Source organism: Mus caroli, unplaced genomic scaffold (genome assembly GCF_978045245.1).
Source record: "Mus caroli unplaced genomic scaffold, Mus_caroli_1 scaffold_8, whole genome shotgun sequence".
Classification (NCBI taxonomy): domain Eukaryota; kingdom Metazoa; phylum Chordata; class Mammalia; order Rodentia; family Muridae; genus Mus; species Mus caroli.
The window spans coordinates 6,019,903-6,308,260 of NW_028227263.1; the positions used below are offsets into that span (position 1 = coordinate 6,019,903).

At 48.7% G+C, this 288,358-nt stretch overlaps 3 protein-coding genes and 1 pseudogene across 6 annotated transcripts in view; 3 read left to right on the forward strand and 1 right to left on the reverse strand.

Annotated features, from left to right (window-relative positions):
- Positions 1–8,675, forward strand: part of Cfap46 (cilia and flagella associated protein 46) — an 84,478-nt gene extending 75,803 nt beyond the window's left edge. For both annotated transcript variants that reach the window (XM_085841190.1, XM_021167336.3), the window contains exons 51-59: positions 2,383–2,453; positions 2,554–2,614; positions 2,690–2,725; positions 3,103–3,205; positions 4,094–4,206; positions 5,682–5,763; positions 6,104–6,240; positions 6,353–6,430; positions 8,331–8,675. In XM_085841190.1, the coding sequence (XP_085697316.1) occupies positions 2,383–2,453; positions 2,554–2,614; positions 2,690–2,725; positions 3,103–3,205; positions 4,094–4,206; positions 5,682–5,763; positions 6,104–6,240; positions 6,353–6,430; positions 8,331–8,452 (803 nt within the window). In that variant the 3' untranslated portion in view covers positions 8,453–8,675. The remainder of the gene's footprint in view (positions 1–2,382; positions 2,454–2,553; positions 2,615–2,689; positions 2,726–3,102; positions 3,206–4,093; positions 4,207–5,681; positions 5,764–6,103; positions 6,241–6,352; positions 6,431–8,330) is intronic.
- Positions 8,676–29,086: 20,411 nt separating this feature from the next.
- Nkx6-2 (NK6 homeobox 2) lies at positions 29,087–30,771 on the forward strand. The gene is made up of 3 exons (XM_021167529.3): positions 29,087–29,750; positions 29,831–30,003; positions 30,196–30,771. The coding sequence occupies exons 1-3, from the start codon at positions 29,345–29,347 to the stop codon at positions 30,448–30,450; spliced, it is 834 nt and encodes a 277-aa protein (XP_021023188.1). The 5' UTR covers positions 29,087–29,344; the 3' UTR covers positions 30,451–30,771.
- Positions 30,772–32,256: 1,485 nt separating this feature from the next.
- Positions 32,257–225,823, reverse strand: Inpp5a (inositol polyphosphate-5-phosphatase A). Of its 3 annotated transcripts, XM_021167525.3 has the most exons (17): positions 225,452–225,823; positions 168,872–168,913; positions 162,627–162,746; positions 141,651–141,751; positions 137,364–137,451; positions 107,750–107,813; positions 102,437–102,540; positions 95,234–95,286; positions 93,206–93,325; positions 73,368–73,452; positions 53,181–53,276; positions 53,013–53,087; positions 44,633–44,706; positions 36,896–37,007; positions 34,489–34,557; positions 33,640–33,727; positions 32,257–33,555 (listed from the first exon to the last, which is right to left on the reverse strand). In XM_021167525.3, exons 1-16 carry the CDS (start codon positions 225,524–225,526, stop codon positions 33,647–33,649), a joined length of 1,359 nt encoding a protein of 452 aa, XP_021023184.1. In that variant the 5' UTR covers positions 225,527–225,823; the 3' UTR covers positions 32,257–33,555; positions 33,640–33,646. The 3 variants fall into 3 exon arrangements, with proteins under 3 accessions (XP_021023184.1, XP_021023185.1, XP_029335012.1); XM_021167526.3 differs by lacking the exon at positions 162,627–162,746 and having other exon boundaries at positions 225,452–225,821; XM_029479152.1 differs by lacking the exons at positions 162,627–162,746; positions 168,872–168,913; positions 225,452–225,823 and adding an exon at positions 161,153–161,283.
- LOC147002834 (glycosylated lysosomal membrane protein pseudogene) lies at positions 66,063–68,300 on the forward strand (annotated as a pseudogene).
- Positions 225,824–288,358: the final 62,535 nt, after the last annotated feature.

Sequence of the window (288,358 nt, forward strand, 5' to 3'; positions counted from 1 at the left end):
GCTGGTGTGAAGGATGAGGACTGGTGGTCAATGGATGAGCCATTTTGGCATGATGAGTATACGCAGTGGGTGTCCATCCGAGGAAAGGGAACCAGCCAGTTCTCCCATGTCTGTGGCATTCCCATTCACAGCAGCCCAAGTAGCCATCACTGGAGCAAATGGTTACAAAAGATGGATCCACACAAGAGAGCACATTCAGCCACAGGAAAGAAGGAAGTCTGGCTTTAAGAGAGCGTGGATGAGCCTGGAGGACATCGTGCCAGGCACAGACAGCAAGCATACACTGGGGATCTTAGACGGTTCAACTCCTCATAACCTTAGAAAAGAAGGCAGGGGCTGGCAGCAGGGAGTTGCTGACCAAGGGCACAAAATTCGAGCTGGTGAAAAAAGGTTTTGATTTTGAGTGACATGGTGATGTGGCCGATGCCGTGCCATGTGTTCTGAGAGTGGCTAAGGGTCGAGGTAACTTTGTCAAATGCCTGACAGGGGAATGTGTGGCGTGACCGTTTGGCGGGCTTGGCTCCGCCAGTCCATGGTGCGTGTGTTCACGCCTACCATGTCCCAACTGTGTTTGCTAATCCAAGTAAGAGATGAATGGCTGAATCGAACATTTTAAAGAAATAATTAAATTAAGAGGCTCACGGTTTCCAGTAGCAGAGAAGATGGAGAGGCACGTGCTTTGCCCGCTGTTGCTAGGAACGCTGGTGTTGATGGGAGGGAGAGAAGATGGAGAGGCACGTGCTTTGCCCACTGTTGCTAGGAACGCTGGTGTTGATGGGAGGGCAGCACACAGGAAAACACTGGGGAAACAGTTGGGGGGCAATCATAAAAAGCTACACGCTGGTGCACAGGCAACCCATGCTCCCTCCCCTAGGCCTTTACATAAGATTGCAAAGGCACGTGTAGACATAAAAACTCTCAGATTGTGCCCCTCCCCTTGACAGCCCAAACCTGGAAGCCATGGAACTGAAACACTCCGGGTCATGTTCTTTCACAGTTGTAGAGACTTGGTCTGACTGCAGGTAGTGAGGGAGTGAAGAAATGATGATGCACATATATACAGAGAGAGAAGAGCAGGGGGAGAGAAGGGAGAGAAGGAGCAGGAGAGCGGGGGAGGGAGGGAGGGAGGGAGGGAGGGAGGGAGGGAGGGAGGGAGGGAGGGAGGGAGGGAGGGAGGGAGGGAAGCTGGGATTGGGTAGACTAGGCTCTCTGATGGAGAAGCCACAGAACTCTGGAAGCTCAGCATGTTTATTATATACGGTTGAAAAAGAGGCAGGATTATTGTATAAAGCTGGCCAAGGAAGTGGGGTTATTACATATAGATAAGCAAAGTGACAAAATTATTATGTAGAGATAAACACGTTAGCTAATCTCTGTAGGAGTCGCCTGTGTCAGGGAGCAGTCTTCTGTGAAGAACCGGAGGGGGAAAGCCATGGTGGACATTTTCTTTACACAACACCAGCATTGCTGTTTCCCTCTGAGCTTTGGCGTGTGGGGTGGAGTTTGTCACTTTCCCATGGGTCTGAGGCTACGATGCTTGACATGTCCACACCCCTGTCAACAGCACACATTCACTAGGCCTTCCTCTGCTCCCCACAACTAAGCAGTCACTTGATGGTCATTTGAACACCCACTTGGATAGATGGGAACATTTCAGCACTGAGGAGGCTGTGCCCAGACAAAGACTCCAAAGAGGGCACAGAGCAGATGCCTTCATTTCCTAAGACTCTGGAAGATACAAATTGATTTCCACTTAGAAAGCAAGTAGGTGGCTACTTGGTGAGGAAAGAGGCCTCCGTAAGTGCAAGGTAGCTGAGGGTCTGTGTGAGGTCAGCTCTGACTCTGATAGACAGTCCATCAGAACCAAGTGCCTTCCTAGTGTGTCCCCGAAAAGCGTCTGTGGCAAAGTGGGAATGGCAGAGAGCCATGCCTGTGCCTCAGCTCCCATTCCCTGTGGAAGTCGCACCCTGGAGAGTATAACGCGGGGTGGAGAAGGAGGAAGATGACCCCAGTGGAGCATGGAGCTATTCACATGAAACCAGAAAGACCTGCCCACTGGGGGCAGCTCAGGATAGAAAAGACACAGGCTCTTAAGTCTGTGCAGAGACCCTGTAACCATCAGGGGTGCAAATATCTGGTGAGTTCCTGTGCGGAATATGGTCAGAAATGGGCGCCTGTAAGTCTTGGGGGCTGTCTTTCCTCGGGAGATTTCCTTGGGCCCACAAAGCTTTGTGTTTTGACACGACAAAACTTAAAATCAATTGTTTGCACCGCATCAGATTCACAAAATTCAAAGCAGTACCTGAGCAACTGAGCAGTACCTAGTGCCTTTGCAGTCTTGTGTCCCTGCTGATGCTCCATACCTGTCCTTGTCCTCCACAGAAGGCAGTATGAAGAAGGAGGTCAAGAGCAAGGACTTAAAGAAGAAAACTCCAGGAAAGAAGGCCCTGAAGGTAGGCGGGTGGGAGCCCAGAGACCTCTTGCTCCTCTCAGCTTGAGTTTAGGCAGGCCCCGCTGGTGAACCCAGGCGTTGGTACCTCCATCCTGTTACAGAGCATCATGACACGGATCATCCCACCGGAATGCAACCTGATCGACTCGGACACCATCAAGTGTATCCTTTGATGATGGGTGCTTACGGCCCCCAGAATTCTGCTTTGGTTCCTGTTTGTCCTTGACTCAGACCCAGTTGTTGTGGACCCTTACGAGGAAGCCCGGGGCACAGGTAAGAAGAAGGTCACACAGACTCCTGGCAGGCAGGCCAAGGCCACCCAGGCCTGGTGCCAGCTGCTCTCATGGCTGTATGGAAATCACCTCAAGTGGCCTTGGAGCCTTGGATCCGAATACAAGCTGACTATCATGGCCTCCTCCTCCCCTCAACTCTTCCTGTCCTCTCCCTTCCCCCCCCCCCCCCCGCCGCGCCCCTTCCTTCTCTTCCTACTGTTTATCCTTCTCTACAAACTCCTCTAACCAAAGAGGAAAGGATTCCCAGCTGTGCTTAAAACTCACTCCTCCCTAGCCTATGTCCCAGCCCAGTGGCACAGGAGCCCATCCCCCATGCCTTGATATGGACGTCACAGCCTCTTTCAATTCTTCCTGCAGAGTTACTGAGACCTATCGAGATAACCCAGGAAATCTTGGAAAAGTACCGAGACTCGTTTACGGGACGTTGGATGGGGTACCTGGGAAACCACAACTTTCCAAGGTTGGGTCCTGGGTCTTCAAAAGCTGACGAGAAACCTTCCCTGCTGGCTAGGTCTGTCCCATCGAACCCAGGGCACAGCACTAGCTAAAGGATGCTGTCATAGTCCCAGGGTCACTCTCCCACACAGGATCTGCCCCAGGTAACCTCAGAGCCCCTCAGGCCAAACCTCCTAAAGAAGGCACTCCTTTAGTCCCGGGTATGTCTGGGCACAGCATTTCCATGATCCCCCTGAGCCTGGTGTTAGAAGACACACAGAAGGAACAAGGCCCCTGAATGTCCATGCTCAGACTGGGAAGGTTCTGCAGGGTTCTTTTAGCCCAATCCTTTGAGGCCATGCTCATCTGTGGGAGTCTGGAGATCTGAACAGGGCTCCTCTGCATATAAGGAGGTGTGCCAGGCACTGCTAGGGTAGAGTCATACACTGGCCCCCTATGGGCATGCATTCTGTCATCCCTGTCTCTTAGTGCGGATGGGCGTGGAGCTGGGGGGAGCCAAGCCAGTTGGTACAGAGGCATAGAGGTACAGGAGTGAGCCTGTGCAGGGTTAGGGGTGGAGCCCAGAGGTCAGAGCTGGCGACGAAGACCATATCCAGCCCCTGTCTCCCATATTGGAGGTGCTATAGTACTTAGCAGAGCCAACTCCACTGGCATGAGATGCATGTTTCTTCTTAGCCCAGTCCATCCCTGGGAGTGGGGGTGGGGGTGGGGGGGTCCATCTGAGGCCAGCTGGACACCGGGAAAACAAACATAATTTGGGCCCCACAGCAGAAGAAAGGGTTTAGTGCAGGTGGCACGGGGACAGTCCCTGCGGGAAGGAGGGGTTGCAGGTGCATTCCCCTAGGCCAGGTGACGTGTGGTTATGCCCACTGGCTGGTTTCGCCCCCTGTAGCCAGGCTGACTGGGAACAGCTACTGGACAGCTGCCGAGGCTTCTTCTTCTATGGAATGGAGACCTTCCTGTCCCACCTGGAAATAGAAAGACTGGTCGCCATGAATCTGCAAGGTGAGTCCCCTCCCCTATTGGCAGCCCCATCCGGGGCCTGCAGGCACCTATGGGATCCCCGGGGAGGAAAGCAGGGCCACTGCTGCTTGATCCAGAGTCCAGGGCAATGCTTCAGGAAGCCATAGCACCCTCCCCTAGCCTGTGGTCTATCTGAAAACTGGCCCCGCACTCCATTTCCAACAGTGGTCATGGCAGCCACAGGGTCACTCACCCTCCTGGTTGCCCTCAGCACCTCCTTATATGCAGAGGACCCCTGTTCAGATCTACCAGACTCCCACAGATGAGCATCAGATGTGAAGGGCCACCTCAAAGAGCTAGGCTGGAAGAACCCTGCAGGACCTTCCCAGTCTGTGCATGGGCATTCAGGAGCCTTGTTCGATGTGTCTACTAACACCAGGCTCAGGGGGATCATGGAAATGCTGTGCCCAGACATACCAGGGACTAAGGGTGTTCAGAAGCCAAGTAGAGGACACCACAGGTGGGAAGTAACCTAGGCTAAGTTCAGAGATCAAAGAAAGCAGGGACACAGGACATGCTGAGTACAGTGTGCTGACCTTGCCAGGAGGGGCCATGCTGCCACAGCACCCATAACACAGGGCACACAGCAGGCTCAATGTTCAGGCATTTGGAGTGTTGCAGTGTGCTGGTCTTTGTGGTCCACAGTCATCTCCGCCCCCAGCCATAGACCCACTGGTGTGTCTGTGTTTCTCCAAGGTCCTTTTCCCAACTGTAGAAGGATGCTTTTGTTGGTCTGCTTAGAGCTAACCACCATGCCCAGTCAATGGATAAGCCCTTCCTGGATCCCAGAGATGTCACTTTCTCCCTTGTGAGGCATATGGCCCCTTGCATGGTTATGTAGAAACTGTCTGGTTCCACACCAAGGCATCCGTGCCCACCATGGCCACAGTCTATTTCCCTGCTGACCAGGTCTATTCCGTCAGCTGGTAGCCCTGGGCATGCACCAGTCATATGCAAGTAGATTGAGCAAAACCCCACAGGTAGACATTCATCATCAGAAGCACGGGTAGACATTTTGCCTATAGGAACAGTCGCCAAAGCTCAGGTCATCCCTGTGCCCATGCAGGTCCAACACCAGGACCACACACTGCCACTTGTTTCAGTGAACGTTCCTGTCTAGGGTGACCCACTCAGCCCAAAGTACTCACTCGTGACCATCTTACAACCCTCACATCTACAGCAAGGAGGTGGTTGGTAATAAGCTTGGTCAGCTTCCAAGGCCCTCTAATGTGCACAGTCAAGCTTTCATAAGTAATGGGGGAGCAGAGCTCTCTATGCTCGGAAGAATTAGACGTGGCCCTGAGTAGGCTTGCTCCCGTTTCCTGGGTGTGATCAGTGGGTGCCTGAAAAGAGCCTGTTGAAAGTTCAAGGATCAGGTTGATGGGTCAGAGTGCAACTCCCACGGGGATCTGGTAATGGTGTGGGTGACTACTGAGGAGCCTGCCTGTGTCCTGCAGAATGCCAGATGATGATCCTATTGGACTTGACAAGGTCCTCTCACAGCCAGAAGCGGACGATAGAAAGCTCAGAGGGCCAGAGGTACCTTCTGTTCTTGTCATGTCACCAGGAGCCTATGGATTGCGAAGGGGGGTGTTGTGAGCAATATAGCTTACCCCAGGGACTGGTGGACTGCCAGCACCTTCTACCTAACGGTACCAACTCCTACTGTGGGCTCCATGCTCAGCCTGGGAGCTGCCACTCAAGGGATTTGACGATACCTAAAAATGCTATTTCCCTTTAAATAACATTTAACTTTTGTGGGCGAGATTCAGAACTATAAAAGCCCTGGCCCACACATGCAGTCTAGCTAGCAGCTGGTGCAGGGGAGGATGGAGGGAGCACTATCAGCCCCTTGGTACCAGCCCACGGATCCCTACAGCGCATCTCAGCGGTCCTTGGTGAAGCCCATCCAGACGGCCATCCTTCTGAGTCTGGTAGGGGTTGAGAGCATTGTCGACAACCAGTGGCCCACACTGATACAGGACAACATGCTGCGGGCCACCATCCTGTGGGACAGTGAGTGGGCACCCTGGCTATCCCAAAGTCTTTTGGGGCTTTTGCTAAAAGCCTTCCAAGGGTGTCTGTAGCCCACCTGAAGAGACTTTTCTCTCCCGTCTCCACCCCCCAGACCTGTTGGCAATTGGCAAGCCACTTGGAAAAACAGTTCGTCTCATTCATAGGCTATGCAATGAACCAGGTAGCCAAGGTAAGGTAGAGGCTGACCACCCATTTGCTTGTCTGTAGAAGTCCCTGGGCTTCCATTGTGTTCCATGGCCCTCAAGAGATAGGGTGTCCCCACTTCAGGAGGGAGAAGGAGTGGGAGCGTGAAGGAAAGAGGGAATGAAGGAAGAAGGAAAGAGGGAAGGGAGGAAGGGAGGTGCGGAGGGAGGGAGGGGAGGGAAGGAAGGAGGGAGAGAGGGGAGGAAAGAAGGGAGGGAGGGGAAGGAGGGAGGGGGAGGGAGGGAAGAAGGGAGGGAGGGAGGGAGGGAGGGAGGGAGGGAGGGAGGGAGGGAGGGAGGGAGGGAGGGAGGGAATGGGGAAGAGAAAGAGGGAGGAAGAGCAAGCAACAGAGTTCTCTTTTGTACTCTCTGTGAAAAGATGGGGAGATCTGGGAGATTCCTGAGCTTTCTCTCTGCCCAGAGGGATGGCTTGGGGGAGTTGGCCACCCAGGCTACCTAGTCCATGAGCCCCATGGGGCCACCTAGTCTTCCCCAACCAAGACAAGAAAACCTCCAGGAAGAGGAACTCCCAGACTGAGGACGATGCTAGAGCCAAGAAGACCCTCCAACTTGTATCTCCTGTCCCTGTAAAATTTCACATAGCTTCTAGCATCAGGGGTTAAGCTTCAGGCAGGGTGACAGGGTGTTGCCTGTTCTAGATGAGACAAACTCCACCTACTCAGCCTCCAAAACAAACATTGTGCCAAGATATGCCAGCCGCAGTGAAGGAATTTGCAGATAAATTTCATATGTGGATACTAGGGTAAAAAAAAAAATCAGATAAAACTCTAGCTAATTGCATTTAGCAATATGCTAAAGTGAAAATGTACCATAACTCAGAAAGATTTATCCTGGGAGGATTTAAAATTGAGAAATCCTAAATACATTCAATACAGCTCAGTAGGAGATTAACGTTTGAAAAATCACGTGCTTCCCCAGCGCCTGAGATGTAGTTGCAGCGGGGGTGGGGGGAGTGGGGGAGGGCAAGGAGTCGAGTGTGTAAATGAGTATGAGTGAATGAATGAGCAGCTTGAATGAATGAATGAGGAGTGAACACGTGGATGGGTGAGTGAATGGACAAACTGTGTTCATGAGTAAACTGTTAAGTTGAGGGGTGAATTAAGTGGGTAAGTGATGGAGCAGGTGAGTGAGTGGGGAGTGAATGAATGAATGAATGGCTGTGTGAGTTAGCAGAGTGAATGGACAAATTGGTAACAGAGCAAGTGACTGAGCAGCCAAGTAAAGGGAGAGGGACCAGAGAGCTGTAGACAAAGGTGGTGATGTCTGGCTCCTTCCTAACAAACCAGAAAAAGGACCGACAGGGCCTGACTCCACCCAGCTAACACAGAGCGGGCTAGCATGTTGTTTTGCCATGAATGGAGAAAGGGCCTCATGACCACTGCCATCAGTGTTGGTCCTCCAGTTACTGTCAGCACAGAGGAGCCCATGCTGAAGCAATCAGCGTGTTCTTGGAAGAAAGGAACCCAATGATGTTTAACCCTGTGGGTTGTCCTGCCCAGGGCAAGGGTGCCTCTCAGCATCACAGAGGGAGTTATGAGGCTGGTCTCCAGCCTTAGAATGTCTCATGGAGTCTGGTGAAGGTAGACAGGTGGATGGGGTCAGGCATTGACCCCTATGGACAACCCACAGACAGCCACGGAGCCAGACCCCCCCATAGTTTCCACACCTTGTACACACCGAGGAATGGGAAATAACAGGGCTGCTGTGGTCAGGCTGCAGGGAGAACTCATGGCCCCCTGCAGCCAGAAACACCACCCTGCTCCCCTCTCCCTGGCACCATGTCCTTGCTGAAGCTGGACATCCAGGCAGGACCCAGGCTACTGCCAGAGAGCTCTGGCATTCACAGGTTGTGTCTATGCTCCACAGACGAGAAACCCCAGGTCTCCAAGAATGAGCCGCTCTCTGAGTTGCAGCCTCACCACCCAGAGTCACTCACCACTGCCCTCAACTGGGTTCTGTATGGTCTGCCTCACCAAGCCATCGTGTGAGCTAAACCCTGGAGTCTGTGTGAAGCCACTATCCCTAGCTCTACCTCTCTGTGACTCCTCCCCACTCAGGGCTCTTTCCCCACTTTCTGGGGCTCACCCCAGCCTTGATACAGCCTGATGTATCTGTCCTTCTGTCCACAATATATAATCCTGAGAAGACAGCTGTTGCTGGGTATAGCACCTAGGCTCTTGCTAATTCTCATTAGCCTGCAAGTTTGTTTTTGGTTTCAGTGTTTTAGTAAACAACAAAACAAAGTGTATGGTGTGTTTCTGAAAGTTTAGGACAGGAGCTGGGGCTTCTGGCTAGGACCACCAGCACATTCTGGCTCCATCAAAGCTGACAAGAGCATGTTATGCCTGAGTGACCCCAAATTCACCAAACCCATCCACACTCTGGAGATGAATGTGGTCCTCCTGTCCCCTGACTCCTGGCTATTGTGTCAGGACACTTGGAGGGAGGGAAGACCCATCTCCTCTATGATCCATCTGCAGTTACAAACAGGCTTTTCCTGATATGGCAGTCAAGGGTGACCTCCAAGGCCCTGGATGTCCCTCTAAGCCATGGACTACAAAATCCAGGTGTACATCCTCTTTGCCCATTATGGCTCCCTGGTCAGAAAGTGGGAGAGCAAAGAGCAGTCCACCAGGCAGGAGCTTGGAATCCTACTGTGCTCCACTAACTTCCCTGACTGCCTGCTACCTCTGCTAAGGGGCCAGGGTGAGGCTATTTCCCATGCTCTCTGCTAGTGACAACACTACAGAAAGATCAGAGGGTCATTTTCACCTCATGGTTCTGGGAGCCCAGGGGAATGTGTCTGGCAATGGCCTTCTTGCTGATAGAATTCTGTGTTCCAAGATGCTACAGGCAGGGAGTGTTCTTCCCCTTACAAAGCCACGAGGATCCAGCCATAGGTTTACACACCACGACCTTGATAAGCCTCAGTCACTTCCCAAGCTGGGCCCCAAACACCCTCTTCCTCACACCTCACAACAGGCACTGACTTTGGATACTGCTCTTGGGGAACGCTCCGATCATCTCAGTAGTGGGGCTTTTCCTGTGTTCTGAACCAGACCTGTGACAGCAAGAGGTACAGAGCCACCAGTGTGTGACAGCTATTTCTTGTCCTAAGCCTTGTGGGGCCCAGAGCTGTCTCCACAGAACTAGAGTCAGATGGGTAGCCCTGGGGGAAAAATGTCATCCAAGGGAATGACGGGGTTTGAAAGAGGCGTTCTTGACAGCTGAGTGCATCATCAGAGTCCTAAACCTGCTCAGTGTCCCCTGTGCTGCTGTCTTAGTCAGGGTTTCTCTTCCTGCACAAACATCAGGACCAAGAAGCAAGCTGGGGAGGAAAGGGTTTATTCGGCTTACACTTCCATACTGCTGTTCATCACCAAAGGAAGTCAGGACTGGAACTCAGGCAGGTCAGAAAGCAGGAGCTGATGCAGAGGCCATGGAGGGGTGTTGCTTACTGGCTTGCTTCCCCTGGCTTGCTCAGCTTGCTTGCTTATAGAATCCAGGACTGCCAGCCCAGGGATGGCACCACCCACAATGGGCTAGGCCCTCCCACCCTTGATCACTAATTGAGAAAATCCCTTACAGCTGGGTCTCATGGAGGCATTTCCTCAAGGGAGGCTCTTTTCTCTGAGATAACGCCAGCCTGTGTCAAGTTGACACACAAACCCGGCCAGTACAGCTACTGTGCACTCACCTTTCCCTGCCTGTGGGCACTGAGGGACTGACGCCAACACTTCCCGGATCAGACCACGTGGCCAAAAATAATGTTTTCCTAAAGCAGAAATGAATAGTGACTATAATAGCTGAAGGAAAATGATAACGACAGTGTTACATAACACTGCTGCCATGCCAGAAGACACTTATATAAAACGAAATCTGCACCTGGTGTCCCTCAGCCCGGAGTGCGGTCTTAGATACTCCTTCATCCCAAGGAAGTGGAGCTTCACCACCCCCACTCCCACCCCATATGTACATAGTTAGATCACATGTATGAACATTTAGATCAGCCTTGTTCATGGTGGCCAAACACCAGACACAGCACAAATGCTCCTCAGTTAGCAGAAGACACCATTCCATGGAACACCACAGTGTGGACAGGTGTCCCTTCATGATAAATACACAAAAAAAAACTAGGCTGATTCTGGCTCACCATCTTGCTTTGAGTCTGGGAAGAGGTAGTACAGCATGCCAAGGTCTATGGCAAGCAGAGCTGCCCACTTTATAGCCAGGAGGCAAAACAGGAGTGAGTCCGGGGTCCCACAAACCATTTCAAGTTCCTATACCCAAAGACTTGAAGAACCCACAGCGACACTGGGGACCAAGCTTTTGACTTATGAGCTTTGAAGAATACTTCAGAGCTGAATTATAGCATCCATTTTTTGTATTAAAACAAACAACCCCCCCTCCAAAAAAAAACAAAAACAAAAACAAAAACAAAAACAAAAACAAAAACCCAAGCCATCAATAGAGCCACCTAGATGGACCTGGAGGGTCCCTGCTTAGAAATAGAAGCCACTGATTTCCTTATGAAACACTCTCAATGGCAATGTAGGAAAACAAGTATTGCCACGGCATGGGGGTAGGGCTGGGAACAGCAGCAAGGACCCTTGTGACAGCCCCATTCTGCATCTTGACTCTGGCAGTGACACCCATCTACAGGGGAGAGCAGAGCTATGCACAGGCAAAAGCATGACAACCTCACCAACACTTGGGACCCGTATCACCGTCTCTCTTCTACTGATTATGACCACTCTGCAAAATGTCACTGCTCGGGGAGGAGGAGGAGGGACTGAAGGGAGTGTGGGAGAACAGGAGGAGTTTCTTCTGGAGGTTGGTTCTCTCTTATGCCCCGTCACCTCTTCTGGGCCACAGTCCTGTGCTTTGTTCCATCAGCTGGCAGAGCAAAGGTCCTATGAGCCCAGTCCTGAGATTTCAGGACACTGGATCTGATGCCTGAGATGGTGGCCCAAGCCCGGCAGGCTGGTAGCACGATCCACCATGGTGGGACGATGTGATACCACACATCCTGACAGACAAGCTGCCCAGAACGGTGTAGTTTGCTACAAGCTGTTGAATTGTGGGATTTTTCTTTTTGCCTGAACCCACCAACAGTGCAAGCGTGGGGGGTGGGGGGTGGGAGGGTGGGCTGCACACTGTTTTTCCAACTTCAGAGAATCTAAACTGAACCTGAAACAGAAATACGTCAAATAAACATCTTCGATGGCATTCAGAGAGTCATGTGTGACTTGCCGCTGTTTTGTTTGTTTGGTTTTTTTTTTCCTTTAAAAATATATATGCATACTTGTTCCAGAATTTAAAAAATACACAAAACTAACTAATAACCAAGGGATACATTCAAATCAGAGCGGTGCTGGAAATATGAGCTTTCTTCTACAAAGATGTTGGCACTCACCCAAACAACAAGAATAAAAGCTTCTGAAAATATTTCATCTGCAGCATCACATTCTTCACCTCACGCCGTGTCCACTCATGTGAGAAATATTAAACAGTGAGTGCTATTCCATGTATCAAAGGCGTTAAAATAACTTTCTGAATTATGTCCCGGCAACATAACAAATCACATTATCAATTAGCTCCAGCGGCAGAAGTGGCATTCTGTAATATATTCAAGCATGAAAAAATTGCATAGGTGAAATTTATGTAACCCTAAAAACTATGAGGAGAAAAAAGATTGCCTGGGATTTATTGGTCATAATGGGAGACAGGATGTAATTCCAGCGGCGGATGGCCTCTGGGTAAGGCACCTAGCCCTGCCTCTGAAGATGCTGCCTCGCCTGGAGGGGACAGACAAGGAGGGGAGGCAGGGGCATCGGGCACAAGGGTGATGGCTGCTGTCATATCAAGCCTGGACTTCCCTGATGTCAGGTGACCCTGCACAGGTGGGTAAGGTGGGGGTGGAGCCACCTGCAGGTTGCTGTCCCTCCTAAGCCAGCACAGAGGGAAAGGAGCCACACTGGGTGGTCTTCACCTTGATCTTGATTGTGTCATTTAACAGCCTCACCTTCTCCTCTGGGAAATGCCGGGGGTAGCAGGAGCCAGGACTTACCTGTCTAAGAGGGGCCAAAGGTCTGACACCATCTAGCCCCTTGATAATGACAAAGCATGTTGTCACACAGCCTCTAGCCACGACCTACCGGCGATGCTCTGTAAGTGTCTCTATCAGGCCGGCCAGCCCCACCATAGCTGGTCACTTAGCCTCTTAAAGATAAAGTCTATTCTCTTTAAGTAGTGAACTTCTCCAATTTTTAAAATAAAGATTTTTGTTAACTTTATTTTTATAAATTGGAACATAAAAGAAGCCCTTAGCAAAGCTGCACCAAGGCTTGGTGGGTGTGTTCCTCCCACCATCTTCTCGTTCTCCCCAAACTCGTCATATCAAGAGGTGAAATATATTGCATCTGATACTTTTGAACAAAAATCCCATTTAAAACATCCTTTCCTTCCAATTGGTGGCAGCCAAAGCTGGGAATAGGCCAGAGGTCCCTGGCAAAGCTCCTCTGTTGATTCTGCAGCCCTTACCTCCTAGATTAGACTAGATTCCAGTACCCAGGGCTCTCTAGACACCTAGCCTGGAGCTGTCTGGTGGACCACCTACAGCAGGGGCCAGGGCAGGGGCAGGGGCACATGAGGGATTGTGGAGACTAAGTCAACTGGGCTGGAGCCCCGGGCAGAAAGACAGGCACAACCTGGATTCCTGACTCAGTCTCCCATCTCAGCAGCCACCTCCCTTGTGCCCTTGCTTATACGCCTTGTCTTTTGTCTCCACCCAAGAAAGTTTGAAAGGCAAAGCTGGAAACCTTTCCCTGGGGTGTTTTAAGGAGCTCTGAAGCAAGGCCTTTGAAGATCAGTCCCTGTTCTGCCACTATTCACTCGGGGGCCACACCCAGTTTCTGGAGGTGACTCATCAAAGTTGGGGTCCACATACTGCATCAACACTTCTCAGCATTTCTCATGAAGCTCTCCGGACCATCATTCCCAGGAAGTTACCCTGCTTAGGGCAGCACTCAGATGGTGTCCCTGGCCCCCCTCTTCTTGTTGCCTGCCCAGCCTCAAGCTACCGTCTGCCACACAGGAAACCACAGCCTCTTCTGCCCAGATCTAGTTCCCCAGGGGCCATTGCATGTAACACACAGCCACTGCCAGAATTTTGTGGGTTCTCTCAGTGGTCCCTGGAATTCCAAAGCCAAACTCTCCGATTTCCCTGTTGGTCAGGCTGCCCATCTTCCCAGTAGCTTGCCTCCTTCTGTCCAGACAATCCCAGCAGTGAAGTTATGGCCGCAGCTAAGGTAGCCTCGGGCTGGTCTGGATTAAGGAATTAGGCAGGTTAATAAAACTAAAATGTTCACAGAAGCTTGTATATAAATTTCTATTAAGTTGCCTCGTCCAGCACTGGTCCTATAATAGTTTAATTTCTGTATTAAATAATTAAAACCCTATTTTCAATTGCTGTGAACAATTGTTTTCCTTAATGATCTCCCTAGAGCAGCCAGTAATTTTATATCTTGTAAAAATGATTAAATAGCATCATTATCCCATATCTCTGAAATATAACTCAGCAACTCCCAGAAAGGCCATTTGTATTCAATTAATGCTCCCTCGCATTAAGGCAGCACAATATTACTCTATGCCACACATAACCCCTCTGTACTCTCGTTTTATTATGACGATGATGAAGAGAGAAACAACCGGTTTAATTATCCTATTTCCAACAGAGAAATCAATTTCAGGATGTCTTCACCCCTTACAAAGGAGGCTGCCTGGTGCCTGGGAAGGGCAGAGCAGGAAGGTGCCTGCAGGTGGCTGCTGCAAACTTGATAACAGGGTCTGTGGGGCCACAGACACAGGGAGCTGACCCCAGTGGGGCAGAGAAAAGCAGGCCCAAGGTTACCCTCTTCTGTGACCTTAGAGATACCCTTCTCTGTGGTCAAGGTCGGCAGCCTATTCACTGCATGCTACCCTCAGGTTTTCTGGCTTTCTTTCACCTGTACAACCCCAGGGCCTGACCCCCTCCACAGTAGGAATCTGAGGGACCCCAGGGCCATGGGACTTCCAAAGGACAGCCTCACTCATTCACTCTCTGGGAGGGACAGCCACCCCTTGCTTCTCAGATCCCTCCCAAGGTCCTGTGGGGGTTTACTGTCACATAGAGCCTGCCTTCCTCGGTCAGGGCAATCAAGCGATGCTCCCTGCCTTGCTATTCAATCACCACAGTGCTGTGGCCGGGGTAGTCTAATCATCTGACATTTTTATCACAAATCACAGGGGCCCGAGGAATGACTAGATTAATATCCCGATGCCATCGGCTAATGGCTGAGATAGAGCTGATGACCAAATTACAGGGAGTTCTTAAATGTCCTTATTATAGATTTTAATCTTTGTGACAAGAGGTGAGACATAGTGTTGCCATGACATGGAGGAAGCTGTCGCCCTCTGCCTGGTGTCCCACCCCCACTGTCTTTGCTATGAACCAGGCCTGGTGAGGGGGATGGAAAGACTGGTGATCTTGGCAGCTAGGCAGAGGCCAGAGATGACCAACCATGCCTGGGTTCTACAGCTGGAGCCCCAGATGAAGCCTGCTGCAGCTGCTGGCAAGTCTGACCCAGCAGAAGGTTGCACAGGGTAGGTGGGTTTATGTGGGCATTTCTAAGAGCTTCAGTTTAAGACTTTTCCTGCACAGCTCAATCCCTGAATGTGCTGCCCATTTTGGTGAGCTTGGAGATCCCAGACCCTAAATCTTAATGATGGGCAGTGTGCGGAGAGACAGCTTAACCCTAGCACCTGAATGTTCCTCTTCCGCTATCTTTCTAGCATTTCTGGGAAGCTGGGTACTCAGTGTGCTTGCTGTGACAGGGACAGAGCAGAGGGCCTCAGGGTTCCTGGGCTGCAATCTTGCTCTGAGGATGGTAGAAACAACGGGACGCAGAAGATTCCTCAGTAGTAGGGCCCCTCGGGCTCAGAGAGTGCATATCCACACTTCCAAATATGTCTGACAACAACGGTGGCCATTCCACCAAGCTCCCTGCAGAGGTATGCCCCTTCCTACAGGCTGAAATGGAACTTAATGGCTGGAGCTTGGCAGCCACTTCGTGCAACGAGGTAGAACTTACATGTGGAGGATGATGGGGTCACAGCGAGGCACCTGGGTATCTGAGGTTCCACCCTGAGCATTTCAGTAAGGCTGGTAGGAGGATAGTGCTCTACCTCATTGCATCACTAGCTAGAACCCTGAAGACAGCCCAGGTCCAAAAGCGGGGCTTGGCCTTCCTTCCCGTGTTTGTCCAGCTCCAAAGTCACTTGAGAATGGGCTATGTATCTGGCTTCAGGCAAGGATTCGACCCAAATGAGAACAGAGAAAAGTGGATAGGGTGTGTCAGAGTTAGCTGGGCTATGGAGAAGGCTCAAGCCAGAGAAGTCCAGGTCTCTGCTCCATTGCTCTGGTGTTCTGCTCTAGCAGCTGTTCAACTCCCTGCCTCCCCACACTCCCCAGCGTGGAAAACCGGGAGAGATGCTGAGTGACAGCATGACAGCAGTCGGGAATAAATGTCCTCAAGTTCCGAAGAGTCCAGACGGAAGCCACCAGGAACCCCAGAGCGCCCCCTATCCCACATCTAGGCCCTTTGCCTTCAGGGGACAACTAGGGTCCTTCCCCCTTTTTTGTCCCCAGGCCTGGTGGTTCTTGGCTTCTGAATGAGTCAAGGAGATCCCGTCCCACAATTCCCTGTATCACCAAGAAGGGCTGAGGCTGGGCAGCAAGGTACCTCCCACAACACAGGGAATAGTCACTAGAGTCACACAACGGGACCCGAGTGGACCCTGGGAGCCTGTTTTCTGTTGGGGTGGCCAAGGTGGAGGGCGAGGCTGACTCTCCAAGTGTTTGGCTTTGAAAAGTATCCTAGTTTGCTTTCTGCTGCTGTTATAGACGTCATGACCAAAAGCAACTTGAGGAAGAGGCGAGTTTACTTCATCTTACATCTCTCAAGTCACACTCCATCACTGAGAGGAGTCAGGGCAGGAACTCAGGGAGGGAATCTGAAGGAAGAAACTAAGCAGAGGCCACGGAGGAAGACTATTTGCTGGCTTGCTCCTCATGGCTTGCTCAGCCTGCTTTCCTATACATGCTGGTACTACCCACCGTAGGCTGGGCCCACCTACATCAGTCATTAATCAAGAAAATGTTCTATAGACATGCCCATAGGCCAATCTGATGGAGGCATTTCTCAATCGAGGTTCTGTCTTCCTTAGCTTATGCCGAAGTGACAACAATGCAAATCAACAACAACAGTAACAATAACAACAGTAAAAACAACAACAATAACAACAGCAGCAGCAACAACAATGACAATAACAACAGCAGTAGCAACAACAACAACAACAGGAAAACCTAATGAGCATAGCCAGGTGGCAGTGGCATACCACATGCCTTTAATCCCAGCATGTAAGAGACAGAGGCAGGTGATCTCTGAGGTCAAGGCCAGCCAGCCTGGTCTACAGACTTCCAGGACAGCCAGGTCTATTCAGAGAAACTCTGCCTTGAAAACAAAGAAACAAACAAGCAAGAACAACAACAAACCCAAGAAATTAAAAACTCATGAGCACATGAGGTCTTTACTCAAAGTTTAGAAAATGTTCCAGATGGACAAGGCAGGGTTGAAAGACCCTGTGTGCATTCTGTCTGCCAACTCTGTGTGTTTGCACTAAGAGACAGTGGGGGAACTTGAGCATTGGAAGGAGTCTGAACTGGAGAGGCAGCGGAAGGTCTGTGTGCTGGCTTTCAGTGTTCAACCTTTGGCTCGAAGACCCTACAAATTTGCCTCCAAATTTGCATCAGAAGCACTTTGTTGACAACCATACTCACCCCCTAAGGCAGAAACCACCCAGTGCCGGGAGGGAATTGTTTCTATCTTTCCTACAGAGCACAGGGAAAAATCATGCCAGACACAGAGAGGAAGCGAGAGATTGTTCATCATGGGCAGGGTCAGGAACCCATCCCAGTGGCCAGGGAGACCACACAAAGGAAAGGTCTTTGATGAATAAAAGGGGTGGTGGAAAGCAGGGGTCAAGGCCAGCGCTGGGGAACACAGGAGTGTGTAGGTGAGTGTCTTGGTTACTGTGTTATTAAAGCTGTGCTAGAACACCGTGATCAAGACAACTCGTAAAGAAGGGTTCATTTGGCGTGTGGTGTGGTCCCAGAGGAATGAGAAGCTGTCGAGGTGAGGAAGCATGGAAGCAGGCAGCAATCATGAGGCAGAAGCTGAGAGCTCACATCTTGAACCACAAGCAGAAAGCAAAGATGATAGACACACAGGGAATGTCACAAGGCTTTGAAACCTCAAAGCCCCCTCCCAGTGACAGATCTACTTCCAGCAAGACCACACCTCCTGAATTTTTCAAACAGTAGCAATGAGGACGAGGTGTTCAAATGCCAAAGACTATGACGTCTTCTCATTCGTTCAAACTACTACACTGGGCATCTGTAAGATGGCCCATGGAGAAATTAGTGGGGTTTTTTTGTTTGTTTGTTTTTTATTTTTGTTTTGTTTTTTTGTTTGTTTGTTTGTTTGGTTGGTTGGTTGGTTTTTCGAGACAGGGTTTCTCTGTATAGCTGGGCTGTCCTGGAACTCACTTTGTAGACCAGGCTGGCCTTGAACTCAGAAATCCGCCTGCCTCTGCCTGGGATTAAAGACGTGCGCCACCACGCCCGGCTTTTGAAATTAGTGTTGATATGTAAAGACACTGACCTGTCTCACACTTCAGGCCAGTGTTTACAGCACTGTAGGCCAATCTGTCCATCTGTCCCTCTTGCCACTAACACCCCTTCCCCAGAGTCCTTTCTTTAGCATTCGATCCAGGGCTAGACTGTTTTGCTTTTTGCTTGCCTTTGTTTCAAGTGGGTGTGGTTTGGTTTTGTCATCCCAGAGATCAAATCTAATTTGCACATGATAAGATAAAGTGCCCTGCCAAAGAGCTACATACCCAGCCCTTAATTTCTTGATAGAGGGTCTGCAATGTAGTTCAAGCTAGCTTGAAATTCTCAGTCCTTCTGCCTCTACCTCTTGCATGCAACAATTGTAAGCTACCATCTTGACCCCACAGTTACTTACACTACCATGCTGATCCCACAGTTTGGGTTTTAATCATTGTGGCCTTTTAATTTGCTTTAAGATCTGGTTGCTAGACCCTGTTATCTTGTATGTAATTTGAGCATTTGTTTCCATCTTAGACAATGAGAACATTCCTCTCCATTTCCCAGTTGTATTAGATCTCATTTGTGTGTACCCTAAGTACGCCAGGACTTGACCAACATCTACAGGTTTTGTTATTGTTTTCTTTGTTTTCTGCCTGCATAGCCTACAAAAGAGAAAACTGGTCTCTGATGCAGAAGTCTGTCTCTCTGAGCTATGGGGACTGACAGCATGCTACTCAACGAAGCATTAAAGTAGGGTGGTGACCGGCCTGCTCTGGGGTTACTGTGGAGGGGGATGAAGTGGCGGGTGGGTGTAGCTTAACTCTTACACAAATGCAGCTAAGGGCAGGAACAGTACTAGAGCAAGGACTTCTGCCTCTCCTCCTGAGGGGAAATCTCTTATCCAGCAAGCTGACCAGTCTCCTGTGGTCTTTCTCATACATGAAGTTTCAGGACCATACTGACATCTGTGTGGATAGCACCAGTGCAGAGAGCCAGGCACCAGCCAGTGTCAATGACTGCTGAGAGGTCCAGCATGCAGGGAAGCTGGGGAGGAAAACTGCTGCCCTAGCGCCCAGCTTCCTAAAAAAAAGTGTCAAAGCTTCCTAACTTAAGGAAGCTCAGTTTCCTACTCGTCTGTGTATTTCCTGTGTGAGGAGAGAAGGGTTGGTCACATTGTCAGACTAGCTTTTCACTGCCACCTTTAGACCACATGTGGAATGGCTTCTGGCCTCACTACTGTGGTGGGTCAGACTGAGGCAGTGCTGTGAAACCTGGATCTCAGCAAGAGATGCTGCTGCTGCTGATAGGCTCAAAGCCTGTGGCAAGTTTGCACAGGCCTGGCCAGAGAAGCAATGTAACCAGAGGTGCTGCCAGCCACCGGGTCAGTACATCAGGCTTAAACACTGGGTCCCCTAGATCAAACTGCCTCCTTCTGGGAGCCTCACCACCTAACTGAAAAGTATAGACATAGTCAGCTGACACCAGCTAGTGGCCATCAGACCTGGGCACTGTGAACAGCTAAAACAGCCTCAAAACTTCCCCTAGGGCAGCTGCTCTGGAAGGGCCCAGTGTCCCAACATAGCCATCACATAGCCTCTTGATTCTGCCCACTGACTGCTGTGATGTCTATAAAGTTGGTTAGTGGCCTCTGGACCTAGTTTTGATTTGCAATTAGAGGTTTCAGTAGGGCTTAAGTCAAGGGGCCAAGCCTGGCTGACTCAAACCCGTCCTGATGGATCCTTTTTACCCAGACTGCTCATCTCAGTACCATCTTCCACGCCCCACCATCTCCTGGTATCCCTTTTCCTGGAATTCAGAGGAGAACTTTAGATATCCGCTGCTGTTTGGTCGAATGTACATATGGTTCCTCAATTTGAGGCTCATAAGACATTGCCCAGAAGAGCTTCTTCCAAGCCATCCTCTCCCCCACCCCCCATGGCTACAAGCAATGCTGGCTGGTAGCTCAGGGGCCTTTGAGAAAGGTCTCAGGGCTCTCCTAGAGATGCACAGGACAGGGCTCCCAGAGTGAGCACCAAATATGGGACTCCCAGGGTGAATCTTATGGTGCTCCTAGGGTGAGTCTTATGGTGCTCCTGGGGTGAGTCCTATGGTGCTCCTGGGGTGAGTCCTATGGTGCTCCTGGGGTGAGTCCTATGGTGCTCCTGGGGTGAGTCCTATGGTGCTCCTGGGGTGAGTCCTATGATGCTCCTGGGGTGAGTCCTATGGTGCTCCTGGGGTGAGTCCTATGGTGCTCCTGGGGTGAGTCCTATGGTACTCCTGGGGTGAATCCTATGGTGCTCCTGGGGTGAATCCTATGGTGCTCCTGGGGTGAGTCCAATGGTGCTCCTGGGGTGAGTCCCATGGTGGCCCTGTGGTGAGTCCCATGGTGCCCTGGAGTGAGTACTCAAGAGTATAAGCCCTAGCTGGGTGTGGTGGCACACGCCTTTAATCCCAGCACTCAGGAGACAGAGGCAGGCGGATTTCTGAGTTCGAGGCCAGCCTGGTCTACAAAGTGAGTGCCAGGACAGCCAGGGCTACACAGAGAAACCCTGTCTCGAAAAACCAAAAAAAAAAAAAAAAAAAAAAGAGTATAAGCCCACCCAGTGAAACTCACTCACACCCAAAATCCCAACTCACTACAGACCCAGGCACCAGGAGTGCTCCACACACATCCCCACAGGGGGCAATCTGGGTGAAGTCCCCTGTTAAAGCTATTGGGGAAAGACAGAGTTGTCAGAGAACAGCTTTATTCATCCCCCTCCCCCTGACTCAATGAACTGAAAAGATTATGGTCAAAATAATGCCAAGAGCAAAGTTACTTCTGCAGGGTGTGAAACTGCAGCTCTGCAGCCCGGTCGGGTTCATCAGGGCTATGGACACGTGCCCGGGATGCCTTGAGGTTGACCTGTTACAGGCTGGGGTTAGAGGTGTAAAGGGTTTCCCCAGGCTAACCTCATCCCACCCTCAGCTTCTTAAGCCTGAATCTGTACAGTTCACCCCTCCCCCCTCATAACTCACTCTTCCTCCTTCTGATTATGCTCTTACTCACAGGTCAGAAATATTCTGTGTGTTCCTCATTTCATGTGTGTATTTCCTCATCTACACACACACACACATTCAAGCACATGGAGAAATCTATGGCTCCAGCAATTGGGTCTGTCTGAACCTCACCTCAGTCAAATCAGTCTTTGCGCTTAAACAAACGCAGCGCTTCCAGGAACACTCAGACAGGGCCTGATCCGTCACGTCTTGCACTCATTTCTGAAGACCTGGCAGGACTCTTATTATTTCTTATTAATAGAAGTGATGAACGTTACTAACAAGAAAGCCCTGTGCTGAGCAGCCAAGGCAGCTCAGGGCTGTCAGCTCACTAGTCCTGCAGGATACCTGCCTGAAGTGTGTGGTGCTGGGGGGGGGGGGGGGCGCCTCAAGACCTCATCAGAGTAAATGCTGTTTATTTCACAATGAAATGCGTAAGCCCATTCAAGGGAGCATTGAGCATATTTTTAGAAATGGCTCATCAGGCATGCAGTTCTGCTTTCTCCAATGTGGCACGTTTCTGGGCACTTCCTGTTCACACTTGGAGCTGTCCTATGATGGTGGGCAATTGGTGGTAGCCTCTGAATATGAACAAGTGTGTCCACTTTGGGTTAACTGGGGTGCCTTCCTTAAAAATAAGGTGTGGTCTGCTCTAGTCATTGTCACGCATTCACACAGTATCCCAGGAAAGAGACTCCACCATCTTTACCAGCTGACCAGAGCACCCAAGGAAGGGCAGGGCAATGACAGTTGGTGACCACAGGGTTTCTGCTTACTTCCTTGTCAATTTCCACCCTTAATGTTATGTTGCCGCACTCAGAACGAATGGCACCACCCCGCCAGCGTCCTTAGTCACAGGACACTATCCTCCTGGTGTAATTCTAAGGTGCATGGTACTCAGCCTCCAACTCCTTTGCTTAGTGCCCATCTCCCATCACAAGGAAGCACCCAGCAAGGCCCCCATCCCCCATCCCTAGCCAGATAGGAAGGTGGACAAAAGCCTGGGGATGATGGAAAGAGTAATTACAAGCTAGAATCCTCAGACCAATCAGGATGATTGCCACTGGTCCTCCCCATCACAGGCATGGACAGCTGAGGCCGCAGGGAGCCCCTGTCCAGGGCTTAGCACAAGGATACCCAGGAGAGACCTCCCCAAGATGCTTAGAGTTTGCCTACCTCAGAAATCACTGACTTTGGCAACAACTGAACCTGTCACCAGCAGAAAGTCACCTCCACCCTCCACCAGAAAGCCCTCTAAGAGGACACAGCTCCTGACTGGAGTACGCCAAGAGCTCCTCTGGAATAACACACACACACACACACACACACACACACACACACACACTTTGCCATTTCCCCCAGCTGGTTCAACCCCATCCCTGTATCACAGCAGTGATGGCCAGAGCATTAGCCTTAACACAAATCTTTTACCAGGCTCAGCAGTCAATTAGCTCATGTGGCACGTGGTCAGACCCCCTGGAGGCCCCCAGAGAGAGCTCATTACACGCGATTGCACATCTGTGCCTGAGAGGCCCCGGGGAATTAGCTCTGCACTGTGATTTACAGCGTCTTCTCTTTGTCCTTCCCTGAAGGAGACAAGATTCTTGGACACACACACACCCTGCCACCCCGTGAAAGAGTGCACCTTGGGTGGCATGTGACTGTCTCCTAGAAAGCCTTAGCCCTCTCCATCTCCTGGCCTTTGCAGTCCCACAGCAGATCCACTTGCTTCCAGGGCAGGCCCTCTTGTGACAGGTAATTCTGCTCCCTGGCTCCTACCTTGCTTCCCACTTGGGTTTCCAGCACATAGCAGAGGGTGGGAAGCCCAGCTGCCCAGTGTGCTTGGATACAGCTGTGGAGGAGTTAGATACAGAACTCTCCAAATAAGAAGAACCAGGTACTTTCAACAAATCACAGCACTGGATACCCAAAGCCCAAGGAGAGAGGGCTGGCCCACAAGATGAGGTCAGGGCTCAGTTTTATGTTATCTCACAACACATTCCTGAGCATTCAACTGCTACCTTAGCAGAGTCATTAGTCCATTGGGTCATCCAAGCTCTTTGAAGCTTGGTACCTGGTGGTGTCAGGGCTGGTCTGGGACCAAAGAATCAACTGAAGAGGGCCAAAGCCCAAACAGCAAGCATCCCAGGAGGGTTGGAAGAAGCAACCAAGATTTCCACCCTCCTACAGAAGGGCATCTGTTGGGAGTGAGTGAAGTCTTTGTCCAGGCACCTTGTAGCAGCCACAGGGACTTGAAGATTAGTGTTCCCAGTGTTGTGAGTCAACTACACAGTGTGGACGGTGAACACCCAGCATCACTCTTGAATTTCTCCTTGCAGAGCTGAAGCCGAGCCTTTTGGGACTTCTAGGCCAGAATGCAGGCTCCTACGAAGCCACCTGCATCCTCACACCTGCCCTGACCATCCGCTGGGTCTGGCCAGAGTCAGCAGAAGACATCTAAAGAGTCCTGGCCAGCCTCTTCTTTGCACACTGATAGGAAGCTCCTGGTTCCTGGATGGCACCTGGGTATGTGGAGGCACACAAAGGCAGTGTGCTGGAGAGAGGTACCACACATCCTTGTGAGGACACTCCTATTCTCTGGGACTGTTGGACCATCTGGTCCCTCAGTCCTTGTTCAGGCCATGGCCTGGCACCACTCTAGCATCCTAGGCATCTTAGTGAGGTAGTCCTAAGATCTTCGCAGCTTCTTCCCCATCCATTCTCTGGCAGGGAAGCTAACTCCCAAGCAAATCGGTTACCCTCTTTGAGGTCACCCCCATGCACCGGCAAGCAGGCACCTGTGAATGAATCCTCTGGGGAGCAGAGAAGACACAGACTTTTCTGCCCTGTACTCCCTATGCCAGCTCTCAGGGGCTTTTCAGCATGTTTAAGTTCAAGGACAGTTTCCTCTCCCAGTACCTCAGTGAAAACATGATAAAGAAGAACAACCCCGGGCTGGTGAGATGGCTCAGTGGGTAAGAGCACCCGACTGCTCTTCCGAAGGTCCAGAGTTCAAATCCCAGCAACCACATGGTGGCTCACAACCATCCGCAACGAGATCTGGCGCCCTCTTCTGGAGTGTCTGAAGACAGCTACAGTGTACTTACATATAATAAATAAATAAATCTTAAAAAAAAAAAAAAAAAAAAAAAAGAAGAACAACCCAGTCCAAGGTTGGCCCCCTGCTCCTTTCCGGAAAGGCTGCTCCTGACAGCCTGGATTGACCTTCATACCCAGAAAGCTACAGGAAGACAGGCTTGTGATAGAGACCAGCACCTCTCACAGCTCATGTGGCTGGAAGAATGTGCCCCAGGCCCCAGCTGCTGGCAGCACTTTCTCTGGAGAAGGGTTAGTCACTTTTGCCGAATCATGAAAGAAACGGGAATGACAAAATCTCCAGTTCATTATGTTTCCCTGAGGCTGCTCCTACATCAAAGCAGAAGGCTCCTGAGGAAGAGAATTGGGGTAACAGGGGTGGATGGAGCGAACACAGGGTGGGACTCACAGGGCAGAAGCTGCCTGGACAAGTTCAGTAAAGACAGCTGGGTTGGGGAAAGGACAGGGAACCCCAACCTCCATAGCCAAACTCAGAGGTCTCACCCTTCCCTGACACCTGGGTCCCCCCAGCCCTTCCTGCTGCTCAGGTAGCTCCCTGACAAGAAGCTGACTTCCATCCTGCCTCTGGCCCTCTTTCTAGCCCACCTCCAGCTTCCTATTGTTCCCATAGCAGCACCTGTGCTGGTCCAGAGGCCTCCCTGCCTTGGAGCTTCCCTCCCTGGCTCAGTTGAATACCAGGACCCCTTGCTGGGGAGTACTGCCTCCCTGTTCCTCCCAGAGCCGCCTCCTCCTCCTCACTTCCCTTTTAACAACTGTTGGTAGGTAAGACCAAGGTCTCAAATGGAGCCTCCATATACTGTTTTGGTTTTGCTGTAAGACTGTGCCTTGTTTTTAGCCCTAGCTTTGGCCGGCCTAGTATTTGCTATACAGACCAGACTGGCCTTGAACTCACAATGATCCACTTGCCTCTGGCTCCTGGTTGCTGAGATTAAAGTGTTAAGCTAGCACCCAACCCCTGGAGCCCTTTGGAACCCACTGCTCTGCCATAGGTTTTGCTTATTTAATAGCATTTAAGTCGAAGAATACACAGAACATGGGTCCTGTATCCACAAGGGACCTAGAGTGGGCAGCACGGGTCCTTGACTGGTCCACACTGGCCTCTTCTGGAAAGGGAGTCAAAGCAGATGGCAGCCATTGAGCAGGTTCCCCAGGACCTGCACCCCCTCTCTCAGGCCAACACCCTTCTCTCTACTCCTAAGGCAGTCCTCTGCCGCTGCGGGTGGGGGTTTGACACTAAGGGACACTAGAGGGCGCTGGAGAAAGGAGCATCCATTTTTTCAATTTGTTGGCTTTCAGCAACCCTGGAACACTCTTGAAAAGTCCCAGAAACCGTGAAGGGCAGGGTGCCAACTTAGGATCTTCACCTCAGGGCCTTTGTACCCCATCTTTTCCCTTTTATCCCGAGCCAGATGAGTGCTGTCGGGGAGTTTGACAGCTGTACTGACTCAGTGATTGTTTTGCTCTGCCCTTTCTCCGCCTGCTGGTGAAAGCAATCCCCGCCCCAAGTCTAGAACTGAGTCACTCACGGATATTTTGAGATGCATTCACACCTGTGCAAAGGACAAAGCTACTGATAGGCTGCAAAGACCAGCGAGCCGTGGCTAAACAGCTGGAGCAGTGCTAGCCAACAGCTTCGAGGATTGGGGTCTCACTCGCGCTTGAAGGCATAGTTAGTGTCCATAATATCTGGGCGCCTCTCAAGGTTGCAAGTCACTGTGATAATCTGTCCCCTCCCATGAACCCTCTGACAAGTCGGCTTCCGGGAGACATCCTTTCACAATAAGTGGGTCGCTGATTCTACCCTCCCGCGCTACTCCCTAACAAAGTTCCATTCGCCCTTCCCAAAGCGAATAGGAGACCCAGCCTTAGTTAGCTACCTTGAGGGCATTCACCGAGGACAGGACCACTAGGCAGGCACACAATAGCGCACAATAAACATACACAGACTAAGTGAAGTTCCGGATGGCGAACAAACAGTTTTCCGACCCCAGCTAAGTTGGCCAGCAGTCATCCTTAATAAAGATTTTCTTCAAGACCAGGAGATGGCGAACCTCTCCGCGGCCACACGGGTGGAGCCACCAGGATCGCATCTCCGTAGGCGGGCTGGAGGATCTAGCGCCCTTATGACTAGTTGGAGCTCGGGGGTGGGGGAGGGCGCTCGAGGAGGGCATCACCTTTGGCTCAACCCAGAGGGCAGAGCCTGGGGACGCAGGAGGAGCTCCTGCAAGTGGCAGTTTAGCCTCTCTATTTTTGCTGGCTGAGCTGGGGGCAAGGCGATTTAGTGCCCAGCCTTTTTAGGGGTAGGAAATGTCCCCGACACGCTAGGCAGGACAGAACGCCTGAAGAAAGCGCAACTCACTTCATCCTTCGGCCCGCACTCCCGCTTCATTCATCGGGCACACTGGCCTCACCGCACCGCACCCGAGTCTCTGATCCCAGAGAGAGCATGGCAATGAGTATCCAGACAGAACGCGACATCTCTCTCGACTCTGTGGGTTTCGCAGTCGGAGTGAGCCCGCAGATGTACACAGATGCAGGGCCGCTGGAGAAGAACAGCAAGGGAAGATCTTTCGATTGCCCAGATTTAAGGAAGTCTGGACAGGCCTGCGACAACAGCCAGAGTTCGAGCACAGAACTGCGGCACTCCTTCTGCCTCACTGCCCCGGGCTCTGTGAGCCTTCGAAAGGCCAGAGCACACCTACCCTGTCTCATAATTCGCCTCTCCGAATGCTGATTCCAAGGACCGGCGCTCTTCCTAGCTGGTTCGGATGTTCAGGGTCGGCTTGACACGGTGAGGTGGGAGGTTTCAGGACTTCCCACTCTGCCCGCCTCGCATTTTCCCGCCCCACCCCCATGCTGCTCAGAGCTCTGGGTCCCTCTTCTCTAGAGCTGGAGCCCCTGGCCTCCAGCATGGTCTCCCGCGAGCCCAGAAAAGTCCGTACTCTACCAGGGACTGTACTCCCGATGCTCAGATCCTCGGAGTATATGCGGTCGTAATCGAAGTGGAGCGAAAGCGAGGCCAGGGGCTGGTCTAAGGGCTCGAGGGAAGCAGTCCAGAGATCCCAGGGTACCATCAGAAAGCCCAGACTTTCCTGCGGGCAGTGTGCTCCGCGCTGGAAGGACCTGAGCCTAGCTCCGTTGCTGCTGCTCGCTGCTCGCGTCCAAATGGATCCTGAGAGTGTAGACTCAGTCTAGGAAGCCAGTACACTGAAACCTTTAGGCGCTAGGGGCCACTGCGTATGGGAGGATGGGTGAGGATCACATGTGCAAGGTCTTTCAGATTTCAGGTCCTGCAGAAGTTAGCGGGACCACAGCACTTATTTCCAGTTCCCGCCATAAAGTGGCTTTCCAAGCCTTGACCTGATGGAGACGCGTGGCGTAAAGACCCCGACACTAACTGTTAAAAAACGAAACTGAACTTCTAAGAGGAGCAGCAGGAGTGGACGTTAGGCCCCTACGTGGAGCCTTTAGGATCACTTTTGCCTGTAAGACAGAAACCTTGGAGACCAGGGCAAAAGGGGAAAATCGTTATTAACAAACTGCACAGGGCCTCTGCTTAGATCGCCAGGCTGGGAAACAGTAGATTCTATTTCCACAGGTTGTATCACAATCAGTACTAGGTATTATGAGGTTAACAGTAAGCACTGCTCAGAGGAGGAAAGAAATAAGCGCCAGCGTGCTACCTTCTCGGATCCTGCCATGCGCCGCTGCACTAGCTGGCTGCAATCTCAGTTAACCGCCCAACTATGGAGTGAGAGACCCCTGTACTAGAAAAGAAATTAAGGCCTAGTGGGCTCTACAGGCCGGGTCTATAGCCAGTGCTCTGTCCGCTAGACTGCAAGCGCATACCCAGCCGAAGTCAGTGAGTGTGGTGATCTTTTCGACCTGGTTCTTGAATTCCAAAACCGCTGTATTCTGGCCTGAGCTCCAGCTTGCCAGAAAGCAATAAACAGGCGAATTCTGGTCCTGGGCCTCAAAGTCTGGACATGGGTAACCTCCTCGGTGAGTGCCGAATAAGCATAAACGTTCGAGGGGGAAGGCCTAGCCTCTCCCAGATACCCCAACCCAACTTCAAGGATTTCAGAAAGGGAGGACAGCATAGGCTTGTGTGTGTGTGTGTGTGGGGGGGGGTAGTAAGGTCACCGGCCTTGCCCGATGTTGCCTGGAGCCATCTGAAGTCAGTTGACAGATTTTGGCAGATCTGAGGGAGCCAAATCTATTTGGTTCCTAGACCCCACCCTTTTTCGTTCAAAATCCACCCAGAAAAGTTATACCCACAAGTTTACAACAGCCCACACCACTACGAGCTGGGAAGGAGAAGGAACCCCAGTACAGGGCTTGGGCCCTGATCCGAGATGGAGTCCCCTGACATGTGGCATCCAGCCGTCCCAGGCTCTTCCCTGAACTAAGCATACTGAGCTTGAGCTTTCGGAGTGGGTCTTGAAATCTACATTCTTTCGGTCGATAAAATATGTTCTCGTATTTTTTCCTGATTTTCCCATTAAAACCTTTGCCTAACTAAACTCCCATCCAACGGGATTTATTTCATCTCTAGGGAGATAAATCAGGGGGCAAATTTACAGCCCCGGAGGCACCTGCCTCGCTAATGGGCCCTTCATGGAGTGCATGGCCGGCGGGGGCGCGCGCAGACGGGCCGGACGCTGGCCAATGGCCTGGTCGCCAGTGCCTTCAGCCAATCAGCGCGCGCGCCGCGCCCAGGCCCCGCGGTTATCAGTGCGTCCATCCCGCGCGGCGCCGCTCCGACCTGCCCCGGAGCCGCCACCGCCTCTCCCGCCGCCCTTAGTATCCCTGCCTTCTCTCTGACCGCCGCCCATTCAGCGCAGCAGCCGTCGGTCCTCTCGCTTTCCCGTAGGGGCCGTCGGCGTTCGTTTGAAACGCGGTCCACTCGTCCCAGCGTAGCCGGCGCTCATCGGCGCCGCGCGCAAACTTCCCGAGCCGGCGGGCGGTGGCAGCGGGGCCCGGATGGGCGCCCGGGTCGGAGGCGGCGGCGCCCATGGACGCTAACCGCCCGGGTGCGTTTGTGCTGAGCAGCGCGCCTTTAGCTGCGCTGCACAACATGGCAGAGATGAAGACGTCGCTGTTCCCCTATGCGCTGCAGGGCCCGGCGGGCTTTAAGACACCCGCCCTAGGCAGCCTTGGCGCGCAGTTGCCTCTAGGCACTCCGCACGGCATCAGCGACATTCTGGGACGGCCGGTGGGCGCAGCGGGTGGCGGCCTCCTAGGAAGTCTGCCCCGTCTCAACGGGCTCGCCTCGTCTGCAGGTGTCTACTTCGGGCCCGCAGCCGCCGTGGCTCGGGGCTACCCCAAGCCGCTGGCGGAACTGCCCGGGCGCCCGCCCATCTTCTGGCCTGGGGTGGTGCAGGGCTCTCCCTGGAGGGACCCGCGACTGGCCGGCTCCGGTAAGTGGCCCGCGCGGGATTCGGTAAGGAGAGGGGTTGGGCGCCGGCCTCGGACTGCGCTCACTGGCTCTTCTTCGCAGCCCAAGCCGGCGGGGTCCTGGATAAGGATGGCAAGAAGAAACACTCGCGGCCGACTTTCTCCGGCCAGCAGATCTTCGCGCTGGAGAAGACTTTCGAGCAGACCAAGTACTTGGCAGGCCCAGAGCGCGCGCGGCTTGCCTACTCTCTGGGCATGACCGAGAGCCAAGTGAAGGTGAGCTCGAAATGGGCCGGGGTCCAGCAGTATTGAGGCGGGGCCCGGAGTCCGCGTCCTGCGAACGGCCGCCGAGCGGCGGTTCGGCTGCGGCCGGACCGCGGAAAGCGCTGGCGCCAGGCGGGTCCGGAGTGCTGGTCGGGTGAGGCGAGCCTCGGTGCCCGTCTGATGATCCTTCCCCCAACCCCCCAGGTATGGTTCCAGAATCGGCGGACCAAGTGGCGCAAGCGGCACGCGGCAGAGATGGCGTCGGCTAAAAAGAAGCAGGACTCGGATGCCGAGAAGCTGAAGGTGGGTGGCTCAGACGCGGAGGACGATGATGAGTACAACCGGCCCCTGGACCCCAACTCCGATGACGAGAAGATCACGCGGCTTCTCAAAAAGCACAAACCCTCGAACTTGGCGCTCGTTAGCCCGTGTGGTGGCAGCGCGGGGGACGCCTTGTGAGGATGCGGCCAGGCCGGAGAACCCGAGAACCGGGACTCGCGGCATGCCCCGACGCCAGCCGCCCAGCCGCAGTGTGTATATATATTTTTACAGAATAAGTTATAAAGCGGACGTTGGCGCGGCCTTGGCGTGAGGCGCGGAGTACGGGGTTTGGGCCGATCACTTTGTATAATCAATAAATTATTTAACACGTCCTCGTCGGAGCCGTGGCTCCCAAGGCTGCACATCTCGTGTTTCTTCCATACGGAGCTGGCACCAGCGGGCGGGCAGGACCCTGCAGACCCCACCTAGCCTGTTCTCTCTGTGGGCGCCAGAGACTGGCGCAGGGGGGCGCGACAGTGCTTGGTGACGACCTGGGGCCCGTGTGCGCCTTTGGTTCAGAGGTTGAGTGCCTGGTGATGGTCCCAGAGCGCACGGTGATGGCAGCTTGCAGGAGCGCAGAGGTTGTGAGACTGAGCAAGCCCGGGTCGTGGGAAGGCAGCTTCAGCCCCCTGGGAAGGGAAGGACACCGCTGCGCAGTGCTTGGAGGAGCTGGGCCAGCAGGGAACTCAGTGGAAGAGACCCCAAAGCAGGTATGATTTCTATTTTCTGTGTAGATCGTTTTTTTTTTTTTTTTTTTTTTTTTTTTTTCCTTTACACATTCGAAGGGAGACCCAAAGTTCTGCGAGGCTTGTCTCATTAAAAGCAGCTAGCACCTCACACTACACTGTTTTTCTTTTTAATGTATTTCCTTTTTCTCAACCTGGGGGAGTGTGCCCTGTTACTATGTGTCCTGGTTCAGGCCAAACCAGCACTGTCCTACCCTGGGTAGCTTCTGTCCCTGTTATTTTGTAATAATTATCTGTTTAGCCAGAATCCTAAACATTTTGGATATAATTACTAATCTCCAGCTGGGGGTAATAAGGCCTGAGGCTCTGCACCCTCCCTGGCCTCTGGCTATCAGTCTTTGACTTTCATTAGTAGAAAGCCTGGTTTTAAGCAGGGCTGCAGACATCCTGTGAATCCTGCCCAGGCACCTCACAGTCTTCAGCCTGTGTCAGCAGCCCTGACACTCACCACTGGCCTCTCAGAAGGCTGACAGGAGGGCCCTCAGCCACTTCAACCTAAAGAGCTAAATCCATAGGTAAGACCAGTGGCTCATGCCCAGGCAGCTAAGAGCTTGGTGCCCTCTCCACCCTAGGACCTTTCAGGGCTATAATTCCCTGTAGCAAAGCCCCATCTTTGGCCCCATACAAGTCCATTCCACAGCTCCACCTTAATGTAGTGGATGTTAAGTGTTAAGTGTGCAATTTCCACCTTAGCTAATCATGACAAAACTACTCTCTGTAAGGCATTGAAAAATATTTACTGGAACCATGAAAAGCCCCACGCTTTGCTTTGCCTTTTGTGCTGTGGCTTCGTCACCAAAGTTAAATGCTTCTTTTGAATCACTGACTTTCCTTAATAAGCAAGATTTTCCCCCCTTCTTAAATGGGGCAATGTGTTGTTTCTGTGTGGTTTCTCAGCCAAAGTTCAGAGCAGAGCAATGTTGATAAAGGTTTTGAGCGAAGCCAAAGAAAAGCTTTTGTTTAATTTCCACTAATAGAGTGAGGGAATGGCCTTTTCCACTACAGTAATTAAAAAAAAAAAGTCTAAGAGGTGAAAGAGGTGATTTTTCTGAGGGCTTGGTGCCCTGTGGCGGAATGGAACTCTGAAATTCCCAGAATCAGAATGGGCCAGAGCAAACCCGCACAAAGGGGGCCACTCCTGTCACTTAGCATTTCAAAGGCGAGGGAGAGGGAAGGAAGGAGACTAAGCAGCAGGAACTGTTTTCACCATGATCAATTTTATTGCTTAGGAACCGAGCAGTCACTTCCAGAGGCCTTCACGGGAAGGACCCACAGCTGGAACCCACGGACAACCGCTGCGGTCATGGCACATTGGCAAGCAGCGACCATGGCAGTCACAGACCCGACCCTGGCATCAAGGACACAGGCCGGCCTTGAGTGATTTCTAGGGAAACCGACATTAACTCGCGCCTCCGCCCCATCCAGGAACTGTAGTGTTCAGAAGTAAATCAATAAAAGCACGCTGTGTTTCCTCAGCAGGCTCCGCAGGCGCCTTCTGTGGTTCTCAGTGCTGGGTGCGAGTCCAGGCAACAGGCTGTGCCCAGCATCACCCGTCACTTTTCTGCCAGGTTTACACACAGCCCATGCTAGAAGCAATCTGTGGGAAGTGGACGAGGCTACTTCTAATTCTCCCACGAGATTATGGTTTTAATGTAGGCTACTTGGCACCATAAAACGGTAACAAAAGACAGACAAAACGGTTTACAAAATTCTTAAAAGGTACACCCAGGCTAGCTATAAACTTCACATTCAGTTCTTAATATTACACAGAAAAGGCAGAAGAGTGACAAGCTGCTAGTACAGGCAGACCGCAGGGCCCCTCGCCCTGGGCACTGGCTAGGCCTCGTCTCAGGAACAGGTGCCGACTGCTGATGGACTCGCCATTCATCTAGACTGCGGTTCTGCCTGCTCAGGACACTCGTGCACTCATACTGGAAAGTATACTCAGCATAAGTTTTGGTAAGATTTATAAATTATTTTTAAAAAGTATATATTTATATGTATTTATATATATAAAAATGGAAAGCAGCTGCAGTGTGATTCTCATGCCACGTAACATGGCAGTAGAGTCAGACCTCGGGCCTCGGGCTTGGGCACACGTGGCAGCCTGGCTGCCTGGGCTAGTGCCCGGCACACTCCTCCTGGCAGAGAGGGACGCTGGACACCTGGGGCTCTAAATGGAGAAGCTTCCTCCACAGACAATTGTTAAAAATGGAAAACTGTGAAGTCTAAAATACAGGCGCTCTGCTGTCTGTTAGAGTTTTGGCAATAGGACTGTGGCTTGATTACACCCAATATGTCTACAATGTCACGTGACAGACACGACAGTGAGGTATGTGAGGCTTTCCGGAGGTCCGGAGGCTGAAGCGAAGTGTGGGGCCGGCCGTCTAGCAGGTGAGGCTTGGGCGGTTCCGATGCAGCTGTTAGGAGGATGAGTTCGATACACTGCTACAGGGAGGCCTCTCGAGGATCCTCTCTCGGCGCTGGCACCTCTTCCCTGTAGTGGAATTAGTCATTTGTTAAAGGATCAAACACACCAGGAAAAGCTGCAGAAAGGAGAGCAAGGAGGAGCCATATTTACCACCACGTCACTGCACGACACAACACTTGTGTACATGGGCGTGAGGTTTACCTGCCCCAGGTGCGATTCGGAAGGCCAGGAACACCGGCTGCAGTGGGAGAAAAGGGGAAGGTCAGCACGCCCAGGCTGCTGCCCCCTGCTTCCTGGACTCTGGGCCCCACATCTGAGCATCTAGAACTGAGTCCAGAGGAGTAAAGGCCAGTCATGTGTACAAAGCCCAGACTGAGACAGCCAGCCTGGAGCTGGGCCATGAAAGGACCCACATAACCTCTTTGAAATGTAAGGAGGGTAGGTTCCAGATAGAACTTCCCTCTGTAGTGTAAGGAACTACAAAGGAAGGACCAAACACCAAGGACCATAGGCACCCATGACTAGCGTATGTGGTGTCCCTAGCTCAGAGCCCTTAGATAGAGAGGATGTGGACTTATCTAATTTGGCCGAGATCTGTCACCTGGCCTCAGTGTCGCTGGAGACTGGGCCACTCTGGGTTCAGGGGCAGTCTGTGTATAATCAGTGCACACCTGTCTGTGAGACGTGCATTACCACACTCTCACAGGTGTGAGCTCAGCATAGGAAGGCCAGGAGCACAGTCCCAGTGTACACTGAAGAAGCAGCTGGTCGTAACCAAGACATGATGGCTTACACACAGTGGGATTCTCTTCTGTTATGACTGATACTTTCTTCTCCTGCTTACCATCCATCCACCCATCCTTTGGTATGTTATTAAAACTAAATTAACTCAGACAAACTTTGCTTGCTTGGTAAAGCCAGTCTAAAGAAGAGGCCCCTCACTCCCTTCCCACCCACAGGGGTTCAGCCCTTGGGCCCCAGAAACACTGTACAAGTCACCTTGTGGTCTCCCATGCAGACATTAGGCCCGATGTGGTCGTAGGTGGCAACCTTCTCCTCGCTCTCTGACTGAAAGTAAACAGAGAGAGGGGGTGTGGGAAGGCTGAGGCAATCTGCGGTCCTGCCAGGAGGGACAGGAAGGGGCTTCAGGATATCCTTGGTATCGGAGAGGTTGAAGGGGGCCTTACTACATCTCAGCGTGTGGCTGGCTCTTCTGCTGAGAGGAACCCTACTTCTAGAGAAGAGGGGGGCAGATCAGCCTAGGGGGTTAGGACTCCCCCAGGCCTCCTGTGCCAGTCCACTGGTCAGCACAGAGCCCCAGGCTCTGCAATTAGTGCCACCCTGACCTTCCTTTTAAGGGCGTGTCCTTATGTGAGTAGCTCATCTGTTTCCCATTTCCCCTATTTACACTTGCTTCTGAAAGCCTGCTTTATTAACCTAGAGCATGCTGTGTAAAGCCACGTATGCATATTAATTAACTGTTCCATGAACTTCCTGCCAGACCCCTGGCTTTGGGTTGGTTTGTGTCAATGCTAATCAGTCAGTCAAGTCTGACCAGGCTGGAGTTTTATACCTGCAGCTGAAACATCTGTGGCGATAAAGTTAAAACTGACGTATCTTTAATGCAGTGGGAAGCTTAAGGTCAGATTTACTTTCCGGTATGGAAACATAACCTTCAGCACCGCATGCATGAACACTCGCCCATCTTTCAGGAGCATGTGGCCGACTCCTCGGAAGTGGGGAAGCATCCATCAAACGCTGCATGGTAAATTACAAAGGCAGCATAAATTTGTGGGTTTTCAGCTGCATAGTCTTTGGACAGATAAACAAATGACAGAGGGGCTCAGACAGGACGCAGGCACACCTCACTGAGCATTCGTCACCGAGGCTCGCAGGCACCCTGCCGCCTGGTGTTTTAGGACTCGGGAAGCAGAACAGAACATGATGAGGGCACTGGCGCATGGCATGATGGATGGTATTAGAGGCAACCTGAGGAGCTCTGGAAGTGGCTCACTGTGGGCCCACGGGAGTCCAGCCTCTGCAGGCAGAAACCCCTAGAGGCTTTATTCTCAGTGATGAAGGGCAGGGCGTGGTCTGCCACTGTGGCTCTGAAGTATGAATCTTGGGTCTAGAGACGCATCGATGTGTAGGCATGTTACCTTTCAGGAGCTGTAGATAGGCCCCACATGGCCTCGCAGGCTCTTGGCAGTCTGAAGATCACTAATTTAAGTGCGCTTATCTTAGGGACCTTACCACAAGCTCCACTTTTTATAATCTTAACTGGTGGATGACATCATTTCTTCTGTCTACCTCAGTCCCATGGAGGGGCTGAGACTGCCTAATTCTTTTAGTTCTGTCTCGAGGGAGCCAATGAGTAGGCCCAGGTCACAGATAATATAGTTTTAGGTTCCGGAGTGGGCTTTTCTCAGAGATAGCACCAAACTGGGGCACATGCCCCATTCATGAGGCTAGACGTAGAACTGTGTCAAGACTGCAGCTTCTGGCCAACATCCTTCCTCGGATCTGGCATTCCTGCCTGGAAACCCCTCTCCATGGCCAAGACCTGAACAGCATCTGTACCCAGCATGCCCTGGAGCACAGGAGTTGTGAAAAGTCTAGCATCTGAGGGACAATGGCTACCCAGTGAAGACCAGCAGAGCCTTAGGTAGAGGATGACAGACCACAGGCTGGAAAGGGGCCTTGAGGGCTGCAAGTGTGTATGTGTGTGTGGGTATGTGTGTGTGTGTGTTTCACACAGGGACAGCCTGCAGCAGCTCATGAAAATTATGATGCAATTTAGGAGCAAGGTGAAGGTGGGACTCCGTGAGGGGCTTCTCCTCCGCAGCACAGGCTGCAGCAGCAGGGAGAGCAGCAGAGCATACACAATGCCCAGCCCCCACCTCCTGACCAAGGGCCCACGCCTCAGCCTAACCATGGCTCTACCTACACTGTTCCAACCACTGCTCCTATATGAGTCTGCTCTTTTGACTGTGAGGTCTGCATGGATGGGACCGAGAGATAATTCAGACGATGACACTTTTCAAGACATGTAATTTACATATAACATCTGGGAACTGGAAAACAGGAAATCTGAAAGCCCTCCCTTCATCCAGATCCTGCTGAGTAGTTGCAAACTGTTCTTGCTTTACATAATCTGTAGGCGCTTCCATGAACCCCCACAGGAGTTCCACAGAACACCACACAATAAATTACTGTTAGACCTTGCTGTGACCAGGGTCTTTATGCTTCTAAAAAGATGACAGTGGCACCTGCCTGTACCTAAGTGCTAGCTGAGAGATGACTAAGCACCTCTCTCCCACTCATCTTACAACCATCCGAGCACTTGATGGAAGTATCCCCAGGATGGGTGGTCCCTGTCCTTGGCTAGCCCATGGCTCCCTCCTACCTTAAGAACCAGCTCCTTGGCAGACAGGGACATGAGGATGCGATCACACCAAGCAGGGCATCTCGTGTTCATGTACTGTTCTCCCTGGCTGGAGTCCTCACTGTACGGGTAGCTGTGGAGACACAGGAACAAAATGTTAACTAACTCTGGTCCCAGCAATCCTCCAAGTTCTGAAGGGAAGGGTGTGCTGCTATCCAGGAAAGAGTGCACACAGAGAGGTTTCTAGGATATATAAAGCCAAACTTGAAACCTAAGTGTTCCCATCAAAATTAATTCTCCCTGCATGTACCTGTATATTGCATGGGTCAGGCTGGCTGGTTCCTATATATACCTCTTACTCATATGGAGGCCTCTGTGCTCAAGGCCTGAGCTTGTGGAGGGGCCACCTGCCTCACAGACCAGCATCTAAGGAACCTATCAACTCACCATCTGTAAGACCCCAGTGCGCATGGCACACTTGCTGGACTGTGCTGCAGAACGAATCCCAGGCAGCCCTGGCTTGGAGATAGCCTTTCCCAGCACAGCCAGGCTCTACATGCTTTTTGGACCATAGGGCCCTCTTTCAAAGTGCACTGTGGTTTTTTTCAGGTCAGTTCCAGAGCGTCATGCTCATTTGTTTCTGCTGACCTGGCCCCACCCCCACTGCCCTCGAAAAGCTGAGGCGCTAGGACTTCTCCAGACCTCAACCCTCTAAAGCTGCCAGATGCCATGTGATGTGTGTGTCCTTCACAGAGACCATGGCTTGTGACCCATGTTTCTCGTAGGATTATCACTTTACTTGATTAAAGTTACCTCAAATTAGGCTAAAAAACAGTCTGTGTAATTCATTCAAGTAACACTGTCACTTTAAAGAATAAAAAATCTCCCAGGCTTTCTTTTTCAGAAAAAGCAAATGTCCAACGGCCAATTCCATTTCTGTACACTACAGTGACAGTGACCTTGTTCAAGTGCTCCTCAGTCTACACAATGGGTTGTGAGTCAGAGGGAGGATCTCACCGTGAGCACGCACGCTGGCATGCCCACTCTTGAGCAGTGTTGTGAACGGCAAGATGGAACCACATGGTCTTCCTGGCAGGAGGTCACCTGTTCTCAGTCCCTGTACTGCTTTTAACACTGGACACACAGCTCAGCCAAGGCATTAGCATTGTGGGCAACTTAGCCCCAGGAGCACGCATATCACAGAAGGAGGCTCACTGAGAACACACCAAGGATGACTCCTGATCCTCCTGCCTCTCCTTCCCAACTGTTGGGACTGCAAGGGGGCATCAGCATGCTTTGTTCTCTTACAAGTCACAATCTCATATCGGACAACAGCTCTGACACAGTTCCCAACCACAGGTCACTGTCCCTGGACACCCTGATGTCTTGGAGACCTTGTTGGATGCTCTATGGCTAGCCCAGGTACAGTGTCTAGTGGAAATACTGAGCTCTGGGTCTGGGGATTATTGGTGACTTCCCAGTGAGTCTGTAGATATGGGAGTTCTGCCTCCCAGGCACAGTGAATATGAGGAGAGCTTGTGTAGACCTATGAAGCCAGGACCATTAAGAGGTAAGGAAGAGCCCTCTGTCAGCAGGGGTGGGACCTGTAGTCACTGGCTAGACTAGGCTCCTCCATGAGTTACAGAAAAGAAAAGCTAGAGAGACAGAGATTGTGCATCACCTAATACTGCCTACACTTAAGTTCTGGGGTTCCATGTTCCCTTGGCTCCTATGGGTCTCAGGGCAAACTCTAGCCGCTGCAACAGGCAATAACTTCAGCTCCATAGCCTGAGGTGCTCTCCAATACGCAAAATACAAAAGCAGATGTTCTGATCCAGGTAGGCCTGGGAGGCCAACGTGGGGTTTTTAGCCATTCCACCTTCTCAGGGGCTTCTCAGCTGAATGTAAGGCCTGCATGTGGCTGATTGATGCTGGCAGGTTTGTGCACGCAGACTTATCTGGAAGCAAACCCAAAAGGGCGGGGGGAGGCAGGACAAACCAGCCCTATCTCACCTCTCTACAGCTCCTGGAATATTCGTCATAATTAATTGCAGTGCTGATAAAATTAACAATTGTCCACCTGTGCTGCCTCCACGCTGCCTTCCTTCCTATTTGCCCCTCACAGTCTGTCAGGATGTGGGCAGTGGCCCTTTGCTGGCTGTTTGCTTGCAGTTTGGCTCATGTGACAAGGCTAGGCTCAAGATCTGGGCAGGCAAGGCTTGGATAGTGTTGCCATGGCCCCCATGACCACACTGTGGGAAGCACAAAGCCTGTTGTGTTTGAAAGTCCTAGGGTACAGGCCTAGGGTGAGAGGCAGAGGAAGCCAGTGTGATTCATGCCTTTGCTTCAATTCTTGGCCCTTCTTGGACCATGAAAACAAGCTAAAGAAAGTCTTTAGGTAGCACTGAGGCAGTCCTCAGAAAAGGGAGAGCAGAAGGGTTGAACCACCCCACCCCCACCCCCCGCCGCTATGCCAGGCAGGGGGCCTCTCTGCTTCCACCTAGCAGAAGGTTACCTGTTCTCAGTCCCTGCACTGCTTTTAAAGTTGAATACACAGCACAGCAAAGGCATCAGCATCAAGGACAACTTAGCCCTGGCCCATGTGTATCACAAAAGGAGTCTCACTGAGGACACATCTACATGTACAGAGGTCTGGAGACACAATGAACAGATTCTGGGTTTCAAAGATACCAGCTGCTATTAAATGTCTGAAAAGGGAGGGTAGGTGAGACCACAGCCAAAGAAAATGAATGGGGCATCTCGGATCATGGCAATCCTGAGATGCTTAAGTAGAAGGCCCTAGCAGCTGAGGTGCCCAGGAATGTCCTGGTGGCTGGAGGTCTGAAGCTGGCGCCTGCCCCAGCTCCCTTTGCTATGGTTTTAGGAGCAGCTTGCTCATGATGGTTGTAGAGGACCACAGCTTGCAGGCATGGACTCTCTGTCTACTGGTTCACTTACTGTCCCCACACTGCATGGACTCTGTACAACCAGGACCCAGTGATCGACCAGCCCCTGGCTTCCTTGCTCCCTGACTGTGTTCCAAGCCATAAATATGAGTCCTGTTTCTGGATTTTTGGCAAATGTGGTCAATGCTACTTGCAATGTTGAACTTACTGGAGGTGAAACAACCATGATATGAACATACGTGTTCTTTAAAAACATTGACCTTATGCTATTTGTTCACTGAGAGTGGTGCTTTTCCCATCCAGTGTTCTCTGAGTGAGTACCCCAAAATCTTCTGATCTGTATAGCACTTGAACTGCCCTTTCTAAGTTAGCTTTGATTTGGGCAAAGTGTACACGGGACAGAAATTCATCAGAAGACCCCACTGAAGGTGGAAAATAGCAAGCTGGTACGTCAGTAGGTCTGGCTGGTAGTGGCGTGCACACAGGATCTCCTCGAAGAGTCCACTTTATGTTGGCTTGCTTATACAAACTTTGACTGCGGATGTGTTCTCAGGGCTTTTGTACTCCGAATGTCCATTCCACAACTGAGTAGAATTTTGGTTACTGCTGCTTTGGGGTTACTTACTGGAGGGGGATCTTCAATCCTCCCAAGATCCAGGAGGTAAAACTGCTCATAACGGCACCAAGAGACAATGGTTTACGGGGTGCTGTTAGGCACTGATGAGGCCAAGATTTCTCTGGTGAAAGCAGAGGTGCTCGGAGAAGAACCAGGCACTGCTCTGTGTCACCATCCTTGGTGGCAGACTCTCAGCTAGGGAGATGCCTGGGCACAGTAAATACTTACGTTCCCAAACCCCAGTCCTGGGAAACATGGTTTCTGGGGGGAAAGGTGTGAGATACAAGCACCCAGGCACTTTGTGCCCCAGGTCAGGCAGGGGGCATCTCAGGCCACTGCTGCACAGCAGTCCTACTGTGCAGCTGTCCATGTTTGGGCAGTGCCACTCCTGAAGTAGGCTGACAGAGTCTTCTCAAAAAGAGGTGTCTTTCTGGGATTGGTTGTGATGATGTTTGTGGTCAAGCACAAAATTCACATGTCCAGTGGGCTGGACAGCCCTCCCCTGTGAGGACATGTCTGCTGAGGTCAGTGCATTCTGATGTAGTACCACGTGCTCTGGAGTAATGTCTAAACCAGCATCTAAAGCAGGCTGCCACCACACACTATGGGCCAGGTCCACTCAGAGCCCAGAGTATTCTCAATACAGCACTGTGGTGAGGAGCTACAAGTCAGCAGAGAGAAAAGCAAAGTTCCCATGGGGGGGGCGGGGGGGGCAGGGCTTCTCCCTATGCACCTGTCACTTGTCTAGTTGAACTTTTTTTTTTTTTTTTAAGATTTATTTATTTATTATATGTAAGTACACTGTAGCAGTCTTCAGACACTCCAGAAGAGGGCGCCAGATCTCGTTACGGATGGTTGTGAGCCACCATGTGGTTGCTGGGATTTGAACTCTGGACCGTCGGAAGAGCAGTCAGGTGCTCTTACCCACTGAGCCATCTCACCAGCCCCCTAGTTGAACTTCTAAGTAAAATTTTAAATGTGGGAGGTTGCTGTTCTCTTTTATATTAGTTTTATTTAGAAAATAATTTTTTCATTACAATGCTACTTAGTTAACATGTAATGAGTTTATTATTATTATTATTATCATTATTATTATTATTTTAAAACAAAGGAATAGGGACCAGGGAAATCAGCATGTACTTGCCACCAAGACTGGTAGCCTGAGTTTGGCCTGCACACACACACACACCCCCACACACTACACACCCACACACACCTACATATTTTTGTGCATACAACATGCCTAAAGCTAATCTCTCTCTCTCTCTCTCTCTCTCTCTCTCTCTCTCTCTCTCTCTCTCTCTCTCTCTCTCTCTCTCTCTCTCATCTTGAGACAGGGTCTCACTATGTCACTGTGTAGCATTGGCTGTCTAGAGCTCCCTGTGTAGACCTTTGAGGCCACAAACTCATTCCTCTGCTTCTTAACTACAGGGATTAATGGTGTGCACCATCATACCAGCCCAAGACTATCTATTTATTATAGTCTAAGAGTGTCTCCAGTACTTACGAGGTCACACACTGCCACTTCAACCCCCAGCTCCTTCCAGCTTACACTCTTGCTTATTCCTTCTGTACTGGAATGGCTCTCCAAACCACACATGACAACACAACAGGGACTATGAATTGTTTGGTGGTTTTAGGTGCTTTGAGACAGGGTCTCTATGTATACTCCAGGATGGCTTCCACCTCCTGATCATCCTAAGTAGCTGAGATTACAGTCATGTGCCACCACTCTCAGCTTGCCAGCTTGAAAACACAGTGGAGCCAAATGGAGAAGGAGCATCAGTGCTTCCTGGGCAGTCAGGGATGTCACCAGTGTCTCAGGAGGTGGTAGTGGAGGACACTGTTGTGCATCCTGAGTTGTGAGGGCAGGCCTCAAGAGCCTTTTGTTGAAGCCCATGACAAAGATGCATGCTATAACTGGAGAAGAGGCCAAAGACATCTCAGAAAGTGGACCTGACCATACACTGGCTGGAGCGGTTCAGTTTGGACGACTCCCCTTTCCCCCATCTTGGGAACCTGAATGCTGTTTCTAGATAAAGGGGAGTATCCATTACAACATCCCCTGACATCCAGGATGCCACCTTCTTTAAAGGCCACTTTCCTTACAACATCCCCTGACATCCAGGATGCCACCTTCTTTAAAGGCCACTTTCCTTACAACATCCCCTGTGGTGAGTCACATAACAAACTCAGTTTTGAAATAAGATTATGGTCACCTCAGGCGCACTCTGGCACTCTTTGCTGTACTAACCAACCTCCCACAGGGGCTACTCCTGGGTACTGTGCTGCAACACACCCCTCGATAGACATCTCTGAATGCATGGATGGTTCACACACTCTTTCCTGTTTGTGCGAAAGATTCTGCCTTTAAAATCCACTGCTGCCTCTGTTCCTTACTCAGGGGAGCTTATCCTGACAAGCAGGCTGGAGGGAACGGACCTTCAGAGGCCTTCAAGATCTCCTTCCCTGAAGGTTTATACTAAGCCCCGGATGCTGGGGTCATCATGCAGGGCTTCTTGATAACACAATATTCAACTGACTAAAACACGCCAGTGTGTGAAGAGGCTTCAGATTGGTGAGAAAGTGGCACCTGTTCCTGACAGGTGGGGAAAGCAGCTCCTTTGGCTGCCATGTGGGTCATGGGCTCTCTCTTCATTGCTAAGGTTTAGACTACTCTGGATTTTCAGCCTAGTTGAGTGAGTCCTGCTCCATAACTTTGGTGTGCAGATGACTTTCAACACTGTAACATTGAGAGAAAAAAAATCTCAAGACAAATGCTAACTTCAGTCCACAAGTCTTGAGGGGCAGGCATGTCCTCATCCCACTGTGGGCCCTGTGCCTCTTAGCTCTTGGCCATATGGGTCCCATTTCTACCAATACCCATGATTCACTGGGGCTATTCCGAGTGCCTAAGAGACACATGAGGGTCAGAATAGGTCCCTCAATATTTGACAGGATGTACTTAAAAAGTCATTTTGTTGCTTGTCACTGTGGTAGAGGTTCTGCTGGTTAGCACTGGGCTGTGCTGCAGGGCCATGTACTCCAGTCAGAGTCTCATGAGGTAACCTCCTTGAGTCCTGCTGCTTGGAGCCAGTATGTAAGTATCCAGTAGCTTGGCCTGGGCACCAAACAGATGTCTGGGAGTTACTAGGTCCTGCGGCTCCTGTTTCTCCATCCCTGAAACTCTATCCAGCTCCCTCACCTTAGTCTCCTAGGTCAGGGGGTTATGGGTTGGCAGCTGAGAAGGAAGCCTAGGTCTGTGCAGGAGTGGGTCTTCCCACTGCCATGCTTGATCACATACAGTTGGCACAGAGCTGGGGTGGCAATAGCAGAGAGGATAAAAGCTGGCTGGTTCTCAAGACACATTGGACGTAGGACTCTCATTCTGAGGAAAAGATCCCTGGTATTTCCTACCAGAACAGGCACCGGCAGCATGACCAAGTGAACAGAATAGCTCAGTTGGTTGCAAAGTCCCCTCACCACTTTAGGTCATAAGACTTGGAATCTGACATAGCCACAGGGCTGGGGAGAGGAACACCCACAGCCACTGAAGCTTATGCCTGCAACAATCCCTTATCCTTAGGAGCCTCCTTCTGTACACTGCTAGGAGGAGGATGCAAAGGCCAAGAGGCAAAGCACAGCTGCAGAGGATGATGGGTAAATCTTGAAGTTTGGTCCACCACACAACACACATTGCTTTCTGTTAGGCCTTTGGCCTTCCTTTCCACCCCAGAACACCGAGGCCTGGCTGTCTGAAGGGAACCCGGGCTGTTGTTGCGGATATCAAGATTCCTGGAGCACCACAGCGCAATGCCTCAGAGCTCTCCCGGGAAGCCGCGTGACAGGGACTCTGAAGACTCTGGTTTGGTTTGTTTCACATTGGGAAGAGGTCTTTAAAACATAGAATCATTTATTACTCATAGTTAATTCCTTTCTTCAGGCCATGGAAATGGTATAGGGAGAAATAATTCATACACATGGGTGCACACATGGAGACAGATGTACAGAATACAAGTACACATATGCACACAGACATGCAAACATGCTATGGTGACATACACAGGTGCTTATGTACACAGGGCGCATACATGCAGACATGTGTGCACATACTCATGTTTTTAGATACACGTATACACACATGCATGCGGATGCATACACCAGCGCTGACACACAGGCACACCTGAGGAGGTCGCTGGGAAGGCTGCCTGCTTCAGCAGGTGCAGGGCCCCTTACCTGGGGGGGAATGAGATGTCCAGTTCATACAGTCTGTCCTTAAAGACAGACAACTCCTTGTCAAATTCCAAGAGCTAAAGAAAAAGAAAGAAGAGAACAGAATCACTTGTTTTCCTCACTAGAAGACGGGGTCCGTGTGTACCTGGGTTGTGTGCAAATTCCTAAAAGTCAGTATGACAGCCATCCAGTGTGATCTAACCCTGCTCAGAGACCAAGATCCACTGCCACCAAGACTCAGGTCACCAGCCTGTCTTTACCACCCAGCTGCCTCTGCTGTGAGAAGTGCAAGGACAGAGCTTAGCTGCCTGGCTCTGCTCACAGGAGACACGGGAAGACTCCCCGAGAAGCACGCATCCCCTGCATGGGGCCCGGCAGTCCTTTCCATGGAGAGGGAAAACGACCAGTGCTGAGAGTGGTCCTCAGAGCGAGCAAGGGCAACCCAGCACACTACAACTGCAGCCAAGTCTGCACACTGCTGCGAGCGAGCAACATTCACTTCCTCAGACACAGGAGGCGGCAGACAGCCGGGCTCCCTCAGGAGGCTTCCATCAGAGTACTGTGCCTGCTGCAAGGAGAGGTCCCACCAGCCATGACTGTCCAGTCACCATGAACACCCTGTGGGATACTATCCATTAATCATGTCCTACCCCACAGCTGTGCGTAGCCGTGGCATCGCACTGGGGCTCCCCTTAAAACCACACCGTGTCTTCATCTCTTCCTTCCTCCTCATCCATCATTCTTGAATGTGCAATTACCAGCATGTGTATACTGTAATTACTTGTGTGCCAGCCTGCTTCCTGCCTACTGGTGTGGGTCTCCTGCCTGTGTGCCTTCTCAGAGCTGCCTTCATCAGATCAGCACCAGGCTGGGCGCCACTCCTATCAACCAGAGTGACTTTGAACTGGTTAAGGATCAAGTCAAAGGCAGCTGAAATCCCCCCTGAGGTGATGCTGTTTATGGGAGAGGAGAAAGGGGTAAGCCATCACTCCAGACAGTCCCCTTGTTTAATGTCATAACCTCAGAGCCATGCGGTGGCATACTGGATATTCACAGACTCAAGCCAGAGGTCCTCAGACCCTGGCTGGCGTGGCTCCAACACTGGCTTCTTTCTGTCTGGTACTACTTTGATGAACAAAAGAGGAAGATACATGTTTGCGTAGAGCTGTCATCTGTGTGAGTCAGGAGCCAGTGTCCCCCACAGGTCTAGGTAGAAGCCTGAGGCAGCTCAAAGTTAGAAAGTACCACAAGAAACAGGTGCACTGGACCAAAGCCCAGAGGCAACTGCTAACTGCAGTTTTAGGAAAGCGTGGGTGGAGCATAGCATCCCACTCTCCTAGATATCTTTTCTCCATGTTTACTGTGGACTTGTAAGGAGGACACGCAACCTTGTGGGATCTTCTGAGTGGCCTCTTGAGGGGCCACTTCTCTTCTCTTCTCTTCAAAAATGACCAACTGCTTCTGCCTGCTGTGGTTCTGGACAGCCTACTGCCTCCCATGAGTTATATGCCAACTTCTTCAGGCTAGTGTAGGATTCCCTCTTCTTATTTGAAACAATGCTGTTTTACTCAGCATCTGAATTCTCAATGCTTCCTGCTCAGGATTCACTGCTTCCTGATCTGCAGACAGGTGTGAACACAGGCAGGTGGTGGCCAGTGGGATGTGGCCCTCTGTCCACCCACCCTGCCCCATATCGCCTGCTACATCTCTTAAGTTGCAGTGCTGCTCTGGGTCACACGTCCTCCTATTCCCCAGTTTGCAAACTTTGTCTTCACTCAGCCTTGGTATGCATATGTTAATTTCAGCAACTATAATTCTAGAGGCTCTGTATGTCCTCAGCTATCAGGCTTTTTCATGGGTCTTCTGTGCCTTTGTCTATTGTTTTCAGACTCTTGATCAAAAGTCGAGTGTTTTTTTTTTCTCTATGCTCTGCAGACTGGGGTTGTGAGCTTATCTTTGATGGTTCAATGCTTGAGAAAATGAATGTAATCTACCTTCCAGGATATTTTAACCCAGTCACAGAAAATGGCAGACAAATTCTTGAATCCTCACAAGAAAGCTGTGGGTTGGGCATCCGTTGCCCTGTGGCTACCTGGTGGCCCGAGGCCCAGTCCTGACACGACACCTGTCTGGGCTACGGAAGCCATCAGAGTAGAGTCTTCTTGCCTTTATGGGTTCAAGGCCTGCTCTGCCTTCTACCCTGGCTCTGGCCTGTCTTCTAGAAGCAGCAGGGGTACAAATTCTGGAAACACATATAGACAGGGACCCTGCAGAGATGGAATTTGAGCCAACATGATTTACTTAGCCTTGGAGAATGAAGTGCTGGTTTTGTGCCAGGTTAAGTGTTGCTCAGATGTAGGCAGACACTACCTTTGGCTACTAAGGTCCACAGGATTTTGTGAGCATAGAAAGGGCAGCTGAAGCATCTGCATCTCTAGGTCACACCTTCCTCTGTCTCGTAGACTCATTCTCTGCACCCACCACAGGCCAGAAGCTCCCTGGGCACGAGGAGCCCAGATGAACAGGGCTAGCCAAAGGTCCATGCCCACCCACTAGTCATACAATCCAGCTTTCCAGTTCTCCAGCTCTGCCATGGCCCTGGTATCCAAGCCATGTGATCAACATTAAAGCTTTCTGACAAGCATTTTGTGCATGCACGCACATATACACACACACCACAATATGTGTGATGGTACATATATAGCACTTTATATATACATGCACATAAATACATATACTCATGCATACATACAGATGCATATAGACACACACACACACACTTTACTTCAAAGCTACGGGCTTGGCTGAGGGAGTACATGGAAAACTTCTTGTATATGTTCGTCTTTGCTTCTGCCTTTGCATCGAACCACCACTAAATGCTGACCTGGTCATGACCAGTTCTGGACATTCCCCAAAGTGTGAAGAAATGTGATGCTTGCCATTCACATGTATGGCCATGTGAGTATTAGGATGCTGAGTCTCTGACCTGCACATGTGTGGGCACATGAGTGGGTGTCACTGCCACTCAACATTCTCCAGTTTTAAACCCTCTCAAGACACTGCAGAGCGGTGCCAGGATTCCCTAGGGGCCTCTTCAGGGTCAGCATCTATTTCTGGATGGCAAGTTACCAATGTAGGTGTCATATATCTCCCTCCATGTAGGGGAAGCTGCTGCTGCTGCAAGGTCTTGCCAGAAATGTTCAAGCTAATAATGGCAGATCTAAGTATCAGCCCATTGCACACTCAGGCACATGCGCCAATAGATAGAACCATATACAAGTTTGTGAGAAGACCAGTGTGAAGAAAGCCTGGGCTGGAGGTGTAGGGGTGTGTGTGTGTGTGTGTGTGTGTGCGTGCCCGAGAGCTGGGGGGATGTCAGCAGCTGGTAGAGATTTGGTCTTTCCTGTTTGAGGTATTAGACCACCAATGTACTAAGGGCACTGTCACATCATGGCCTCTGTTCTAAAAAATACCCTTCCTTAATTTTATAATATTTAAAGAAAAAATAATGACTTTGGAATTAATTTCAGATTTTAAACTGCTTAGCTGGTAAGGAAGCTCAGGAGTGGCAAGTGAAGACCAAGTCTTTGGTCATTATTTAGAGCCCTAGTCCATGTCACCCACTACTTCCACATACCTAACTCACGCCCAGCCTCTTGCTGGAGGAGACACATATGGAGCCTGCCTCTCCATCCTCCTGCTAGCTGGTGCTGCCTATCAATAGACATGCTCTGGAACTCAGCTGTACAGGCTCTCTGATCACACGTTCACTGTACTTCTGTTGTGCTTAGGATGGGTACACACGGGACCCGCTGGCCCCTGCTCAACCAGCTGGCTCTGACAGGCTGGTGAAACCCTGATCCTGTGTGACTGCTTGTGGAATGCCTGCTGCTCCAGGCCTGCCACATCAACAGGATGATGGGGATTAAAGCTGCTGCCACCACCCACCCAGACCATCAAATGTGAGGGGTTTCTGATTGGAAATTGCACCACACTGCTGGTGAATTGATAATTTGTATCTCTTTGAGATTTTTCACAAACATGATAACCAATTTCACATGTATCTTAAACGTTCTTCTTGATTACAAAGTGAAAAGCGGCAGCGATGTGTGTGGACAATGATAAAGCAGCCGCTAGCCTCATGCATCTGTCAGGAGCCGTCCCAGCTGCACAAATTCCACTGTTGCTGCGTGGACACCGAGCTGATAAAGAAAAAGGGGCTTGGAAAATCAATGCACCCGGAGCCCAGGCGGTTGCTAAACACACAGAAAACATCTCTATCCAACAGGCCAAGCACCTAGAAAATTCCCAAGCCCTGCCCTGGGACAGCCAAGGAAAATTTAATCTCTCCAAATCCTCACCAGGGCACTCCATCCTGCAGCCCTGACAGCCACACTTATAATTAATTATACAATTTCGATGGGAATATCGACTAAACAAAGCTATAAATCATAGAAAAAGTCAATACGCATGGACACATTCAATCATGTCCCGGCCAATGATTACTACTCTTAAAATACAATAATTATTTTCAGGAGCCAGCTTGAATTAAATTTCTGTCAGACAAGTACAAGACCGGTGGCTGATGAAGGATGCGATGGATTTTGGGGGCTGAGTCCGGCGCGGGCACATCCATCCTGCAGACGGTAGTTTGTTTGTAGTGCTTGTGGCACAGCGTGTTCAACCAGGCCACGAGGATGAGATTATCTCCAATGCTCATTAGGCTGAGGGGACTCGATGCCCAGATTCTGGCTTGAGTGATGGAGGCTGATTCCTCTGAATATGTGTGACCTGGGCAGAGGCCAGGCATCAGCAGCATGACCAGGACATTGCTGAAAATGTGTCTCAGGTTCTAAGTGGCAGCTTGTGCAAGCATGGGTCCCTGGAGCTCCAGGCACCTGGCAAACCTGTTGACTTCTGGATAAGATTCTGGACATCGCAGAAGGGCATGAGTCCCAAGAAATCACCATGTGGAATTGTCTCCCACTTCAAAGCTGCATTCTTTTATACTACTTACAGTTAAACATTACAGTTTAACTTACAGTTAAAACGCTTCCTGGATGTTCAGACTTTTAAGAGAGGTCCTTTCTTTACTTACTAAGCAGCCCCCAGTGACCTCAAACTTACAATCCTCCTGCCCCAGCTTCTCAAGTCCATGATGACCGACTTGTTCCGTGTCTGCACAGCTGTACACGCCTAGTACAATTCTTCTCCTCCTTATTCCTTTCCTCTTCTTTAAAAGATATTGTGTGTACATGTTCATATATGTGTGTGCTGGGTGCTTGGACACAGCTGTGTACATATACACGGAGGCCATAGCTCAATATGAAGTGTCTTCTTTCTCCATCTGATTTTGAAACAGGACTTGAATCTGGAGTTCATTGATCCAGCTAGACTTGCTGTCCAGGCAAGTCCCAAAGACCCTCCCCTTTCTACATTCTCAATGCTGAGATAATAGATTCACACCTGGCCTTAAACAAACAAACAAACAAACAAACAAACAAACAAAACAGCCCAAGGATACTGGGGATCCAAATTCAGTTCCTTGTTTGCATGGTAAGCACTTTATCCACTGAACAACCTAGCCACACCCATGTTCTCAACCCCCCACCCTTTTTGTTTGTTTCTTTAAGGTACAATCTCACGTAACCCAGGCTGGCTTCAAAGTCTATGCAGCTCAGGATGCCCTTGAATTCTCTCCTCTTGTCTACAGCTCTGCAGTAACAGAACTACAGGAATAACCACTTAAATTTCACCTTAAAGAAAGGCCAGAACGGTGTGTGCTGAATGCAGATTATCTTTCAGAGAACAAGGCTGGTCATTCCAATGGCATAGCACCTTCTCTGTCTAGATGCTAAGACAGCCATTTGGAGCCCTTAGACCCCAGTGGCATACTCCTGGATGTTTCTAGGACACACTTTCCAATTCCCCCTCCCAGTGCTGCCCAAGGTCAAATTATATCTTCTCCTTAACTGCTGGAGTCTCCTTGTCTGTCTCTCTGCTTCTTCTAAAATCTTCTGTCTCCTTTTGGCCCTTGCATCCTTCACTTAAGGGAACCCCACTTGCTTTTTGCCTTGCACAAAGACCCAAGTGACCTTACCCCACTGGCTACGAAGAGCCAGCTCTGATGGAGGCTCCAAGGTACCTTCCCCAGCCTTCACTAGGTTTGGACCCCATGCATAGGGGACAGTGTACATCCCCTAGGTGCTCAGGCTTACATGGGTTCTTGCTCTACTCCTTTCTTTTTCTTTTCTCAGACATTGCTACATAGTTTGGCCTTGAACTCATCAAGTTCTACTCTGTCTCCTAAGTTCGGAGATTAAAGGCCCAAGTTGCTCTACTCTTTTGTAGTGAGCTGGAAGTAGCCTGTTCCTGCAGATGTCTGGCAGAATAGCATGAGCATTGCCCTAGGAAAGGCCCTTGAGAACTACCAGAAGCCATAGTCTTTGAGTGCCTGAACATGCAGAAAGGGACCAGAGGGCACCGAAGCAGACAAGGGTAAGGAATCCATCAGAGACAGCAGCAGGGCACAGTGGGGAGAAATGGTATGAAAGCCTCCTATAGACAAGCACCAGTAGAACTAGAGATGCTTGCCAGGTGGGTCAGGCCTGCCACAGCAGTGAGGATGGATTCAGGCTCACAGAAGTTGCTGGACCCTGGGCTGGATGGGTAGCAAGAAACAAGTATAACTTCTTAAGAGAGGCAACAACACGGAGTGTGGGACATGCCAATCACTATGTTCTGTGGAGCTAGGCCATGGGTGGGAGCTTAACTTGTGCCATGATAAGCTTTGTGCTATACACTCTACCTTTGTGAACAACCCTAAATTACACTGGGCCACTGTATGACAGCCAGCTCCCAATATTCCTAAAGTTCTTGTTATCTGTGTCTGCCAGATGTAGGAGACAGACATACCATTAGATGGTTTTGAAGGGTCTGAGGGATGCGAGTGGCCTGCATTCCTTCATCTGCATTTGATGTGCTCAGCTTCATTCTAAGTACTGTGCATCTATCCCTTCATACCTTATGAAGGAAAGCAGGCATCCAGCTAGTTAAAGGCAAGTCAGAGGTAGTAAACATGTACACACTTGCAACAGTACCTGACCTGAAGTACCTGGGTCTGGACCCAGCACCTGCACAGGCTCCTACTCTTGGACCACCACTGAGGGAAACGTCCTCAGGACAAGGTAGCTCATCTCCTACTTACTTCCCCCTGTGGGGGGGCCACAGCTGGTTATGGACAACTTTAGAAGTCTTGGGAGCTGGCTGTTAGATACAGTGGTCATGGTATAGTTTAAGTTTAGGATTGTCCACAAAGGTAGAGTTTATACCACAGAGATCACCACACAAATATAGCTCCCACACCCCAGCACAGCTCTACATTTTACCAGAACATAGAGATATACACATAACAGTTACCCCGGAAATAGGACAAAATTATACTGCATTAAATAAAGACAGACCAGCTAGGTGACTCAGAGAGTAAAACCACTTGCTATCCAAGCCTGACAACCTGAGTTCAATCCTAGTAGAAAGCTTAAACTCACCCCTGAAAGTCATTCTCGGGTTTTCACGTGACCACTGTGGCATGTGCCTGCTCACCTGCACACCAAGCATGCGCCTGTTCACTTCACATGCACACCGTGCATGTACCTGATCACAAGCCCCAATTAATTGATTATTAAGTAATGGCCATCCTCAGTGGCAGTCTGCATGTGGCTTACATCAGTACAGAGGCCCAAGCCTAGATAGAGATGCCTTCCCAGCAGGCCTAGTCTTGGTGGTTTGAGTGGCACATTCTCAACGGACATTTTAATTTTCATTCACGTGCTCATATATAGCACAATGGTATATGTATGATGAATGCATTCACATACAAGTGAGACAAATGCAGTTAGGCATAATTGCACACACATAGGTAACACAATGCACATGAACATGGACATATGTACTCAGGTACACACACACACACACACACACCTGGAATATACAACCCTACTACAAGGACATGAGAGCTTTCTCACTCCCACCACCAAATATGTGTGGCTTCTCTCTAATTAAAATAAGGTTCCCAGCCCCTGCTACATACCTAAGGCCAGGGACTCCCCGTTTACATGGTAGCAGGCAGGACGACTGCAGTGCTCATGGGTCACAGGAACTCTGTGCTGCCCGCTGACCCCTAATAATTCCGGCAGCCTAGCTTAGCCTGACCCAGCCCCAGCCGGACACGTCACTCCCACTAAGTCAGCCCACAGCCTGGGCTTAGAAGCGGAACTCTGGGTGGCCTAAACACGTGTAGAGGTGCTGGTGATACTCCAGGGCAAGGACTGTCTCATGGGGTCAATCCAGGGTGACCACACATACGCCTTAAAACAGAACTTACCGCAGTGCCGTTGTTGTCCCGGAAGACATCCTGGTTGAAGTAGTCGAAGAGCTTCTTTTCCAACTGGAGCACGACCTGCAGGGTCAGAGACGCCTTAGTGCCCTGCACAACCCCACTCTGCAGGCCAGGTATGGTTAGTGGCGCCCACCCTTAGTCATGGCCACTTACCTTCCGGTCATTGTCTGACTCCCGAAATATCAACTTTACAACTTCATTGGTATCAGCAGCGCGGACTGTCTGCATTGTGGCCTTTGTGCAGAGTGTCTGCAAAAACGGAAAGGATGCTGAGTCCCAGTCTATCCACCCATGTCCCCAGCGGGCATCACCCAGGGCCCACGATCAAGTTTCCCAGGGTCACCAATGGGAGGGGAAGGAGACCAGCAGACGGACACAGAGGATTCACATCCAATCCAGGAGTCTAGCCTTCAGTCCTTGTGAGCTCTTCCTCAGGAGGCCACCCACCAGACTACAAGGTTCTGGCTGAGTGTCCATTAGCTAATGGTGCAGCACAGATGGCACTTCCACAAAAAGCAAGGCTTGGTTAGCAGTGCCCACACTAGGCAGCAGGTTGAATCCTTCAGCAGGGCTGCCCCTCGCTGTAGTGGGTTGCTCTGAGCCTCCCCCTGCTCAGTGGGTCAGGCTAAGGCTATCAAGCTGTAGTATGCGTCATGGCATGGGGCACTAAGCCTGTAGGCCCAGGGGTGGATGGTCAATAGAATCTCAGGAGACTCTGATAACAAGTCCTAGGCTCTGGACAGGAGTCAGGAGAACTGAGGGCAGCATGTAACAAGGACATGACAAGACATGAAGTCTGCAGTTGCTCAGCCAGCCTGTTCCACCAAAGGAAGGGTGGCTATGGAATGACCACCAAGCTTGTTGCATGCTTGGCTGTGCTGTCTTTGATGGTCCTGGACCAAAAGCAACCAGCCAGAGCATTGCTTGATAATTAAGTTCCTGTCTGTTGGAGTTAATCTCGATACAGGCAGGAAGGGGTCAAGAAGCTCATTCCCCAAAAAGCAGGACAAAGTTTGGGCTGCCCCTCCATCCCACCAGGCACAGGAGCCACGTCCTCACATACACCCCAATACATAGAGCGCAGGGGCCTAAAACTAACAAGGAGGATGAAAACACACAAATGACAAGGCAGCACAAGACTCCTAGAGACAACTGCAAAACACCTATTGGACGAATGAAGGCTCGAGTAACTGCCTCCTGCCTTGATGGTGAAGATGAAGGGAGTGGCTACTCTCCAGGCCAACAGGTCGGGTATACAAAATACATTTAAACAACCAAGTCAAACAGAAAGCCAGAACCTTGTCACCTAGGCTGAGATTATAGAAAGAGTTAATTGGGGCTACTGACAGCCCACAACTGGGCCATATATAAAAGAAACTTATTTTTGAAAAAGAACAAAGAGAAGGAGTTTTAGTTAAAAAGAGAGCAGTTTACTGGAAGTAGCTGATCTCCGTACAACAGGATCCCTTGGGGGTCTATACTGGGGGTCTATCCCAGAGAACTGCTCAAGCTCAGGACGCTGCAGCCTCATTCCTGCCTGGGGCCCACTGAAGTATCAGACACCATTGGGCACAAATCCCTAGGTGCTCCCAGGCAGCTGTGCCAACATAGCACCTATCCTGTAGGTAGATGGGGATAAGGGGTGAAAAGAAACAGCCCTATGAGTGGCAAAACTCAGTCCAAACCTGACACTCCCAAAACACACTCCAGGCCAGGCCATTGACATTCAAGGCACAGATCAGCTAACCCAGCCAAGCCCCTAAAGTGGCTTTTGGACTCTGTGTCACAAATCAGTCTGGCTCCCTTGGAACTGTGGAGGATTAGGACAAGTACCCAAACAACCAGGGGCATCAAGGCCATCCAGCCCCCTGCATCCCATGGAGGTCCTGGCCCATCCTGATGCTAATGCGCTTAAGTGGCTTAAGCTGCTTTCTATGAATGGGGAAAGGCTCTGGGTGGGGGCAGGCAGAGGGCCATTGTGGCCACTGCAGGACGGTTCAGGAAATTCATAGTTGTGTCTCCTTGAAGGCATCTGCCCTAAACTGTTAAAAACCCTGCTTTATCTCACCAAGCTGGCAGCTCCCAAAGGATCAACATCTGAAGGTCCCCCAGAGCTGTGCAAGGGCCAGCCACCCCGCCCCTTTCTCCCACATCCCTTCCCATGGAACCTCCCCATTCACAGGTTGTAAAGGCTCCATCAGGAATGAGCAGGCAAAGCGGCCTTCTCTTGGCCTTTCAAGCCCGGGAAGTCGTGACCACTCATGCAGAAAGCTGCCAGGCCCAGCCTTTCCGGCTCAACCTAAGGAAGGGATTTTACTCTTTTGAAAGGAGAAGAAATACCCCAAATGCTATTTTTAAAAAGCCATCTAAGATCTATTTTTATCACCAATGGCTGCATCACATGGCAAAAGAAGAGGTGGCTTAGCTCTCAAAGATCGTTTTGTCTCCTGGAATATGCTCGAATCACCCATGTGCCAAGGATGTTCACCTGCCATTTCTGGTTTCTTCTTGCTTAGACAGGTACCAAAGCATGATGCCTAGTCTGGCGTCCCCAAGCCCGGGATACTGATGACAGCAGCAGACAGCTGTTTTTTGTGCTATCAAACCACACGATTTTTACAGCTCATTAGATCTGCACAAAGCTACCCAGTAATCAGATGCCCTCATGTGCATGCAGGCATTGGTCAACTCATCACAGGGACTAAATCTGTTCATTCCCCGTCCACTCAGCTGTCACCAACACTCCTCACAGACATCAAAACTCTATTAAGGACAAATAGCCTGTTGGTCTTAACAGAAGACCAAGTCTTTCAGATGTAATGTTAGTCTGTTTAGAAAAAGCAAAATTTACCCATGCTTTTTTTTAAAAAAAACTTTGACATCTATATTCTATCTATCTATCTATCTATCTATCTATCTATCTATCTATCTATCTATCTATCTATCTACCTATCTATTTATCTATCTAGTGAGATGGAGGTCTCTCTATTACATAGCTCTCTGGCTGTCCTGGATATTAATGTATAGACCAGGCCTGGCTTGAATGCTGAGAACTGCCTGCCTCTGCCTCTCTCTGCAAAAACAAACAAACAAACAAACAAACAAAGATATTTTTAAAATGACATTTATCAACTTGTGTGTGTGTGTACACGTGAGTAGGTGTGTGTGTGTGTGTCACTGTGTACATGTGGAGACCAAAGACCAGCTTTTGGGAGTCAGTTCTCTTCTTCTACCATTTGTGTCCCTGGGATGAACTCAGGTCATCAGCCGTAGTGGCCAAGCCCCCTTTCCCACTGAGCCATCTCACTGCTCCTTATCTGTGGTTTTTGACACACAGGTATACCTGGGGCTAGACAGTCACAGCTAGCCTCAGCTGGCCTCCAACCTCAGAATAATCAGATTCCAGCCCAAACAAGGCCCTTCTCACACCTTTTCCTTGCAGGGCAAGGGAGGATGCAGCTATCTCACAAGGAGATGACTTCTCATGCCCAGGAGAACCTTCCCATGTCCTCTAGACACTTTAGAGTCTGCTTTTGTAACCTGAGGAGGTTTTCAGCATGCTTGCAATTTTGGTAGGTAATTTTTTAAACTTTTTTTTTTTTTTTTTTGGTTTTTTCGAGACAGGGTTTCTCTGTATAGTCCTGGCTGTCCTGGAACTCACTTTGTAGACCAGGCTGGCCTCGAACTCAGAAATCCGCCTGCCTCTGCCTCCCAAGTGCTGGGATTAAAGGCGTGCGCCACCACGCCCGGCTTTAAACTTTTTTTTAATTAGATATTTTCTTCATTTACATTTCAAATGCTATCCCGAAAGTCCCCTATACCCTCCCCCAACCCTGCTCCCCTCCCCACCCACTCCCACTTTGTGGCCCTGGCATTCATTCCCCTGTACTGGGGCATATAAAGTTTGCAAGACCAAGGGGCCTCTCTTCCCAGTGATGGCCAACTAGGCCATCTTCTGCTACATTTGCAGCTAGAGACACAAGCTCTGGGGGTACTGGTTAGTTCATATTGTTGTTCCACCTATAGGGTTGCAGACCCCTTCATCTCCTTGGGTACTTTCTCTAGCTCCTCTATTGGGGGCCCTGAATTCCACCTAATAGATGACTGTGAGCATCCACTTCTGTATTTGCCAGGCACTGGCATAGCCTCATAAGAGGCAGCTATAACAGGGTCTTTTCAGCAAAATCTTGCTGGCATATGCATTAGTGTCTGTGTTTGGCCCCACCCAGGGATCCATCCCATAATCAGCCACCAAACGCAGACACTATTGCATATGCCAGATAATTTGGATAATGGTGCTCCAGGGACATTGTGAAAACACATAAAGAGATTTTTAAAACTTTCTATCAGCAATGGAATCTAAATAAGGCAGCTCTAAGCTCAGTGTGAGTGCATCCCACCGGGCTACCCGCTAGCCCTTCCCTAGCTACTAAGCTGCAGAACTCAAATCAAACCCCATTGCAGCTTCTCTGCAGTATCTAACACACCTGCTTCCAAAACCAACAGAGCTCTTTCAAAAGCATATTAGCGCATGCTGGCAGCAGCTAAGAGTCCAGCCTCCATCTGGAACTGCCTTCACCAGGCAGGTTCCTCTCTGTGTCTTGCCGTGACAAATGGTGAGCTCCCCAGGCTGGGTTTCACCAGCCCTGAGCTAGGCAGAGACTCCTGGGTCAAGTTTCAGCACCACTCTCTATTGGTCTCTGGTGCTAGGGCTGGAGATGGGCTCTGTGTCCATCATTCACCTGGACGTGTGGCATAAGCCTCCTTGCCACACTGTGGGTTTTTCAAAAAGCCAGGTGGTCCCACCACTTTAAAAGTGACAGGGTATCAGGCAGGTAGCTAATGAGCTTCTTGGAGAATTAAGAGATTGTTAGAGAAAAGCAGATAGGGGTTGGGGGAGGACCCCAGCCTGAACAAGGTAGGCCGGCATTCTGCAGAAGTTTGAGTGCAAAGACAGAGCTTCAGGAGCCTTTGGGAATCAGGGAGAGTCCCAAGGGAGCCCTGTCTGTAGACTGAGACAATGGGACTGAGGTAAGGGAACACTGATATGGGAAGGGTGAAGGGTGATAAGGGAAGGGTGAAGCAGAGAGCTACCATGGAAAGCAGCTGCACCAGGACTGAACTGAGAGGTGATGGGGACAATCATGGGATGGAGCACGGATGTGGGGTGTATCCTCCACTGCTCATGAGAGGCCAGAATAGAAACAGGGGTATACACAACGGCTGGGACCCAGGGGCCTTCTCACTCCTCAGAGGCAGAGAAAATGCAAAGGTGTCGCCAACTTGCCTCTTTCGTTCACCAAGGAGGTACACAGTGAGTGCATTTATGTTAAAGCCACTCCTCATGGCGCATGGGCAGCATGCCTTTTGCCACTGCCCTGTCCCTAAGGCCTGAGACACTTAACTTCAACCTCCATCTGCAGTTGGGACCAAGCTCCACTCTGTGGGTGCCCAGCTTGGATTGCAAGATGTATAGCTCCAGGGATAACTTGGGTTTCTGGCCTGAGGGCACCTCCAAGGCAGGAGTAGTTAACATCACATTGTGTTAGATCCTGATGAAGGTCTCCCCATGCTCTGGGAGCCCTAACTAATGTGGAGGAAGCATCCAGACAAGAGTGGCAAAGCAGGATTTGGTGTCCCGGTTAAAAAGACTTCCAGAGTCAGCAGGCCCAGGAATACCAATTTCTATATGGTGATGTGCTCTGACCCCAGATTCTTAACTGGTGATAGCTTTATTCTGTTTTTATTGAAAATTCACATAATGACATAATGGTACATTCTGACCATGGTTTTCCTCCCCCATACCCTCTCGGATACTCTCTGCCTCCCACCCGATTCTACACCTTCTTTTTCTCTCTCTCTTTAGAAAACAAACAGGAAAAGTTAAAGAGCAAACAAATCAGAATAAGAAATGAAAAAGGATAAGAAACACAAACACACCCACAAAAACAAAACCCATAAAAAGACAAAATTAGAAACTATAATATACAAACAAAAGATCAATAAGATAAATAATCAAACAAAGCTATATGAGACAAAAAAAGTCTACGAAAACGCTGCTGAGTTTATTTTGTGTTGGCCATCTACTGCTGGGCATGAGGCCTACCTTGAAGTGTGGTTTGTACACTCGGTGAGATGCCATCGAGAGAACTAATTTCCCCCAGTATGCCAACTGGAGAGAGCTTCTTGGTTAAGAAAGGAGCTCGTGTCCATGTCCCCATCTCAGTGCTGGGACCCTGTCAGGCTTGAAAGTGCATACTAACCAGTAAAGGTGTTTATTTGGAGACAGAGTCTCTCTACATAGCCCTGACTATCCTAGAACTCACCCTGTAGACCAGGCTGGCCTCAAACTCAGAGACCCACCTGCCTCTGCCTCTGCCTCTGGAGTGGTAAGATTTAAGGTGTGTGCCATCACAGCCCACTGTGGCTGTATGTTTGTTTATTACTGAGACCAGGATATCTGCTGATGGCAAGATGCAAAAACTTCTCAGGATGGGTGCCTATCCCTTGGTGGCATCCAGGGTTCCCTGGCATCTCTGCAGAGGGATGAGACATCCCAGCAGGGAAGGAACTCTTTGAGGGGATAGAGATCCTAGTCCTCAGCCAGGGCTTAAGCCAACCAACTACAGGCTGGTCGGCATCGATACCTGCAGCCCCCAGAAGATGTTGGAGGGGGAGCACAGCCAGCGTGAGCTTGTCACTGGGCTTGCTTGCCAGGGCACAACATCTCTCAGAATTTGTCCCACGGGAGACAAGGACAGATTGGTGGACAGCTCTGGACCTTGCAAAACCACCAGGCACTCCATTGTCCAGTCCAGGACTGTGTTCTGGGAGGGGTTGACGCCTCCATTGTCTAAGGTAGCCTGTCACTCACCAGTAGCTGCACAAAGCTATGGGGGCAAGGTTTAATCCTGACTTTAGTCAGCAGATGAAAACCAGAGGCCAGATGTCCTTTGGCTGCTTAAAAACTCAAAGCCTCCTGGCCTTGCTTTTTTTTTTTTGCTTTTGCTTTGCTTTGCTTTGCTTTGCTTTGCTTTGCTTTGCTTTGCTTTGCTTTGCTTTGCTTTGCTTTGCTTTCCTTCAAGGGAGCTTGTGGGGTAGGGGGTCAAGAGTTAATCACAATGCAGTGCCCCCACCCCCAAACATCATGGGCAGCAAGAGAGCCATTCTAGGGCAGAATTGGAGTTAAATCACCCAGAGAGGACTAGGCACCCCTCTCACCCCAAGTAGAACCTGAAGAGAATCATGCCTGCAACTCCACTTGCAGGACCCAGGAGACCAGGGGCTTCAATGCATACTTCATGAGCAAGCAGAACCAGTTTCCAGGCTTCCTTGATGCAGATATTGGCTGCTCTGCCAAACCAGCAAAGCTGTCAAGCCAAGGGAGGAAAGACACCACTCAGACCCGACCACACTGCTTCTTAGATTTGAGGGCCACACAGGGAACAAACAGAAGTAAAAACAACTGAAAACTGAAATGTCAAAGTAAGCTTACTCCTGGAAGCTGTGACATGCCCCGATCTTTTACCTCACAGGACCCTGTGGGCACGGCGCTCCTAAGGCAGCATCCCCAGCCTGCCCAAGATGGCTTGGATGGAGCAGCACAGCCAGGGCAGCTGCAACTCCACCTCTGTGGAACCCATCTAGCCACGTGGGTGACCAAGACCTACAGATTCCCCTGGGTGAGCCTTGCTCGGCTCTTCTGCTTTATCTCCTATGGCGCAGTCTATGCCACTAAAAACCAGGCAGCTCTGGCTCTCACCGTGCCGGGACAACCATCTGTTGGCAGCCTCAGGCTAGCTTCCTGCCATCCTCATTCGAGGTACTCTGGCATGGTCATACCAAATTCCAGAGGCTTCTCCATGGATGGTGTCAGACAGTAGGATGACTGGTTCTGTGTTGTAACTAAAAGTCTGTCTGACACAACAAGTAGCTAGTGGCCTCCTGCTCTTGGAAATGGTGCCTGACTCACAGGCACATGGGCTGCCTGGCACTAGGGGCTTTGCATGTGCCTATGAATGAGGAGGGAAAGAAGGAAAGTGGGGTTGCTGGGAGGAAGGCATGGAGCTCAGGCTGGACCAACTCAGGTAGAGTGTGGGTGCTTGCCCCTCACATGGGCCTGCCTTTGCTTACTGCAGGCGACAGCTGCTGGGTGGGCTTAGAGATACATCTTACCAATTTTTCATGCCCATCCTCTAACATGACCCTGTTCCTGAGCCTTTATTCCTCTGACAACTTCATGCAAGAAAACATGCAGACCCTCTGATAGCGTGAAATCAGGGACAAAGGCCTGGGGACAAAGGGGTGAGGGGTGGTTGTGGCTGTGGCTGGCCAAATTTCAGCCACACACAGATGTTCCTAGGAATGTCTGAAAGCCAATGCTTTAAAAAGAAATGAGCCTTAAAAGAGTGCCTTCAGCAGTGAGGAGGAAGGCCAGTCCCAGCAGCATGCTACAGGATCCTGTCAGGACCAGAGCAACATTACAAATTTTAGTGATGAGCTGTACTGGGCCCTCACATCCATGTGAACTGTGTGCCTCACACCCGTCTGTTCTCTATGTCCTAGATGAATTTTGCTTCACAGTACTACAGTTTACTGACATTTGAGCCACAATCTCCAAGACCTCCAACAACAGTGGTGACTAACGGCATGGAAACCATGTAGAAACTCTGGATTCAGGCAACAATTAAATCACATTTAGCTACCGAGGGGCAGCATTTCAGATCAAGTGGGGCGGGGCAGGGAGTGAAGCTACGCCAGCTGACTCCCACTGTGCTATGACTGGGGCAGCAACTCTGAGAAAAGCTTGAACTCCTGGGCAAAGTGATCGAGCCCCATGGTGCTGGCATAGAAGACACAGGGACACAGAACTGCTTGTGTCGAGTGAGGCTCCCCTAACTCTGCCCACACATGCTGTCACTCACGAGACTCCCTTCAGTATCCAGATTCAGTTACAAATATGGTGCCTATATCCCATCTCATCAGAACGCTAATCTGTCAGTGCCACTGTTGGCTGGGGGACACGGACAGGTGGGCACCTGCAGGTGCTCAGTGCAGCTGACCTGGGAACAAGCTTCCTCATGAAACCTGAGCTGTGCTGATCACTTGCCTTCCTAGCCTCTGCCTGCTCTGCAGGTGACTGTCAATCTCTCTGACCACACAGCTTCTGCACAGGGGGCCCACAGGGTCAGAAGGCACAGCCAGCAGGGCACAGGTCACGAACAATGAAGGCTCTGCTTTCACTGCGGGTGACTTGTAGGTGTGAAGGGTTTGGAAGAACCCTGAACAAGACAACTTCTTTCTGCTTTAAACAACTAAAGCCCATATGATGAGCCTGGACCACTCTAGGCAGCCAGCCAGAGAGTAGCTGATGCGAGGCAAGAAGCACCTTGTATATAGGTGTAGCCAGGACCTGGACAAGAGCATGTGAGCCTATGACACACACACTCCTCACAGGAATGGTAGTCACACACAGTGCAGAAGATACCCATCCTGGTTCAATCTTCTTTCCATCTCAGGCTTTCAGTTCAATTTCAGTCAGGAAAATAGACAGAGTATGGGCCAGCTTCTAGCCAGACTGAGGGAAGGACTCCTACCAAGTGTTCCGAGACATCCTGACAGTTCTATGCAGATGTCCCTTGAAACATATCAAAGGTCAGTCGTTACCACTAAGCTCACATTATGATGTTTCTGAAATGCAGAACTGACCCAGAGAATAACCGTCATGTAGGTTAAAGATAGTTCTCTTAGAATACTGAATATTAATATAAATTCAGATTCTATTACATAATATGCTCTTAAATTAATAGAACAGTTTTCCTTGGAGTATTTCCTTGGCAATATTAACCAAAAAGGTCCCCCACTGCTGCTGCCGATGCAGGCTGCTTAGACACTGTAAGCCTGTGAGCCAAGCATTTCAGGCTGCTGCCGATGCAGGCTGCTTAGACACTGTAAGCCTGTGAGCCGAGCATTTCAGGCTGCTGCCGATGCAGGCTGCTTAGACACTGTGAGCCTGTGAGTCGAGCATTTCAGATCCAGAACGCCCTTGTCTCACCAAAAACACAGTGGATGAAGCTCTAGGTTTAGATGCAGGCCACTGTGAAACAGTCACCAGGGATTTAAATGTTAACTTGTCATAGACCTCATAGTCTGCCACCTGAATTTAAAAGCACAAACAAGCATTGTCTAACCATTCCTTGACAGCTAGTGTCTATGGGCACTGTTTCAAATCTTATCATGGAGAAGGAAATAAGGGTTATTGGCAGGTCACTCAACTGATAGCTCCAAGATGGAAACAGGTGATTTTAAAACTTGCATTTATCACATGAAGATAATATCCTGACAAATCTCTGACATGAACTGCACCCCAATTGGAGTCAGCACACATATAAGAGATGCTCATCTTGACTGCTGCTCTATGCCCTCTGTGGCAGAGAACAGGGTCCTAAATCCATAGGACACCACATAGAGAAGGCACTGCCATCCTTATAGATGTAAAAGCCACCACAGAGCTGTTAAGAATAAATCTGCACCAGGTCGATTTGTGTCTGACAAATACTTGTGACTAAATGGCACATATAGTCAGTACTGAATTCACCCTGCCAACCCTTCTTATCTTGGACACACACACACACACCACACACACACACATACACGCACCCCTTCTCGATGTTAGCCCTGCTACATCCCCATCTCCCTTGAAGTCGAGGTAGGAGTCAGTGGGTGTCTTGTCCCATAGGGAAGCTGTTCTGTGGCCAGATCTGCAACCAGCACTGCAGTCACTGCTGTAGTTGTGGCAGCTCAGGCTCCCAAGGCCACATCTATAGCCTCTCAGGTGCCTAGGGAAGCACAGCACATAAAGCACCTTCACCGACCCACACCTGAGTGTCCCATAGCTCTCAATAGCCCAAGTGTGCTTCACTGAGTGGGGAGGCAAAGCAGTAGACAGCCTCCCTTAGCACAGGGAGTGGACTGGTGGCTATAGGACTGTGGGCAGCTGCTCAGTCCACCCTCAGTGAGGCCAGCAGTTCAGACTGACTCAGCAAAACCCGGGACAGGATTTTATAAGATTGCCTAAGCTTTTTAGAGTGGGTTCTACCTGACACAGGAGGCCTACTGTAGGTCACAGGGCTGGGCAAAAGGCCCCCTGTGCAAAGTTCACCTTACAGAAGTGCATCAGCAAGGATGCTGTTTGGGGCGCTGTCTATCAGTACCCACAGAGGCCTGTCCAGTCTCCTTCTCCTTGCTGGACAATGGCAGCTACTCATCTAAAACAGAGCATCACAAACAGCCTGTCATCTCTTCTCCCCAAACGGCTTGCCTTGCAGCAGCTGGTGCTTGTGTCTAGGTTATTAGTGGCACTAATAAGCCTGAGTGACTTGTTCATCCCACCTAGGTAGGACAGGACCTACTTTTATAAGAGTATAGGCACAAGCTGAGACTCACACAATTTGTTGTGAGCACCCACAGCCCAGAAGTATCTCACATTGCCCCTGTGGCTTACAATCTGTCTTGGCTGGGGCTAGACCTGCAGCAGGACTCCTTCCAGATGCCCCAAGCTCACACAGCTGGAAAGGCTAGAGAAAGCAGAGCACAGAGTTCCCCCAGGCCTTCGGAGCTGCAGCAGGTCATGAGTATGCAGCCAAACAGTTTCTTGATCAGTGAGTCCAAAGATCTAGCTACTCTAATAGAATCTTGAGATAGTGAAACAGTAGAATCACTGGCTAATTAAAGAATTCAAATTGACCTTTGTAGAAGTAAACACTCTGACTATGAAATCTAAATTCTTGTTATGATTTGCTGCAGTACAGCTGATGTTGTCAACCTTATTCAGGAATGGTCCGACCTGAGGTCTCCATCTGAAGTCATTAAACATCTAAAGATGTTAATTAGGAGTTCTGTTGCCGCCATTATTTTTCAAAGCCCTCAAGTTGGGTGGTCCTTTGTGTGCACCCTCTTTGAGGCCCAGGCTTTCTGTCACTTGAGTGCTCAGTCCACTGCCCGCAAAGGAAGAACAAAATGCCCACTTGGGCTGGAGAGGAAGAAGGACTGCCACTATGACTCACTGCAGGGGACTAACTTGAGTGTACCGAGTATTGCAGGATCTGGTGAGGGCCATGGTGCAGATTTGCCTGTCCTCTGACTTAGGATAGAATTCTAAGGGCTGCTGACCAGGTAAAGTAGGTCCTGAAGAGCCTGTGGAGACTATACGGGGCTCTAACACAGCAGTGCCCACTTCACACGAAGCCCAAGCTTTAAATGACCATGGATCACTCTCTATAATACAGGCAAAGCCCCATATCACAAAGTGCTGCCAAGGTTTGCAAGGGTGAGAGCAAGGCTAACCACTGGAACTGCTGAGGAGCAGGACTTAATTTTGGCCAGTTTACCTAGCTACACACGCAGCAGGGTGGACATGGTTGCCACAGCCACTGCTATTCACTGAGACCCTGAGGATATGCCGGTGGACACTCGGGCCCAAGCCCCTTCCCTTTTGTATGGTCTAGAACGTGCCCACAGAACTTGTGGGCTGTGCACACGAGGGCACACAGAGTGTTCTAACAAGGACACTTCATCTGGACCCCACACACAAACAGCCCACTGGCGAGGACAAGAGAGCATCTGGAGCTCTCAGATGGGCCCTGTAGAGTCATCCAAAGTAGTCATCTGGTGCCGCACTACCTCCCTGGCTCACATTATAACATACAGGAGCTCCTGGATACCAGCAGTGCCTGGGTATCAGCAAGCTGAGTTAGCTTGCTGTTGCAGTGGTCTTCGTCACACTGGGGAACCTTTGAAGTGTTCTTCATATCTGGCACAGCAAACACTGCAGCCACCTCAGTGCTACCCTGCCCTGTGTCCCAGGAGTCCTTCTGGAAGACATCTGCTGAAGACAGTGGTGCCTTCATTGGACCCTGCTCGAAAACAGGCACGGCTGCCACCTAAGCATGTAGCTGTCAACAACTGGCAACAGGATTTTGAAAAAGACGACGAGCTTCCAAAAATGCATCTATCACCACCACTGATGGGGAGGTGATGGACAGCAGGTGTGGTGAGCCCAGACCATGCAGAGACAGGCGCGGCTGGCACCGCTGTCACTTTGCGTCACCATGGCCAGCTGAACAACCCAGCTGCCAGTTGCCACTGTGCAAGGCATAAAACATACCCTCCAAGCAATCCCAGCAGCAGGACCGTGCTGGAGGCTGCATTATTAATTAGAGTAATGGCGCGTGGTCCTGTTACACGGCAGGATAATCGTGTTTAATTTGTGTATGTTTTAATTATGGCTTAAGCGGTGCCAAATTTGATCACAGTATCATCTTTTCAGTTCTGCTCTGCAAGCATGTTTGCATTCATTTGCATTTGAAGCATAAGGAGCTGCTCTTCCTGGGCAGTGCCTGCACACAGAGCCCCTTTCACAGGCCTCCCTCCCATCCCATCCCCACACTCCTCCCTCACTGCAAGTGACAAGCAGGTCTCTACTGTGCTCCAAGAGCTTCCAGAGCCTAGAGGCTGGTCTCTTGCCGGAGGCACCCTAGAGCCTGAGTCTGCTCTCCCTGCAGGATGAACAATGGCTGCATTTAATGTGTTTAATTTACTGAGATTGGGCTTAGCTCATTGGCCTTTCATTGTTTTGGAGATGGATTTAATTAACCTCTGATGAATCTAGCCAGCCAGTGTGATGGCGTGAGACCCCAAGAGGCAGGGCTATCAAATGGGCCATATTCCCTGAAACACTGGGATCTCCTTGCCTGTTCAGGATGACAGGAGTACTGAGGGGGCTCTGTTCTGGGTGAGAACCCAGTGTCCTAAGAAAATAAAGCAAAGAGTCTAGTCTTTGTCAGACACTGAAAATCAACTTCCACTTTCACTTTAGGAGGGAAGCCACCAATGGATGACATAGCAGTGTGTTAGGTATCTCAGGCACCAGCTAGCCACAGGCCTGGGACAGCTTTCCCAGAGGACACCTTTCTACAGGGCATCCTGTGTTCTGAGCAGCACACCTTTCTCCTGTGACTGAGTCTGTCTGTGACTGTTCTGATTTCTTACTCTTCCCATCTTACTCTGTCTTCAGAAATATGAAAGTCACCTGGAGGTGACCTGGCAGAAACAAGGGTACAGAAATTCTTAAGAGGATTTGGCCTGCTGGGAGAAGAGACTCGCCAGGTAGGTATCTATGGAGGTTATTTCCGGCTGGCCAAATCTACAGAACCTGCTTCATATCCAGGCAATGGGCAGCAACTCCACCCTGCACTATGTGTGGAGCAGCCTGGGGCCTACAGCTGTGGTCCTGGTGGCCACCAACACCACTCAGTGTCCTGAGTGTCAACTGGAGTCTCCTGCTATCTCCTGATCCAGCTGGGACCCTGCTGGTGCTCCCCAAGAGCAGCATCCAGTTTTCTTCCGCTCTCGTCTTCACCAGGCTGCCTGAGTTTGACAGCACCAACATGTCTGAGGGGGCACAGCCTCCAGGAAAGCCATACCCTCTGTACTCCTTGGCCAAGTTCTCCTGGAACAATATTACCAACTCATGGGATCTTGCTACCCTGAGCACCATTTTCAAGGCCGCCCTGTAGATGATCCTACTGGAGCATTCGCCAATGGCAGCCTGACCTTCAAGGTCCAAGCCTTTTCTAGATCTGGTCAACCTGATCTAGCTCCCTCTCCTCCTGCACACAGCAGATGTCTGCCAGTTAGAAGTGGCCCTGGTTGGAGCTTCTCCTCGTGGAAACCATTCCCTGTTTGGTCTAGAGGTAGCCACCTTGGGACAGGGCCCTGACTGAATGAACAGAACTCCATCGATGATGAGTATGCACCTGCCATCTTGCAGCTGAGCCAGCTGTTGTGGGGCTCTTCTCCATCTGGCTTCATGCAATGGCAACCAGTGGCTTTCTCTGAGGAGGAGCGGGCCCGAGAATCAGCCCTCCGCTGCCAGGCTTCTACTCTTTGCTCCACCTTGGCACCTTCTCTTCCTCATCCACCAATTGTCCAAGCCTTCTTTGGGAACCAGAACAACTCTGTGCCTTCAATCTAACCTTTGGGGCTCCCACGGGCCCTGGCTACTGGAACCAATACTACCTTTGTTGGCCAATGCTTCTGGGCGTGAGCTTCCCTCCAGTGGAAATCTTCTCTCCACTAGTCCTCGGAATCATGGCGGTGGCCCTGGGAGCTCCAGGACTCATGTTCCTGGTGTGCGCGCGTGTGCGTGTGCGTGTGTGTGTGTGGTATTTCTGCTGCTGTGCCACAAGCGGTATTCTGAGTACCAGTCCATAAACTGAAACCCACTCTCCAGAGGGAAGGGCAGAGCCACATCTGACTGCTGTGCCTCAAGCTGCCGGAGGGTGGACGCTCAGTGTTGTGACCTGCTTTTCTGGAGCACCTCAGAAGCCAGCCTCAACCTACGGGGCGGCGGGGGTGGGAGGGTCCCCAGGAAGTTGTCCTTCCAAACCCACAGAGAGGCCACGCTCACGGGTCGGGGTCCCCACACTCCCGTTTCCTGTGGATGAAACTTGAAGGCCTACATGAGTGACTGTTGGCTGCCCTAAGGGGCATGAGATAGACATTTTCCCCAGTTTTTTGTTGTTTGTTTTTTTTAAAAAGCTCCAGCAAGCCTGGTTTGGCTACACAATCTCTGTGGTCCTCAGGAGGTCCTAGGTGGGGTGGAGGCAGAAGAGTCTATGTAGTAGAGCGAGACAGGAGACAGAACAGCGAGCCCGGCGAGTGTGGCGAGACAGGCCTCTTGAGGCGGGCAGTGGGAGCACATGGCACGGCAGTTTCATACTGGGCTGTAACAAGGCTACGCGGTCTTTAGTCCCCGAGCTGAATGGGCTTTGTTTCACTAAATAAGTTTAACAACCTACACTAAAAAGTTGTTTTCCACATTTCTTACAGTTTGCTTACTTACATAAAAAAGTATATTCAAAAGGTGATAAATATGCTTTATTGGCTGGATGGAAAAGCAGTTATCCATAAGTTTTACAGAGCTTCAAAACCCCTCCAAGAATTATTATACAGATTTAAAATATATTCATGTATTTATTGAGCAAATAATCTGTGTAAGAACTCCTGGTTCTCCTCCCACCCCTTTGTAAGTGTCAGACTAACAGTAGGGAGAAGGACCTCCAGGCTTCTAAAGTGGGAAGAGATGTCCACCAAGGTCAGTGAGTGAGGGAAGAGCCAGTCATCAGGTGGTGTACCAGGACCGTGAGTGCCCAGTGCCAATGACCTCAATGCCCCGTGCTGGGTACCTCCCTGAGGAGGAGGCTTCCTTGGGGGTGTTACAGACACCAAGGCTATCCTGTCCCGTCTCAGTGGCTTTGAGAAGGAAACTGGAAAGGGTGCTGTTCACAAAAGTCCAGCAAACCTGATAATGATCACTCACACCAATGCCAGTCGCCCTTGTGGGGAAACACAGGCCAAGGGTGAGCGTAAGGAAAACACCCCACAACAGACACATGGCCAAAACAGGCCCTCCTTAGGCAAGGCCCAGAGCCAATAGTGAGCATAGCACATATTCCTGTTCTATGTGTCATCTAACACCTGGAGGTGACTGGCACAAAGACAGCAGGTGCTTCAAAGAGACCGGACACTGTGGGCACCTTGCTTGTGGCTGGAGAGACTCCTCCACACTGTTGGGTCCTTTCCCCATTGCTGGAGACACTGCCTGCTCCTTCTGTGGGAATCTGCACAATAGATCAGTGCTGCCCCCTGTCCAGAGTGGGACAGTACCACAGGTGGAGTGCTGCAAAGACCAGTTGGGTCTCTGGCTGGAGACCTTGCACTGTGGACCCCCCAGAACTGGGTTTCCACAATGAATAAAGACATTTTCTTCATGGGTGAAGAAGCCTAATCCAAGTGCAACATGATAGCAATGGGGACATTTCCTCAAATACAAAGGTCCTTGCATCTGTGCTAAAACTTCACACAGGCCTTCCACAGGCTAGCCCAGACACTTGGCTCTGTAAAGCTTGGGAAAAATGAAACTAGAAATCTGGCTCCTTAGCTGCCTGGATGCTCAGGGTCATGCTTCCTAGAAGGGATGGCACAGCAATGTCACTGCAGTAGTTAACGCCACCTGACAGCTCGGCATGAGTAGGGACAATGTCCAGGAAAGGGGCCAGCAGCCTGTTCAGTGCAACTGCCAGTGCAGTCAAAGCCTCACGCAGGAAACTTAGACAGAGCCCGCTCTCAGAAGCCAGCCTCCCCTTGGAGACTTTTCTCTGAACGGTGCTTCTTTAGAATCAGAAGACTGCAGGTGACTTGGGTGGCATTGCAGATGCATCAATCTGCCAGCAGGTGACATAAACTCACCCTCCATGAGGCCAGTGCAGCTCAGTCAGAGCTTCAGACATATCTAACACCCAGCAGCTCTCCATACAGGCCAACAGTCCTCTGACAGACCAGAAGGCAATGCTGAGTGATGGGTTCTGAGAACTCTGGCTGGTCACAAAGGTAACCATCCATCCATATCTTGAGAAAAGGCCCCCCGGCCTGTGCAGCAAGGTGAGATTTCCTGGTGCTTTCTTTAACTCCTCACAGATCATTCTCTAGTCTCCATCATGCTCTAACCATAGCAAAGGAGAGGCAGCTGGAAGACAGGTTGTCTCCCACACACCACGCTGGAGTGCGCAGGGGTGCCTGTTGCAGCCCCATTATCACTTGGCTTCCCAGTCTTCCTGCCTCCAGCTCACCAAAGTAGCAAACACAGCTCTGGCTAGACACTAATAGAAAGCTATGTGGTACAGGGCAGGCTGATGACTTCCTGGGCACTTACTAGCTTCATTTTGATGATAACCAAAGCTGTGCAACTCTGCCCAGGCACCACAAGGAGACATAGGGCTGACAGAGAAGCTAATGGCTCTGGTGAGTTCCTTCCTGGGTTTACACACAGGCCTACTGGATGGAATATCCCCATGTCCACTTACCCAGACAGCCTCCCACAGAAACACACCCTGGAGGACAGATTTGGAAGGTGCCCATTAGCTATTCTGAGTCTGTCCATACTGGCTTTCTCTCTGTGTTCCACCCTGAAGGAAAAGTCTACTGTGAAGAAGTTTCTCTGAACTTTTCCCATTCACAAGCAGCTCTGGGTCTCCTGGTGTTGGTCTTCTACGAGTCATTTATTCCATACGAGCCTCTCTACCTAAGGAGAGCTCCTGGAGAGGTAGGAAACCACTGTGTGCAACAGAACTGCTGGCCTCCAGCAGCAGGCTGGCAACTCAGCTCAGAACTCGGGAACAAGAGAGTGGGGGTCTGGGAAAGGAGTCTCCTAGCCTCTGGTTGCTACCTGGATGGAATGGGGAGCTTCAGTGAAGACCTGCCTCCTGGTATACTCTCAACAGCTTTGAACACAGTGAGAGAGGTATCTGCCCACAGGCAGGTCTTACTTGGACTCTTTGCAGGCTCTGGCATCAGAATGAGAATGGGCGCTACAAGCCAGCAGAAGGGTGCAACTGCCTAGGCCATAGGAGGAGCTGTTCCTTCCTCCTCCATGGCTGGGTTAAGTAAGATGCACTGCTATTTTGAAGAGACTGAAGTGGTCGTCATCTCTGAGCCTGTGTGGGTCTGAACTAGGCCCTCTGCAGATACGTTATGGCTGGATAGCTTGGTGTTCTTGTGAGAATCCTAAGAATGGCAGCACAGTTTATCTCTCACTCTTTTGCCTGCCCTTGCGACCCTTTTCCTCCTACTGGGTTGCCTTGTCCAGCCTTGATATAAGCATTTGTGCCTTGTCTTATTGTTATGCCATGTTTGATTGACATCCCTGGGAGACTTGCTTTTTTTTTTTTTTTTTTTTTTTTTTTGAGGGGGTAGGGAACAGAGGAGGAGTGGATTTGGTGGAGAGGAGACGTGGGGTGGGTGGGAAGGGAAATTGTGATCAGAATGTAAAGTATGAGCAAGGAGTTAAAAAAAAAAATGTCCTGGGCTGGGGAGATGGCTCAGCAGTTAAGAGCACTAACTGCTCCTCCGGAGGTCCTGAGTTCAAATCCCAGCAACCACATGGTGGCTCACAGCCATCTGTAATTGTATCTGATGCACTCTTCTGGTGTTTGTCTGAAGACATCTACATTGTATTCGTATAAACAAAAATAAATAATATTGTTTTTAAAAATGTCCTGCTACCAGGAGCTACTGAACACCCAGGATCCCCTCTTCCCACTACCCACTCACCACCCAGGGTCTCTCCTTATTACTACCCGCTGAGCATCCAGGTTCAATAAGAATTGAACCCATTGAATATTCAGCGAAGCCCCCTGAACCCACTGGTCATCTAACAGACCTCTTGCACTACAAAGTTCAAAATGTACCCCATGGGCCTGCCCTGATGAGGTATCCTCAGCTTAATTAAACACAGAAGGATTTTAATGGCACATCACTCATTTCTATCAACCAAAGGGAGACATCTGTTCAGCTCTGTCTTTAAAAAATAATTTTCTACTGAGTATGGAAGATTAATGTGTGATAATGTTTGGAACGGAGACTACTAATGAGAAGACAGTAATGTGAGGCACTGCATGATTTCATGCTGTTCTTAATGTGGCCCCTATCCATGGATTGCCTAGTGTTGCCACATGCAATAAAGATCCTGGGCAGAGACGACATGAAAGTTAAAAGGTGGGTTATAGTTTAAGAAACCAGGCACCCAGTTACCTATCTTAGAGCTCCGGATGCCAGCACTCATCTGGTGACAGTCATGGACCTCATACAGAGAAATCTGGTCCTTAAACTAACACCATAAGACTTGCTTCCCTTGGCAGGATACCCTAGCTGCATGGGTTTCTTCCAACCTCAGGCTGCATCACTTGTCTTGAGGCCAAAGTCTGCCAGCTGCAGTCACTCTAGGGACTCCAGGACCCTGGCACCCAGCCTGGAGCTCCTCTCACAGTAGTCAATAGCTTTGGAGTTCCCCAAACTAAGAGAGCCTCAATTAATTCCATGAAGTAGAACAACCAGTTTCCTAGCGTTTGATGAGGACTCAGCAGTGGAAATCCCGGTGGAACCCAGCCCAGAACCCAAACACTCCCCAACTCTGCAGGTGTCAGAGTGGCAGGACACAGTGGTTTTCCCCAGGCTATTTTCTGTGAGGGACACTGAGCCTGCAGCATACAGAGATGCCTGTTCTTAAGGCTAGTAATGGCTGACTGGCTGAACAGTCACCACCACACTACACCACCCCCACCACAGCACAAATGCTTCTCCATGAAGACGTTTTACCTAAAACATCAGCATCTGTGAGAACGGAGACATGGAAGTGGCCTAAACAGATCACATCTCTCTGCCCCAATTTGCTCTGCCTCAAGGAAACTCAACGCCCGAGCTGAGGAGGAAACACATGCTTACCTCTACGACAGACTTGGAATCCAGGCGGAAGTTGAAATCACCGAAGACAAAGTAGGAAACTTTCTCAAATCGCTGGTCGATGATTCTGGGAGGAGAAATGGAGACAGCGGTCACTGGTGCTGCATGCCGACCGGCCCAACTGGGTCTGAAAGTACTTCCTGCCGCAAAAAAACTACGATCGACTTCCGGCCGGATCAGCGCCGGGGTAGCTGGAGCGCAGGGTTGCCTGACACCCACACCCGCCAGCTACCCACGACCCCCGCCGCAGGATTTTGGAACTGCTGGTGAGTGGAACACAGCTTCTGCTCCAGTCCAATCACGCGGGACCTGAGACTGCTCTGGTTGGGGAGAGAGAAATCCGGCCTACATAGGGCCACAAGCCTCTTCCGGTCAGAAAAGCACAGGGGCAGCTGGGGCGCAGGGTCCGCTGACACTCGCCAGCTACCCACAACACCCGCCACAGGATCTTAAGACTTCTGGTGAGTGGAGCACAGCTTCTGCTCCAAACCAATTGTGCGCGGGACCTGAGACTGCATTAGTTAGGGGAGCAGAAACCGGCCTGAGTAGGGCCACAGGCCTCATCCGGCCGGATCAGCGCCAGGGTAGCTGGACCCCAGGGTTGCCTGACACCCGCCAGCTACCCATGACCCCCGCCGCAGGATTTTGGGACTGCTGGTGAGTGGAACACAGCTTCTGCTCCAGTCCAATCACGCGGGACCTGAGACTGCTCTGGTTGGGGAGAGAGAAATCCGGCCTACATAGGGCCACAAGCCTCTTCCGGTCAGAAAAGCACCAGGGCAGCTGGGGCGCAGGGTCGGCTCACACTCGCCAGCTACCCACAACACCCACCACAAGATCTTAAGACTTCTGGTGAGTGGAACACAGCTTCTGCTCCAAACCAATTGCACGCGGGACCAGAGACTGCATTAGTTAGGGAAGCAGAAAACCGGCCTGAGTAGGACCACAGGACTCTTCCGGCTGGACCAGCACCGGGGTACCGTCAGCTACCCACGACCCCCGCCGCAGGATTTTGAGACTGCTGGTGAGTGGAACACAGCTTCTGCTCCAATCTTTAAACAGTGACAACGATAACAACTAACCCCAGAGATTACCAGATGGCGAAAGGTAAACGTAATAATCTTACTAACAGAAACCAAGACCACTCACCATCATCAGAACACAGCACCCCCACTTCGCCCAGTCCAGGGCACCCCAACACACCGGAAAAGCTAGACACGGATTTAAAAGCATATCTCATGATGATGGTAGAGGACTTCAAGAAGGACTTTAATAACACACTTAAAGAAATACAAAGGAACACTGGTAAACAGGTAGAAGACAGTAAAGAGGAAGCACAAAAATCCCTTAAAGAATTGCAGGAGAACACTGCTAAAGAGTTACAAATCCTTAAAGAAAAACAGGATAACATAATCAAACAGGTAGAAGTCCTTACAGAAAAACAGGAAAACACATCCAAACAGATGATGGAAATGAACAAAACCATACTAGACCTAAAAAGGGAAGTAGACACAATAAAGAAAACCCAAAATGAGGCAACACTGGAGATAGAAACCCTAGGAAAGAAATCTGGAACCATAGATACAAGCATCAGCAACAGAATACAAGAGATGGAAGAGAGAATCTCAGGTGCAGAAGATTCCATAGAGAACATCGGCACAACAATCAAGGAAAATGTAAAATGCAAAAAGATCCTAACTCAAAACATCCAAGAAATACAGGACACAATGAGAAGACCAAACCTACGGATAATAGGAGTGGATGAGAATGAAGATTTTCAACTCAAAGGACCAGCAAACATCTTCAACAAAATTATAGAAGAAAACTTCCCAAATCTAAAGAAAGAGATGCCCATGAACATACAAGAAGCCTACAGAACTCCAAATAGACTGGACCAGAAAAGAAATACCTCCCGACACATAATAATCAGAACAACAAATGCTCTAAATAAAGATACAATACTAAAAGCAGTAAGAGAAAAAGGCCAAGTAACATATAAAGGCAAGCCTATCAGAATTACACCAGATTTTTCACCAGAGACTATGAAAGCCAGAAGATCCTGGACGGATGTTATACAGACACTAAAAGAACACAAATTCCAGCCCAGGCTACTATACCCAGCCCAACTCTCAATTAACATAGATGGAGAAACCAAAGTATTCCACGACAAAATCAAATTCACACATTATCTCTCCACGAATCCAGCCCTTCAAAGGATAATAACAGAAAAAAACCAATACAAGGACAGGAACCACGCCCTAGAAACAACAAGAAGGTAATCCCTCAACAAACCTAAAAGAAGACAGCCACAAGAACAAAATGCCAACTTTAACAACAAAAATAACAGGAAACAACAATTACTTTTCCTTAATATCTCTTAATATCAATGGACTCAACTCCCCGATAAAAAGACATAGACTAACAAACTGGCTACACAAACAAGACCCAACATTTTGCTGCTTACAGGAAACTCATCTCAGAGAAAAGGATAGACACTACCTCAGAATGAAAGGCTGGAAAACAATTTTCCAAGTAAATGGCATGAAGAAACAAGCTGGAGTAGCCATTCTAATATCTGATAAGATTGACTTCCAACCCAAAGTCATTAAAAAAGACAGGGAGGGACACTTCATACTCATCAAAGGTAAAATCCTCCAAGAGGAACTATCAATCCTGAATATCTATGCTCCAAATACAAAGGCAGCCACATTCATTAAAGAAACTTTAGTAAATCTCAAAGCACACATTGCACCTCATACAATAATAGTGGGAGACTTCAACACACCACTTTCACCAATGGACAGATCATGGAAACAGAAACTAAACAGGGACACAGAGAAACTAAGAGAAATTATGAATCAAATGGATCTGGCAGATATCTACAGAACATTCTATCCTAAAACAAAAGGATATACCTTCTTCTCAGCACCTCATGGTACCTTCTCCAAAATTGACCACATAATTGGTCACAAAACAGGCCTCAACAGATACAAAAACATTGAAATTGTCCCATGCATCCTATCAGATCACCATGGACTAAGGCTGATCTTCAATAACAAAATAAATAATAGAAAGCCAACCTTCACGTGGAAACTGAACAACACTCTTCTCAATGATACCTTGGTCAAGGAAGGAATAAAGAAAGAAATTAAGGACTTTTTAGAGTTCAATGAAAATGAAGCCACAACATACCCAAACTTATGGGATGCAATGAAAGCATTTCTAAGAGGAAAACTCATAGCTCTGAGTGCCTCCAAAAGGAAACTAGAGAGAGCACACATTAGCAGCTTGACAACACACCTAAAAGCACTAGAACAAAAGGAAGCAAATTCACCCAAGAGGAGTAGATGGCAGGAAATAATCAAACTCAGGGGTGAAATCAACCAAGTGGAAACAAGAAAAACTATTCAAAGAATCAACCAATCAAGGAGCTGGTTCTTTGAGAAAATCAACAAGATAGATAAACCCTTAGCCAGACTCACTAGAGGGCACAGGGAAAGCATCCTAATTAACAAAATCAGAAATGAAAAAGGAGACATAACAACAGATCCTGAAGACATCCAAAACACCATCAGATCCTTCTACCAAAGGCTATACTCAACAAAACTGGAGAACCTGGATGAAATGGAGAAGTTCCTAGACAGATACCAGGTACCAAAGTTGAATCAAGATCAGGTCAATGATCTAAACAGCCCTATATCCCCCAAAGAAATAGAAGCAGTCATTAATAGTCTCCCAACTAAAAAAAGCCCAGGACCAGATGGGTTTACTGCAGAGTTCTATCAGACCTTCAAAGAAGATCTAATCCCAGTTCTTCACAAACTATTCCACAAAATAGAAACAGAAGGTACTCTACCCAACTCATTCTATGAAGCCACAATTACTCTGATACCTAAACCACAAAAAGACCCAACAAAGATAGAAAACTTCAGACCAATATCCCTTATGAATATTGATGCAAAAATCCTCAATAAAGTTCTTGCTAACCGAATCCAAGAACACATCAAAACAATCATCCATCCTGACCAAGTAGGTTTCATCCCAGGGATGCAGGGATGGTTCAATATACGGAAATCCATCAACGTAATCCAGTATATAAACAAACTCAAAGACAAAAACCACATGGTCATCTCGTTAGATGCGGAAAAAGCATTTGACAAGATCCAACACCCATTCATGATAAAAGTCTTGGAAAGATCAGGAATTCAAGGCCCATACCTAAACATGATAAAAGCAATCTACAGCAAACCAGTAGCCAACATCAAAGTAAATGGTGAGAAGCTTGAAGCAATCCCTCTAAAATCAGGGACTAGACAAGGCTGTCCACTTTCTCCATACCTATTCAACATAGTACTTGAAGTCCTAGCCAGAGCAATTCGACAACAAAAGGAGATCAAAGGGATACAAATTGGAAAAGATGAAGTCAAAATATCACTTTTTGCAGATAATATGATAGTATATATAAGTGACCCTAAAAATTCCACCAGAGAACTCCTAAGCCTGATAAACAGCTTCGGTGAAGTAGCTGGATATAAAATTAACTCAAACAAATCAATGGCCTTTCTCTACACAAAGAATAAACAGGCTGAGAAAGAAATTAGGGAAACAACACCCTTCTCAATAGTCACAAATAATATAAAATATCTTGGCGTGACTCTAACTAAGGAAGTGAAAGATCTGTATAATAAAAACTTCAAGTCTCTGAAGAAAGAAATTATAGAAGATCTCAGAAGATGGAAAGATCTCCCATGCTCATGGATTGGCAGGATCAACATTGTAAAAATGGCTATCTTGCCAAAAGCAATCTACAGATTCAATGCAATCCCCATCAAAATTCCAAATCAATTCTTCAACGAATTAGAAAGTGCAATCTGCAAATTCATCTGGAATAACAAAAAACCTAGGATAGCAAAAACTCTTCTCAAGGATAAAAGAACCTCTGGTGGAATCACCATGCCGGACCTAAAGCTCTACTACAGAGCAATTGTGATAAAAACTGCATGGTACTGGTATAGTGACAGACAAATAGACCAATGGAATAGAATTGAAGACCCAGAAATGAACCCACACACCTATGGTCACTTGATCTTCGACAAGGGAGCTAAAAACATCCAGTAGAAGAAAGACAGCATTTTCAACAAATGGTGCTGGCACAACTGGTTGTTAACATGTAGAAGAATGCGAATCGATCCATTCCTATCTCCTTGTACTAAGGTCAAGTCTAAGTGGATCAAGGAACTTCACATAAAACCAGAGACACTGAAACTTATAGAGGAGAAAGTGGGGAAAAGCCTTGAAGATATGGGCACAGGGGAAAAATTCCTGAATAGAACAGTAATGGCTTGTGCTGTAAGATCGAGAATTGACAAGTGGGACCTCATGAAACTACAAAGCTTCTGCAAGGCTAAAGACACCATCAATAAGACAAAAAAACCACCAACAGATTGGGAAAGGATCTTCACCTATCCTAAATCAGATAAGGGACTAATATCCAATATATATAAAGAACTCAAGAAGGTGGACTCCAGAAAGTCAAATAACCCCATTAAAAATGGGGCTCAGAACTGAACAAAGAATTCTCACCTGAGGAATACCGAATGGCAGAGAAACACCTGAAAAAATGTTCAACATCCTTGATCATCAGGGAAATGCAAATCAAAACAACCCTGAGATTCCACCTCACACCAGTCAGAATGGCTAAGATCAAAAATTCAGGTGACAGCAGATGCTGGCGAGGATGTGGAGAAAGAGGAACACTCCTCCATTGTTGGTGGGATTGCAAGCTTGTACAACCACTCTGGAAATCAGTCTGGCGGTTCCTCAGAAAATTGGACATAGTACTACCGGAGGATCCAGCAATACCTCTCCTGGGCATATATCCAGAAGATGTCCCAACCGGTAAAAAGGACACATGCTCCACTATGTTCATAGCAGCCATATTTATAATAGCCAGAAGCTGGAAAGAACCCAGATGTCCCTCAACAGAGGAATGGATACAGAAATTATGGTACATTTACACAATGGAGTACTACTCAGCTATTAAAAAGAATGAATTTATGAAATTCCTAGCCAAATGGATGGACCTGGAGGGCATCATCTTGAGTGAAATAACACAATCACAAAAGAACTCACACAATATGTATTCACTGATAAGTGGATATTAGCCCAAAACTTAGGATACCCAAGATATAAGATACAATTTGCTAAATGCATGAAACTCAAGAAGAATGAAGACCAAAGTGTGGACACTGTGCACCTTCTTAGAATTGGGAACAAAACACCCAGGGAAGGAGTTACAGAGACAAAGTTCGTAGCTGTGATGAAAGGATGGACCATTTAGAGACTGCTGTATCCAGGGATCCATCCCATAATCAGCTTCTAAACGCTGACACCATTGCATACACTAGCAAGATTTTGCTGAAAGGACCCAAATATAGCTGTCTCTTGTGAGACGATGCCGGGGCCTAGCAAACACAGGAGTGGATGTTCACAGTCAGCTATTGGATGTATCACAGGGCTCCCAATGGAGAAGCTAGAGAAAGTACCCAAGGAGCTAAAGGGATCTGCAACCCTATTGTTGGAACAACATGATGTACTAACCAGAACCCCGGAGCTCTTGTCTCTAGCTGCATATGTATCGAAAGATGGCCTAGTCGGCCATCAATGGAAAGAGAGGCCCATTGGACTTGCAAACTTTATATGCCCCAATATAGGGGAATGCCAGGGCCAAAAGAATGGGAATGGGTGGGTAGGGAAGTGGGGGGCGCTATGGGGGACTTTTGGGATAGCATTGGAAATGTAATTGAGGAAAATATGTAATAAAAATATTAAAAATCAAAAAAAAAAAAAAACTACGATCATTTCTTGCCTTCCAAAACCTAGCACAAAGGCTACCATTGGCATACTGCAACCAAACAGCAGTCAGTGTTCTTGGCTGGCCAGGAGGATGTGGAAACCAGCAATGCAAACAGGACTAGACACTCAGTGAGACCTCAGAGGAAGCCTGAGAAAATGGTGGCGAGCTTGTCCTGGGGGATAGGTATGCTGTGTCTGCATATGGGACGCTACGGCCACAGCAGGCCCTGCCTCAGTTGCCCACACTTATCCCCCCTTCTCTATCATGACCTCTCCCTCTGCTGCAGTAGCTGCATCCCACCCTGATGCCTCCAAGTCACACACAGCGGGGAATCCCTGGAACAGTACATTGGCTAGCCCATGCTGCTTTGCTGAAAACCTTCCCCAGAGATTCTCTCCAATCACAATCACTTGATGGAGAGTTTTCCCCACCAATATATCCAAACACACAAACCCCCGGCATAAGGACACATAGCAGCTTCCCTCACAGAGGGGCTCAGGTTTCCCAATGGCATAGTTGGTGGCAGCTGATCAACAGCTCTCCTGCTTCTGAGGCAGGGCAGTGGTCCTGGTTTCTGATTTGAAAGTGAAATGAGGACCACTTACAGCACAAGATTCACTGACCAGACACCAGTAGAACAAAAGCGTGAGTTCTGTCTAACAGCAGAGGACATCCAGTAGTTATTGCAGAATTCACTGGCCATCCCAGCCTTAGCCATGTTACCCGCTGTGACGAAGTCCAAGGTAGAACAGGAGACAGGTTCATGTTTAAAATAAAATAAATTTGATGGGGTGGGGAGATGGTTCACTGGGTGAAGGTGCTTGCTCAATAATCATGAAGACTTGATGATTTTTAATCATCATGAGTTTGAATCGCCAGCATCTACTTAAAAAGCCACTGTGGCTGTGTGTGCACCTAGGTTGAGATGAGGAGAGTAAAGACAGGCAGACCTGAAAGCTTGCTTCCTGGCCAACCAGTCAAGCCGAAACTGCCAAATTCCAGTTCAGTGATGACTTTGTCTCAAGGTAGAGACTCCCAGAGGAAGACAGGCCACACCTTGTTCTGCCTTTCACATGTGTGCTCATATTCATTCAGGTACCACACAAACACATGAAGCAGAGGAGGAGGAGGAATGGAAAGAAGAGAGAAGGGGAGGAAGAGGAGGAAGAGGAGGAAAGGGGAAAGAGGAAGGAGGAGAAAAGTGAGGAGGGAGGGGAGAGCTGGTTACCAGGCAGCAGTCAGTCAGACCTTCTCAGTCACAATGACTCAGGTATCCAGTGTACCAGGAAGCCCGATGTGTCCTGCTGTGGCTTGGTTATTGCTACGCTGTTACAGGGGAGTTACTGTCAGCATGAGTACCAACAGGGGTGCAGCCTTGGGGGAAAGAGGTACCTAGAGCCGAACCCAAGTTGCAAGGGGTACTGGAGGCCAGGAACCCTGGAGCCCAGCAGTTACTGAAGCCCTGTCCATTAGGAAGGCTCATCGCGACGTGAAACACATGTGGCTTGCTGTTCACTGATCGGCAGTGAAAGCATGAAGGCATCCAGACCCTGGGTTGGCAGAATGAAGCCTCTGGGAGGGAGCCAGGTGCCTGTGAGGAAGGCAAGTGCTGTGCTGCCAGGGCTTCTGAGGGACGGAGAACTCCACCCAAGGGCCCAGGCTGGGAAGAAGTCTTCTCTCCTGGAACTTTGGACTTTGATCCTATGATCTGTGACCTGCCAGCCCTATGCTTGGCCATCAAGGTGGGCTCCCTCCTAAGGCCTGTTGCTGCTCCTTCTGTCCCACCCACTCATGTTCTTTCCAGTGCTGTGTGGGACAATCCGCAAGGAACAGTCTCTGGTCTAACTTTCCTACAAGGCTGACTGGTCTGTCATTAAATATTCTACGAGCTTCCTACCTAGCCTACCTCACATCACACAATACAGTTCAGCATGGGGCTTTTTTGAGATACCCCGTTTTCTGTAGATTTTAAAATAAACATCTACTTCTATATACCTTTGATTCATATGACTACCAAAGAGCTACTGGTAGTTGACAGTTCAACCTGTTTCCAACATCTCCATTTCATTTCTGGAGTCCTTCCTTACTGTGGCCAGTTTGCTCTCCTCTTGGGGGATGGGGGAGAGAGATGGCCAGACACTTGAGACAGACAGCTTGGGGCCAGGTAGAGCTGTGAGATTCCCATGGCTTGGGCATAGTGGACTCTCTGAAGATAGATCTGGGCCTCTCCTCCCAAGCAGTTGGTCAGAGGCTCTCAATGGAGACAGAGTGGGCAGGTAAGTGGGCGGCCAGGTGCCATGGCAGGGTCAGCTCCATTTCTCAGGGCGTGTTCTACAGACTGGATAATGGTCAGACCTCTTATGTTCACAGGCTGGGTGAGCACAGTGAGAACTGGAGAATCCCAAAGAACATGGGGGAGGGAAATGCGATGGCAGGGGCTGAGCTGGGGGTCACCAGCAGCTCTGGCGCCCACAATGCTATACCCATGGCACTGTACCATATATAAATACTCCACCTTGCTTCTTCTCATAAAAGACAAAGCAAAGCAGAGCAGAGCAAAGCTCTAGGCTGTGCTAGCTGCAAGAATGAACACTACCACATTTGGACAGAAACACTTTATATGTCTAAACATCTATAATTTTATCTTGTAATCCAGAAGATCTATTGTGAAAAAGCACAGAACAGAGCTGGTGAAATGATCTTGTGTTCATCAGCACTGATTTCTTGAGCCAAATACCTGTGCACTACATCTTCACTCTCAAGGGTTCTGTCTCTTCTACTATGGTGTACTCGAACCACTTCAAGCTCTTAGCTGAAAAGGGGCACTTTGGCTTTCCCTGTAGTCAGAAAGCACTCAGCAGGCAGGCATTCAAAGCTCCACAGAGGTTATGCTGAGGCCCCTTGGGAGGCCAATGACATCTATAGGCCAGAGAGTATGGAACAGGCCAAAGTGTAAGAACATCACAGGAGAAGTGACTTTACAGGACACTCAGGCTATGTGTCTATGTGGACAAGTGGATCCACAGGCTCATGTGTGGGACAGTAGGAGCCAGGGCCTTTTTATGTCTCATCAGCTAGCATGAGCATCAAACACAATAGACCATGCTAGGGTTTGATGTAATGAAAGCAAAGGTCTAGGAAGCAGCATGAAGGCATGGTCTTAGAAACAGCCAATCAGGCTGGGTTTCACTATGCCTTTAATCCCAGAACTCAGGAGGCACAAGCAGGTGGATCTCTGTGAGTTCTAGGACAGCCAGGGTCATACAAAGAAACCCTATCTCAAAAACACAAAACAAAACAAAACAAAGCAAAAAACAAAATAAAACAAACAAAAGGGAAGAGAAAAGGAAAGAAAAGAAACCATCAACTATAGAAGTGCACACCTTCTTGGCTAATCAAAAGGCAGAATCCACGTGAAGGTAAATTAGTTTAAAAGCCTATTTCAGATTTAGGCTGAGTGCACTAACTTTAGATTCGTGTGTGTGTAGTGAGAGAAGGCTGCATCTGGGGCCATTCCTCACAGGCAAGGTGCTGATGGGTCCTGGCTGGGTCCATGCCGGGGCTGTGATGACCCAGGAAGGCAATTTCACTGGCATGTCTTGATTCCTGTAAGACTATCATTAAAAACCTAAGTTTTATCATGCTTTCCTGCCCTGCTCTTTTTGATATAATAGCCCAAGCCAATTAATAACAACACCCATCTCTGAAGGTCGCACAGAAGCAGCAAGATAAAGGGGCTGTCAGGGCTGAGGCAATCGCCTGAGTGCCAGGCCGGCGGCCCTCACAGCACTCACTTTTAATTTCTACATAGTGCCATTTGGACTAGAAAAAAAAGAGTTGTTTTAAAATTAATTACCTTGTCAGTAGCTATTATGATTAAAAAGTAGGTCCACATCAATATCATGTGCCTTATTCAGAAAGAGAATTACAAGAAGAGCCATAAAAATCAATTTTTTAGGCCTGGAAATGGTGTCCTTGTTTGACAGGTGATTCCAGGATATGACAGCCCCACCGGGGGAAGGGTGTCTTTTATCTATCTGGCCAGGGGCCCTGTTCCCCATCTGAGGACATCACCTCCCATAATGCAGTGGGCTTCGGACTTCTGGGGGAAAGTCGCAGTGAAAGCCACCCTTTCAGCTGTAGTCACTTCTATGGCATCTGCATCCAGGTGCCTTGGACCTTCTGAGGGCCTCTATGGTCACTGAAGCCACAGAGAGTAACTGTAGCATCCTACAGTGTAATGATGAAACCTGCATGCAGCTGGTTTGCTTTCTCATCCAAGGAGCTGCAAAGGTGTGGAAGGTGGGTTTGGCACACACTGGTAAACTGGCTTCCTTCCCTTTTTAGTCTTCAACCAGTTGCTGGGACGATAAGTCTTTAGGCATTATACTTTTACTTAACTATGGAGTCTATATAAACTTAGAGAACCCAAAGTTGGTTCTGTCCTCAACTATGGGACAGATCATGTTTGCTGATCAAATAATCTTAAATGGCCAAAATTACTGATGATATAAAATGGCTAAATTACCCAAAATATTTGAGGGTGGCTTAATTTCCTAAGTTTTTCCTCTCCATAAATCATCTAGTAACCAGCTTCTCACAGGTGTGCTTCAGCCACTGAACAAAAATAAATTCATCCAAGAAAATAAATGGCATGACCAGCCTGAAACGCCAAAGTTTCACCCAACCCCTAGGGGACAGGAGTTATCCCCATGAGGCCTGAAACCCTGGGGACCCTCAATTCAGAGGGTCTGACTGAGATATGAGAGAGAACACTTCAGAGGCAAAGAGGCAAAACCCCGGTGGTAGTAGTCCTCAGAACACCTGGCATGGCTTGGGGTAGCTCACTGGACCTCAGGTCTGGTTCTAGCGACCACAGCACTCCTCACTGACTGGGTCCCCAAGCACAGCAACCTCACAACATGGACACCTTTCTATCTTGCCACCCCATCCCGTTCCTCCAGCAGCTGCCATCATGCCCAGGGTACTCTGAGACTCCTGCCCCATAAACCCTACAGGCCTGCTTCATGCGGCACAACACTGACAATCTGGGCCACATGGTTCTGGTGAATGAGCTACCATCTCAACCCTGGCCTGTGAAAACTGATCCCCTCCTGAATGGCAGCCCCTGTCTTAGCAGGCTTTTGGTCCTAGCTTGGTCCATGAATTCCTTCTAGGGAATGACCCAGGGCCACTGCATTGGAGAAGGGGCCTTTAAGAAGGTCATGGAGATTAAGAAGGCCAGAGGGGACCTGACATGACAGGAAGAAGCCCCAGAGATGTTGGCTCTCTACCATGCAAGGACACAGTGTCCACAAGCAATCTTTACGGCCTGGCCTGCTGCCCTCAACTTGAACTTCAGCCTCCAGAATCACAGGGAATGAGTCTCAGTTGAGTCCCTTGTCTGAAGCCTTTTGTTGTAGCATCCAGAGCTCCCTGGAACAGTATCCATCTTTGGGCACTAGCTGTGGACAGAAGGACAGAAGGACAGGCAGGGAAGACATGGAACATAACCTAGACTCTGTAAGCTACTGGCCAAGGCTCCTTGTAACTTGGACATCACCTACTTTCCCGGCGTTCTAGTAAAGACTGAAGTCATTGGTGGACTTTTGAGAGATTGGGTTCTTTCCTTTGGATAGGGCTTGGTTCCCCCCCACCCCCACCCCCATTGGCAATGTGCTGGATATTCACTGTGTGCTAGGGGTATCCTAGGCCATACCCACATTAGTTTTTCCCAACCCTGCCAAAGCCAGGCTCCCTGATGATGCACGTCCCACTTTGAAATAGTATCTCAGCTGCCGGGAGAACTCTGTGCCCACTGTGTACCCGTAGCATGAGGATTACAACCCTCACATTTGCACCTCGGGCTGGAGGGCTGGCCTCTCTTTCTGGCTCTCACCATTCCTATTTGCTTCCTAAGCATACGATCTAGATGCTGGTGTGCTCCTCTGACCTATCCACCCCTGCAACACCAAGACACCTCCACTAGCTACACAGAAGCCACAGGGCTACACGGAAGAACCTTAGCCTCCTGTCGATGCTTAATTTCTTAGGCATCATCTGGCAGTGAAAACCACAGCTGAGATCTCCAGAAACTGAGGCCCCGCAAGTGTCAGACGCCCATAAGCACTCAAAGCAATGCTCAGCTTCACCAGCTGCAGGGAAAAACTGGGCTGCCTCACCAAGACTGGCCAGAAGTGGGTAAGTGGGGAAGGCATCTTTTAATAAGATACTGAGACCCTCTAAAAGGAGGTTCAACAAGTGTACAATGAGGCTCCACCAAGAAGCGGTTGATGGGACACCACCAGAGCAGACACAATGCTGAAGATGGAAGTTGAGGATCAGGAAGCCATCTCACAGCATTCTTCAAGCATGGCTACTGGCACTCGCATGCACAGAACACAAACCAAAACTACCACGTGTGACAACCTAAGCCTGAGGCATGGAAAATAAAAAGATGTGCGTTCTCGTCAGACAGAAGCAGTGAAGCATACAATGGAATGCAGACACTGCATCCAGGTGGCACTGTGCAGCCACAGAGGCTCAGGACACAGACACGGGGCACCAATGGTCCCTTACTGGTTTTATATTTCAGAAGAGGGAAGAGGAGGGCAAAGTGCACATGCCAATCACTGAGCAGAGCTGAGTGCTTTTCCGTCATAGCTCTACATGCTTTTGCGTGCCTGAGTCCATTTTTGTAAAATGAAGGACACACTGCAAATCTCATCCATCACCTGAGACGCTAGCCTCACAGACTCAACTGCAACTGGCCTTGACACGTTCCAGCCTCCATGCTCCCGATGGAACCCACGGCAATGCTGGCACAGGCCTTGGGGTTTCGGACTGATGATTCACACAGCAAGCCTTACTCACTATGGGAACTCTGCTGTGGAGGGTGAGCGCCAGACAGTGGGTTCCCTGAGGCCTCCACAGGCACCGTCCACAGAGACACCTGCACTCCTTCTCCAGGGCAGTGGGCAGCAAATGGGGTGCAAGAAACAGCTCTGTGCTGGCCACAGCAGAGCTCTCTGGAGTGACCTAGATCCTTAGCAGGGAGCTCGCCTTTGCCTAGAGACGCAGGGCTTTTCTTCTGCTCACTGAACAGCAAGGCGAGTTCTGGGAACGGCCTAAAGAGAAACATTTAGATTGGAGGGGTCTTTGAGCAGCCTGACAGCTGACGGATGACCATCCATAAAGCGACAAAGAGGGGCTGTGTGGCAGCCGGCGTCACATAGCCTCTCCCTGGGAAACTAATTGCTCCGGATTGTCCAGAGGAGCATTATTTTTCTGGCAATCATTTCCTTTGAATGCCCAAAATGAGCATGAAACAACTCTTTTCACTGGACATAAAAGTTAAATGTCCCAATGTTGATCAAATTAACTTCAGCACTGTGACAATGGACTGTGTTTGTGAGAAAATAATGGGGGGACAGAGGGGTGCTTTATGCCAGGGCTTCACAGTTGTAATGTAAAAATGTCTCTGTTGAACTAGCTAGGCCACATTTCAAAGAAGACACTGAAGGCTCCTGTCACTTGGCAGAAAAAAAAAATCTCATCTGATGGGCCGAGCACTCGGTGAGGTTTCGGGGCATGCTCACAGTTGCTGGCCTCAGGGTCCTGGTTTAGTCACCCCAGATGCCCCCAAAGGGCTAACTTGTGTCAAGAAGAGAGAGCACACCAGTGAGCGCGCAGGCGCTGCCTGGAGCCATGGGAGGGTGGCGGCCTCGCAGCATCCCCAGGCCCTAGCACAGAAGCCTCCAACTTCCTGGTCCTCTGGACCTGCCGGAATTTCTCAGAGCCTGGCACACTCTTTACAGGCTATGGGTTTTCTTTTAAAATCTTTCATTAATAGTGTATGGTAGTACATGTCTTTAATCCAAGCACTTAGATGGCAGAAGCAGGCAGATCTTTGAACTCAGATGTTCAAAACCAGCCTGGTCTACAAAGCAGGTTCAGACTGCTAGGGCTAACACTGTAAGATGCTATCTCAGAACAAAATAACCCCTCCACACACATACATACATGTGTGTGCACACACGACTTTAGGCTAAAGAGTAGGCTCAGTGGTTAAGGATACGTGTTGCTTTTACAGAGGATCTGGGTTTGATTTCCAGAATCCATATGGTGGCTCACAGTCCCAGGAAAGCCAATGTTCTCTTTGGCCTCCATGAGTACTAGGCACATATACATTTGGGCAAAGCGTTCATACACATAAATAATAAAATAAATCTCAAAAAGTTTAAAAGTCTTTTATAACTAGATATTTAAAGCTAAAACCTCATAAAGTACACAAACACAGAAACATTACCATCTGACACAATTAGTGTTGGCTAGCCAGGCAAAGCATGGTGGCTCATAAGAGTTCAGGCAGCAGAAGCAGAATTGCTGTGAGCACCAGGCCAGCCTAGGTTACAGAGTAAGTTCCTTTCTAAAGCAACAGAAGGAAGGAAGGAAGGAAGGAAGGAAGGAAGGAAGGAAGGAAGGAAGGAAGGAAGGAAGGAAGGAAAGAAAGAAAGAAAGAAAGAAAGAAAGAAAGAAAGAAAGAAAGAAAGAAAGAAAGAAAGAAAGAAAGAAAGAAAGAAAGATAGATTAACAATACAAAGCAAACCTGCAAAGAAAAAGAGCCGGGCGTGGTGGCGCACGCCTTTAATCCCAGCACTCGGGAGGCAGAGGCAGGTGGATTTCTGAGTTCGAGGCCAGCCTGGTCTACAGAGTGAGTTCCAGGACAGCCAAGGCTACACAGAGAAACCCTGCCTCGAAAAACCAAAAACAAACAAACAAACAAGAAAAAGAAAGAATGTGAAGCCAGGCAGTCCTGCAGTGAGGTCTCAGCAGGTGTGTCAGGTGTCTTTGCATGTGTGGCTCTAGTACAACCAGGCAGGCATACCTTACAGCTGAGGCTCTGGAGAGCTGTCAGAGTTGATCCTTGGACTTGTTTCTTTATAACTTCTATTAAAATAATCTTAGATTTGGAGAAAAGTTATGACATACTGGTACCTCTTGGTTTTAATACCATCTTTCTTTCTCTTCTGTGGACAGGGATGCAAGACTGTTCATCCCTGGGTCTAATGCCCCCACTTCTCATCTCAGACTAAGACAGGGACCTACAGGCTGGACAGGGAGATTAAACCGAGAAGCCAGCCTCTCTATCCCAGCCTCCTCACTGTCTCCTGCAGCTCAGTGGGGCTTGCAGACAATGCTCACACGGTTCCCAGTGCTGCTGTGAATACAGCGCTGTTGGTGGCGGTGTCCATTCAAAGGCCAGTACAGCATTGTCCTCCCCAATCAGCACAGTAGAATGCAGTCTGCTGGTGGCTGCCAAAAGGTTAGCCTCCCGATGAAAGGGCGGGCCATTATTCACCACTCCTGCAGAGTGCCCCTTTGTGCCCAGCAGCCCAGCCCTACACTGCGGAGGTCCGGATCTGCGGCTGGCTGAGCTTGCCACAGAAGCCATTCATTGGAATGCAAAGATGCACAAAAGTGGCCCCCAGACCCAGAGGCTGCTTTTTTGGAGGCTGGAGGCATGGTGGTGTAGGGCAATGACATATTCTAATGCCTTACCACACTGACAAGCTGACCATGGTCACCAGGACTGATGGACATTTGGTCTCTCTCTCGGCTCCCAGCTCCCTGGGAGGTCCCAGAAAAAGGGCCATGGAGCAAACAGCAGGAACCGCCACACAGACAAGGTCCTTGCTGCTGGCTGCTGATTCACTAGCCTAGGAAGGTGGCCCCATGGAGGAACACACCACAACTACAGGTGCACCTGTCAGGGGCACCTACCCAAGACTCTGGCAATCTCCTTGAAATTGAGACATGATCCTGAGGTAAGACATTAGAGTTGAGTGCTATCCTTGGGGTCTGGTCTTGATGGCAGCAGCAGCCATTTTTCTATTCCCGGAGCTAGTGAGCAACATTGCCATGGTGCCTCCACACAAACATAGATAGCTAAGCAGGGCCCATAGCAAAGGGTACTTGAAAGCAGGGCTGGTCAAGTGTCAGGGATCAGGAAGAATGATTTGAGGATACCAAAGGATGAGAGTGCCTGGGTTCATAGACCTTGTGGGGAAGACAGGCATGGACAGGAATTGGACATTTTGTTGGGGCAAAGCACCTGAACCCACTTCTAATCGCCTGAGCTGTACCCCACAGTAGAGGCTGAGTGAGGCTTCAGGCTTGGTATAGAACCTGCACAGGCATTAACCTCAGATGAAAGAGAGTGACTGTATACAGATTTACAGACAAGCCCCAGACTGAGGCAACAACAGGGGAAGCATCAGACCCATTTCCCATAGCTAAGGTGTTCTCCTTCAGGGACCAAGATGACACAGCCTCTCTTACACTAGAGGCTGGGAGAAGTCAACAAAGGAAGGGAACCAGCGGAAGGACCTTAGGCTGATCTCTGTGTGATGGCATGGCCTCCAGAGGCCACCAGCCTGGTGCTTGTTTGATCATGGCACAGGAGTGAGACTCTGTCTTCTGACTCCTTGTGTAGAGCACTGCTTCAGAGGCACATGGAGAAGGAGTTCATAGACCAACCTTACTAATTGCCATTGCAGGGAGACATGGTAGGGGAGTCAGTGGTTCCAGCCCCACCCTACAGTGGCACCATGGTCCAGAGGACCCAGCTTGGCCTCTTACTTTAGGGGCACACTGATCTATGGCACAGACAAGCATGTACAAATTTGTTCTGTACAAGCCCCACAACATATGTGTGCATTCACATGTACAAACATGTTCACACTCCCCCAAACACTGAAAACACACACACACACATACACATACACCCCTACCTCACAAGGCTCAAGGAGGAGATAGGCCTTATGCTCAAGGCTTGTGCAGACTTCCCTAGCAGCTGCTCTTTGGTATCTCATTGATGCTAGGGACCCTCAAGGCACCTCTCTAGGTCACTGGGGATGTTGGGGCAGAACTGGTACACTCCCTAGGATCTCTTTTCATGAGACTCTGCTAGTTAGGCCATCAAGAATTTGATGGTATAAGAACAATATTTTACATATCGAGAAGTGGCTCCATGAGTACCGTGGGTACTGCCTTTCCTTCTGGTGCAAAACATCTTCCAAGAAGCCTGTACAGGCTCAGGGAACACCCCGCTCCCTGCCACATTTTTCTTCCTGACTGAGTTAAGACTTGGCACATCCCAAACAGTGTCTCCTCTCTCAGTGACACAGCAATGAGATGACTGTCCCAAACGCAGTTGATGATTTGGGGATTGCAGAATCCTCTGCTCAGCATAACACATAGACTCATAGATGGCCACTTCTTCAAGAGAACAGATAGGACTTGCTCTAGGAAAGGGGGTGGGGGGTGGGAGAGCAAAGGGAGAGGCTAAGCATAGGCTGGAGGGAGGCTAAGATCTGAGTGGAGATCAGGATGGGCTGAGGAAAGGAGGCTAAAGCCAAGCCAGACGTAACTCCACATACTCTCTCTCCTCTGAGCTCAATGTGTTGCCCTGCTCTGGCTTGTTACCAGGCCTCTAGGGAACAGTGTGAGGATCAGGAGGAACCAAGACCATTTGCCCAGGTCTGTGGCAAGTGACTGTAGTTAACCAGAGTTGATCCTTCCCTGTCACATGGCAAGAGGATCAACTTGAAGACTACATGGAAGGATCAAAGTCTGGCTTCTGAGAATGCCTGTCTGTAAGTCAGATAAACACTGGTACCCAGGTCCAGATTCATCCTATCAGTCAGGGCTACTGTATTAGTCAGGGTTCTCTAGAGTCACAGAACTTATGGATAGTCTCTATATAGTAAAAGAATTTATTGATGACTTACAGTCGGCAGCCCAATTCCCAACAATGGTTCAGTCACAGCTGTGAATGGAAGTCCAAGGATCCAGCAGTTACTCAGTCTCACACGGCAAGCAGGCGAAGGAGCAAGAGCTAGACTCCCTTCTTCCAATGTCCTTATATTGTCTCCAGCAGAAGGTGTAGCCCAGATTAAAGGTGTGTTCCACCACACCTTTAATCCCAGATGAAAGGTGTAGCCCAGATTAAATCTCCTTAAACTAGGAGATTTAATCTTCTGGAATCCATAGCCACTATGTCTCAAGATCTCCATACCAAGATCCAGATAAGGATCTCCAAGCCTCCAGATAAGTGTCACTGGTGAGCCTTCCAATTCTGGATTGTAGTTCATTCCAAATATAGTTAAGTTGACAACCAAGAATAGCCACTACAGCTACCATCTTCTCTGGATGACAGTCTATTAGTCCTGACCCATCCAAGATCACGCAGGTCACCAGACACAGAGGAGCCTGTAGTCATGGCAGGCGGGAGACCCAGCAGAAGATGGGCAGTTTCCAGCCCTGATGGCTACTAAGGCTGCCATCCCTTCGCCAGGGATCATCCTTTGCCCAGGAAGTACATCCAGGCCAGCTGGATGGGAAAGAGACAAAGGCAGGAAGAAGGCCACACATGATGATCTGGGCAGCAGAGCTTCCTTGAGTTGACCCAAGCTCAACACTCCCAGACACTCTGGACAGGGACAGATCTGTGGGAAGGATGCTGCCTGTGGCCAGCAGAGCACCAGGGGTATCCATTTTTGAGTTCACAACTAAACACAGCCATGGCAATTCTGTGATGCTGTCTGTCAATCTGCAGCTCTGCACGCATAGCAACAGAACACAGAAGGGAAGAGAAGCACCTATCCTCTCCCCAAGCCAGGGGGCATGAGACCTTCAGGTATAGCTCCAGTAAATCATCACAAAGATAGGTACTCTAGCTAAGTGAGCAGGAACTGTTTTCCTTAAAAGAAAAAAGTTAGTACTACAGAACTTCCTGTAAGCTGTCGACCCAGTCGACCCAGGGGCTACTCATCCAGCGGTGCTGTTGGGATTTGACATCCTTTACAGGTTGACACTCTCAAGGCCACTGTCAAACACAAACCATGAAGAGCCTCAGAGCAGCCATAGTCATTCTTAGGAGGAGCTAGGGTACAACACCTACCTGTCCAGCACGTAGCCCAGAGCCTTGTGCCTGACCCCGGAGTACACTGAGGGGCTTGTCTCCCAGGCCACTAAGTTGGATGCATCATGAAAAAGATGAATGTTCACCAAGTCGAAGGCACTGTAAAGCAAAGAAAGGGGTCTGTTAACCAAGAGCTACAACTCCAGGTTACACTGAACAGAGCTATACCTCTCTCTATCCCACCCTCTTCCTCAGTTTAGGATCAAAGTCCTGAGCACCCATCCTTAGTCACTCCAGAGTGAACTACAGCATTGCCTCCCCAAAGCCAGAAGGCATGAAACCATCAGTTATAGCACCAATGAATCATCACAAAGATAGGTACTCTGGCTAAGTAAGCAGGAACTGTCTGTCTGTCTTTCCTTTCCTTTCCTTTCCTTTCCTTTCCTTTCCTTTCCTTTCCTTTCCTTTCCTTTTCTCTTTTCTTTCTCTTTCTCTCCTTCCTTCCTTCCTTCCTTCCTTCCTTCCTTCCTTCCTTCCTTCCTTTCTTTCTTTCTTTCTTTCTTTCTTTCTTTCTTTCTTTCTTTCTCTCTCTTTCTCTCTTTCTTTCTCTCTTTCTTTCTTTCTTTCTTTCTTTCTTTCTTTCTTTCTTTCTCTCTCTCTCTCTTTCTCTCTTTCTCTCTCTCTCTCTCTCTCTCTCTCTCTCTCTCTCTCTCTCTCTCTCTCTCTCTCTCTCTCTTTCTTTCTTTCTTTCTTTCTTTCTTTCTTTCTTTCGACAGGGTTTCTCTGTGTAGCTTTGGCTGTCCTGGAACTCACTCTGTAGACCAGGCTGGCCTCGAACTCAGAAATCCACCTGCCTCTGCCTCCCAAGTGCTGGGATTAAAGGTGTGTGCTACCACTGCCCAGCAAGAACTGTTTTTCTTAGAAGAGAAAGATAGTATTATAGAACTTCCTGTAAGCTGTTGACCCAGCTCAAGGAGGAGGATGCTTCTCTCTGAGTCTCTGTTCATAAGAGCCCACACTGCAGGAGATGAACTACTGCTGGGAACCGTGTAAGAGAGGAACATGAAACAGGTAGAAAAACAGTCTTTCTACTGCATCTGAACATGCAGCCTGAAGGGCCTCATGCAGATAGACTTGAAGAGACTAGAGTGGTCTGCATCAGCCTTTCCCATGCACTATGAAGACCCTAGCTATGCCCAACTAGCATGTACCATCTGCTTTACCAAGTGAAGGCTTCATACCATCCCAAAGGCACACACTGCCATGCCACATCTTCTACAGGGTGTTGGAACTGCACCTCACCATTCCTCCTCAGCATCAATGTGAAGGAGAGCCCAACAACCCAGCCACTAGCTCTGTGCCCTAAGTGACCCTTCCATGCTGCATTGGGAGAAGTTGGTTCCTGAGACCAAGGACAAAGAGCAACATGGATGGATGGCCACCTCCTGGAATGGGTTATGAGAGACTGTCGCTCTATCTTAGGAACCCTCTGTTCTTCTCTTCCATGTCCATTCTAGATATTGTCCTGAACAGCTCTAGGGATCTGGGCCAGTACCTTAGCTGAACTACAGAGACCAAAGCTTAGTCAGTTCTATTTCAGGAGCTGAAAAGTGAGCCATATGTTTCTGCAGTTTTCAGGTAGACAAGGCAGGTATCACTATGGAGAATGCTCATCCAAAGGAAGAATAGGCTGGGACCAGTGAATGGAGCTAGGATGCCTTTACCCAATAACATCAACTTGCCAGGCTGTCTTTGCAGAGCTTAACTTTGTAGCTTGGGACCTAATGGGAAGCCTTCCTACCAGTCCAGTTGTGCAGTGGGCTCTGGAACACACAGGTTCCACTTGAGGATGGACAAGAGGTCTCCTTGCTTTCCTTTGCGCTGAATGCCTGAATATCCAACTTATAATTAACACTGTGCCACATGGCATCATACATCAGCCAAAAGAAGAGTAATGGGGCATTCTGAGTAGCCATGTTCCTGTTCAAGGTGAGTCGAGTCTGGAGCATGTTTGCCACACTCAAAATTATGGAATGGAGAAAGTCAGTCAGATGCCACGTAACATACCAGTCAGCAATGCACCACCGCGTCCTGATGAAGCCTTTTCTTGACCATTTGCACTGAAAAGTAAAGGTTACAGTGTGAGCAACACAGAGAAATGGAAAGCCACACGGTTCATCTGTGCTCACTGAACAGCTAAGAAACATCCCTTACTTTGCTTGTTTGCTTGTTTTGGGGACAATGCCTTGCTACACAATCCAGGCTGGCCTTGAACTCATGATTCTCTTAACTCTAGATGCCACTCTCAGTAGTGGCATAGCATGCAGTGTTTATGCACATGTGGGACAGCTACTAGGCAGAGCAGGTGCTACATACTCAATGTCCACTAAATCCTGATGTTGACAGCCAACCTTGAATATGATGGGGCTAAGATGGATAAGATGGGGTTCTGAATGGAGATCCTGTCACCAGGGCCAGGCGTTCTTGCAAAGGGGCTTGGGAGTCTGAGCCTTTTTATCCTCTCCCTCCTTTCTGCCACATTGGAGCTTTATTTGGGCTTGTGGAGGACAGGCAGCCAGGCACTACCTTGAAAGAGGATACAGCCCTTACCAGATGCTCTGCTAGCTCCTGGATCCTGCACTAACTAGGTATTCAAAACTGGGAAAATAACTTCTTGTGATAGTCCAGGCTGGAACTGCTAACTGAAGGCTAGGTTAGAAAGGGCATGGTCACATCTACCCTGTATTCTCTACAAACAAACAAACAAACAAAACACTATTCAGAGTCAGGGAAGCCCCTGCTTGGTCCTGAAATGATGAAAAAGTAAGAAAAGCAGAGAAAGTGGTGGGAAGGGGAGAGAAAGAGAGAAGAAGCTGGGTCCTTGCTCTTGACTACAACAGCTTCAGATACACTGCACACACTGCTAAGCCTCACCAATTTCTGGTCCCAGTGTTGCTGCAGCACCACTAACCAAGACTGCTCATGCGCACACACAAGGGAGCTAGGCACATGAAACAGTCTGCTGACATTAGTCCTGCCCGTGGACTTTCCAGCACTCAGGGTATATGAATGAAAGACGTGACCTTTAATTTTAACTTATACAGCTCCACAGAAGAAAGCCACCTATTGGCCTCTCAGCATTGGGAGCAGGGGTCCTGTGGGCAAGGAGCAGTGCCCCGTGCATCCCCAGCTCATAAAGGGGAGGCAGGAGCAAGAGTCTTACCTCCCTAAGGAGAATGCCCCACAGGGTGGGGACCCCATACAGTGTCTGGTACTTTGTCCACACTTCTTTGCTTGCACTTTGTTCATTGTCAGACTTGCTGCTCTCATACAAGGCTTCTGGCTTCTGCTACTCTACCAGTACTGGAACTTCCCTGGGAGTCCTCTCAGATATCCTGTTGTTGCCCTGTGTCATGGGGATCCTGTCGTTTTTGGATCTGTAGGACTGGCCCCTTTGGGTGCTCCAGTAGTTCACTGATGGGGTAAATGTTGTGGCGAACCAATTCAAAGCCTGGATCTGAGTCTGAGAGGTATCTGAGTTGGTCAGCCCACCAGCTCTCCCACTCGCATGCTCTTGGCCAGCTAACCAGCAAGCCCAGTTTCCAGGGCCAGCTCTACCCTTCTGCCCAGGTGCAGAGCTGCTCTCCCAAGTGTTGCAGCCAGTGAGGGACAGGGACAGTTTTCTCACTCTCATGACCCACCCACCACAGATGGCAAGGGATGTGGGAAGGGGATGATGGCATCTCTACCTCACCCATACCACCACCCAGCAGACAAGAGGCAAGGCTGGCTCTCTCACATTAATGCCCTCAAGCCAGCTCACCCACAACCCCCATATCTAGAGCCATCTCTACTGTGCTGTAGCAGGTGAGGGGCAGGGCCAGCCCTCCTGCTGCTTAGATGGCAAAGGTTGTAGGGAGACCCATTTCTAATCCAGATCTTCTGAAGTGAGAAGCTCCAGCCTTAATCTGGACCACTCCCTCTGCTGCAGTCTAAATAACAGACATGGAAGAAGAAAGCTTGATCTCTTTGCCTGCTTGCTCTCACTCTCACTAGCAATTCCGTTCCTTCACTGCACTAGAGCTTACTTCTCTGTGGACTAAACAACTACTGAATTCGTAGGCCTTCTGCTGGGAGACAGCCATTGTTGGACTAAATGGACCACAGCCTGTAAACCATTCTAATAAATCCCCTTTATAGATAGATGATAGATAGATACATAGATAGAGATAGATAGATAGATAGATAGATAGATAGATAGAGATAGAGAGACAGACAGACAGATATTCATTCTGTAACTTCTATTCCTCTAGAGAACCCTGACTAATATAGTTAACATCACATCTAATATAGAATCTAATATAGATGTCCTTGTAGTACAAAGGTACTGGCCTACCTCTCCCAAGCTCAGACATCAGCCTGTGTGGTCCTGTACTCACTGCACCGACAGTACTGTGACAGTTCATGTATGGAGCACAGTGTGGTTCCCTCTACAGGCAAGCAAGGCTCTGTGAGACCAGGCCTACACTTGTCTTAAGGACCAGTATGCACAGACTCACATAATGCAGAGTTGTCTACAGCACTGAGTAGTGTGCTCCACAGGGAGGAGCAGCCATCCTGTGATCACCCTCCCGCTTCCTAAAAGTTCTTCCAGAGAGGCAGCAAGCCCATTCCACCTGCAGTCACTTTGCCTAGAATTACTCAGTGGGCAATAGCTTCACTGCCATTGCAAATGGAAGGCATTTGTGAATTTAGGGCCAGAAATTATTTTCTCCTCAGTTTTCAAATTTGTGTAAATTAGGGTACACAATACAGTGTGCATCCTGAATAAATAAATGCATACATTGTTTTTAAAAATTAAATTTCCATAATAGAGCATTGATTTCAACATCAATTACTAATTAAATACACAATAAAAACGAGCATTTTCTTTTATAACAAATGTTGGTAATAACTGCAATTAGGAGTCAAGCTAGATGTGAGACTTTCCCTGAGTTCCAGGTGAATCTCAAGAAATACAACAGTTAATATTTGTATAACCCAACAATTTAGTAAAATATTTACAGAAAACATATTGCTTCTGAGGCACACTCATCAATACAACTATGACCACTGAGACCTCATTTGCAACATTGCGGCAGAATGGCACGATGTAGCTGTCACCCAGGGCGACGTTCCCACAGCTGACACTCCTTTTTTTTTTTTTTTTCAATTTTTTATTAGATATTTTCTTTATTTACATTTCAAATGCTACCCTGAAAGTTCCCTATACCCTCCCCCTCACCCTGCTCCCCTACCCACCCACTCCCACTTCTTGGCCCTGGCGTTCCCCTGTACTGGGGCATATAAAGTTTGCAAGACCAAGGGGCCTCTCTTCCCAGTGATGGCTGACTAGGCCATCTTCTCCTACATATGCAGCTAGAGACACGAGCTCTGGGGGTACTGGTTAGTTCATATTGTTGTTCCACCTATAGGGTTGCAGACTCCTTCAGCTCCTTGGGTACTTTCTCTAGCTCCTCCATTGGTGGCCCTGTGTTCCATCCAACAGATGACTGTGAGCATCCACTTCTGTATTTGTCAGGCACTGGCATAGCCTCACACGAGACAGCTATTATCAGGGTCCTTTCTCAGCTGACACTCCCAGTGTATAACCTCACTGTATAACCCTTGGTCTAGACTGAGACACATCTCTGTCCTCCCAAAATCCAGCAAGCCCTACTTAACTACTTCAAAAGACAGTCCTCCTTCAGCATCCCATACACCCGTCAGAGATCTGAAAGGTCTGCACAGCAAACCAGAAGGAAAAGAGCCCCAAACTTCCTCAGACGGCCAGGGGCCTGGAGAAGGGAAGAGAGCTGGGATCCAGGTTCCTGCTCCTGGGCCAAGGTTCTGTCTTTCTGACAACTCATTCCCTTTTATGGTCAAACATAAACATGGGTAGTCGCTACATGGGGCTAGCCAACATTATGTGCCCCACCCCTATCAGCAGACCATTAGGTGCCTTTCTGAGATGGATACTCTTTAGTGGGGCCTCCCTGACTACCCTCTACGTATGGCACACACAAATACATGCAAAGGAACTAACACATGCACACCGAAACAGATATGCACATTTGTATTTGTTGTATAGGGCAAATATTACTTAGAGTTCTAAGTAGTAATTCTACTTACAGTTGTATTTGTTGTGGGGGAAATGAAGGCCCACACGACAGGCATAGGGGCAGGAGCGCAGCCCATAATAAAGGCCTTGGAAGGCCTAGAAGCACCTACCTACAAAGCTGTCACCTGGCCATTGCAGATGGGAGGCAGGGCTCAACTCTGATAGGTCACTTCTAGCATGCCATATTCCTTCCTAACCACCTTCTGAACCCTTCACTTATGAACTCTGAGCTGATAGGAATGGCCCGAATCTCATATCCCTGGGTGGTGGTACCCAGGCCCTCACAGGGCTTCTCTCTCTTAAGAGGAGCCATAGCCACAGAAAGGCAACCCACACAGGCCCTGGAAAGCAGCACAGCGCTCACCTCGTGCGGCCTCTGCTCAGTCCCCTGTTAATAGGGTTCCTTGAGCCAGCAGATGGATTGCGAATCCAGGCAGCTTCATCTACTGAGAGAGCATAAATCGCAACGGAGAAAAGAGAGGCTGTGGGAGGTTATCACCAAGCAGCCCCACTGAGGAAGGCCTGCTTGGAGCATTAGTGGAATTAATTCATCTTTCATGGGCACATGCAGCAGGGCCTGTGATCTATGGTAACAACCAATTTCTCACCACGGCCAAGAGGAAAAAAATGACTCGGTCCGATCGACTACACAAATCTGCTTTTTAAAAATGGCCTCACGTTATCTGGAGTGTTGCTCCCAGAGGCGTCATTTGAAATTCATACTGAGCCAGAAGCACCCATAAATCAGCAGAGAAAGTTTTGTTAGTTTTAGAAGCAGAGGGCCGTCATTATTTGGAATTGCATTATGCCTCCATCACAGTAATTACATTTAGATTATCCTTAAGTGATGGCAATAAAAGAAAGAGAGATCAGTCTTCAACTAATTCTCTCCCCTAAATGTGCTGGGTGCAATGACGGCCTGGCAGAAGGCATTAAGGGGCAAGCCTGGGTGGGGATACTGAGGCTGTGGACAGAGCTGTTGCTGGTGACTTCTGTACTGGAGCCCCAGGCCCTACCTTAATGGAACATAGCATGCTCTGAGAGGTTCTATGAATTAAGAAGCACCACAGAACTGACAGAGGACAGAGGAGTTTGTGGCTTTAAAGTGAGCTTTCGTTGCTGTTAATTACTGTGGTGCCATAGCACAGCTCATGACATAAGGTTGAGTTCATGGAGTGCCAAGACACCCCCAGTTGAGCACTCAGACTCCTCTAAGCCCAGGGGCTCTGTGGGCCAGCTGATGGGGTTCCAGTTCTGGAATTCATGGGTGATGCAAGAATAAGACAACAGGGAGGCTGCACGTGGCTGTGGGAGATGAAGGCTGACCCCTGGGTTCTTATGGGGACACCACATGTCTGCTGCTATGGGTAGAGGTTTGGAAGATGCACAGTGCAACTATACCCACAGGAACTAAAACACAGAGCACAGTGCAGGGCTCATCATAGCACCAGGCACATTTGGGGCTTTTAGAGAGGGGACAGACACTGTCCTCAGGAGTGAATACAGTTGGTAAAGTCTCATCTGAGACCAGGGAGTGTATGCAGTCATTGTTTCACTCACATTGGATGAGGCCCACATGTCTGTCTCCTTGTCTCAGTATTGAGATAGTTTAAACAAGTATTTAATGGGGGGTAAAGAGATGCATGGTGGGGAGCTGCCTCAAACACTGATTCTCCAGGGAGTTGGCACATGTACCATGCTTGCCTATGCCCAACTCTAAGTGTACTCGCCCTGCCCTGCAAGGGAACATCTCAAGCCAGAGCACAGGGCATATACTTTACTACCTCAGCCAGCCCTGGCTTCCAGGCCCACCCTAAACTGCTCCAGCACCAATCATTATCTACCTGGGCCCTCATGCCTGGCCAATTTTGAATGAAAAATAGCACAGTCAGTGAGAGCCCCAAAGATACCTCTGGAGTAACTGGGATCAGTCCTAAGCAAGCAGAAGCCCAAACTGAGCAGCAACTAGACTCTAAAGCTGACTTGTTGGCACATGGCTTTTCTGTGGGAACAACAATGCCCATGGGGTCTTTCTGTGGGGATCAGCAACATTCCAATTCAGTTGTCATTACATATGAACCACAGATGGCTGGAACCTTCCCTGCCACCCTCCTAAGGGTGGAGACACTTAGAAGGCATGAAGCAAAGGGGCCAAAAAGCTGAGCCAGGGTAGACCTGAGCCAGAAGAGGAAAGAGATTTGAGCCATCCTTGGCCTGTGGACAATGGATGGGGAAGCCAAGCCACAAGCTGATAAGAGGCAGCCATGATCCCTTCATTCAAGGCACAATTGCAATGCAAGTTAATGAAGTTGGGACCTTGCTTAAAAACAAAACAAAACAAAACAAACAAAAGCCCTAGCTCTGAGCAAGTGAACACAGTACAGTTATCTATGAGAGGGAACCACAGAACAGTCCTTGGGACTGGCTGGACTGCCCCAACACCATGGCAAAGGTGGGACACGTGTGGACTGCCAGTGGCCATCAGGGACCAACTCTTGTTCTTCCTACTTCCAGCCAGGCCATCCAACACCTACTGGACCTCAACACACGAGTCAGGGCAAGATGGCCAAATGAAGCCTGAAGGAAGCTACTCAACTGAGTAGAGACAAAAAAGTAGCTTTTGGCTTTTGAATTTGCAAACTCTTATCAAGCAGGTACAAATGTATCATCAAGCCACCAGTTCTGTTAGCTGCCGTGCCTTCACTGGCTGGGACTTGGCTCTCACTCCAGTAACCCTAAGGAAGGTGAAAGACTACCGTGAACAGTACCTGCACAGCACGGCACATAAGACACGGCACATCAAGGCACACAGTGACTCCAAGCCACTGGGTCAGCCCAAGAGAATGAAGACCTTTCTTCCTCTTTGGGGAATGGCTCTTCTGTCTGGAAGTGACATTTTCAGCATAGTGACAACAGAACCTGAGCTCTTAACATGCTCGGTGCTGTTATTCAGGATAGTTCAGATCACCTCGAACTCCAAGGAAACAGCCCTGCAGTGTGACGGCTGACTGCAACTGCTGACAGTGGAGGACAGTCCAAACCTACATGGCCTCTGACTCACTCATTCTGATAATCAGTGTGCTGCTGAGGAGGCACCAGTCCTCACACACCTCAGGAAAGTAGTCCTGTGGGAACTTCTCCTTCTCCAGCATGGGTGTGCTCTCCAAAGTGTCCGAATAGATCTCCTTGCCAGTGACTTTTTTATACTTCTTAGCTGGAAAAGACAGACAGAAGGCAGTGGATTAATACCATCGGTACACCCTAACAACTAGCCTCATGCTCTGGGCGATGCCAAGCCTACCACAGCAGCCCCTGGGTCACACGGCGCTTCCAAGCAGGCAAGAGGCCAACTGCTGCTCCAGAGGTGCCTGTGACTCATAAATTCTTGTTCCATGACCTGGAACCTGACACTCTACTTCATTATCCCCTAAGAGCTCCCAGCCTGTAGATTTACAGGGGCTAATTGGCACCCTCTTTGAAAGCCGTGAATATATTTAAGAGGGCTGTGGAATTACCATTCACTCAGACCTTCACATGAATTTATTTAATAACATTGATTTCCTCTTCACACACGAACGACATCACTCATATCCCAAGGAACAGTCTTCACATAGATGGAGACGGAGACTCAGGGCAGGCATCCTTCAGACCTGCCCCGCTAGCGGCTATCCTACCCCTCCTTACCGACAGAAGTGTGGCAGGCAGGCAGGCAGGCCTGAGGGAGGTCCTTGCTAAGGACAAGTGTCCCACACCCTCAGTGATGCCTGAGGAGCACGAGAATGTATTTCTCAGAGCCTTCACTGGCCGGACAAGAGAAGTGCTGGCCCTGCAAGGAGCCAGAAGGTTCAGACAACATTTGGCCTCCAAGACCAGGTCATAGCCCAGACAGTCTTGTTCCCTATGTTACCAGCCCCAGCACCCCAATATTTCAAGCTAAAAACAGAAGCTCTTGGGTTGTGAAGCAGGTTCTTGTAGACTAGCCTTGCCTGGCGGCTGCCCAGACATTAACATGCTCCTTAAATTCTCGGAGCAGCAGGGCTTTCCTTGTCTGCAGTGCTGTCCATACTATCGACAAGAGTGGGACCACGAGAGCTGGCTGAGAGATGTTGTTCCAGACATAAATAGGTAGACGGTGAACCCAGGTAAAAACAAAGCTTCAATTCTAAAGAAATAGCTAGGGCCAGGGGTTCCCAGTCAGGTCTGTGATCTTGTGTGGGTTGTACTGATGGTGCATGATGACTGTAACAGGAACCTGAAAGCCCAGAGGAGCTGTCCTAGGTCAACTCTGAGCTGACTGCATCATGGGCCTCCTATTCTATTCCCCAGATTCCTGCAGATAATAGATAGAGGACATGAGCGAGCTGGGCTTTGAAGCCAGCACCACCACCTTCACTGCAAAGAACAATGGTGTCTCCCTCACTCGGAAAGAAAAGGCCTTAGCAGAGCAAGAACATAGCACCTGGGGGTGGGTAGGCAGTGTCTCCCTCACTTGGAAGGAATCCAGCAGCCGTCATATTGCCAGAGGATGAGGAAGAAACTGGGGTGGGAAGGCACATCTTTAAAAGGTCATTTCAGAGCCAATAAGGATAGCACATGTGCCCTCCCCACATGTGTGGATGTGCTCATCCCACATGTGCATTTGTGCACATCAGCATAGACCATGATACCCACTGAAGTTCAGTGTACTTCATTCAGGCTTTGCTTTTGTGCTGCAGTGTTATGGGTTTTGGTAAATGCAGACAAATGTCATGTACCCACTGCTACAGAATCACATGCACCAGTTCCTTGTCCAGAAGTTCCCCTGCACCCTCACACAACACTTCACTCCATCTAGCCACGCTCTCTGTCTCTAGAGTTCTGCCATTTCCAGATAGTCACAGCTGGAGTCTGCAGTGCAAAGCCCCTAGACCAGCATCTTTCACCTGCTTACTTCTCTTGGTGGCTGACCAGCATTCCTCTATACTGACACACCATTCATTTTTCTAGTTTCTCATTGACTCTGATGCATGCTGGAGGGGGTTGTAGCTGATTCTCTTGTCCAGTGGAGGATAGAGATTCCTAGTTTGCTGCGAGTATTTGCTGAATTCTGCTATATGCTTTTTCTGCTTCTATTGACCCTGTCATGATGTTTTCTGTCTTTAACAGATGGTGTGAGCAATTTTATTGGCCAATATAAACCCCAATCATAGTGTATACCTCTTCTTACACATTGCTATCGTCTTCCTGAGACCGTCTACATTTTATTTTCATGAAGTAGTATGCCGTTCTCCCTTTTTCCAATGCCTTGGTCTGGTTTTGGGATTCAAGCAGTGCTGGCCTTCCAGGGCAGGTCCAGGTACTCCTTGGTTTGGACCTGGGAACTTTGTAGAGAAGACTGTAGTTTCCCTCAGTCGATTCACCAGGAAGCCCTCCCGGGCCTGGCAGGCTTTTTCAGAAGGTTTACCACTGACCTAACTTCACTCACAGTTGTAGGTATTTCCAGCTGCAAAATCCTTGTACAAATATTCAGATTGTGATATCCCTACAACTGTTCCACTGTATTACTAAACTTACAAGCACAGCTTATAGGCACAGGCTTGTTATAATATTCTGATATTACCATGTTATCAGTAGTGGCCCCTACTCACTTCTCAGTGGTTTCTTACTCATTTCTGTTATCAATACTCCGTTTCTTTCTTTTTCAGTTCATGGTTCATAAGGCTAACAGTTGATCACTTTAATAGATCTTCTCTAAGAACCAATTCTCTCTGATTTCCTGTATGTAATACCATTCATTTGCCTCCAATCTGTACTTTTTTCCCTATTTATGGTGAATTTTGTTTCCTACTTTCCTGCACCTCAGTCCTGGGTGCACTGACCACACTTGCTTCTAATTCCCAGTACAACTGCTCCAGATCTCTGTCATATCTGAGTCTGTGTCAGAGACTTGGTTCATCTCATTAGCCTGATTTTTATGTCTTTAGCATGTTGCTGAAGACAGAACATGAGCCACTGGATCAAAGAAGCAATCGATTTGTGGGGCTGAGGCCACGTGCCCTATGGCTATAGTGTCAGACACTCAATCTCCCACCCCTGCTAGCCTCTGCTGCTTGAGGATTTCCAGGGAGGCATCTTCTCAGAGTCAGAACAACATTTATCTTTGACTAAGTCTGCACCAGGCTGTGGTCATTCCACTGCTCAGCAGCCCCACATTCCACAAAGCAAAGAGTGCTAGAAGCTGGAGTTGAGTGTCACTCTCTTGGCCAGATGGGTTCTGAGAGCCCACTTAGCTGGGGACTTGGTTTCCTTGAAGGCAGGCCCTGTGAAGGGGGAGGGAGCACCTGGCCTTGACTATGAGATCTCCTTGGGACTCAGAATGACACATGGGAATGGGGCGGCTTCCTTTCCAAGCTCATCCACATCAGCCTCCAGGGCCCCAGCTGACTCGTGCTGCACATGCATGCCCACCAGCCGCAGTTCCAGAGCATGCCCACTCTCGGTGAGCATGCCCCGTACCTACATGTCTGCTGGGGGATGGGTTTGCCCTGTGTCCTTATTTCCTGTTGGATCCAAAACCAGCAGCTCTGCTTGCATTTTTGAGAATGGACACCAAGCCTTCCAAACATTGTCTACTGGACCAGAAAGTAGAAGTCCCCTCTATCCTCTGCTGCTCTTTCAGGGACTCCTTAAATTCTGACTAGGTTCTCACTTTTCCAAATTGGGTTACTAACTCTTGGTTTTAGTCAGGATGTTTACAAAGTCTAGATTTCTTGCAATAGCTCACATCAAGCCAGGACTATGAGTACTATGTGCCCACCTTACCCTGAGATGACCCTGTAGGCTCCATGAGTGCCAGCTGCCACCAGGCTAGACCACTATATTTGCTGAGTCAAGTCTTACCCTGGATAGAAGCATGCTTAGCACATGCCCACACTGGTTCTGCTTTGCCCCTACTGGCAACAAGAGGCTCCTGGGTTAAAGTCTGACAGTGAACTGTGTGTTAGCAAAGCACAATATGACTGACTTCATTTAGTAGTTAAATATGTATACAAATGGTTTCTTATGGATTCAGAATCTCCTGAGTGTTATGTTCTTTTGTTTCCCCACTCAGACAGGGATTCTTTGTGTAGTCCTGGCTGTTCTGAAACCACCTTGTAGACCAGGCTGGCCTCGAACTCAGAGACCTCCTGGGTACTGTGTCTTACCCTAGCTTTGAAGGGAATAGTCCAAGTCTAAACATCCCTGCTGGGGACATGCAATGGTACCTAATATCCATAGAGTCATGGGAAAGCAGTCTTGATCACCTCCTCCTGGCCACATGCTTGGTGAGAAAGACAAATGCTGTACTGAGAAGCACCTGCAGAAGGGACAACCACTCTGCTGGCAAGAATCATGCTCAGCACAAGGCAGGCTGGGGTGCTGGAGCCATGCAGGGAAGACAGTTCCCCGTCTCCTAGGGGAAGCTTTCTGGGTAAAAACCAACAGTGAATCTGAAGCAGCCGATGGAAGTGGTCACTCCACTCATTACAAATACATGATAAGAAGTAACTTTAAAAAAGCAGTATTTTGGCTTGGGGTTTGAAAGTACAATACATCACAGTAGAAAGCCTTGGCAGGAGTGGTGGCAGGGTGGCATCAGGGATGGCTTGAGGCTCTGATGGCAAAACTGCTCACACCTAGAGATCAGGAAGCAGAATTGGGATATACCTCAATGCTATGCCCCAGTGACCCACTATCCTCCAGCTAGGCTCTACAACTACCTATCCCAAACTGAGTCACCAGCTAGGAACCAAGAGTTTAAATGAATGACATCATTTTGTATACCAGCTACCCTCACAATTGTCACGAACTCAGTGTGTTTTCCAAGCGACATGATCTGGCCCCAGTCCAGCAGGGAGTCCAAGAAGGTTCACTTAAAATAGAAGCAATAACATGAAATAGGTAAATGGGGCCCTGGGGAAATCCCTTCCATTGAGGTCACAGGTATCCTGAAAGACTCCACAGAGATGACCTGTGTAAAAAGCAGCATCAGCAGCGATGCTCATTCAAACAGTCCAGGGCCAGCACCACTTACTAAATGACAGCCAGAAATTTCCACCACAAGTATGTCTACTTCTGTTTCTAAAACATGCAATCCTCCTCCACTGTTCGTTTTCTCGAATTTCTAAGGGCCACTGGGTCCTTTGAGTCTGGTAAGGAAGCTGGAGCCCACTGAGATGGGCAGGAAAGAGCAGGGGCTTTGGCATGTGACCCAGGACGGGCAGGGCAGGCCAGCGGCACCTCTCCTCAGGGAGGCCAGGGTACCAGGTCTTCAAGATGTACAAGTGGCATCAAACCCAGACCATGCAGGCCTAATCATGACAACAGAGCTAGAGAGACCCGGAGAGGCCAGACCAAGGGATGGGCTGTAAAAACAGATCATGGCAGCCAGCATGGAGTCTTACCTTTAAAGTCAAACTGGTAGATGTTTTTTAAGGATTCGTGAAGAAAATAAAAGCTTCCTAGTGCCTGTAGGAGGAAAGACAAACACAGAGTCAGGGCAGTATGGGCTGTCACCTGTGTGAGGTGCTCAGCCACAAAAGAAGCTTCTGCAAGGACAGCAGAGGAGACAAACTGTCACTCAGTCCCAGCACTGAGGCAGAGGTGGCTGCAGGCAGGCCAGCACCCACCAGCACCCACCAGCCAGCACAGTGCAGAGGTGAACTAGTCAGCTCTGGGCAGCACTGTCCAACCACCAAGCAGACAGCTCCTGAGTCTCCTCACAGTGGTGCTGTCCCAAGCTGCACCATTCCAGGCTGCATACATTTTCATGGTATCTCAGGAGATCAAGGCTCATCTTCCCAGGCTTCACTCATCTGATCCCACAGCTTAACACCCACTACCATCTACGCTATGACCACAACACAGGCACAGATGGGATTTACTATTAAGAGAAATGGAGTCCGAAAAGAAATGGCTTCAATAATATGAACCAAAGTATGTATAGAAGTTAGTCAATTCCCACCACAAATGTTCCCACAGGAACAATTTAGTCCCCTGACTCAGTGTCCACATAAGGATGGATCTGGTTGGTCCCACCTCAATGTCTACATAGAGCTGGTCTGACCCCAACTCAGTGTTCACACAGGAACAGTCTGCTTCCCCCTGGCCAGAGTACCCATAAAGTCTAAGGTCTGTTCCCCAGCTCAGGGTCTACAAAGGAAAGGATCTGGTGACCCAGCCCAATGCCCACACAAGGATGGGATCGGTCCTTCTTCCCCAGCATCCACATAGGAATAGCCTGATCTACACATGCCACTGGGCCCAAGGCCATGTCTGCTAGCAGCAAAGATGGCTTTTTTGGCCTTTCAAAGGTAACGCTCAAATTCTTTTGTAATACTGCTTGGTGTAGACTTTTGCCCCTGGCTACCACACCCAACAAAACCCTGATTACCAATGCAGGAAACTCCAATCAAGCCTTGTATTTCAGCTGCCAGGTATATGGGTTTGCTCATATGACATCCTCATGAAACTGGACCCCATCTGGTATATGAGTATGTGGAATTCTACCTGCTTTCTGAAATCAAACTGTCCTCAAGGGTGGGGTAGGACAAGGCTTCATCCCACTCTTTTTTTATGGCATCTTCTGTTCTCCTTAATCCCCAGAGACCTACTGATCATCCTCCAGCCCTCTGCTTTTCCACACAGCTCACTCCACACTTTCAGTCCCAGAATCCAGGGTCCCCTGAAGTCTGGGGGGTTCTTCCCTTTACTCCTCTCCTTCTCCCTTCATCCTGCCAGACACCCCTTCAAAAGGTGCTCTGCTCACCACACCGACCCTTGACTCCAGAACTTTCCAGAGCTCTCCTGGTTCACATCCTCTGTCCCCATTTGTACTATGGCAGGAAGATGCCTCTGCTCTGTGGATGGTCCAGCCAGACCCACTGAGTCACATGTTCCTCTGCTCAGACATGTGTAAATAAGGCACCTTCACAGCAGACAAACCTGGAAGGAGCCAGCCTTCAGCTTACTTTCTTTAGGCTGCATCAGTAGAAAAGACCATGGTTCATAATAGATGCAGGGACTCAGCCTCCTCTATGGGCCAGAAGAGAACATTGGAGGACTGAGTTCAGCATGAACCTAACACCTGCTCCAGGCCCACATGATACACAGCCCTGTGTAGGATGCCTTTCTATCTGCCCCAGGCGAAGAGAAACAAGAAAGCATAATGAAGACCACTTTGAACACTAAGCCTACATGAGAAGGCTGGCATGCTATTGTGAGTTTATGATAAAAATGGAGATCAACTGCAATGAATACATCAAAATGCAGTTCTTAGAATCAGAAACTCCACTATTAGCTCTAGCGAATATACAAAGCCAAAGTTCAAACCAACTTTCCAGGGTTCTCGCCACTGTATCAATACAGCCAGGACTCCATCCATCACAGGGCACAGGGTCTGTGTGGTGGTGTATTGTGGGCTGCCACCAGAAGACCCCTGAACATAGAGCATGTTGAAAGTATGCCTTGCACATCGTGGAGTATTGACTCCTTGCCTCTTCTACTATAAACAATTAAAATACATTTTACATACTTATAAACCTGTCACCAGTGCTTATTAATTTTCTGCTAATAAGCAGCAGCAGCCACCCTCTACTGTGTTTCTGCCACCGCTCTAAAGGTTGGCCGAGAGCCCTGCTATCCCTGAAGGCCAGGGTGGCAAACTCAGAACTCCCGACAAGTTCAGTGTCTCGATACTAAGGTTGGCCTAGAGTCCAGACTCCCAGCCAAGTGGGTTCATGACAGGGAGTGTGCACAGGAGATCTAGTTAGTCAAATGGACCTGCTTGCCAGCCACCATCAGCCACACTGGCAGTGTTGTCAAACACACTTCAATTTCAATGGAAGTATAGCCATCTACAGACACACAACCTCAGGGGGAGTGCAGCCAACCAGATACACTCTAGCCTCAGGAGGAGTATAGCAATTCACAGACACAATCCAGACGTGGAGGGTGCAGCCAACCACAGATCTCCACTCGTTGAATGTAACAATGGTATGCCCAGCTTGCATACACAGGAGAGTCAGAACAACAGTGGCCAACTACTGTTTGCAAGTTCGCCACAGAGAGGAGAAGCAATATGCTTTGTTGTACTCCTGATATGGCCACCTACAAGCCTGGGAGTCTCCTGGTCTAGAGCAGGAGCCCACACAGAAGAGACATTAAGCTACTAATTAGAAAAACCTCTATCACTGTGTATTCTCAAACAAATGTGACAAATTGGTTTGAGCAACCTATCATTTCTGTTGAGATATCAGCAGCAAAGAACACACCATTAACCTAGGCTCCTATGTGCGGCTCACTCTTCCAGGAAATGGCTTAGTCCTAAACTCAAGCCATATGGATCCATCAACAGAGATACTCAACAGTGCCATTTGCCTCGCAAATCCTATGAATGAGGAGATCACACAAGCATCTCCTACATGTGATCCTAAGGTGGGAACAGCCTGCTTTACCTGTGGCCAGATGCCCTGTGACAATGATGGGCAGCTTCCACGGCCCTGTGGGCACAGCGCTGAAAGCACCCAGCAGGCATCCAGGGAGGGATGAGCATTGGATCATGAGGCCATAGCAGAAAGACCAGGGTCTTCTCTGCATAGGCCAACTGTGTTCATTAAAGGTGATACAGAATTGGGCAAGCAGTACCTCACTTAAGACTGTACCATACTGTTTCTATGGATAAAGTGTCTCCAGCTCCACGTTTTTGCTTCTTTAAATAAAATCAATCTATGAGCAAAAAAAAAAAGCTTTGTATGATATAACAATAAGTAAACTTTAGGGCTGCAACCATAGATCTTAGGTATTCCAGATTAGAACTGACAGAATAATAGACCATGAGTAGGTTCAACTACCCCTACCTCACCTACTCCTCCCTAGAAGTAAACACATACACCTCCCCTACACCTGGCAGATGCCTCATCCCAAGGAGAGGAGGTACCCTCACTCCACTATGCAGCCATCGGGGCACACAATCTCTCAGGATTAACCCCCGATGGAGGCTCCTGTATGAATATGCCTGTCTTGCATTCTGAGCATAACCCAACTTGATGTTTTCCTATCCTGTGGAATTCTGCTTGCTAATACTGTGTTTAGTATTTTTGCTATAAAAAAAAAAAGTTTGCTTCCAAGTGTGTTTCTGTTCTCAACACCATAATATTACTCTGTTCTAAGGCTTCAATGGTGCTCAAATTGCAAATCAGACAGACATTTCCCTCAGCAATGCAGACACATGCCTGTCTTCCTTCCTGCTTCTTCTTCCTCTTTTCAGATACTCCAGGCTTGTCTCCTGCATCAGCCTCCTTACTGATGGGATGATAGGTTTGCACTTTTATTGCTGAGTCCTAGGGTGTCACAGTCTCTTCTCTGGAGTTTCCTCCTCCTCCCCCTCCTCCTCATTTCTGTCTTCATCTTCCTCCTTCTAGGGTGGCCTTCACTCCATCTTTGGTTGATAAGATCACATGCATTGCACTGGCCCTTTCTAAAAGGTCCTCTGGTGGTTGCACAATCCCCCTTTGGTCTCCCAGAACCCAAGTCTCTCCAATTCTGGATGTAGCTATCCTCCTCCCCTCTTGCTGCCCTGGGGAGTATGGTCTTCTCTAACTCCTCCAACATCCCCACTTTGCCTCTCATCTCCTCAACACCTATCTCCACTTCACCTACAAATCTGATGGACCATAGACCCACTGTCTATCTCTAATTTCCTTTCTCTGCCAACGCTAAGCCATCAGCTCCAAATGGGTTTGCCCCCATAGGTTCCTCTTCAGCCAGGAGTCCGCCAGCCTCCTCTAAGTACAAACCCTCTGCCCTGTGTGCTCACACAAATCAGCACGCCTGTCACTCACGGGGCTCCAGCACTGCTGGCCAGGAAGCATGGGCTAGCCAAGGTCTCTGCCACTGGGGTCATGACATGCCTTGTTTCTCCTCTTCCAGGTGATTTTCACAGGAGCCCCTGCTTTCCACGTCTCCATGGAAACACTATCTCCTCCAAGCAGCCCAGCCCAGCCCAGCACCCCACTATTCCTTCGAAATGCTGTATACCCCGCTGCCTGCCTGTCTTCGCTCTGTCCACCGAGGGCAGGGATATGATTAGTGCCTGGAGGAAGTCCATCAGCACAATACCCTTAGGGTCCCGCTGGCTGAGCGGCCTTGCCTGGTATACTCAACTGTCTGCTCAAGTCTCAAAGATGACCTAAAGCACAGCTTCTGAAAAGCTGAGTGTATTCACAAAAAGTACTTTTTTGACCATACCCCAAAGGTAAGCCCTGAGTGTACTGGCTTTAAAACAATTTAACAGATTGAGTAATAAATCAGGGCAAAGTTATTTGAACATTCATTAGATTATAAACAATAATAAATGAAACAAAGCTTTCGTTTCAATCAATGTAGAGCTTTATTGATCCTTCCCTGTATAATAAACTCACGAGCAGCCAATCTAATTGGATGAGACAGCATTACTGCCTGTCTCCCTAGCATTACTTGGTGTGTGTGGGGGGGGGGGGGGGGCGTGGGAAAGGCAGCATTTAGCATGTCACTGTCACAGGGTGTCCTCCTTTGTAACCCACACAAACTGAGAGCTGACACATTCGGGCTTCTAGGGCTGGACAGGAGATAACGGCAAAAAGCTGCTCCCCCACCTCACCCCTGACCCCCAGCACCAAGCCCCATCCAGGCTGGCCGTTGGCCCAAGCGATGTACACATAATTTCATTCCATCTCCCGTCCAACAGCCGACATTAGAAGTTAATTAAATTGGTTGTCCACTGTATTCATCCACTTACAAAGTTAATGATATTCTGTCCCTGAATTAAGGAGCATTTTATAAAGCGTGCACCATGGGAGCTGGCATGTTGTACATGGGGTGCTGAACTCTGTCACAGCTCCTGGTTGTTGCATCTCCAATTAGGCAGCCTGGGAAGGGCAGGGCCCCGTCTGCCAGGGCAAAGCACAAGTCATCCTGACAGTGAGGGTAAACACTACACACAACAGCCACTTAATATCTCATGGTGGACTACAATAAATTCCACCAGATTAGTAGGCCTGTTAACATTTCACATTACCATAGTGTGGAGCAGCCGAAACAGCACAAGACAGGCTTGAAGGTGGGCTGTAGGAGGGGCACATACCCTTGAGGGTGTGGACAATGATGGGCAGGGCAAGTAAGCCTAAGGGTTCCTATGAGGATGAGACACCTGGGCTGTGTGTGTGTGTATGTGTGTGTGTGTAAGGGAGTGCTGCTTTGTTTTTATTGTCAACTTGATACAACTGGAGCCACTAGGAAGAGGGAACCTTAACTGAAGAACTGTCTCAGGCAGGCAGGCCTGTAGGCCTGTCTGTGGGAGCGCTTTCTTGCTTGTTAATTGATGCAGGAGGCACAAGTCCACTGTGGGCAGTGCCATCCCTAGGCAGGTGGTCCTAAGCTGAATATGAAAGGTAGATGAATAGGAGCCCAGGAGAAAGCTAGAAAGCCTGGCAGCCACGAGTGGGCGCCACCAAACCTGGAACATAGAGACAGTTAAGCTGGCTGTCTTGCTAGGGCTACTATTGCTATGATGAAAGACAACAAAGCAACTTGGAGAGGAAAGGGTTTATTCAGCTTATGCTTCCACATCACTGTCATCAAAGGAAGTCAGCACAGGAACTCAAGCAGGACAGGGATCTGGAGGCAGGAGATGATGCAGAAGCCATGGGTGAGAGCTGCTCACTGGCTCGTTCTGCCTGCTTTCTTATAAAACCCAGGACCACCAGCCCAGAGATGACATGACCCATAAAGAGCTGTTCCTCCCCCCACATCAATCACTAATTAAGAAAATGCCAGATCTTAGAGAGGCATTTTCTCAACTGAGGCTCTCTCCTCTCTGATGACTCCAGCTTGTGTCAAGTTTACACAAAACTATCCAGCACAGTGGTCACATCATAGGCCTGGGTAGTCACTACATGTGAGCCTGTGGACAGTGCTGTCCTAAAACGATGGACACACCAACAGGAACTGGGGGGGGGGGCGGAGCAGGGATGAAGGCCCAGTCCCATGAGTGTCAGGCAGGAAGAACTGCTAGACAGAAGAACAAGGGGTGGGTAAGGGATAAGAAGTAGTGGGCACAAAGCAGACAACAGTGACAAGGACTGGTCAGAGGGGACAATGGGTGGCCACAGAGGAGAAGCCAAGGACAGGTTACACCTAGGGGTGAGCACAGGTTTACAATGTGACCACCATGCTAAAAGCACTGGAGACAAAGCATAAGTCTCCATTATATAGAAGCCAGTAGTGATGCAGGCAGCCAAATCCACAGTCAGTCTGAATTCTGAATCATTTTGACCGTGAATGACTTAACTGGCTCTTCACGCTCCCTTTGAGATGTTGGAGGGGCTGGACAACTGAAGTCAGAAACTTGAATAGTAAAAGAGAGTGGGGAGAACAGGTCCTCCACTATGTCCTGCAGCTGAGCATGGACAGTGCTCCCAGGACAGGCCATTCAAGCTTGACTGAAGACATCAAGTGAGCACTAAAAATGGACCAAGTACCACAGCAGAACTGAGACACTGCACGCCCAGCAGGTGTCTGTTTGGTCCAATCTCATGTTATCCTGGGTGGCTGACAACCACAGATGGGAAAAGCAAGTCCGGCTTTGGTTTCACTGTGGAAAGAGGTGTGCGGACACAAGAGTGCAGTCTTGCAGAATGCAGAATTCATGCAGTGTGCTGTGCCCATTGCACACCTCTGCCGTGATGAGAAAGGATGCCAACCCTGAAGCTTTCTGCATAGTTAATGAAGATATCACTAGGTGAGAACGGGGCTTCTCGTGCAGGCCCCTAGACCTTCACTGGCATCCCTGAGGTACCTTCCTCTCAGACTTAGAGCCTATGTAACCTAGATGCTTTCTTTTTTTCCGGATAACATATAGTTTGCAGACTGAGTTTTTATAATATAAAAATCAACTTAAAATAACATCTAGTTTTAATTATTAAATTTATTAAGTTATTCTTTTTCTATATCTGAATGGTTTCAGAAGTCAATCAATAAACCTTCATGGTAATTAAATTATATGATGAGTTTACATCACTGTTACAGCCCTGACTTCTCTTTTGGCTTCTAAAAATCATTAGCTTTTCAATTACAATCCCAGTTATGTGCATTATGGATATAGGATAATTAAAGCACAATGCACTTGAAGAGAGGCCAGCACCAAGCAAGACTTGTTTACAAAATACCTCCTGCCATTAGCCAAGTGCAGGACACAGAAAACACTGCAGGAAGGCTTTAATTGATTTTTGAATTTCAATTACATTGGAAAACTGCCTTCTACTTCTGCTTCAACTCATTTAACTTAGTTCCAAGCCCGAGGAAATGCTACTGTGGTGCGATTCTTCCAAGGGTACACGTGAGTGATCCAGGGTCCGGATGGCCACACTCCAGATCTGACATTTCTTGGCTGTCACTCTTCTCAGGTTCCAAGGCCTTGAAGTGAGGACGCACTTGCTCCTGTCCTCTGTGATGGACCTTCTCTCTCATAGATGATCTGTCTTACATGCCTGACATGCACTTAAACAGACCCATATTTCCCATCTCACCCTTCTCCATCCCTCCATCCCTCCCTCCCTCATTCACTTGGGTGGCTGTCTCAAGAGCAACCTTCAACATTTATCATCTCTTTTGTGGGCCTGCTGGCCATGAGTCCTTTCTTATTTCATGTGAGTAAGATGTCTTACTCACCTTAATTGTCCCCTCTCTTTGGTTTTTGGGGGTAGAATCTCGCTATGTAGCCCAGGCTAGCCTGGAATATGGCCTGCACTACAGTCTAAGGGTTTCTGCTGTGATAAAACATAAGCAACCTGGGGAGGAGAGTCTCTCCCACAGCACAGCACAGCACAGCACAGCACAGCACAGCACAGCACAGTCCATCACTGCAGGAGTCGGGACAGGAGCTCTCTCGGTGGGATCTAGAGGCAGGAGCTGATGCAGAGGCCATGAGGAAACACTGCTTGCTCGCTCTGCTCCTTATAGTAACTTCTTCTGGTTCTTCAGGCACCAGGTACACATGTGGTATACACACATACATGCAAGTCAAACACACATACATGTAAAAATAAATAAGCAAATTGAAAATGATCTCTCTGTCCCTGCATCCATCCTCTCTCTCTCTCTCTCTCTCTCTCTCTCTCTCTCTCTCTCTCTCTCTGCTTGTTTCCTGGGCTCCTCTTACACCAAACAACTCCAGGCAGTGTACCCTCCGTGGTGTGCGCACCCTGGGTGTGGCACACTCCACATGGTGCGTCCTCTGTCCCATCTGTACTTCTTGGAGGATGTTTTCATCCCTGCAGTTCCCAGGAAACGCAAGGCAGGAGTAAAACCTCCCTTAAAGATCTGGAGTTGCTCCCACCCATTGAGCCCACTCTGTCCACCCAGGAAAGTGACAGAGATGACAGAAGCAGAGTGACAAGCCTGGTGGGGGAGCAATATGGTGACACAAGGCTCCCCTCCTGGTGCCTGCAGGTCTCCATCCACAGGAGCCTGTCCTCAAACTCTGATGATCTAATATGTGACAGGGCACCCCCTAGCTGACCGTTTCATTGGCTGGAATTGCTCCACCCAATCCTGTTTCTGAGCATACAACACGGGCCCAGTGAGAGGCCCCCTGTGTAATCCTGTGCCAGCCTCCTCTGGGTTTGGGGCTCATCAAGCTATTGAAACCCAGTGTTTCCTTTCTACAACACAGGGAAGGGAAGACAGCACCTGATTCCTCACATTCCCGTGCTTACCTGGCACCATGGGTCGGTGTAATAAGCCAATAGGGCCCAACGCTCCTGTCAGCAGTGTCACCTCTTCTAAACCTCTTTCTTTGACACAGGAGCACACAGAAGGGTGAGTCCTTGGATGATGCCAGGATACTAAGGCCTAGCATGGAAAGCTGCTAGCCTAGGGGGCTCCCCAGCTCCCCAGCAGGGATGTAATCTTGGTGTTTTCAGCTCCCTCCCGGACATGCCTCCAAACTACGACTTCTGCCCCATCCAGAAAGGAAGAACCAAAGCCACCCCAGAGGAAAAGGGACCCTAAAATTTTTGTCCCTGTCTGGTACTGCAGGCAGAAGGACCTGGTGCTTTCACTATCCACAAAGAGACCTTTACCTCTTTTTTGAGGCAAATCACGCAGAACTCTTACGGGAAAGATGTCCAAAACAAGCTATCTCCCACTAATGGCCTTGTTATAAATGAGACCTTGCTGAGAAAGACCAGGGGAAAGTAACACCCGTCAGGGATCTGCTGTTTGACTTTCCAGACTCAGCACCGCTGGCCTGACCTCACACGTGTCTGTCATTCTCATTTAAAGAAAGAAGTGGTGCCAGAATGTCAGGGGAAAAGCAGAGGAGTACAGGTCAAAGAGGAAGGGCAACCCCAGGGATGCACCACTACAGGGCCACTGAGGAGGCCCTGGCCACAGATGAGTCGGGGCAAACACCTGACTGCGACTTTGCCTCAGGGTTGGAGGCCAACTGAGTCCTTTCTTACTGCCGTCTTACAGGTGAATGGTTACAAGCCTGGGGGAGAAGGATGGCATACTACAGGATTCTGATGACACTGAGTGTCCAGGTTACAGTGGAAATTTTATTTCAGAAGGTTGGACATCTAGGTTTTGGTGGAGGCAGAGAGGAAGAGATTTTTCTGGAAGAGAGTTATGACCAGGGCAAGAAGTTGAGGTTGGAGAGGAGAAAGGGCTAAGGAAGGTCAAGACACGGAGGGCCACAGGCATGCAGTGGGACTCCTTGCAGTACAGCATACGACAGAGCCAGAGGAGACGGCACCCAAAGGTGAGAAAGAAGAAAGCTATAGATAACAAGATGGAGCTACCACATCAAGACCAGAATGTGGTAGAGCCCTGAATAGAATGGAAGCTTCCCGGGTGGAGTGGGCTGAGTTTCTGCCAGGCTAGAAACTGAAGCACACAGTTGCCCCTCAATAACTACACTGGGTCTCTACAATCTAACACAAAGTTAGGGTACAAACACAAAGAAGACAAAGGAGTAGAGAGAGCGTGGAAGAACCAGCTCTTCTAGAATTAAGCTCTGGGTCCTAACCACATTGTATGAACCACAGTGGCCTCCAGCTTGGGGGAAGCTATGACGCCAGAGTAGAGAAGCGCACTACATGGCTCTATGAGCCTTACCAGTCTGCGCTTATTGGTATACAGTACTCTACAATGTGGGATACTGCTCATAACCCATCAACTGAAGGAGAAAAGAACTGAGAAAAGGCTAACCCAGTCACATCTAGCTGCCACTCCCTGAGTCTTATTACTTCTGGTTTATAAAATGGGTCTTGGAACTCCCCCTCACTCCCTGTTACTGTTAATAATTCTTATACAGTAAAGAAGAGTGTGTATGCAGTCCACGTTCCAGTTCAAAGGGGCCCCAGTGGGGCCTAGTACACTGGCACCATCAGTGGACCACTTGCCTGAAATCTGCTAGCCTGTGCCACATATTACTTTATGCTCAGCATCTCAGTTTTGCCCTAGGTGATAATGGCCAAGGGCTGAAAACAACACCCAACAGGTGAGTTGTGCTCGGTGTATAGTGGTTACCAGGAGTCATGTGGGTTCACAGAAGTGCTCACAAAAGGCCATGGAAATCAACAAACCATAAATGCAAGCAAAAGGGGGTACAACCACTAAGCTGTGTGAAAGGCCCTTAACTTCTGAAGTGGGGAGGTTTCCAGGAATGAGGAACCCACATACATATGTGCAATAAAGAGACTGTCCAGACTTTGGTACAGCAGCACTAGGGAGGCCTCCGAGTGCCCCTGGACACTAGCAGTAAGGAGGCCTCTCGCACCTCCTGTACACTCACAACAATGCGACCCAGCACCTGTGCACACCCACAATGATGAGGGCCGCTAACATCCGGTAAACACTTGCAATAATGAGCCCTTCTAACGTCCCATGCACACTTGTGCCCACCTTGAGGAGAAGCATCAGCACTCTTTCAGTTCCCTGATTATACTTTAATTAAATCTCCAGCCCACAGTTTAAAATAAAGCCATTATGGATAGGGACCAAGAATGTCATCATTCCCTGGTGAGCATAAAAATCAATCACTTAAGTTTTTATGATGTAACCTAAGAAAAGTAGACCTTTCTGAGGTTAAAAGATTTGATAGGTTCTCATTTTAGCTGAAGAAATCTGTGAGACGCTTCTGCTTCTGAGACAGAAACATCTTCTTCCTTCTTGTACGTGGTCCCTACCTAGCAGCATCTAAATAGTTACAGCAACAAGTCTGCCCAAGAAAACTTAAAAAGTGGGTTACAGGGCAAAGGGCTACCATCCATAGCACAGGCATGACACCTCATGCTCTCTGTCTAAACACAGGGATGTGAGACTAGAGTCTGGGCTACCCTTGAGATGTCAACAGTAGTACATGAGACACCCTTCCCCCACCTTCTTCCATATACCTTGCCCTCACCACTGCACCACCTGCGAGGGCCTGCAGATGTGAGAACATTCGAAAACCAGGAGTCACTCTGTTGGATGCCAATTGGAAATAAGAAAAAAATAACAAACACTGATAAAAAGTTGCACCTGAAAAATCTCCACTCTAACTTATGCTCAGTGTACTTAGCAAAAGGTCAGAGCTCCGGATTCTGCTGGATAAATAAACGCCGGTGAGGCGGATGAATCACTGGAGAACTGGCGCATGGCAGCGAATGAATAACCTGCAAATGCGTCCCAAACCCCATTATTTCCCCTTTTCCAGAAGCCCAAGATTCATGTCCTCGCATGCCGCCAGTTCATTACCAAGAACTATCATCTCTCTTCCGGCGCACGCCAGGCAGTGTGCACAGCCCCTCGAGGACCCTTTAATGTTTAATTCCCCATCATCCGCTCCGCTGAACAGCTTAATCTCTGCTTGTATGATCAATACTATATCAGTGTAAATTAAAATGACAATTTTAAAGTAATTAAGCCTGTTAATGCTCGATTCAAATGTCATTATTTGCACTGGGGATCGAGGAGAAATCACACCGTGTCTGAGGTGACAGGAAGCCGCTTGAGCCTCCTCACCCTGCTGCATGGTGCCACTGGAGGCTTTAGCAAAGCGGATTAACTTCTGCCTCGCCCTGCCAGGGTGCCTATCCAATTTCTAAAGAGGATAACACAATTTGATGAATTTAATTCCAGCTACAAACTCAATTATTGTGATAATAGATGAAAACTGGGAGGAGACTCTAACAAGGCCTACGTTTTACAAATACACTTACCTCCACAATGGGATACGGCAGCAACGGCCTGATTTGATTTGTCCCCTCTCTTTTGAAAACCCTTTAAATAATTATGATGGTTGGAAAGACAGCCAACATTTATTAAAGAGACTTGCTCCAACCCAAAGGGGCTGCGGCTTAGACAATCTGGGTCACATGCAAGCGCTTGCTGTCCCAAGCTGTACAGCAGCATTTATGAGACAAGCTCTGTGTTATCATTACATTGCTGGACTCATAAAGAGACACATAAAACTCTTCGGCCGTGGACCAGAACTGCCTGTTCAGTCCTGCTGCTCAGTTCCAGCTCAGGAACCAGCAGCCAGGCACCTTCTTTCTGGGTAGACAATGGCGACGTTAATACCAAGAAAATTAAGGGGAAAGAATCACCACTCTGCTCCGATTCTCTCTCGGGAGCCAAGCACAGAGGGAGTGGGAGGCCCAGCGCTCCCCACACCAGCACTTTTTCTGTCTGAGGGCTGGGGCTGCCTCAGGCACAGTGACCGTCAGTGGGCTTTATTCATTACATCAGCAATAAAAATTGACAACCAAACATTCATTTCAAGATGAAGAGCAAAGTGTAACAATTTCCGTTTGAGAGATGTTTGCACACTGAATGGCCAATCTTTCAGACCTACTCAGATAACTGCAGGCGCCGATCTGCTATAGAGTTGGATGGAAGGGACACATACTGAAGCCATGTAAATTTCAAACATTCTGCAGCAAGGGATGCAGGCAGTTAACTTTCACATGCCCCACATCCAATACCTACATCATTTTCTTAACCCTGAATACAAAACCTTGGGTTCCACAAGCTCAGGGCCCCCCTCCCCCCCCTCCCCCTCCCCGCCCCCCGCAATCCTGGGTAGAAATCGGGTTTAAGACTGAATAGAAACGCAGACTATGTTCAGCTAGGTCTCCTTTTCTGCTGCATATAACGACTTCCCCAAGTCCACAGACAAGAACTAGAGAAAAAGTTGCCATCTGTGGGACCGTGGCATGCTGTGGAGACAGCTGAATGGAAGCCAGACCTTCAGATATTTGGTTTTTAAAAAATGTAATGTAGGGCCAAGGGAAAAAGTTACACAGAAAATTCCTTCAAATTTTATCACCACTTTGCCTTGTGTAAATGAGACACGGGGCTAACGAGAAGCTCAGTGGTTATCAGCACTGATAACCCGAGTTATCCCTGAGTTATCCCTGGCAGGAGAGAACTAGCTCCTGGGAGTTGTCTTCTAAGCTCCACATGCACTCAGTCGTCTGCATACAGACAGACACACAGAGAGACAGACACACAGAGAGACAAATATTTTTAAAAAAGAAAAAAAACTAAGGTCTTCTTAAAAAATGCAACAGACAAGAACATGGGGAAGTTGGCTTTGCGTTGGGAAGGATATTTTCATGGCTGTCAGGAATGGCTCCCCATGTCCTGGTGGCTTTATGGTGCCTTGCAGTGACCGTGAGACATCTGAGATGATGCTTTCTGCTGATGGTGGCCGGGCATTCCTGTCGCCTTTGTAAGAACAAGGAGCATCTGCAGAGGTGGGGCCTGGCCGTGTGAGGATCTAAAGTGGGGCTCGTGCTCACTCTTGAGGGGTTAGGGTACCCACCCAGCCACACACTTGTCACAGTTTTGTTTTTGTTTTTGTTTTTGAGACAGGGTTTCTCTGTATAGTCCTGGCTGTCCTGGAACTCACTCTGTAGACCAGGCTGGCTCGAACTCAGTTCAGCTCGAACTCAGAAATCCACCTGCCTCTGCCTCCCGAGTGCTGGGATTAAAGGCGTGCGCCACCACACCCGGCTTTGTCACAGTTTTTAAAAAGGAGGGATAACTTCTAACCATACAGTTTCTCCCTTCAAGGAAACTGAGAAGTTCTCTAACAAACAAGATGAAAATATCCCTTGGCAGGAACAAATGGAGAGTGAGAACTCAGGCACAGACGCTATGACCCATGTCCTGGGTCATCCTTTTTATATAAACAGGACTCAGTATAAAAACTGTAGAGCAAAAAGTAGCCAGTCTATGGGGCATGGATCTAAAACAGATGAGGACTAGGTATAAAAACCAGACTTTAATCACCCAGTGGAGGCACAGTGAGAGCCCACTCTTACCCACCACACCCCTACAGACATCACACTGACCTACACCCAAATATGTCCAGACCTGGGGACTGGAGGCTAACCTGTAACCAGATACTGCTCAGCAAACCTGACCCTGCCCATCACCTCATGGCTAAAGGGTCAGCAGGGTACAGCTCACATGGTTAGAGCACGCACAGAACAGTCACTTGTGCCCACCCCTGCTCACAGACCCTCTCCGCCCGGGACTGATTTTAAAGAAGCATATTATGCAGGCTGGTGCCAGGCCAGATTCTAGGCGCTGAGCTACAGAGAAGAATGTGGTTGAGGACTTGATAAGAGTGCAGAGACCTAGTCATTGAAGCCACACATACAGAGACTGTGACCCTGGGCCCACCGTAGGAGGCACGGCTACCATCTACATGAAAACCTTTGAGGTCACAGGAGAGAAAAACCTGAAAGCATTCTCCACTTTCGGAATGCTAGAGGCCCTGCAAACTGGGTTCCTGGAGGACAAGGATGCAGGACTCAGGATCCTGCATCTGAGGTCAAATTTGTCACTGCTAGGTGAGATGGCTTGGTCTCCATCCGTAGTGTAAAAACACCTCAAGAAGACCAACGAATGCGTAAGGCAGAGGTCAGGCTTGCTGCAAGTCCCAGGAAGAGTCTAGACAAGCCGGGCTAGGCTCACAGGGGACTCTAGTGAGACGTCACTTGAGGCTAAATAAATAGAATGAGCAGTTACACTGTGAGCACCAGGACTATTTTTTTTTTTATGTCTACTGCTTCAGTGATTTTCTGTCAAAAAATGCTAACAAGCATCAAAGTCCTTAAGAGCTTTACAATCTTTCAGTTTGTTCACCAATACATTTCCTGCAGTGTATTTGTTTCCTAGGCTCATGTGACACGGCCCTCGATCATGCCTGTCTACAGCCTGATGGATCTGCTGCCACTAGGCACCTGGCTCAGCTTCACCAAAGACCTGTTAGGGATTTCTCACCAGAAAGCAGGGAACAAAGGTAGAAATACAGTATCTGGTGGGAAATGATCAGGCTGGCCTGGATCAGCAGGCTGGGAACATGAAGCCTGCATCACCCCACCCCATACTGCCCTTGTGTCCATGACAGCCCCATTCCCACTGCCCTCCTGACCACAGAAACCAGGGCCCTAGACTGACGCAGCCACCACCAGCAAGTGACCTATGGGATTAGGAGGGATGGCCAGGGCAGATTAGAAGCCATGATTGCAAACACAGGCCCCTGCAGGCTTTGGGTACAGTGACCACAGAGTCTGCCTTACTGCACGTTGTCCATCGTTTTGGAAGTGGAGGACACCTGGGGGAAAGGGACAAGCAGGGTCACGGAATCAGATGTCACAAGCTGGAGCAGATGGGTGGTGCCACATGGCTGTGGCTGGAAGTCAGCAGGGCCCATGCTCCTCGCTGACCTCAGATGAGGCTTCCCCCTGGTCCTCAGCCCATGTGCTCTCCTCTCCCTTAGAAGACAATGGAGTACAACATTCTCGAGCTGTGGCTGCAGACTGCTTTCCAGGAGGGGAGTCAAATGACTCTTCCCCAGGGATCGCCTAAGGCCACGGGAAAACAGATGTTTACATTAGGATTCACAACAGGAAAACAGATGTTTACATTAGGATTCACAACAGGAGCAACATCACAGTTAGGACACAACAACACAACTAATTTTCTAGTTCGGGGTCACTAAGATGTGAAGAACTGTATTAAAGGGTCACAGCACTGGGGAAGTTGAGAAGCATTCCGCTAGTCCAGACACAGGAGCAAGTGTGAAGCCCAAGGCTCCATTTTAGGCTTTGCACCTTCTGTGACATATGGGTCCACCTGTAGTTGGAGCCTGGCCCCAGAAGCGGCCCAGAGTCCAGCTGGGAGGAGGTTTCATCATTGTAAACCGGACACTGTCAGCACACTGCAGGGAAGGCCCTTGGTACTGGAAGTCACGGTATTGGGTTGAAGGGACACTCAGGGACAAGACACTGCCCTTGTGGCCAGCAGGTGAGCACCTTCTACTCTCACCGGTCATACCTGTGTCTTACTGACGAGTCTGTTCAGATCTCCCCTGCCCCATGTTAGAAGTCAGGTCCTCAGCCCCACTTCTATTGATCAGAAACAGTTATTTACATGAGGAACTTCAGGGAAAATTCCCAGTCAGAGGTTTTGCAAAAGTTGTCTCATAGGCTGTGAGCTGTCTTTACTTTTGCATCAAAACAAAGATTTTATTTGAGGATTACTGCCTTCCAATACTTGCTTCGATCACTTCTCCCTCAGGTTTGTAAGCACATAGAAATGAATTTCCATGGTCTCTGGTGAAAGCTGGGCTTTATTCACAGCAAATGGTCAAGCTAAGGGCCACTCTTCCTTATGCAGAGCATACCCTTATGGCTCAACAGCCTGGACACCTCTGTCAAAATCAAAGGTGGTATGTCCCTGTAATCCCAGCCCTCGGATCAGAAGCCTGAGGCCAGCCTAACCCAGTTGGTTTGCAGAGTCCTTTCCAGCCCTCGGCCTGTTTTTCCGGGTTTATACTGACACTCCATCGTTTTGCCCACTGCAGGTTTATAGGAAGTCTTGATCAGGCAGGATGAGCCCTCAACTGTCCTTTGTCAATGTTGTTGAGGCCACTGTAGGTCCTTTATACTTCCATATAAAACATAAATCCAGATTTCTGATTTCTACAAAAACTCTGCTCCAACATTGATTAGAATCACACCAGAGCATCATGTCAATCTTGGTAGAACAGATATGTCAATACCACTGAGCATTCCCCGAGCCTGGGACAGCTCCACATACTCAGGTCTCACTGATTGGTATAAGCTGCATGTGATGGCTCTCAGGATGCAGGTCCTAGATAGCACTGACCTAAGTCAGTTCTGAATAGTTCATACTTCGGTGCTATTATAAAGGGTAATGTTATCTAAATTTCAGCTTCCAAGAGAATCATTTACAAGTTGATAGCTTGCAAGCCATTGGACACAGGACAAGATGTCAAAGACCTAAACAAAGTACTTCCATGTTAAAAAGCCCAGTCCTGGTCGCTTGTGAGAGCACTGCACCCTGGTGGTTCCCTGAAGGAACCTCGCTCTCATTATTCCAACACACTCCATTAAAGAAGTTGATCCTATACCTCAAACAGATTGTGTTTGTCTCTGGGTTGGATTCTCAAACCACAGCCTGAAAGGTAAAAGTGTGTTCATAGGGGCATGGAGTGAGCTGGATGGAGGAGCAGAGGGCATGTGGAAAAGGACTAAAACAGCTTCATTTATAGGACTGGCCACACTCCATCTGGTTGCCACATCCCACGAGGACACTGGAGTTCCCCCTGGTCTCCACCCACCTAGGTCTGACCTTGCATCTCTTTTGTGAAAGGTAGAAGACCGAAGTCAAGAAAAATAACAACAAACTGGGTTCAGTCACTATTGCTAGACTGCTCTATAAATTCACTTTAATATGAAAAATAACAACAAACTGGGTTCAGTCACTATTGCTAGACTGCTCTATAAATTCACTTTAATATGAATTTAAGGCTAGATCAGATAGGTCTTTAAATTAGTAACAACCAACCTGTCCACAGATGAATGTCCTCCATTGTCCCCCAAATCTTACAGCTGTCCCCACCAACTACCTAGTCACACTCTACTTCCTTCTTTGATGCTCTAAGCACGGCAAAACTCTGACTTCCTTTCTCCCTGTCAATCATGGTCAGATAGTCTATGTGCCAGTGATGGGAGCCCCTTCCTGTGCTGCCTGATGGCAATATTTGCTTCCTGAATACCAGGTGCTTCCTATATGTCCTCGTGTGTTGGCTTAAGTGTCTGTTCCCTTACATGTAGTATGTAACATGGTACATGTTATATGTTGTTAGCTCTGGAGCCCAATTGAAAGCACAGGCTTCCACTGTGCTATACTCTGCGTGGGTTACTAAATTCCCTTGGCTCTACTTGTGCTAAGGAACGGCTAGTGCTCAGTAGCTGCAAGGACCCAGCTAAGGCAGCGCTGGCCACTAAGGGCTCCTTGGCAACTGCCAGAGTGTGAGTACTGCCTGCCTGGTATTTTCTGGTGTGGCCTAGCTCATACTAGAGCTTGCACAGTGATGTCAACCTGGGATGTCAGTTACTGAACCCAGCAAAGCACACAAAATGATACCATAGGAACCCAGCTAGCTCTGGTGGGGTGACTGGCCAGTAGGACTGACAGATGCAGCTGCCTACAGGCAAGTGTTGGGGCTTCAAGGTCAGTGGAGACTTTGGTCCTTCAGCTGTGCTCCACACAGCCCTTACTGAACTATCTGGCACAGAAAACCCCTTGTGTGTGTGTGTGGGGGGGGGGAGGAGGTACATTAGCAAGGTGAGCTAAGGAAACAACACTCCACATTGATGCATCCATGTCTTTCTTTGTAAGATGCTTCTTTCGCAGCTCCTCATCCTAATGCATTCCCAGAGTCTGGGCCAACGTCTCAACCACACCCTCTATATTCAACAGCCCAGAACACAGGTCCTGAGGGGCAGAAGCAGCAAGGGTAGCCGTCCTTGTGTCTTAGGCTAGCAGCAAGGCTTCCTGAACACACAGGAGCACACCCTGGTTTTCCAGGGCTGACAAACTGGCTATACTTCATCTTTAGGTCAGGTAAGCGGGTCCAAGATCTTGGCTGAGCCTGGCAGGCTTTGGTTGCTGAGAAGCAAACCCATGGCTCTGTCCTCTAAGGGTATGGGTGGTGGTGTTCCAGAATTCCTCCGTGTGGTCATTTGATGAGCCTCCCTATGGCACAGGGCACATGCACCTCCCTCTGAGATTTTTGTCGGACTACTGCCAGAGGTGAGTTGGGCACCACTTGCCCAGCAAATAAAACAGTCCCACAAGAGAATGCAACACTCTCATCTAGTCATGGGGATCTGGCATTCAGGAGGTGAGTGCTACCTAGCAGTCACCACATTATCTCAGGGGAGCAACCATGTGTATGCAAAGATGACTTGGGCTCTGGTCATCTCCTATTCCAAACCTGGTATTGGTGGATTGGTCGTGTCTTCACAGTACCGAACCTGGGGGAGAGTAACACTGGAATGATGCTGAGGAAGTGTTGAGGACATATACCAACAACATCCTGCATGCCAGGCAGCCATTGCCACCTCTTCCTCCTCAGCCAATGTTCTCTAAACCAGAACAGAGTAAGTGTTCTTTCCTTAAGACCATGGCAAGTAGGCAACATGGCTGGTAGGAGTTATATCACCCTTGTGAACGGCCATAGATTCAATCAAAGTATTCACCAAAGTTCAATCAAAGGTTCACCAAGCTGGTGACCCCATCCCTCCTTCCAGTACTGAGTCTTCCCAGAATGCTGTGATACTCCCTCCCTGTCCTACATCCATAAGCAGATATCCCAACCTCTTCTTCCTGACTACCTTGGGTCTAAATATGAGTGACAATGGAGAGGTGGGGATAGGCATAGCCGATGGGCACTCATAGACACTTGTGGCTAAGCAGAGGAAAGCTCTGGCATGTGTACCATGTTACTACGGCTCTCTGCCCCAAACTCCTCTATCAGAAAGTAGACAGCACATGGGGAACATAGGCAACTGCTTTGCCTGGCTGACAAGGAGTCCTATGTACAGGTCCACAGCTGAGTAGCCTAGTGACCACAGAGGCACATTTTGGCCTGTCTAACACTCCTAAGGTACATTAGGGTCCCCTGACATTCATGGGAACATACCAAGATCTGATGCTACTCAGAGAGACAAATATGGGGTCCTCAACACCCCCCGGGGCAAATATGGGGGGTCCTCAACATTTGCAGAGGCACCTTGAAGTCTGCCTGGTACCCCAAAAGACATATCTGAATCTAGTAGACACCCACAAGGGCACATCTGCATCTATTTGATGCCCACTGAGGCACATCTGGGTTTGCCCCCATGCTCACCTGGGCACATCTAGATCTACCAGATGCCCACAAGAGTATATCTGGATCTAGAGCATACTCACATGAGCATACCTAGGAATTAGGTTGGGCATCTATTTGATGCCCAATAAGTAAATATGGGTCTTCCCAATGTCTAGGGAGGCACAGCTGACTCTCCCAAATGCCTGCACAGGCACTGAACCTGCCTGGCATAAAGAACAAGAAGCATGAGAAGCTGTTAGCAGAGCAGAAAGTACCGGGCCTTTCGGGAAGCTGCTGAAGAATAAAGCTACCTCTTCTCTGCGGGCGGCTCTCTAGTCTCCAGTGAGCACAGCTCTGACGGACAGGGCACCCCCTTCTGGATGTCAGAGAGTAGGATCTCGCACTCCTAAAGATAGCAGGATGCGTCACATAGTCATGGCCCCCACCCAGGAGAACCCAGTGAGGATGGGTCAACACGAGGCTCCCGCTGTTCCCCCATGTGGTGCCCAGCACCTGCCCCTCTGCTTTGTGCCAGGTCAGGTGGGCACATGGCTAGCAGTGGGTCTCAGTGGCCTTCTGAAAAGGAAATTTCTTAAGAGACATATCTCAGCTTGTCCTTGAGCTCATAAGAACCAGTGTCAGTCACTTGCAAATCCTAGAGTCCTTACAGGCACCACCCCTCCTGGAGACATGAGGCTTAGCCTGTTCTAAACATATGTCCTGGGCTAGGCAGACTCCCTTCAGGGCCTGGGCTGTAGCCAGAAAAAGCTTCACAGCTCCTCAGGATGCATGGAGCCTGTAACAAAATTAACCTCGTGGCAATTGTTTCCCCCACTTTGATAGCCCAATGTCAGCTCATCTGTTACAGGGAAATAAAAAAGTCAGGCCTAAATGTATAAAAAATTATGATGGAAGTCCTAAATAAAGCGTAGACTGCAAGCTCATTGAGTCAAAAATCAATCAATCAATGAGGGAGTGGGTTAGGAGCACCTCATAAGCCCCAAAGAAATCATTTGCCCAAACACTGGGACTTAACGGTGGAGGACCAAATTCCAACACTTTTAGGAAGTAAATAATGAAAAATCAATTCAGAGGAAAAACAGATCAAGAACCCTGACTGTGACGTGCCGACACATTTATTGCTGAATACCATTCCTCGGCTGACCCGAAAACTTCGGAAGGTGTTTATTTACTTTCAACACCTTCCAGGGATCAATATTTTTAATTTGGATCCGAGTTATTATTTTTCACATCACAGCAGCGGGGAGCAGCGTAAAGTGGCTCATATTTTAGTGCTAAAAAGATCGATACGACAGTTTCACCTTCACTGCGGCCCGGCTGCTGCGGCCGCACATCATCACATCCCGAAGGGCCATGGTACTGAGGCAGGAGGGCAGGTCATCACCCGACAGGGGTGCAGACAGCCATGATTTAACTGAGTGCAGGGCGCCCAGTGCCCTCAGAAAACCAATCTTGCTCCTCTCACTTCATCAGGCCTCCAGTGAGGAGGAGGAGGGCAGGGCCCAGTGCAGAGGGGGCCACTACTGGCCAAGATTAGTCCCTCATCATAAACACATTTGCCTTTCCCTCCTCTTCCTCAGATCAAAGAACATCAGCCAACTCCATTAATTGCCCACAAATTTCTCCCAACCTCTTATTTAGGAGAAAGCAGGGAGGCAGCACCCACAGAGCAGTGGGAAGGGGGCTTCTGGGAAGGACAGCCTCCACTCATCAGTCTCGCCCTCAGAACCAGGGCTTCTGCTGGGGCAGTCAGGCCACACAGGGCAGGAGCCTCCTGAGGACACTCAGGGCACGGGGGCAAATGTGGACATCACACCAGGAAGGACAAATGTGTGACAGCCCCTTGTCAACCTTCAGCACCTCGCGTTCTCCCTAACCCTAATTTAACTATCACCAACCCAGTCCACCCCACACTCTGCAAATAAATCCTAGAGCCCAAGAAAACCCAGGGCACCCGGACGACAGCAGAGTCACACAGCTTATGCCTCTGTCTTATACCTCCGAGAAATACCTATTCCTAATAGTGCTGGCAGCTACACAGAGGAGAAGTAAAGAAAGAGACCCTGACCTTGTACGAGGGCAGAAAAAGAACTACCAGCCCACATGTGAGCAGCATCCAGGTATCTAGGCAATCTTGACTGGCAGGTCTGAGGCCTTCTGCCAAGCAAGAGCCTTGCAAAAGCAGACGGCAGGACGTTTGCATTGACAGAGCTGTCCCTGAAACTAAGAGGTAGACTTTGCCTACTGGAGCCACCCATAGCCTGCTATTGTCCCTAAATAAGATGGGTCACTGGAATCTTCAGTTTCTGGCCTGCCTAGGACACCATTCAACTACCATTATCCACCACCTAGGCTGCTTGTGAATAAGATTCCTAGGGGAACAGATGAGGCTAGAGTTTCCTTAAGTACCCTAAACACTCCTGGTATTACCCACCCAGACCACCACACCCATGCCTGCCACCAACAGAACAGCATGCAAGCTTTTCTCCAGGCACCTTAAGAAGCATGTGCAACCTCCAGGAATGTTCTACCTCCAGCTATCCAGTCTCCTTCCTTGGCCTGAGGCAAGGTATGGGCAAGCCCAGGTCGAGACAGGGTGGTACTGAGAAACCTACAGATGCTGCCTCTTGTCAACTGCCCCAATGGCACATCTCTCTCCCTGAGGACCTATGACAGCACACTAAGCCTTCTCAGACCTCTCAGGAGCTATGCCACCCATAGCAACAAAGTCTTTACAACAATAAGCCATTAGTAAGGTATGCCTCCTTCAAATTCCCCCTGGCTGGTCAAGAATTTCCTTTCCATTGAAAGGGGGTAGTCTCTCCTGTTCCCTAGCAATTTACTCTAGAAACAAGAGCTTTGGCCAGGTCATATCAGCTCTCAAGTTTCCACCCAGTGCCCTCTCCTCTGGGTGCAGGCAGAAGCAAAACCAAGAAACCTATTACCTTCTAGTTCCCAACAGGAATGCTATTAAATTAGCTACAGCTTCGAGAGGCCACCCAGGGTTGGCTCTATAGCCAGACAAGGACCAGAGCCCTAGACCTGGGTTTCTATTCCTGCACAAACATTACAAAGAAGCAAGTTGGGAAGGAAAGGGTTTTTTAAGCTTAACTTTCCACATTGCTGTTCATCACCAAAGGAAGTCAGGACTGGAACTCAAGCAGGTCAGGAAGCAGGAGCTGATGCAGAGGCCATGGAGGGATGTTCCTTACTGGCTTTCTTCCCCTGGCTTGCTCAGCTTGCTTTCTTATAGAACTATCAGCCCAGGGATGGCACCACCCACAGTGGGCTAGGCTCTCTCACCCTTGATCACTAATTGAGAAAATGCCCCACAGCTAGGTCTCATGGAGGCCCTTCCCCAACTGCAGCTCCTTTCTCTATGATAACTCCAGCCTGTGTAAAGCTGATGCACAAAACCAGCCAGTACAGATCCCCTATCCAGGCACCAGAACGGTAGATATCAGGTCCCAGAATGGGATGAGAGGATGTGCTGAGGACATGGACCAGGCCATGTCTGAAGCCCATCACAGAGAACACAGCCTCTGGCTTCCCAGACCAGGTGAGCAGCCAGCAATGCACTGGTGAGCACTCCATGCTGAAAGGCACCCCTTCAGCAACAAAACAAGACAGCGGTGGAATTATATGAAAATAAATTTTCAGTCTCTTCCTTACTTTGCCATTCTGAAGCAAGAGTACAAGGAAGCCGTTATCTCACGCACTCTTATTGATGCGCCCGCTTGTCGGGAGGTAAGCGATGTGTTTTCTATGCTCCTCCGAGTGGCTGGCTAAATCAGACACATGATTTCCATGCTGCTAGAGTGTCTGATCAATAGACACTAGCGCAGACTTGGAAAACTTCACCCAGGTAGTTCCTCAGTGTCCAATCTACATGGCTGGCTTACTGTGAAACTCAACTGTGCCACACTGTGATGCCGAGAGCCCCGGAAAGTAGCCTTCAAAGTCCATCTCTAACACTGGAGGCAAGAGGCATAAACCCAGGAAGTAGTTCTAATGCCAGGTGGGCTTGCTCATTCCCCCTCTCTCCCTCCCTCCCTTCTTTTTTCTGGGTCCTCTGAACTCTGATTACCATTCACAGCAGCTCAAGGTCATCGTTCTATCCTCTAATCCACACAGCACAGAGCTCAGCTTCCAGCTAGGCTCTTCTTCAAGGACCCTCCCTCTTAGGTCTATCTCATCTGGCAGGCCCAAGAGGGCTGCCCTAAGAATGAGCAGCCCTGGTACCGTCCAACAAATCCTCAACTGCACTGTGGCTCCAACTCTGAAAAGGTCAGGGGTTTCTTCATGTTGTTAGAAATCAGTGATCTTACAAGGGCGCAGCCTCGTGTTACATGCCAAACTTAACAGATCTCACCCCTGACTCTTCTACCAACATGACTGGCTCACAGGGGCTATTCCCACCAACTCCCTCCCAACATGTGGTGTCCCTCTCCACCAAGTGGTAGAGCCCCTGTCCTCACTGAGCAAGTCTCTGGCAGTGAGGAGTGGCCCTAGCTAAGGTACCACCAGTACACGAACATGCACTCTAGGAGCCGGCTGTCCCTCAGGAAGAGGGCACAAGGGTTTGAGAAGGGAAGCAAGAAGCAAGCAGACAAGCCAGTGCACAGGTCAGGTAACAGGAAGTCACAGGGAAGCTGACAGTAGGGCCTGGAGAGTGGCAATGATGGCCCCAGCCCACAGAAGAATGCAGATGTCCCTTCAGGAGCACACTATGGGCATCTGGCATTCTAGGGTCCAACAGCAATGATTCAGCCTCTAGGAGGATGAGTTCCGTGTTCCTGTACCTCCATTCCTGCACCAGGTGGTGGCCAAGAGATATATAAAAGGAGTTGATTGAAAGAGCTCATGAGAATGCTGGGCCCCAGAGTGAGGACAGCACAGTGTGGTGGGCTGGGTACCACTTGGGAAGCACATTGTTTGCTCTTTTAGTTCCTCTCCAGGTAGCTACAGAGCCTCATACAACCACTTCAACAGAAGAGCTACATGTTTCACTTACGTCACTGATGTTTAAACTGGTGGCACCTTGACCAGGACACTAACAATCAAAAGCACAAACAATTCTCTGGATGCCACAGGCCTCAGAGCCATCTCTGCTGCAGTCTCACCAACGCCAGCTTCCACACACTGCATGGAGCCCAGGGCCTTCCTACCTGGATGTTGTTCCCCAGTGTTTTCAGTACTGGCCTGGAAGCGCAGCATGGAGAGGAACGTAGCCTCTGTCTTCCTGTAAATCCTCCTCGGAGAGCTCTTTCTTGGCTGCACTTTGGCTTCTGGCCCTCCAGTCCCTGTGATTCCCTCATGCCTCACTGAGTTTACCTCTTTGGATCCAAGCTCCTTGCAACTGGGCCAGGAACTCACCCAGTCCCTGAAATTAAACACACCCACCAACAGCCTCCGATTCTCTTCTGTTCATGACTGTAACCCTCTCTCCAAGGTGCCACTGCCTTTTCCCGCCCCATCCAGAAGGTTTGTGGGTATTCACATTCCCCCCACACTCCTAGCCTCCAGTGGTCTGCCAGGAGACAAGTCCATTCCGTGACTCTAAACATGGGACAGGGACCTGTATGTGCAATCCTGGGAGAAAACAGCAAACAAAAACAAGCTAAGCCAACCAAGGTGGGCTCTCCAGGGAAGCAAAGTCAGGTACTCTTAGTGCTCCGGGACACAGTATGCTCACTCCTGCCCTCTCCTGTGATTCACAATTAGCCATTCAAGGCCAACATCCTCTTCCAATGGAAACATTCAAACACAAGGAACAGGATGGGGACCCAGATTTTCCAGTGGTAGCAACCTAACATGCCAGTCTGGCAGAATATCTGAAGACCCAGACTTCTAGTAAACAATTTTCCATGTCACACGGAGCAGTGACAAAGCCAGGGGCCCAGAATCGAGGGGTCATTTTCATGGTTTCTGTACAGCATAGACAGCAGACATCCATCTCACATCGATAGACAAACATGTTAGCCACAGTAAGCCACAGAGAACTTAATGTCCCCATCTCAGGATAAAAATCTTCGGAGCTATCCTTGCAGTAAGCATTGGGGCTGCATGTGCTGCACTGGTGCCACCTCCTGGCAGCAAAGGCCATTTGCAACTCTCCTATTCTAAGCCCCCGGAGCATCACCAGCAACAGAGGCAGCAGATCTTAAACTAGAGTCTACCCCATCACCAGGGGCTCCCACCCCCACCCCACCGTCAGCTCATGCAGCAGGTGCAGTTCATTCAGCCCAGCAGCTTGCTGGAAACAGGCCACTATTTTCTGATCCCCATTAATGCCCATGACAGCATTTATGTATAAGATAAATTCATCTCAATTTCCTTTTTCAATTAATGGCCTATTATTTGAACCAGACTCAGCTAAAAACACTCAGCTGATACCATCAATCTTACAAAGATTAAATTCCTCTGTCTGAAGCTACGGGGTACCAGGCTAGGCAGGAGGATGGCTACCTAGCTGTCGGATGTGGCCAGCTATGTTCAGGACCCCAAGGGTGGATGGAGGTCCTTCCTACCAGGACATCCTAAGGCCCTCACTAAAGGCCATAACACACCAAGAAACACAGTGAAGGGCTGTGAAGTGGACGGTGCTCAAAGACCTAGGGCGACTGTAGTTACAATCTGGGATAAGAGACCTCTACTCTCTGCTACCTACAATGACTCCAGACAGACATGGAGAGCCCTTGATCATCACCATTCAATCAGACATGAAGGCACTTCATATCACACTGTTCTTGATAGAGAAGCTGGGTCCCAGGACAGGAATGCCAAGGCATAATAACTGCTTGACAAGCAAAGGGGAACAAAGCAAAGCAGATGTACCACATGTCATGCTCTACCCTCAGACTGCGACCTTCTTCCTCTCAGCCCAGCTATGAAGGCTCTTGCAGTGTCAAACCAGCCCTGTTTGTGAATGTGGGATTTATCCTCCCATCCCTGTATTTTAGGTCATTCTGTCTATAAAGTCAAAGGGGAGTTATGGAGAAAAGAACCTTCCTACAGATGATGCACTAGTGGAGCAAGGCCTTAATGGAGGAAAGACAGGAAAGATGCTGCTGCTGAGCCTTCTGCAGCACTGGTGCCCACGGTCCGATGGTGATGTACCTTACTAAGATTCTGCCTGCATTTTCTGCTGGAAATCCCATTGCCACAGTCAGATCTAAGAGTGTGTAAGTTTTGTGAAATTGTAGAAACCCTTAGCCATTGTTTGTACAAACAAGCATCTCTGTTCCCTCTGCCCTCTGGAAGGCCCTAGAGACATGGTGCCAGGCCACATGACATCATCCCAGTGTGACCCTTTCTAGGCTGTTTTCATTTCTAGCAATTTCCACTGCTTTCCCTCAGTTTACCTCCTTTCTGTCTGTTGTGTCTAGTCTGATGTCTATCTTCACTGATATCTCTTGTCTTTTTCATCTGTGTAAATCTGACTTAAGAAGATAAGAAATTTGAGTATTGGCAGAGGAAATCCAGTAGGCTAAAGGGAGGGGCCTTTTACAAGAAGGAAAGCAGCACAGAGCTGAGAGGAAGAAGCCAGCAGCAGAAGCAGCAAAGGGAAGATGAGGGGAAGCAGGAGGACTATATTCTAAGCAGGCCAGGGCTAGAGGAAGGACACCTCTGAAAGTGGGTGGGTGGAACACTAATGAGTTTGAAGAAAATGTCTTTGAGAGGATAGAACATACCTGGCACTGAATGCTCCAAACCCAGAGACTGAACCCTTGACAGGTTGACAGGGGTTCTCTAGCCTAAGGATGACCCCAAAGCCTGCCCCTCCCCCACCTCTGTCTCTGTCTCTGTCTCTGTCTCTGTCTCTGTCTCTCTCTCTCTCTCTCTCTCACACACACACACAAGATGCAGGGCAGGAGCCATGCCCTGTTCTGCCCAGCATGACATACACTCTTGCTATATCTCTCCATATAGAAGACAGACATATACCCAACAGAAGCCAAGCCAGGTAGCTGCTCAGGGTAGCTCATGGCAGAAGATGGGCTGACAGACAAGGGCCACTGCTAGATCTCATCTCGTGGAGAAGAGAAGCAGCACCTACGAATGTGACAATGTTGTGACAACCTATGACAACCTATGAATGTGACAACGTGTCAGAGAGCAAAGGAAAAGGCATCGGAGCAGAAAGGTAACTCAATCCCTGAAGGCCGAGGCACCACAGAGCTTGAGATGGCATTCTCCAAGCCAACAGTTACAAAGGCTTTCAAACATCTCTCGATACTTCCTAGCCCTTCCCAGTGCTTCCTGCCTATGACCCAGGACACTTCTAGAAGAGGGACAGTTCCTATGAGGTCGGTGCAGGCTTTATCCTATACCACTGTAAGGCACACCCATTCTGAAGCAGGTTTCCCTCTGAAGGCCTGCTCAGGGCTTACAAAGTGATTGCCAAGCCCAGGAGCAGGGGAACTGAGCAGCTCAGGCTCCAGTTCAATCTCTTATCTAAGCCACCCTGAAGACCTGGGTCCTCCTCTCTGTCGTACATCTCCAGGCCAGCCTCCCTGAGCTGGCCACCCCTACCCCAGCTCCCGCCCATGCTCTCTCTGGACCAGCAAAGAGATGCACTCTTAAGCCTCCGCCACCAGCTCTGCCAGGGGGAGGACTCGGGCCATCCAACAGTCAACAGAACATGAGAAGCTTTTCATAGGACAGTCACACTGTGCTGTGACAGGGCATGCATGCCGACTTAGTACTCTTCGGAAACAGCCAAGATTCAGGTTCCCTTGTCCTGGGATTCGTGCCATAGCTTAAAAATGACTCACCGTGAAGTGTTCCTGTGACTTGTAGTTTTCATCCAGGTAGACACGCGCCCTGTTGTATTCTTTCATTGCGTCACTGGATAGTAGTTCTCTGGGAGGGAAAGAGTGAGCACAATAAGCAAACGCCCAGACGCCACGCCTTCCTTCCCACTTGTGTGCTCCAAGCCACCAGGCCATGATTAAAACTGTTTTTCACATCACCCTGAGACCCACACAGCCCCTAAATGGGCCAAGCAGGAGGGAGGGAAGGAGGAAAGAGGGGAAGATCAGTGATAGCAACAGTGGACTCAAGTCCTCTTTGTGTCCTTGGCACATAGAGAGCAGCCACATAGCAGTCTCTGGTCTCTACTCAGGCCTGTGAGATGCCTATACCATGAGGCCTCCCAGGGATAAAGACACTGATGGGAGCCGGATAGTGGTGGCACACGCCTTTAATCCCAGCACTTGGGAGGCAGAGACAGGCGGATTTCTGAGTTCAAGACCAGTCTGGTCTACAGAGTGAGTTCCAGGATAGCCAGGGCTACACAGAGAAGCCCTGTCTCAAAAAACAAAAAAAGACACTGATAGGAATACCTGGGACTCACTTAAGCCACACACCATGTGTAGGTGACTTCCAGAGTCTGCTGCTCTCATTGGCAGCCCCACAGTGCAGACAGTGACAGTGACAGTGACAGTGACTAGCATTTCCTTAAAGGAGACAGTAGCCCATGCTCATCAGCCAATGTGGCAGAGCCTCACTGCATCTCCCACCATCCCTTTTTATGGTCAAAAACCAATTGGTTGATTTTATCATCATCTCTAGGTTGGCTAGAGAAAAAGTACCTACCACACATCCAGCCCAGGATGTGGGACAAAAGCCCATTCCTTCTCTGCTGCTGGTGAGAAGCAGGCACAGCATATGACCCAAAGTACAGATGTTAGGGAAGGACCCCAAGGGAAACCTTAAGTCTAGGAAAGAGAGGCAGCAAATGAGCTGGCAGCCACAGATCTCAACATGTTCAAGGGCATGAAGACGGAGAAAGAAATGCCTGGGCACCAACCTTGAGCACTGAATTGAGATCCCGAGGAGTGAGGATGAGAGATGACAGGGTACCAACCCTAAGCACCAAGCTCATCTGGTATCAAATGCCTGATGTGGGATGATGGCTTGAATGTAATCTCCAAGATACACTCAGTAGCAGAAAGGAACTAACCCTTCTAAGTTGCTGTTGGACCACCACACACAGGACACTGGCACATGCTGCCCTCCTCCAGACAAATGTGAGTAAAAAGCTACCTGACATGGGAATGGTCAGCATAACATCAGGGCCATAGTTTTTTCAAAACAAGCTATCAACTGATCCAGGCCCAGAAAGGACAAAAGTAATAGGACTAGTGGAAAAGAACATTAAAATGATAAATATGAGCCCTAAAGGAAAATAGGAATGTACAGAAGAAAGGAGTTTCTGGTGCTGACAGACAAGAATCGGGATCTCACAGGATAGACAAAGAGTGGGCATCCCTGCAAAGCAATGCAATGCAATAGGGGCTCCCATGCCATGTGGATGGCTGCACCTCTCTGGGCAACACTGAATCAGGGCAAGGGAGGAGGGGGCCGGGAGAAAAGCAGCATCTATGGATAGAGGGGACTAATGTTCTCCAAACTTAGGCAAATCTGTAGGTGCACTGTTCAAAATAAACAATATTAAACCAGAACACAGCAAACTGAGCTGCTACAAACAAGGTAGATGTAGATGAAAGCGAGCAGCCGGGAAAGCACATTATCCACAAGAAGATGAAGATGCACACAAGGGCTGGGCTCTGGTCGGAAACAATGAAACACAGAAGACAATGACATGGTGTCCTTGAAGTAGTGAGGGAACTGACAAGCTCCCATTCATCCCCAATAAATGCAGCTTTCAAAAATGAGAACAACGAACTTGTTCAGACAAACAAAGGCTAAGAGAATCAGCAGCAGCTGACTTGTACTGAAATAAACAGTACAGAAAGCTCTTTGGCTAAGGAAAATGGTCCAGGTAGAAGCTGAGTCCGGCCAAAAGCAAAGAGCACTGTGTGGGAAATCCACAGGAGGGTACCTGACAGCCCCAGCCTTCTCAAGGACAGCTGCTCTTCAAAGCCAGAGCAGCAAGGCCTGCACTGCCACACACAGCCCATCCAAGGGACAGTAGTGATGGAACCTCCCTCCTGAGGGCCACTGGCCTACAGGTGCCCAGGGCTCAGTGCCCATGGCACCTTCCCCTTTCAGATGCTCTGCTGCTCCAGCCCACAAGCCTCTCTCTCCTTTGTCAACTTGCAGTCCTTGGCATTAACACTAACTTCTGTCAGTGATGTGTGCTGCAGATGTTCTTCATAAGGTAGCTTAGCTCTCCCTTCTTTCAGAATATCTTTCTGTAACAGTATGGCTTTTTTTTTTTAACAGGACCAATGTGTCAATCTTATCTTTCTAAGCTGCAAGTTTTGCACATCCTGAAAGAAATCCTCCCTACCTCAAAGCTACAAAGATACTCTTCTGTATCTCTACCTTCAAATTTTACTTGAGTATAACTAGAATTCATTCTGAGGCAGGGTAGAGTGACATCTTGGGACATGGTGATGCAGGATCTCTATGAGGCACTTCTCAGCCTGCTGCACCAAGGGCATGCACCATGGAAGACATCCCCTACAGCACGTCTGCCCACCCTTGTTGTTCCACTGCTGTGATGGGAGCCAGTGCTCTGGCCAGCAGAATACCACCTCAATTTCATTCCACTGCTGCAATGGGAGCTAGTGCTCTGGCCAGCAGAATGCCACCTCAATTTCCTTCTGGGCTGTTTCCGTGCTGTCCTTCTCCAAGTGCCAGTACTAGGAGTGTTAGGGAATACGCTTTGGAACACCAAACTGTCTTGAAAACTACTTGGGAGCAATGTACAGAGTTTTTGATACCCAATCAAGCTCCAAGATCTTGAGTGGTGGGAACGTAGCACATGTCACTTGAAAGAAACTCTGCTGTGAACAGGGTGCTTGATCAGCCTCTCTACACACAGGGATGTTCAGGATCTTAGCTGTCACCTGCACGGGCATGTAAGCACTGAAGGAGTACTTCCTTATTTTCTTGTCAAGTTCAGGCCAGATGCAAACAGAAATAAAGTGGCAAGAAAAAGTGCTAACAAGGGTCAGTGAAATGGCCTAGTGGGTAATGTCATCTGTTGTACAAGCCTGAAACTTCAATTTGATCCCTGGAGCCCACATACAAGTGGGAAAAACTGACTCAAAAAAGTTGTTTTCTGACCTCTATATGAGCTGTGTGGCATGTGCACACACCCCTTACACACATGCATGCATGCACGGAGGCATGAACACTCGCACGCACGCAACCAAGGATAGTGGGAACAGCAGAGACCCATGGGGCAGGGAGTGCCTTGAGTGCACTCCAGGGACTAAGGCAAAGCTCAATCCCCAATTGTGTCCATGCCAAGCTGTTCCAATGGAGGACAGGTTCTAGGAATAGCCCATGGATATTTCTTCTGCACCATTCCGTGGTCAAAGCTGTGGCCTACATGACTTCTTTCAAAGCCATACACCAGGAACAACAAATGAGCCCAAATCACTCCCAATGTGCTGCAATCCTTTCAGAACTTTAGACCATTTCCCATTGAAAACGACATCCAGGATTCCCTAAATTCTGACTTTTCCTCTTCTTCCCTAATCACCTTTCTGGTCAAAGGCAGGATGGACACAATGGGGTCTAAGGGCAAACAGGAGCTCCTAGGCTGGTTCTAAAAGGCACAGGCAGGAAAGGGCCCTGATTCCAGACCTAGAGCAGATTGAGTACCTGCTTGCTCTTCTGTGTTCATTCGCAAAGCCATCTCAAGAGAGCCCATTCCCCTTCTTCCTGGCCTGAGCTCAGATGGTCCTGTCTTCTCAGGAGCCACAGAGCACAATTTGCATTGGCTCGATACATACAGTGCCTGTCCCCTGGATGGCATGTTGCCTCCCAGGCTTCGAAGCTCAGACGCTCCTGCAGAACCCAGTCCTGCCCATCATCCATTGTCCACTGCAGCAGTTTGGCTAGCATTCACCCACCTCAGGTACTCTGATGGAGGATTCCCCAAGACCTGCCCCCCTAGCCTAGCAGCACAGGTGCTTACTCTTTGGCGGTGAGCAGCTGCCGGATCACTGAGCCACACACCTCTCTGGGGAAATTGCAGCTCCCTCAACATGACCCATAGACAAGTTTCAAGAAGTGGCATTCACCACCACATCCCATCCAAAGACCTACCCCACGGTCCACAGGCTCCAGCTGAGACTTACTTGACAAATTTGTCCACATGGGACATGGAGGCCTCATAGTTTTTCCCTCCAAATTCTTGGCAGTGCAAGGCCATGAAGTGAGGCTTGTGTGTGTGCAGGACCTGAGAAGAAAGCACAGAGTTAGAGCACAAACCACAGCAGGGCAATGAAGCATGCGCCTCACCTCAACAGCCAGGCATCCCACAGACAGCAGACCAAAGGCCACACCCCTGTGCCCACAAGTTCTTTACAGATTCTATGAGTTGCCACCTTTATGCTGCCAACTGTTTATTTCTAGCCTCTTCCATATTTCCTTCGCAAAGATTCAGAATTTCTAAGAAGCCTTTTCAATAACCTAAAGGCACTCTTCTCTAATTACAAAAAAGCAGTACTATGCTATGGACAAGAAAACATCAGGAAGTTCTCAACCCATGTCACAGCCTCAGCACATCGTTAACACTGCTGTACATACCTGTTGAGAGATTTAGTCTAGGCAACCACGTATGCGGTAGCATGTGCTCCTGTGCATGTCAGAGTGTGACGGCATGTTCTTATGTGTGTGCATCATGCATGCATGCAGAATTGGGTGTCAGCTTAAGTTAGTGTGAGAGCACTGCCTGTGTGCTGTCATGTGTGCATGCATGTATGTGCTCACTATGCACAGGCTCATTCTTAATTCAGGATCACCAAGGCTGGCTTCTAAGCAGACTCCAGTACCCATGCTGTCTGAACCACCAAATATGTACATCTTGTGTTCCCCATAGCCCTAGAAGCTGTAGCCCTGTTGTCTAATTTATAGCAGCAGGAGGCTGGCATATGACAGAAACATACCCATGGTCGCATGGGCATTGAGTGAGTGGCACAGCCTGAGCTTGTCTACAGCTCACAACCTTACTTCTGTCCAACCATTAAGGTTTCTACTTTTCCAAAACATTGCTGACGTCACCAGCAAACTTTGCTTGGCATAGGCAGTACAGCGCAGGAAAACCAACCATCTCCTGGGCAGTAAGGTGGTAAGGCACTTGGTTCTGCCCTCTTGGAGCATGGGGAGAGCAGCACCCTAGAGGGCAGATCACTGAAGGAAGGATGAGCCCCAGCAGACATTGAAGAGCTAGTACAGGAGGGGAGTAAAATGGGGGGGGGGGGAGAGGAAGGACTTCTAGGAAGGGCTAGAAGGCAGGATCGGAGAAGAAAACATGAAGTTGAGGTTACTATGACCACAGGGCCAAAGTGGTAGCAGGGAAACCCACAGGCAGGGCTGGAAGCCAGTGTACCTAGAGCCAGTCCAGGGTTAGGGGAAAATTCCCAGGAGTCACAATTTTCATTTTAGGAACCGAGTTACATAATCATTCTTCAAATCTGGTCTTCAAATCTGGTAGTCTTCATCTAAATTCCAAGTAGCACTTTCCCTTTCTAAGTGAGTTTTTATTGTTTAAGCAAATAGCCTTTCATAGCACAAAGGTCAATATTTGAATGACTAGAACTCAAGGGTCAATTACGATCCTACATATCTTCAAAAGAAAAGAATCTAAGATCAACAGCTATGGGCAGTGAAGGAAGAAACTCCAGGCTAGCAAGAAAATACTAGCATAACTGTCAGGCAGGGCAGGTACCAGGCATACTGACCCCTCTCTAGACACTATAGGCACTTCTCACAAGTCAGACTTGGCCAGAAACTCCAGAAGGAGATATGACCTCACCAGGGCAGAGAACAGGTAGATCAGACCATGCTGTAGTCATAAGATAACTGTTTAAAGTAGACATCATTTAGAAGAGACCTAGGCTCAGGGGGAAAGGCCCAGGAGAAGGAACACAATGAGCGGCTGGTACTATGAAGGGCCACATCTACCCAGCAGGCCAGTCTGCTCCGCTGAAGGTCCCTGGTTGAAAAGAGTGGCATCTGACAGACAGCTATGCATTGAAAGCCAGCAAACAGGATGAAAACCATCCACAGCAGGTGTCAGCACAGCCTCAGGACCATAGCAGGAAAAAGCCTGGCTGAGACTCAACCAAAGTTATGGCCAGCACCAGCACCAGAGGGAGCACTGATCACATCCATCCCACAGGCACGCAGGGCAGGAGCACACTTTGTGTATCTAAAAGTGCAGGCATAGCAGAGAGCTCATCAGATGCACCCAGAGAGGGCCTTAGCCCTGCCCTGACTGCCTCAGAAAAGCAAAACCCAAACACCCTCGGAAGTCGCAGGGTCCTGAACCTGAACAGAGAACCTGAAGCCTCACAAGGGTAACAAGGACAACTCTAGAAGGGTAGCTGGCCGGCTGGCAGGGGTCAAAGGGTGCTTCATGTTGTCAGTTACACTAAATTTTTAAAAAGTAAAGTATGTTTGTGCGTATCTCCTACAGTAGTAGTGAAGACTTTAAAGGAACAGCACAGTGCTGAGAAGGTGTGTAGGGACTGTCAGACGAGTCCTGACCTGACCAGACTGTCCAGGACGTACCTCACCTCCTAACCTCACTGGACCTTCACAAGTCTCCCATCTGCCAGCTGTGGGCTGTGTGGCACAGGCTTGGGACTCACTTGCCGCTTTAGGAACATGAACCAAGTGAGTGGCACACTGTAACCAACAACATCACCAAGAGCTTTGCCTAAGTCCCCGCACATCAGTGACTCCATCTTGCCCTGGAGTTTACTCCTCACCACTGGCGTCGGTGCCCACACTGGGTTAGTGGCTTGGAGATCACCTCATGACTACCACTGTGTGTCTTGGGGACAGTTTTTGTCCTGCCTAAGCTGCTTCTATCCACTAAAGATGAGGCTTCCCCAACACGTGGTAGGAAGTAGCCATGAGCTGGTGTGAGGAAGGGCTGTGGGTCACTGCCACTTGGCAGGACTCCTTTGCTTCATTCATACCTGGACACATTTGACTTGGGCCTCAATCTGTGTTGGACTTGGGGATATGGAACTCACAATGATGATCACAACACATCTGCCATAATCAAGGAAGCAATGGGCACTGTTGTCTCCTGAGATCACAACAGTCTGTGTGACTGGGATACAAGGAGTGGTCACCTCAGAGGACAAGGCTGGGATCCCACTGGGCCACAGCAGCAGCACCAGGGGCATGCGCTGGGTAGCCATTCCTTGTGGGTTCCACACACTGGTGCCAGCTGAGCCACTCTAGTAACAGGGCATGCTTCTCTCATGGGAACACAAACCTAGGACCTGTCTAACTAGCACTCAAACAGGAATCTCATTCAGAACTATATCCTGGTGCTCTTCCATTGACCCATTCTCGCCATGGACTGATATCTGGAGTGTTTTGTAGGTGTGCCTGTTCTCCTCACAGACTGATATCTGGGTGCTTTGCTGCTAGCATGCTCTTTCTCTTTATGGAGCATGTTTGTTTTAAGAACAAGCAACATGCTTACCTTCACAACAGATTCTTCTGCAGGCCAACACCACACATCCATTGTTAAGAAAGCTCTTCTAGGGGCTCTGGTATTTTCAAACTCTATGTAAGCTGAAATCCACTTTTGCTCAGCCTTCATGATGCTTGTCCCCGGCCCCCTCCCTCGTCTATAGGACCTCTTCTCTTGCTTCTTCAGCTACAGCTTTCTTAGGTTGGAGGAATTTTTTAGTTGCATGACACCTACCCACCATGTGATGCGTGAGTTCCCCTTGGGTGGAAGCATAGATGATTAACACATCACGTGGCATAGTGTTGTAACTGGAATATGAAGGAAGAGGGGAAGAGCAGAGCAGAAAAAGTCATTTTAAACAACGACAACTAAACACTGTCTTAGTTTGCTGAGATGTACAGTCTCTAGAAAGTCAATGGATTCCTGGCAAGCTAAGCCAGAGAAAGCCAAATATCACCAGACCTATGAGACCCAAAGACTAGAAAAGTTCACGAGAACAAAGTAATGGAACACAGACCCAGCGAAGATGCTCCAGTTCCTCTGATGTCGTTCAGGGAACAGATTCTCATGTGACAAGAATACAGGCCACATCCATCAGGGAAGAAGGCAAAATAAGTACATTTTCAAAGAAGAAGAAAATTCAGAAAAATCCCTTCCACAGAGCTGCTCTGCCCTAAGCAGCACCAGGGACAGTTGTGTGCAAGGGGCCACTAGGATTCTTGGAATGGAGGAAAGGTCTGGGTAAACAGAAAGATCGCTTCCTGCTGTTTTAGATGCATAGCTTCTAAGGTAACTCAATCCACAAGTTTTCCCAAATTTCATATATACATATATTATATATATTAAACACAAGCTACACACACACACACACACACACACAAACACACACAAAACACAGAAACCGTGATATGTGTATTTATACATAAGCAAAACAACCCACATGTCAGCCGCAGTGTGACTGAAGATGGTATAGTGGCACTGCTAACACACCCTGGACCAGGGCTTCTGGAGAGGCAAAAAGTTAGGTCAGGAAATGGAGTCCCCAAGATTCTGGGGCAGATTCCAGAACATCAGTGCATGGGCTCTAGGGAGATCTCAGGGGTCTACAACTTAGAGTAGGTCGGCACACAAGAGAACCATCTGTGACAGGGTTCTTGAGAAGAAAATAAAACATAGAGAAGCCACTCTGGGTCAGAGGGGGTAAAGCACAAGGGAGGAGATGTCCAAAAAGGAGTCTGAGAAGTCAAGAACCATGAAGTTCAAGAAGAAGCGATCAGGGAATAAGCCACAACCAGCCAGGGTACCTGACTCAGCCACTGACAGGAGAGGGCGCCAGCACACCAGGAATCTCGCAAGCTACCACCACAGCTGGGAACAGCAAGTTCCAGGAGTCCCTGGCATGCTGCTGAGGGTTAAAAGTCCTGCATACAGAGAAGCCTCTACAGGATAACCATGCAGCAGAGTGAGCTATGCTCACTGTGACCACAGAGAAGAAATGAAGAGCCAAACAGGCGACGAGGACCACAGTGCTCACGGAATAGAGTGATGGCAGGAAGAACAAATCACAATGGGCACCAGGAAAGAGCAAGCAAGGAACCTCAGCACCGTGTAAGTGAGAAGTCCCGGCAGGCAGGAAGGAAGCAGGAGGAGGGAGTGACAGCCAACCGGCTGGGAGGAGGATACAGAGCTGAAGCAGGACAGAGCAGAGCAGCACTGGCCACCATCACAGGAAACAAGATTGAATTTGCCCAGAAACAGGCCCCCTAGAGCACCCGAAACAAACTTGAAAACATCTCCAAGGCCTCTGGAGCAAAAGCCCTACAAACAGTAACAGCAAAGGCCCAGCCTGGGACTGGACTCTGCAAAAGCAAAGGAAGGAAACCATAGAAACACCTTCAGAACCATCTCAAGGGGATAAAGTACTATATCCACTGAGGGTACTGCTAAGCCAGCTTCTCATGAGGAAATGGAGCATGTCTGTCCCAACAGTGCTCTAAGACATCTAGGTGATCCAGGTAGGGACTATCTGTTTAGGCCTTGCTAGCCACTTGTGTGTGTGTAACAGCTGAGCTTTCAGGGAGAACATAAAACCAGCTACAGGCTATGCCCCACTTCCTAAAACAAATTTGGCTAACAAGGGTGCAGATCCCAGGTTCAATCACTGATAGTGCCTGTTAGGTTCTTCAGCACCCACAGATACAACTATATACTACATATAACTCTTTACAAGCTCAAGGTTTCCACACAGATAGGGGAGCATTTCTACCTCTACCATCAAGTACCCAATCTGATGTTGTCACCAATGACAAGCCATATATGGGACAGTGGTCTCCAGTAATGGAACTGGAAACCCTACCACCTCATGATGGCATGGTGTTTGTGTCTGTGGTAATGCCAGCACACAGCCACTATTGCACAGATGACTGTTCCTGGTTTATATATTCAGTGTGCTGTATCTTCAGAGATAGAGTGTTCTACAACTCCTTCCTAAAAAAGGACTTCTCTAAAACAGTCTGCCTACAGTGCAGCAGCGGCAGCCTCCTCCATCTCTAATCATCATACCCCCTTACTACATCCAAGGGCTACCCTGAATGCCTGCCTTGGCCACCAAAGTATATGAGTATACTCTGGATGCGTGCCTAGCAAAAGTATCTCATGACATGCTTCTCAGAATGAGTCCCTGCTGTTAATTGACACATGACTGTGTATCACAAAACTAGGGCAACCACTCAAAATGCCAGTAAAAAGACAAACATCTAAAACATAAATCAGAACAGAACACAAAACCCAAAACAAAGTAGGAATGAGAAACAAAGAACAAAAAGCAGAGTATGCACGCAGCAAGCAAGCATGAAGGGCAGACCCAACCCAGCCCACTGATGCTCACAATGGCAAGTCTGGACCTGCTCTGAATGATGTGACTGTGTAAAAGGAAACAGTTCTCTGAGATCCTCCCCAGAACCAAACCCACTAAGACAGCTCACCAGCTGGCCCTGGAGTCAGCCTGGACAGCCGGTGGAAGGTGGTAAGTGTAGAGAGGCCTCAGGTGTGCTGCCAACCAAGGCCCCACATTAGGAAGGCACAGGTTTGAAGCAGTTATACAAAGAGCGAGCCACTTCATGGGGACAGAGTCAGTACTGATGCCAGAAAAGGCCTCAGAAGATGAAACTCAAAACCATCAGAGAGGAAGTCAGAAAAATGACCTAAGGGAAGGGGCAACAACACAAAGCACTCTGGGCAAAAATAACAGAAAAAGAGAAACAGAGCCACAGTCACTGAAGAAGCAACATATATACTCATGTGCAGACTCACAGTCATGGCACACACGTGTACACACACTCATGTGCAGACTCACAGTCATGGTACACATGTGTACACACACTCACACAAGCACATACTCTCATGAATACAAACACAACCAAGACACAGGATAGCATAACTGCAAGCCAAAACCTATGACATCACAAATTCTATGACATGCTCACTGTCTATAGGATGTGAGCTCTTGTTAGATGTGTTCTCCAGCAGAAGCCTTCTTCTGGCCATAAACCAAATCTCAATAAATCTTACAATATGAAAGTCACAGAAGCCGTCCTCTGAACACAGAACAAGTCATAAGAAAAACAACACACATTACTAGAGTCTGTTTATACAAACAAACAAACACCACAAATACTGGTTTATCATAAAGCAAGCCAGCTGCATGGTGGCAGCAGAGGACAGAAGGGATGACAGGCCCCAGAGCTTTTATTTGCAATGCCCAGTCACATCTTAGTCATGCTGAGGGACTCATGGTGTAGACCTATGTCAGAACCCCTCACTAAATATTCCAACTAGATGGATGAACCATTTGTCAAGAATGTCCCAACAAACTCACAAAAATTTGAATTTCTACTAGCAGAGCAATCAGTTCTAACCATGACCTGTAGGGAACCATGAGGCCCTGAGTCATGGCTGCTGTTCACTAGGACTCAGTGCTGTCCTTCAAGTGCAATGACAAAGGGGCGTCCTTCTTGTTCCTTTGCAGATAACCATAATAACATCTGTGGATAACTCACCCCATAGTCCAGTTCTGCTTAAAGACAATGGAAGCGGAGGAGCTGGGGAGAACATTACAAGTCTGCCAGCTGCAGAGAGGCCTTGTACTTGAGAGCACTGGCTGCTCTTCCAGAAGACCTGGTTTTGGTTTCCAGCTCACACCCATCCATAGCTCCAGTTCTATGGGATCTGGCACATTCTTATGGCCTCTGAGGGTATGAGGTACACATGAACGTAGGCAAAACCACTCCTGCACATAAAATAAAATAAATCAAAGAATAATCTTCCAAGCTTAGCTGGGGTGGGGGGCTGGCCTGGAGTTCATGTCTCTGTCCTCTACTTCCACAGGCTTGTAGCTGATCAGGCAAATGTATTGAAAGGCAGAGACCCAAAGCTTACATCCCCTTCAGCCAGTGACCATAGTGCAGCGTTTCTCAAACTATGGGTCTCAACCCCTTTGGGTATCAAAAGTGATACCCACAAGGCAACCTCTCACAAGAGCTGCCTAACACTATCAGAAAAGGCAGTTGTTTACTATTCATAACCATAGCAACATTACAGTTACAAAGTAACAACAAAAACAATTTTATGGTTGGGGGGTCACCATAACATGAGGAACTGTATTAGGGTCACAGCATTAAAAAAGTTGAGAATCACCAAGATAGTCCCTTCTGGGACTACTGGGACGGTCTTTAAAACTACCTTGAAGCACCACAGTGCGCAAGCCTGGACTGTGGGAAATTCTGATCCCCTGGGATCTCTGTTCTTCCCCGCTTTGCTGATGAGAAGGCAGGTTCCTTACAGCCGTCCTGTTGTGGAGCACAACCTGGAAATTCTGATTCCCCTGGGATCTCTGTTCTTCCCCCCTTTGCTGATGAGAAGGCAGGTTCCTTACAGCTGTCCTGTTGTGGAGCACAACCTGGAACCTGTGTCAGCGCCCATGGCAGTGAGGAGCTATGCTCAGACCATGTGGCTCCCCCTGTCTGCAAGGCTGGCACAAGGACCAGATTGCATGCCCCAGTGAGAGCACATCCAGGGCTGCCCCAGTCACCGTGTATGGTGAGAAGTTCAAAGGGGCTCATCAGAAGAGGATAATTTTTAGTGACAAGCTGATAGAAATTTTTGAATTACATTTTTTTAAAAATTTATTTCTTTTACAAGGGAGTAAGGCCATCCGATCATTCGTAAGGCACAGATAAACACTATTCTGAGAAAGCAGAAAGTCCCAGGGCACAGAAACAGGATACTGCCACTCTATGGGGAAAGGGCCAGCACCAGGGGTTCTGAGGAAGCTGAGCAAGTTACATTTTGGCAATGCAGGCTCATAGTATACTGCTGCTGCTGGTTTCTAAAGCGTGCCAGGAGTCACTGCCTAAGGACAGGAGTCTCCTCAGTGTCACGTGAGAGTGCTGCTCAACTCACTGTACAAGCAGTACCAGCCTGGGGAAGGGTGATGTACAACACCTACCTATTTCCCTGGGGCCAGTGCCTCTAGCACACCAATACACAGCAACACCCTGTGGGTGGAGATACCAGTAACTCACTGCCATGTAGCAGCAATTCCAGACTCACAGCACAGGCAGGTCAACCAGGGCCACAGGCAGAGACAGCACCACACAGTCATTAAGGAGAGATGAGCCCAGGGCTATCATGATCTTCAGTCTCACTGTCACTTACTTCATTATGTCACTTACTTCATATAATTTGATTCTTAATAATAGCAGCATCGAATGTCTGACCCACAGCTCCTGAGCACTTCGTAGGCTCCAGAGAGCTTGCCAGCCAGTTGTAGCTGCCCACTTAGCAAAGGGTGGGGTCAGCAGAGGAAAAGCAAGGGCTATCAAGGAACCAACCACACAGGACTATGATTCTTGCTTTGCCACTGGCTTCAGAGGTCTCAAGCCACAGCTGAGAGTCTGTAGTGTGACTCCTCTCCTTAGATAAATGTTGTAAGGTATTAATGAGAATGTAGGAACCAAGTCCCCAGCACAGGAGGACAAGTGACACTTGTTTGGAATCAGCATTTGTGCCAAAGGCTACATCAAGGGCAAGCAAGATATCACCATGATGGGCACAGGCTGTCCCACTCAAAACCAGAGAAGTTGGAGATCTCATGTAATATCCTCATAGCAGCTACAAGACAACAACTGGCCCCTGTGCTGGTCTGAACTGGCTGCCTAAAGGAGCTTTGTGCCCTTGAAGAGCCTGAGCAGGCAACATAGCTGGCTTGAGAACAGCACAGTCAGTTTTCTTGGTGAAGCCAGTGGACCTCACGGGTTGCCTGGCAGCAGGATGTCTGGAGGATAGAGCGTAAAGTCAGCTGCTATCAGATGTCACATCATGGCACCGCTGGTGGGAAATACCCTGGAAAATAAACTCCAGCCCTCCACAGGGAGTAGCTGTGGACTGCATGGAATTCCATTCAGTACTGCCCTTGCTTGACAATGGAACTGACAGGTCTTCTCCAGGACACAAGGAGCCACTTCTGACTTAAAGATGACACAGCTGCTACAGAGAGGTTTTAGTGACATTTCTGTGAGTGTAGTCTTCAAGGAAAACTCAAAAATACATTAACTAATATTTAATATATTAAACGTATTAAAATATTTGGAAAAGCGTGAACTAGACATTTTGGCCAGAAAGAGCACAGGGGTTTACATACACCCATGCAGGTTGGAACACAGCCTTCCAACAATAAGTCCCTTCTCTGTTTGGGACACAGAGCAGATGCCTGAGTACAGGGCCAGCTCAGCTCCCAGGAAGCCTACACTGTGAGCCTGTGGTCATCGACCCTGTACACTGCCAAGAGCAGAGTTAAAAATAGCAACAACCAGGCCTTGTTAGGTAGGTTTCCTCCAAAGAGGAGTACTGGTAACCTAAAAAGGAATTCCATCCTGCAGGCTGTACTACAGGAGCCCGGCCATCAGGATAAGCACTAGGGACAAAAGAGCTCTCTGGGCTGCTACCAATGCCAGGTTCTAAACACCCACTGCCCGTGGGCTCAGCTGTGGGCTCTACCACATCGTATGGGCTGGGTAACAGGCACCCCATACTTGGGTCTGTGGTTCTCTAGTCTGGGATTCACTAGCTACAGCTCGTGGCAGGCCTCATCAAATGACCTCTCTCAAGTCCATGCCTAGCACAGAGGGCCAGCTTGGGGGAGGGGGGGACAGTCAGGGGCGCACTGCTCTGCACAGGACACTGTACATTTCACTGACCCTGTGGGCAGGCAATGTAGCTGGCTTAAAAGCCCAGCCCAAGGTTTTTTGGTGAGGCCAGTGGCTCTTGCTGTGTTCTTCCCTTATGGGCAAAAGTCTTAGCAGTTCCTATGGGGACTTAGGAGAAGCCTGCAGCCTGTGAAGAGTGACAGACAGAAGCTGTGGAACGAGGTCCTGTCTTTGGACCCTATGCTTAAGGAATTCTAAGCCATACAGACTGATTCATTTTCATTTAAGAAGCCTGTGCCTCTAACTAAGATCAGAGCAAATTTCAAACTGAAGACTGCATGCACAGAGCTGTAAGGCCTCCGCTAGTTTCCCTGGCTTTCAGGCAGGGCCATGGCCTTGTGAGCACAGCCAGAAAAGCTGTGGTGCCATTGGACACCTCTCTCAGGAAGCTGCCTGCCACACAGAGTCTCGTAAAGTCCTTCTTCACTCTAGCCACCTCTAGCTCACTGGTGTTTACTGTGAGGCACACAGTAGAAAGGGGAGCCCCATCTGTGCAGTCCAGAGCCTCCAAGGTTCCCAGAGCCCCTGTCAGCTCCATGAGCTGTAACAAATGGAGGCATTTTCTCAGTTGAGGTTCCCTCCTTTCAGATAACTCCAGCGTGTGACAAGTTGACACAAAACCACCCAGCACAGTTCTCATGGCCCAACCAACTTTCTTTTTTAAGTGTCTTGCTCCACCCATTTTCCTCTGGCATGACAAATGACACACAGCCTGTGCTGGAGAGGAAGGCCTGCAGCATTACTGAGTCTCCTGCCACTGTCCTCTGTTCCACCCTGCTATAGGGTGTCCCTCCTCTTCAGGGCCTGCTTCCCACACTCTGGCCTGACTCTGAGTGCCCAGCAGTCCTTCCCCACCACCACCACACACACCACACACACCACAGTCCTGCAGCTCCTCTCTCCACAAGGGCCTGCTCGCCTCTTCCCCCAGTTCTTGTTTGTCACTGGCAAGCATGGCTTTGGGACGGCGGTGACAGGGCTCGGATCCTGACAATACTCAGTCATGAGGCTGCAGGCATATCTCACTGCCTATTTAAGCCTCAACTTCCTTATCTTTAAACCTGGGTATGAAGAGTGACTCAACCTCCAAACTTCTGAGGAAGTTGGAGGAAGGGCTGAGGACAACCTTGACACCAGGGGCACCCACAATGATGTAGCATGTCCCTCAGCATTATGACCCAGGGGGACCTAGCCTGGGGATGCCATTACTGACTTAGGAAATGGGAGACATAAGGAAGGACAAAGACATAAGAGAAATGAGACCTGTCACATGAAGGTGACAGCACTAGCACCCAGTATTTTTTTTTTAAGAGAACACTTCATCTAAGGCTCTTCTCACAAGTATCTTTACAGATTAATAACTATATGAGTAAGCAGCAGTCCAGCCCTTGAAAGCCCAATAGGCTAACCTGTGTTAGCCTGGAGCTAAGCTGCTGGACCACTGATACAGATCAGTGAGATGTCTCGAAACATCTGAAGACGAGATCTGCTGAAGACTGTGCCCTAGGAGAAGACTCTACTGTAAACTGACCACACTCCTTCCCAAAGAGACCCTGCTGGATGGTTTTAAGTCAACTTGACACAAGCTGAAGTCATCTGAGAGGAAACCTCAATTAAGAAAAGAAAAAAAAAAAAAAAAAAAAAACCTCACCTCAATAAGATCAGGCTGTAGGCAAGCTTATAGCACAATTTCTTAATTCATGATATTTGGGGAGTCCAGTCCATTATTGGTGGTGCCACTCCTGGGCTAGTGGTCCTCGGTTTTACAAGAAAGCAGGCTGAGCAGACCAGAGGAGCAAGTCTATGTAAGCAGCAGCACCTGTCCATGGCCTCTGCATCAGCTCCTGCCTTCCAGTTCTCTGGCCTGTTGGAGCTCCTGTCCTGACTTCCTTCAATGATGGGCTATGATGTGCAAGTATAAGCTGAATAACCCCTCTACTCCACAACTTGCTTTTGCCATGTGTTTCATCATAGCAACAGAAACCCAAACCAAGACATACTGACCACACCAATCCCTGGTGTGTCTCATGCTGCTGTGGCAACAGCTTCATCAAGACAACTCTCAGGTAAAAAGCAGAAAAGGCAAGCTCCAAGGACTCCAAGGAGAGGGGCAACTGAGACACTCAGCAGTCAGCCACCTTCCCTGGTGTCGGGCTATCCTGAACAGATAACATAAAACACACTTGATTCCCAAGGTAGCACAAAACACATAAAATATTTAATTACCAACTATACTGATCACCATAATAACAGATTAGAATCACAGGGTTAATTCAACATATTATTAAAATAAATTTCACGCATTCATAGGGCACAGTCAGGTAGATCTCTGTGCGTTCAAGCCAGCCTGGTCTACACAGCCAGTTTCAGGGCAGCTACATAGTAAGATCCTGCCTCAAAAAACAACAACAAAAACAATACACTCCATTTGTTTCCTTCCACTTTGTAAACTTTGGTCCTGGAAAACTTGAAAGTGTATTACATTCCTACCTGATATTTCTAGTCTGTCCTTCAGCAGTAACACTGAGTCTTCAGAGGCCACGGGACTCACTAGCTCAGCCAGACCCAGACATTTTTCTCTGTGAGCCCTTCAACTACCAAGAGCTCAGGACAGCCTGCTCCATGCAGAGCACCAAGTCACAGTTCACTCCACAGCCTTCAGCATCCCCAGAGCAAATGTGTAGCTAAGAAGGACAGGTCAGGGCCACCCCGCCCTGTGGTACAGGAAGTCCCTTACCTGTGTCCTAGCAGTACTGAGACAGGAGGACTCACAGGTAGTTCCCTTCTTTTTGACAACTCCTTTAATCCTCACTCTAATGGGGTGGGTGCCATCACCCCAGGACAGGAGGTAGAGATGGATGAAAAAGCTTGCTTGAAGTCACAAAGCAAGGACGGGCTGCGACGAGAATGGAACCCTTTCTGTCAGACTCCTGGGCCTTCATTGAGCTTTGTAGCCATATTCCAAAGCCTCTTCCTGATGGGTACATAGGGGTCTGCTCTGTGCCAGCAGACCACTTAAGCTAGAAACACAGCCTTGGCATGCAGGATCACTCCCTTCACAGAAGGCATGATTGACAGATCTGCTTTCAGCACTTTCTGCTAGAGATAAGTTTCCAGAAAAGTATTCATCCAAACTTAGGCCCCCTTTACAAAGGGTGTGTTTATGATTGCTGATTAGAGCCAAGCAAGATGGTGGCACCTGGAGGCCAAGCTATTCAGGAGACTGAGGTGGGAATGCTTGAGTTCAAACGTTCAAGACCAATCTATGTAAGAAAGCAATATCCCAAACAAAAAAGGACTGTTAAGCAGAACCATGTGCCATGAGCATACTTGTCAATGATGGCAACTGAATTAAATCTCTATCAATAATGTCTTCAAATCAGATTGACCATGCTTGGTGGGTCACATGTGCCCCAAGGGGCCCATGCTAGCAGGGGTACCTCCCATGCGGCTAGCCCTCTTTAACATGATTTCTATCTCAGCAGCATTTCCATTGTGAACCATCAGGATTGGGCCTGCCCCCAGAAGAAGGGTCAAGTTCTCCAAGATCCCTTGGGTCTCCTCTGTCACCTTCTGCCCCATCGCCCCAAACTGTCTGCGTCTTCTGCTTTCACCACTGTTCAGGCTGGAAGATACTTCTCTTCCTGCCTTGGTAATTTATTTTTTCATTCATGCAACCATCCCTTCCACAATTAAGCAAAGAGAAGGATCAGGATCTTTCTGACAGAGTGTGACAGAGTGAACATGGCTAGTCAGCCAACAGGGGACGCCTGCATCCTTTGTAGGCATGACACTCAACAGTTCAATTATGCTGACCCCCGCTTCCCCCACAAAGCACCCATGTTGACACTCTAAGGACAGGTGTAAAGCCAGCATTAGCTACCTGCAGCACAGGCAGTAACCTCACCACCCTGCCTTGGAGAAGGGGCAACCTAAACGCACAGTTCTGAAGACAGAAGCACAGGATGCTAGTGCATTTGGGGTTGGTGCAGACCATCCCTGTTTACATCTCTTGTTTACACGGGCACTCATCCAAGACCTCATCTATGCCTCACCACCCATAGGTCCCACCACTGGCACCATCACAAAGGAGGGTTGGACTTCAAGGAGGCAGAAGCACAGTGTCTGAGTCCCACGGCAAGTATGACCACGTAAAGGATCTAAAACACAGACCAACAAAACAGGAGCAGCTCTTGGGTCTGGCAGACTCAGATGCTTCTCTTCACATGTGCCTGTCTGTATGCTGCTTTCTCCTGTAGGTGCTGCCACAGGGCCCTTCCACACCTGGCCATTCTCCTACTGATAGGTCATGGTGCCCTCACCTGGATACATTCTGAACATCCTTTGGCACACACCTGGAGTAGACTGAGAACTGATGTCCATAGAGAATGACACACAAATGCCCAGATAGCTCTGGTCAGAGGGAATCCAGATGCCACCAACAGGCAAATCATATGTCACATATACAGTGACAGAAGAAGGAAGCAGTACCTATAAAGTTACGTGTGATGCCTCCAAGTCTTGAGAGGTAAAGGAAGGAAGACAGATTCCAGCAATGGGCATTCTGGAATAGGCAACTCTGACTGGCAGAACCTCAGGCTACCACTGGGAAGCAGGCAGGACGACCACACCCTGGTTCTAGACACACAAGGTGTCAATGTGCAAAACCCTTCCTACAAGCACTTCAAGTTAAAGCACTTGGGCCCAACAAGATCTAATATACAGCAGCCTCCTCACTCCTCGGCAAGTCACCCTGGCAGCGAGAAGACCCAAGAGGCTCCTGGACTACCCTCAAGACTGGTATCACCAACTCTAGGACCCCTGCTCCAAGCCAGGGACCAAATTTGCCTCATGCCTGTATGGCTCTTGCCAAGGCACTTTTGTAACCTCAGCCAAAGAGAATCTGAGAGCAAAGGAGCCTAACTTCATCAGAAGCTTTATCATATTCTTAGACTCATGCACATGGGACCCTGCACCCCATCAGACCCCAGTGACAAGACTGTTCCCAGGGCCTTCCTTCTCTCCCCCTCCCACTGCCCCTCACCAAAAGGCTCTTCTTGTACTCCATAGAAAACCACAGCACTGGCTTCCTCACCTCTGGCTGCGGTACACTGTGAAAATGTATTGCTTCCCATTCTAGGCCAGGCTCTGACTCAGAAGTTGAGGGTGATTCCTGCCTCTATGGAATGACACAACATTATATTGTGTGTTTATAAGACTGGTGAAGCTGTGCCTGGTGGTACAGGCATATAATCCCAGATACTGGGGAACCTAAAGTCTGCCTAGCTACACCTAGCCTGCCTGGGTAACTTAGTAGGACACATCTCAAACTCTGATGATGATGATGATGATGATGGGGGGGGGGAAGAGGAGGAAGAAAAGGAGTGGGAAGAGGAGGACTTTTAAAGAGAAAAGGAAGATAGGAATGGGCTCTAGCTCAGTGATATCATGCATACCTTACATATGTGAAACTTGAGATTTAATCCCCACATACACAATGACGGGAGGAACAAAGAGGGCACAGGGAACTGGGCACAGGGAAGGGAGCTCCTATAGAACCTCAAGGATGCGCTGAGGCCCAGCTTCTGCCCAGGCTGCTCTGTGAAGACCATAATGAAAGGGGGCAGAGAAAGAAGCACAAGGCCACTGCCTCTAACCAGGACAGGGGGCGATAACATGAATGGAGTGGCGAGGCTGTGGTACTAGAACTCAGATGACAGAAGTACCCTGAGGGTGACAAAGGATGGGAGGGACACGGACTCCACAACTGAAGACTAAAAGTGAGGATGAAGGGTTGCATCAGGCACAGGCAAGACTGCAGAGCCAACACCTTGCAGAGCAAGGGTGTGTGAGACATGACACACATGAGACACAAGGGGTCAAGAGACCCAAGAGGCACCAGGACACTCCAGAAGCTGGAGACGGGAAGAAAAGTAAAGATGCAAACAGTGTGACAATCCAGGGAAGCCCGAGCACCCACAGAGAATTTCAAAAGGAGTGCCTCAAAATATAAAAAGGCAGCCTGCATCCTGGGCACTGTGGCATGCTTGGCACTGTGGCATCTTGGCAATAGAAGGGCAGCTGAGGGACAGAAGAGCTGCGACAGGAGTACAGAGTACACAAGTATGCAGCTGACATCAGTCTATCTATTTGGAATTTGCCGCTGCTCCCCACCCACCCACCCCCTACCCGGCCCCCAACTTCATTGACCCCTCAAAGAACCCACGCAGCCCAGCAAGGTGGCATTTCTGCTCTGCAGTCCTGTCACTCGTCTGTAGCACATGACAGTCATGTGGCATGTTCTGAGCTTGGCTTCTCTCAGAGGCATTTTTTAGAAATAAAGCAGGCCTCAGCACAGACACGCTCTGTGTCAGCTAGGTACACAGCGCAGGCCCTGCTTCTTAAAAAGCGGCATAGTACTGTGAATCAAAGAATTAAACCCAATAGATCCATATATTAGCCCTCAGGTTCAATAGCTTCCCATCAGCTGACAAGCACACCAAAGTACATGAGCTTTTGAGAATAATCCATCCCTAAGCCACCCCTCCCCACCTGTGATTTCTTTTCATTCCTTAACACTGTTGTCATGAAGAATTGTTCCTAATTATGATGAAGTCTAACTTTGGGGTTTTCTTTCTTTTTTTTTTTTTTAAGATTTATTTATTTATTATATGTAATAATATGTCCTCAGACACTCCAGAAGAGGGCGCCAGATCTCGTTACAGATGGTTGTGAGCCACCATGTGGTTGCTGGGATTTGAACTCTGGACCTCTGGAAGAGCAGTCGGGTGCTCTTACCCACTGAGCATCTCACCAGCCCCGGGGTTTTCTTTCTTGAATATACTTTTAGTGTTGTATGTAAGAAATCTTCACCTGCCAGGTATGGTGGTGCACAACTTTAATCCCAGCACTCAGAAGGCCAGGCTAGCCTTGTCTACAGAGAGTTCCAGGGCAGCTAAGACTCTACAGAGAAACCCCGTCTCAAAAAAAAAAAAAAAAACAAAAAGAAAAAAATAAAGAAAAGAAAAAGAAATCTTTACCTAACCTAGGATGGCATCTTTATTGACCAATCAGGGATAACTTGGGGGACAAGGTTGCAAAGCAACCTTCCTTAAAATCTTCCTTCTAGAAGTTTCATGGGCCTAAGTTTCACATTTGCTCCAGGGCCTGTGTGGGGTCAGTTTGTGTACGCAGCAGCAAGTGAGGACTGACATTTAGCTCTGACTCATGTTGAGTCACAGTACAAAGTGTGGACTTCACAGGTGCGTGTGCACCCGCCTGAGCAGCTGTCCCAGTGCACGCTGGCCAGGCCACCGCTCAAAAAACGGGAATTCTGCACTGCCGCCACTCACTCGCTCATACCCCTGGGTCTTCTCCACCTCTGCTATCACCCATCTGTGCCTCCACTGTTAGCAAGTCATGTTTAGACTACTGCAGCTTTATGATACTTCCTGAAAACAGAACTTTGAGTCCTCAAATCTTGTTTTTCTTCAAACTGTTCAGCCCTTCTAGTTTCTTTCCTCGCCCATATATTTTTGTAGAAAAACAAAATCTTCTGCTGAGAATTATTTTTGAGACAAGGTCTCATTGTGCAATCCAGGCTGTTCTCACATGATCTTCCTGTCTCAGCTCCCCAAGTACAGAGATTACAGGCATGCACCACATACCTGTCTTCTACTGAGATTTTTATCACAACTACATTAGATTACAGTATGGAGATGGAGATGATGGAGAATTAACACTGACAGAATTCACATCTTCAATCCACAAATGTAGCATCTCTCAAGTTCCTCATGGTTTTTATTCTTGCATTAGTGCCGCATGGCTTATCAGTGTATCTATATTTGTTGAGGTTTTGCCTGTTGCTATGTATCCTGGTACTAAATACTGGCCCCCAACATCTGATTCCTGATTGTAGGGATGAGGAGATCTTCGCATACACTGGTGATGCTGTGTAACCTTGCCCCCCAGGTTATCCCTGATTGGTCAATAAAGATGCCTACGGCCTGTAGCTAGGCAGAAGAGAGATAGGCAGAGTTTCAGTTCCCAGGCTTAGGGTCTGAGGCAGAGACCACAAGGGAGCAGAGGGTGAAAAAGAGAGGAGAAGACATCATTGGACAAGTGGATCATGAGAATATAGTCACGAGGGCTGGCGAGTCAGAGTAGGAGCAGCCCAGGTGAAGCAAGTCATAACTTGGGGCTATTGATTGGGAGAGAGATACTAATAGCTTAGAGGACAGATATCTCCCAGCTCCAGTGCTTTGAAGGTTATTATAAATATAAAGGTTTTGTGTCTTTTATCTGGGAACTGAATCATCAAAGGCAGGGTAAAAACTGATTAATTTTAACTACAACATATATTGACATGACATTAGATTTTACCCAAGTATTTCATTTTGGAATGCTAATGCTTTTCGTAATGCTAAGTTTATAGTTGTTTGTAGCTAATAAAAACATGTTTTCACACCAGCCTTGAGGTTGAAAACTAAATACACTCAGCAGTAGAGCAGTAGAGCAGCCAGTTTGTGGATCTTCCTGATTTCCTAGGGGGTCGGCAATGTCTCCTGCCGGCAGAGGGTTCGTTTCTCTTCTGATTTCAGCCCTTGCCGCACTGCAGTGCATGGCCCTTCAACACCATGAGAAGAGAAACAGCACTGCCCTGCTCCAGCCTTCAGGAACAAGTCATTATGCTTGTCACCATAATGGTACAAGTGACCTGGGGGCTGGGGCTGGGGTGGGTGGCACATGCTCTCCACAGTTCTGAGAAAGTTGTTTTCTATACTTTCTATGTTTTCTATTTGCCACTTATTTTGAGACAAGGTCTCACTATGTAGGCTTTGGCTGGCCTGAACTCACTGAATATATACATCAGACTAACCTCAAACCCATTGAGATTCATCAGCCTCTGCCTCCCGAGAGCATGGATTAAAGGTGTATACCACCACACCCAGCTGTTTTCTCCTTTGCTGAAGATTTTTAATCAAACACACTATAGAATTTTTTCTGCATCTGTTGAGACAAATATAGTTTTTTTTCTTCAATCAACATAGCAAATTATAGTCATTGATGTTCAAATGTTAAGCCAACCTTGAATTCCTAAGTCCTTATACATTAACCACTACATATACACTAGACTCTATACATCTGTGGTTCTACACACACACATTCAACCAACCACAGACAGAAAATACCTGGAGAAAAACTGCCTCTGGACTGAGCGTATACAGACATTTTTCTTGCTGTTATTCTCTAAACAATACAGGTATAACTATTTACACGGTATCTACATTGTGTTAGATATTAATGTGTGTGGGAAGACGTACACAAATTCTATGCAATATTGGCCTATTTCTGAGCATCTACTGATTTGGGTATATGTGGGCTGTACCAGAACCCAACTCCCCACAGATATAGAGGGCAAACTGTATGATCGATATGCATGTGTGAGATTTTTCATACTCATAGCTTTGCTTTTCTCAATCTTTTTAAATAGAATAACTTCCTACTCATTATATGACAATTTCATTCATGTAAGCAATGCATCTTGGTTGCTCCTCAACTCTCCCTCCCACTGCCTCCGGGCATCCCCAAAATGTTCCCCTCCCTGTTTCATGTCTTTTTGCTTACTAATCCACAGAATCTAATTAGTTCCTGTTGGAGTATTGAGGGATCTTATTGACCTGGTCTTGTGCAATCAGTCACAGCTGCCATTGCTGGAGACTACGACCATGCCAGCCCTTAAGACTATCTCCCAGCACTCCTCCCAGGGCCCAGCTCTTAGAGTCTTTCTAGGGGTGAGAATTGGTGGTGTCCCCCTTGGGCTGAGCACTCACAGACATATATTCTTGGCCCTCTGACCAGTTAGAGCTCTCTGAATTAACCACTGACCATTGCAGGGAGAGACTTCTCTGGCCAGTGCCAAGGGCTCAGATTAAAAGATGCTGTCACAACCCATCGATTTGATGTACTGAACCTTTAAGGACTGCTGTACTTGTCTTCAGGGCGGATACTGAGATGTGTTTTTCTTATCATGTAATGTCTGTCTGCTTTAGGAGCCAGGATAATTAGTGCTCCTGTCACAGGCTGAGTCGGGAAGCATCAGCTGTGACTCAGTTTTCTTGGAAAGTTCCTGTAAAACTGTTACTGCCGCTTGCTGAAATGTTGGACACAACTCACCAGGGAAACCATCTGGACCTACAGGGCTTGGGGGAAATATATGAGCAAAATTTTAATCTAATGAGTACGGGGCCAAGCTCATTTACCATAGGGCCGCGTTCATTTGCTGCCTCGTGAGTAAAACACTGACACTACGTTTTTCCAAGAATTGGCTCACTTCATATAAAACTTCAGACCTGCTGGCACAAAGGTGCCGGTGCTATTCCCTGGATCATCTTCATTCCTATAGGATCCTGAGTGTAATGCTTCATTCTGCATTCTGACACTTTGTTCATTTTGTCTTCCATCTTCAGAAGCTAGGTATAAAAGAACAAAGTGAAGCAGAGTAACAAAGAAAGACCAAAATCAATGAGAAGAGGAAGTGGACAACAGACGGTGAACACAGTCAGCACAGCCTCCACACACGGTCAACACAGCCTCCACACACGGTCAACACAGCCTCCACACACGGTCAACACAGCCTCCACACACAGTCCGCACAGCCTCCACACACGGTCAGCACAGCCTCCACACACAGTCAGCACAGCCTCCACACACGGTCAGCACAGCCTCCACACACGGTCAGCACAGCCTCCACACACGGTCAGCACAGCCTCCACACACGGTCAGCACAGCCTCCACACACGGTCAGCACAGCCTTCACACACGGTCAGCACAGCCTCCACACACAGTCAGCACAGCCTCCACACACAGTCAGCACAGCCTCCACACACGGTCAGCACAGCCTCCACACACGGTCAGCACAGCCTTCACACACGGTCAGCACAGCCTCCACACACGGTCAGCACAGCCTCCACACACGGTCAGCACAGCCTCCACACACGGTCAGCACAGCCTCCACACTCAGCACAGCCTTCACACACGGTCAGCACAGCCTCCACACACAGTCAGCACAGCCTCCACACACAGTCAGCACAGCCTCCACACACGGTCAGCACAGCCTCCACACTCAGCACAGCCTTCACACACGGTCAGCACAGCCTCCACACACAGTCAGCACAGCCTCCACACACAGTCAGCACAGCCTCCACACACGGTCAGCACAGCCTCCACACTCAGCACAGCCTTCACACACGGTCAGCACAGCCTCCACACACGGTCAGCACAGCCTCCACACACAGTCAGCACAGCCTCCACACACGGTCAGCACAGCCTCCACACACGGTCAGCACAGCCTCCACACACGGTCAGCACAGCCTCCACACACGGTCAGCACAGCCTCCACACACGGTCAGCACAGCCTTCACACACGGTCAGCACAGCCTCCACACACAGTCAGCACAGCCTCCACACACAGTCAGCACAGCCTCCACACACGGTCAGCACAGCCTCCACACACGGTCAGCACAGCCTTCACACACAGTCAGCACAGCCTCCACACACGGTCAGCACAGCCTCCACACACGGTCAGCACAGCCTCCACACACGGTCAGCCCAGCCTCCACACTCAGCACAGCCTTCACACACGGTCAGCACAGCCTCCACACACAGTCAGCACAGCCTCCACACACAGTCAGCACAGCCTCCACACACGGTCAGCACAGCCTCCACACTCAGCACAGCCTTCACACACGGTCAGCACAGCCTCCACACACGGTCAGCACAGCCTCCACACACAGTCAGCACAGCCTCCACACACAGTCAGCACAGCCTCCACACACAGTCAGCACAGCCTCCACACACGGTCAGCACAGTCTCCTCACACGGTCAGCACAGCCTCCACACACGGTCAGCACAGCCTCCACACACAGTCAGCACAGCCTCCACACACAGTCAGCACAGCCTCCACACACGGTCAGCACAGCCTCGTCACACAGTCAGGACAGCCTCCTCACACGGTCAGCACAGCCTCCTCACACGGTCAGCACAGCCTCCTCACACGGTCAGCACAGCCTCCACACACGGTCAGCACAGCCTCCACACACAGTCAGCACAGCCTCCACACACAGTCAGCACAGCCTCCACACACGGTCAGCACAGCCTCCACACTCAGCACAGCCTTCACACACGGTCAGCACAGCCTCCACACACAGTCAGCACAGCCTCCACACACAGTCAGCACAGCCTCCACACACGGTCAGCACAGTCTCCTCACACGGTCAGCACAGCCTCCACACACGGTCAGCACAGTCTCCTCACACGGTCAGCACAGCCTCCACACACGGTCAGCACAGTCTCCTCACACGGTCAGCACAGCCTCCACACACGGTCAGCACAGCCTCCACACACGGTCAACACAGCCTTCACACACGGTCAGCACAGCCTTCACACACGGTCAGCACAGCCTCCACACACGGTCAACACAGCCTCCACACACGGTCAGCACAGCCTCCTCACACAGTCAGCACAGCCTCCACACAGTCAACACAGTCTCCTCACACGGTCAGCACAGCCTCCACACACGGTCAGCACAGCCTCCACACACGGTCAGCACAGCCTCCACACACGGTCAGCACAGTCTCCTCACACGGTCAGCACAGCCTCCACACAGTCAACACAGTCTCCTCACACGGTCAGCACAGCCTCCACACACGGTCAGCACAGCCTCCACACACGGTCAGCACAGCCTCCACACACGGTCAGCACAGCCTCCTCACACGGTCAGCACAGTCTCCTCACACGGTCAGCACAGCCTCCTCACACGGTCAGCACAGCCTCCTCACACAGTCAGCACAGCCTCCACACACAGTCAGCACAGCCTCCACACACAGTCAGCACAGCCTCCTCACACAGTCAGCACAGCTGCACGACAGCTTCTTCAGAGTGGACAAAGCCAGCAACCCTGAATCACACTAATAATTGTTTTTTCTCATTTCAGGCCATGCTTTCCTGCATCTTCATCTGCTGAATAATTTGTGACTGGCTATTAAACTCTCTTTAACAACCTGTTGATGCTACTATGGAAATCCTCTTACTATAAGCTAACTGAGCAGAGTCCTTCCTTTGCCTGCTTCCTCCCACAGGGTCCACTCTCCAATGCTATGTGCTGTCTAGAGCCTGAAACTCAGGCGTGTACATACACTGGCAACTGTTCTTGCATGTTAGCTGGACACAGATATATGACTCATCACATGGATCTTAAACCGCCTATAAGGACAGACCATGGATGACTTGCTTAGCATCTGTTTTACTCACCTCTTGTAATCTCACCTTTACTAGCTGTGGGCTGTTTTACAAGGCTGTACATTTAAAGACATAGCAGTGCTCATGACCTGTGATCACAGAAAGACCTGCTGCAGGATGCAGGAAGGATGCTCCAATGACTGTCCTGCTGTGAGTAATGGCCACTTTCACATATATTAAGCTAGTTCACTTCAGAACTACCAGGGAAGAAGCTCTGAACCCTGGCAATTCGAATGTAGCAGAGAAAGTACTTCTTCAAGCTTTTTGTCTTTGTTCAATTTCTTCAGAACAACTGTCCCTCCTCCACACACACACACACACACACACACACAAACACACACAAATATTCTAGCTGCCCCACCTGCAAGGCTGAAACAATCAAAATCAACACAAGCCCAGCGAGGGCTCCTTCCAGTCCCTGAAGTCTCAGCCTCCTTTGACGGCTGTCCACAACTACACCACGAAAAAGGCTCCTCACTCTCACCATGATGCGTGGATGCTCAAGGGGGTGGGGGTCAGTGTGTGTCCTGTTTGTGCTGCTGCCTCCCCAATGCATGAAGTGCACATGAATGATGATGAATGAACAAATAGACAAATGAACGAGTGGGCAGAGGCAGTGCCTCTGAAATTTCCTGCAGCGCATAGGTGAAACACTCTAATTGCACATGACTTGCTAAAATACGTAGGAGAGAGAGGCTTTCCTTCTCAGATCCCCCATTGCTGTCCTCAGCATACATTTAGAGCACAAGCTGAGAGCCTGTTTATGCTTTTCTCCCACCAAGGGTGAGGGACAGGGCATGGCTGAATAGCCAGTGCAGAGTAAGGGAAATCAGGTAATACCAGCAAGACCCCCAAGATCAGCACTGAGGGCCTGCCTTGGAAGGCAGGTATCCAGAGGACATTAGTTAGACAGACACAGGGCAAGCTAGACCTAGCTCCAGTCACACAGCTTCTGTACTGGCTTTCTCTGGTGAGTATCCCCAAAACAAAGCTCACAGGTACCATCTCTATACTCTCAGGTCTACCTCCCAATTCAGTTATGGCTTTGTATGATGGGCACCCTGGAACATGGCCGACCAGAACTATCCACGTACCCAGGCCTAGCTCCCACTTGCTCTTGTCACTGGAGAAGGACTTTCAGTCATAGCTTCCATGCTCACACAGGGGTGTCCTGCCCTCCCTTTACAGGAGCCTATCACTTTACTACTTCATGCCTCCATCTGTCACCAAGAAGTCAGGAATCAGAGGGCCAGGTGAGCCACCTGGGATCCTGCATCTCCCACCCAATTAAATGCTCTGGGACTGGCATAGATAGCCATTTTTCCACAAGCCAATCCTTATTCCCAGATATCAAGACCAAGACCCTTCTCCTGGGGAGGCAAGCTCAGGTAGGATCCTTCTACATTGCATATAATGCCAGCTATACAGGACTCCAGCAAATCTGGGAGCAGAGTTCCAGGAAGGACATCCATGTTTTCCCCCATGCCTCTCCCATACCCCAAACCATATCCTTCTATCAATCCCACCATGCATGCTGGAAACTCTGCTCCTTGTATATGACTCTCTCTGCATCAATCACTCTTAGACCTGGTTTACAACCTATGAGTGATAGCATCTCTACTGTGGCCATTGGCCCACAACCAAGGTTCATCAAGCCCCTGGTTTAACCTAAGAACATGCATGAGCCATCCAGGGGCTATGAGAACAAGAGGAATACATGCCCACCACCTTATGCGTATCCACACAATCACACGAGCTCATAAAACAATCTCAAGGCCACACCATACCATCTCCACAGGACCCAGACCTGGAAGCCTAGGATACAAGGTTCATGGCACCCAGGCCCTGGACCCAACTAGCCCCTCATCATCTAAGACCAAGCCCCAACAAGACCCTCCTCTGCTCACTTACTGAGACTGTCTTCTGACAGAGGGCTCCACATTCACTTACTACCAGATTCTTCCTTCCATGGCAGGTCTCTGTCCTACCTCTTACTACCTCAGGCCTTCTGGGCGGGACCTTACCCTGCTCCTCACTGTCCCAGACCTTTCCATAACCAGCTTCTCACCAGCCCCTCATTAAATCAAGCCATCCCATGACAGAGCTCATCCCCCTACTACCTCAGATCCTTCAATGGTACTGCCCTGCCCTGCCCTGCCCCTCGCTGACTCCGGCTATTCCCTAGCTGTCAACCCCTTTTCTGAATCAACCCCAAGTATACTTAAGGCCTTTCCGTCCTTGGCTTTAAACGCACACCAAGATGTTGCCTTACATCACTAACCAGATCCCAGTGCAATACCTGGACAATGGGAAGTTCATAAATGCTAAATTCAGAGTGAATGACCCCCACCTCCAAATGCCTAGCAGACATATGCGGTGGCCAGCAGGACAGGAGAACTGCCAAGCATTGTGTGGGATGAAAAGTCTTGGCCACAGAAGACTCACATCACTGTCCCCAGGATGAGTAGCATGTACTGTGACTCCTGACCCTGACCCTACCCAACCTGCACCCCCAGCAAGCTGCAGAGCTACAGGCAGGTGTGTGGCATGGGCGCAGGGGTATCTGTAATTCCCTGCCTCTTTGCCTCCTACATGACTTGGGCCCCACCCTTGTCCTCCTCCACCCAACAAACACAGCTCAGAGAATTAAATACCACAGCTCTAGCCTAACCCAGTGAAAACCACATGGGAACTTCTGTGTACACACAGTGTGCCTTGTCATCCTCTGGGCTGTGGTCACTCACCCAGTTACCTTGGTTTACCCTTCTTGGCTGCTCAGCCCTTCTTGTCCTCCAGGTCTACATATCATCTGCTCAGAGATCTGTCACCCACCCAGAGCCAACTGTAGAAACAGGTGTTTCTGCTTGCTGTGCTAAATCATCCTCCTACTGAAATACACTAGAAAACTGCTGCCTATCTATTCAAAGTGACACCCCCAAGGGCTTCCCACCCACGCCTGCAGCAGGCCCTGTGTGGTCATGCCATCTGCATGGGTCTCTCTGAGCTTCAGGCTGCACCTAGAGGGACTTTCCTGAAAGCACTATGGCATGCCCTCCTCACAGAAGCACAGAGGCAAGGCCCTCTGTGTTGTTCCCCTCCCCGCTGGGGTGAGGGGTGCAGGGCAGGGCAGATAGCAAAATGTCAATCATTAGGAGATGGCAACAACTGTTTTCTAGGACTGACCTGGTGACAGCCATTGCTGCCCTCTACAGAATGAAACCTCCACATAAAAACACAACAAAAAAAGATACTCACCGCCCAAGTGACTACTGGAAAGTATTGGCTCAGAGACTCTTACCTGGTAAAATTCCCGAAGCCAGTTCTTCTGCAGGTTTTCTGGCTGTAAATTAAGAGGAAAGGGAGAAATTAGAGCACAGCCACAGCTCCAAACAGGGAGCAGAGGCTCCAGAAAGGAGACCTGAGGGCTGGCCTCATGGGGGGAAGGGGGTGATGTGCACGGGAACTTCTATCCACAAGGGGTCTGTACTTCCCAGAGGGAGACCATCCACACACCCAATGGGCTCTGTGGGCTGCCCTGTGATGCAAAACTGAGCAATCCTCACTTAGCCAGAGGCAGGGGCACCTATGTCCCACTGACCCACATCCTTATTCTGTTCCCAGCTGGGGCTGTAGAAAGGGAGAGAGGAATAGCACCATATATCTGCTTCCAAAAGGCAGCAAGCCACTGCACAGTGCCATATTAGCATACATCATCAGACAGCATGGGGGCTCTTTGGTGAGTTGAGGCAGGAAGAGGGTGGTGTGAGGAGGGACTTGGGGAATCAGTCACAAAGCTCTGTTTCCAGAACTTTCAGGAAACAAAGTGCATACAGAAAACCCCATGCTACGTATGTACATGTGCTCTCAAACAGGAAGCGGGACCAGAAGAGCCAAGTGTCAATCATGACAAGCCCTGCTCAGGGAAGCAGGAAGAACTGTGGCCACACTAAAAGGCTCCTGAACCCTGAAAGTACTCCCTTATGCGTTGTGTCAGTCAGATGTCCTGGGTAGACCTTGGTCAAAACTTGGCATGGGGAAGGACAGTCATTAAGTAGCCCTAGGAATGTCAAAGCCATTCAACAATGAAAATGTACTTTGCACTCTGAAGTACATAGTTAATTAAAATTGCAAAGGCTATAAACATAATGGTATATGTCTGTCTGTCTGTCTGTCTGTCTGTTAGTTAATGATTTTTTCACAAGGTGTTCCTCTGCCACTGAAACTGAAGTCTCTGCCCTGGTCATCTCAAATAGGCAGAACTTGAACACCCAGAAGCAAGGTTCAGAGGAGCAACACCCAGGCTGCCCAGCCATAGAGAGCTCCTAAACCACTCCCAGCACTTTGCCCACTGAGTGTCCTAAAGGTTATGGAGATTGAACTACAGAAAAAAAAAATTAATGATGGGAAAAACCTGGCAAGGAACAAGAGCATCCCAGACCACACACAGCACAAGAAGACCCCACCGAGTCTCAGACGCAAGCCTTAGGTGGGACTCCCGGCTGAGTTTCATGGTACGTGAGACACGGCCTCCCTGCCCTGTCCTCACAGAAGGAAGCAACAGGGCACTACAAAGACAAGCCAGAATAGGGCAAGGACATGAACAGAATAGCCAAGCATAGACCAAGAGACTCAGCATCATATGCCACGGAGGAAATGCCAATCTAAAACTAGAGTATCCTGGTATGATGAGGCACACGGTAATCCTAGCACTGGAAAGCAGAGGCAGGAGAGTTGCTGCAAGTAACAGCAGCTTGGTCTACAAACTGACTTCTAGCCTACATAGGTAGGGCCAGCCCTTTAGATAATTAACCAGACCATCAAGACAGATTATACCATGGTTAGGATGCTGGAACAGTGTCGGAGAAAAGGGTAACAAACAGAAAACCTCCGTACTGCTGGAGGCAGCAATCTGGCTGCTTCTTGAAATCTGGACCATTTAACCAACAAGCCCACTCCTCTGAATGACCTCCAGATAAGTAAAGATGCATCCCACACGGCCCCTTATGTTGACAGCAGACAAAAGGCAGACACAGCTGAATGCCCACAATCAGAGAGCATAGGAACTGGGGTGTGTGCACTGAGGAAAAGCTCAGCAGGTTTGATCCTCGGGCCCCACAGACTCTCTAGGCCCAGATAGAAGATAAGTCGTGGAAGGTAAGCCCTGCTCGGGGTAAGCCTCTGAGCGTCTGTGGAAGGTGAGGGTTATCAGCAGGGGATAAAGCAAGGGGCAGTGCAGCCCCCAGAACTTCTCCATACAAGAGCCCATTGCATGCCCTTCAAGGTAGCCAGTGTCCAAGACAGTAACTCTGGAGCCACCAGTTTCAGTACATGGAACACTAACATAGCCAGGCTTCCACCTGCAGCACCTTCTCATTTTCATCAAGGGGGCTCTGGACTCCCTGTCAACACTCCAGGTGCCCTTACGTACTAGAAGTGGGACTTACTTCATTGAACAAATGTCAAGCTCACTAAGCAAGTCCCCAATCTATGACGTCCCAGCTTCTGCCACCTGGCCCCAGAGCCCCTGCCCAGCTAAGTTCTGCAAAGGAGCTCCCGTGGTGCTTTGCTCTCCCAATCTTGGGCTTCCCTGTGCTTACAGGAAGTCTCTCAGCAGGGGACTGGCACAAGACCGGCCATCAATCCTCTCCAAGCTGCTTGTCCTGGGGGTACAACCCACACAGCCCTCATCTTTCTAGCACTTGCACTTCTCACACCAGAACATGGGTGTCATGAGGCTTCAGAATAAAAGAATGGGACCCTTACGAGAGAACAGGAACCATACTTCAGGACAAGCCAGCAGGAGTGGCCTGAAGTGGCAAGGACAACGGAAGCCCGGATTCCAACAATACCTGAGCACTTATCACTTCTGTAACCACCTCTCCCGAAGCTAAATGAGGAGCTAGCTGAAGCACATTCCCCAGCCTGGGGCATATACTACTGCCCTCTCCTGTCACTTACACTGTAACAACAGCACTGAGGGGCATCTGCCTAGGAACATAAGGTGTGATGATACCAGGTCTTTCCACAATCTTGGGCTGCAAGGGACGTTAGCATGGTGACTTATGTGTGCCTATGTCTCATGGTCACTCAACTGGCTAGGCATGCACTAGGCATGGCTAGGCACTAACATGGTACACCTTTAAGCCTGAGATCCCCTCACTGTCTCCCTCCTATGTAGATAAAACACACTTTTCAACCTTCATGGGAACCAACTGAGCACCTCTGCAGCCTGTACCTTCTCCTGACATCTGAATCTTAGTTCCTCACTGTCCACAGAAGCTGAACCCAACACGTGTTCTCCTCGCCCAAACACCACCTTTCCTCATAGTCTCACATGAGCACAAAACCACCAGAAAGATGGAAATGGAAGGCAAGTAACGCCTGGCACAACCCAGATCTGCTGCCATGTCACACCATAACACCCCCAAATGGTCACACCGACCCAATGTTCCTCAGTCTGGCTCACACCAAGCAGTCGAGCTGTGCAAGATCTTGACACACACGCACCTCAGCTGCTAGGCTAGTGCAGTAGCTGTCTCGTTTAGAAATGGATCAGAACCAGGGTGCCAGAGATCCAGATTGCATTCTGTACAGAACCTGGCAAGCCTCTCCAAAGTGGCCCTGCTAGGAGGCATGCTCAAGTCTATGTGGCCGTGGCCGGGAAAGCATGTGCTGCCCCTCCAATTTAGTTTTTGCATCACATTCATGTTTAGATCAGTAACTGGCTTTTTCCCTACTTTCACGGTGGATCCACAAGGACTACGATACAGTGCCAAGAAAAGGATAACCTGTCTGCTGTGTCAGATGCACTCACAGCTGTGGAGGAATTAGCAGGGAGTCCTAACTACATAACTGAAAATTCTCTACAGAGATGTGGGGAGAGAATAACTTGAACAAGGTCAGCACCATGAGGCACTAAAGTGCCCACCAGCCTTCCCTGGCCATGCTCCCTCCCACCTGGCCACCCTCTCTGGATCATCTTCAACTGCACGCTCACTGGCCTGACCTCTGGCAGCCTCCTCATTCCTTCCTGCATTCATTCACACTCCTGAAGGCTCCACACTCTCACTCTCATACACACTCGATCTTACACACACTCTCACACATGCTAGATCTCATACATGCTCACTCTTGCACACATTCACTCTCTCACACACACTCACTCTCTCTAACACATACTAACTTTCTCACACACACACTCACACACATTCTCTCACGCATGCTCTCGTTTGTTTGTTTGTTTGTTTGTTTGAGGCAGGGTTTCTCTGTGTAGCCCTGGCTGTCCTGGAACTCACTCTGTCAACCAGGCTGGCCTCAAACTCAGAGATTCCCCCTACCTCTGCCTCCCAAGTGCTGGGATTAAAGGCATGTACCACCACGCAGCCTACATGGTCACTCCTACAGGCTCTACTTTTATTTATGCCCACCCTCACCTGTCCCTATACTCAAGCACATGCGTGCTCACTCTCAGGCTCCACACCCACCCGTGCCCACACTCAACAGTGCCCACACCCACACTGTCTCACCTTCTCAAACATTTGTTCTCTCATGCACTACCACACACAGCAAAAGTGGGAAAGGCTGGAAATAAACACAGGAATGAGGAGACCACCACAATCCCACAGTCAAAGACTTGAATACAGTCTTAAATCCCGCATAAAAGGGCTGAGGTGTCAGACCACCCTTAATCCCAACACAGGTCAAAAACCCAGTAGCAGGAAGACCTCTGGAATTCAAGGATAACCTCATCTATATAGCAAGTTCCAAGGTAGCCAGGAATGTGACCATGTCTCAGAAAAGCAAAAATACAATGAAATAAAATCCTGTATAAAGGGTCAGCAAGTTGATTCTCTGGGTAAGAATACTTAGCACACAAGGCTGGTGACCCAAGTTCAATGCCTAAAACCCATGTAAAGGTGGACAGAGAATCAATTCCACAAAGTTGTATTCTAACCCTCACACCTGCATTATAGCATGTGCACATCTCTATCTCTCGGTCTCTGTCTCCGTCTCTCTCTCTTTCTCTCTGACTGTCTCTCTCTAATTTTTTCAAATAAAAAACTCTGCATATAAAGATAGTCCCACAACCCTACTAATATTGTCCCCATGTTCTTACAGATGTATGGGGAAACATGCTCTCTTGAAGGTCACAGCAGAATGACAATCCGACATCCTAATATTTGTCTCTAATTTTCTCCCAAAATATATAATGACCATAATAGCACAGACAAGAACATATGGACACAAAACATGGCCATTGGCTGTGGAGTGGGGCAGATATCCTGAAGCCCTGCTGGGGCCTCCTTCACACACTTCTACCTCTTATACCCTCCAGAACACAAAATGATGGTTTATGATAGCACCCGTCAACATGGAAGCTTCTACCTTAAAGAAGCTAACATGACCCCAGTACTCAGGAGTCGGAGAGTTAAAGAGCTACAAGTTGGAGGCCAGCCTGTACCACACAGCCAGAGAAAGGGCAGTGGGGAGGAAGAGAGGGAGGGTGGGCAAAATATAGCCTACCTTCAGACAAGTCTGCTGCAGCAAGTCCCAGGCAGCAGAGCCCCTCTCCCACCTCAGCCCTCAGATCCTCTCAACAGCATTCCAAATAGGAATGGAGGAAACAGCACATTTTGGAATAGCTGTCCTTCCTTCCCGCAGTGGTTACTTCTTTCTCTTTCTTTTATTTTTATAAGTACCATGCACTGCTTTCACATTTTTAACTCTTCAAGGTCTGAGGAAGAAAACCACCAAAGCATTCAGAATGCTGTAGCCAACACTGAATAACCACTGTGGCTGAAGCAGCAATAAAAGAGAAGTGATAGAGAGAGGAAATGTGTGCAGCTTCTATGAAAGCTGTGGCCCAAGTCCGGGCTGTATAAAAAGCTGCTAGATAAGCCAGAAAGGAATCATTAGCGTGAGTGCATGCGTGCATGCGTGCGCGCGCGCACACACACACACACACACACGCACACGCGCTCGAAAGGGGGGTGGGGAGACTGAGAGAGTATGCACTAACCCATATACACCACATTCATGAGACACTTGCCCAAAAGTACAGGTGCATACATCAACTCAAAAGCCACCTGGGTCAGGTGATTATAGCACTGTGGAGTATGCCCAGAGTCAGGAGTCTCTCCCACTGCAAGTCAGCACAGACCTCATCTTCCTATGAGGACAGAAATGTTCTATATTTGCAATGGCCAGATCTGTCCTGGAAATGTGCTACTGTGGCTGGGTATTTTATGCTATTTTTATTGTTTAAACAATATAGGGCTGGCGGCTATGTTATTAGACTGGAGAGCTCTAGATTACAGACAAAGGAAACTGAGTTCCTATGATGCAATAAATACAGCATTTACATATAAACAGGATAAGCACAGCACACACAAACAAGGACAATTCAAACCAAGCACGTTCACGGCCATGACATACATGCCCAACACACCCAGCTGCAGTCACAGCTTCACATGCCACACTCACTGGGAAATTAAGAACACACGCACAGTTTCCTACTGGGGAAACACAGCTGACCACACTATCAAAGGCAATCAAGCAATCATCTTCACAGTTTGCTCCAACCACAGCTCTACACAGAAGGAGCAAGGTCCTCCTTGCCCAAGGTCCTGTTCCTGTCCTCAGAGGAAGGAGCCAACCAAGTGAGTATCAGCGGGCCAGCAGAGGCCTCCAGTGCTGCCGAGTTAGCACAGCCAAGACCAGCTAGCCTCAACAACCCTGGGAACGGCTGTGGCAGCAGGGCACAGATAGTATCTGTACAAGCCACTGGAGTCTGGGTGCAGACTAGTGTGAGGAGGGAATCCACGCCACTGTGTTACGGGCGTGTTGGTTACTTTTCCATTACTGTGACCAAGTATCTGACAAGCAGCCTAGAGGGGGTTGTTTGTTTTGGCTCGCGGTTGCGCAGCATTCGGCTTGCAGTTGCTTGCCTCCATGTACTTGGACAGAACATCATGGCAACAGGAGCCTGCAGTTCACCTCGGAGCCTAGGACAGAGAGGAGACAGAAAGGGGCCAGGATCTACCCCAAAGATCTACCCCAGTGAACTACTTCCTCCAGCTAGAGCCTATCACCCCAAGTTTTCAAAACCTTCCCTGAATAGTGTCACCAGTTAGAAATGGGCTTTAGCACACAAACCTGTGAGAGGCTTCATATTTAAAACACAACTGGGCGTTCCATACGCTGTGAACCTTTACCTCAGGTAACCTTTCAGGTTCTCAGTAAAGAGGCAGGAAAGATCCTTGCAGGCCCTGAGAAGGATATAGAAGCAATGAGGTGAACTGCACCCTGAGCATCCCCAGAGCCAAAGCCTGCCTACCCCAGGGGTCAGGATTTTAAAACCTAGCCCACCTGCAAGGGCTCCTTCCTCACAAAGCCTTCCACCTCACCTAGGAAGAGCAAGGCAGATGTGGAGGAGGAAAGTCCGGGCACAGAGCCATGGGGAGGTTGGGGGGAGGAGAAGGGGTGGTGATCACAGACTGCAGATTCTCCCACCTGATTGCTGCACCACAACTGCAAGCTGTGACAGAGAAGGGCAGAACAGTAACAGCCTCTCTGGAGACTCAGAGACACCAAAGGCATCTGAAGAAAGTGACACAGGCACAGCATTGGAGAGATGTGAACCCTCTGCTGTGGTCCCAAAACATATCAGAATGAGCCAGCTCCAGAGGCCAATCCACCTCAGCTCCCTCCACCTCACATGCCATGTCTGCATTCCGGCAAAACTCACAGAGTTTGCAAAAGACAAGAAAAGCCCGAAGACATAAAACACACATCGGAAGTGACCTCAGCTATGACACACATCCGAAACGATGGAAACACACACACACACACACACTAAGGACTCTAAGGGGAGAATGGATGTCTGGAGAACAAATCTGACATTTGGACTGTGTGACAAAATGATGTAGCCAGAAGTCAGGCACTGCAGCAGAAGAAATGATGGCCTCTGCCAGGCTCACTGGAGACCCAGCCACAGAGCAGAGGCCAGTAATCATAGAGAAATGTCAACAGGAATGTCCCAGACTGAACCACAGAGAGATAGAGATCTTAAACAGAACAGGGCTAGGCTAGGGCAGTAGCTTATCCTGTAGAGGGTTTCCCATGCAAGCATAAGGACCTGAGTTCAAGACCCAGAACCCATGTAACAGCCCAGTGTGGCCAGCTTGTAAACCCTAGTGCTGGGGACACTGAGACAGCAGATCCCTATGGCTCACAAACCAGCCAGTCTAGCCTAATCCCGGAGCCCCAGACAGTGAGAGACCCTCTAGTAAGAAAAATAAATATAAGGAGTTGGAGAGATGGCTCAGCACTGAAGAACACTGGCTGCTCTTGTAGAGGACCAGGTTCGGTGGCAGTTCACAACTACAGCTCCAGCTCTTGAGGCTCTGACACCCTCCTCTTGTCTCCCTGGACACCAGGCACACATATGGTGCACAGACACTCATGTAGTCAAAACACTAATATGCCAAAAAAAAAATTTTTTTTTAAGTAAAAATAAAAGCTACCTGGTGTTTGATGAGTAACACGTCAGACTGACCTCTGGTGAAGAAAGAGAAAGCAAGAGCAAGCTTTCTGAAAACAGAAAGTAACTTCAAAAGCTGTGAGTCTCTAACATTCCAAGAGAACCAGAAGGATAGCAGAAATAAGAAGCAGTAATGACTAAGAGTTTCCCGAGATTAATGACAAGGCCAACAAGGCACGGGTGCGGCAAACTGCGCAACACCATACAGAATTTCCTGAGATTAATGACAAGCCCCACAAGGCACGGGTGCGACAAACTGAGCAACACCATACAGAATAAATATAAAAACATCCAAACTTGATCGTGTCTCATTCAAACTTCAGGACACGATTAACAGGGAAAATTCTTAAAGGAGGCAAGAAAAAAAAATAGATCTTAACTATGAAGGAACAATGACAAGAATCACAGTCAACATCTCAACAAAACAATGCAAATAAGAGGAAGCTATTTTTAGTGGTGAAATATTTTTTACAAAAAAAAAAAAATCACCTAGAATTATGTGTACAGAAAAACTGCCCTTCAAAAGTAAAAGAATAAAAAAACCCTCCTCAGACAAAACCCATCCAGTAAGCAAAGGAGGGAATTTTAAAAGCTGAATGTCCCATGCCCAGGGGTAACCAGCCAAAACCAAACCAAACAAACTCCATGGTTTCTTTGGTTGGTTTTGTTTTTAATGGACTTTTTGTTTGTTTTGATTTTTTTTCTTTCTTTTTCTTTTTTGGAGAGAGAGAGAGAGAGAACCAACATGGGGAGGGGAATGGGAGGGGAGGTGGAAGGATCTCCGAGGAGCTGGGGAAAGGGAAACATGATCAAACTACATTGTGTGAAGAAAATTTATTTTAAAAATGAATGCAAAGTTCTTCAATAACAGCCAACAGGGCTGGAGAGAGGGCTAGACGCTTACAAACACTGCCTGCTTTTCCAGAGGACCTGGATTCAATTCCCAGTGTCAGCATGGTGGCTCAAAACCAACTGTAACTCCAGTGCCAGGGAACCTGATCCCCTCTTCTGGCTCTGTGGACACTGCATTCAAGTAGTACACAGACAGGTAGGCAGGCAAAAAATCCATATACATAAAATATATATTTTAGAAATAAGAAAGCCAACAGCCATCTGTGATAAGGCTGTGAGAACCCGAGAGTGCAAGCACTTCCTGGGCAGAAAGGTGTTACCAGCTGCTCAACCACTCCTGATGGTTCTCTCCAGGGAAGTCTCACCTACACCCTGACAGGACCTGTAAACAGGCACTCAAAAAGGCTCTAAGATGTAAGTAAGCACCACCTGGATGTTTCTTAAGATGACAGAAAGGAGGGAAGTCCCAGGCAGGTTTGGCCTTACCCGATGGCCATTTCTGAGGTTGCAGGTGAGACCCTGGAAACATGCACTGCAGCTGGCACCCACCAAGAATCCCACAGCTCGGAGAAAGGGTGTCAGCAACAGACCACCCTGGGAACCTGAACACAGACCCCACCCTGGTGAGAACAAGCCCCACTTACAAGCTGACTGCCTCTAGAGACTGGCACAGGACTCATCAGTTAGGTGAAGTCAGACTCCCAACCATGGAAACACAAGACAGTAAATCAGAACTTGTCACATAGCACAGAAAACTGTCATACATATACCAGTGTGTGTAGCAGAACACAAGGGATATTTCAAATATCTGTCCCAACCAGGTTTGTTTTGACATAATTTCTATGGTCAGGTTTTAATTTAAAACGTTACCCAGTGTGGCCCTGCACAGCTATTAAAGGGCAGCTGCTATCAGTCCACCCATCTGCCGTCTCTCCGGCTTGCCAAACACTCGCTGTCCATGTTTTCAAACAAATAACTCTTGACATTTCCTTAACTTATGATCCTTTTGTCTGTTCACTCAGTACAACTTGGATTTGCCTTCCTTTCCACACTCCTTCCGGCCCTATGTAGTTTTATATTCTAGCTTTCCCGTCTCTTTATTACATTGTGTTTTATAGCAACAACTTGGATTATTGTGTAATATAGGTTACAAATATTGTGTGCCATATGTTTGTATCTTAAAGCCAGCCCCTCCTCAGCAGAACAGTAAGGTCAGCAGGAGGCTTAGAGGTTTGTAACTTGCAGAACAGAATGGGGTCAAGTAATGAGGCCAAAGGAATGATACCAGAGCCGGAGATGGGGGGGGGGGGGGCACGAGTGTTGCTGAGGCAAGGGACAGCATATACAGAAACCCAGACACCCAGTGGGGAAACTAAAGCAAACGATAATAATAATATAAAAAAAAAAAATCAGGGAAGACAGCAGTTTATAAAAGCATCACACAAAATCAGCAACCATCATACATACAAAAAATAAAAATTAAATTTAAAAATGCTGAATATACCTTGGGGGAAACCTTTTCGTAGAGTAACACACAAATTTTCCAGTGTGAAAGTTTGCATGACAAAAGCAAAACCTTTAGAAGGCTTTTCCTGCAAGAGGGAAGAAAAGCAGCAGGAGACAGCAGAGCGATGTCTGCTGTCCTTCAAGAGTGAAGCCCACTAAGGCCCAGTTCTTCCAAGGCAGGGCAGCGACACACTCGGTGTATCCGCTACTGATGACCTGCTCAGCCAACAAACTAGGCAGTGCGCCCTGGTGGGTGCAGCTGATGTTCTTGTGTCAGCTGGGACAGGACACAGGATCTCTCACCTGCTGCCGGGCAGGAACCACTATGCATGTGCAAAGATAAACTATGACTCAAAAATCCACACAACTTTTAAGAAGTGCACATTTCACCCCCATAGCTTTGTAAGCAGACCCGGCATCTACTTACTTGAAAGCGTCTATAATGTGCATCCCAGCGCATCTTCCTAGTAACTGAACAGCTAAAATACCTATCAGGTGTTACAAAAGATCTCAGAGTGACCTCTCGTAGAGGAAGGGTGTCATCCAGTCTCCAAGAGTCAGCCATGGCCCACGCGACTGAGGCATACAAAGCCAATGCTCACCTGATGGAAGTTATTCTTGCCAAAATGTCTAGCTGTAAATAACCACCAGACAGCTTCCAGAATGGCCCAAACAACAGTACACCCTATCCAACACATGCCCAAGACTTACGATCAGTGTCAGAGAGACGATGAGGGCTGGGGATGCAGCTCAGTTGCTGGAAAGCCTGCCTGCTGAGCATGCAGAAAGCCCTGGGTTCAGTTCAAGGACCACATAAAATCGAGCAGAGTGACCCATGCTTACAATCCCAGCACTGAGGAGGTGTAGACAGATCAGAAACTCAAGGTTACCCTCACCTATACAGCAAGTTCAAGTCCAGCCTGAGCTACATGAGATCCTATTGAAGGGAGGGAGGAAAAGAATAAGGCTAACGCCTAGAGAAAAATGGCCTCCACATACACCACAAGACCCTGAGTATTCTCTGGGAGGAAGAACAGGCACAGTGGTTGAGGACACAGACAACTGGGAAGCACTATGTGACACGTAACTGTAACTGTATAAGGGCATGCTCATGGCTGCATGGGGCTAAGAACCACATCAGGCCGGGCTCTGCTATCTCATTATAGGCTGCAGGGTTGTCTGCAGCTTACCTCAAACAGATGCCCCTCAGCACCCGGAGAGGTGGCACATGCAGTTGACAGGACACAGTATCCCACCTTGCTCCTTAGAAGGCATCACTTGGCAGCAGCTATGCTCCTCAGTAGAGCCTCAGCTCTTCCTCAGTAGCCTCTCCATCCATTCACCTCTCTCTCTCTTTAGGCCCAGGGATACTTCCTACCCACAGAGCCCTGCCCCTGAAGAAAGGCACTTAGCATCCCACATCCTTAGGGGTAGACAAGGCCTTGTTTATGCACAAGAATACAGGGAGAGAAAAGCCAAGAGGACTTCCCAGCAAACAAGCTTAGAACTACAGCAAAGCTCTCCCTGCAGGTACTAGGAAAGGTGCTGGCTCAGAGCTGGGTCCCATCAGAGATGAAAGTAATAGTGCTGCCTTCTGTAGGCTAGTGTCAGACCAGGAGGATGAAAAGCCCCCTCCTGTGGCACAGAGCACCCTCTAACTGCAGCCACCTTGTGTGCTCACAACTTCTAAGACCTGCTCCCTTCTTGAAAACTAAATAACAAAAGCAGGAGCACACACACTACCTAGAACAATCCGAGTCTTCTCAGCGCCTATGAGGTGCTGTTTTACCCTTAGCGCCCTGTTCTGTGACTCCCCACTGTGCTAGCTACAGGGCCCCAAAACACCTGAGTCAGGTTCCACTGGCTACTCCCAAGGCTGAGAGCCAAAACAGTGAGCATGGAGAGAGCAAGCCATCTCTCACACTCACTCACCCCTACTGCCATCTCTCACACTCTCACACTCACCCCTACTGCCATCTCTCACACTCACTCACCCCTACTGCCATCTCTCACACTCTCACACTCACCCCTACTGCCATCTCTCACACTCTCACCCCTACTGCCATCTCTCACACTCTCACACTCACCCCTACTGCCATCTCTCACACTCACTCACCCCTACTGCCATCTCTCACACTCTCACACTCACCCCTACTGCCATCTCTCACACTCTCACACTCACCCCTACTGCCATCTCTCACACTCACTCACCCCTACTGCCATCTCTCACACTTACTCACCCCTACTGCCATCTCTCACACTCTCACACTCACCCCTACTGCCATCTCTCACACTCACTCACCCCTACTGCCATCTCTCACACTCACCCCTACTGCCATCTCTCACACTCTCACACTCACCCCTACTGCCATCTCTCACACTCACCCCTACTGCCATCTCTCACACTCACCCCTACTGCCATCTCTCACACTCACCCCTACTGCCATCTCTCACACTCACCCCTACTGCCATCTCTCACACTCACCCCTACTGCCATCTCTCACACTCACCCCTACTGCCATCTCTCACACTCACCCCTACTGCCATCTCTCACACTCACCCCTACTGCCAAGACCCAGAGGCAGGATTCACAAGCACATAGCTCCATCACTCCACTACTTCCGAGGGAGCAGCCCAGAGCACTGTAACTTTACCCAGATTTGCAGAAATATGAGGGGGGTGAGACTCGAAGAGGCCTGAGAAAGGTTCCCTAGTTTCACCTCTGTGCAGCCCCAGAAAGCAGCCAAGGTTGGCAAAGCTTTTAAAGGAGGGAGTACTCTCAGAAAGGAAGGCTGGGCACATGGATCCAGCGGAGAGGAATTCAACACAAAATCCAAAACAGAAGACAACAACATACCCCCAGGGGCCTCATTTGTTTCTGGGATTCTCAGGACTGGGGTCCATAACCTCACACTTGGACCACACCATCTACATTCCCATGATGCCTTCACCTCAAGGACCACCACAGCCACCCCTGTGGCCACTCAACATAGGCAGGGTCTGTCTTCCCTCAGATAAACCTCTTCTACCTCTACAGAGGAACACCACCTCTCACACAGGAAAGGGGTGACTGGTGTCCAAGGTCTGGAATCCAAGCTTAGGGCAGACCTGGGCACAAACTACAGCCCTTATACCCATGTGACACCCAGCACACTGGGCGATCACACAGCCAGCTGTGGTGAGACCACATCCCACAGGCCAAATAACAACTGAGGACAAGAGACTTCAACAGGAATTCATCTTTCCTCAAATACTTCCTCAGAACTTCTACACACAAGCCATAAACTAGTGTCCTGGGCTCCCAAGCCCTGTATATGGTAACACTGAGGCTCCCCAAGGACTGGAGTGGGGCCCCCAAAGCAACACAGGGACCCAGGGTGGAGCTCCTGGATTCTTCAGGAAATCCTGCCCCATGACACCCTTATCCCTGCGGAAAACCATTTCCTCTCATGAGGAACGCAATCTTGTCTACGCAGTCACGAAAACACTGAAGTTAAAAATAGTTTTATAAAAGGAAGTGCTGATTGGGCCTCCCCACTCCAGTGACAAGTGCAAGCTGTGTCCCCATGGATGGGGGCAGAAACTCCTGCTGGCTGGAGAGGAGCCAGGACAAGGAGCCACCAGAGAGAGTGCCCAGACTGAGAGCCGTCCTGGATTCAGCTTCCTCCCTGACAAGGATCTCTGCATAGAAGTCTGACAGCAGGACTGGAAAGAAGGCTACGAGGACAACTAGACCTCTCCCCTTTTCACTAAACCAGAAATTAAAGCAGGCCAGAAATTAAAGCAGAAATTAAAGTCTGTGAAGTCTGCTGAGTTTCTCCAGAGGACCCCAGGCCGAGAACCTTAATCCACTGGGAAGAAATGCTAGGAAAATTGTAAACCAAATAAAGACTTTAAGCTCAAAAGAGAGGGAGGAAGGAAGGGAGGGAGGGAGGGAGGGAGGGAGGGAGGGAGGAAGGAAGGAAGGAAGGAAGGAAGGAAGGAAGGAAGGAAGGAAGGAAAAATGCCCTAGACCATAATTGTAAATGATTATTTTCCATTGGAGAAGGTCAAATCCTATAAAATAAAGTCAAACTTTGAATAGCAGCATATAAAAATTAAGTAATCCAGGGTTGCAAGATGGCTCAGCAATTAAAAGTACTTCCTGCTTGTTGTGGACAGCCCTCGGGCTAAATATATTTGATGTTATTCCATTCTCCTCTGAGGGGTTTCAAACAAGGAATGAGTCAGCACTCAGGTGATTTCCTGTAAACCTTCTTCCCACCTTAATTTGTAAAATAAAGGAGAGCGGATGATTAGGCAGATAAAGGGAAGGTGGAGCAGAAGGTGAGAGAGGAAGGAGAAAATGGGAGAAAGAGAGGACGCAGAGGAGGAAGAAGAAGAAAAGCGGAGCAGAAGCACATGGCCTGGAGAAACCGCAAGTCCTAAGGGGTCTCATAGATGTGGAAGATGGTGGTAGTGTAGTGGTAGATCTGCCCAATCTAGGCGCATAGCATGTATTCATATTAATTGAGTTGTGTTTTCATTGCCGGGGCATATCTGGGTTGGAGATTTACAGCAACAAAATGGTGCCCAACGTATTGATTTGAACTCAACTAACCTGAGATAAAAATTCACTGCCCCCCTTCCCCCAACCCTTGAATAGGGCTTAGGCAGTGATATAGGCTGCAGCGGTGTGGATTTGAAGCTGACTGGGTTTGAGGGGCTCACAGAGAATGACAGAGAGACTTTCTGTGTTTGCTTTCCTATATCCTTTGCTCCCCCCTGCCTCACCACCACCAAACAGGGACACAGACAAAGTGTGTCTTTCTACACTCAGCTCCTCCCTATGAATAAAGAATCAGGAAACAAAGATACAAAGAGCTCTGGACCAGGTAATTCATTGATATAAAGAGAGAAATATAACCTTTGACACTTAGAGATGGGAAATTTCACCTACGATTCGGAACTAGATAGGGAATATTAGTCACCGACTCCAAGTTGAGAGAGCAGTGATAATCACCTGCTATGAACAGGTATTAATGAAGAGAAGTCTGTGGCTCCAGGTAGAGAGCATAACAGATAGATGTTATAATAGGTATTAAATAAATGTCTGTGGCTCCTGGTAGAGAGCACAACAGATAGACGGTACAACAGGATAGCTGCTCTAGGCAGAGTGTTTAACAATTAAAAACGATCACTTCCTACAGGCAGATATTGGTGGAAGTTTGAATTAACTGCTTTAAAGATGGCATAAAGATATACTGCTCTGCTAAGTCTTACAGGACACTCATATTCTGTCTAACGTGGGCGCCACAGGAATTTTGTGTTTAAATCCTGATTTGACAAGCTGCCTCTTATAAGCAGGTATAGATAGAAGTTTTATAGATGGTATAATAAAGTCTGCAGGAGACTCATATTCTTTAATGTGGACTCCATCAGAATTTTGGGTTAATATCCTGACATGACAAATTAGAAAGGCCTAAATAGGCTAAAATGTGTGTGATTTTGAGTACTGTGGTTGTTTTTTTGTTCCTCTGGGACAGAAGGCAAGCTACGGGTTTTCCTGGTTACGGCTGAAGGATTTGCTGATTTGGGAGAAAGGTTTTGTCTTTGTGTTTTTGGCAAAGGTGATTAAGGTATTTACTCCTTCTAGAGTTATATGAATCAGATTTGATAGAGGGAGGCCCCCTGAGAACCAGATTCCAGAGAATCAAACAAAAAGGTTATCTTGATGATACTAAAATTTTGTTTTGAGATTTATATATTACAGACTATACAGCTTTGGTGAATCATCAGGCATGCTGAACTGACCTGCCTGAACTCCTAATGTCTTGGTTTTTCATCAGGATCCAGTCAGGACACAGACATCAGAGACTAAAACAATCATTGGTGTGGTCTTCTTAAGGCCAACCAACTCCCCCATTTTACCTACCCTTCCCCCTCCCTTCAAAAATATCTCAACTCCCATATTCAGCTTGGAGAAGTTATGAAGAGTCATCGTTCCAGTTCCCTACGCTTTGGGACTGGGGATGGTTATTATAGGTTATCTTTGATACTAAAAATTTTAAATACAGGGCTTAGACCCAGTCCTTCTATTGCTGTTATTATACACAGATCTGAGATGTTTAAGCCTATGAGTTAAGGGCCAAGCAGGAAATTCATGGCTCTGAGTTTATTGTTAGGGTGTTCTCAGTTATTTTAATTAGAAATGGCTGAGAACAGGTAACAGAGAACAGTCCAGATTACTTCACATAGCTAGTTGGTTTTCAAAACCATCAGAAGTCCTCAGAATGTGATGTTTAATGTTATCTATTCACTTGTTGTTGAGACCAGTCTGCTCCTGACAGCTTTCCCTGACTTGGATTCAAAGAAGAAACTAAGCATTTTGAGTTACTCCAGTTGTGGCGAAACAGCCACTAGGCAAGAATCACCTCATTCATCTACAGACATCATATTGTCCAAAGAAAGGACACAATTACAGGTTAGGGCAGCTTGATTCTGCCAAGATAGAGTAGGCTAGTCCTTAATATTCCTGTTTCTTTAAGTCTGGCCAGTAGGCTGAAGACCGATGCTCCAACCTGTTGAAGTAAGGGACTATCCAAGTGACCAGCAGTCTCTATAAATTGGCTAAGTTCTGGAAGCTGTGTTAGGCTTCTTATATATTTTCAGTTAATATCAGTCATTTTTGGATTTCTAATGGGGTTGAAAAACTACATAGTCTCCTAGCCAACCCAGGCTTTTTACTTTGAGAGGAACAGATTTGAGAGGATGGTTTTCAGACGGCATTCAATCTAAAGCCAAGACATAGCCAGGTGCAGAACTATAGACTTTTTTTTTTATATGTCATAGTTATTTTAATTTGATTGAAATAAAATCATAAGTGGCATAGAGCATTATTTACAGGTTTACATATATCCATGTATACATACAATAAGGATCCAAGAAGACTGCTCTTATCATGTAAAAAATTCTAAGCACTTAAGAGAGTTTGAGAAGGTTTAGTTTATAAACAAGAATTAAAATTAAGACAACTAATATAAGCAAGGCAGATTGGTGTAACATAAACATAAAAGACATATGCACAGATAACCACCCATGTGCCTATTCAAAGGTCTACTGAATTTGAAACTTTAGAATTCCAAGCCAAAATAAACTTTTTCTCAAAATGTACTACTTGCATACACTAATGCAATTGTGATTAAACTGAAAGTTTAAAAAAAAAAAAAATACTCATTTAACTATCCTCGGAACATGTCTGAATGATATTTTTTAAATTAGGTTTACTGAGATATAAAGATAACCCAAATATTAGTGGTATCATTTTGTGTACTGTGACTCTAGAGTAAATAAAGAGGAGAAAGGCCACCTCCTCCCTCTGCTCCCTACCTGTGGATGAAATATAACCTGCACCTCTAGTTTTCCAGAATCTATGAACTGTACCCTTAAATTCTACTCTATCTTGTGTTTCTCGAGTCACTTTGGTTGAAGATCCTTATCACATCAATATATAAAGTAACATAGGAATATTACATCAATTGATATACTTTGTAACAACATGCTTTCACTAGGATCCAAGCTATGATCTCTGAACAACATCCTTTTAGACCTTTCCTGTTAACCTGTGCAGATTTATGGGATTGTTTTGGTTCTGTAGTCCAATTTAGTGAAGTAGTATGCCTTCTGATTAGGTGTGTGTGTGTGTGTGTGTGTGTGTGTGTGTGTGTGTGTGTGTGTAAAAATTTGATGTCAGCAGAATTCTTAGATCACCAAAATTCTGTTCCATATATTTGAAAAAACGCATTTGATTGACAAGATATTTAGAATTTTAGATTTAAATTCTTTACTGTGTCTCCCACAGAGGCCACTCTATCCTGTGATCCACAGACATCCTTTTTGTATCCTTTTGATGTTACAAAGGCAGTCAGAGCCAAACAGGTGGGAGAGTGACCAATCCTTTGGAGACCTTGCTGGACAAGGTCAGAAAGGATAGATGACAGAGGTTCTAATTAATTAACAAAGATGATGGACTGGGTATTAGTTCTCTTGTACTTTATAAATTACAAATAGTATTAGTTGTGTCCAATTATATGTGAGATAAAAAGTCTTTTAATTGGACAGAAAGGGGGAAGTGGTGTGGATAGCAGTGGGGCTAATTATATTTGATGTTAATTCCATTCTCCTGTGAGGGGCTTCGAACATGGAATGAGTCAGAACTCGGGTAATTTCCTGTAAACCTTCTTCCCACCTTAATTTGTAAAATAAAGGAGAGCTGATGATTAGGCAGATAAAGGGAAGGTGGAGCAGAAGGTAAGAGAGAGAGAGGAAGGAGAAAATGGGAGAGAGGATGCAGAGGAGGAAGAAGAAGAAAAGCAGAGCAGAAGCACATGGCCTGGAGAAACCACAAGTTCTAAGGGGTCTCATAGATGTGGAAGATGACAGTGTAGTGGTAGATCTGCCCAATCTAGATGCACAGCATGTATTCATATTAACTGAGTTGTGTTTTCATTGCCAGGGCACATGTAGGTTAGACTAGATTTACAGCAATACCTGCTCTCCCAGAGAACCCAAGTTCCATCCCCAACAACCATATCTGGAAGCTCACAACTGCTTTGAACTCTAGCTCTAGGGTATCTAGCACCTTCTTCTAGCCTCTGGCACACACACATTCGCATACTCACACGCACACTGACACACATACACACAAAATTTTAAAGAAATTCATGAAGTAACCCATCTTTCAGGCATAGTCCAGACAACTGTCTGGAGCGGAGACCAGGGCTAGGTCCCACTTCTTACCATCCCTATGTAGCTAGATTCCAAGCACCGCAAAGAAAAGAGGACAAGGTAGCCAACTGGAATGCAAGGCTGGTATCCTGGTTTGCTTTCTGGTTCTGTAATAAACACCAGGACTAAAGACAACCTGGAGATTGGGAGACGACCCAACCTGGGAAGGAAAGGGTCTATTTCAGCTTACAGCCCATCACTACAGGAGTCAGGGTAAGGACTCCAGGCAGGAACCGAAGCAGAGGCCACGGAGGAATACTACTTACTGTTCTCCACAGCTTGCTCCAACTGCTTTCTTATACACCCCAGGCCCACCTGCCCAGGTGTGGCACTGCCCATAGTGAACTGGGCCTTCTCTCATCAATCCTAATCAAATAAATAAATGCCCTATGACTTTGCTTACAGGCCAATCCAATGGAGGCACTTTCACCCCAGATGGTGTCAAGCTGATAAATAAACAAACATAAAGAGCCAGTACAGCAGGGTTAGATAACACTGAAACTTCAGCTGCTCCTTTGATTGGCGCATACCCTGACCCTCAGGCCCAATGGCCCTGCAGACATGAGCTTCCCTCATAGGCCACCTCTGTCTCAAACTCCTGCCAGCTCTGCACAGTGCAGCAGGCACAGAGGGGGCGGTGTTTCTGTCCTCTTTATTTTCTAAATATGTTCCTCGGAAAAAAAAAATTCTAGCAAACAAGCACACATTGTGGTAAGCAATATGCTCACAGCCTCTTACTGTAAACAAGCATGGAGTGGGGACAGGGAAAGGAGCACCTATATGGAACAGTGGCCAGGAAGGTCATGACAGTCTACAGTCAAAAGATGGTGAGAAATCTGACAGAAAACCAAGTTGCCAGCTCATCATTTACAAGCTCACATCTGAAAACCAGAACAACTAGGGAAGTGTAAGGGGTGGCCAAGAGGAGGGCCAGGAGGAGGGGTGGCCAGCCACTTCATAGTGTGCATTCTCTGCCACACTGTAAGTATAGACACTTCTAGCTCCTACATAAAATAGACAGCTTTCTAACATGAACTGCACTGACTTTGACTTTGAAAATTTTGGAAAGTCACCAAAAGGGAACAAAAGAAGAAAGTCCCAACTGTGGTAATGGTGATACCATTATCCCGGGACTCTCATGAAGCTCTGTAATGCCCAGCAGGAAACCAGCCAGCAGAAATGGGGCCTGTCTGTCCCTCCCAAGTCCATAGCAGCCTCCCACCCAAAGGGACCAGACCCACACCCTGTGCCTGGGGTGAGAGGCCTGCCAGCAACCCTTGGAGCCCTTGGTGCCTGATGGGAGGCCAGGTATGAGCCCCACCTCCACCTAAAGAGGACACCTGCTCTGTTCTGCTAGTGACAGGCCAGCTGTGATCATGCAGAGAGTGGGAAGGAGGTGAGAAATCCCCGCTCCTTTAAAGAAGGACTGGCTTCTGCACACACCTGCCCAGGTGAGGTTGGTCTCCACCCTACAATGTATCTGGAAAATCCCAGCAATCACTCCAAGCTTTGCAGGTGGCCTTGCTCCTCTGTCACCTAAGCAATGTGACTGCCTCAGCCAATAGGCATCCCAGGCAGAGGCCACAGTGAGCACCTCAGCCTGCAGGCACTTCCACCTCATGAGCTGGGAAACCATGTATATGGAGAAAGAGCCAAAGTGAAGCTTGTTCCCAGGGATACAAACCACCTGTGGGGCTGAACACCTCTTATCCAAAAGGCTTGGTCCACAAGTGTCTCTGAGTCTAATCCTGGAAGGGGGAGGGGACCCTACATACACATAATGAGCTATCTTGGGATGAGATCCAAATCTAAACACAGAATTTACCTGTATTTCTAGTTCACCTCATATACACGATCTGAAGGCATGTTATACAGTCTAATAAAATCTGAGACGGGGTCTTCCTATATAGTCCTCACAGGTCTAGAACTCAATATGTAGACCTGTTTGGCCTTGAACTCACAGAGATCTGACTGTCTCTGCCTCCAGAATGCTGAGGTTAAAGGTAAGCGCCACCACACCCTGCTGTAGTACAAATATTTTGAGTCCCTGTCCCTGTGTTTTTTCTGTGGTCTATTACATGATCCCACTGGGTGTGAAATTTTCCATTGGTGACAATTTGGCATTCACATAATGGATGTAGAATTTGGGGTTTTTGAACCATGAGTGCTCACTATACCCACTGCAGAAAAGAAACTCACAAAGACAGAGCAGTCACAAAGGTTACCAGAGGTAGTAAGTTGACCTGGACAGGTTACAGCCACATCTGAGTAAGGACCTGTGAGCATAGGGCCACCCTGCTGCCATTCCAACACAAAGATCAGAGACAGGTGCAGGTACACCGCACAGGTGTGAAGGCATCTGTGCTCAACTGCACGAACACCTACCGGCCTAAGTCAGAAAGGACGCCCAACCACAGGCTCAATTCACTTTACTTTTAACATAAAGAGCCTTTAGATTGGCTCAGTTGGTGAAGGCACTGGCTGTCAAACCTGATGGCCTGAGTTGACTCCCAGATTCCACACAGTGGCAGGAGAGAGCAGGCACCTGAGAGCTGTGTTTAAATCTCCACCATGCCATGGAGCACACACACACTTAAATGCATAAATAAACATGCAGGGTTTGTCAGTTTGTTCTTTCTTCGAAACAGGGTCTCACTTTGTATCTCTGGCTGTCCTGGAACTCACTGCTATGTAGACGAGGCTGGTCTCCAATCCACAGAGATTTGCCTGCTTCTGCCTTCCAATGTGCCTCTATGCCTGGCAAATAAATGGCTTGGCTTGGCTTGGCTTGGCTTGGGTTTTTATAGTAGAGTAGCTTTTTAAAATTGAAAATAGATTCTTTTCTCATACATCCTGATTATAGTTTCCCTCCCCTTTACTCCTCCCAGCTCCTTCCCACCTCCCCTCCCCTCCAATCCACTCCCTTTCTCTCATTAGAAAAGAACAGGCATCTAAGAGATAACAGCCAAACATGACAAAATAAAATATAAGATGAAGCAAAATTTCCATATGAACGTTGGGTATGGCGGCCCAGCAGGAGGAAGAGAACCAAGAGCATACACAAGAGTCAGAGCCCCACTTGTTCTCAGTCAGAAGTCCCACCAACACCTAAGCTAATCGCTCTGACATACACAGAGGTGTGGACCCATGCAGCCCTGTGCTTGCTGCTTCTGTCTGTGAGCTCATATGCACCTTGGTAAGCTAACTCAGAGGGCTGCACTCTCTTGGTGTCCTCCATCTGCTCTGCTTCTGAAAATCTTTCCACCTCCTCTTCTGTGGGATTCCCTGAGTTATGAGGGATTTGATGGAGACCTCCAATTTAGTGTCTCTCTCTGCATAATGCCTGGCTGCGGGTCTCTGCATCTGTTCCCACCTACTACAGAGGAAGCCTCTCTGATGATGACTGGATAAGGCACTGATCTATGAATATAACAGAATATCATTAGGAATCATTTTATCACATTTTCTTGTTTAGACTGGTCATGTTCAGTTTTACCGTAGGACTCTGGACTATCTAGTCTCTGGTTCTTGGTTAACCAAGCAGTATTCAGTATGTGTTCCTTCCTGTAGACCAGCCTTGAGTCTTTGTCTTGAGTCGAATCAGACATTGTTGGCTACTCCCTGAAGTTCTGTGCTACCATTGTCTAGCATACTTAGCAAGCATCAGAGACTGTAGGTAAATGTTTTGTGGCTGGGCTGCTGGGCATGTTTCTCTTTCAGTAGCCTGCACTGTACCTCATCATATCAAGACTAGAATGTAGGGGTGAAGGCTCCCTGTAAGCACTAGCTTGATTCTCCACGTGCAGTGAATTGTGTGAATACTGTCTCAGCAGTGGAGCCACGCTGTCAGTCTGTGGAGAGCAACACTTTGTCTTAGCATCAGCCTGGATTATTTAGGGATTTCCACTGAACACCGTTGGATAACAATTCAATTGACTGTAACTCAATCCAACTATACCTGGCAAATAAAAATAATTTTTTAAAAAATAAAAATTATCATCAAAGTTTCATATACCAACAGTTCAAATGGAACCTCTACTTCTGCCAACCATAGAAAGCACTCTAGGTGTCCTTCAGATCTTTCACTTGGCAAGCAGCCCCAGGTGAGAAACCCAGACAGACAGAGGCCTTCATTCCACACCCACGAAGGAAAAAGACCAGAAAGCAGCGAGCAATGCCAAAAGCTGGTGGCTGGGCAGAATCTGGGGCTCCAGAGACGATGACACAAAAGACACAGATGACCAGCTCAGGAATACAAGGACCACCACAACGGACAGGGCAGAAGGGACAACACATGAAAACACTGCGCCATCATGCAGACAGCTGAGAAGAAATGAACAAATTATCCCCTTAAAATATGAAGTTAGGGGGGGATTGAGACAGAGTTTCTCTGTGTAGCCCTGGCTGTCCTGGAACTCGCTCAGTAGTCCAGGCTGGCCTCAAACTCGATAAAATATGAATTTGTAATGAAAGCTTATTTTTCTTTATAAAGCAAGTTTACTAATTTTTTCCCTTAAAATACAAATTTTAGTTGGGTGATGGTGGTGCATGCCTTTAATCCCTGCACTTGGGAGATAGAGGCAGATGGATCTCTATAAGTTTAAGGCCAGCCTGGTCTACAGAGAGAGTTCCAGGACATCCAAGGCAAATCATGTCTTGAAAAATCAAATATATCATATATTACATATCATATATTACATATATATATACATACACACACACACACACATAAAATCTTGGAGAGAGAGAGAGTGAGTAAATGGGATGGCTCACCATTTAAGAGTACACACCCTTCTGGAGGACCCAAATTCAGTTCTAGCACCCACTCATAACTGTAACTCTAGCTCCAGGAGATCGGACACAATCCTCCGACCTCACAGTTACTACATTCAGGTGCATACTGACACACACACACCCATAATTTAATTTTTTAACACATAAGACTTAGCATGTAATAAAACCAAAAACACTTATATTTTTAAAAAATCTCGGAATAGTGTCAAAGGGAAAAAAAAAAAAAACCTTCGCCAAGAAAAATGGCACAGATGGCTTCACTGTTGAATACCATAAACACGGAAGGAAGAAATACCATCCTTCTCACACAGCTCTTTCCAAGTCGGAAGAGGAGAACAGCCCAATGTGTTGTGTGAGACGGTATGAGAGACACCTAAGCCAGACAGCATTGCTTCAGAGGTGGGCAGAGAAGGAAGCCACAGACCAAGGTCGCAGACAAGCAGGTCCTAAACTACAGGGAAAAGAGCAGGGCAACCAAGAAGTGCTTGGCCTGGGACGATCAGAATACCTAACATTCATCACTGATGCCTACCTGAGTCAGAATGGAGGAAAGCTACAGGCTCCTTTTGGTGAACACAGAAAAGCATGGGACAGCGTTCAACACTCCTTCACAGTGAGTAACAGGAGGAAATGCCCTCTGTTTGATAAGGGACATCACCCCCTCCCCCCCAGAGATGCTGTGTCCTTACTGGTGAGCTACTAGACACAGAGCCACTTCATGTGTGTCCTGAGGGCACACTAAGGACTGGAGAAAGACATGCAGATATGTCACCTATAGGTACTGTTCACATAAGAAACCGGAAGCTACACAATGGTTCTGACTGCGGGCTCAGGGGTACGAGAGCAATGTCCTAAAGCTCCTTTTCCATTCCTTACACTAACAAACTGGAAAATGAAATGAAGACCGCTGACAGCCTGAGTTCCACAGGACAGTGCCTAAAGGCATACAGGGCTGGGCAGTGGTGGCGCACACCTTTAATTCCAGCACTTGGGAGGCAGAGGTAGGAGGATTTCTGAGTTTGAAGCCAGCCTGGTCTACAGAGTGAGTTCCAGGACAGCGAAACCCTGTCTCGAAAAACAAACAAACAAACAAACAAACAAAAACATAACAAAACAAAACAAAACAAAAAAGGCATACAGGACCAAGGACTACAGACTGCTGTGAGAGAAACTGAGGCTGTCTCAACAAATCAATCCAGATGGCTCCATGGACCCTCCTGCTGATCAATGAATTCAGGGCAGCACAGTCACAATCCTAGCAGGGTCTGACAGAAAATGGCAAGATCCTGTAAAATATATGTGAAAGGAAGCACGCCAGCAATCTGCAATGCAATCTTAAAGGAAGAATAACACTAAGGGGCTTCGCTGACCTCAGGACTTCCTATGAAACCACTGCATCCACATGGGGTCCGGGAATAAGAGCCACAGAGCAGTGGTACAGAATCGAGTCCAGATGCAGACATGCAACTACACTCTGATTGTCAACAAAGGTGTAGTGCAATCTAATTGGAAACAAAGCCTGGCCAACAGAGGTAGCCCCAAGCTGTATACACAGGTAGGAAAAGCAATGGCCAACTCCTATCCACAGCATATGCAAAACATACCACGGGGAGAGCCAGAGCCCAGCTGTGGACCATAGCCATGAAGCTTCTATTCCCCTCCCTCCATGTGTCTGTGTTGTTCACAGATGTTCGGGAGCATATGTGCATGTGTGCACGTGTATGGAGGCCCAAGGTTGACTCCATCACTCTCCAGGGCCACTTGCTAACCAGAGCTTGCCGTTTCAGCTCATCCAGCTAGCCAGCTCAGGAAAGCTTCTAAAGGCAAGGTTGCCTATGGCACAGCTTCTAGAAGCAAAGAGGTCATATGTGACAGAGAGTGTAATAAATAAGAAGTCAAGTTCAAAAGATGTCTAAAAATATAGTCCTTGGCCTGTCACTCAAAATGCTGAGGTGAGGCAGGTAGATCATGAACTTGAGGACTGAGCTTCATAGCAAGACTTTGTCTACGGAAAACTGAGGGCAAGAAGAGATTGCTGTAAACAGACAGCCCTAATCTCCCTTCTCTTTCCCATGCCTGCTGGCCATGAGTGCTGCATCAACATCTCTATGCTGTGTGGACCCCACCATACAAAGGAGGAACAGAACAGCTGGGGCCTATGTGACCAGATGCATGGCAAGGCCAGACATAGACAGTACCTCTGAGAATGAAATTCAACTCTCAGGTCCCCAGCACACTGCAGCCCTGCCTCTTACTCCTTCCCCGGTAAGTCAGGATGCCCAGAGTCTTTTCCTACACTGTGATGCTGTCCAAGGAACACAGATCCTCTTCCATGGGGCTAAGGGACAACCCTCTCTAACTTCTACCAGCCTCTTCCCACAGGAGACCAGCCTCCTCTACCCCAAGACCAGATGGCATCTGAGGGCCCATCCTTCTTGGACTCACTTAACCAAACTGTTGCTAGAGTCCAACTAATTACCCAACTCAGCTATTTCCCAAGAGCCAGCTGCCCAAAAATAGCATAGGTCCTGGAAGAGGGACAGGTAAGGCAAAAGAAACCTGACAACCTGTGAAAAAGGAAGAGGCTAACAGGGTGTCTGGCTCTAGCTTGGTGCTAAATACCCACTGTCCAGTCTCTATTGCTCTAGATCCTGTTCTTGTAGGCAATGATACATACACAAGTAAATGGAAAAGATGAGTGTACCCTCGAGTAAAAGTGGGAACCAAGCCTTCTACTCCAAAGAAACAGTCAGCTATGTGCAGTATTCCCACTGGGGGCCTGAGCATGGCTACCCTTTTTAGTGCAGTTCCACAGAGCCCCAGATCACACAGCCAGTGAATGCTAGGCTCAGTTGAGGGCTCTGGGGCAAGACATCGAGCACCCAGCACCATTGCTGGACTAAATCCAAAATTAAATGAGATCCTGGCTACCTGGCCACCAGGACCCAGTTGGAATGGTAGGGGTACAGAGGGGACAACTGTTCTACCAGGAGACGTATGATAGGCAGACCCAGCACAGAGCCTGTATCAAAGCCATGCAAGCAGGCTGAGACATAGGCACCCAAGGGAGAGCAACCTCAGCTCCATATAGTACGTATCCCTTCAGGCCTGCCATTGTCCCCAGCTGAGGACAGAGACAAGAGAACTTCGCAATGTACAAGCTGCACTTCTGACCCATAGGTAGGGCCACAGCATCTTTCCTACCAGGATGGGGCAAAACACCTACCCAAAGCCTGTGACTGGTTTGTGCAAGCCAGTTCAATGCCATCGAGTCAGAGGTATACTCAGCACCTGAACTCAAGCACCAGGGCCACGGCCTCCCTATCTGTCTCCCTCAGCCAGAGCTCCTGAACTGTAGATAATTTATAACAACACTAGAGTCCAGGCTAAGAAGCCTGAGGGACATAAAGGACACTGGTGCTTGTAGAGTCACCTACCCAATGGGGCCTATTATATGCGAGTCAGGAACGATGGTGGACAGAGGTTTTGTTGGCTGCTCCTCACAGTGCCAGCCTTCTACAAGGCTTCATGAAAAGTGCCTAGAGAGAAAACTGCTCTGCCAAGGGGCTTCTGCACCATGGGTGGTGACAAAAACTCAATTTTTTATTTTTTCCCCTAGAGAACTAGCCCATTTAAAGAGCTCAACATCAGGGACTGGAGAGATGGCTCAGCGGTTAAGAGCACCGACTACTCTTCCAAAGGTCCTGAGTTCAGATCCCAGCAACCACATGGTGGCTCACAACCATCCATAAGGAGATCTGATGCCTTCTTCTGATGTGTCTGAAGATAGCTCCAGTGTACTTACATATAAGAAATAAATTAAAAAAATAAAATAAAAAAAGAGCTCGACATGAAGCTGGCTGCACCGTTGAGCAATGGATGCTACCAGGTTGCTAGAAGAGCGGCCAGCAGTGTCTCTCAGGCTCACCAAGAGACACCCTCAACTCCACAGATCTCTGTACGGGCCATAGCATAACACTCTTCCATATGACTAAAGCTAGCCCAGTCCCACCTCACAAAGAGACCAACCCCAGAGCCAACCAGAGCTGCCAGACCAAAACCTATGCATGCTGAAAAAGCCATCTCATCTGTGAACAGTGCACGGGATCCAGTGCCTCCTGCTGTCTGGCTACTAAAGGCTTCCAGCCCACTGGCCTCCCACCATTGCCTCTCTGGCTTCTGAGCACATGTGTAGGTAGGCATGAATGCATGCATGCCCACATACTCCCAAGAAGGTACTTTTAAGGTCTTAACCATCACCATCATCCCACATGAACCCAAAATGAAAACATCCTTCCAATGACACATATACAACCTGGAAACTACCCTAGAAACTGCCAGCCAGCAGACCGCAGAACCCACAAAGAAAAGAGTAGAGCTTCTCCAGCTTGGCTCCTCTGGAAGCACAGAAACACTCCCAACATCCTTTACGTTACGGTTTGTGCTATTCACAGACATCCTGTTTTGAAGTGAGGACAGTTTTCCACCCTGTCTTAAGGAATGCTGCACAGACAGACATTCACATTTCCAAGGCCACTCAGCACACCAGGGGTCAGGACTGCAGCCTTCGTAACCCAAAATGGAGACCAGCCCTCCCTCCCCCTTAGAGGAACCAGCATTCACCCATCTCTTCAGGAGCCACTGAAAGATAACAGAAGCAGGTGACTGCTATTGGAGAGAAGCCAGGCCTTCCCCAGAAGAACCAGGCCACTGTCATCCATAAAATAAAGCCATGTAATGGGAGTCCACAGAAAGGCTATGAACCAAAGCCAGATAGATACCAAGAGAAGGAGCCATCGTGCCTCCTCTGTGCCCAGAGCTCCATCGGCAACCAACACTCCACTGCAAGACTGTGCCATCCCTGCACCACATCCTGCAGCCCTACCTCCTGCCCAGGAGCACCCCTGGATATCTAAGAGACTGGAAAATTCAAGCCAGTCTGCTCCATATGTCCCTATCTTCTTAGACTCAGCCCGTGGCAATTGTCCCCTTTTAGCAGCTTCTAACGAAAAGCACAACACCCGTTCCATACAAGTCCCTCACCTGACTGAATCACACCTCTAGAGCTCATGCTGAGACTCTGGCCCCCAGTGTGGCTACATATGGGGACAGGGCAGAACAGGAAGCTAATTAAGATCAAAGGGGCCTTAGAGTGTATGCCCAGCTGTCCTTCTAAGCAGAACAGGAGCCAGCAGAGAGATCTCTAAGTGTGCAGTGAGGCCAGGTGGGAACACAATGGGAAGCCAGCCAGCAGCAATGCAAGCAGAAAGTAGCTGTGCTGGGCCCTTCATCTCTGTCTTGTATGCTCCTGGGCTATTGGAAGTCCTGCTGTGGGACATGACTCACAGCTAAGCTGCTATGCCTACCCTCTCCTCATCTCTCATAGAGCTTGCCCACACACTCCATAACCATGGCCCCAGATGAGTCACTGTCCCTTCCTGCCTCCCTCTCCATCTCTACTATGGCCCCTCCAGTGACAACTGTCCATCTCAGAGCCATATCTGTTCTCTCGAAGCCTGGGTCACAACCTGTTCCCAAAAGTTGTCCAGACCCACTGAAAGCCAACCTGCCTCCCCCAATATGGCCCCAGCTTCTCCCTACAAAACAGAATGGCATTCTTAGCCATCCAAAAGGAGTCCCTTTGTCCTTTACATAAAAAGCTGACAATCTCCAGAAAGAAGTCAGGAAGATGACTGTGACAGCCCTGGAAAAGTATTTCATAGTCCTTAGAGACTGCAGAGAAATACACTGTGTCAAGGTTTGGCCCACCAGTGTGGACACACTGTTGCAACCCTTTTCAACAGTGGGTCCACAAGGAAAACACTGAAGGAATATGTCTTTAAAATACTAAGAAGCCGGGCATGGTGGCACAGGCCTTTAATCCCAGAACTCAGGAGGCAGAGGCAGGACAATTTCTGAGTTCGAGGCCAGCCTGGTCTACAAAGTGAGTTCCAGGACAGCCTGGGCTACACAGAGAAACCCTGTCTCGGAGGAAAAAAAAAAAACTAAGAAAGACACTGATATTAAACCCTAATATTTCCCAAATCCCACAGAAAACCACAACAATGAAGCATGCTAACCTAGGTATCCTGAGTCTGCTATGCCCACTCACAGGCTCTGCTCAAACTCACTACTTGAATGGCCCACTGCAGAGAAGCACCTCTTAAGCTGGCGTTCACAATGACTAGAGGTGACTACTCTCCTCAAACCTGCTGGAATCTGAGAAACCGAAGACGGTACCCACACTTCTACCTGCTCCTTGAATCTGGTTCTACCTAGTTCCTCATTCTCCTCCATGACCCACCATAATATTCTGAGGGTCTAAGAGTGAAAGAGGAGCCAACATATGGCTCAGTAGGAAAGCTCCTGCCCATCATGCAAAAGCCTTGGGTTCGAGACCCAGTACTGTCTTGAACTTTAATTGCTAATTAAAGCAATAACAGGGAACCAAACTCACTTACTGACAAATGCTCCCACTTAGGGGGTACCAACAACCACACCCAGTTGTCCCTACAGAAGATAGAGAGGGCTGCCCAGTGAGTGAAGGCTGCACCATATCCCGATTCCGAATGCCTACTCTCCCCTACCGCATGCCCTTCCTCCAGGCATATCCATCCTGCCCTGTCTTTCTCAGACAAAGAGCACTTCCTGAAGATCCCAATTCCTATCTGCCCCTAAAAAGATCAGAGCTAGGCTGCATCCCCTTCTCCTGCAGCCCCTTACTCTAACCCTGCTAAAACTAGACCTCACAGAACAGAGGCAAGTGTGCATGTCACGGCCACATCTTGTTCTTCAGCTCAGTGACAGATAAGTCATAGCTTGTTGGATGGTAAAACCATGCCAGGAAGCGTGTAAGATAGAGTAGGTTGAGATCCGGAGATTCTGTGGGCACACACCTGAGCCTTAGGTGACTCCCAGCTCCCTACCAGATTTCTGGCCTGGAACACGTGCCACATTCCTCACATAAAAGGAACGTGTACTATGGTCACATAGGCCCAAAACAGAGTTCTCCATGCTAATGAGGTACCTAGAGGCCTGGAGGGCTTAGCCAATAAGCTTTCCTTCCCAGACATTCCTCAGGTTCACCCTGAGAAGTAGGTATGATACATTATGCATTCATTTTCCACCATGAGCAACCAATAAACTATTTAGACCCACGGCCTGTTTCTTTCATCAAGATCCACCGTAGGGAACCCTGGAGAAGGCATTCGACTACAAAGCCACAGCTTAATTCTCCCATAGAAGACCTCTCTGTGCTCCCAGCCACAGCTGCCACCAAACTTGCCTCCCGAAAACAAGGACAAGCTGGAGCTCCCCTTCCCTCCTGGCCCTGGGCTAGACGTTGCCCCCAGCCTGTGGCCCCCGACTCCATTCTTGGCTCTTCTGAGACTCCCAGTGGCACCTGGATGTCTAAGAGTCTGAGAACCCCATGGCCCCAGCCTCGTCGCAGGCCCAGGGACCCCTGAACCAGCTCTGGCTTTCCCACATCTCAGACTCCCCGAAGCAGTGTATCAGCACTTCCGGAACAGCCCAGCACCTGCCCCAGAGACAGCGTGGGATAAGCACAGACAAACTCCCCATGTCCCACCTCCCCAAGAGGCTGTGCCCAGCAGTGGAGCAGACTTGGACCCACAATGGCTATGTGATAAGTAATAATCACAAACATGAAGGGATACACGAGATTCAGGCCCACACCACCTCCTTGACATCCCACCTCATCAACGTAGCTTCTAGAGCCACTAGAAACCTGCCAGCAGCTCCACAGGAAACACAGAAGACAGCAGACATGTCAAAATTAAGCTCTGGAAAGGATCGTGGCCAGGGTGGGCTCCAGCACAGTCTGTGTCTCTGGCTTTGCTTTCTGAGCTTTGCTCAGAGCACAGCACCCCTGACAGGGAGTGGCCTGTACTTTCCACACCCCTGTTCTCTTTTTCACTGGGCTCCTGCCAAAGGCCTTCCACACCCAGCGACCTTCCTAAGGTCCACTCCAATCAAAGTTTCTGGGAACCTACTATGACATCTTCTCCCAAGATTCCACGGTCCTCTGGACAGGGATTCCTACAAGTGTGGGTGCAGGATCAGATAGTGACCTGCCTTTTGAGGAAGGAGAAGAATTTAAGTGACACCCATGGAGCAATGCAGAGGTCTGTGTAAGTCATTCGGAAACTAGAATTCCAAGCTAAGGGAGTGACAGATCCAGCAGCCAAGCCCCAGCCAGCTCCTTGTCCCATATCATGTCTCAGGACACAGCCTAGGGCCTCCCTGGCTTAGGCAGGTACATGGGTACCCAAGGACATTCCTTGGTTTCAGTGAATGAGAAGGTACCAGTTGAGAATGCAAATGCCCAACTGTGTGTGCTGGTGTGTACTGTCTATGGCCACTGGGGAGAGTCCCAGCTGCAGATGGTTGTCAGAGAGAAAGCCTCAAGGAGCAAGGACTGCAGCCACAAACCCTCCAAATCCTACAACCTGGGGCTCACTGTGCTCATTTCTCCCTCTTTCAACATCCAGAACCAGAGTTGTCCCCCTATCCTAGGACCAACTGAAGAACCCTCTAGAATTTGCATCCACACACCTGAGAGGAAAAGCAGTATATGGTGCTGCCCAGCATCTGGTGGGGCTTCTTCTCCCTGAAAACAAACAAAAACAAAACAAAACAAAAAACCATATCCCACCAACAGACAGGCTATGATCTGGGAGAAGTCAGGAAAAGCCCACCCTATCATGGCTGCCAGGAGCCACGCCTAGTCACTTTAAGGCTGGGGCCTGGGACCTGGCTTTTGGAGTTCAAGTACATCCACCAAGCAGAGGACAATCCAGACTGCATGAGGGCCCACAGCTGTAGCACAAAAAGCACAACATGCTGTGGCAGACGGGTGGCATCTGTGGGCAGAAAGATGTGTAGTGAAACCACTTCCCCAAACACTGCTTGTGGCCCAGGCCTGGAAAGGAGCCACGGGCTCCAAAGTGCACACGAGCCACAAAGTCGATGACATCAGACACTTGGGCAGAAAACGAGAGGCAGACAATTAGACCAGAAAGAAAAGGCCAGCATGGGTTGCACTTCTGGACACTCCTCAGGTCCCTGGCCACTGGAACCACAGCCAGCACAGGAAGGATGATACCGGCAGAAAGGCCTCTGGAGCCCACTGCAGCATTCACACACACACACACACACACACACACACACACACACACACGCACAGCCCATGCTTGACTCCCCCTCCACTAACATAAACATCACACACAGAACTTTAAATAAACACATTTCTGCAGGAAGAGCCTGGACATAAACATTCTCTGAGGCCTCGGCAGCTGGGGGAGCTGGGTACAGCTGGGTCCTTCCCTGGTTTCCAAATGCCCGTGAGCGTGGTTATATGGGTTTGGTTACGAGTTTGATGGTTTCTAACCAGACTGAGGGTGCCGGATGGGCTCTACCACACCACTTGTCTTCCCCTCCAACCCACTTTTTGGCTCATGGGGACTGGCTAATGTCCATGACTCCTAACTCCTCAAACAAGAGGACAAATCCAGCTAGCATTTTCCAGATAGGACTTGTATCAAGAAAAAGGACCAACCCACTGGAACAGAAAAAACACATCACCTACATGCACAGGCCTGTTCTTGGGGCCATTCTTCAGGAACATACAGGTTCCAGACCGCTGAGAGAAGGCATAGGCCTTCATATGGTACACACAATCCCAAGGCAGGGCAATAAGCCTGGGATCTTCACTCTGCCCTGCTTTTAGTCACCACCATTTTGGTCTAAACGTTAATGTTAAAACCACCTAACATGCTCTAGAGATTCCAAGAAGCAGAATCTTAGCAGGTGAATGTGCAGGTGCAGGTGCAGGTGCAGGTGAATGTGCAGGTGCAGGTGAATGTGCAGGTGCAGGTGCAGGTGAATGTGCAGGTGCATGTGCAGGTGAATGTGCAGGTGCAGGTGCAGGTGCATGTGCAGGTGCATGTGCAGGTGAATGTGCAGGTGCAGGTACAGGTGCACGTGCATGAAGCTTTGCTGTCACACTACAGAGTCAGCACCACCTGTTGCTCAAGGTACCTGGCACCTGTGCCACTAGGAAGCCACCCTAGACAGTGTGTGCAGAGGTGCTTCACAACTCAGCCACCATCAAAATGGAAGGCTTCTAGCCGTGACCGTCTAGCCTAATGGCTACCTGATGCCCTTCAGGAAGGCCCAGAAATACTGTCCCTAAGACCCTCATTCACTCCACTTCAGCCCCAGTAAGAGGCATATATAAATACAAGAAGACTTGCTCACCAGAAGCTCACAGGACACATACACATTTCAAAAAAAAAAAAAAAAAAAAAAATTAAGAGTGTAGCAAGAAGCACACATGAAATAAACTCAGCCAAGAAGTCTTCAGAGAGGCGCTTCCAACCAGGTGTGGTGGCAGGTGTCTGTAATCCCAGCCCTGTGGAGGCTGAGACAGAAAGACATCGAGGCCCAGGCCAGCAAGGACTATACAGTGAGTTCCATGCAAGACAAGAACTTTGTCTCCAGAACCAGGTCCCTGGGTTTCAGCCAGCAGCAGAGACTGCCTATGAACAGAAGGGCAACACATGCAACCCCCAGGCTGCACACTGCAGCTTTCTGCTCAGCCAACACTTCTTTGCATCTTGTCCTAGATCTTAGAAAAAGCTACAAAGAGAAGACAAAACAAGCATGCAAGACCAGTAACAAACAACAGTAATAGCATTTTGCATGGGCCAGATACAGAAGAGCAAACATAATTCAAGCCTACCAGCAACCTGAGGCTTCAAGACTGTAAGTTTTTCAAATATGTGAAGTTTAAAGCTACTTGCAGCCTCACTGCCCTAAACACTCCAACTCCCAACTACAACCACCAGGACTCCCAGTAGTATCAGAGTACCCCTTAGGAGGCGGTTGCCCAAGCCCCTGCCATGTGAGCTTGCACTGCTCCCCAGACTAAACATGTGAGTCCTGAGTTTTCTGGATAGATTGTCTTCAGGATAACTTGCAAACTCCAAATCACCTCTCTGCCATCCACAGCAGAGAATGTGTCTATGAAAGCCATGACAGGGTTTGGGCAGTAGGAAGAGAGGTGTTTCACCTTGTCTATGGCCTATACCTTGAGCATTTTAGGTTTCAAATTTAAAAAGGAAAGTGACAGATATGTACTGCTCAAATCCATGAAATGTACAGTGGCTTTTCACACCTTAGACTTGGCACAGTCATGAAGGATGTTTATCAGTGCAGCTTGTTGGTGTGAGTGCTCTCCCACAGGCACAGCTAGGTGGCCAGCAAGGGGTCACATGTGTCCTAAGCACTGCTCAGAGCCAAGGGTACCCCCACAGACAAACTGGTCTTTGAACCAGAGTACACACTCAGTGAACACTAATAGCCACTCTGGCATACAAAAAAAAAAAAAAAAAAAAAAAAAAAAAAAAAAAGCTGGCATCCGACAGCCACTTGCAGGGCTCCAGACAGGCCTGGGAGCAGAGCCTCTGCCAGGGCTTGGTGCACACAAGATTCACACTGAGGTCTCTCTTCTCTCCTATTCTTGGCTCTCTATTTGGTTTAAGTCAAGTGTTTGGCCACTTACCATTCCTCTGGATGTACACTTCCAAACCACAGGGAAACTTGGAACCAATGGTGGATCCCATGAGCTGTTTCCCAGCTGAGGCTCATGACTGACAGCAGTGAGCTCAGAACCAGGCCACATGCAGCAGGGAGAGGAATGTGCCACGAAATCTCTGAGCATGTCACTGGCCACCATGAAAGCATCAAGTCACATGGCCACATGTGTAGACTACAACACATGGCAGAAGAAACTCAAAAACACTAAGATGCACAATATTGAACTCAGAGGGGCACAAGCACCACCTCTCTAAGACACCAGACATCAGTAAAACATCCTATGCAAATTACCATCTCCCCCATGGCAGGCCACCCACAACAGGCTATGGAGAAGTCAATCAGCCATCCCAACCCTCACCTCTCTACCTTCCTTCTCTTGCCTCACACACTGAAAACCAAGTCAGATCCATGAACAGGGTGAGGTCCTGGCTGGCTGGCATAAGCTTGAGGAAAAGCCACAGCTTTCCTCTGTAGCTCACCCAGAGAACAAGATGCAAAAGGGGTCACAGGTCAACATCCAAACTCTCCCTACTGCACTAAGACAACTGCCCTCAGGTCCTCCCAAAACACATCCTGGGCCAAGAGCTATTAGTAGTGGCACCTAAGATGGATAGAGCACTGCCAGCTCCGACAGCAGTAACCTGATTATTACAGATGGCACAACGCAGACACAGTGGTAAGAGTTACAAAGAGAGCAGAAGAGGCTAAGCCCACGAGACTAAGCTCAGTGGTGCCGAAGAGGAAAGCAGAGATGAAGCTCAAAGAAGAAACTGGAATGAAGACACAGTCATATACTCTAGACCAAGGGACCCAAAAGTTTTGGCCCTTAGATGCCCATGTACGGCTGACAGCACATAGGGCCTCCCTCAGACCCAGCCTGCAATGGTAAAGCCCACTCCTCACCCAGATAGGGCTGGAGGAAAGTCTGAGCCTATACAGACTGGGATCTGTACTGGGGACCTGAATCTACATGACAAGGACAAATCCACATGAATCGAATAGTATCTCCAACTAGTAGAGAGGGATGACTGAACAAAAGCCCAATTTGCACCCCCTGAGACTCTCAGGGAGGAAAGATGATGGGATGTCCTGAGAGGTGTAGGAGAAAGTCCTCCCAAGGCCATGAACAGAATCTAAAGTCACAAAGGAATGAAGTGCAAACTAAGGAATGAAGAACAAGTGGAACATGGCTGAGGCAGGCAGTGACCTGAGCACTCTAGAGTGACTGGCTAGGAGGAAGATGAAGCAGATTGTGGGGCTACAGAGCTAAGTAGGTACAAGGGCTCAGTGCTGGGGTCCCTGCTACCCAGGCGTAGGCTGCTTCTCAGGGCACTCACAATGAAGCTGATTTTGGAGAGATGAGGGGGGGGAAAAAAACAAAAAACAAACAAACAAACAAACAAACAAAAACACTGACAAGCCTTTAGAATGAGTGCGGCTGCGGAGGAACAGAAAAGACACAAGGACAGCAGACAGCCGGATCCAAGGAAGGAAGGGAGGGAGGGAGGGAGCAATCAGGGGGAGTGTGGAAAGGATCTGGAGTAAAAGGTCTTGCTCCCCTGCCATGGTCTTCCCAGGGCAGAGCAGAGCCAGCCTAGATACTTCCTGGTTCTCAGGGCTTGAGCAATCCACTCAAGTAATGTAATAGACAGACCAAAAGGGGTACTGGGCCAGGGGTACTGAGACACCAGACCAGAGAAAGGAGGACAGGTAAGCCCGAACCTTCTCTGGTAACCTCAAACCTTCCCTGGGCTCCATGCAGCTTTACGGGCTGCTGCAGCAGCCTACCATCTCAGATGGCCTCTCAGCCTCCCAACCCTGCAGGCATTTTGGTCAGGGACTTGGAGCTGAGGAAGCCCTGGCCACTGTTCAAGGGACAGCTGAGAGTCAGCTTAACTAAGTCCTCAGCTGATGCCATGGCACCTCTCAGCAGGAAGCTGAGCCAGTCACCACAAAGTGGCCTCTGCAGGCACAGAAGCATGTGTGCTGAACATGCAGGAAGCCAGACTTGCGCATCTTACTGGGAAGCCCACTAACTGGCCATGTGCAGTGCCCTGGTGGACACTCATATCAAAGGAGCACCCCACAACCTGCTTTGCCAGTCAAAAGCATTGTGTGTCTGACCCAACTTGGAACAGACGTGAGGAGCAGGAGTGACATTTGCAAGTGACATTTCATTTTGTCAATTGAGTGGCCCTGTAGCTAGGTGCTCTGAGAAAGAGATGGCCCTGAGTTTTGCATTGCCAGGTGTGCCACATTCTGGAGTTCTTGTATACCTGGCCGCTACACACCTGACAGCCAGGTTACATGCCTGAAAGCTAATGCCATATCTGCAAGCTGCCTATGGAACAAGGAGCTTATCACGGACATGCAAGTTGACCATGAACCCGAGACTGACCACAGACTTGAGAGCTGACCATAGATCTAAGAGCCAAACACAGACCTGAGAACTGACTATAGATTTAAGGGCTGACCATAGACTGGAGCCCTGACCACAGACATAAAAACTACCTCTAGAACTAAGGATTCACCACGGACCTGAGAGCTCACCATCAGCGTGAGAGCTGACCACGGACCTGAGAGCTGACCACGGACCTGAGAGCTGACCACGGACCTGAGAGCTCACCATCAGCGTGAGAGCTGACCACGGACCTGAGAGCTGACCACGGACCTGAGAGCTCACCATCAGCGTGAGAGCTGACCACAGACCTGAGAGCTGACCACGGACCTTAGAGCTCACCATGGACCTGACAGATGATCATAAAGTGGAGAGTTGACCATGGATGTGAGAGCTGACCATGGATGTGAGAGCTGACCATGGGCCTAGGGGCTGACCATGCCCACAAATATAAGACTTTTGTATGTTCACTTTCCTGACATCACATTTCACATGTGATCCAACAAAGCTTTCTACCTCAAAACACTAGGCAGAACTCCCTTTAGAGTGTCTGGAGCTCAACTAGACTGCAAAACCTTTACAAGGCTTTCTATCCTCATAAGATAGCATGAGGATGCCAGCCCAGGGATGCCTTCAGACATAGCATAAAGGAAAAAAAGGCTGAGATGCCATGGCAAGCCATGAAGGCCACACCTTTTCCCTTGAGGCCTTGCCCCCATCTTCCCTGTGAAAGTGGAGATGGGCACTGTATCTACCAGGTCAGCCATCCTCCCTGGCCAGTTCTAGCATGGGATTGGGATCCTCACCCAACATTTATAGTTCCTTAGGGTATAGGCCAATCAATGCCTGCTGTGTGCGATAAGCTCAAGGAGAGGCCTAGTGGTTGCGTAGGAAAATAACATAGAGTCAGGGGTTGGAACCAGAGTGTTGGCAAGGACTACACACACTGAAGCAGCACTTGGGACAAGGAGAGAAACAGAAAGTAGGAGTGAGCCCAGAAGGGAACAGCCACTGACTCCTACTCCCAGCTGGGAGCTTCTGACTGCAGGAAGTGTCCCACCCTCCTTGGAGGAGCTGCCAGGGTGCTGTCTATGGACATGAGCAAGTTGACCATGGACCAGAGGTTCTAGCCTCCTACCCACCCACAGAGCCAAACTCTGGACACAGTAGCATGCATAGGCATCTGGCACTTCTCAGAAATGGCAGTGGATACAGGGAAGGACAGGAGCTTTCTACCCAAAGAACAGCAAAAGATGGACATAGACACTCCCTGAGGAGAGGCATGGAGCATTGGTGCAGCAAAGCCTAGCTCTCAGGCTCTTCCTGGAGCTGCCCAGAGGCTTGCTTTTAAACTTCCTGTTCTGCTTAAGCTATCCTCAGGCTGACAGGTAGCTAAGGGAGTCTGTAATGTGTAATCCTTTCAAATACACCCCAGGGCCTGAAGAGGCCCAGTTGTCCTCACTAGGAGGTAGAGCAGGACTTACAGAGCCAGAAGCTGGGGTCAACCTGTACAAGACAGGCTGACATCTGCAGAGAGCAAGAAACCTTTGTGACATCAATAACCATGCCCACGACCTAAGGGAAGACGCAACACACACCACAGCCAGATGTATTTTCTACCAATTCTTCCAGGTGACAAATATGAGGCCAGTCTATCAACCTAGAAGAGCTCAAGTCACACTGACCTCCAGAAAGGCCCCTGTGACAGCTGTCACATCTTGAGGCTCAGTGAGAAAGCTGTCTTACATCACCCCAAAAAGACACTCCATCCCTCGGGAGCTTAGGTCTTGACCTCCAGGGCCTCTCGGTAACTGTAATTGTAGCCACAGAGGCGACACCAGCAGGCCTGCATCAATATGAAGCAGGGAAAAAAAACCAAGGACGGTAGCAGCACTGGATCAGTTTCCTACGAAAGCTGCCCTTTAACTCAGATCAAAGCAATCTTCCTCGAAGAAAGCCAATTAACCTGTACAAGAAGACTCACTGCCTGCAAGCAGCAGGAGAGGTAGCACGGTCAGCACAGCAGGGAGAGAAGACATACAAACGGAGAAAGAATCCAGGCCAACAGCTGCGTCTGGTCCCAGAAAGGCTTTTGGTAAGCAGCCCCCGGCCAGTAAGTGTCCATGTTCTCTGAAGACCAGGGCCTACAGCAAAGGTCATCATCAGGAATGAGGCCAGCAAATGAGTCACAACCCAAGTGAGGCAGGTTGGCCTGCTCTCCATATTCTCCAAGCCTACAGGGCGTGCACATAAAACAGATGCCCCCAGGTGTTCAATGCAAAGGGCTGCTGAACGGGAAGCCGTCCGAGGTCATTTCTTCAAGAGTCTTCCTGAAGTGCTGCTTTCTTCCTAGTGTCAGAGAGTGCAGGTTAGGTTTCTTTGTCAACCGGACGTATGCTAAGGTCATCTGGGAAGAGGGAGCCTCAATTGAGAAGACGCCTCCAGCAGAGTGGTCTTTGTACAAGCCTGTGAAGCGTTTTCTTGATGAGTGATTGATGTGAAGGACTCAGCCCGCTGTGAGTGGACCACACATGCATGGGCAGAAAACTGAGCAGACCACGGGGATCGCAGAAGTAAGCAGCATCCTTCCAAGGTCTCTGCTTCAGTTCCTCCTCTGAATTCTTTTTTTTTTTTTTTGGTTTTTCGAGACAGGGTTTCTCTGTGTAGCCCTGGCTGTCCTGGAACTCACTTTGTAGACCAGGCTGGCCTCGAACTCAGAAATCCGCCTGCCTCTGCCTCCCGAGTGCTGGGATTAAAGGTGTGCGCCACCACGACCGGCTTACCTCCTCTGAATTCTTGCCGTAAGTTTCTGCCTTGATTTTTCCTTCGTGGTGGACTGTGAGCTGTAAGATGTCACAGATCCTTTCTTCCCCAAGTTGCTTTTGGTCATGATGTAGAAACCTTCTTAGGACAGAGGAAAACTCACTAGGACATGGCAACGCTGCAGGTACCAGGGTACAGAGGTGCTGTGTTCTCTCACATGCTTGGAGCTTGGCAAAGTGCGGCAGGACAGCTGGCTCAGAAGACACCAAGGCATTCATCTTTCTGTTGGAAGCTGACCCTCACCTGGTGCCTGCTTATTCCACCTACATATTAAGTCAACAAAGGTGCCCCTGATGAGGTTCTCCCAAGGCTTATGCAAACGTGAGCAAAGCCTCAAACTGACTCAGGATGCTCAAAAAAAGGTGAACCTCTTCACCCTGCAGAGGACACACAGTCTGCTCAGCTGCTCTCACACATCAGCTTAGTGTGGGACAAAGCGGTGAAGGCAGGAGGGTGAGACAGAACACTCAAGAAAGGCTCTGTGTGGTTTAACCCTGAATACAGCCAACACCAGAGGACAGAAGAAACCTGAGGATCCAAAAAATCAGCAAGACTGGTGAGCCCGCAATAGACAGCCAGAGAAAGATGCAGCTACTAACCTCATGAAGGAAAGACAAGCTGCTATCTCCAGCCTTACAGAGAGGAAAGGACCACAAGAAATGTGTGAGCAACCATGGACCAGTGAGAAAAGCAGCCAGGTGCCCAAAGGATTCCTAGCAAGATGCAAACCAGCACAACTTACTCAGAAAGGAAAACTCTCAAAAGATCACCCACAAACACAACAATTAGGATAAATTTAACCCAAGTTCAAGACCTATAAAATAGTTTTTAAACATCAATGAAATTAGTTGAAGAGGTGGGAAAGATAGTAGGAAAGTAAATAAGCAAAGTACAATGGTGTGTGTAAGTGTGTGTGTATGGGAGTGTGGTGCGAGTGTGCATATGAGTGTGTGTGTGTGTGTGAGTATGTGTATGATGTGTGGTATGAGTGTATGTATATGAGTGTGTATATGAAGTGTGTGGTATGAGTGTGTGAGTGTGTATATGAGTTTGGTGTGAGTGTGTGTATATGAGTGTGATGTATATGAGTGCGTGGGTGTGTGGATGAGTTGTGTGAGTGTATGTGTGTGAGTTGTGAGTGTGTGTGTGTGTGTGTAAGAAAGATCTTATTTTGTATGTTAACTTTTAAAAAGATCAATAAAGTAAGAAGAAATTAAGATGAACTCACCCTGATTGGAAGAACACCATTGCAAATGATTAACACTCCCTTGAAGAACCTACAGACTAGTAACAACCTCTATCCAAGTTCAAGCTGGCTTTTTTGTAGAACCTGACACGTTAAGACTGAAACTCGTACAGAAATGAAAAGGAAATGGCCAAGACAAGACTCAGAACAAAAACAAAACAATTAGGGGACTCACACTTCTGACCCCAAAGTTTGCTAAAATGCTACAGGGATCGATAGAGTCTGTGACGCCAGCAAAAGGGCGGACATGTCAAGCAGAGAGCCGAGAAATAGATGTGTAAGTTCACGTCCAATTAAAATTTCGACCTGAGTGGTAAGATGGCCCAGTGGGGAATAAGAGTCTTTTCAATCAGTGCTACTGGAATGACAAGACTGTAAAGCCCTACCTCGTGTGACTGTAGGTCTTAAGAGGAAAACATGTAACCTCAGCCTATATACAAACAACCAAGGAAGAGGCAAGGCAGAGTCCATCAAAGTTAATATCATTCCCGCCTCAAATAACACTCAAGAAATGAATACAATACACCAAACGAGGGAACAATTTGTGAATCACACAGCTGTTAAGGGTCTAATATCCAAAACAGGATATTAGATAGGATTCTAACAATTCAACAGTTAAACAAAAGTTAAAATGTGCTGCAGATTTGAATCTGCAAAGCAGACATATAAATACCCACTAAGCTCATGGAGAAACTCAACATCGGGGAGCTGCACGCCACACCCCAGGAAGATGTCACTCTACACCTACCAGGACAGCTATCACCAAAGATGAGCCATAACAAATGCTGCTTGGGGATGTGGAAACGCTGGAACTGTCACTGCTAGTAGAACATGAAACAGTCTGACTGTGGAAAGCACCCAGCGGCAGTTCCTCAAAAGCTAAGCTCCTCTGGCCAGCACCACTACAGCTGGGTTTACACCCAAGAAAACAGAAACTTACAAAAGCTCGTGCGTGGATAGTCACAGCAGCCCTATCTGTGACAGCCAAGTGCCGTCAATACCACACAAAATGCAGTGTATCACACAATGAAATGTAGCACTAGGTCACAAACTGAATGAAGTATCACAATGCCGCACCATGGGCCATCCCAGAAAATAGCGGGCAGAGTCAAAGCATCAGACAGGACATGGGCTGCTGGATCCCATTCATAGGAAATATCCAGAACCCACATCAGGCAGCTCGCAACTGCTTGTAACTCCAATTTCAGGGGATCTGACTCCCCCTTATGGCCACCAAGGGCATCTGCACCCATGCGGTACACATGTGGAACAGTCAGACATATACACACAGACACATACATAACAATAAACCTTTTGTGTGTTCATTTTGTTTTGTTTGGGGGACAGGGTCTTACCATGTGGCTCTGGCTAGCCTGGAATTCACTACGTAGACCAAGCTGGCCTTGAATTCACAGATATCCAATGCCTATCTCCCAAGCGGGCTTCATATAAGGAACAGAGCTAGTCTAAGGGAAGTCTGCGTGGAAGCAGAAAAGCTGGGGATACTATGTAAATGTCCTATACAGAGTCAAGCTCTCTGTGGCTACGACTTTGGAGGATTTAACCTCAGCTCACTAGTCTGTTCCATTCCCAAGAGGACTTTTCTTCCTAATCAACTGCCTATTTCTTTTTCTAACCATGTGTCCCCAATCCAATTCAATTCATTGCCCTCAGTCAGACACGAGAACCTGGATATTTCAACAGGTGGCATTCTGCCAAGTGCCTACGGACTCCGATCTGAACCGATACTACCTAGATTTGCTCCATGAACAGCCTCCAGCCAGGGAGGTAAGCCGACTCCAGCAGGTGAGTGCTGAGCGCTCTCCTACAAGGATGCTGCAAGTCAGCATCTCATCAATAGGACAGACCCTAATGCAAACACCACGGAGAGACTGTGAAGCCCCTCCACTTCACACCTATGTAGGCCACACAGCTCACAGCATTTAGTTCCTCCAGAATGTGAACGGGGCGGGGGGGTGTCAGTGTTATGCATCTATTTTACACACCACTATAGGAGAATAGAGTCATGAGATCATCAAAGCATAGGTGTTGATTTCCATTAACACTAGGGTATATCTGATCTCCCCCAAGTAGAATTTTATTCAAAAAACAATGGAAAGATCAAGTGTTGGTATCTTTTAGTCTGTTATCCACAGTTCTTAGGTACACCACAATGTCCCTACTGTCCAGGCTCCTGCCGTTCAATCACAGGAACACCCACAAGAGCCCAGAAGTCCCAAGTCACTTGATGCTCCTAGACTCCCCGAACCCTACATTCAATGCAACATCTCTTCTTCCATGGGAGCAGCTGCTGATCAGTAGATAAATGTTTAACAATTTACAGTCAGCTCAGGGGCTCAACTGGACTCAAGCCCTCACTCTGAGGGTCAACGGTAGCAATGGAGCTGACATGGCACTCCACAACGCACCACACCCTCCCACTAGACACAGACAGAGGACAATGACCTTGTTCACTGAAAAGAAGCAGGGGCCTGGAAGCATTAGCACACGGCACCTCTTAGCACACAGTGCCTGTTCCTACTTCTGTAAGTCGTATCAGCCACACAGCTCCCCACTTCCTGACTCTGATCTTATGGCACAGTACCCCAACAGTCACTCCTTTTGACTTTCCCAGCTAACTTAGATCTTCCAAACCAAAACATTCAGGACAGGCACACCAGAGGCTGTGTGGTCTCAACATCAGAGAATGTGTTCTAGGCCATTCTTTGAGACCAGCTCCATGAAGACCTACCTTCTCATTCAGAATTATGTCCCAAAGCTAGGGGAATAGGTTCCCTGTGGGGAAGGTGGATCACCAGGTGTCTTTGCAGGGGAGGCAGAACCCCCAGAACCATGAGGGTGCAGACCTTGGACTGCATCTAGTGGACCAACCGCACACTGAACCCTCACCCCGCCCCCCCCCCCCAAAAAAAACACGCCAGAGGCCTCTCCTCACTCACCAGCATGCTCTCTCCAGGCCATGTCTTTCTGCTAAGACACAGCAGAAGCACATGAAATGTAACACCAAGCTGGTCTGGGAGACCCCAAAGCCCCTGCATCAAATGAGGCAGGTTGGGAAATGAGACCCCATCTGACCCCCTAAGAGTCTCAGACAACCTTGAGTCTGTCACCAGGGTACTGTTTTGTTTACTTCCTGGTCAGTTTCCATGGCTCTCTCCTGTTTTCCACATGACCCAGCCCTCTCCTCCCACCTGGACAGTGACAGGGTACACCACCTGACTGCAACAGTGAGGGCCCCAGGTCGTTACAAGAAAACAGGAAGTTATGACAGATCTGAGAAACCCAACCCGTGACGAAGAAGAACAGCAAAACATGTTCCCAGAAATATGCCTGCTCCTCACACAGATGCCATCCCAAGAGAACAAGCCCTAGGAGAGTGACTCCAGATGACAAATGACCCTAGATGTCACCTGCATAGGTAGGTCTCACCTCCAGCATAAGGCTTGGAGAATCCACATAAGGAAGCTGCCAAGCCACTCTCAGCCCCCACATGTGTGTCACCTGGCTGGTCAGAGCCAGACGCCCAAAGATGAGGCTGCACAAGGCCAAAGGGTAAGCCTCCCTGGCCCCTTCTCAAGCCCCCAGATAGCGTCTAGAGTAATGGAGCCTCAAGCCCAAATAGGGCCAGGGCCACACACCCAAGCCTTCCCAATGCCCAACTCCCGAAGAGGCAAACACCAGGCCTGACAAGATGGTCCTGCAATGCTGAGGGGCCCAGAGAAACAAGAAAAGGTGCAGTGGCCCACCAAGCCTGACAGCCCATCACCCCACTGCCTTAGACAAGTATCCTCCTAAATAGAGAAACAAGACCAAATTCTCCCTGCCTCTTCCTCCACCAATGAGGCAGCCAGATGCCTCCCAGCTGCAATTAGCACCCGCTGCTCTTCTATAGTGGCTGGTTTGATGGGCCTAAGCCAAGATAGCCACCTGCTGCCAAGAAGGCCAGACAGATGTTTCCCATGGAACCTCAAGGAATGCAACTGCTAAGCCACAGAAACACCCAGCCTGGCAACAATGCCCCCACCCTAGCATGCCAGGACTCATCCCCAGTATGACCACAATCCTACATAGAGCCTGGGTGATAGGTCCACAGAGCCACAGCCATAAAGTACCTCTCACACTCACACACGGATATAGACACACACCCAGACTCCCAGGGAGAAGGTAATTGTGAAAGGATAAGAGTAGTAGGCCAATAGGCACTGAGGAGCCCTGAAAAAGCCCCACCACCACCACATCCCCATAGAGATTGACAGGCATGGGTTGGACTGCAGGGCCCTTACACCTCAACACTGGCATGTGCCCTGCACCTGTAGGCAGCAGAAGAGGACCTTCCACGGGGTTCTTGCTCCTGAGAGTATGTCTACTCCTGCTTCACCTGAATTAACTGTGCTTAGTGAAGGAACATTATGACACCAACCTGTCTGTCCAAGTAAATGGGGCCTCCAGTGGGGGTCCCAGCACCTTGTACCCCTCCTAGAGAGCTGAGCAGGTCAGCAGCCATGGAGCTGGCCACTACAGTCATTGCCAAAAGTGGTTACCAACCTGGCAAAGGAACCAACTTGTAGGGTGAGCCTACATGTAAAAGAAAAGGCTAGAAACACAATTGAAACCCACAGGGCACTCCATGCCCGCTCATCATCAGGAAGGTACCACAGAGTACGAAATGGTGCACACCCAGACACACACACACACACACACACACTGACTGCTCAACCATCCCCAGGGAAGCAAGCACCCACACCCACACCCACACTCACACAGAACCGAAAGCCCCAGGAATACAAGCACTTAAGTCCATAGAAACAATGTTTACTCACTCACTGTACCCCCCCGCCCCGCCCCCAAGGCCTAACTACTGGGAATGAGTGAACCATGTGACCATACAGTACAATACAACTCAGCCACGAGACAGGTCAACTGTTGACACACACAACCCAGGAACCTCAAAATCATCACACTGTGCTCACTGAAAGAAACCTGACATCAGACTGAATATCATATGATTCCGTGACATGGAAACTGCAGGAAAGGCAGCATTCTACAGGTCAGCAGAGCTGAGGTGGGTGGGGCAAAGAGCCAGGGCTGAGCACTGATGAGGGCCAGGTGGGAAGTGTTGCAAAACTGCTTCGTGGCAACAGCTGCATAAATGCAGGCATTTTCCGAAAGCCATTGACCTGTGCAGCCTCCTAGGTAAATTGTGTGGTATGCAAATTATTCCTCAATAAAACTTCTTAAAGGAAAAGGGAAAAGAGCTACAGTCCAAGAAAGAGACTTTTCCACTAAGCACAGGAGTGCACTGGACCGTACTTACCCCACGGCACCATGAGACACAAGCACAGCCAATGCTAACGTCACTGTGCCAGGGCAGCACTCTGCTGTCAGCTGGCTAAAGACTCTTCCACCCATCCTCCACCTTCATCCTGACATGGAATGGGCATCAGCTCTCAAGGAAACCTGCCAGCTCCCCACTTGCACCCTCTATCCACTTGTAGAGATCCCCAAATCATGCAGTCTTGCTGTCAGAGGACAGACACCTGGAGGCAATATATATGTTGAAAGCTGTCAACAGGTAAAAATGACAGGACAAAGCAAAACCTGGAATCACTTCATGTTGGAGAAGGAGGACGCAGGCAAGGAGTGCTCTAAACATACTGCCCAAAGCTAGGACATAAGCTGGTCTTGAAAGCATCAAGGAGAGCCTCCTGCCCCTGCAGGGGTCTGGAGGAGTTCCTGGGAAAGAACAGCTGTTCAGAAGCCACGGATGTAGAGATGTGTCCTACTTGAGCAACAAGCACTGTGAGGGGGAAGAGGGTATAAGAACACGAGCAGGGGAGACCGCACCAGTGCAGGAGTCCCAAGTGTTCCCAAAGGCCGAGGCAGCCAGACAGCAGAGATGCAGCAGATGAGGTTCCTCTGGGAACAGTGCCAGGTCAGACAGGAGGCTGCAACCGTTAGCCACATGTGTTCAGGCTCAGTGAGTGGCTGCCCAGCCATCTGGCAGCAGCTCAGCACCCAGAGAGACAGTGAAGATGAGGATGCTGTCCCAAGGGACCCACAGCAAGTTCCCCACATCGGACTAGGAGGGCAGTCCTGTCCTTGCCCAGCAGCACTGGCAAAGGCAGGTACCCCCCACTCTCTGCTGTAGCATCCTTAACCAGATTTCCAGGTGTGATTCCTGCTTGCTGAAGCAGAAATAGGCAGAAACAGAAGATAAACCAAGGTCACATGTCTGATCAGAAAAGGGGAGGGGGAGCCCAGAAGCCCCGGCTCACAGTTATGAAGGCAGTGCTCTTCCAGAAGACCCAACTTTGCTTCCAGCACACAGACTGGGCAGCTCACAGCCACCTGTAACTCCAGCTCCAGAGGATTCAATGTCCTCTTCTGTTCTCCACGGGTGTGTGTGTGTGTATACACATGCAAATAAATATAAATATACTTTTAAAGAATGGTAGCGGGGCTGGAGAGATAGCTCAGCTGTTAAGAGCACTGACTGCTCTTCCAAAGTTCCTGAGTTCAAATCCCAGCAACCACATGGTGGCTCACAACCATCTGTAATGAGATCTGACTCCCTCTTCTGGAGTGTCTGAAGACAGCTAGCTACAGTGTACTTAGATACAATAATAAATAAATCTTAAAAAGAAAGAAAGAAAGAAAGAAAGAAAGAAAGAAAGAAAGAAAGAAAGAAAGGATGGTAGCAGGCTCCGGGGTCCACACTGACTCAGAGTGTGGTCTATCTGAACCTCCAAGGGGAGAAAAGGGCCTGGGAGCAATCTGAGAGGGAAGAGTGGCAGGCACACCAGCTGGAACCAACCATGTGAGGTAACAGACTTGTTTGCGATGCAGAGAGTGAGGGTCAGATTAATGCAAATTAATCTGCTCTGAGGTGCAGTCAGTTCAGAGGTTGAGCAGGACCAGACCAGAGGACAGGAGCTGGTCTAGCAGTTCCAACATGTGCAGGCAGCGCTATTCTGCATGCATACCCCAGGACAGAGGGCATGGAGAATAACCTGAAGCCTCAGCAAACTCCAAGGAAAGGCACCATACCCTCATCAGAGAGATAAGTCATGAAGACAAATGGCCCGCGGTCACAATGGCCAATCAGTCTGTCAAGACTCTGCAATAACTAGCCCATGGAGACACTCCTGGAAATGAGCTGAAGGCTGCGAAAGGGAAACAACACCAGAGGCGGTGTTCTGGACTTGCAGAGCACTAGTGTCTTGGTACCACACTCAGGGCATACTTCTAGCTAGGATCCCTGACATCAACAGCAAGCTCAGCCCACCTAGAGCCCCTCCAGGGCCTGAGACCCTCTGCATCAGAGTTGATCTATACAAGCAAGCAATCCTATAGAGAACCAGCTGGCTCAGCTCCTCCTTGTGGCATAGGGCAGACGCCTCTCAGAACAACCTTTCACAGTTTAACTGTTGGGGAGCTGTGCAGGCAGTGCACCAGGAGTGCACTCATCACTAATGCCAAGCACAGACACAACAGTGACTCAAGTGTCTCGAAGATGGGAGTCCAAAGGCACACTCACAAAACAGAGCAGTTGCGAGAAATTGTGTGCTTAGGAGCCAACCTCCCACAAAGCCTGCAGGGAGGCTGCATTAAGTTGGTAGACCACACCCCCAATCTGCCAATACTAGAGTATTTATTAAATCAGAGTAGGATTTCCATATCTGAATCAAAATTCTCCTCACATGAAAACAGGCAATGGCCTCTCACTGGTCTTACATTTTGAAAGCTCCATTCTTCTTCATCATTAAGGAGAGCCCAGAAAGTTTTCTCACCACCGTATCTCGTCAGGAGGTTTACACCAGGGCCCTTAGTCCTTTGAGAGGTTCAAGATTAGGCTACCTTCCCTGAGAATTAGTGCTGGACCTTTCTAGGTTTCACCATGCCTGAAGGCCACACCCTAAACTATTCTTCAGGAAAAGGACAGTCAGAAATGGCCACCAAAGCTTACAAATTCCCTCCCTGCAACTCCAAGGGTGTTTTCAAGGCAGACCTAGCTAGCCAAGGCCTTACCTAACTGACTAACAGAACCAAGAGTCTGGCCAGCACAGGCACCTCCTGAGGCCTTTGGAGAGTGTGGGAGAGTCCCAAGTGTCCTACTGAAAAGGACTCAGCTACTGCACTGGGAGGAGAACAAGTCTATCTTCTCTGTCTCAGGCACATGGTCGCTCAGTAAGCTTGCATCGGGGTAGGAAACCCAGTGTGAACATTGCTGTTGTTGAACAGCTCAGGACAGAAGACAAGCAACTGGTTACTCTTCCTAAGTCTAAGCCTCTCAACTGTAGTCTTACTGCCTGGGACAGGGACTCCTGGGCTTTTGGGACTTCCCAATCAGACCACCAAGTCCATGAAAATACCCACCATAGATTCCAAAAGCAAGCAGAGCCTCCCCGCCCCACAGCTAGCTGCTACTGGGAGGAGGACCCCTGAATGCTAAGACTGCTCAGGTGCCTGAGTGGGCTTTGTGAACACAACTACCCCCAGATGTCACTAGAGGATCCAAGAGCTCTGCCCTCCAACAGCTCCACCCTCAGTGCTGACTTCAAAGATGGGAAAATATTTAATATTCCAAGCCGTTCCCATGTACCCATGCCCCTCAGCACCTCTGGAGCAATGAAAGCATGAAGGATGGACGAGGCCACATGGAGAGAGATGCTGCACCCTCACAGGCTAGTCAGTAACACATGGTCCTCCTCCCTTCACACTGGAATAGAGCTGGGGTGCCGGACAAGCAGAGCAGGGAAGCAGAGGACCACCAGGTGTATCTCAAAAGTCTAAACAATGTCTCCCAAAATTCTAAACATTGAAAGAAGCCAGGAAATGATGTCTGTGGAAAATCACCTGTGTTTACAAGTCAGAAATGGTTTCCTACCATGGCCAGAGGCACCAGTAACAGTAGCATAAATGTTGCAATAGTGTCTCATTTGATCCCACCACCCCGGGAGACAAGTGCTGGGTCTGTCCTACAGATTCGGAAAACTGACTGCAACTCAGACTGCTTGCTGAAATCTCTGGTCACAAACAGCACGGCCAAAAGGAAGAATACTGAGACTCCTCAGCCACCTAACTATTGTAAGACCAACTAGGGAGAGGTGAAGAGACACGTGGTCCCAGTCTTTCACACTGGGAAAGAGTTAAGGGGAGGGGGCATTCACAGCCTGGAAACAGACAATACCAGGTTTCTAGCCATTCTCAAAATTCTAAACATTGAAAGTAGCCATTTCCAGCAGGAAAGGCCAAGCCACTGGCAACCACATGCTCTGCCCAAGAGAAAAAAAAAGACACGTGCAACAGTCTCACTTCAGGGAACTGTCTTAAGCGCACATGTATCCTATCGCTCTTGCAGAGGACCCAAGTTCAGTTCCTAGCACCCAATTCCAAGGGATAGGTGCCCTCTTCTGGCCTTGATAGGCACTATATTCATGTGCACACTCTTGTGTGTGCATGCGCATTTACAAATAACTTTAAAAAGGGTGCTGGTTTTCTGTGGAGAAAAATTGCAGTGGGCCTGGCTGGGTGCCCTGTGCTTCGCAAGACTGTTGTAGCCTCAGTTTGTTTGCAGTTTGGGGTATCACAGAGCAATGGAAGCTATGTGAGGACCAGACGTGAGCATGGCCAGGGAAGGGCTACACCGGCCTGGCTGTACCACCCTGAGAAGAGAGAAAGGAAAAGCAAATACAGGGTCTCCAAGAAGCCAAGTCTTAGAAAGAAGAGCAATGTTAGGTACTGGGGAGGATAGAGGGAACCAAGAACCACTAGGGGGGACATGAAATGAATGGGGACAGGGGACTGAAGAGCTGGCTAAGCTGTTAAGAGTACTTGTTGCTCTTGAAGAGAACCAAAGTTTGATTCCCAGCACCTACATGGCAGCTCACAACTGTCTGTAACTCCACTCCCAGGGGATCTGAAGCCTTCTTCTAACCTCTGTGGGTACCAGGCACATATGTGCTACACATACATACATGTAGGCAAAGCACATACCTGGAAAAAAATACACACACACACACACATGCCACATTCTCCACAGGTCTACTTCCAGGAACCAGGAAACTCCAAATAGACAAATCCACAGAGATGGCAAACATTCTAGTAGCGGGCAGTAGCAATGGAGGGTGAAGCCAATATACAGGGCTTCTCTGTGAAGCGACTTGAATGTTCTAGAGCTATTGCAAGGAAGTGACCCTAGTCCTGGCATCAAGGATCCCAGAGTGAGGAAGTGTGGAACAGAACCTGGGAAGAGGAGTGAGGTGGAGACTGCCCTCTAGGACAGAACAGGCTTGTGCAAGGCAGACTATAGCCCCTTCCACATTAATGGTGAAAAACTGGCAAAGAGGACAAAGCTGAAAAGGGAGGCGGGAGAGAAATGGGCCAAGGTGTCTGCCTGGAGTCCACCCACCCACAGCAGTTCTGACTTGCCTCCCTCTGTCCCGTGGCTCAAAAACATTTGCTGACTAGGGACCCTTGGTCCCTACTGACACTGCCAGTTCTGCAAGACCATGTCTGCCTGGAAAGGGTCACTTGGGAGTTAACTAAGCAAAGCAGGAAACAAGCTCTAAATAACATCTTACTCTGAGTACATCGCAGGACCAGGCCAACACCGCCTGACCATGTAAGGGCGGGAGAACTCTGAAGCATGTCTGCAAGCATTTACCTTCTCAGTCACTACTAGTCCACAAGTATGGAGTCTAGAGCCACAAACACAGTGGTTAAAGCACCAGCCAGATCGGCAGAACAATCATAGGCATGGCCCGGGTCACCCATTCCCTCTCTCCTAGTGACATTCAATCAAACTAGGTATCAGCCAGAGGCAATGTGGCAGTCACTACTAGAAAATGAGAAAGTTATCAGGTGCCCCTGGCTCCCTGTAATGTAAAGACACTTCTGAAGGGTCACCAGCTGGGACAGAGGCTGCAGACTCTTCTCCCAAAGACTGGCTGAGCCAAAGGTGTGTTTTCCTAACACTGTGCAATGACTTTAACTGTCTCACTCTCACTCAAGGGACTGTAGAGCTTCCCTGCCCTGGTGCTGGGTATAAGCGACCAATTCCTCTGCCATTAAGCAGAGTGTCCCATGATGTTGTGTGCTTAACATTTTCAGTTTGACATTTAACACAATGAGTACTGATAGTACAACACACGCACACACACACACACACACACACGCACACAGGCAAACTCTGTGGGGTCTTCCACAGTTGCTAAGAACATGAAACAAGTCTACCTACAGCGATGCCTTTGGACAAGACCACAAGGTCAAAGGGCTCCACGCCACCAGAAGGCCCTCAGCAGCACAGCTCAGTAACTGCAGTGGGCCATCCTGCCAGGCAAGGATGCCAGCCAGGATTGCTGGTGAGACAAGAGCAGGCTGAACAAGATGTTCTGGAGATCCCAGGGTACTGACGACAAAGCTATGATTAAAATTTACATACATGGGCTATAGCTAAGCAGGGAAGGCCAGGGTTCAACCCCCAATTTAAAAAAAAAAAATGTACATGATGTTTTAGGAGGGGTCACCTCTGGATTAGGAAGAGGATCAGAGCATAGGAGGGGAGACTTCTGAAACTACAAATGCAGAAACAAACCACCTACTGCTTGTGCATAAAAGGAAAAACTGCCTTTGGAGCCAGCATGACTGTTTCAAATGGGACACTTTCCTCCTGGGAGCTGATTCCCTCAAGCAACTGCTCAGGCCCTGGGCAGGGTAGTGTTTGTTTCCCACAGCAAGAACTTCTTTACCCCGCTGGAGAGATCCATCTGTCACCAGGGGTGCATGGCACACCAAGGTGCACAGTCCAGCACAAGCACTCTTTAAGTCCAGCAGCACTGAGGAATTAAAATCTACCTCACTTGAGAATTGGCCACTTTCTCTACCCAGCTTCTTTCCCACAGCACCCAGAGCCTGACCAAGGAAGCAGGCCACAGAATATGAGTGTGCCCTTCTTGGTCACTCCATTGAGGGCATGCCTGTCCCTGGGGACTGGTTTGGAATTAACTTAGGTACAATTCATTAAGACAGATACTCTTAGCCAGGCGTGGTGGCGCACACCTTTAATCCCAGCACTCGGGAGGCAGAGGCAGGCGGATTTCTGAGTTCAAGGCCAGCCTGGTCTACAAAGTGAGCTCCAGGACAGCCAGGGCTACACAGAGAAACCCTGTCTCGTAAAACCAAAAAAAAAAAAAAAAAGACACTCTTTTTCGATATAAATATAGTGTAAAACTTCAGAGAGCCTTAAGAAAACAAGTAAAAATTCAGATACCATGTTGCTAAAAAGTGGGTTAAGGTGGCCATAGTGGTTATACCACCTTTAATCCCAGCAGATGCAGGTAGAGCCATCTGCCTAGTCCACACTCTAAGTACCTGGCCAGTGAGAGCTATGTAAGGGCTCTATACATACAGAGGGTGAATTAAGTCACCCTCTTTAATATCAGTGGAAAGAAGTATGCACGTATCCAATTGAAACACAACAAAAACTCTAGAACTCAGAATCAAAAATTACTAGAAAGAATGTTTCTCACAGCAAAATTATTTTCCCTTGGAGATGAAAGTGCCCCACCATGCCTAATTTTCCTGACATTTCTGAGGCTTTGAAGCCACAGCTAACGGATCTGAATCATCTGAACAAAAACCACGCTACAGTGACATGTTACTGGAAGGCCTAGAATAGAATGCTAAATATACAGGCCCTGGTGGAAAAACGATCACACGTGAAACTACAGCAAGTTGTCCATTGCTTGAGCGGACAGACAGTGCCTCTCTAGCAGGGAACTAGAACACTGGCATGTCTGTAAGTGAAAATAACAAAATATAGCAATAACGCCTGCCTTTTACTAATAAAAGCCAAGCTTACGCTGGCTGTGAACCCAGCTCTGTGAGACTCTTCTCCCATGCTCTCTGCCAGGAAGGAAACAGGACCCTCGCCTGAAATCTACATCAGGCCTGTATCCATGCCCTGGCACCATCCCAACTGTTCACCTAGGTAAGGGGATGGAGAGGGAGGAAGGGGAGTCAGTGGCTCCAAGGTTTCATCTGTGGCATTACCCTTTCTTCTTACACAAGCATGCCACTTGGAGCCGCATCCTGCTTTATTTGGGTTGGCAGTTTAAGTACCAACAGCGGGGTGGCACCATGGCTGCAATGCTGAACTAGGTCAGCCCCAGCCTGCTCCAGGGAGCTCCCAGTGCCCCAGGCCTCAGCTCCCTTCTGCCTCCCAGAGGAGAAGAAAGCCCAGGGTTCCAGGGTGGGACTGGAGAAGCCGTTCTACAAGATAAAGGCCTTTGGCATCATTTTTTGGCCTTGAAGAGCTTTTCAGCACCTTCTCATTTAGTAAACAGGAATATAAAGTCCCCCAAGGCTTGAATAGAGCTACCTCATTTGAGAACTAGTGATATTGCAAGTTACATGGCAAAATGAGGTGCCTCACCCCTCAGGCCCCTCAGAAGACCAGACCAAGTGATGGTATCTAGGTACCAGGACTCAGATGATGGAGCTCAAGGTTTGGGACTGAGGTCTATTGGGAGGAAGGTTCAGGGATAGGAGGTGGGGTGTAGAATTAGAGGCAGGGACCCCAGTCTGGGGCCAAGAGTAGGTGTAGGATCTGAGGTTTTAGGGTAGAGACTCGGAGTTCAGGGTCAGTGTGGTATGGGTTGAGAGGACTAGGACCAAAATTTTTGAAAGCTGGGTTTCTGGAATCAGAAATCAGACTTGGGGGATCAGAGTCAGAGACTGGGGCCAGGGGGTGAATCAGAAAACCTGGGGTCAGCGTATGCTTGGGTTTGGAAGCCAGGACATCCAAGTATCAGGATTCTGGGTCAAAATTCCAGGTCAGTACTTGTGGCTCTGGAGTTCCTGAGCAGGAAAAGGATAGGGATTTGCTGTCTCGGGAGCAAAGCAAGGAACCAGCATCAGGATTCAAGGATCTGGACTGAGTCTGGGTTTCTGTAGTATGGGTTATGACAGGGGTTCAAAAACTGAGTCTTCGAGTTTGGTCTCAGGTACCAGAAAAGCGGTGTTAAGGTCCCGGTGTGTAGCTGGAAGTTTCCTGGCCTAGGGTACCCCCCTGCTATGGGGTCAGGGTCTGTCTGGGGCTTGGGAAATTCCTGGTCGGAGTCTCCAGCTGTGGGTAGGGGGCATCAGAGTCACCCGTCCCAAAGACAACTGGCCCGGGGTCCGCGGCTATAGAAGACGCTGTAGGGGCCGGAATTTAGGGTCTCCAACTGGAAATGGGGATGTCAGGGTCCCGGGCTGGGAGACTCCTAGCCCGTAACCGCCCCTCCCTAGCCGACGGCGCGGCACTTACGTCGTCGAAGAGCGAGCCCACGTTGGCCGTGACCAGCAGGACCGCGGTGCCGGGGGCGGCCGCCTTCCCCGCCATGGTGCCCGGGCGGAGCGGGCTCTGGACTGGGTGGCGGCGGCCGCTTCCTGCGGGGCCGGTAGGGCTGGGGTCTCGCGGGGCCGCGGGGCGTCAGCTGCGCCGGGGGACAGCACAGGGGCGCATCGCGGGCTTGGCGGGTCGGACCGGGCCTGGCCGGGGCTCCAGCCTCGCGGTCGCGGCTCTTCGCTGCTCCGCGGCCCCGCGCCCGCTCGCCGCCGCGCCTCACAGCGGCCCGCGCGCAGCCATTAGACCCGCCGGGAAAGTTCCCGCAGCCGCCGCCGCCGACTCCGGCTGGGACAAGTCCCGCCCCACAGGAGGTGGGACCCTAGAAGGCGGGGCTGTCGGTCGCGCCGGGGGTGGGGCCTCCCTGTGGGGCGGGGGCCTGCACACAATCTACAGACTTGGGTCTTAGGCTCCCTGGCTCCGGGTCCGCTGGAAGGGCGGGTTCTCGGGCCCGAGCCAGGCTTGGGGGTGGGGTTTGTGCAGGGGCGGGCCTGCTCACAGGAGCTAAGCCTGGGGTGGGGCGGAGCCAACACCAGATGGGCGGGGGGAGAGGCGGGCCTATGGGGCATTCCTGTCAGTCAGGCCCCTGAGTCCTCCCCTGGCTTTGCCCCGCCCTGCCGCGGTTACGCGCATATTCCACCCTCCACTCCCATGACGTCACGACCCTGCTACCAAAGCGCTTCTTAAAGGAGCCGCGAGTTTGGACGACTAACAGCCCGCCTTCTTGTTGGGAGCCCTGGAGATCCTTGGAACCTCTGTCCTGCTCCCCCCCCCCCCCTCCCGTGGAACCGGTCTTCAGCCTGGGTCCAGGCCCTCGCCGGTACGGGGAGTCTAACGTAGGCGGACCGTGGGAGGGAACAGGGCCACGGAGAATTAAGGAGGAGCCTCCTCCAGTCCCAGCTCTGGGTCTGCAAAGAGTGGGTCTGCAGATCAACTGTATGGGATTTTGCAATTTCCTAACACGTCCACCCAGTTCCTTATATAGCACTTTGCTTACAAGACAGAAAGCTGTTGGCATCCAGAAACAGAAAACTAATAAATCCTTTTAAGAAGCAAACGCATTGGTGTACTCCTGTAATCCCAGTACTTGGAAGTTGTGGCAGGATTGCTATGAGTTCGAGGCTAACCTGAACTCATAGCAACCTAAACTAGCTTGAGACCATACCCCGCCCCTCCCACCCAAAAAAGAAAAAGTTCAGAGTAGGTGTTTGGATAGCCATCTGTGGCCCCCATGCCACACCCAGGGACAGTTCCCAGGGTTGGGGATGTGGTCAGTCCGGGAATTTTAGCCACCAGAGAGAGCTGGAGGTGGGGGGCAGGGAGGTATGCTAGTTAGAAGAACAGAATCAGTCCTACATGTAGAAGGAATCAAGAAATTTCTCTGAGATAGAGTCAGTTGGTCCTGGAGGTGGGACGGGGCTGGTAGGGAACATATAGTGAGCTAGGTAACCCTTGCTAGTCTAGGCCTCCAGAAAGCCCTGTCCGGTGGGGCTGCTGTGCTGTAGCCTGCGAGGAGGCATCCAAAGAAACAGTACTACAGACATACCAGAACCCTATTTGCAACAACAGTTATTCTCCTGGGTTCATTCTTTAATTTTGTATTTAGTTTGTATGTATGGTGTGCATTGGTTCAGACACATACGCTACAGAAAACAGGTTGCAATTATCAGTTCTCTTCTTATAGCCTGGGTTCTGGGATTTGAATTCGGGTCACGAAGCTTGGTGGCAAGGGCTCTTACTCACTGAGCCATCTTGCCCGCTATAGATGGACTTTTCAGAGGTTAACAACCGCCGGAATTAATTTTAACAGGGCATTTACTTAACGCAATGGATGTGAACATCATCCAGTGTGTAACTAGCATTTAGCAATGTTAATGAGCTTCCCACAGCAAGGCTTTGAAATGAGTATCTGGTGCTTACAGCGCAGTGCCCAGTAACCACATGCTCCCTACCAAGTGTTTCCCAACTCTTGGCACCATCTGAGAAAGAATTCAGAGATGCGACAAAGAAAAGAATTAAGAGAGAGTCGTATTACAGAGAGAAGTCCACACTCAAGGAGTGAGTGTGTGCAGGCTTCTGGAGAAAAACCTGGGGCAATGCTTTTGAATGCTCTATCTTATAGACAAGCTTTAGAAGAAGAGAGGTTATTCAAGAGTTAAAGTTAGGGAAAGACATTCTAAGAATGGATTGGCACTTTACCAAAATAAGGTTTATTCTCTCTTCTGCCCTTTTGGGTTTGGGGTTGTCATGATGCCAAGATGCATGATGGGAGCAGGCAAATTTGCACTGCCAATGACGTGGAAATGCTGCTATAAAGAAGCAAAGACTAGTGTCCATCTTCATCCCACTTTGCACAGACATACGGCATGCTATGCTACACTCTGCTGTAGCATCAAACTCAAGCTGCAGTGTGGTTTGCCTTTATCTTTCCCTGTCCCTAGTCTACCTCTCAACCCTTGTATTCCACAAAAATCCATCTATCGACTGATTAGTGTCCACACCACTCAGTAGTAGATGTCTGCTGTGAACTTAATTGCATACCCCATCCAGACTCGATAGACTTAAGCCCTAACTCCACATTCAGTTATTGAGAAATAAGGCCTATCCTGGGGTCTTTAAAGTTACAGGGGCCTGAAGGGGGGCATTCTGATCTACTGGGATTAGTGTCCTTATAAAAAGTGGGATCAGAAATCCTCTGTCCTCTGCCCCTCCAGCTGCACATAAAAGGTCATGTGAACAAAGCAAGAGGACCTCATGTGAACACAGCGAGAGGACCTCTGCCTAACACCAGGAGTGCCCTGGGCTGGAACTTGAATTTCCAGGCTCTGGAGCTGTAAGAAATAAATTTCTGCAGTCAAACTTCCTGTCTGTGTCATTTTGCCATCCCCACAGAGCTGAATAATTCAACAAAGTTAACACATGCCAAGCATTATCTTGTTTGTTTGTTTGTTTGTCTTTGTTGTGGGGAAGGGGGACCAGGTCTCACACAGCTAGGGCCGGTGCTGAATTCCTAATCCTCTTGTCTCCATCTCCCAAGGGCTACATAATAGTACATCGCTATACCTGGCAAGCATACCCTTAATAGAAACCAAATATAGGGCATGCTGTTCCCTGTAACCTGTTTTGAAAGATGGCATCGCTTCCTTGCCTCCCCTCAGGCCATTTTCTCCCTCATATACCAGCACCCCCTGGCCAAGGTGAGTATTGTCCTAACCCCCTTCCTTCATAAACATCAGATTCTGTCCTTCCTTTATCCTTCCAAGCATGGCTCACCCTTACAGCCTTAGCCCCCTCTTGTACTTGTTATCCATTCTGGACTCCTCCGGTACCCTAGTGGGTAGTCATAGTCCCACTCCAACATCCTTTCCCTATCACAGACTCACCCTTCACATCATTGATAGCAAATGTTACCTCCAAGTCCAAGCACCTCGCCCTCCCTCTGCCCTTCAGATTCTCTTCCACAAGGCACACACACACACCCCGCACCAAAAACTTTAAACCCAATGCTGATCCCATCCTTTATCAATGCACACATGCCCACAAGACACTCACACAGACATGCACGCATGTGCCTCAGCTTCCAGCTTCCTCTCTCTGCTTCTCCAGGGTTCAGTCACGCTCATGCACCCCTCCCTCACCTCTTCCCGTCCCTTACCCTTTCTGGCTGCCTTTCGAATCTGATTATGTGTGCTATGTACTTGCTGAGTCTACTTCCAAAGTAGAGAAAACTTAACTGGGGAGGGGAAAAAAACTCAAAAAATTAAAGAGCACGTACTGCCACATCCAAGGCACCCTCAGACTCAGGGGCACAGCCACTGAGCACTAGACCTCTTGGTGTCCCACATGAGTCCTCATCACTAAAGATGTCAGCGGAAATCCTGCCTCCTCTCTCTGGACCACCAGCCACCCTAGCAATTGTTCTTACCCTTCACTGTGGAAATATTCATCCTGCTACAGCATCAAGCTGTTTTATCTGGTAGCTAGCTACTTTGTGACTCCCCAGCCCTTCAGGGAGATGAGGCACCAATCACACATCCAGGATGCTCCTCCTGGGGTGTCCCATCAGCTCATAGGCTGGCGTTTCAATCATCAGTCTGCTTTCATACAAACCCTCCTTTATCCTGTACCTTGCTATGTCCCTGCATCTTTCTGTCTTTACTGCAACCCTGTCCTAAAGATGTCCTAGAGTCTCTGCCTAGCATGTCAAGGAGCCATTGTCTTCCAGGGTGTCGGTTGGCTCCTCATACCCACATACTACAAAGGTATGATAAAAAAAATTCCTACTGGCCTTCTAGTTCAAAAGCCAGTTCCTAGGCTGGATCTCAGCCAGCCTTCCAATGAGGCTGATGCCTCTATTCGCTCCTGAAGGCTTGCGCTAATGTTCATGACACACCTGCCAGGACCTACCTACACTATGGAGAGCATCCCTCTGGCCCTTCCTTTGTTAAGCTCTCTGTGTGGCCCACCCAAATCCTGGGGTCCTGATTGTGTACTTCCTGGGGGCATACTTCCTCCTGGCTGACCTCACCCGGGTCCCACGCCTTGCCTTTGCCCTCCACAGCTGAATATGACTCAAAGAAAGCTTTCACAAACCTATACACACCCCTTTTCTTCTCCATTTCATATCTAAAACATCTCCTCAGTGACACCCTAGCTCTGGCCTCAGGACCTTGGCAAGCACTTGTCTCATTAGCCTGGCTGATGTCCTCTTATCTCAGGTCCCACACTGGCCCCTCCCTCCATGTGGCTTGCCCCTTTACCCTATTATAGTATTATAGAGCTAGCCTCATAAAAAAGTTCTCAACAAATATTTACTATATGAATCAGTGAGATGTCAGGCAAAGCTGGGTCCAGAACCATCCAGTCTTCAGGAAGAAATAGTGCTCACTTCACCCAAGTTCAAATCCACATTTCTAAAAGCAGTAAAGACACTCCTTTTCCTGGGCTTTCCTCACTTCTCAGGTGCAGTCTGGGGGGTCTCTGTGTGTGTATGTGTGTGCAGGACCAAGATGAAATGAGAGCATAGACCCCAGCAAGGACAGAAGCCGTAGGTGGTGGCAGAGACAGCATGAGTCCCATTATGGTGACATCCATTGTCTTTGGCCAGAGGATTTGGAGGCCCCATGAAGGAAACTAGATCCAGACCATTTGCTAAACTCTATGTTGTAGCCTTCCTAGAAAGAGCAGCACACTGGCCACATTGTTACTTACTCTAAGAGAATTTCAGATTCAGAGCTAGGAACAGGTTGAAGGGTTACAACCCATATTCCTTGTGAGTATTCTGGGTCCCATTCAGAAGTTACCCTTACCATATGGCACTTCACGGTCCTAGGTACATTCCACTCTTTTCATAGCCAGGCTTCAACATCCCTGTCGCTGCATACCACAACACTGAGGTTAAGTGACGTATTGGATAATTTTCTGTAGACAGAATCTAACTGGATGCAGAGTGGAAAGAATCCAAGCTCCAATCCTCTTTTGGTAGGGATAACGGGGTGGAGAGACCCTTATGCTGGGAAATGTTTTTGATTGAGGGGGCCATATCTATGTCTATGTCTGTATGTCTGTGTCTCTGTGTGTTTATGTGTGCGCATTTACCCAACCTGTGTGACCTGTGAGAGTCAGTTCTCTCCTTCCAATATGTAGATCCTGGACATCAAAGTGATATTCTCAGACTTGGCAACATGCATCTTCACCCACTTTTAACTATCTAGTTGGGCATACTTGTTTGTTTTGAGATAAGGTCTCATTCTGTGGCCAAGGCTAGCCTTGAACTCCTAATGATCTACCTACCTCAAAATTCTAAATTACAGATGTGGACCAGTATGCCCAGTTGATCCTAGAGTTTGCTGACACATGTTATCACCTAAGAGCCCTGCAGGAAAGGAGGGCATCCCTGAGTCTGATGGGTCCTCTCCACAGTGATAGGCCTGGTAGCACTTACCACCTTCAGATTCCAGCTGTATGAGAGTGGATCACAATGTGCCCTGCTGTTCCTCAGAACTGTCTTAAGAGCTGTTTCTGTTCTGTACACGAGAAAATAAGAGCTAGAGAGATGGTTCAGTGGTTAAGAGTGGTTAAGATACCTTCCTGGGGATCTGAGGTCAATTCCCAGCACCCACATCCGGTGACTTACAACTAATTACCTATAAGTCCAGCTCCTGGGAATCTGACTTCTGTGGGCACTTGCATTCATATGCATAGCCCTATTCCCATACAAACATATAATTAAAATAATAAAAATAAGTCTTAAAAAAAATAGAAACTTCCAGAGTCAGCAGGATGGGGCAAAGTCTGGGCTCAAGTAGGACTCCAGATCGGCTGCTTGTCTAAGCAGCAACTTGCAGCCTTAACCTGCAAGCATGCTCTCGCTAACCTGATTATTCATTCGACAAATATGTACTAGGTGCTGTTCTATAGCTGTTTCCTCATAATGGTAACATTCCTTTGGGGCTGGGTGGAGACTCACCAAGAACATGAAGCTTTTAAAACTCACAAGAAGATTAAAAGACTCGTAGGTTCATAAAATTTTTTTAAATGTATGAGGCCTCACCCTGAGATTATATAAGCAGTCAACACCAATGTAGCAAATTGTGCAGCAAAATCATATAGCTTTTGTGGATCGCCACACATAATGGGGTGGTCTTTTCAGCTATGCAGCTTCCCAAGACACCCATATTTCTGTAAATTATTCCAATAAATCTGCTGATTGATCAAGCTGAACTTGGACGGATTCATTTGTTTCTACAGTCTCTCACTGGCTTCTCTACCTGGTGTGAATATAAATAATCTCACTTAAGATGATGAATATTAAAGTCCTTCTCTTCAACAAGCTGAGATCCTCAGTGCAGGTAGGCAAGGGACACGTACGTGTACTGTATGTCAGATGGTATGTGCATGGTGACTTTCTGAACTGTACCATGGAAGAATCATATGCTGGGGGCTAGGGAGATGTCTCTGTTGACAAAATACTTGCCCTGCAAGCATGAATACCTGGGTTTGGTCCCCAGCCCCAACATAAAAAGCCAGGCATGGGCATGCATGCTTGTAATCCCATTGCTGGGGCGATCAAGACAGATAGATTATTGGGGCTTCAGTGACCATGCAGCCTAGCTTAAATTGGCCAGCCTCACTTCCTAATAAGAGACCCTCCCTGTCACAAAATCAAAAAACAAAAACAACAAAAAAAGGTGTGGTTAGGAGCACTGGCTTCTCTTCCAAAGGACCCTGGTTCGATTTCCAACACTCACATGGTAGCTCAAAACCCTCTGTAACTCTAGTCTCAAGAGATCCAACACCCTCTTCTAGACTTCATGGGCACCAGGCACACATGTGGTGCAAAGACACACATGTAGACAAAACACCAATGCACATAAAAATAAATATGGTGACCAGCTCCTGAAGAATGGCACCTGAGGCTGATCTCTGCCACACACATGTACCTGCACATACATGCACACATTCATCTGTGCACACAGTTAAACACTGACCAAAGAACATCAGAAAACGACAACACTTCATACATAGAGTATGGAAGGAAAGCGTCCACTTGTAGCATTATTTTGATAGTTGTCCTTAGTTGGACAGTCAGCACTCTGGTCATGACATGTACACAGTTTGGGCTTCTTCTTTAATCCCAATATTATGCTTTATAATTATAAAGTGCTTTCTGATAAACTAAAACTGTTTCTAGATGCTTCTAGTGGTTGTATCAATAAAGGTCACCTAATACACACATGCTAATTCGCTGAACTGGTTACACCCTTTCACTGTTAGATTCGCTCTGATACTGCATAATTAGAAAAATTGCTCAGCAGTTCAGAATGCTCACTGCTCTTACTGAGGACCTAGGCTAGGTTCCCAGCATCCACATGGTGGCTCACAAGTTTCTGTAACTCCAACCCAAGGAATCAGAAAACCGATCTCAGCAGCAGCCAGGCGCACATAGACAGCACATACTAGGACTTTCTAGGAATTTGCCAGCGTATCTATCTACCAGATAAGTAGGATATAAAGGGTGACTGATGCCCCTCTACAAAGCAGCCTCTTTGATCGAACACTAAGCAGAGGAGTGTACCATGATCGTGGAAGGAAGGCTCAATGGCGGCAAAATATGAATTTCCCTCTATTGATCTACAGATTCAACATAATCCCAGCTTCTGTTTCCTTCTTTTCCTGTTCCTCTCTCTTCCTTTTCTTCCTCCTCCACACTTTCTCCTCTTCCTCTTTTTTTCTGTCCTTCATAAAAGTTGATACTTTGATACTAAAACACATAGACACAGAGAAAGGATCTAGAGCAAGGGAGAGAGTCTTGAAAAAGATCTAAGCCTGGATCTTGGACTCACACTACCTGGTTTCATGACTTGTCATAAAATTTCAAAGTCTTTTCAGGGGACATAAGGATAGGAAGCCAAAGGTGCCAATGCCATGGGGAAAGAATGTTCAGCAGACACCACTGGAATCAGTTGTCTCCCTGTATGGCACAGAATAAATCTGGACTGTACCATACACTGTATCAAAGGGCACTACACCAAGCTAACACTATGAAAAGTTTAAGACGTGAATACACAATGATGTGTATGTATCCTGACGATTTTTATGAGCAATAATATAAGCCATACTTCTTTGTTCATAGGAAGTTATAAATTAATTTGTTGGCTTGAGTTGATGTAAAGAAAAATAGAGTCTATGTGTTCTAAGGTAGTGATAGTGTATTGTTTCTTAGTCAGTTACACACCTAAGTATGCAGAAGCCCTATATAATGAGCAACTTATGAGCTGGGTGGGCTACTGACCTTGGGAAGAAAAATCTGAATTCTAACTGGCATCTATTCCTACGACTTCGGAAAAGGTGCCGTGGCACTTCCATTGCAGAAATGTCTTAGAGAACAGCTTCCAGGCCACAGTTTTACCCCAACTGTAGGATGTCTGGCTAAGAGGAGCTTGGAGACCACTCGACCCTCAACAGCTCACATCTGATATCACCTGAAAGAGGGATGCAGGTGGGCACTTGAGAGTTTGCACTCCAGAAGAGGCTCTCAAAAAGCCCTGACTCTGAGGGCTGCCTGTCAAAATGTAGCCAGTACTTTGTTCCCAGCACTACCAAAGGATACAGACTCTTCCCTGAAAGTAAATCACTAGTCAAGAGTGCGCTGTAAAGTCACTATACATTTACAGACCTTCCCCAAATCCTTAGCCACCTGTGAGCTTGCAGCACAGGCAGAGCCCTCACCAATAACCACAATCTCTGTTCTGTAGTTTCTCTTCTACCCTCAGGGGCCCCCTTCTGCTAGATTGCTGGGAGTCTCCATCCAAAGCCAACTGCTCCACCAGAGCCAAACTCCATCCACCTGTAAGCTCCATTCCCAGCCCTTCTATTTTGCACTTAACCAGCTCCATAAAAGTCACTGATGCTGATAAGAGCTCCCAATAGGAGGAAGGCAGCTTGTTCAGGCATGCCTTGCAGCCCAGGGCTCCCCAGCCACTCAGATCCAGAGCTGTCTCTCAGTGCTGCAAGGAAATGACTGAGGATTTACGTGGTCATTTTGAGCCTTCCTGACCATCTCAGGATGCTCATAGAGGGGTAGTGTGGGTTCAATGGCTGCTATTCTTTCTGGGTGAGGAGATCAATCCCTCTCCTTTGTCTTAAACAGGCCGTGGACAGGGCCAAATTATCTACATAAAATTAGCAGGCAGCAAGCAGTGGTCTGATCCATGAGTCAGACAGAAGCATACTCGGGACCATCAAAGTGCTTTGCAGCAGACAGGGTAGAACCCCCAGTGAAAATATGCATCCCTAGTAAGGAGCTAACCCTCTGCGGCCAAAGGGTACATAGGTCCCTAAACACCTAACATTCTCCAACCCCACACCCCCAAATACACAAACAAAACCTGAACTGAATCCAGGAAAAGCTCAAAAAGAACGTTTGCCTTTGTGCTGACAACACTCCATCATGATGCCAAAGCTGCTTTTTTATTTTAGGGTTGAAACAAGAATGGTTTTGAAGATACCCACTTTCTTAAAATCATAGTCAGCAAGGCTAACCCTGACAGTCCATTCTCAAGGTCAGTCATCCTCTGACCAGCCATAACATCCCTTCTGCAACTTTGTGTTTCAATAAATCATCTCTACAAAGATTGCTTTCCAGCCGGGAGTGGTGGCACACGCCTTTAATCCCAGCACTCGGGAGGCAGAGGCAGGCAGATTTCTGAGTTCGAGGCCAGCCTGGTCTACAAAGTGAGTTCCAGAACAGCCAGGGCTACACAGAGAAACCCTGTCTGGAAAAAACAAAACCAAAAAAAAAAAAAAACAAAAAAACAAAAAAACAGACAAACGAAAAAGATTGCTTTCCATTGTCTATTGTTGAGTCTACAGAAGACTTCAAAAATATACCCAAACCATTGTTAGAGGAAAGAACTAAAAATAAAAAAAGTTTTGAAAAGCTGAAAATCTGGGTGTGGTAGCACATGCCTTTAATCCCAGCATTTAAGAGGCAGAGGTGGATGGATCTCTGTGAGTTCAAGGCTTACAGAGTGAACTTCAGGTCACACACTCAGAAGTCTATTACAACACGGTGAGACTTTGTCTCAAAAAACAAACAAAAGGAGCAAGAACAGGCTCTTGCTATACCATAGTGGAAACTCTGTTTCTCATATCCTCTAAATTTCATGAGTCCTGGCAGCTTCGTTTGTTGTTTGTTGGTGTATGTTGAGTGCTAGGTACTGTCCCTGGCACACACATGGGACAATTAGGTCTTAGAAAATGTATAAACTTAGTAGACAGAGATCCCACTGAGCTAGTGAGAAGATACTGTTCTAGTGAGAAGATACTATTCAATTACTTTGTTATATTATCTTGGGTGATGATGGTCCATTCTAAAATAAGTCTCTGGGTATACACATTATACTCCTTTCTCTACTAAAAGGAACTTTCCTCCCTAAGTAGCTCCACAGGACTATAATAGCAGCACTTGGGAGGTGGGAGTTCAGGGGACATCCTCAGCTCTGTAGTGAGTTCCACAACAGCCTTGAGCCTATTTAAGACCTTGTTTTTAAAAATGATAATAATTGCTGGATTATTGGCCAGGTGGTGGTGGTGCATGCCTTTCATCCCGGCACTCAAGAGACGGAGGCAGGAAGGCCTTGTGAGTTCAAGGCCAGCCTGGTTTGAAGAGCAGGTTATATGATAGCCAGGGCTACACAGAGAAATCTGGTCTCAAAAGGGGAGGGAGTAGAAGAGGAGGAGGAGGAGGAGGAGAAAGAGAGAAAGAGAGAAAGAAAGAAAGAAAGAAAGAAAGAAAGAAAGAAAGAAAGAAAGAAAGAAAGAAAGAAAGAAATTTAATTATTCAAGTTAATTACAAACTCTGTCATGACCTTTTCTTGTCATAGAAGTTTAGTTTTGCTTTGGCTGGTCTTAGTAAGCTGTTCACTATCAGTCATAGTGTATCTTCACTCCTTGAGGAGAATGAATAGATGCTCTTAGCTGTCTGTCTCCAATGACAGCCCAGAGAGGAGTCAGGAGTGCAGGCCAGAGGTTCCCACCTGGCTTTCAGGACAACGAAAGTGGCATGGATGACAGGCCGTCCTGTCACTCTGGCCCACCCCCAGTCCTCTTCCTAAGAACTTGAGCTCTAAGTGGGCGGAAGAGGAAGTTCGGTCTCCTCAGTCACACCCAGAGTTCTGTCAAAACAGGAGACTGTGTCCGGACTCAGGGAGGCAGGAGGGGACCTCCACGGTACCCGTATGTAACAGATATGACCAGAAATACTTGCTCAGAGAAGCTCAGGGATTCCTCCACATCCCCCACCCCCACCCCCCAAGTAACAGGCATGCCCAGAAATGCTTGCTCTGTGTATGGGCTACTATCACCATACCATGGTTTATGGGAAGTTTATTACCAGAACTCAAGAGGTAAAGGCAAGCAAATCTGCAAGTTCAAGACCAGCCTGGTCTACAGAGTGAGTTCCAGGACAGCCAGAGCTACACAGAGAAACCCTGTCTTGGAAAACTAAGAAAGAAAAAGCAGTTGGTCACTTCCATTTCTGAAGTGAAACGAGAGTTTGAATTGTGCCCAGTTGCTTACAGTTGAGCAGAACCCCAGCGTGGTCCCTGGGATTCACAGTGGGAAGATTTCCAAATCTCCATTTCAGCCACTGTGCTTCTTGACTGCTAGAAAGAGCTACCTTAACTTAGGCAAGCATGAGTTATGAAAACAGATTTCTTCCTAAAAATGGGAACATGTTGTAAAAGTTACGATTAAGACAGTCACAGACACCTCCTCCCCGACTTACAGTAACTACTCTTATTCACCATTAGTTCAAGTCTAAGAACAGCGAGAGTCTAAAAAAAGATTAGTAAAAATAAAATATCTTATTACTCTTTGTGTTTATGTTTTTTTTCTACCTTGTTAAGTAAGCAGAAATCAGTAAAATCAAGAGTATTCTAGTGTGTACCAGTCATCACAGCACTCAGAAAGCAAAGGGAGAGGAGTTGAGAAAGCTTGGTGCCAGCCTGGTTTACACAGAGAAACACTAGCTTAAAACCAACGGGGGGGGGGGGGGTGGAGAAACAGCTCAGCAGTTAAGAGCACTTGCTGTTCTTGCAGAGGACATGGGTTCAATTCCCAGCACCCACATGATGACTCAGAACCATCTGTAACCCCATTCCCAAAGCCTCTGCCACTGCTGCCTCCTCCTCCTCCTCTCTCCTTCCTTCTTCTTCCTCTTCCTCTTGTTGTTGTTGCTCTTCTTCTTCTTCTTCTTCTTCTTCTTCTCCTCCTCCTCCTCCTCCTCCTCCTCAACTACTTCTTCTTCTTCTTCTTCTCCTCCTCCTCCTCCTTTTTCTCCTCCTCTTCCTCCTCCTCCTTTTTCTCCTCCTCTTCCTCCTCCTCCTCCCCTCCTCTCCTTCTCCTCCTCCTCCTCCTCCTTCAGGCACCAGGCACATATGAAGTGAACCTACATACATGCAAGCAAAACATTCATACACATAAAATAAAATAAATTGATCTTAAACGAACAATCAAACCCTGAAAGTATTCTATGATACAAAGCATTTCTTTCCTTGGTGATTTTCTTTAGTCTTACTTACTTACTTAGTGTGTGTGTGTGTGTGTGTGTGTGTGTCCATAGAAGTCAAAAAATTATTGGATGGAACTGAAGTTACAGACAGTTGTGAGATCCCAGTGGGTGCTGGGAATTGAGCCTGGATTCTCAGGAAGAGCATTCAGTGCTCTTAATTGCTGAGCCATCTCTCCAGCTCCCTTTTCTTTATTCTATAAATTAAAAATTAAAACTAATATATAGCATGTCTTTCCATTATATAAAAGTTAATATATTTCTTTCAGGGCAATTTTTGTACCTATATTTTATTTTAACTTATTTTAATTAAGACTTAAACATAAATGTTAGGCACATGAATGGAGTACCACATGGCTTGTTTGCTTTATTTTGTTTGACATAATGTCTCTCTCTATGTAGACCTGACTGTCCTAGAACTTTCATGTCGACTAGGCTGGCCTCAAACTCACAGAGATCAGCCTGGCTCTCCCTGTGTGCCTGGGATTAAAGGCATGCACCACCATAATCTCTCTCTCTCTCTCTCTCTCTCTCTCTCTCTCTCTCTCTCTCTCTTGCTCTCTCTGCTCTCTCTCGCTCCCTCTCTCGTTCTCTCTCTTCCTGTTTTTTGAAATTATAATACAATTACATTATTTCTCCTTCCTATTCCTCCTTCTAAACCCTCCCATATAGCATCTTTGCTCTCTTTGAAATTTGTCACCTCTTTTTTTACCTTGTTATATAAGTGTGTGTGTGTGTGTGTGTGTGTGTGTGTGTGTGTGTGTGTGTTGCTCAGGCTAGATAATGTTACTAATATGTAAATGTTTCCAGGGTTGATCTGTTGGTATTGGATAACCAACTGATGTGCTCTTACTTGGGAAAGACTGTTTCTCCCACTCTCACTTTTCCTTGGTTGTCAGCATTCATGGTGTAGGGTTGAGGTCTCGCGAACTTCCCCCCATCCATGTTAGCACGTTAACTGATGTCCTCTTTGTTTGTAGCTATTCTTTTTAATATCATATATCTTAGATTGTTTCTGGGCATTTTATGTGTTTTTCACTGACCCTGCGATTGTCTCCTACCATATTCAAATTGGCTAAACTTTATAAGTAGAAGAATATTTAACATTTAAAAACAGTCACTTCTGGTTTTCCCTCCTTTATGATTTATTAGACATAATCCCAAATGTTTCAGGTAGGCAATTAGATCAGCAAGTTTGAAATGAAAACTATACTGCTATTTAAAGCTAAATTATAATACACTTGAGAACAGAATATACATGACAGATTTTTCCAAACCACAAATAAATTTAATTAAAATTGTTTATTTTTGAAATATGAGTCAAGTAAAATATTTTCTTTGCAATTCATAGTGTCATAATTTTTAAGATTAAGTGATTCTTTAAAAATAAAAATCTTGCAGACATAGTAGCACATGACTTTAGTCCCAGCATTCCAGAGGCAGAGGCATAAGGCAGGCAGATCTCTGGGTTCAAGGCCAGCCTGGTCTACAGAGTGAGTTCCAGGACAGCCAGAGCTGCACAGAGAAACCCTGTCTCTGAAAACAAAACAACAACAAATAAAATAAGGAAATAAAATAAAATATAAATCTCACCTGGTTTGGGCAGTGGTACTGGTCTTACTGAAAAAAAAAAGGGCGGGGGGTTGGGAGGATACACACTTCTTGTTTCAATTCCTGGCTGTGCCTCTGCCTTCTCTCCATCATCCCTTATTTCTTTCTGCCCAAGAGCAGAACTACAGATGGCACAGTTGGCCACAAGCAGCTGGTTCCTTCACCTTTCAACATTCAAATGAGAACAGAATCAAGTACTGGAACTGGAGCGGTTGTGTTAATTGGAAGGGTCATGGGGAACCCAAGGCACCTTAGAAATCCAGAGACTCCTTTTCTAGACAAAGGCCGGAACACAAACTAGACCCAAGACCCTGAAATTCTAGGAATAAAAAAGGAGGCATTTTTCTGACTCCTTACAATAAGGGGCTTCACTAAACTTTCCCTTCTCTGAGGTCTCCCTTCACAATAGAGGGCTTCTCTGAGGTCTTCCAGGCCTTGAAATTCTCCATTTTCTTTCTCTGCCCCTAGCCTTATAAGCCCCAGGGAGCCTGAGCCCTTCATCATTCAAACACCTTAGGCTAGTATCACTTTGGCAAGAACAGCAGAAAGAAGCCACCTGTAGCCAGTTCAGGACAAAAGTAGGCAAATCAGTAGAGGCGTCATTAGATGTAGGCAGCCCAGAGCCTGATCAGAGCTCAGATCAGGAGCCTGCAGGATTACACAGTTTGCTCTGCTTCTAAACACACATGGGGTTTAGAGAACAATCCATGGTGCTACGCTAGGGTTCCATCAGCAATGCTCCCCAGGGCCAGTTCTTTCTCTGAGCTATGGAGCACAAAGAATGGTTCAAATGCCCATTCCCAGGTCTCCAAAGCTTTGGGATCCTCCTTGACAGGGATACTGGCTTCCTGGGGCATTGGAAATATCCACAGGGCTCAGGTCTGCTGATCTGGGGAGGACAGGGACATGGCTTCCCATCCCTTTTGTGTGGAAAGGAAGGAGGGGTAGACACTCCTTGCTCAGTCCACTCAAGCTTCTTAAACCCTTCCAGACTTGGGATGCTTGTCTGATAGTCTCTCTCTCCAGTATCTTCTCCCTCCTTTTGCTGGCTTCTCCCTTGCTTGCTCCAGGCTGTACATGACTATGTCTATGCTCCAGGGTGCTAATGGAGAAAATAGTTTTCCATGATGCGGCCCACTTCCCACAACCAGGAAGGCACTGTCTGAAAAGAAATGAAAAGACTAAATGAGAGAGAGAGAGAGAGAGAGAGAGAGAGAGAGAGAGAGAGAGAGGGAGAGAGGGAGAGAAGATCTACAGCAACCCAAGAAAGAAAACACTCCTTAGAGAGAAGATGGGCAGGAATGTGATAGTTAAAGCTGATTCCAACTTGACAGGACACAGAATCACCAAGGAAACAAACCTCTGGGTGTGTCTGTGGAGGAGTTTCTCGATTAAGCTAACCAAGATGGGAACCAGCCCTGAGCACAGGTGGCACAAGTCTATGGTTGGGGATCATAGACTAAATACAAAGGAGAAGGCAACTGAAAGCTGGCATCATCTCTCTCTGCTTCCTGACTGCCTGTGCTATGTGCCTTAAGCTTCTGATGGTCATGCCTTTCCCCCCATTGATGGACTGTGCCTTCAAACCGTGAGCCAGAACAAATCCTCCTTTAAGTTTATTTTGGCAGCTATTTTGCCACTACAACAAGAAATAACTAATCCCAGCACTTGGGAAGCAGAGGAAGGTGGCTGGCTGAGTCTGGGGCCAGCCTGGTCTACAGAGCAAGTCCCAGGACAGCCAGGACTACCCTGTCTTGAAATTTTTAAATATATAAATAAAATAAGAGAGAGACGGAGACCTGTGTGTCTCCTCTCCAAATCTGGGTTGCCCATTTGGTCACCGTTTCTTGGACTTTCCCGATTGGGCCCAGCTCAGAAGCTTTGGAGTGAATACCAGTACCTGAAAATCAGCACCCAGACTAAAATTTACAGCCAGGCCAGGTACTCGTAGTATGCCCAGCTTCTCCAATTCCTCAAAGAGCCAACCCAAAGGGCAACATTCTCAGTGGAATGGGATTGCACATCAGCTCATGCAAGCTAGAGCCCAAGGACAGACTTTGACCATATATCAAAGTGGTGATATGGCTTTGTGAAGCTTTCTTTGCAAAGGACACCAGGACTAGGGTAAAGTAGCTGTCAACTGAGGAGCAATGAAATTCTTTAAGGCCAGAAGCAAAGGTGGCTGCGGCTGCTGCTGCTGCTGTTGTTGCTACTGCTGCTGAACTCTGACAGGAAATATTCGTTAAACCAGGGGGGAAAAAACTTCATAAGCATAGAATTTGAGTCAGAGACAAGTCATGGGTAGAGCAAATACGCCAGCCAGTTGATAGATCAGGGTGTTTACCAAAAGGATTGTCACCCAAGTGGGGACAGTCGTTCAACCTGAGGGCAAGTGAAGATTCAGTGTATGAGCCAACATCTGCAAGGAGAGAGAAGAGGGCTACCCAACAAAAGCCCTCGATAGCTACATATCTATGAGAGGGGTTGTGGTCAGGACAGCCCAGGGAGAACAGGGAAGACATACACAACCCCTTTCTCCACAACCCCTTCTCTGTGTTAAATCCTTCTGGAAGTTAGTAGAAAAGTGAACCTGGGTTGACCCTCAAGGGGCCTCAATAGAGGATATAGGACAAGACAGGTAGAACAGAGAGGAGAGGCCAGCATTGTGGAACAACTGGTCCCCTCCCCAACTTGAGGAATGGCCTGCCAAGGGAGAACAGGGAGGGGACACCCTCCCACCTATTGCTCACTGCCTCATATCTGTACAAGATAAACAATGAACCAGGCCTGAGTCACCTGGGCTCCACTATCTGTTCTGAAGTAGAATTGTAAAAGATAGCTCTGTGGCTGGAAGGGGCACCCTCTTCCCTCAGGTAAGTCACTCAGGTGCCACCTGAAGTGTGGGGTTCTTTTGTTAAGTGTGTCCCCAGCCTTGAAGGCCTTTCTCTCAAGGAAGAATCACATTAGCCCTTCATAAGACAGCTATTGGACAGCTCTGAGAACCGGCTTACATTAATTTCTCCACAGATCCTTCTATGTGGACGCCACACAGTGCCAGGGGTGGCCAAAATGTTAGCATCGGAGTGAGAGGTTCAGGACTTGTGCTGAGAGCAGTGGCTTGGTGGCGTGGGCCACAGGATTTGTCCATTTGGGCTTACAACTAGCCCCTGCCTAACCCTGGTAGGGCTCAAGCTCATGCCCAAGCATCCCTCTCCAGCATCCTGGTCCTCATGTGATACAGATACTACTCTACCTCCCTGGAACTCACTGGCTGAGCTCCTACCCTGATCCTCAGGGGTCTTTGAAAACAATCCTGATGGCTATGGAAACTGCAAGGTCTATGTGACCAGTAGCAAGCTCTACGTGCTGGGTTGTGGGAAGTGGCTTCTAGGAATTCCCTAGGTGGACCATGCAACCTTCCTCTCCTATCTAGCAGATCCAGGCTCAGTGGGGCCCAGGCTGCCAAGCTGTTGCAGTCAGGTGGGCTAGTGAGGAGAGTTACGGCCCCTGGGACAAAGGAGACAGAAGGGATGGAGAGATCACAGGGGTGGGGTTAGGGGGGACAGAGATATCCCAGATACAGCAAGCAAACACCTTGGGGTCCATAGTACCTTATACAGTTGGCCATGCAGCTGAGCTCAGGAGACATGGCTCCGGGCGTGTGTTTAGTGGTATGACCTGGGAGCTTTAGGACAGGAGAAGAGAACTCAGATGCAGGCTCAACTTGGGGCATCTGTAAGCCTGAGTAGTGGGCAGGGCAGGTACCAAGTGTGGCTGTGTCCTGTAGATCCTCCCCTACTAGGTGAGCTTACAGCACAGTCCCCTCTCCCAGCCCTGGTGGCTAAATGTCAGAGATCAGGCAGCCAGGCAACAACTCCACCCAGACATTGAATACAGCCAGCGCTTACTAGAAGGGGCAGGCTTTCTCCACTGCTCCTCAACCTAGAGCTTGTAGGGCAACCATCAGCAGAATAGCATTCTGATTCCTACCTGGCTATGCCAAGTTCCTCTACCCCCTGCCTCCAATGTGAAGCTTATGAGATGCCTGCCTAGGCCTGATTCCTGTCATAAACTCTTCATCCCTAAGCAGCACTGTGCCAGGCTTCTTCCTCTCGGCTGTCAAAGCAAGTCTTAGATTAGAATTTAAGAGTCCCCCACCCTCAACCCCCGTGAGCCCCGTGGACTACAGAAATTCCTCAAGGACCAGAGTGTAAGTCTTGTGAGCCTGTATGGAGGGTAACTCTGCACAGATCGGGCCCTGCTGCTCTCATGGTCATGGAATTCTACCCAAGGTCTGATCTGATTCAGGTCCCGGATGTCAACTTCCCTCCGGATGCCTGCGGACGCTCCTTAGTGCCCACCAGTGAATTGTTATGGGCGAATGCTTAGTGATGGAAACCAGCCCATGCCTCCTCCAACCTTGCCAGGTCAGGGTGCAGCTTGGTATGGGGCACCAGGGCACTCTTGAGCTCCTCCTACCCCTATGTTCTGTCTGGTCCACTGAATTCTCTGAACGGGAAGCCAGAGTTCCCAGAATGTGGCCAGGAAACAGTTTAGGAAACGGATCCCTTCCGGGCATGTGGGTCTATACTCTTATAGCCCTCTCATCCAGGGTGATCTGAGAGCTTAGCAGTAGCCTCTGAGTCAGCAAGGGCTTCCACCATCTCCACAATGGACTGTTCTGGCCAGGCTGGCTTGGGCATTGTCCCTTGATAGGAGATTCCTCTCCTTTGATAGTAGTAGCCTGAATTTGGATCAACCACTGAATCTCCCAGCCTCAGTTTCCCCATCTATAAGGTAATGTACCATAAACATGCCATCCCTTGAGATTAAAATAATACCGAGGTTTGAGTGGAAGGCCTCCGGCCAGTTTCTGGATCCAGCCCCTATGGCATTTTGTGGGTGCTGAGGAGATGTCAGGGTGTCTCTTTTTTTTGCCACATTTAACTCATGGGTGACACTTCTAGTCTGCATAGAATAAAGTAAGTTTCAAGAACGAATACAGTATTTACTTCATTTTCAGAACATAAGCATCGCAGCCCAGAGTTATATAAAAAGAAGAAACACTTTCCGGCCAACCTTCCCTCCTCCTGCCTCTCCCTCAGGCTCCTGACAGTGCAGAGCCGCAGAGCCGACTGCTTTTAACCTCAGGAAAGGTAAACCAGAGGCCCCACTCGGAGCTATTTTAAGCCGAGACTTATAAAGTAAAAGCAGCTGTAAAATGAAAAGCTGCAGGCACGTTTCCATTTCCTGGAGTGATGGGACAAAGAGCTTGGCCAGCGGGCCCCGCAGCTGGATCAGCGCTCGGCCAGAGCTGGGTCTCCAGGCCTCAACCAGCTCCACCTGGCACGGGGCAAAGCCCAGCTTTGGAACAAGGATCCTGGCCAACATCAGTGCCAAGTTTCCAGTAATTCATGTTGCAGGGAGGCAGCAAAGGCCATGGTGGGTGTGTCTGGCAGGGGCTCACCCTGGCCCTGCTGCATGCTGGGGCTCAGAGCCCGCCCAGCTGCTCCTGCGTGGCTCCTTCCTGCCGGTTCTCTATCTCTAGCCCAGGACAGAGTCTGGTTATCAGAATCCCAGGAGACTCGTGGGTGCCTTTCTTAGCATTTCTTTGCCTCCCATCTGGGGCCAACTTGGGGACCACTAACTAGATTGAAGAGGCAGAATTTAAGATTATGAAATAGCCCTCTTCGGGGCTGAATGTCTCCCACCCTGTGGCCCCCTGCTTAAGCCACCAGCCCCCTTCCTCTCCCCCACACTGGCTGCTACACTGGGGACTGAGCTGGGAAGCAGGGTGCCGTCCTGAGGATAGGGACCGTCACAAAGTCAGAACCCTTGTCCAAGAGGTGGTGAAATACATGCACGCTCCTTTCAGTTAGCACTGGTGGCTGAATCCCAGGCCTGGGTGGAGCTGTTCCCAGAGATCTAGGCACCAGAGCTGGGAGAGGGTGCTGCAAGCTTTCTTGGGTTCTGGCCGGGAAGTGTCTACAGGACCCAGCCATACATGGCACCTACCCAGCCCACTACTCAGGCCTGCAACTGCTCCAAGCTGTGCCTGTTCTTGAGCTTGCACCCCACCCCACCCCCAGGCTGAGAGGGTCATTAGCCACTAAGGCATAGTGTCCACTTGAGTTGTCTCAGAAATGGTTTTCTCAGCCTGGGAATCAACCTCTATCATTCTCTATGCCCCTACCTCTTTATCTACATGGTTCGCTCAACTGGCCCCAATGCCACTAGACACATAGGCTAGGCACAGATTAACAGTAGCCACAATAAAACTTGGTGGGGACGCTGTTCCATTATGTCATAGAACTAGCTTTGCTCATGGTCAGAGAGGTGGTTGCTTCTGAGGTGTCCCACTTCCTGGTTTCCAGGAACCCATGAATCCACTAACTGTCTGATGGGACTTTCTGTAAGGCCTCCTTCTGGAGGTAGGGGTATAGGGGGTGGGGTGACAAACCCTGGGTTGGGGTCCACAGCAGTTCTATTTCCCCTATATGTATCCACTCACTTAAGGTGGCCCTATGCAATTTACACAAGGTGTTTCCCAGGCTCCTCAGCCCTACAGTGTTTCCGGTCTGTCCATTTTTGCTGACGTGCCTCTCCAAGGCTCTCTCGGCCAGCTCTTTGCCTCCAGCCAGAGTTCCCCTGGGGGCCTGAATGTGTCAGGTCTCCTTACAGGTGTCATCTACCCCAGGAAATCCCATCTTAGCAGTCACTGCTCAACAGCATTGTGTCCCACAACTGCCTCAGTTTCCCAGTCAGTATTTCAGTGATAACTCCATGGTGGCAGCTGGGTGACTGACGGGATGGACGGACTTGTTCTCAAGGTTGAAGGGCTTCCAGGCAGCTCAGATTCGGGCAAAAGGTGAGCTTCCAAGCTCACCCTGCCATCAGGTCCATAGGTGTTCCCCCCTAGGCTACCACCTGGCAGGTGCTCCTTTCTTCCAGGTGACTCCACTTAACGGGAAAGTTCCACAGTCAGTCCCCTTCTCTACAACTGCATGATGTGAATATTGAGTTTACAGATGACATGAAGACACTGGGCACCCCAGCATCCCAAAGGCAGATAGCTTTTGTCCACAGTGACTGTTCATAAATAAATTGACAAGTGTAGATCTGTTTTTTTTTTTTTTTCTTCAGATGCGGCAGAGTTCAAGGGCATCTAGAATGTTCTAATGGGTACCAGCAAAGAAACCATGTGATCTTATGTGGAGGACAGGACCATGCTGTGGGCATTTGGGGGCAGGGGTGTATGCAGAAAAGATGTTCTCTACACACAGAGATACCCAGAGACTCCCAAGCTTAGCTACCAGATTCCCAGTATTGTCTTAGTGGCCATGGGTATAGGACTGTGCTTCCCAGGGGTGCTCACCCCTTAAGCAGGAGTCTCTCTGGATAGTGTTTATCGTTGGCAGGGTTCCTGGCAATCCTTCTCAGGAGATGTCCCTGTTAGCATTTTCTATGGCCCTGTCATCCCTCAGCTTGCCTACCCACCCAGTGGAATTCTGGGGACATATCTCCGTCTGGGAGGAGTTCCTGTTTCCCTTGGGGCTTCCTGAGGAACCAGAGTGCTGAGGCCAAGCGAGGGCAGTGTTTGATACAAACTACAGCACTTGTGCCAAAAAGAATAAGAGTTTGAGTGACTATGGCCCAGGAAGGAACATGAATTCAGGTAGCCTGAATATATATTCTACCATGGAAGTTATCACATGAAGTTGATAACTTCATGGTCATGGAGTTCTTCAATCTGCGGCCATCTCTATCCAGAATGTCCTCATGGTCCAAGTTCTGTGCTTCAGCGTTTCTTTACACTGTCTTGTGACAACAGATTTTTAGCAGCAGAGAAGATCTGAAACTAGCCCCCAGGGAAGGACTACTTCCGGGATCCTGGAGAGTATTTGAAGACTGCAGAAGCAGAGGAGGGCCAGACACCCCGCCTGACCTCTGCCCTAAATGGAGGGAAGATACTCCATGATAATGCCCTTCATCAAGATCGCCTCCAGTGACTAGGCCTGGAGGCTATGTCTGAACCACAGGAGTGCACAGGCCAGAGGTGAGATGGTTATCCAAAGTGAGAAGGACCTACCCTCCCGGCAGCGCAGCGGCCACTTGTCCTGTGTCAATGGGATGCACTTATCTCCAGATGCATCCCACTACCTGGGGGGAAAAAAAGCAAAACAAAAACAAAACTCCTGGGCGGTTTTACAGGAGAGGCTTGAATGAGTGGAAGGGGTAGGAGGCAGGCACCAGAGTCAGTAGTTCGTCTACAGAGTAAGTTCCAGGACAGCCAGGACAGCATAGAGAAACCCTGTCTCAGAAACAAACAAGCGAAAGTCTTAACACACCCATATCTTCCTGGGAGGGTTATCTGAGAATACTTAGGAAGTGAGCAGAGATAGAGCCAGCCTGTGGATGGTGTTCAGTGGAAACTGTTTGTGTACCATGGGCAAGGCCCTGGGTTGAAGTCCCAACCATGAGAAAAAGAAAACAGAGACAAAAATCCAGACCCATGTCTCCTGACATAGCATGTCTCCCGACAGCTATGAGTCAAGGCCAACGATCAGATATGGCCACTAACACTGGCAGAATACATTCAAACAGAACAGCGCACAGAGTGTTCCTGACGGCTTAGTGACACAGACCATCCTTGCCATACTCCTGCATACATGCAGACAGGGCTTCCCCATGGGTTTTTTGGGGTGGGGGAGGGGGGCGGGACTCTGGTAGAGGACATTTCCTACTTTTTTTTTAATGTATTATTTACAGAGAAAAGTATCTTTTTATAGCCAGAAAGCTGTTTCCAGCTGAACTGCTCACCCCTACCCTGTGCTTGTGTTGGGGGCCAGGCTTGCCTGCAGGAGTCTGTCTCATAGGGTCCTAGTCCCTGCTGGAGCTGGGGGCTGTGAAGGCTCAGCAGATACTGGGCTTGTTTGGTTCTCTAGCCTCTGGTTACAAAAGTGCCACTGTTTTAGGATACGCAATTGGTCTGGGGTGGGTCAGTCTGAGGACAGCACAGTGCCCACGACCTCAGAAACTAACGGAAGGATTGGCTGAGGGTTCAAGCCCTGTCCAGTGTGGCTTCCGGGACTGAGTCTGGGGTGGAGGTGGGGGTGTCCTTTGTCTGAAGTTGATGTGTGTGATGACGGGGTGGGGTGGGAGGAGGGGCTGCTGTCCGTGGCTGCTTTCCCCGTGGAAATGGGTTATAGATTCAGGTGTTCCCGGACTGTACCAGGTGCCCTGCATTCCCCTGCAGGCCAGATGCTGTCAGGAGAAGGATGTAGGCTGGCTTCCTGGCACTGCCCTCAGGTTCCAGGCTTGCCTTCAAATTCTTAAGTCACTTTTAAACAAGGATCCCGTATTCTGTTTTGTCTTGCTTCCTCCTGCCCAACACAAGAATCGTAGAAGCAAGAGGTTCCTTGTGTCCAGAAAAAGACCCCACAGATGTTGGTGAATTGCTGGGGTCAGAGCCAAAGGCCTGAAGAGTCTCCTTGACCAAAGAGAGGTCATAGTCAACAGGAACAGCCCCACCACAGTTACCAGGATGCATCAGGATAAAGGTCAAGCCGAGGAACCCCCAACCTGAGCAACAAGGTGGGATACTGGAGCCCCACAGCCCCTCTGTGACCCCCCCCCCCCCTGCCCCATTCTCCAGCAGCTCTGAACAGTGAGACCAGCCCGGGAGGATGGCTCTATCCACTCCTAATTATAACTTCCAGTGCTGGCCCAGCTAGCCGCTAGCTATTTTTAGCGTTCTCTAACCCAGCCCCCTTGTGACTCAGCAAGGTCCGGCTGGGATGAGAAAGTTGCTGTTGCCAAGGATGCTCCAGGGAAGAGAGCCGGGCAGCGCAGACCCTGGAGGTGGTGGGCAGGCTATAGAGCCTTCCCTTCCTTGGACCTTGGGCCTACAGAGCTCGAGACAGCCTCAGCTGCTCTGCCCCTCCCCCACCCACCACTCCTGCACTTCTGGCTCAAAGCCGGCTCCTCCCCCACAGGCGAGCATGGAAAATCTGATGTCAGAATTCCAGCTTCTGCAAGGAATGTGGCCTGACCTTCACCTCCCAGGGAGCCATCTTGCCTGAGGCTCAAAGGGGTGGGCATATCCCCACCAGGCTTCTCTGGGCACTCTAAGACCCTCTCCACTTGAACAGGAGTACCCATCATCCCCACCACAACCTGCCCACCCAGGCCTACTACTGGTTTCGGCATCTTGCCCTATTGCTGAGCACCCAAAGGTGCCAGGCAGCCTGTCACTGAGCTGGCCTCACCCCAAAAGCTCAGTTAATTACAGCTGCCCAGAAAAACAGCTTCTGAAGTGGGTCACAGGGTAAACGGGTAGCAGTGCGCGGGTTCCTACCCCAGCCAGGATCCCTGAACCTGGGCAGTATAGAAATCCCATCTGTGCAGTCCTGCAAGGGGTCTCCAGGATGGGGGAGGGTAGGTAACAAAATTAAAGAAAGCTGGGGGCAGGATGAGCGCTGTGTACATGTGTATACGTTTGTGTGTGTGGTATATACTACAGGTGTATGCTTGTGTGTACACAAAAACAGTGTTTGTATTTACACTCATTCCCTCAGGGCCAGACTCAGGATTGAGTAGGAACACCAGCCCAACAGGAGTGGGCACTGAGGACCCTCCTACAGAATGAGAAGGCTTTGCCATGGGCAAAGGTGGAACTGTCCAGGAGCTGGAGTGGAGACAGGCAGGCCTGCTGAAGCCTTCCAAGTCCCAGTCCTTACAAGTTCTTAGAAGCCCTGGCTCTGCGCCTCCCTGGCAGCCCCAGGTAGCCTTTGAGTGCGGGAGACTGACCTAGGCTAAAGAGGAGACTGGTTGGCCTCTCCAGCTCTGCAGGAGAACGGGCATCCGTTGCTGTTTTCTGCCTTTCTGCCTTCCCTATGAAATGTCTGTGACTAAGTCTTCATGGAGCTTATGCCCTTGGAAGAGGAGGTTACAAAACCCAGCTTGCTAATGTCCACAGTGGTGTCCGTCATTCAGCATTGGTCCTTTGTTCCTATGCTTCAGCGTTAGGGTGCTTTCATACCGAGGGGAGAAAATTCATTCGCCAAGTCAGTTCCACCCTGTTAATCCTGCACTTGTTCGATATCTTCTAAGCCTGGCTTTAATAAAGCAGAGAAAATAGGAAGATTTATAAAAAGCCACTTTAGAGACTGGAGGTGGTATGCTGTTTTTTTTTTTTTTTTTTTTTCATTAATCTCATCGTCACTTAGCAAATGATTTCCTTCCATTTGAAACACCTGGCTAGCTGCCCCTGCTGCTGGCTTTCCCTTGAAACTTCCCACTCAGATGCCCCCAAGACAGAATAGTATGGCTCTGACTACACCTGTTAAAATTGGGGTTTGCCATCTTTTGTTAAAATTTAACAGAAATTTGGACCAACAAGGAGATTGACAGACATTTGTGGCATACGTGACTAGAGGTCCCTCTGCTCCTGGCAGGCTGGTGGCTGGCAGCTGCTTTGGGGGCAGCTGCGATGAACCCTCCAACATCCATATTTCATCAGATGTAGCAGGTGGGAAGCAACTCCTTGTGCCACTGGGCCTAGAGGCCCCCAGGAGGCCACTGCAATCCAGAAGAGTGCAACTGCCAGAAGATGTACACACAGACCGACATGGTCTCACATGAATGGGGGCTACAACAAAGGCACTCACAGAACAGAGGAGCTGTGCTGAATATAGCCGGGTGCCCAGGCATGGGTGGGCTTCCCCAAGGCAGCCATACAGCCCTGGTTCCAAATGGACCCCAGAGGAGGAAGCCATCTGACATGTCCTACTCAAACCTGCACAATTGGGGCTAGGAGTAATTCTCCACTCTTCACAGATATACAAACACATACACATGCCACATATATGCATACTACACATAGGTATGCACATGTACATATAGCACACACGTGTATAAACTTCTCATACACGTGGGCACGCAGGTCCATACATATATATACTATGTAGAGGTATACATACATGCACACACCATACAAGGTCACATGTCCCATAGCCCTCACCATCACAGAGCACATAAATCACCCTTCTTGAGAGAACAATTCTTCACAGGCAGGTGTCCCTGAAGATGATCTAGAAACCTGCATTGAATTCTGTGCGGAGGACACGGGAAGGGAAGCAGGCAAGGTGAGATGGGAAGACACATGAGGACTAAACCGTGAGAGATAAGCTTAGCAGTACCACATATGGAGACAAAAACCAGTAACTCACTGTGGGAGATAGAGAAATCACTTCTGCCAGCTTTTCATAGATGGAGGAAATAACATTTTCCTTAAGTAAGAAGGTGGGCCAAGTTGTTTTACAAAAATGCTACATGCCGTAAAGAAAATAAATAAAATGTATTTTGTAAATATATAGTATAATCTTATTTTAAAATGTCCAGGTTCTAGGCCTTCTGGGACCACTGTAATATCCCCCAAAGAACTGTGGTTTTGCTGAGACCCTTTTTTCCTGCAATGAAATATGCTAGAAGTGACTAACACTATGCCAGCCAGCCTTAAGTATTTGGCTGGTACCAGGGCTATAGACACATGCAACCCCCTTCCTCCTGGTGACAGCCTGGGACAGTGTGCTCACATCAGGAACAGTGAGGCCAGCAGCAGCTGAACTCTCTTCTCAGGGCTGTTCCCATGACTCACACAGATATCTCCAACTACCCAGAACTGAAAAGAAACTCTCAAACGCAACAGTTGGGGGCTAGAGAGATGGCTCAGTAGTTAAGAGCACTTTCTGCTCTTCCAGAGAACCTGAGTTTGGGTTTTACACACACACTTAATTAAAAAAAAGTTTCAAGAATCATAAGGAAAGCTAAGCAATCAATCATAGATGTTTGGTGATTTCTTCTGAATCAGGGCCTTCTGGGTAAACCTTTCAAAGAGTTACAGAAGTTATTGAGACGCATAAACTTTTCTGATAAGGAGAAGATTAGATATTGCCCAATGCATTTTATGAGCAAAATAGCCTTGACCAGGAGATCAAAACTGATTCAGAAAAGGAAATTGCAGTGTATTTGCATGCAAAGATAGGCTATTAGTCAATTGAATTCAAAAGGGGAAAGCCTTGGCCCAGGGTGTTAGAAGCTCAGGGTGCAGAGATAGTTGAATTCCAAGCAGTTTACAAGCTGAACATCAGGGAGGAAAATGCTCAGCTCAGTAAATACTAAGGATGGATTTGATGAAATTCTCATTTACACACAGTATTCTTTTTAAAGAATTTCAGTAGGGTAGCTATGGTGGGGCACAGTTTTAATCCCAGTATTGAGAGGCAGAAGTAGGCAGTTCTCTGTGACTTCAAGGCCAAGCTAATCTACATGGTGAATTCCTTCTTAGCAAAGGCTATAGTGAGACCTTCTCTTAGAAAGAAAAGTTTTATTTCATGGTGTGTGTGTGTGTGTGTGTGTGTGCGTGCGTGTGCGTGTGCGTGTGCGTGTGTGTGTGTGTGTGTGTAAGAGCCGGCATGTATACTACAGCATGTGTGTAGAGGCCAGGAGAGTCTGTTCTCTCCATCTACTGTGAGTTCCAGGGGTGAAACTCAGGACATCAGGCTTACACAGCCAGTACTTTCATTCCCTGAGGCGTTTCAGCAGTCCTGCGTGTAATACTTATTATAAAGTCTGCACGTGTTTAATACAGAGACAGATTTTAAATCATATTCTATCTGCAAATGGATGAATCTACTGATGCAAAACTTGAAGACAGGGAGGGATGAGTGCACAGAGATGTGACTGGCTTTCATGTATCTTGAGGCCTTATAATATAAATACACCGGGTTTTTTTGTTTGTTTGTTACTGATAACCCCAGTCCAGTTAGTGCTGCCCGTATGTTCATGGGTGTGGGGCTATCCACCGACGTATCAGAGACTTATTAGCAGCCTCATCTTCTAAGTAGAGTGACTTGCCCTTCCTCAGCAACCTCCCTCTGTCCTCAATTCTTATGGCAGGGGTGGGACTGTTAGATTTTGACTGGGACATGAAGTTGGGACAGAAGCAGGATGGGAGGAACTAGGGGGAGTTGGAGGGACATAATGATGGATGAATAGGATACGCCGTACAAATGCTTGAAGTTTTTGAATAATCATCAGTTTGATCCTTGGGATTTGCAATTCCAAGACAGTAACTGATCCCTTGACCACACTAGGGATGCACGATCACGGAGCCTCTCCCCAGCCCACCTTGGAGTTTTCTGCAGACTGGTTTTTCCAGATGACTGTGTCCTTCACAAGTAAGTCTGTTTGGTCCTCTCTTATCTCAGAGTCACTAGGACTCCTGTACTGTAGCTGAGCTGGAGTGTGACAGGTGGCTTTTCCTGCCTTGTCCTCAAAGTGACAGGAAGCATTCAAACTGGATGTGACTGAGAAGGATGCGAGCTCTGCAGCTATGCCCAGGCCCTCTATCCCATGAAAGAGGTTTCTTTTATTGAGGTTTCATGCATGAATGTTGCATTTTATCAAGATGACCACAGGTACCTCTATTCTGTTGATATGGTAGATCATATTGGGGTGTGTGTGTGTGTGTGTGTGTGTGTGCACATGCATATGAGAGCCAAACCTTAAGTGCCATCCATCTTATGTTTTAATCTTTTTTAAAGATTTATTTATGTATTTTATGTATATGTGTACGCTGTTGCTGTCTTCAGACACACCAGAAGAGGGCATTAGATCCCATTGCAGATGATTGTAAGCCACCATGTGGTTGCTGGGAATTGAACTTAGGACCTCTGGAAGAGCAGTCAGTGCTCTTAACCACTAAGCCATTTCTCCAGCCCCATCTGATGTTTTTTTTAAAGGTAGAGTCTCACATTGGTCTGGGGATCACTGGTTTGGCTACTCTGGCTAGCCAGCAATCCCCAGGGATTCCCCCTCCCCGCCCGATGATCAACACTCCTGCACTACAAGGGCTACAAGTGGATGTCACCACACACATCTTTTCTACAAGGATTCTAGGAAATTAAACTTGGTCGCATCCTTGCATTGCAAGCTCTTTACTGAATAAACCATTTCTCCAGCCCCGACACTGATTTTTATACAAGGACTCAAGATAAATTCTGTTTGTGAGGCAGTGTCATTCTTCTACAAGCCTGAGTCCAACTTACCTATACTTACTTAGCCAAACGTTTTCTGCGTCTATGAAGTGCTGTGGTCTATGTTTGTTTGTTTTAGGTTTTGGGGAGCGGTGTTTAGTTTAGTTATGTCTTGTTTTTCTTAATTTGTTGGCAGTATTTCTGCTGTGAGCTGTAAAGGCTTGCTGGGACTGTCCTCAGTAGTTTTAGAGGTGAAGCTGGCTGAGTGTGAAAGTGGAAAGGACTGAAATGGGGCCATTCTGAGGATTTGGGATGTGGAGCTGGCTGGTGGCACTGGGCCTGGCCTGGGCATGATGGGCACCAGCAGTTCTTTCCTTTGAAGACCAAGTCTAGCTGACACTCCCTGCTTCCCGAAAGACCTGCACGGACTCCTGAGGGCAGCTTGTCAGCTATAGGCAGGAGCTTTGGGCCTCTCTAGGCTTGAGGCCCCTAATCACTCTGGAGAATTTCTCAAATTCACGAGCAATTTCTCTTACAGAACATTAAGCAAACAGGACAATGGAGCCACCATCTTCCTCCTACCCTGCTTCTTCCTCTCTGCCACCATGGACAGAGTGGTCACGGGGAGAAGGGCCATGAAGAAGTCTTTCCTACTCAGTGTTATTAGTGCTGTGATTAAACATCATGACCAAAGCAAGTTGTGGAGGAAAGGGTTTATTCAGCTTCCACTTCCACTTCGTGGTCTGCCACTGAAGGAAGTCAGGACAGAAAGTCAAACAGCACTAGTACCTGGAGGCAGGAGCTGATGCAGAGGCCATAGAGGGTGCTGTTTGTTGGTTTGCTCCTCGTGGTTTGTTCAGCCTTCTTTCTAACGAACCCAAGACTTCAGCCCAGGGATGGCACCACCTGTAATGGTCTGGGCCCTCCCCCACCAATCACTCATTAAGAAATGCCCTACAGTCTAATCTTCTAGAGGTATCCTCTCAGTTGGGTTCCCTCCCTTTCAATGACTCTGGGTTGGGTCAAGTTGATATAAAACTAGCTGGCACAGATCCTATAAGATGGCAGCTTTCTGGTTATTTTGGCTAGACCTGAAGTTTTCTCAGGACCCACAGATAACGAGAGTCACTGTTGCACTGGGGAAGCTGAACATCACAGGGCTGGCCTAACTTCAGGTACAGAAGTGAAGATGCCTCTAGTCTGCTCAGTGACTAGTGTCACCACTGCAGCTGCAGACCACTGCTCCAGGCTAAGCTGGAGACCAGCAGGTAGGACAGTGGTGTCCTGGTTCTGACCTGGCACTAGGAATGGGGACCCTGGAGTAGGAGGCAGAAAGAACAAAAGAGCTGGCACTGGACTTTGAAGTCAGAGGATGGGCACTGTTCAAGGATAGGGAGGGACCTAAGGTGGAGCTCTGGGAGAAAGAAGAGCTGGGCAGGAAACAGGGATGGGGGGTAGGGACAGTGAGACAGAACTGCTACAGGCCCACACAAGAGGGTGTGTCTTAATGGCTCAGTGCAAGGTCCAGGAACAGGTGTTAGGGCACCTGGCTTGATAGGAGCAGAGAACAGGGTGTGGTTGTGCCCTGCTAAAAAAGAGGCTTCCCTGGGAATAGATAGGCCCTTCGTGGGAAACCCCAGCCTTGGTCTCAGTCATCCTAAGAACAGCAGAGACATTTCCATGCCCTGCCTGCCTGTCAAGGAGTCTCTAGCATTGGACACTTAGTACATCCAAGCTCCCTGTTCTGGGCCAGAAGTTCTCATTGCTAGCCACCTCCATTCCCTGGGGCATCAAGAAATCAGCTGGGGCCCTGGAGAGATGACTCCATCATTAAGAGCACTCATCGTTCTTGCTGAGGACCCAGGTTCAACTTCCAGCACCCAGGTGGTGTCTCAAAACAATCCATAACCCCAGTTCCAGGGAATTTGATGCCTTCTTGGGCACAAGGTATGCACTTGTGCCTAGACATTGTGATGATTATTCTTGGTTATGAACTTGACTACATCTGGAATTAATTAAAACCTTTAAAAATGAAGGGCACACCTGTGAGGGATGTTTGCTTAATACGAAATAGGCAGATATACTTCTAATCTGGATCTTTGAGGTAGGACATCTTTAATCCAGATCTTCTAAGTTGGGAAAAGACATGCCTTTAAATCAGATCATTTGAGCTAGGAAGACATACGGGCTCTTCAGAGTTGGGAAGATCCACCTTTAATACAGATAGACTGATCTGGGAAAACCCAGCTCTAATCTAGGCCATACCTTTTGTTAGATGCCTATACAAAGACACAGAAGAAGGAAGCTTTTGCTTTTTACCTCCTTGCTATCACTTTGCTAGCAAGTCTTTTCCCTCACTAGCATCACGGCGCACACTTGGGCTTCCAGCATCTACTGAAGGCCAGCTGTGTAACTGAGTAGCCACTGCATTCCTGGACTTTGTGTTCACAGTCAGCCATTGTTGGATTAGCTGGACCACAACCTGTAAGCCAATCTAATAAATCCCCTTTCTATACATATAGAGATTCATTCTATAAGTTCTATTACCCTAAAGAACCTTGACTAGTGACAAGGTTGGAGAGATGGCTCAGTGGTTAAGAGCACTGACTGCCCTTCCAAAGGTCCTGGGTTCAATTCCGAGCAACCATCTGTAATGGGATCTGATGCCCTCTTCTGGTGTGTCTGAAGACAGCTACAGTGTACTCATGTACATAAAATAAATATATTTTTTTAAAACCACTGACAATGCAGGCATATATGTGTGCAAAACACTCACACACATAAAATAAAAATAATAAAAAAATAAAAACAGAACAACAAAAAAGCCATCTGGGACCCCTTCCCAATACAACGTTCTTCATTCCTGACCTGCCATGGAAAGCTCCACCATCAAAAGGCAGCAAGCTCCAACTGCCAGGACCCATGCACACAGTAGGTCATTGCTTGTCATTGGTCGCTCTGGAGGCTGAAGTCTGGTGTAAATTAAATCTGTATTTCAGATCCTACCAACCACCCACGCTGGTTGGTTTCTTCTCTCCTCTTGAAATGGCACCCAGCCTCAGGACCTTCACCTCTACCGTACCTGTGATTGTGTGGTCCCCTTCTTGTCATTCAGTGCCCCTTAGCTTCTCTGATTGGCCCACAGCCCCTGCACTCCATGGAGTCACCCTGTTTTGTTGCCTCTGAATCAGCTCACTCAATGGCATGATCTTCATTCTTGGGCTCATTTGTTTACTTTGGCCTTTTTAGAAGCTGGGTTTTCCAGAGCTGGGAATGGCTGGTTTGGGGGCAAAAGCTCCAGAAAAGGGATGAGAGATTCTCCCCTCTATTGTGCAGGCTTGGCTTGGTTGCCCTTAGAGGTGAAAGAGGTAGAGATCTGAGATTCTCAGTGGAATCAAGAGGAATTGGCTTTATGTGGACGGAGCCATTTGTGGGTAAAGGATTCTGCTTGCCTTACAGACACAGGGGCAGCTGTGTGTGTCCACCCAGGGACTCACTCACCTCAAGGCCTATATTATGTTCATTCTTGGAGGGGCCACAGTCGTTTAGCCTGATCTTCCAGCCCCTATATGAAATAGCCACTGAATTTTCCATTGTCATGTAAACATACCTACCTTTCACCAGGAACATTCTAGGAGGTATAAGGTCTGCTTTGTATAGGTTTTATGCTGTCTGTGGGTGCTTCATTGTATGTCTCAGAGGAGCAAGCAAGCGTTTCCTACTTTTGAGAATGTGCTTGTCTGATGGAAGGCAGGTCTATGAGGATGACGTCTTCCCTCACTTCATCTAGATTGTGACACCCTGTTCAGATGTCCACTTCCCCCTCAGGGGCAGCCACAAGGCCTGGCTGTGCATTCCTGCTGACTTGAGATATTGCTAATCTTCCTTTGGTAGGAAGATGTTCTCCCTAGCTTACTGCATAGACTGAAGCAGACCCAGAACTAGGCTGATGCAGACCAAAACCTTCACCAGGACTGATCACTGGACCAACCTTCTCTTTGACCACATCTGGGCTGGATGTGGGTAGAGCTGACTTTGCTGTGGGCATGAGATCCTATACCTACCATAACTAGTTCCTAGCCTTTAGACTGGAAGCTGGCAGCGGACAGCCCAATGGTAATGAGGCCTAAGGCATGGGCACTGTCAAATGATTTCACAACACCCTGAGAAATCCATCTGTCGCCTACGAAGGCCAGCTCAGCTGTCAGACTTGCAAGGCTGCCTCTGCTCAGAGCTGGAGCTGGGCCCCAGAGTATTCTGGCAGGCCTGGATAGGTTTGCCAGAGTTGTTTTGCCTTGGCTGTTCATCCCTCAGATAACCCTGAAGTAATGTTGACATCTGGGTCTCACCATGGAGGGACAGGGGAACAGATTGGATATTAGAACACTGAAACTTCAAGGAATTCCCTACGAGGCTGCTACTGACCTCCTAATGGCACCCAAGAGTTCACAACACACTTTCATGAAGTCTTGAATGTTGGTACCTCACTGTGTTTCCATTCCACAGGCAGGAAACTAAAGCTCCATTGACTAGCTGAAAGGACAAGGTAGTGAAAGCCCAGCTTGGACTTGGGCCCCAGTCCTGGATCCCAGCATCACTGGGTCCACCTTGACTCAGCTTCCTGCCAGCCTACTGTGGCTCTTTCCTTCTTTGTGGAAATGATCATCACCATTTTGAACAGAAAGGAGCTGTGGTCACTTGCATAAGACCTTCACAAGACTGAGTACATTGGCATTCCCTCGTGGAGACTGGGAAGGCTCACTAGGCCCATAAGTACCCTTGCATCCTCCAGGACACTTAGGCAGTTAAGAGTTTTTGGGAGAAAGAGATTGTTCATTTGTCACAATGCCCCTGAGTAAGTCCAATAAGTTTCTTAGTTCACAAACTGGATTTGGGTGGGATCATCTCCTCTCTTCATGATTTCTCTTTCTTTCTGGGTAGAATAGAAATATATCACCTAGGAATAGTCACTCAACATTTGGGACCAAAAATGGGGACACAACAGTACCACGAATGAATAGTGTGGGGAAGATAATTGCTCATCCTTAGCATCAGCTTATGTTGGGGGGTTTTGGTTTTGTTTGTTTTGTTTTTGTTTTTGGGTTTTATGTTTGTTTGTTTTTTCATGTGCCACAGAGATGTGCAACTCCCAAGAGAATACTAGGTCTATTTCTCCCCTGTGGTTGATTGCTGAGACTCACTCTGCAAACTGTGGTTAGGGGTTCATCTGAGGGTGTGAACTGTGAAGAAGTCATGTTCAGTTGGGTGAAATGGGAGCTCACAGAGTTGCCCTGTCCCTGTAGGATGGTAAATACCAAACAGTTTTGTCAGCCTGACAGACATGACTAAATTACACAAACTTTCTAGGAATTAGAAAAGGTGTGATTCTCTTCCCAGGCTAAAGCCCTTCCTACAGATGGTTGGGGCTCATAACAAAGCCACAAGTGCGTCATAGAGAATGGCTGGATTCTTGAGAGCTAAATCAAGTAGTGTCACCTTCCTTGTTATTCATTTTTTTTAATGTAACAAATGATATTTAGTGAGACCTTTCCCTGTGGTGTCTTACCAATGCTTTCTTTAATATTCCCTTAGCTGCTGAGTTCTGGGACCAATTTCCATTCCCTTGACATAGGCAAGGTTCCTTTTACAGACCCAATATTTGTCATAGGATGATAGCCGAAGACTTTGTTTTGCTATCCAGGTCACCTTCTGCTTAAAACAACAACAACAAAACCCTACTCATTGAATAGATGGTATAATGCTAATTTCTGAGTGCCTTACAGATTCAGAAAGCCATCTGGAAGATACACAAACACACTTGAAGGAATGAAGACTGGAGTGAATACGTACAAGGTGCAAGAGCCAGGCACAGCTGTGAAATCTGAGGAGGCTTCATGGTTGAGTAAGATTTGTTGACACCTGATGAGGCAATCAATAAAATTCTCCAACAGGCTAAAGCAACGCAAATACTAGGGCTCTCCCGTGCATTTCCTGGTGACACAAGTAACAGAGCCAGACAGAAATGGGTGACTGTAGAAATGAAAATGAACACTGATGCTATGCAGCTGGATCAAGGGAGTAGCCAGTGGGGAAACTTAGAAGAGTATGGTGGCAGCAACTCTAAGATTTGACCCCGTGATGGTCTGTACTGATGATTGAACTCTCATTAGAGACTTGATTTTATGGATAGCCCAGTAAGAAAGGAGAACTGGCAAGTGCGGGGTCAGCCATAGAGGAGCTAAGATAGGCTGGAAATAGCCATGGTTGTCACAGCTCCATGAAATATAGTGATAGTTTTTGAACGCTGTCCAAACATGTGAGGCTTGCCATGACAGACGGACACTGTGATTGATGGGGCAAGTGCATAAATCTTACCTGTCCTGCTGTGATTGCCAGGTAGACTGAACGACAGTTCTACTTGTCAATGATGGATGTGAATAACTCCTCGTCTGAGTGGACATTGGCACAGCCCTCTTGTAAACATTCCCATGCTAGCAAGCATCATGTAAGACTACCATCAAGGGCCTCACCCAGGTCAGTGTTGAGTACGGGTGCTCTTGGACGGTAGCAGGAGCTCACACTTCACAAACACTGATGTACAGAACTGGGCTTGGTACAACCAAGCCCATTCAAAGGAAGAATGAGTAGCTGAAATAGCTATTCCAGAGTTTTAGTGAAGGCAGCCGGTATTAGTGGGAAAACACCCTCTCAGAAGTCACAAGGAGTGAAAAATCCCAGCCCTGGAGTGGCCTACCTCTTATGACTTAGTAACCACGGAGGTCCCTGAAACTCTTCATATAATGCAGGTTATTGCCACTTATGTGGTTACACATCATAGCTGGATGGTAAATCTATATTACTGAGGATACTGTGAGCTTTGTTTGTAGAACATGTAGATATTGTGCTGTAGATGATCTTGAAGCTCCCTTGCTACTTGCTGCTGTTCACAGTGCTGGAGGGTGCCATGCAGGCTGCTGGGGAAAACTTGTTATCAGTGGTCCTTCTTGGCTATGGACACCCCACCCCCCATCTCTCCCTCAACCCTCAGTAATGCTCTCCAGATACTAGATAAGATGTGTCTGCTGGTGCAACTGTAGCATGACTACTATGAGTGTAACCAAATGCTTTCCAATTTTATGTAAAGCTGATTCTACAGAGGGAAGCTCGTGTTTGGTATTGTGAATGAGGACCAAAACCTATAGCTGGGGATGTCATATGGCTTAATGAGGAAGCTACTACTGTTGTTTTAAATGATATGAAGTACCTGTCAGCTCGTCTTCTACACGTTTGAGATTGTTGTTGCTGTTAGCCTTGGTCAGAGAAGTTTCTTTCTTGCAGTGAGCATTGGTTACTAAGGAGACTGCTAGTCATTGCAACTACTGAGAATAAATCATTATTGCCAGGCCATGGCAGCCTAGTGCTCACCTCTAAATAGGATAAAATAGTCATACATTTGTCCCATCCCTCCAAGGGCTCAGGAAACATGTGAATGAGGAGATAGGAAGAATTTAAGAGCAGGTAGAAGGGGTAGAGAGCTGCGTATCTCTTTTCTCCAGGTTGAAGATGATCATTGACATTTCGAATCAGAACAATTGTGACCACTCACATAAGACACTCACAAGAGTGACTTCAGTAGAATTTCTCTTGTGATGGGAGGAAAAGACTCACCAGGCCATCTCTAAGGACATATGAGCAGTTAACACTTTCTGGGAAAGGGAGACTCTTTGATGATGTACCTACCTGCGAGCAAGTTGTTCCTGTTTCTGTAAATAACCCTTTACCCTGCAAATATACCCCTCAATTAACCCACTGATTCACCAAGTAGACTGTGATGGCATTATTTATCTAAGGTTTCTGTTGCTCTTTTATCTGGAATGAATAAAAATAGATTTCCGAGGAAAAGTGGCATACCACGTGGGAGGTGCTTGGCTCTCTGGAGGTTCATTCTGAAGTGTCACCAGTGTGCAGACAGATGTGTGTGGGTGCATTTGCTCATGGACATACAGAGGGAAGTGGGTGACTCACTGTGTGGTGAAACCAGAACTTTGGCCTATGGGATAGGAGTTGCTGGCCTGTTTCCTCTGGACTGAGATAATGCAGTTTAGGTGGAGACTTGGGGGGTACACACTAATAGATCTGCTGCTCTGCCCTACTCAGGGGCAGGGCTCTTTGTCATACCCCTACCACTAGCCCATCTTGCAGAGAATAGCCTTTAATGTCCTCGAGCCTCTTAGAGCAGTCCTGGACAGGTCTCCAGCTTCACAAAAACCTCCAACACAGCCCTAGGTTGGGCCTGCTGGGGCCCTATCGGTCTTCCAGAGGTTGAGGGTGAGAATATTTTCCCCTTTCTTGGAGTCTGGGCCTGTCTGAGTCTAGAACTTAGTATGGCCTCCTTCCTCCTCTGATCCTTCTCATGGCCATGGTTGAAGACAAAGCCATAGAGCAAAGCTACCATTCCAGAAAATCAGAACCCAGCCCCCTCTGCTAGTCAAAGTGGAGACCAAAGGCTAGGAAGAATGGGTGGATGCCCTTCTTGTGCTCAGAGGGAAGTCACTCGGTCGCTAAGCATGAAGCAGTCCTGCAGCCTATACCACCTCACCCCACAAGCAAATAAGGATGGGTACATGTACCCACCCATCATTAGCCTGCCCACCTGGTGCATCTGGGAGGCTCCTGGAAAGGATCACTTACAACAAAAGCTTCGGGGCATTGACTCTTAAGCAACTGCTCCTATCAAGTGCAAGTGTGAGGTCAAGAGCCTCCAAAAAGAACAAAGAGACCCCATGCACCGAAGGATGTGCCCCACTTGAGACAAGGGAGAGGCTGAGAACTTGGGTAAGACTTGTAGATGTACCCAGACACCCCCAAAGTCAGAGTCACATTCTTTCTGGGCTTGTAAGGGGCACTGAGTTGATATGTATCCAAGTGGTTATGAGTGGAGAAGGCTTTTAGGTAGGAATTTGTGGTTACAACAAACAAGAATGCATGTTTCTCCTAAGTTTTGGTGTCTGTGGCTCTATGCAGCACCTTCCTGTTCTCAAAGACAAAAAAAATGGGGACCAGTGAGATAGCCCAGCTGGTAAGGGCATCAAGTTTGACAACCTGAATTTGACCCCTGGAATCCACATGGTAGAAGGAGAGAATCAATTCTCACAAGTTGTCCTCTGTCCACATGTGTATTGTTGGCAAACATGTGCATACACACAAACACACACAGTAAATACATAAATGGAATTTTTAAATGACTAAATGTTTCAACATGATCAGTAAATTTCAGTGACTCAGTTCCATACCAACTATCTCTTTTCAGCCACAATATAATTAGTCTGAAGTAAACACAAGATTTTGCAGATAATTCTAATGAAAACAAGCTTTATAAATCACCATTTATTTGGAAAATGAAACAGACAGTTCTAAATGACACACAAATTAAGGAATAGTGCAAAATAAACATTAGAAACACTTAGAGAATATATTGCAAATTGGGCGTTTTTGCTTACACTTGCAATCTCAGCACTCAGGAGGGTGAAGCAGAAAGATTATTATGGATTTAAAACCATCCCTAGACACATAGTGAGACCTTGTCTTAACCAATAAGCAAGCAAGCAAACACAAGGAAAAATCAACCAAGCTGAAATTCAAGTGTCATTGCCATCTTAAACGTTGAGAGATGAGACCTTTCATAATGATCAAGGGGATCAGAGTGGTGGCTCAGTTCTTAAGAGCATTTGCTGCTCTTGCAGAGGACCTGGCTTTGGTTTTTATGACATATGATGGACTCACAACCACCTGTAACTCCAGCTCCAGGGGAACTGACATTCTCTTCTAATGTCCTTGGACAACAGGCATGTGTTAGGTCTCAAGATGAAAAAGACTTGGATAACGGAAATGGCTGGATTATGTAGGGAAGGACAGCCCAAGCCCTGGGCTGGGGGGTTAGGGTAGGGAACAGGGTGGGCAGGTCATACCCTGTAACAGGTAGGAGCTGAAGGGAGCTGGGAGAACCTGGTAGCCAGGTCTGCTTTGATATGTTAAGTAGGCATGCAAAACAACTCATACATACAAAAATAAATAAATAAGCTGGGTGTGGTGGCGCATGCCTTTAATCCCAGCACACGGGAGGCAGAGGCAGGCCGATTTCTGAGTTCGAGGCCAGCTTGGTCTACAAAGTAAGTTTCAGGACAGCCAGGGCTACACAGAGAAACCCTGTCTTGAAAAACTAACTAAGTAACTAACTAACTAACTAACTAAATCTTTAAAAAGCTATAACAGCAGCAGCAGCAGCAGCAGCAACAACAACAACAACAACAACAATAATGCCCTAGTGATTAAAAATGAGGGTCCTACTTTCAAGAGTAATTAATGAGAGGTCAGGTTTGTTTTTCCCTGGAGTGAGGTCCTGATAGGAGACTTGGTCCAACTCTGTGTTTCTTGCCACTTTGCCATGTCAGGACACACCTGGGTGCCCTTGCCAAATGCCAGCACCATTCTTCCGAACTTTCCAAGCTCAAGACAGGAAAACTTTTTCCTTTATAAATTACCCCAGCCTGGGGTGCTCTGTTACAATTTCACAGACGAAAGTAGTGGCACCTGGAAGCTGTAGCCTGAAGAGAAGAACAGAATGAAAATTAATGAGCTAAATATCCACCCTCAGTGAGAAAAAGAAGAGGCTAAGGGCGATGACCACGGGAGAGAAGAAGCCAAAGGCACGAGCAAACATTAACCATCAAATAAGGCTCAACCCTAAGGACCCAGGATCTTTGGCCGGAAAGTGTTGTCACAAAGAGGGCTCTTAGGATGCAAATGGGAAATTAGCTGATGTGCACTGAAGGGTTTGATAGGTTGGTTGGTTTTGTTTGTTTTGCTTTTTGTTTTTTGTTTTGGGTGGGTTTGGGTTTTTAGTTTGTTTGGTTTTGTTTTGTTTTGTTGTTTGTTTTTTTTTTGAGACAAGGTATATCTTTGTAGCTCTGGGTGTCCTGGAACTCACTCTGTAGGCCAGGCTGGCCTTGGACTTAGAGATCTACCTGCCTCTACTCCCTGAATATTGGGATTAAAGGTGTGTGCACCACCATGGCGCAGCTGTGTACAGAAAATTTAAAGGGTAAAAAAAAATACCATGAACCAATCAATTTGAAGTCTCCTTCAAAAGGAATGAGATGTTCCATTACGTAAAGCAAATCAATCCTCATAAAATTATGACTTAAATATTGATTCAAAAGGAGAGAGACGACCTGACAGCTCTACGCCATTATCTCCACATAAGACAACCCATCGGACAGCTGTTCCGCTGACAGCTGCCTGCCCGACAGCTGGACTGTACACACCAAGTACAAAGGTCAAGAAGCATCAGGTGGGAGGCCTTTGCTTCCCTCGGCTCACCAAAAAGCAGGACACAGGTTTTCAGATCAAAGGGGACCCACCACCATCCCTGTCCCTGGGAGGTGAAAGTTAGCAAAACATGGCTTGGCGCCCTCGGGGAGACCAGGAGAAGTCCACCCCAACTAACTTCAGTCCAGCTGAGAGACTATCCATCTTCATCCATCTTCATTTGTTGCTAGGCAGCTGTCTTGCTTCACAGTACCAATTCCAGAGACCCTGAGTGTGTTTCTCACCGGTCCTAGGCTTGCAGCTCTTTCCCGTGGAAGCTATATAGGCTGTAATACAAGGCCCTCTGCAAGCTGCTTGCTTCTGCATGTGTCTGTGTGCACATGAGACACACAAGTCAACAAAGCTCTCGTGCGCTTACCCCTGGTTCATCTGCCTTTTGTAACGGGGTCCCATCCAGCTGAGAACCTTTAGGAGGTGTTACCTGTCTCACACAGAGGTGTTATACCAAGTTTGCAAGGAGCAGAATAATTCAGCCTCAAACAAACACTTTCAGAGAGAAAAGTGTAACGTCTCCCCAACACATTTAAAACATAGTGAGTGAGGGCAGGACCAGAGAGGACAGGCCACCCTTACTCTTAATCCCATGTCTATCATTACCACACTTGCTCCATGGTGATCGTTTTTCAGCGTGACAGTGCTCTTGTCCGAAGTGGGAGATTATGGGAGAAGGAAGAGGCAAAAGTTGTGAATTGTCTGCCCATCACTTTCCTGTATCCAATCCCTAGGATCCCCTCCGTAACCACACATTTCTCTATCATAGAAGACCCTGACCAGGGAGGCTACTTCTGCCGTTCCACTGTACTGCTCGTCTGTGTTAGGCTGTCTGCCCCGTTGAGCCTAGCACTACACCCATCAAGGAGAGAGAGTCAGTGGCCTCACCACCAGCCTATCCGGGTCCTGTGTTCTTCAGCATGCCACAGGTGGCAATTTGGCATACCCCCTTGCTCCAGGAAGCAACTGATGCATTTGAAAGCTGAGCTGTCAGTGTGGGAAGGCTGAGCGTGCTCACAAAATAGCTAATTTAATTTTCAGGGCCTTGGAGTGGGCTCTGGGTAGGGTTGATTTTATGATAACCATAGAATCATATCAAGGAGCCCAGGCAGTGTAAGGAGAGCTCTGGTTTTAGCAGTAGAATTGCATCTGAAGCCTGGAGTCCTGGCCCCTGAGGTTATAGCTGAGCGAACTGGTGAGCTTGCTGTTCTGTCTGTCTGAAAGGTAGCACAGACCAGGTTCTGGCCAAGACATACTTCTAAAAGAAAGGGCATATTGTTCTAGACAGTCCACCTTTGGGCCTCAGCAGACACCCCCACTGCCACACAGATGTCTGTCCCCAGCAAGGCCCACCTGGGTACTAGAGGAGGCTCTTGAGATGCTATCCTTCCAAGTTTGAGTAAAGATCCTGGATGGGGTCCTTCCTGAGTGACTGGGAGAGAAAGCCAGGACCCTCTGATCAGCAGGAGCCGGCTCCCTCACCCTCCTCCAGGGAATATCATCTCCTGCTTCCTTCGGGGTCCTGTTGTTGTTTCTATGCAGGCGGGCCTCTGTGGAGTGAAAGCAGTGGCCAGTCACCCCGAGGACCACCTTACTGTGGAAGAAATAAAGCCCAGGGCGTACCTAAGGACTACTGGAGGACCCTGGAGCCGAGTAGTAGGCGAGACAGCAAATGTCTGATGATGTGATCCATCTGACCTCTGCTAGGCCATGTCCCAAGGCTCCTCAGAAGTAGACAAGGGTGACACAGTAGGGGCTGAAGGGGTCTCCATGCAGAATGGCGTTGTCTAGCCTCAAAGATCACATGGCATGGCAGCTGAGCAGAGACTCTGCTGAAGGTGTCTGGGAACAGCAGTCTCCAAGAGAGGCCAGCACACTAGTGTCTACATCCAGGAGTCCTTGAGGATGGAAATGAATGTGGAAGCACCTATCTCCAGCACAGAATGCCTAGTTGATTATAACTTTCCCTTCTCGGGGAGGCAGAGATGATGCTCTGCTTTAGACATGGGTGGCAGCAGCCAGCCAGCCTTCTATATCATTGTCCCCTTGATCTTGGCTTCTAGAAGTGACTCTGCCAGTGAGCTCCTGTCCTACACTAACATGTTGCCAGGACCCCTGGGGACCCATGGAATTGCTGATGGAAGCTTTGAGTCCCCCTGTTGTTGTTCTGGTCATACAGAACCATGGCAGGAAGGTAAGCCGTTGGCAGCCTAGTTCCCACCTTACCTCCCACCTCCCCAGGACGCACTAAAGATTCATTTTGCAATGTTTTAAAGTCCCAACAGCCTACACAGGACCCCACCAGCAGTAAGGGCCCCAGAAAGAAGTAACCCAAATTAACCAGGAACACAGGGTAGCTGGGGCCACTGACGCCTGCTGTCCCCTGCCCTCCGGTGTGCTAGCACCTGAGAGTGATCCTGGAAGTTCCAGGAAGGTGACAGCTGTCTGTCCACATGTGATTCCTGAGCAGTCCAGGCAAGCCATGCAGCTAATGCCACCCCTGCCTAGACAGTCCATGACAGATCTAATCAGCTCATCAGAGGCCCCTAGTGCTGCCCAAGTGGCCCTTTCTTTCTGATCTGACCTGGAAGACAATGAACGAGTCGCTGTGAGCAGGTGCCTCAGCAGGGACCTGCAGTCATTAATGCCTGTTTACTCCTTGAGATGCTTTCAGCTTCACTGTGAGTTTTTCCACTAGATGGGCAGAGTGGTCAGGTTGTGCCCACAGCCAGCTGCTGCTGGAAGACCATCATGGTGAGGAGCATGGAAGCAGGCAGACAGGCATGGCGCTAGAGCAGGAGTTGAGAGCTTCCATCTTGAGACACAGGAGAAAACTAACTGAGAATGGTGTGGAGTTTTGAAAACCTCACAGCCTGCCCCCCAGTGACGCCCCTCTCCAAGGCAGCTTGAATGTAAAAGCCTTTGACCCTGGAGGAGGAACTGAACAAACTGATTCCTGGCGTGTGGACCAGGAGCCACACCTTGCCTGTTTAAAAATAGGGAGAGTGGTAGAAGATGGCCTATCTGCTTAAAGACAGAGAGAGAGAGAGGGAGAAGGCTATATCACTCCTCAAATGCCACTTCCTCAGAGATGCCAGCTGACCCCTTCCCCTCAGATTATGATGTCCCCCTGCATGTCCATTGATCACTGTCTTTTCCTGACTGGCATTGATGCTTTGAGGCCATCTTCATGCTTGTGTAATTTTCCCGCTGGTCCTTAGCCCCCTAAGGGCAGGGATATACCTGTCCTGGTCTCAGCTTCTCTCTGCTGTAAAATGGCCTTCGTTATTTGCGAGTGACCCTTGTAAGAGCAGGGTTGGAGTGTGGAGCACAGTGCCACCTCTTAGATCTAAGCCCAGAGTCTTAAACTGGAGGACAGGAGGATGGCTGTGGAGGCCTGTGGTGCTTTTACCAGGACCATAGCTAGAACCTGTGCTAATAATGTCCTGTAGCTTTTCAGGAGTAAGGAACTAGGAACTAGCCCTTAACAATTGTCCTGGAACTTGAAACTCCTGAAAACACTTGTGGATAGTACAAGAACATTCTCAGAACCCAAAGCTTCCCTAGTCCCTGATGTGGGAGCCAGACGATACATAGTGCAGGCTGAAGGAGCACTGAGGCACAGAAAATCCTGGAGTCAGAAACATATTTTTCCAGAGACATGCAGAGAAGTTAACATCTTCACTTGAGAGGTCCAGGGGATGCGTAGGCTCTGAGATAGCCATGAGGGGAGCCTGAGCGGAGGCAAGCATGCCCAGTGGGCACCTGCTTCCTTCTCTTGATCAATAATTAGGTCATAGCTCACTGTGGCTCCTAGCAGCTATTTTTAAATCCTGCTTTATATAAATTCTGAGAAGCATTTTGCAGAAAAGAGCCAGCGCCTTCAAATGAGTTTTAGAGATGAGATGAACACTTCTAGCTGGGTCCAGAGGTCATTTCCTTTAAGGGAAATGTTCTGCTTTAGAGAGAGGCAGCCAGGCCTAAGTCAAGTGCACGCCTTTTTTTTTTTTTTTCTTTCGTGTTTTTGTTGTAGTTGTTGTTTTGTGGTTTTTTTGTTCGTTTGTTTTTTGTTTTGTTTTGGAGACAGGTCTCACTATATAGCTCTGGCCGGCCTGGAACTTGCTCTATGAACAGGCTGGCCTCAAACCTCAAACTCACAGAAACCTACCTGCCTTTGTCTCCTAAATGTTGAGATTAAAGTTGTGGTGCATCACATCTGGCTCAAGTGAAATCTCTTAAGAAGTTGGTGTTGAGCCTGGGTGAGTAGCTGTGCTGAGGCCCTCCTCAGAGATACAGAGTTTAAGACAGATCTATGAGCCCATGGGGAGAGCTCAGGGCCACGAGCCAGGTGGGTGGGGACGATGCTGCAAGCATGCCAGCACTGCCCCCAGAACATACTCTGACTGAGGGCAGGGACACACCCTGACTGGAAGCTCCCATTGCACTGGTTTGGTCTCTAATATGGACTTGCAAGGATTTAAATCCACAGCCCTAGAAGGCAAATGTGTCTAAGACAGGATACCTTGATGTACACTGGCCACACAGCCCTGCTTTGAGGCTCCACCTTATCCTTACCCATTTCTTCTGGTGCTCAGGCAGGACACTGAGCTAACTGCACTTGGCCAGTATGAGAAAGAGTAGCCCTAGCTAGGGATAATGGACATGGAAAATTTTTTTAGGAGCCAAGCTAGCTTCATTTTCAACGTGGTCACCTTTTAGTGTGTTTGACAAGCTGCTCTTGTCACCAGACAGTGGAGCAACACAGTTCATGCCAGAGAGAAAGCCCCCAGAGGTCACTCTATTAGTGGGACAGAAATCTCCAACTCAGCCCCCTCTTCTCTGTGAGTCTGATTCCCCATCCTATGACTGCACTGAGCCAACCCCTTGCATACACAGTCACACACATACACACACACACACACACACACACACACACACACACACACACCAGGGTTGAGGCTAGGCAAATGATCCCAATGCCTGAGCCTCAGAACACAGAAGAATAAGATGACAGAGACATTCACATGCACTGTGGTATGTGGGTCCCCACCCACCCACCACACACACCAGGCTTGAGGCTGGGCAAATGGTCCCAATTCCTGAGCCTTGGGACACAGAAGAATGAAGAGGGAGGAGACACCGTGATGTGCACTGTGATGGGTGAGCTCCTTACCCCCACATCACACATGTGTACGCAAGCGGCATGGTTGGCTCTAGTAAGATGGGTGAGTGCCTCCAACTTGCATGCCTGTCATATCCTCCTCAGAACCTGGAATCCCTGGGATCCCAGAATCATCTAAGGATCCAAAACTACTTGAAAGCTGCTAGACTCCTGCCCAACATCTGCATTCTGAAAGATTCCCCAACATCCCCTCCCTCCCTCCTGACTGATAGGACTGCCTGAGATGGCTTCAATGTGCAGAAGCATACTAATGTCTGCTGCCTGGGCCCAGTGCAGAGTGAGTATGGGATGCATTATGGTCCTCGTGCTTCATGGGCAAGTAGCTCATGGAGGAATGTGGTGGGAGACATGAGTAGTGGGTGGTGGGGCCGTGGGGGTCCGTGGCAGGCAGAGGCAGCATGCAGCATACACCTTGCCGGGCTCCTGAGAGTGACAAGGGATATTAGATGCTTCATCCTGGGGTCAAGTTCTCTCCCGACCTTCCTGCTGGGCTCTTGGTCTTGTAGTTCTTTCAGTTCTCTTCCCTCTGATTTCCAAACAGACTCAGAGGCCCCTGGGGACATATTCACTGATCTCACAGAGGGAGAGGGAATAGTTCTTTGAAGCGGTGTCTTGAGGCAGATGGGACTTACTTCCATTAACATGAAAGCCTGTGGTTATATCATGAAGATGCTCTCAGAGCCTGGAGTCCAAAAGGAGGCATGCTGACTGACCCAGTTTCTTTTCCCAGTCTGCCACATGGAGCCTAGAGCCAGAATAGGCTGAGTCTAAGCATGCTGGGCTAGCTTGTGTTCATGGTGGACTAGACTGGGGTCCTTCCATGCTGAGCCCCTCTCACTGTAAGTATGGCATCCTTCCCTGGGTAGGTGGTTCTAGGCTGTATAAGAAAGCTAGCTAAGTATGAGCCCGTAAGCCAGCTAGCAAGTAGCATCCTCCTGGGCTGCTTTTGATGGAGTGTTGTTGTCATGGCAACAAAGAATAGAGCACTGTGCTTTGCATCGTTGACATTTACAGTGCTTAAACATCTTGGGCTTGGAAGACGGCTCAGTCAGTAAAAACCTTGCTGCACAAGGACGATGACCTGAACTGATCCATAGCACTTGCATAGAAGTTGGGTACAGAAACACATTTCTGTATCCCAGCACTGGGAGAGGTAGAAGCAGTTGGAGCCGGGGGACCAATGGCCTTCTACTACCCAACTTGTGAGCTTGGGTTCAATAAAGAACCCTGTTTCAAGAATTAAGGTGGAGGAGCAATTGAGGAAAACAACAGATGTTGACCTCTGGCCTCCACACACATATGTAATGTGCACACACATGCACACACACACACAGAGAAACACACACACAACAATATTTACACACCTCCCTCTCAACTCAACTTCCTTCAAACATATCTTTTTGTCTTGCCTGCATGGACCACACCACTTGTGGCTACCAAAATGCCCCAGTGGCATTTGAATCTCTCCAAGGCTGTGTGGAATCATTGTCCGTAGTTAACTGTCCCTCCAGATAAGCAGGCTTAGGATGGAAGGAGCCAATGGAGATGCTGCGTGGCTTGCAGGGAGAATCATGGTACCAATGACTCTTCTAAGGGAGCTGCAGTGGCTCCTCCATCACCTCAGCCTCACAGAGTCTTTGAAGCCTGGGAAACTCAGGGATTATGGTCTCTTGGGTTGCTGCTGAGATTTCTGGTCAGCTTCACCTCAAACAAGCCCCCCCTTGTAGTTCTCACCCAATTCTGCTCCCCAGGAAACCACAGCCTCTGAGTGTTCTTCATTCCTCTTCTCCCCACTTTGCATAAAACTTGTGATCTCCAGATATTGCACAGGGCAAGGACAACAGAGGATACTTGGGACCCTCACAATACGGGGGTCACACAGAGTCTTCGGCAAAGGATCTCTGATAACCCTCAACTGCTAGAAGAAAGATGCATCAGGAACAATTCTGAGGGCTCCATGTCTCCACTCAGAAACACAGACTGTACCATACTCACTCATGGAAGATTCCAGAAAGAACCCCCAACAAAAGTACTTTCTGATGCTCTGGGATGCCTGTCAGTCACTTCCTTTTTTGGACTCCAGAGTGCTGACAGTCTTAAAAGGCAAGAGCCCTTTAAAGTCTCTGGGACCCCCCCTCCCCCCGTGTTTTTGCCAGCTATGAGAGATTTTTCTAGAATGTGGAACCAGCCCCTCTAGCCATTCTGGGCCTCTGGACTCTGTAGTCCACTCTTCTAAGGAGGTCTAGAAACAGTGTATTCAGCTCCTTCTTATGCTGAACATGGTCTTAACGACCGGTGAGCTACATGCCAGCCTCAAGCCTCAAGTCTTGCTTCCCTTGATCACCTTACAGAGGTCGCACAGTGACATAGAGAGCTGTGAACTGTATTCTTGGTGGCCTTGGCAGTCTGTCCTCTATAATGAACTTGGGTCAGAGCCCTGAGGTGATCAGTGGGGTTAATAGATCCCTCATGAGCTGAGGCAGACGTGGTTCCCTCCTTTTGCAAAGTTCAGGGAGGCTGCTCTGCTGGTGCGATTGTTCTATAGCTCGAGTTTGTTCATCCAAGGGCAGGGTGTCCCCATTGTAATTAGGTGGCTCACATTTAATTTGGCAAAGATATTAAAAAATCATCCCGGAGGAGGCCCCTGGAACACAGGGCTGAGGAGGGAAGGCTCCGTGGAAACCCTCGGAAAGAGGGCACCTGAGGAACGGCAGTGACAAGGCATATAGATCGTGTCCTGGAGTCTGGCTTTCAATTTCCTTTCTCTGTGGCAGGACTAGGAGGAGGTGCAGAAACCTATCTTTCTGTGCTCAGGAAGGGCTTTTGAAGGTCATACAGGCTGCTGTGGGCACTGACAAGCAATAGAAAGCTCTGAAGGTCAGTAACAACTCAAGGGTCCAGCCAGCACGGGACTCCCTCTCCATCAAGGACGGACCAAACCTTTTGAGTGTAGTTAACTGTTCACTGCTTCCCCCCCCCAAGCCCCTACCTGAGGACACACGCCTCTCACTGTGCATTTGCCTACGGCAAGTCACTTCTATCCCAGCCTGCCTGTCTACTGAAATTCTTATCATCCAGAAGGAAAGCGTGACCCATTAATCAAGGATGAAGAGAGCCATCCTTTCCGGTGATATATGTGAGTCCTTGGGTATCTTCTAGGTCTATGCTCAAGGCCACCCTCCTGATCTGGGATCTTTGATTGTATAAAAAGGGAGGAAGTTCCAGGCTTGGTGGCACACACTTTTAGTACCAGCACTCGTGTGTCAGAGGCAGGTGGATTGCTGTGAGTTTGAAGTCAGCTTGGTCTACATAGAGAGCTCCAGGCCATTCAGAGCTACTCAATGAGATCCTGTCACAATCAATAAATAAATAACAAGAGAAAGTGGGCTGAGCACAAATGTTTTTCATTTTTCTGTTTCCTGACCGTGATTGCAATATGATCAGTTGCTTTGAGCATCTCTAGCCAGGCCCTCCCCGTTATGGTGGACTAGACACTCAACTGAGACAAAAAAAACAACAATGAACTCCAAACCTTCCTCCCTCCAGTGGCCTTTGTTAGGGTGTTTTTATCACAGCACCAGGAAAACTAATTAAGATGAAAAGCTGGCATCAAGAAGTGGAACAGCTGTGAGAAATCTGACCAGGTGGCCCTTAGACCTTCGGAGGTGGTGTGTGGCTGGAATGTGGGAGAGTTGATCAGTCTGGGGCAGAAAACCCCCAAGTATATGTGGAGTTGAGTTTCACAATCCGTTCTGGTGGGAGTTTGGAAGACAGGAAAGCTAAGAGGAACAGACTGTGGAGGGACAGCTTTTTGTTTTAGTTTTTGTTTTGAGGGGAATGGGACCGTGGATGGGGCCATTGATGTGATATTTTGACCAAGAACCTGGTTTCATTCTATCTGTATTCTGAGAACCGAGTGAGGGTGAATTTAAAGGCAACTGACTAAATTGATTGGCAGAGAAAATTTCAAGACAGGAGAGCATTCAGGCTGGTGCTAAGAAAGCAGTTAGAATTACAAAAGAGAACATCACTGTGTTGGCTTCTATATGCTCTGTCCAGGGAGTGGCACTATTAGAAGGTGTGGCCCTGTTGGAGTAGGTGTGTCACTGTGGGTGTGGGCTTTAAGACCCTCATCCTAGCTGCCTGGAAGTCAGTATTCTGCTAGCAGCCTTCAGATGAAGATGTAGAACTCTCAGCTCCTCCTGCACCATGCCTGCCTGGATGCTGCCATGTTCCTGTCTTGATGATAATGGACTGAATCTCTGAATCTGTAAGCCAGCCCCAATTAAATGTCCTTGTAAGAGTTGCCTTGGTCACAGTGTCTGTTCACAGCAATAAAACCTTAAATACGACAATCACTAAAGACCAACCTCCTGGGCACTGGGACTGTAGGAAAGATCTCAAGGGCAAAATTCCCACTTCTTAGAGGAGCAATTTTGTGAAAGGGGTTTCTTTATTATTGAAAGCTACTGCCTGGGTATTTTTTTTCCTCAGACCCAACAGAGGGAAGGTGATATATCTGTGGTCCAAGGGGGTTCATATCTTTTTTTAAAAGATTTATTTATTATTATATCTAACTACACTGTAGCTGTCTTCAGATGTACCAGAAGAGGGCATCGGATCTCATTACGAATGGTTGTGAACCACCATGTGGTTGCTGGGATTTGAACTCAAGACCTTCGGAAGAGCAGTAGGTGCTCTTAATCACTGAGCCATCTCTCCAGCAGCAAAAGTATAGTCTTAGGGGGTTCATATCTTAAGCTGGCAGCAGAACACGACAGAATCATCCATATGTGTGTATGACTGAAGACTGAGGCGGGCACAGAATCCAGGCAGCCATAGGCAGACAGTCTGTGGCACTATTGCACATCTTGACTGGCATGTGGATGAGATAATATGCAGAATCTAGAAGTAAGAAAAATCACTCATGACACCTCTCTCCAGTCACACAGCACATAGCACCCTCTGGCACTATTGATGCAAGTCAGCAGGGAAAGAGATTTCAGCTAAGTCAGTCTGATTTCTACAGGTCCCACAACCAAACTACGTGATATTTTGGGCAGCAGGGACTTACATTCTGACATGCAACCACCAGCATAGCTTGTACTGTGTGAACCTGAGGAAGCTCTATTCCAAGAACTCATAGAAAGGAAGTCCATCTCCAACTCTGGGGATTTTATCTAGTAAACTTTTATTTAGTTTATTTTATTTATTATAACTTTTATTTTATTTTATTTAGTATAACTTTTAAGATGGCCTTTAAAAAAAAAATCATTGTCGGTATGCTTTCATTCAGACTCCTGAATTGCTGTCTTGGCAATTCATCCTTCCTTCCAACTAATACAATCCTTTCACGGTTTCAAGGTAGATGGAAATGACATTTGATTTAGTAGTCTTCCACCCAGTTCGGCACATTTGTGTTTATAAAATGAATATCCCTGTGACTTGATTCTCTGGTATGCCCACGTGTAACACTGAGTGGGGTGAGATCCTTGATGGTAGCTTTTACCTGTTGTTTGCTTGTATGTAAATGCACACAAGAGGCCCGTGGCAGTGTCCACACAAATGAGAGCATATTTGAATCCTTCACTGACAGGCATAGGTGTTCCTATGCAGTCTATTTGCCAACCCCAAACAGAACAGGTATATTTATACACTCGCTCAATTATAGTATTCACCCACCATTCATCTGAAAGGACTTGAGTTATTGAATGTCACATAAAAACCACCAGGAACTGATCCCTGGTGGACTCTGTGATGTATCCCCTTCCACATCTGTTATCCCCACAGTAGCTAACCTGCCAGTTCTCATGTTTCCACTGGGAAACCCATAAGTCCAGATCTCTACATTCAGCCCAAGTTGTCAGTAAAGATTATCACAGACCAGTTTTCACTCATGCTGTTCTTACGGCAAGTCCACTGGGAGTTCCTCCCTTCTCCTCCTTATTAGCTGCATGCTGTCTCTATCCACTTGTATTGCTGAACATCTTAGTCACCATTCTATTGCTATAAGGAGACACCATGACCAAGGCAAGTCTTAGGAAAGAATGCCTTTAACTGGGGACCTACTTACAGTCTCAGAGACTTAGTCTACTATCATCATGGCAGGAGTGTGGTGGCAAGCAAGCATGGTGCTGGAGAAGTGACTGAGTGCTCCACCATGATCTGCAGGCAGGAAAGAGAGAGAAAGAGGAAAAGAGAGAGAGTGTGTGTGTGTGTGTGTGTGTGTGTAAGACAGAGAGAGAGAGAGAGAGAGAGAGAGAGATTGATTGAGCCTGAGCCTGATGTGGACTTTTGAAACCTCAAAGTCCATCCCCAGTGATACACTTCCTCCAACAAGGCCATATGTACTCCAACTAGGTCCCACCTCCCAATCCTTCCCAAATAGTGCCACTCCCTATGACTAAGCATTCAGCTATATGAGCCTATGGGGGTCACTCTTACTGAAACCACCACAGTGAAGTCACTCATTCTCGTGTGATACCTTTATTTTTTTATTTTATTTTATTTTATTTTTTCTGTTTTTTTTTTTTTTTTTTTTTTTGAGACAGGGTTTCTCTGTATAGCCCTGGCTGTCCTGGAACTCACTTTGTAGACCAGGCTGGCCTCGAACTCAGAAATTCGCCTGCCTCTGCCTCCCGAGTGCTGGGATTAAAGGCGTGCGCCACCACTGCCTGGCTGTGTGATACCTTTATATATTGTGTTATTTCACCAGACATCTACAAAGATATATAGTGTTCTTTCCTGTGTCTGGACTAGTTTGTCATTTGGTTCAATTACCAAAGTATGCTTAGTAACTTGATCCCAGAACAGCCTGCTTGGCATTAGTGACAGGGTTTGCAGACAGAAAACCATGTTGCTATAATATATATGCCACTTTTTCAGATTTTGATTCTGTGTCACCCTAGACAAAAGCTTGAGCAGAGGACTTTAACCTAAACCTTGATTAAATAAGCTCCTTTTTACTGTCACTCAAATGGAATAGTGGATGCAGTTGTTTTATATACAGCTTGTAATTGCTGTTCCGGTGCTGTGTCGAGCTTCTGCCCTTTCCATGATGGAGACCAAAACCCCATTGGAATGAATGAACTGTTTAGGATGTTTCTTCCATAGTCCCCATGGCCTCTGAGGTTTCCTAATTTCTAGTACGAAGGGTGAAGGCATTGGGGCATTTTAGGCTGTCTTACAATGATCTTAGTTTGCTCAAAAGCATCTTAAGATTTTCTGTTCCGATCCCACATAGAGCCCCTTTTAAACAGATTATACAAATGGCAGACAACTTGAGCAGGTGGGGTATGAAAAAGCAACAACACTTTGATTCCCCCTCAACCACCTAGGGCTGTTTTATATTCATATGCAGGCTGTTTACTAACCTTCCCTGGTACCATACATGTCTTATCCGATTGTAAACCTCTCTCAAACTCCACAGCTGGACTCAACCCTTCCACTTTGTCTGGACTGACTTCCATCCTCATTCCTTCAGATGTGTTTGACCTTCTTCCAGGATTTTCTGAAACTGTAAGACACTCAGAAATTAGCATTATGTAATTTGTGTAATGGCTTTTAATGGAAGATGCACAGGATGACAAAGCAAGGTCCCGAGCCACCATTCTATGAGCAATAGTGGGACTGTGATGTTAACAGTTGCCTACATCAGTGAATGGGCATTGGTCCTGGGACTCAGCACCTCAGGGAACACTAAAGAAAGCATTGGTAAGGCACAACACAGCAGGGGAAGATACCACTACATAACAGTTGTTTCCTCAAAAGAACAATATTGGACACAGTGTTGTGGATAGAGGGACTCAAGAGTGACGTACAAGAATCAAGCCATTTTCCATGACACATTTGTGGATTCTTTAGCCTGGGCAAATAACTGATATCTTTTCTAATTCATAGAAGGTTTCTGTAATTTTGTCAAATCCTTCAGACTGATGAATCCTATTTACTATCCTACAGAGACAGGGCAGCTCTATAAGCTCCCATTTCACCCAACTGAACATGACTTCTTCACAGCTGACACCTTCCATTGAAACCCTAACCATGGTTTGCAGGGTGAGTCTCAGCAAACATCCAACATCACTGTAAGTTTTGGTGTCATTTCTGGCGGGGCATTTACCCCGTATGCTCTCAGGGGGTGTAGTGAGTAACTGCCCACCCATCTGGGACAAGCTTTGTCTTTCTTACCTGCACATTTCCACCACTTTTACTGCGTTCTTCCTTGCTTGTCTATTGCTGCTCATTGCATCAGGAGTTTCTGGGGTTGCCATGAGAAAGTATACTCAGATTTAAGATCCACAGAAGTGCGAGCAGTAGTGGCGCATGCCTTTAATCCCAGCACCTGGGAGGCAGAGGCAGGTGGATTTCTGAGTTCAAGGCCAGCCTGGTCTACAGAGTGAGTTCCAGGACCGCCAGGGCTACACAGAGAGACCCTGTCTCAAAAACCAAAAACCAAAAAAAAACCCCCCAAAATCCATGGAAGCCCAATGACCCTGTAGGTGTTTATGTCTTTGAATACTTTTTCCCAGTTGATGCTTTTGGAGAGGTTAGGAAGTGTAGCCTCACTGAAGGAAATATGTGACAGGGGAAGCTTTAAGGGTTCATAATCTCAGCCCTCTTCCTGTTCTGCCTCTCTGCTTTCTGGATGCTGTGGAAATATGATCTGAACTCATGGCACCATGCCGATGCCATTCCTGCCATCACGGATTCTCCATCCAGAGCAAGATGCCAAAATAAACACTCTCTTTTATAAGATGCCTTTCATCGTGGTGTTTTATCACAGCACGAGAAAACTAACTCACCCAGCAGAGGACCCAGAAAGCCACCACTCAGTGTGGAACCTCCCATTGCCCTGTAGGGTCCTCACCTGTAGGCAAGCTTGGCCACCTGAAGAGAGGAGCATCCAAGGTACTTTTTACCCCAGGAGTTTTTCCTTCACAGTGGCAAGCACACTGGGAATCACTAGCATTTCTTTGGCCTCTTCAGAAACCTGTCATCAGACTTCAAAGCAGTGCTTCTTAACCTGTGGGTCGCAAGCCCTTTGGAGGGATTCGAATGATCCTTTCACAAGGTCTCCTATGAGATACCCTATTTAAATCACAATTCATAACAGTAGCAAAATGACAGTTATGAAGTAGCAACAAAAGTAATTTCATGGTTCCGGTTACTACAACATGAGAAACTGTATTTGAGGGTTGCAACATTAAGAAGGCTGAGAGTCACTGCTTCAATGTCTTCCATGGCTTACTAGCACAGCATCATCCCCCCCACCACTTTGACTGCCTTAGCAGCTCCTCAACATGATTGGCATGCCAATATAAGTCTCTCAAACCCACCAGATCCTCCCACAAGCATTTTTTTTTTTTTTTTGGTTTTTCGAGACAGGGCTTCTCTGTATAGTCCTGGCTGTCCTGAACTCACTTTGTAGACCAGGCTGGCCTCGAACTCAGAAATCCGCCTGCCTCTGCCTCCCGAGTGCTGGGATTAAAGGCGTGCACCATCACGCCCGGCTCCCACAAGCATTTTTAATGGGCTTAATCATGCCAGGGCACAGTGCGGATGACCACAGCTTTTGTGATTCAAGATGAATGAGAATTGCTCCCTATCCCATAAACTCATGGGATTGAATACCTGGACTTCAACTGGTGACACTGTTTGGGAAGGATTAGGAGGTATGGTCTTGTTGAAAGAGATAGGTCACTGGGGTGGGCTTTGAGGTTTCAAAAGACTCAGGGCATTCCCACTGTGCCCTCTCTTTGCCTCCTACTGTGGATCAAGATGTGAGCTCTTAAATACTGCTCCAGTGCCATGCCTGCCTGCCTCCATGATCCCCACAGTGAGGGTCAAGGACTCTAACTCTCTGGAGCCCCAATAAACTTTTCTATAAGTTGCCTTTGTCATGGTATCTTATCATAGCAATAGAAAAGTAACTAGGACAGTGACAGTGATCCTGTCTAGTCTGAGGAAATAGCCACAAAGCACCACATACCTCTGACAGTTTGTCACTAGTACTTCCTGATACTCAATGTATGTTCCATGTTAAAATGTTCATTTGTCCAGTAACATCCTTTATAGAAGCTGTCTTAGGGTTTTATTGCTATGAAGAGACAGTAAGACAACTCCTATAAAGGAAAACATTTCATTGGGGCTGCCTTACGGCTCAGAGGTTTAGCCTGTTACTGTCATGGCGGGGAAACGTAGTGGCATGCAGGTAAACATGGTAGCTGAGAGTTCTGAATCCACAGGTAGCAGAAAGAGATAATGAAACACTGAGCCTGGCTTGCGCTTCTGAAACCTCAAAGCCCACCCCACCATGACACCCTTCTTCCAACAAGGCCATACTTCCCAGTAGTGCCACTCCTTATGAGCCTATGGGGGCCATTTTTATGCCAACCACCACAGTGGTTTTCAGGTTGCATTTAGCCCTGGATTTTCTCTGCTCTCCAATCTGCATTTGTCATTTTGCCTCTCCTGGTTGTGAGGGATGTGTAGCTATTTGGAATAACTGAGGAGCACATAGGTCTGTTTTAGTGTGTAATAATCTAACTCTCTCAATTGTGACTTTGGGACAATAGCACTTTCCTTGTATATGTGGGTCAACTATGGGACACTGACATTCCAATAGACTCAATCTGCCCTATAGGGTTAGATTTTTTTAAATCCTACTTTAATAAGGGTTCACAAACACTTCAACCTCACTTCCAGGCTCACCATCCAAAGGTAGGGGAGAAACGGACAATGTGTGTGGACCTGTATAGAAGTAGTTCTTTGGGGGTGATTCCAATCTCTGTTGCCAGGATACCAGCAGTCCAGTTCAAAAGATGCCACCAAACAGGAAACAGCAGTGGAGGCATGATTCAACAGAAACAGCCAGGTCTCTACCAAATTGGCACCAGCCAGAAAGCCAGGAGAAGTTCTCTGCCGTGACTCTCTCAACAAAGTGAAGACCAGCAAAGACGTGAGACCAACGAAGCATTGCACAGCTAGCTATGTAAGCGCCCAGTCACTGTCTGTTGGGTCCCACTTAAACTCTCTTCAAACATCATGTGTCCTTTCATGGGACTTGCTTCAGCAAAACACCACCTGAGTCTGCATCACTTGACACAACTAGAAATTTCCACTTTGTTGCCTTTGGGTCTGGGACCCCATCCGAGGGGCAGCAGCCTCCTTCCTAGGCATAGGGGCTTAGCAGGGAACCATTGCATGTAGAAGCCCTGGGGGCCCCTGCTGGGAACTAACCTAATGCCCTGGTCGATGGGAATCATTCTGGTCACTGGGCTATGACCTGGTTTTTGTGCCAAGATGATAAACTTATTCTTAGGTGGTCCCATGCCAGGACTGCATTCTGGGATTGTGGACAAAGGGCAGAGCCTGTAGCATAGCACAGCTGTCTACTGGGGCTGTGGCAGCAACTATCATTTATTCAATGTAGTCATGGGATTTCTGCATGGCCACGCACCTATCCCTATTGTAAAGTGTGTGTTCCCTGGAGAGGAGCTTTAGGTCACGGGCTGCATTCTCTTCGGCGTGGCTTAGGGGCCATGGATGGTTCTGCTACCACCACCACCACTTGTGACTGTGTTTCCAATGATGTGATCATTCTTCCACTGCTGCAAGCCTTCTATGCTTCCTAGCTGGCACTCGTTTGTAGGGATGAGCGCTCCTCTCTCCTCCACCTTCAGAGCACAGGTTTCTTCTCCCATAGGGGGCTGAATGTCTTCCTTACTGGGATTCAAAGGCTCTTTGTCTGCTGGCTCTAGGGTTTGGTTTTCTCAGGTTGAACCTGTTGTGCAAACAAACTGGGGATGAGTACTAGAGAAGCGGGCTCAAGGGCGTCCTCTACACCATGGGGAGTGATATTATATGTATAGAGAAACAACCCAGTGACAGAGACTCATACCCATTTCCCACTTATTTGCAGAACTATAAATGCATACAGTAGACCTGGAAGAACAGATTCGGACAAGATTAAGTATTCTTTCTGTGAAAGGAGTTACAGAATCATCCCCATGGAATGCCATCTGTGACATAGATAAAATAAGAGGGCCTCTTTGTTTGCATGTGTTGTGTGTCTGGCAATGCAAAGAATGTGATGGAAGTGGTTTGATTCTTTGAACAGACTGCCCTTCCCTGGGTACTGACAGCTGGGGACAGTGTACCATCTGGACACAGGTCTAGAGATGGGTAGGCAGACAGTTAAGGGACTCAAGGACTACCCAGGAACAACCATTCTGTGTGTGTGTGTGTGTGTGTGTCCTGTTGGGTACCAGGCTCACTGCCTTACCCTCTTGTTATCACTGTGGATTAGACAGTGCTAGGGGAAGCCCCATTTAATCACATCCTGTGCCCACCTGTGACCTGAGTTCTGTATCTCATGGCAAATGGTAACTCCATCTATGGCAACTCCACCCATGTCAGCCAAGAAAGAGATGGCTGAAGGCTGTGACTCTCTTTCATCTGGATGTGAGGGGCCACCAGTCTGTGGGATGAGGAGGCCAAGGAGGATGCCACTGTGAGACTGGTTGAGACTCCACTCCACACAGCACAGCAGGTTTCTACTCAGCCCGGTTTTCCCACGGGAGCTTATCTAGCTCAGAGAGGCTATGCCAGTCAAGTTTCTATTTTTCCTTGTGTGGGTGTTGGATGGGACAGAATCCTCCTCTTCATTAGTAGCTATACAGAAAGCTCTGCAATGATCCATGCAGATGGGGCTTTCCAGCTGTCTCATTCTACCCTTGGGCTGGTGTCCTAACAAGGGTCCCATTGACTTCACCAGATACGACACCCTGGCTTGGCCATTTGCATTCTTTGAGAATCCCAGGAACTCTTCACTAGAACCTTCAGAAGGATCAATGCCTTGGGATACCTTGACCTAAGCCTTCTGACTTCTAGATCCATGATTAAATGTTATCCTAATGCCCCTAGGCTGTGTCTGCCATGCAGGTTGGGGACATTGATATACAGCTTTACAGGATGTTGGCCTGACATTCAGTGAGTCTTGCTGCAGATTTTGTGACAAAGGAAGAAGAAGATGAAGGCTTCGGCTCCTCTATCATAGTGCAACCCACTTGGGGTTGCCCTATCTGAACACTCAGGGTCAAACCTGAAGGACTCCAATCCAGTGGGGGTTCGTGGGGGCAGATAGCTACTTCCAGCCGAAAGGACTCTACCTAGTCAACTTTGGGATGTCTTGGATCCCACTGCTACACTCACATCTCCTCATGAAATTGGACCTGCCATGAAATAGGCCTGCTTGAATCTAGGTCCTCTACAGCTCTACCGGGATTTAACACATGTGTTAGCCTTTGACAATGCTATGACCAAAATATCTGACACAAGCAATGCGATTATGTTGGCTCACAGATCTGGAGGGCTTACTTAGCCCATGGTTATTTGCTCCTTTGAGCTTGGGCAGCCCATCACTGCACCGGGAGTAGGTGGGGATTCTTTCTACCTCTTAGCCAACAGGAATCAGAGAGAAGTCATGTGGGAATGTGCTGGGTAATCTATAGCTCTCAAGGACACAATATTAGTGACCTAACTCCTTCATTGGGGCCCCAACTCCTAAAGTTCCCACCATGTCCCCGAACAGAACCACCAGCTTGGATCAAGTAGTTAATGCATGAACATGAAGAGTTTCTATTAAAGCCTTACAGTTTGGTTCAGTGGAGGACTGCTGGAGCTGAGGTATGTTGGGTGAGCAGGACAGCTGTGTCCCTGTCCTGAGGTTTGCAGGCCTTGCCTTGTCCCTGGCTTCTCCTTGAGAGGCTTTAGCTAAGCTATGAAGTCCTGGGAGCAGCTTTGATGCCCAAGGGTCTGGAGGGCAGAGGGTGCTTTGCGGGACACCTTTCCAGATCTTTCCCTGCTCCCCCAGAGCTGCATGGCCACAGCAGAGATTTGAGGTGAGAGACTTAGGGAACTGGACAAGGAAGGCATTGGGATGGTGGAGTCATCAGAGCTCAATGCCCTGGAGGGAAAGACCAGAATAAGAACCTGCAAATGGATATTAGTAAATTTCCTTAATATCTCCTATGCAATGAGGGAAGATAGGCTGCACTTGCAGGGTAGGCAACTGGTGGGCACTCACACTTCTCTGGCCTGGAGGACAGGCGCCTCTCCTGCTTTACCTTTGGGCCCCCTGGTCTCCTGGGGGTGCTGTGGGAGACGGGTGCATGGCCTACTTTCTGGTTCCCTCATTTTTGTCCCACCCTTTGTGCCCCCTCCCCCAGCTTCAGTGTAGAGAATACTTGTATTCCCAGCTCCATGGGTGTGGTCTGGGGATCCCTCACGCCCTTAACTCTACTTTTGGTCTCAGAAACCAAGGGGGCTGCCAAGGAGGCTCCATCAGCTGCTTGTTACAGAAGTAAGACATCTCCAGCCCCAGTTGCCACTTTGGCAGAGGGAGGTATACTTGGAACTGTACAAATTAGGCCTAAATATAGCCAGGGTCTTGCTGTGTGGTGTGCTCCAGCGATGTAGGCAGCAGTGAGCAGGCTGCTCTTCCATGACCTCCTCCTGGGATGCCTTTCAGTTAGTGAAGGGTGTGCCCTCGATGTGGCCTTGGTCCCTTGGCAGCCTCCACAGCCCACATTCTTGCCTATATACTCCACAGTGCTCTGGGTGTGGGGAGCTGGAGGGCCTGTCCTGCAGCCCACAGAAATCCCAGATGTCTTTGGTGGCTTTGGCTGGAGGCCTCTGTAAAGTGGATGATCCTAACTTCTAAGCTGTCTAAGTCTTTTTCCTGGTTCCTCAGGGGACTCTCCATCAGGACAGGGCAGGGGGACATCTCCCTGTAACTATTCAATAGTCTATCTTTTACTAGATAGTAAATAGTTCACTGCTATCTGGTGGAACCACTGAGTCAAGGGGCAGATTGATGGGAAAAGAAGACGATTTATTAGCAACAAGCCAACACGTGGGAAGACCGCAGCTTTGGCGTTGATCAAAGGGACTTACATCTGGTCTTTGTTGTAGTTGAACGTCTGGCCAGCACCCTTCCAAGTGTGACTCTTTACCATGATATAATGACGGGAGATTTTTTAGGAAAGGAGGGTCTGTATGTTCCTGCAGAACTTCAGTGTGTAGTTAATCTATAAAAGGCAGGCTTCAGGGTCTGAGGTGAGCCCAAGACAATAAAGTACTTGTTTTGCAAGCATGAAGGCTGGAGCTCAGTCCCCAGAACCCATGTGTGGTGCTTTGAATAAGATGTCCCCCATGGTCTCTTTGAATGCCTGGTCCCCCGTTTGTGGTGCTGTTTGTGGTGGTTTAGGAGGGAGCTGGAGGAAGTGTGTCATTGAGGGGTAGGCTTTGAGAGTTCTCTCTCTGTCTCTCTGTCTCTCTCTGTCTCTCTCTGCTTCGTGCTTCTGGCTCAAAAGTGAGATTGCAGCCTCCCGCTCCAGCTGTCATGTCTGCCTGCTGCCTCTGCCTCATCATTGTGGACTCTTAGCCCTCTGGAACCATAAGCCAAAGCAAACTCCTCTACATATTGCCTGGGTCATGACGTTTATCACAGGTACAGAGAGGTAGCTAATACACATGTAAGAAAAGGCAGTGTTGGTGTCATGCACTTGTAACCCCAGTGCTCGGGAAACAGAGATCCCTAGGGTTGTTGGCCAGCCAACCTAGCCTAGCTGGTTAGCTACAGTCCAGTGAGAGATACTGAGTCAGAGAAAAGTGAACAGCTTCTGCAACAGCCAAGTTGTCAGTGGTCCTCTAGCTTCCACATGCCTGCGTTCCCTCTCCCTCTCCCTCTCTCTTCCCCTCTCCTTCTCTCCCCCCCTCTCCCTCTCCCTCCTTCTCTCTTTCCCTTTCTCCCTTTCTCTATTCCTCTCTCCCTTCCTCCCTCTCTCCCCCTCTCTCTCCCCCTCTCTCTCCCCCTCTCGCTCTTTCTCTCACCCTTCTTCCCTCCCTCCCTCCTTCCTCTGTCTCTGTCTGTCTTTTTCTGTCCCTCTCTCTGTGCCCCCCCATCACTTACTCTCATGCATTCACACACACCAATAGACAAACTTCAGTGGGCAGCCAGTCCCACTGAAGTAGCACAGGCAGGAGTGATGAGAAACTTTGGAGAACTGTATAGAAGAGGACTCAGGCGTACTCACTCCCAGCCATCTCTGTGGGCACAGGTCAGCCACAGGAGCAGTATGACCTCAGAATGTAGAGGTCCAGGTGAGCCCCTTGCAGCTCCCTGAAGCTTCATGAATCTACAGGTCTAGGGGGTCAGGACTCCTGTGTGGCCTTTGTTTCACTTCCTGGATCCTTCAGCCACTAGGGGGAGAAGGTAAACCATGCAGGGCCAGATCCACTGAAGGAGGGCACTGGGCTGCATCTCCTGGATGAGAAAGAACGGGCTCTAGGTAGATTGAAGGCCATAGATAAGAGAGGACACAAAGGGGAGCCTAGGGGAGCCTGGCGTCAGCGCTGATTCTCCAAAAGGCTGTGTGTAGCCTTGGGGCTATGTCCCAAGGAGGAGGGTTTTAGGGGTAACTGGAGGTGGAGCAACCATTAGAGGTAAGACATGAGGAGATACTGGATGCAGCTCAGTGGATCTA

Excerpts from the sequence above, each read along its gene's own strand:
- Nkx6-2 (XM_021167529.3), top strand. The coding sequence starts at position 29,345 with ATGGACGCTAACCGCCCGGGTGCGTTTGTGCTGAGCAGCGCGCCTTTA. Across the intron at positions 29,751-29,830 it reads CCCGCGACTGGCCGGCTCCG|CCCAAGCCGGCGGGGTCCTG; the intron begins GTAAGTGGCCCG and ends TCTTCTTCGCAG. Across the intron at positions 30,004-30,195 it reads TGACCGAGAGCCAAGTGAAG|GTATGGTTCCAGAATCGGCG; the intron begins GTGAGCTCGAAA and ends CCAACCCCCCAG.
- Inpp5a (XM_021167525.3), bottom strand. The coding sequence starts at position 225,526 with ATGGCGGGGAAGGCGGCCGCCCCCGGCACCGCGGTCCTGCTGGTCACG. Across the intron at positions 162,747-168,871 it reads GGCTTCGGGAATTTTACCAG|CTTCTGAAGATGGAAGACAA; the intron begins GTAAGAGTCTCT and ends TTTTATACCTAG. Across the intron at positions 53,088-53,180 it reads AGTCAGACAATGACCGGAAG|GTCGTGCTCCAGTTGGAAAA; the intron begins GTAAGTGGCCAT and ends CTGACCCTGCAG.